The 288,358-nt window shown below is 36.6% G+C and overlaps 1 protein-coding gene, 1 long non-coding RNA gene and 1 other non-coding gene across 4 annotated transcripts; all 3 read left to right on the top strand.

Moving 5' to 3' along the window:
- Positions 1 to 102,009: 102,009 nt before the first annotated feature.
- On the top strand, positions 102,010 to 109,825 carry CENPW (centromere protein W). 2 transcript variants are annotated; one of them, XM_036903881.2, is made up of 3 exons: positions 102,025 to 102,317; positions 107,757 to 107,870; positions 109,666 to 109,825. In XM_036903881.2, the coding sequence occupies exons 1-3, from the start codon at positions 102,192 to 102,194 to the stop codon at positions 109,690 to 109,692; spliced, it is 267 nt and encodes an 88-aa protein (XP_036759776.1). In that variant the 5' UTR covers positions 102,025 to 102,191; the 3' UTR covers positions 109,693 to 109,825. The 2 variants fall into 2 exon arrangements, with proteins under 2 accessions (XP_057345266.1, XP_036759776.1); XM_057489283.1 differs by lacking the exon at positions 109,666 to 109,825 and having other exon boundaries at positions 102,010 to 102,317; positions 107,797 to 107,874.
- Positions 109,826 to 118,574: 8,749 nt separating this feature from the next.
- Positions 118,575 to 118,681, top strand: LOC118921827 (U6 spliceosomal RNA). The gene has a single exon (XR_005028525.1). It is a non-coding gene; the product is annotated as a U6 spliceosomal RNA (small nuclear RNA).
- A 14,126-nt stretch (positions 118,682 to 132,807) lies between these two features.
- On the top strand, positions 132,808 to 283,426 carry LOC118921702 (uncharacterized). Its single transcript, XR_005028462.2, has 4 exons — positions 132,808 to 133,262; positions 174,742 to 174,825; positions 200,307 to 200,341; positions 283,175 to 283,426. It is a non-coding gene; the product is annotated as an uncharacterized LOC118921702 (long non-coding RNA).
- Positions 283,427 to 288,358: the final 4,932 nt, after the last annotated feature.

The raw sequence follows: 288,358 nt of genomic DNA, 5'->3' as shown, positions 1-288,358 counted from the left end.
AAAAGTAGTTCTTTATGTATTTCATTTGAATAAAATCTGACAGATGCTGTAAGTTGAGACTTGAGGGAACATCACTATGTTCACCTAAACTTAGAGCAAATCTCCCATGTTTCATCATGCTTATTTTGCCAAATCTTCAGTGATGTTTCCTTTGCACCTTCCAAATCTGTCTTTTGATAAAAGAATGCTTTGTAGTTTGTTAGTATATTGATTTCTATAAATTATATCAGACATTTTTATTAGGAAGAGAAAGTGTTACCCCAACGTTATGTGGCTTGTACTATTAACTAAGGAACTGTAAAAGTGGCTCCTAAATGTTTATCATTAAATTTAGTAAAACATTGTAAGTTGCCAGCTTGAGAATAACATGGCTTTAAACACTATTGAAAAATGATTATGATTATGCTGCATTTTACATGCTTACATTAAAACTGTCTTGCTTCTCAAAATCATGAGTTACTATTTTAAATTATGATATGCCTTTAACATGAGGCATTGATAAAAACTGTGGCTATGCATTGTTATAAATAGTGAAAGTAAGCCCATACTTCAAATGTTCTTGACAGTTTTGGTTTTCAGATGGAGATCTTTTTATACATGACTACATGATTTTTTTGTTTGAGAGGACATCTCTCATATTTATTGATCAAATGGTTGTTAACAACAATAAAATTCTGTATAGGGGGGGTCAATGCTCAATGCACAGTCATTAATCAACCCCAAGCCTATATCTCAACAGTCTCCAATCATCTGAAGCATAACAAACAAGTTCTTACATGGTGAACAAGGTCTTACATAGTGAATAAGTTCTTACATGGTGAACAGTGCAAGGGCAGTCATATCACAGAACTTTCGGTTTTGATCACGCATCATGAACTATACACAATCAAGTCAGATATGATTATTCGTTTGATTTTTATACTTGATTTATATGTGAATCCCACATTTCTCCCTTGTTATTATTATTATTATTTTTTTAATAAAATGCTGAAGTGGTAGGTAGATGCAAGATAAAGGTAGAAAACATAGTTTAGTGCTGTAAGAGGGCAAATGTAGATGATCAGGTCTGTGCCTATAGACTAAGTATTAATCCAAGCTAGACAAGGGCAACAAAACATCCACGGATGCAGAAGATTTCTCTCAAAATATGGGGTGTGAGGTTCTAAGCCTCCCCTCTGTTGGTCCCCAATTTCTCTCCTGATGGCCCCCCTGCGACTGTGCCTGTCTTAGGTTGTTCCTCCCTTGAGGAATCTTACCCATCTCTGGCTAACCATGGCTACATGATTTTTAAAAAATATATTATGTGGCTGATAAAAAAAATTATAGTTGGAGCTAAAACATTAATTTTGCCATTTTCCTAGTAGTTTGCTTGTGTTAAATTCCTGTAAGTTTTTAGTCCATGAATTACTTTTAGAAACTTTTTTATCTTGACATTTTGTGAGGGTAAATTCATTTAAAACTCAGTAATTATTTAGTCCATTAACTGGAGCCACAAAAACTACAACATGATAGAATATACTGGTAGCAAGCATATGAGATAGTATATTTCTTATTTCCAGAAACTTTGCTCATTGTATGTGACAGAGGGCTCTGACATACAGACTGAGTGAGGGGAAAGGTGTTGGTCTGTGTAGTAAAGCTTGTTGCGTGGATAACAAAGTTCCAATATTTTCCTCCACATCACAACAAATGGTGTTTCATTAATGCTATTTTGGGGGTTACTCCTAGAGAGGTGAAGAGTACCTTTGCCTCACATTCCTTTATTTAGCTCTGGCTCTGGCTACCAGTCTTTTTGACAGGATGAACAATAACATGACCAGTTATGGTTTTCTGTTTTTGTGGATCAGCTTTGATCTTGGGAGATAAAAGTGTACAATGGCAAGGTTAGTCTTCTGGCGATACTCCTATTGCTTTACCCAAAATGAAAAAACAAGTTGGAAGTTTAAAAATATTTACTATTGGGGGATATAATAAGTATATCTGAGTGTTGCACATTCTGTGTATATATTTATGAGGGAGAAGCTTGATTTTTTTTTTTAACACTTCCAAGATGACCTGGACTCACCTAAGAAGGAAAAGAGTTCCAGGGAGAAAGTGATGTCTGTGCTCCTTTCTTTTGTTTAATCAACAATGAATACAAGACCCCCCACACTCACTGAAGTATCTGTTTTAAATAAAATATGGCTTTTATAGAATAGTAGAAATTTCCTTTGCTTTCTGGTTACTTTGAAAGAAAAGATTCAAAACCCAGGTGTATACATGGAATATCTTAATCTTTAAAAATGTGAAATTCACTTAGTAACCAGGCTGTTTAGTGTATGCAAAGAACAGGAGTAAGTGTTTGGGCCGGGGTCCTAGTTCATTTTACAGTGAGGAAACTGAGGCACAGATGTGTTTTCTCAGTGGGTTCAACACAAACCCACTAAGGCAGGAAAGGCTCAGGAGGGATGAACCTATATTCTCAGGGTGAGCAGGAAACAACTGGTATATTTGTAAATATTTCCAACTAAAATGCTTTTTCCTGGAATATTTTGTAGACTCTTACCTCAGTGAGACACTTGGTGTCAGTGGAAATCAGAAATTATCAGAGCCAAAAATAACATAAAAACTTACAGTTAAAGCTAACAGATAAGTAAAATGCACTGATCCATCATTTATGTGAACTATCCCTTTCTTGGAAAGTTTCTAATACTTCCTGGAAGTAGTCATAATTCAAGATGTCAAGTCATGCGGTACTGGCAACAATCCATATTGAATCTGTTTCATTTTTTTCTTTCCATTTGTTTTTTTGTTTGGATTCTCTTTTGATGGCACTTATTGCTTCATAAAGTTTATGCTCTCTTCTTTGTCTCATAATTGCTTTGTTCTCTGTGCTTTTTGTTTCTCTGAACCAAGAAGACAATGTGGCAAGGCAGTGAATAGAGCATAGGTTTTGAATATGGATAGGTTTTGAATATTTGCTGTGTTTTAATTTGTGCTGAATCCATCGAGAAAACACATCTGTGCCTCAGTTTCCTCACTGTAAATGTGATTCTGTTACTTTGTCTATGGGTTTGGCTGTATGTAACCAAAACCCAAAATAGAAGGTTCTTAAACTAAGTAGACATTTATTTCTCATTCATATAAAATTTGGGCTGGTATTGTCACTTTGTTCTGAGAAGTCATCAGGGATCCATGAGGTGTCAGACCCAGGCTCTTTCTATCTGTTTGTTCGAGCATCTCTAGAGTGTTGTCCCCACTTACATGGGCTTAATGATTCATTCCTACCACTGCAGAATCCCAACTGTAGGAAAGTGCCCTTTGCTTCTACTTACTTTCCATTGGCTAAACTTGATATCTGGCCACATATAGCTGCAAGGGAGGCTGGGAGCTGTAGTCTTTATTTTGGTTGTCCATGTATCTGGCTAAAAATTGGGGGTTTCCTCATTCTAGAAGATGGGGTAAATAGCTATTGGGGTTTAACTAGCATTATCTGCCATTGGCAGGACTGACTTACACACTAGTCAGTAGGCACATTGCCAAGTGCCTATACTTTTAGAGGACCTCCAAAAGATTACAATTTTAATTTCTTTTAAAATCAGAAGAAAAAATCAAATAAGACAATAATGGAATCCAATCAGGATTATATTTGCCTTTATTCCAATGCAGTCATAAAATATTAAAATATACTTTTAATACTCTCTTATTTTTTAATATTTTCTTATAGAGGAAGAGAACCACAGAGGAAAAAGTGCCCATAGCCTACAGAAGTCATGATGTGGATTGAGCCATTGAGATGATAATAAACCTTCCATACCATAGTGTAAATATAAAGATACTGTAGGACAAAATAGATATTATAACTACTTTTTCTTCATTGTCCTTTGCCTTTAATCCTTACATTATCACTGCAATATTAATTTTCTTAAAAGATACTAACTTTTGTGTATTTTGTACCATCATCTTAATTTCTACTGAACCTCTTCTATATATAATCATAGCTATATCTCTAATGGGAGATAGCTCAGCTAATTTGAGGACAAAGGGCATATTTGTCTCTAAATCTCTCATCTACTACTCTGTCCTGTTAGAGGCATTCCTTGGTTTAAGACATCGACTCTGGGATGCCCTAGTTAAAAGTTGAACATAGAATTTAAAAAATTTCAAAACAGAATGTGCAATATTGTTTTTTTGTCACTTGGGAAATATAAACACCAAAATGTTTATAAAATTTCCACTGCAAGGTGGGATAGTTTTACTATTTTCTTATCTATCTGATTTAAAATTTAAATGAATGATTTTTATAACCAGAAGCACACAGTAAATATGATTTGAAATTCAAATATATTGATCAATTGGCAGTTACAACTCATTAGAATTTATTTTATTAATATAGTCATCTCTTGATTGAGAACAAGCCCTAAGGGTAAGGGATCATGCGATAAATGGAGGTACTTCTAGAAGCAAATCAAGAAGATACCAGATTTGTAAGGATAACCTATATCACGCTCATTCTTTCTTTTCTCAAAAATGTTAAGAGGCAGTTCATTTTCTCTACTGAATGACACTGAGATATGATTATATTTATAATGTAATATTCTGTGAATATCAGTATTTAAAACTAAAAATGAATATGTATTTTTCAATCATATCAGTAGTATTTACAATGACAACCGATTTTTACCCACACTTTCTTCAAAGACTGCGATTAAAATTCTAATAACTTTGACCCAAAAGCCTTGCTTTCCAACCTAGTATTCTGCATATATTGATGGAATATTTGAAATCACAGGATCAATAGAGCACATCTTTCTGAGGCATAAATTTTACTCCATGTTATATTTATAGTAAGACCAAAGTATTATGGACTAGAATGAGATCTCCACATGAATTTTCAAAACAAAATAAAAGGTTTCAAAGAGATTTCAATCCCATGGCTGAGAACTCTTGGGTATGCCTATAGAGGTCATACTTTCCTTGGCCCTTAAAATTATTTCAATAAGAAAGTTTGAGAACTATTATTTTAAGTATTTGAGGATCCACCTAACCCAGCTCCAGAACATGGATACTGCACATATTATGAATACTTGGGTGGGCCATTTGAAGCAGGAAACCTTGGCACAATCAGTTAAGGAGATGGTCCATTACACTGGAGGGATCATGGCCTACTGAGGAGGAGAATATCTCATGATTATATCTAGAGATGGGCCCACATAAGCTAGGGTCTCAACAAAGCCATTTGCTTTGCAGGCAAGTACATTATCAGGATCTTGTATCCTTAAGAACTTGAGTTATCTATAACATGTTCCTGTGTCCTTTGGAAAAGGGCTGGTGTCAAAATGCCTCAACTGCCTTATTTTTTATTTGGTGATTGGAGACTTTTACCAAAATTGAATCCCTGCTTTTAAAGCTTAACAAATTCACTTTTTCTCTGTTTTTTTTCTGGCAACCAAGTAGTACTTAGCAGTTTTACTGACTCTAACCAATCCTTTCCAACTAGGCAAGGATGGCTATTTTCTTTGGCTTGACTATTTGGAACCATCTGCATGAATTTGGTTGGTTGAAAATCTATTTGACAGTTGAGTCCCTATTCTCTCTGCCTTGGCTCTGTAGACAGAGCTTGTAAAGTTATTCTGTGTGAGTATGTTGGAACCTGGAACATGTGTATTTGCACATGTCACAGGGGTCTTATTCAATAATTTATTACTTTGATTCCTTAAGTAGACACTTGTGACCTGAGTTAAGATTCCTTTTAATGGACTAAACCAGTTACACTCAGGTAGTAAACTTTCTCTCATGTGGAACTTTAGGTTTAGAAAATGTTTGCATTAGCCCTTAAGCACTTGACATGGTATAGGATATAGCACATAACATAGAAAGGCAAGATTAAACAAACTACAGGCCCTTCTGTGACGATTTCTTATTGAAACCTTTCATTGCTTTGTTTGGCCTAATGTTAATGTCCTTGAGTGCTTAGGCTCCACTTCTTCATCATGGATATGATTTCGCACTCTGTACTCTGTTACCTTCTGAGATTAATTGATTAATATTCAAATGTAATTTTACCTCTTTGTATCTAAGTTGTATTCAGCCAGCATGGGGTAAGAAATTACCTTGCTGTAGATTACTATTAACTCCCATTCTTCCTAATCATTTCTCATATCGTAAAAATAGATGGAATGGAGATGAATCTCTGTTTACAGAGTTGAGTGTAAAGAATATAACTTAAAAATTTGTGTGTTACTCAGTTTACTGTCTATTTTGAGCTCTCTGTTAGAATGGGGTAGAATATTTCTATTAATTTGGGATTTCCCCTCCTTCACATTTCTCTAGGGCTTATATCTAAGAATATATCTAGGATTTTGGAGAGGATATGCAGTGCCAAGGCACTGGGAGAGGGGATCCATGTGGTCTCTGCGACATTTTTCCATGGAGATAGCAGAATGAGATACCCACTCTCCAATTTGGTCCAGGTTGTCACTTCACGTGGTTTGCTGCTGAGATGTCCTTAGCAGCCTAGGCATACCTCTTTGGCCATAAGGGCTCTTTTTTCTGCTTCTGTGTCATTCACAGAAGCAGGAAACATCTCTGCTTTCTCTCTGCCATGTTGAGACATAGGCAATTCTGTGAAGCTGTCCATGGCCTCTTAAACTAGAGATGTTACAGAACCTTTCCTTTTCTAGGTACTTGTTTACTTAGAGAAATTGAAAGAGTGAGACTAATTATTGACATATGTATGTATAAACAACCCTTAGAGCAAGCATATACAATTGTGGTTCCTGAGGCTTTTCCTGGGAACCAGGTACCTTTTGTTTTGGTGACCCATAAAAATAGCTCAGATCTTTCTATCTCCCTTGGGATCTTCTCTGGGATGCAGGGCATAGTACCCTCTTTCTGTGATCCAGGGAAGTTTTGTTCTAATTAGACCTCTCTTCTATCTTTCTCTATCTACCATGCTGGAAAGTATTTTTCTAGTATAGATGGAGTTCAGATTATCTTCACTTTTAAAAATCTCTTCTACAAAAATTAGGAAACTTGCCTTAAATCAACCCTCAGTCAAGGAACATGGGTCAGATAACTTGTTCAAATTGGGGGAAAGGAAAGCAAGAAATGCCAGGAGAAAAAAGGAACATGGCTGACTATTACATAAGTATGATCTCAGCCTATTTAGGTTTCAATTGTCTACATAAGTTTCTGCTATCTGAGCCTTCTGAAAGAAAATTAAGGTCTTCTCTATTTTTCTGAAGTTTCCTTGGAATTGAACATTGTTGATTCAGTCATCCAAGTGATGGTTTTCTAAGCATCTTGTCTTTTTTCCTTCTCATGCTACTTCCTTCATTTAGAAAAAATACTCCATCAATGTGTGGGAGAAAGAAGAAAAAGTAAAACAAAAATTCAGATCATAAGTAGTTTTTTATTATAAGCTTAGCATGGAGAAAGACAAATTACTGGAAGGGTTTGGTACATTCTATAAATTTATCTAAGCTAAATTATCTATGCTTTTTCTGAGACTTGTTTATACACAGGTCAATGATATCTCTGTCTCTAACTCTGTCTTTCACTTTCTTGCCCTTCTAAAGAAAGTGAATAGTAAGTACCTAGTATAATGATTCACAACTCCAATGTGCTCATGGTTGACATTATTGCTCGGTTTTGATACTTTCTCACACTGTTTGGTGACCAAGTTTTTTTAACACCCTGTTCTATGTAGTAACTACCAATCAGTCAACATTGACATACAAGGTGAAATCTGTTTGATATCCTTGCCTAGTGGTTAAAAATGTGTGCTCTGATATCAGATTGCCTAGGTTCAGGTCCCAGTTCTGTATTTATGGTCTGGGGAAATGACGTGGGCAAAACTAACTTTTCTAAGCCTCAGTTCTCTATGGGATAATAATAAAACCTACCCCAAAAGTTATTGCGAAAAATTAAATGAAATATTCTATGTAATGAGTTTAGAGTAGTACTGAGCCCTCAACATGTGTTAGATTTTATTATTATTATTATTAGTCATATGATAAGTTTTTCCTTTTTTGCAATATCCAGAGAAAAGTTGACATATGACTCCAAATATGTGTAAAAACCATTTGTCTACAGTTCTCAAATTTAAGAAAGGTTTTATGGTTTCCCTGGAAGAATATGTGAGTAATCATTGTTGGAAGCCTTGAATGTGGGGGCAGACTGGCTGGACCAATTCATGATTAGAGCTAGAATAAGAGCTATCACTGTGTATGGAACAAACACCGTTTTATTAGGGGATGGATAATGGCACTGTGTAGACAAAGAACCTTGTTTTGTTTTGTTTTTTAAACATCGAAAGAATCCATAGTGTTGGGGGACCTTGGCTAATTTTAAGCTTTCCCTCATTCTGGCAGAATTGGATAGAATCTATGTCCAGTATCAAAAGTTATTGCAGTTGAAATGCTCAGACTAGAAGAGTGACTGTTATTAGCTTTTCTTCCATAGGAAATCAGGCTTAAAATGGGTAATTTAAAGCCAAAACAAAGGGCAGACTGGCAGAGGTAAGCATATCCACTTAGGGACAGATGGATTGAATCTGCACTTGCATTGGTAGCCAATTAGGTAAGTGAAAACTTCTGCTTTGAGTGTTTTAGCTTGAAAAACTTGATATAACAGATGTTTGATTATAGTAACTGAAATTAGAAATAGAATTATAGTGTTATATTGTAACTAGAAACTGGAAATTGGTGTGGTTCTTGGTTCCTGTCAAGTTTTTTAGTTGCCACTCTTTAGGGAGGTGAGATAAATGAAGTTTGAATACATTGTTATTAGAAAATAAATTACATATAAAATTTGGTAAAGAGGAGGCACTGGGGTTGATCTCACACCGAGTAAGGTGAGTGAAAAATTCATTAATTATTCATTTAATATTCATTAATTATTTTTCACACTTAGGAAATAATATAGTATAGTAGAAAGATTACCTTAAAGTCAGTTCTAGATCCTTTAAGCATTTGTTAATTAATTAATTAGTTGATAAAAATTTATTGAGTATCTACCTTTTCCTGACATTGGGTAGTGTCTCGCCTGAGGGTTTCAGGCCCTGACAAATTAATTCTGGATTTGGTGAGACCGAAAAATGGCAATGGCATGTTTTTGGGGTAAAAGGTCTGAGGCAAAACTTTTTTCTCATTGTCTTGCCAGTGGGTTTCAGTCCCGGGCAAGTTTGCTATGGATTCAGTGTGATCAAAGAAAATGACAGCAAAATGTTCTTGGGGTGAAAGGGTTATACTCAACTTTATTTCCAGGTGGCAGTTCAGTCACTAGAATCCCATTCACTCAGAGTGAGTCTGCATGCAGCAAGCCAGTCTCGCCATCCTCTGGGCCCCTCTGTCTGCACAGCTGTCCCGCACAGCCGTCCTCCGGGCCTCCCTGCACATTTGTCCTGCACAGCTGTCCTCCGGGCCTCTCTGCACAGTCATCCTACACAGCCATCCTCTGGGCCTCTCTGTCTACACAGCCATCCCTTACAGCTGTCCTCCAGGCCTCTCTGCACAGTCGTCCTGCACAGCCGTCCTCTGTGCCTCTCTGCACAGTTGTCCCACACAGCTGTCCTCTGGGCCTCTGTCCTTGGCACAGCCACCACTCCAGCCTCTGCTCTGCTCTCCTGCAGCTTTGCAGCTCTGCCACCGTATCATGCTCAGAGCACTGGGTGGAGCTCTTTTTATAGAGTCAACAGCCATATATTACCCACAGGTGTGCAGTGAGCTAATCAACCAGGGCCAGGAGAGAATCCTGGCCACAGGAACTCTCATTTTATCCACACTCATGCTAGCAGGTGGAATGCTAGAATCATGTTTGCCTCTGGGGAAGTCTGCATGCAAGAAGCCAGTCTTTGCCTCTGGGCATTTCTTAGGCCTTGCAGCCCAGAGTACTCTTTAAACAAAGTCAATAATAGCCCATTTCCCACATGTGTGCAAGCATGCTCCTGTGAGCATTCATGGGCACAGTGGGCAAGCAGACCAGGGTCAGGTGAGGATCCCGGCCATGAATCTTCCATTTTCCCTACAGGAAGAAAAATTAAACATGTTAAATATATAATAGTCTGTAGAGGATACAAAGCTGGAGCCTAGAAGAGAAATGAGAGCTGGTCATTAATGGGTTCACTGGCTTAAAGTGAGAGTTAAATCTCTGGGAGTGAGTGAAAGTCATCCACACAGAATAAATAGGGCAAAAAGAAGGACAGACAAGCGTGGAACACAAACATTCAGGAAAAGGTAAAAGGAAAGAAGTCAGCACAAGTGGGACAGATAAATATCAAAGAAGTGACAGAAAGTAGGCTGGGGGAGAGGGCTTTGAGATTGAGGAAGTGAAGCTTCTGGTTCAAGGTAACAGGTTGAATATACATATATCTCATCTCCTTCCACAAATACCACTGCAATAAAATGTAAAAGTACCAAGGGTAACACATTTATGGCAGTTCACAAATCAGGAAAAGGTATACACAAACTATTAACTTTGATGAATTTCTGGAAGATGGAAAATATGTGATATATTAAGAAATATAGTAGCAGGATCACAGCCCACATGTGCGCACACAAGGGTTGCTGTGGAGATAGAAACCTTATCCCTAACCATCATGCCCCTGAAATGCTCCCAAACTGGAGATAAAAGGTTCAGTGTCAGAAGCAAGTGGTGTTCAGAGATCAGGGTTGATGTTTGTGGGAAAAATGGAACTTTCTGACCAGGATTCCCACCTGGCCTTACTAACATTCACTATGTATATAATAAGAACATGTTTGCATATTTATGGGATGTATACCAGCAGCAGAGCCACTGGTCAGTTGAGGGATTGCCAGTCCAGCGTAGGGGTGGAGAGGAAGCAGCCAATCTCTCCTCCCCTCCATTCCTGGTATATAATTGGTCAGACACATGCCAGTCACCGGGGACCCATCCACAGAGTTCCTCCTGGTGCACTAGCATGGCCAAGTGCAAGCAGGAAGGGAGAGCTGAGCAACTTGGGTTGTGAGCAAGGAGAAATTGAGCTGTAAGAATAAACTCTTTCTCTCCTAACTTCTTGCCCCTGTCTTCCTTCAGTCTCACCAAATTCATAAAGAACTTGTGCCTGGCAGAGAACCCCCTCTTCCTCGAGCTACAGTGTTTGTCTTCTGAACAGCTGGGCAAGTTAGCACTTCTTGTACTGCTTGCCAAACAAATAAGCTTGGGATTCCCATAATAAAACCCAGTTAGTGTGGGCCTAGCCTGATCCCTGCTCTCTACTCACACAATTTAAAGGAAAGTTGTCCATGAGCTCAGAGCTCACGATCTGTACTTCTCATCGAAAGGAGGCTGGTGGGGGAAGGAATGAGAGGGAACTCAGGATAGAAAAGTGTACCAAGTAAACTAGCCTTCAGTTCACTATTTAAAATAAACAAATATAATATTAAAAACAGGAAATATAATCAAATTGGAAAAATATTCTCACACACCTGCACAGTGCCAATGTGAACCAATGAATCAACCCTGAAAGAAACAAATAATTCTGGACATGGCATATAATTTTACCTATATCTTCATAGATCCCAAAGAACAATAAAGACTTACTGGAAATTTAAAAATACAATGTCTGAAATTGAGAAAAATTAAAAAGAAGTTTTGGAATAAAAACCTGAGGAAATCTCCCAGAAATCAGGCAAAAAGGAAAAAAGGAACATTCAGGAGAAACTGTAAGGTCTTAGAAGAGCCATCCAGGAGTGCTATAATCTTTCAAAAACAGTTTCAGAAAGAGTAGAGAGTAAAATATATTAAAGAAACTTCCAGAGAAATAATAGAAGAAAATTTATTTTTTAGACAGAAACACATACATTCTCAACTTGAAAGAGCACACAGAGTGAAAAGCAATTGAATGAAGAAGAAAGGCCACATCTAGACAGATTTGTGAAAGCTAAAGAGAAGACCCTGAAAGCCTCCACTATTGCCTCTAATAAATGGGATTCTAGCTTCTCATCAGAGACATTGTATGCTTCAAGACAGAGGTCTAAGAAAAATGTGACTTGAAGACTTGAATTAAATGCCCAGCCAAACTATCAATTAAGAGTTCAGATAAACCAAGGACACTTTGAGATATGCAAGACTTAGAAAATGTTACCATTCATAAACAATCCTCTTTGAAAGATTTGTTTACTATCTATCCAACAAAACAACAAAGGAATTGGAAAAGGGAAAAGTGAGGTCCCTGAAGCAGGAAGCAGGGGCACAAGACAGTATAAATTGTTTTCAAGAAGTTTTGATGAGCAAAGGGAAGGGAGAGAGTATGTTGAAGCTAAATAGCTAACATTTAAAGAACATGGTTATTTAATGATCACAGATTGTAAAATAAACAACTGTAAAACAATTGTATCTAATACCTTTAATTTAAAAATGAAAGGATCATGATATATAAAGAACACTGAATGCTTACATAAAGATTTTCCAATAAAAGATAATGCCTACATCTTTCCATTTTGGATGAGATCAATATCCAAGACATTTTGGAAGATTAGTTTTACAATTTTAAGGCTTTTCCCATCTCCCTTCCTTTGGCCCACACTTTCAGAAATGCCTTTCATAGACATTCCCTACAGAGGCTTCTAAAGCTATTGAGAAGTAATTATGTCTCTGTATTGTATTATATTCCAGGTATCTTTCACTATATCTGACTACTGATGTATTTCTAAAAAGGCAGTAAAATAGCAAGTGTTTTCTATTTTATTTCATAAAATTATGCTACATTAAAACTCAAACCCAGTCCTTAGCCATTATGACAAATACACTAAATTGATTAACCATCTATTTTTGCTACCCAGAAATGATTACTGTTGCCTCTGCCTTTCAAGGCCAGATACCAATTTATACTGTCAGACTGGATTGATAAAACAATATCTGAAGTCATTTTTTCCCCTCTGTCTTCTCTTGTTCTTATTCTTCCTCCATCCTCTGCACTGCCTGTCGCTTATTCATGCTCAGCATCCTAGTATACTTAGCATCTTGCCCAGTGCCTCTACAACCCAACTTTGAGTGAAGCCTGATCTCCAGAAGGAATCAGAGAAATTCATCCAACCTGAAAGAAAGCTCTTCATTAGGCCCTTATGATAAATGTTAAATACATGGATATGTAAATTACTAATAATGATTCTTCTGGCTGGTGATTGTTTGTAACAAGCTACCACAAACTGAGTAGAGTAAAAGCCATTTTATTATGTTCACAGATTCTGAGGATCAAGAATCCAGAACAGTATAGAAAGACAGCTTTTCTCTTCTTTTTGTTTGGGACCTTAGCTAGAATGACTCAAATAGGTAGGGGTCATTCAATGGCAGAGTTGGGACAGCTCAAGATGGCTTGTTCACTCACCTGTCTGGTGTCCAACCTGAGATGGCTGAGGGTCAGGGCTTACCTGGGATTGTCAACAAGAGTACCTATATGTGGCTTCTTCAGTGTGGTGGTCTTAGGGTAATTGGATTTCTCACAAGGCAGCTTAGGGCTTGGAGAATGGGTATCCCCTGAGTCCCAGGGGGAAGCTGCATGGTCTCTTATGATGGTTCATAAGTTCATAAGGTAGCCTTGGGAACTCCCCTAGCGTCATGAGTCAAAGCAGTCAGAGCCCACCAGAACTTGAGAGGACACCAAGGCCTCCTCTCAAGGAGCCCTGGCAAACTTGGGGCTGTGATCAAAACGGGGCTGTGATTAAAATAGTCACAATGCTTCATTAGTTATCTAAGATGATTTCCCTCTTTGAAGAAAATGAGAAGTGAAAAGGCTAAATAGTAAATAGAAGACATACAAGTAAGTTAATGTGAGAGAGGTGGAGAAAATATTTTTAAGAAAGGAATCGTTTCAGCGATGCATAAATGACTCAAGACATTTCCAAGAAGCCTCTCTTTAGGATGTTGGAATGACTTTATTGAACTTTTCCAGACTACTAAAAGCATTGCTATACCAACTTTTAACTATGTATTTTCCAACATTTCTTCACAGAGTAGATGGGAATAGGGGAAAGAAACTAACATTGTTGGAATGCCTTCTGTGTCCCAAGAACCCAAGGACTGCTCCACTGCAGTCCTTTTGACTATGATGTGTGGTGGTCAAAGCTATGATCAGTTCCAACGCAGAGCCTGAATGAGAATTCATGGGAGTTCATGTGCATGTCATCACATATCTTTATAAGAATGATATAGTTTCAGTGTCTTTGGATTAAATGGAAAAAAGTGTGCATATAAATGCTGTATTTATAGTTACATTTGGTATAACATATGGTAAAGTTTTTAGTGTAGTGTTTATAATAGATAGTTGGGTTCCTCAGAATATTTGTACTATCAAGTATTATTTACAAAAATGAATTTTTTTCAATGAGGGGAAACTAGAGGCTACTGAGTTTCAGATTTCCAATATAAGAGTTATGCTTCCTATATTAATTTTAATAATAAAACTTTTCCTATCTGTAGTTGTAATAGTTATGGCAACACACTAAACTCTAAAAATTGTTAAAATGTAATGAAAAACATATAAGCATTATTGAATGTATTCTGAAGAATGTATAAGGCTAACCAAATGTGAGTTTCTAGTCCATAATTAACATAGTCTATAGTTTTATAATAAGTAGAGCATTGCTTCAGGATAAAATGGTATTAAAAAACAGAAAATAAACAACAAATTGCAGAATTGTTTGCAATGCCAATGGTAAATAAAGGAATGCAATTATGAAAGCATGCAATTAGCCAATCATAAAAAAAGAATTTGTGTAATCTCTTTCACTGGTCAAAAGAATGTTTTGTTCTGTAGGCTGTGCAAAGTCATCCTGGTAAATGGCTGTAGTAGCTCTGGGTAAAGCTTTGTAGAAAACTCATGGTATATATACCTGTTGTCATACTGCAGGGTCCTTTCTCAAATAGACTTAGTCTGTTTCAGGGACCACCAGCTTGTCAATAGTCCTAGGTCTGAAACAAGGAAAAGCCATCAATCTCTACTTGGGTGACTCAATTTAAGTTTCTTCTCAGCAGGCCTAGAAATTTTCCATCTATGTTTCCTCCCAACAAACCTAGTATTTTTCCATATATATGTCAAATAGCACCTTAGTAAACTGTTCATCTAGTTTATTGCTAGAGACCCAGTGATCAACTTGGGTAAAACACTCTTATTCCCATTCTAGCACTTTGATTTGTTATGGTAATTTCTTAACTTGTCTGTGATCTTAAAGCTCCATCCTGGCCTCTTTCACATTGGGATCCCATCATTCATACTGAGATCAGGGAAGCCAACTCCATCGCAGCATCCTTCACCATCATCTTTAGTAGAGAAGTTGTCTGCTACAGAGCTCTTCAGGCGCCCAAGGCCCTAACGCACTGAGTTAAAGGAATGCTTTCGCTAAGGGAATGACCTTTGAGATCTGTCAGGTGGGCACGGTTAAGTGCTAGTGATGGTATTAAAAATGCTGTGTCGACACTGTACATTTCTAAGTAGAGATAATGTGGATGTAAATAAAGTTATACTTGTCATTAATTTTCATTCATTTTTAGAATTTAGGGTCTAAAGACTTCTTTCATTCGTGTTTAGATTTTAGGGTCTAAAGACCTCTTTCCATTTTCTACTGTGCTCATTCTCTTTAGTCCAATCTGATGGTATTTATGCTAATATAGTTCACTTTAAGACATTATGAGTCTAAGTATTATTGGGGCTCACTCCTGAGATAGGCATTGCATTCATAAAACTTTTCAGGATAAGCCCTGCTCCACTATGGGCTTCTGCTGAGATTGCTGAGGGCCAACAGTTTAGGAGCCCAATTTTTTAAATGAGAGGAGACACCTCCAAATCCCTAGGGGGCTTTTTTACTAAGTGAAAAGGTCTCTTAGACCTTCCTAAGACCTCACCAAAGAATTTTACAGTTACATCCTTAGTTTCATCTTTATACCTTTTTTCCTAATTGAACTTTTGATTTGTTCTTCTTAGAGCCAACTCTTTGTTTTAGTATTGTCTGGAGTCTGGAGAGGCCACAAATCCAGTTCTGGCTTTTTAACAGTTCTTCCTTTTGCTTCTCTGTCATGTTGCATTTTACTGTAAGCAGAGAAGCAACCAGATGAGACTTTCAGCACTGCTTGGAAATCTCCTCGGCTCTGTCACCCAGCTCACTAGGGACAGTTTTTCTTTTCCACTGTAAAACAGTAAACAATGTTGCTAAACCCTTTGGCACACATAAACAAGATCCTTTTTCCAATAGCATTTTCCTTATTTTTTTGCCTTTGTCAACTACCTTGCAGAAGACTACAAGATTCTTCTAAGACTTCTACTCAGAGTCTGTTCAAGACCCTTGCATTTTCAGTCTCCTCAAAGTTCTTCAAGCCTTTGCTCATCATGTAATCCCTAAGCCACTCCTGTATTTTGGGGACTTTGTTATGATAGCACCCAACTTCCAGATAACAAAATGTATGTTAATCATCTATTGCTGTGTAACAAATTACCCAAGAATTTTGTGTATTAATAAAAATAATAATTTATTTCTCACAGACACTGTGGGTAAGGGATTCAGACAGGGCACAAAGGGGCTGATTTTTCTCTGCTCCATGACATCTAGGGTCTCAGCTAGAAGATTCAAAGTCTGGAAGCCAGAAATGTGAAGACTGGTTCATCTGCATGTCTAGTGCTTGATGTGGATGTTGGCTGGAGGTCCGGCTGGGAATGTTGCTTGTAACAGCCACATGTATGGTGCCTTGGCTTATATTTCTTTAGAACGTGGTGGCTAGATTACAAAATGCAAGCACCTGGGGAGTCAGACACATCTGGATCTTTTAATGATCTAGTCTTGGAAGTCACATAGCATCACTTCTAATGTATTACATTGGTTTGGTCATTTACAATTTCCCAGGCAGATGTAAGGGGAGGAAACATGTCATCTTTTGGTGGGAAGAATATCAGCCATATTATAAAAAGAACATGTGTCTGGGATAACATATAGGTGTATGTTATATATAAAAATAAATAAATATAAACATAATAAATATATATTATATCAATTATTATATATAAGTATATAATTGTGTAAGTATTAAACATGTATATATACAATATATTATAAATATGTTTTATATAGCACATACATAAATATGTTACATATACTTTATCTAAATTTTAAATATTTTAATGGTGACATGAAATTCTAATTTTACAGAAAAAATTAAATCATGAATATAGTATTAACAGATAAGTTAATAAAAATACAAATTTTTTTACTATTATAATTGATGACAACAATAATAGAATTTCAAAATATAAGAGCAAATGTTAAAGACTTGGCTTGAAAGTTTTGAAACTTTGAGAACAATTTCACCGAATTTTCAGAATAATACAAATTCTTCCATTTAGAACATTATATCAAATTTTGTTGAAGTTGAATTTTTGTGTTATATACTTGTATTTATACAGTATATAGTTAATCAAAAGAGAGGGCAGAATGAAATGCAACTCCATGTTGATGGACATTAGCATGACAAGGGAAATCTCAGCCTTCTGGAAACATTGGTTCCAAGGTTCCAAATATAGACACATAGAGTATATAAATCTCTGCATGGGAAAGTTGTATCATACATAATGCAACTTGGTGGGAAACAGATGCTTTTTGCACTGTTTTGACTTTCACTGGTTATTGGATATATATTTGGTCAATAATATAAATTCAAGATCCAAAATGTGGCCCGTGTACCAGCAGTAACAGCATCGCTGGAAGTCATAGAAAGGAAGAGAATCTGGTCCTGCTGGAGCCACTGACCCGGACTCTGCTTTTTCGTAAGATCGCGCGATGATTTGTGAGCACCCTGAGTGAGCTCTGAGACAGACAATATTTTTTAACATGAATATATTAACATTCCAGAAGAGATATATGTCAGTTTATGGATTGACCTCTACTCGAATTTCCCTGTGTGTTTCAATTATGACTGACTTGTGATTTGCCACTTGGCCACATGAAGCAATAGTTGTTTAACTCTACAGTATTTTCTGACCCAGCCATATTTTCACTTTTTTCCTGTCACACAGACAAGAGATTGACCAGGTTGGCAAATGATTTTAACATTAGGAGATGTTGCCTCCTCCACTTTCATAATGAACCATGCACCCTAAACATTTTTCTGGAAGTTGATTATTTGTAATAATGCATTTTGTTTTTTCAAGTATTTAATATGAAAATTTCAAAATTTAATACATAAAAATTTAAAGAATAGCACAGAGCATATTGATTTTACTGCTACTGAATTTAGGGAGTTACAGACTGGGGGTTTTATGCAGTCCCCTCACCATCAGCACTTGTTCTAAGCTAACTACTAGTTCCTAAGATTTGTGTACTGACTGCCTAGATTCAATTTTTGCCATTTTCTTTAGCCTTCTGTATATAAGACTTTTTTTTCTGAATTATTGAAAGTATAATTTAGGGACATAATAAAACTTCACCTATCAATATTTCCACATAGTTCTAAGAATAAAGACATTTTCTTTTCTAATTGTAATACCATTATCACACCTGATAAAATTAGCTGTATTGCCTAGTATCTAATATCCAGTCCATGTTCAAATCATACCAAGTATCTTTTATAGTTTCCTTTTAAAATCCAGGAGCAAAGATTATTTTTGTTTCATTTTGTTTGGTAAAGGGGAGGGCAAAAATCAAGAGTTTATTTTTTAAACCTTTTCTTTGAAAAATAGTTTCAACCTGTGGCCTCCCAGTTTAGGTACAAGTTATGTGAAGAAATTTAGAGGCAAAAATTTTGGACATGATTCAGATAGGGAAGACAAATGTGGTTCAAATATTTACGAATTAAGAAAATGGAGCATAACAAGACATTTGAATCTGAACAAACATTTTTTAACAAGATTCCATCAGCTTTTTCTTAAAAATAAATATTTGTATAGTGTCCCTGCACACAGGAGCTCTGCAGCCTCCTTCAAATATGAAAAGGAAAAAGGAGGCAGTTACCTTTCCTTTTTTCTGTTCATTCATTTTTATGTTCTTTATCCAGACAATGGCCATAGCAATGTTTGCCCTAAGCAAGAATCTTCACTCTGTGCCTAATTTCTCAAGCATTAGAAGTCCTAGCTGACACATCATATTGTAGAGCACACTATATTAAACAGAGCAGCAATTTTGAAGAGCAAGAACTTTAGGTTCATAAAAGGCCAGTTCTGTAGGCTTGTCTCTTAAGTGAGTTTAAATCCTGCCTCCTCTAGCTTCACAGCTCTGGGGCTCAGGAGGGAAGGAAGAAGACGGTGAGAATTCAGGAGAAAAGGTGAAGATTGTATGGGATACTGATTTTATGGCTGAGAAGAAGGGATACTAGCTGGGCCAACATTTATTCTGACCACTCTCAAAGGCACTGGTTAACTCGTTGGACTGAAACCTTTGTAACGTTGACTAAAATATTAGTAATTGACAGAGTTTGATAAAATATTCACAAGATTGATGTAGTTTTATCTTTAAGACATTGACACTTAAATACAACATACTAGATTATTCCATTTTCTGACTGCATACTGTGGCATTATGTGGACAACAAACTATATACGAATGTTTGATAGAAATTGCAGACTTTCTACTGAAACGGAGCAAAGGGTAACAGAGTGGAGAGGACTTAGACTCTGGATGTAGACAGAATTCAGAATCTTGGTTCTGTCAATGGTTATGAATCTGAGTAAGTTATTTAACTTCCCTAAGCCTCACTTATAAAATGAGGGTAATAATGATGACTTTCTAAGGTTGTCACTAGGAATACCTGGAAAGATACAGAGTACAGTGTCTGGCAAAGGGAGAATGTGCATCAGCTTCCCTTTCATTTCCTTACTGATTTTGACTATTTTGCATATCTGATCCTTGGGCCACCAAACTGCACACAGAGGGACAACCTAAAACATTAGATCTTCAAAACTGAGTAATTCCTGCCCCTGTGTAATTTGCTCTGAACTGATAATCTGTCTATTGTCCACTGTGTCGGTTTAGATGGGGAGGAATAGTTTCTAATAGTTTTCTCTGTTAACCTAATTCTAAGGTGCTCTGTAATAAAAAGTCTATAAGCAAATGATGTTGGAACATGTTCTACACTTTACTTCCTTTCTGGAGTATCTCAATTTGAGATATTACACTAAATGATGTATTTCCTAATAACTACCTTTATAAAAATCCACATCCACATCTGTACTCCTCTGTCTGCTCTGCCAACAGTCTAATCTCTCACCATCTCTCACCTGAACACTGATAGTAACTGCTTTGTCTGCAGGCCTCCTCTTCTGTCCACAGAGCAGCTGGGATTATTGTTTTCAGGCTTAAATCAAATCCTCCCACTCAATTGTTACAGACCCACAATGCTTTCCATCACTCATAGAATTGCATTCCCTGACTACCCTGTTTAAAATAATCACCTAGTTACTCTACATTTTTTTCATTTTGGTTTCATTAATATACAATTCCATGAGCAGCATTGTGGTTACTAGATTCCCTCCATTATCAAGTCCCCACCACATATCCCATTAGAGTCACTGTCCATCAGCGCAGTGAGATGCTGTAGAATCACTACTAGTCTTCTCTGTGCTATACCGCCTTCCCTGTGCCTCCCAGCTACATTATATGTGCTAATCATAATGCCCCTTATTTCCCATTTCCCTCCCTTCCCACCCTCCCACCACCAGGCCCTATCCCTTTGGCAATTGTTTGTCCATTCTTCAGTTCTGTGAGTCTGCTGCTGTTTTTTTCCTTCAGTTTTTGCTTTGTTCTTATGCTCCACAGATGAGTGAAATCATTTGGTATTTGTCTTTCTCTGCCTTGCTTATTTCACTGAGCATAATACCTTCTAGCTCCACCCATGTTGTTACAAATGGTAAGATTTGTTTTATTCTTATGGCTGAATAATACTCCACTGCATATATGTACCACCTCTTCTTTATCCATTCATCTACTGATGGACACTTAGGTTGCTTCTATTTCTTGGCTATTGTAAATAGTGCGGTGATAGACATAGGGGTGCATATGTCTTTTTGAATCTGAGAAATTATATTCTTTGGGTAAATTCCTAGGAGTGGAATTCCCAGGTCAAATGGTATTTCTATTTTTAGTTTTTGAGGGACTTCCATACTCCTTTCCACAATGGTTGAACTAGTTTATATTCCCACCAGCAGTCTAGGAGGGTCCCCTTTCTCCACATCCTTGCCAGCATTTGTTGATCCTATTCTTTTCTATGTTGGCCATTCTAACTGGTGAGAGGTGATATCTCATTGTGGTTTTAATTTGCATTTCCCTGATAATTAGTGATGTGGAGCATCTTTTCATGTGTCTGTTGGCCATGTGAATTTCTTCTTTGGAGAAGTGTCTGTTCATATCCTCCACCCATTTTTTAATAGGGTTATTTGCTTTTTGGGTGTTGAGGTATATGAGTTCTTTATATATTTTGGATGTTAACCACTTGTCAGATATATTATTTACAAATATATTCTTCCATACTGTAGAATGCCTTTTTGTTCTGCTGATAGTGTCCTTTGCTGTACAGAAGCTTTTCAGCATGATGTAGTCTCCTTTGTTCATTTTTGCTTTTGCTTCCATTGTCCCAGCAGATGTGTTCAGAAAAAAGTTGCTCATGTTTATATTCAAGAGATTTTTGTCTATGTTTTCTCCTAAGAGTTTTATAGTTTCATGACTTACATTCAGGTCTTTGATCCATTTTGAGTTTACTTTTGTCTATGGGGTTAGACAATAATTCAGTTTCATTCTCTTGCATATAGCTGTCCAGTTTTGCCAAAATCAGCTGTTGAAGAGGCTGTCATTTTCCTATTGTATATCCATGGCTCCTTTATCATATATTAGTTGACCATATATGCTTGGGTTTATATCTGGGCTCTCTAGTCTATTCCATTGATCTATGGGTCTGTTCTTGTGCCAGTACCAAATTGTCATGATTACTGTGGCTTTGTAGTAGAGCTTGAAGTTGGGGAGCATAATTCCCCCAGCTTTATTCTTCCTTCTTAGAATTGCTTTGGCTATTCAGAGTCTTTTGTGGTTCCATATGAATTTTAGAAATATTTTCTCTAGTTCATTGAAGAATGCTCTTGGTATTTTGATAGGGATTGCATTGAATCTGTAGATTACTTTAGGCAGGATGGCCATTTTGACAATATTAATTCTTCCTAGCCAAGAGCATGGGATGAATTTCCATTTGTTAGTGTCCTCTTTAATTTCTCTTAAGTGTATCCTGTAGTTTTTAGGGTACAGGTCTTTCACCATCTTTGTTAGGTTTATTCCTAGGTATTTTATTCTTTTTGATGCAATTGTGAATGGAATTGTTTTCCTAATTTCTCTTTCTGCTAGTTCATCATTAGTATATAGGAATATGACAGATTTCTGTGTATTAATTTTGTATCCTGCAACTTTGCTGAATTCAGATATTAGATCTAGTAGTTTCGGAGTGTATTCTTTAGGGTTTTTTTATGTACAATATCATGTCATCTGCAAACAGGGACAGTTTAACTTCTTCCTTTCCAATCTGGATGCCTTTTATTTTTTTGTGTTGTCTGATTGCTATGGCTAGGACCTCCAGTACTATGTTGAATAAAGTGGGAAGAGTGGGCATCCCTGTCTTGTTCCCGATCTCAGAGGAAAAGCTTTCAGCTTCTCACTGTTCAGTATGACGTTGGCTGTGGGTTTATCATATATGGCCTTTGTTGTGTTGAGGTACTTGCCCTCTATACCCATTTTGCTGAGAGTTTTTATCATTAATGGGTGTTGAATTTTGTCAAATGCTTTTTCAGCATCTATGGAGATGTTCATGTGGTTTTTGTCTTTCTTTTTGTTGATGTGGTGGATGATGTTGATGGATTTTCGAATGTTGTACCATCCTTGCATTCCTGGGATGAATCCCACTTGGTCATGGTGTATGATCCTTTTGATATATTTTTGAATTCGGTTTGCTAATATTTTATTGAGTATTTTTGCATCTACATTCTTCAGGGATATTGGTCTGTAATTTTCTTTTTCTGTGGTGTCTTTGCCTGGTTTTGGTATTAGAGTGATGTTGGCCTCATAGCATGAGTTTGGGAGTATTCCCTCCTCTTCTACTTTTTGGAAAACTTTAAGGAGGATGGGTATTAGGTCTTCACTAAATGTTTGATAAAATTCAGCAGTGAAACCATCTGGTCCAGGAGTTTTTTTCTTAGGTAGTGTTTTGATTACCAGTTCAATTTCCTTACTGATAATTGATGTGTTCAGATTTTCTGTTTCTTCCTGGGTCAGCCTTGGAAGGTTGTATTTTTCTAAATAGTTGTACATTTCTTCTAGGTTATCCAGTTTGTTAGCATATAGGTATTCATAGTAGTCTCTCATAATTCTTTGTATTTCTGTGGTGTCCATAGTGATTTTTCCTTTCTCATTTCTGATTCTGTTTATGTGTGTAGACTCTCTTTTTTTCTTGATAAGTCTGGCTAGGGTTTATCTATTTTGTTTATTTCCTCAAAGAACCAGCTCTTGCTTTCATTGATTCTTTCTATTGTTTTATTCTTCTCAATTTTATTTATTTCTCCTCTAATCTTTATTATGTCCCTTTTTCTACTGACTTTGAGCTTCATTTGTTCTTCCTTTTCTAGTTTTGTTAATTGTGAGTTTAGACTCTTCTTTTGGGATTGTTCTTCTATCCTGAGGTAGTCCTGTATTGCCATGTACTTCCCTCTTAGCATCTCACAGACTTTTGCGGAGTTGAATTATTGTTGTCATTTGTCTCCAAATATTGTTTGATCTCTGTTTTTATTTGGTCATTGATCCACTGATTATTTAGGAGCATGTTATTAAGCCTCCATGTGTTTGTTGGCTTTTTCATTTTCTTTGTGTAATTTATTTCTAGTTTCATACCTTTGTGATCTGAGAAGCTGGTTGGTACAATTTCAGTCTTTTTGAATTTACTGAGGCTCTTTTTGTGGCCTAGTATATGATCTGTTCTTGAAAATGTTCCATGTGTACTTGAGAAGAATGTGTATTCTGTTGCTTTTGGATGGAATGTTCTGTAGATGTCCGTTGGGTCCATCTTTTCTAATACTTTGTTCAGTGCCTCTTTCTCTTTACTTATTTTCTGTCTGGTTGATCTGTCCTTTGGAGTGAGTGGTGTGTGGAAGTCTCCTAAAATTAATGCATTACATTCTATTTCCCCCTTTAATTCTGTTAGTATTTGTTTGAAATATGTAGGTGCTTCTGTGTTGGGTGCATAGATATTTATAATAGTTATATCCTCTTGTGGACTGACCCCTTTATCATTATGTAATGTTCTTCTTTGTCTCTTGTTACTTTCTTTGTTTTGAAGTCTATTTTGTCTGATACAAGTACTGCAACTCCTGCTTTATTCTCCCTATTAGTTGCATGAAATATCTTTTTCCATCCCTTGACTTTCAGTCTGTGTATGTCTTTGGGTTTGCAGGGAGTCTCTTGTAGGCAGCATATATACAGGTCTTATTTTTTTATCCATTCAGTGACTGTATGTCTTTTGATTGGTGCATTCAGACCATTTACATTTTGGGTGATTATCAATAGTATGGACTTATTGCCATTGCAGGCTTTAGATTCATGGTTACCAGTGGTTCAAGGGTAATTCCCTTTCTATCTAACAGTCTAATTTAACTCACTTAGTATGCTATTACAAACACAACCTAAAGGTTCCTTTTTGTTTTTCCTCCTTTTTCTTCCTCTTCCATTCTTTATATGTTAGGTATCATATTCTGTATTCTTTGTCTATCCCTTAAATGACTTTGGGGGTAGTTTATTTGATTTTGCATCTGCTTAGTAATTAATTTTTCTACTTCGCTGTGGTTTTATTTCACCTGGTGACAGCTATTTAGCCTTAGGAACACTTCCATCTATAGCAGTTCCTCCAAAATACACTGTGGAGGTCGTTTGTGGGAGGTAAATTCTCTCATCTTTTGCTTATCTGAAAATTGTTTAATCCCTCCTTCAAATTTAAATGATAACCTTGCCAGGTAGAGTATTCTTGGTTCAAAGCCCTTCTTTTTCACTGCATTAAATATATCATGCCACTTGCTTCTGGCCTGTAAGGTTTCTATTGAGAAATCTGATGACAGCCTGATGGGTTTTCCTTTGTATGTGATCTTTTTTATCTCTCTGGCTGCTTTTAAAAGTGTGTCTTTATTCTTGATATTTGCCATTTTAATTATTGTATGTCTTGATATTGTCTTCCTTGGGTCCCTTGTGTTGGGAGATTTGTGCACCTCCATGGCCTGAGAGACTATTTCCTTCCCCAGATTGGGGAATTTTCAGCAGTTACCTCCTCAATGACACTTTCTATCCCTTTTTCTCTCTCCTCTTCTTCTGGTACCCCTATAATGTGAATACTGTTCTGTTTGGATTGGTCACACAGTTCTCTCAATATTCTTTCATTCTCAGACATCCTTTTTTCTCTCTGTGCCTCAGCTCCTTTGTATTCCTCTTCTCTAATTTCTATTTCATTTACTTTCTCTTCTGCTACATCTAATCTGCTCTTAAATTGTTCCATTTTATGTTTCATTTCAGATATGGAATTTCTTAATGATTGAATCTCCATCTTAAATTTGTTACTGAGTTTTTGAATATTTTTCTGTACCTCCATGAGCATGTTTATGATTTTTATTTTGACCTCTCTTTCAGGAAGATTGGTGAGTTGAGTTTCATTTGGCCCTTTTTCTGGGGTTTGTGAGATTTTGGTCTGAACCAGGTTCCTTTGACCTTTCATATTTCTATGTGGCGCCCTCTAGTGCCCAGAAGCTCTAGTCTCTGGAGCTGCTCAGCCCTGGGAGTGAGGTTGGGGATCACAGAGGAGTGGTGATGGTTCCTGGGGGAGGAAAGAGCTGTTTCCTGCTTCCCAGCTGCAGTGCCTGTCCTCAGTGTCAGAACCAGTGGGCTGAGCACACAGGTGTAAGGCTCTGTGCTTTTCATCTCTAGCTGTTGTAGGCAGGGCCTCCCTCTGGCTGGCCTGATGCCAGCACAGTGACTGCCGGTTTGTGAGCCAGTGCTGGGAGGCCAGGAGGAACATGCAGCAGGCTGCATATCACAGTGAGGGGCCTCGGAGCTGAGTAGCCAGCCAGGTGGATGGAGTGCCTGAAGTCCTCAAAGTTACCAACCTGCAGGGCAAAGCATGCCTAGACAACCTTGTCCATCTCCCCCTTCTCCCGTGCAGCAAGCTCCGTGCAATCCCCACCTCTTCAGCAGCCCTCTCACTGCTAGGAAGCTTCTCAGACCACCCACCTTTTCTTTGTCCCAGAGCTGACAGTTGTGGATCCCTGTCCTCCGCAAACAGCTGGAATTTCAGTCTCTCAATCACTGTGCCTGTCTCAGCTCCCCAACCCACCAACCTCCAGAGCACCACACAATGTATGTTTGTGTTCCAAAGTAGATCTCCAGGGATGGGTGTTCAGCAGTTCTAGGATTCCACTCCCTCCCTGGTCTGTTTCTCTTCCTCCCTCCAATGAGCTGGGGTGGAGGAAGAGCTTGGGTCCTCCAGATCAAGGCTTTGGTACGTTACCCTGTTTTCGTGAGGTCTGCTCTGTTCTCCAGGTGTATTCAGTCTGGTGCAGCCTTCTTTTCTGTTGCTGTTTTAGGATTAGTTGTATTAACTATATGTTCATACTCCATGTGGTTTTGGGAGGAGTTCTTTGTCTCACTTCTCATGCTGCCATCTTGAATCCTTCTCCTAGTTACTCTATTTTATTTTTTTGCATAGCATTTACCTCTAATATTCTTCTCATTTATATCTATCTACTTACTTACCTATATTTCCATCTTCATTTATTATTTCTCCCCCTAATATTTGTGATACCTGAGAGCAGGGACCTTTGCCTTTCTTTTTCTCTGCTTTCTCCTGCATCTAGACTAGTGCTTAACCTAAGTTTCAGCTTAACAGATGCAGTTGAATGATTCAAATGGCATGTACCACCTCTTCTGTCTTTGTTCTTGGCTTGGAGATAGTCTGATAAAAAGAGGAGATACTAGGAAAAGTACAATGAAAGACAAAGATGCCATGACTATGCTTATCTAAGAAAGTTTCTATTGGTCAGACACTGGAAGATGATTTTATGCTACCAAAAATTCTTGAAGTTTTATTTTCATAAGCAAGAAAGTGTCTTACCACCAACAGCAATGTCTGACAATTGTTAGTTTGATGAGGCTGGACTTTCTAAATGATTGCAGATATGCTATGTTGTTTGATGATAATTTGATAATTAATCATTGTGCTGAGGTTTACAAGATATAATCTTGATTCTTTACTCCTTTTTCATATTTTCCCACCATGTACTATTAGAGTACATAGGTTTCACTTGTAGATCATAAATGCCTGAGACTCAAGTAGCATGTATTCTAATGACAATGTTCTACATCTGTGTTATACTTCATACACTGTAAAATGTTTTCACATTTATTATTCCATTTGACCCTCTAAAATATTTGATTTCTAAATTGGGTTTATTTCAGATATTGCCTATGTTCATTTATTGTCAATTCATCTCTTATTATCAAAGTAGTGGAAAGAGTTTTAGAAATATTGTGTAAGCATTTCTTCTAAATTCAATATCCAATTGTCCCCCCCATTAACTTTTGGGTTTTCTAATGTGTTTTAACCTTTTGATATTTGTTTTGTCAGTGCTTTTTGATATATCTATGGGAATTTTTCCATGTCTGTTTAAGTGATATTTAAGCCTTAATCATTGTGTCTTGTTTTCATCTAATTCTCTCATCTTTGTTCAATAAATCCCCATGAAAACCTTTTTGGAGCTTTTCCACTTTTTTCTGTCTGATGCTTGGAACTTCTATCTTCCAATCCTCTGGCTGTGACAGAGCTCAGAAGTGGTCTTGACCTATTTTAAATAACTTCTCGCAAGACTGTAGGTATTTTTATATTGCTCATCCTTTAATTTCATCAATTTTTACTTTATAAATATTAATTTTTAATATATATCTTGACAGAATAGAATCCTGACTTCTGGTTTTGGTCTTTTTAAGTTTAGTTTGTCTTTTCTTCAACAGACCTTTTTAGGTATTGCTGTTTCTTGTAATGAAATGGTTTGTCTTACTGGAAAACTCTCTCCTCATTTGATTTTTAACAGAGCAGGAAAATTTGATTTCTGACATCTCTCCCTGCCCCTTCACCTTTCCAACCTATTGTCTTCCTCCCTTGAAAAATGTATTTTCCAGAATATTACTCCATGTCATAGTCTGTTTGGGCTGCTGTAATGAAGTATTATAGACTGTGTGGGTTATAAATAATAGAAATTTATTTCTTACAGTACTGGAGGCTGGCAAGGACCAAGGCACCAGCAGATTCAGTGTCTGGTGAGGACCTGCTTCCTGGTTCCTAGGCTGCCCTCTTCTTGCTGTGTCCTCACGTGGTGGAAATGGGTGAGGGGTCTCATTTACAAATGCACTAATCCCATTCATGAGGGCTGTACCTTCATGACCTAATCACCTCCCAAAGGCCCCACCTCCAAATACCTTTACACTGAGGATTAGGTTTCAACTTATGAATTTTGTGAGCACACAAACATTGAGTTTATCACCCATAGTAAGGCAATTTTGAATTACTGCAGGGTAACATGTCTCTGCAGTAAAGGTGAAGTAAATGTGTTTGCCTACACTTAAATCCATGGAATGGGCCTTAAAAATGCCTATCTATTCAATTGATGGCTGCAATACAGAGATAACAATGCAAGTAATGGCTTAGTCTTAACTATTTTCCCAATAGTCTTTCCTACTATTTACTGAGCTCTTACTATCTCACCTTCAACATTTTTCTTCCCTAGGAAGGCTTTTGTCTTGCCAATGGGTTTCAGCCCCGGACAAGTTCACTATGGATTCTGTGTGACCAAAGAAATGACAGTAGAATGTCTTGGGGTGAATGGGTTATACCCAACTTTATTTCCATGGTGGCAGGTCAGTCACTAAAATCCCATCCACTCAGAGTGAGTCTGCCTGCAGCAAGCCAGTCTCTGCTTCTGGGCCCCTCTGATCTCATGGCAGTCCTCTGGGCCTCTGTCCTCGGTGCTGCCACCACTCCAGCCTCTGCTCTGCTCTCCTGCAGCCTTGCAGCTGTGCCACTGGGTTGCTCAGACCACTGGGCAGAGCTTTTTATATAAAGTCAACAGCCATGTATTGCCCACACCTGTGTAGCGAGCTAGTCAACCAGGGCCAGTTGAGAATCCTGGCCACAGGAACTTTCAATTTATCCACAGCTTTCCTGACACTTTAAGGCCTGGATTAGATTCTGTCCCTATATACTTCCATAGCACCTCACACTAAACCATCAGAGCCCTGATCAATATTACGTGCTTTGTTCCTTTTTCTACATTTGTTGGTAGGTACCAGGAATGTAAGGAACACCCTGTTTGCTGCTATATTCCCAGTTTTAACAAAATGCTTGCATACTTGTTACTTAATATTATTAGATTTAAATTGTTTGGTGATTTAAGCCTCTGTAGAACATTTTTTGCTCTAAGCCCTCATTTAGTCTTGTCAGATTTTCAAACAAGATTCCTGAAAGAGTCTTGTAATCATGCTCATTAACCTTCAGGAGCTCAGTAGCTTTCAGTTTCTAATACCTGTTTTTTCTTCATTTATAAAATAGTTTGATTTTGCATCTGTCTCAGGACAATTGATTATTAAGCTGTAGTGTGATTCAAGGAAAAATTCACCTACAATCCCCCTTCCCCATTTTAAGGATGAAGGCACTTAGGCCCAGAGATGTCTGTGTGCGTATGAATCAGCCCGTTGACCTCAGCACAAGAACCTGTCTCCCATGTCGCACTGCCTCCTGCTGCTGTCATTCAGAGTGATAGTGGATGGCTTACTCTGAGAATCCTCATAAGTCACAAAAAGTATTAGGGTGTGGGCATCAGAGGTATGACTGTTTCTTTTCTTTCCCCACCTGATAATCCTGTTCATCTCTTGAGCTGTGACATCCTTCTTCTAGATGGATTCCTTTTTGGGATTTTTGCCTTGACCTCGGTCTACTGCATTGCCTGTTTTTCCTTGTATAATCTCGGCAGAGGTTTTCCTGCTGGATGGAGAATCATGCCTCATTGTTGAATAAGACTCAGTAGTTAGATGATGAACTCCCACAGGGATTAACCAGGATAGTGCTGTGCTTTGAAAGGAAATGAGACCATCCATAATGTAAGCAAAGATTGTCATGGATGACAACACAACACCATCTGTATTTTAGGCCTTCCTTCTCATTCTCACCTCTGATTCAGTACCTGTTGATCCCGTATCTGCAAGCCTATGTTAGCTTTCTTATTGTAATCCCTTCCTGTAAATTCTAGGCTACCCGTTTCTTGGTCTGTTTTTACCACATCAACACTGTTCCATCTTATTTCTGATTTGCATAAATTTGCTGCAATCTCCTAACACTAGGATCCCCTTCCTAATCTCTTCACTCTCAAAAGTTTATCCTTAACTATCATTTTTGGGGGGATTTGTAGTTGGGGGAGAGAGTTGTATTCAGCTCAGTGGCCATCTTGAGCCATTATCCTTCAAAAAAATTTTTTTCCAAATAAAAATGGATTCGCTTCTCTTGGTTTCCCATCTAGATTCTGAAACCTTTAACTATTATTCATGCTGGTTACATTGGTGGGAAAAACAGTGAATCATAGTTCTGTATCATAGGCTCCTGTCTGCCATAGAATTAGGTGATCTCCATGTATATGTCTAAAACTTGTACTTCTTTAAGTATGAAATGCTATTTGTGCTTGGCAAAAATATAAGTGAATCAGTAAATGCTTCTTTATCTATTTCCTCTTTTGACTTTAATTTATTAAAATACTACAAGACAAAAATTTCCACCAACCAAAACATGCAAAATGTCATATGTGTAATATCTTAGCATTGTGTGAGATCCAGATATGTCTAAGACATGGAGAGCTAATTAGAGGTCCTATTTATTCCCAGTTATAAGAACTAATATTGGGCAAAACTTGGAAGTCTCAGTTCAGATAAGCATCCAAGTGCTTGGCTGCTGATATCAAACTTTATTTCAACTGTCTGAACCTCTCAAGTCTTGAAAGCTGGGCTGGACATCATATGAGAACAGTCTCATCTGCGGTATTTGGGTATATTTGATTCCAGCTGGAACCCAGAATTGCAGAGAGAGGCAAAATGAATAATTGGGGGAAAATGCTGAACTTCCTCAAACCTCAGAAAGAGATACTGGTTCAATTTGGAGCAAAGGTCGGGGATTATGAGCAGCTTCTATTTTATCTGGCTGCATTTGTCCATCCTTAAAATATCCTGTTTTAATCTTCCTGATGAAAGGTGATTAATATTCCTGTGTTTTTGGTTGGGCATTGTTCTTTAAAACAGTGAAACTCTGCTGATATTACATGTCACAAGTAAGCATTTGACAGCAGATGATTGCTCCAGAATGTCAAAGTGCATATCACTGGTCATTAACACATACCTAAGTTTGCTTTGGGGCATCACACCAAATGAAGCCTTAAATTGAGTTTTAGGAACACCATGAAATATAGTCCACTGTAACCATAGAGAGTAGACAAGAGTAAAATATTCTTTATTGTGTTGTTCTTATCAACTCTGTGAGAAGTGCATGTATTCAAAACACATTTTTTTTAATCTTCCATTGTTTAACATTTCATTTCACTTTAAATACACCAATTACAACTGAGAGATTTGAACATATAAATATCCAGGAGCAGAACACAATATATTTGTTAATTTCCTACTATATGCAAACTATATATACATAATTTTACAACTTTAAGAGGTAAATATTATTTGCCTAATTTTATAGAGATTCAGGGTCAGGTAGGTCTGTTGGCTTGCTTAAACTTGCAAGAACTATTGTGATAATTAATTTTACATGTCAGCTTGCCTGGACCATGGTGTCCAGATATTTTGGCAAACGTTGTTTTGGATGTTTCTATGAAGGTATTTTTGGATAAGATTCACATTTAAATTGGTGGATTTTGAGTAAAGTATGTTATCCTCCATAATGTGGGTGCCTCGTCCAATCAGTTTAAGGCTTGAATAGAACAAAATACTGACCTCAAATAAGTGGGAGTTCTGCCAGTAGTCTGCCTTTGTAGTTCATCTGCAATACTGGCTCTTCCAGGTTCAACAGCAGATTGATTTTGGACTCTATTTGTAACTCTTTTCCTGCATCCTTAGCTGTAGGCCATCCCTATCAGATTTGGACTCACCAAGCCTCCACAATTGGATGAGCCGATTCCTTAAAATAAATCTCTTTCCCTCTGTATACACACATCTGACTGGTTCTGTTTCTCTGGAGAATCTTGACTAATACAGCTTATAACTGGAGAAGCTAAGATTCAAACATAGTTCTGCTGACTTTCAGAGCATTACACCAAATCTCATTTTATATAAATACTTCTTTTTCTGCTGAGTTTGTAATTCAGTTTGTTACTATAGTGTCAGGAAAATAGAAGTTCTTATGGCCAGGATTCTCACCTGAACTTGAACTACTTGATGTAATTGGCCTACTGCTAGGCTAATGCTTCCACACCCTTAGGCAATAAGCTATTACTGCCTGAGTCACTATATAAAGAGCTCTGCCCAGTGGTCTCGGCAGAGACAGAGATGGAGGAGGATCACAGACATAATTCTAGTGCTCCATCTAGCTGGAAGAACAAAGCCAGGTAATAAACCCTTTACCCCAAGAATGTTCCATTGTCATTCCTCAGTCTCACTGAACTTGCCTGGGTCTGATACCCTCAGGCAAGACATATATGTTCACATTTACACTCATATACACACATGTACACCTGTATACATGTCAATATGTAGTTATTGAGTGTCTGCTATGTAGTCTTATATATGTATGAGTTAGGAAGTTTTGGCTTTGGCTATGGAATCCTTAATCAAAGAGAATGATGACTCTTGTCCTCAACAGGTAATTAATCTGAAAACAGACACACTTCACCAAACTTACTATTACATAATAGTAATATTTTGCCCCTGTGATACTATTATTGGCTAAATTTATCCCTAAAATCTAGGGTTTATGCTTAAATCATCATTTGTGAGAACATTTTCCTAAATTTCCCTCAAAATTTGGCTTCATAGAAGATATTTTTACTGTTAAAATAATCATAATTCTGTCCACTTCTCATTTACTCTTATGACTATGAAACTGAAACATACACAGCAAAAAAAAAATTACAGAAAACTAGGACATGAAACAATAGGGAAATACTATGGAAAACTCTGAAATGCTATTTTCAAATGCCCTCTAAGAGTTTCCTAAATAAGAAGAATTTCCAGTAATATACCTGTACCTATTAAAAGAGGTAGACTGAAAGAGGTGAATGAAGGTTTACTGTCTTGCCAATGGGTTTCAGTCTGGGCAAGTTCACTATGGATTCAGTGAGTCCGAAAAATGATAATGGAATGTTTATGGGGTGAAAGGGTTTATACCCAACTTTATTCCCATGGTGGCAGGTCAATCACTAGAATCCGTCCACTCGGAGCGAGTCTGCATGCAGCAAGCTGGTCTCAGCCTCTGGGACTCTCTACCCCCAGAGCCATCTCAGTCTCTGTCCTCAGTGCTGCCACCATTCCACTCTCTCCGCTCCCGCAGCCATGCTACCTGTGAGCCCAGAGTACTGGGAGGAGCTCTTTATATAGTCAATAGCAGCGTATTACCCACATGTGTGTAGTGAGCTAGCTGTCCAGGGCCAGGTGAGAATCCTGGCCATAGGAACCTTCACTTTATCCACATTTACTTTCACTAATGTGTTTACATATATTTTTATATTTGATGTAGTTATTCCACTATGAATGTTGAGCCAGGTTATTTTGTAGTTACCTGTTTATACCTGCTTTATATATTCATTGTGAACTGCATCATTTCTGTAATAAGATGCCTTTTTTGTCTTGTTTACTATCTTACGGCTTCAATTCAATCTTAAACTGATATTAAAACAGCTTCCTCTGTGTATTAGTTTTCTATTGCTGCATAACAATTGTCATAAGCTTAGTGGCTTAAAGCACCACCCATTTATTTGCTCACAGTTCTCTGTGTCAGAAAGCTGGGGCAGAGTTACTGGGTTCTAAAGGCTGAAATCAAGGTGTAGGGCTTAATTGTTGTCTGGAGGCTTTGGAGAAAAATCTCCTTCCAAGTTTATTCTCGTTGGCATAATTCAGTTCTTGGTGTTTGTAAGACTGAGGTCCTTGTTTGCTTTTGGGCTGTCAGCTGGGGGGCTGCTCACAGCTCCTAGAGGCTGCCAAGTGGCTTCCTTCATTTTCAAGCCAGAAAAGGTGAATTCAATCCTTCCAGTGCTTCAGATCTCTGACTTTTCTTCTACCAGCTGGAGACAACTCTCTCCTTTTAAAGGGCTCATGTAATTAGATTAGGCCCATCTAGATAATTTCCCTATTTAAGGCCAACTTGTGTCATATAACATAATTTCAGCATGGAAATAAAATCCATTATATTCATAGTCTAGGGGATTGTGCAAGGCATGCACATCGCGGAGTAGGAAATCTTGGAGCTATCTTAGAATTCTAGTTACCATACAGTCGGAAAAATGGAAGTTCCTATGGTCAGGATCCTCATCTGACTCTAAACTACTTGATGATGTAATTGGCCTACTGAGTAGGTTAATGCTTACACACCCATTGGCAATGACCTTTATTGTCAGTGTTACTAATAAAGAGCTCTGTCCAGTGCTCGGCCTGGAGGCAGAGAGGGAGATGGATTGCAAAGAATGCAGAGGCAGATGTAATTCCAGCATTCAACTTGTGACCATAGAAACTTTTACCCCTGCAGCTCCATTGTTATTATTTGGTCTCACTGAATCCAGAGTAAACTTTTCCAGGGCTGAAACCCATCGACAAGACAGACACATACTGTGCTTTCTTTTTGTGTACATTTTTAAAATGTTGTATCTATGACTATTTTTAGTAACCTTTTTGAATCAACTCTTAAAATATGCATTTATTGTAAATAATATTTAGTAGGGTTTTACTTTGTGATCCAAAATGAGTTTATGCCCTCTAAAATAGGAATTTAGCCCATATTGATTAATTGATTTATCGACATGTAGTCTTAATTGTTTCAGCATAATTTAGGTTCTACTTTCTGTTTTTATTATTGCCATTAAAATAATCACTATTTTAGGTATACTTTTTCACATTGATTGGTGTGTGATTCTTCTAATAATTTATAAGCTTTGTAGTTCAATTCCTTCTATAACCTTAAATACCATATCATTTATACTTTTATAATTCATAGCATTTACCTTTTATGTATAACTTTACCTGATATATTTAATCTTCATTTGTTTTTTTCTTTTTTTAGATGAGCTTAGTGCTAGTTTTATTTTTCTTTTTACTTCCCCACACATGGTTCTTTTTTTTAATTAAGGTATCATTGATATATAATCTTTTGAAGGTTTCACATGAGCAACACTGTGGTTTTAACATTCACTCATATTAAGTTCCCCCCCACCCCACTGCAATCACTGCTCATCAGTGTAGTAAGATGCTATAGAGTCATTACTTGTCCTCTCTACGCTATATTGCCTTCCCTGTGACCTACCTATATTGTGTGTGCTAATTATAACGCCCTTAATCTCCTTCTCCCTCCCTCCCTGCCCACCCTCCTAAACCCATTCCCTTTGGTAACCTCTAGTCTTCTTAGAGTCTGTGAGTCTGCTGCTGTTTTGTTCCCTCAGTTTTGCTTTGTTGTTATACTCCACAAATGAGGGAAATCATTTGGTACTTGTCTTTCTCTGCCTGGCTTATTTCACTGAGCATAATACCCTCTAGCACCATCCATGTTGTTGCAAATGGTAGGATTTGCTTTCTTTTTATGGCTGAACAATATTCTATTGTGTATATGTACCACATCTTTTTTATCCATTCATCTACTCATGGACCCTTAGGATGCTTCCATATCTTGGATACTGTAAATGGTGCTGCAATAAACATAGGGGTGCATATGTCTTTTTGAATCAGGGATCTTGTTTTCTTCAGGTAGATTCTTAGGAGTGGAATTCCTGGGTCAAATGGTATTTCAATTTTTAGCTTTTTGAGGAACTTCCATGTTGCTTTCCACAATGGTTGAACTAATTTACATTCCTACCAACAGTGAGGGAGGGCTCCCCTTTCTCTGCATTCTTCTAAGAGTTTTATGGTTTTATGACTTCCTTTCAGGTCTTTGATCCATTTTGAGTTTATTTTTGTGTATGGGGTTGGACAATAATCCAGTTTCATTCTCTTACATGTAGCTGTCCAGTTTTGCTGACACCAGTTGTTGAGAGGCTCTCATTTCCCCATTGTATATCCATAGCTCCTTTATCATATATTAATTTGCCATATACACTTCGGTTTATATCTGGGCTCTCTATTCTATTCCATCAATGTGTCTGTTCTTGTGCCAGTACCAAATTGATTTGATTAATATGGCTTTGTAGTAGAGCTTGAAATTGGAGAGCATAATCCCCCCAGCTTTGTTCTTACTTCTCAGGGTTGCTTTGGCTATTTGGGGTCATTTGTGGTTTGATATGAATTTTAAAACTATTTGCTCTAATTCATTGAGGAATGCTGTTGGTATTTTGATAGGGATTGTACTGAGTCTGTAGATTGCCCTTGGCATGGTGACCATTTTGACAATATTAATTCTTCCTATCCATGAGCATGGGATGTATTTCCATTTATTGATATCTTATCTAATTTCTCTCATGAGTGTCTTGTAGTTTTCAGAGTATAGGTCTTTCACTTCCTTGGTTAGGTTTATTCCTAGGTATTTTATTCTTTTTGATGCAATTGTGAATGGAATTGTTTTCCTAATTTCTCTTTCTGCTAGTTCATCATTAGTGTATAGGAATGCAACAGATTTCTGTGTATTAGTTTTATATCCTGCAACTTTGCTGAATTCAGATATTAGATCTAGTAGTTTGGGAGTGGATTTTTCAGGGTTTTTTATGTGAATCTTCATTTATTTTTAACAGATGCTATTTACTCATGTGGACAAAATTTTACCAGGTTTCCAATGGTTAATTAATACAAGTGAAGTGATTCTGGCTGAGAGCCAGGAAACTTGATTTTAGCATCAATAATATTCACCTTTGCATGCCAGTTATAAAAAAAGAATTATGTTCTAGAGACATTATATATCATTCTTTTTAAAGTTATATCAGCAGGATATAACTTTGTTAATACTAAAGTCAAAAGGAACGTGTCAATAATTTGTCAGAGTTTTCTCTAAATGTAATCTTCCATTGATGTTCCCATAAACCCTTAGTCTGATTTTCCCCCTTTTGAGGAAGAGCCTAAGGAACTCAGGATTATGAGCTACCATTTTAAACAGAAATTTTGTATTGACAAAATGTAGCTCATAATCAGAATTTTACCCTTGAAAATGATCTTTGATGATCTCTAAACTAATTATTACTTAATCAGTATTATGTTATATTTTACTGATGAAGAAACTGTGGCTCACATAGATAAAGTGACCTACCCGGGTGACTCAGCTGGACTAAAATAGTTTGCCAGACTTCTAGTGGATGTTATTTCTTCAAGAGACCATCTTGCCTTCTTTACAACAAAAGCCCTAAGAAATACTAAACAGAAATATTACTTGAACCACTTAGATTGTGAACAGTAAATTTTAATCTGTGACCTGATTCACTTCTTACCATGTTCCTATTCAGCATCAGAGCTTTCTTATAAGCTCCCTTTGTTGTGTTTATTGGAATATTTTGTGTTTTAACAGCTAATTTAATAGCCAATTTAACAGGTAGTAGCAGCTTTTTGTGTGTTGTCTTAAGCATTTTAATATCTTGTAAAATGCTGTATTTCTTAGCTTGATGCAAACCCCCTGCATTCAATTCTTATTTTAGGTATCAATTCTTTAATATAGGACTGCCTTCTGCATAGGGTTTCCTTTTTATAAAAGCTACCCATCTTTTCTTTTTGTCTTCTGGGTGATAACACAAATGAGATGCAAAGTCTCACTCTCATGTTCTATTATTGTTCTAAACTGCATTTCAAACAAAATCAAATTTCATTTTCATTGCCATAGCATTCAACAATTTTTCCTGGCTTCATCCTGTTTCTAAAAGGGAATTGTTCTTTTATTATAACTTCCTTTCATGCCTAATCCTAGTTTGTTTATAGTCTGAGTTGGATACATGACAGCACAGGCAAACAGTTGAAGATTATAGATTTTCTTCTTTTGCACTCTCCCTCTTTTACCTGTATACATTTAATAATATCCTGAGTGTATTGGTGACAATGTGCTAGAAATAAGACTGACATGTACATATATCATTATTATGGTTAATTTTATTATGGTAACTGTTATTGCATACTTTGTTATATCATTTTTAGGCCTTGTTTCCACATGGGCCTGCCCATTGTTAATTTGTAACTCTGGAATGAGCATTGACTTTTGGAATGAATTTTAACTTTTCATGTGCCAGTTGTGTGAGTTTCAGCAGGTCATTTAATCAATTGTGGGGGCTTTCACAACTTCTTCAATTTATAAAATTGAAGAATAAATATATCAATTTATAAAATTGATAATAGGTGTTTGTTTCATAGTTGTAAGTATTAAATGATTTAATGTTTATATGATATAATGATATAATGAAAGGGTTTAGGAGAAAGGCTGGCACACTGCAGTGCTCAGCAAGTATTAATTTCATTTTCTTCTTAATCTCTACTGCTGCCTTTAATTTCAGGATTTATGATTCCTTGTTTGTTATGGCCCACCCACCTGAAGGCCTTCTAGTCAATCACTCATTGCCGCTAACACTTCCAGGTGGAAGATATTACAGCCCAAGTATCTGCTTGAAAATAAGTAAGTGTGTGCACATTAAGTATGTCCCCAGTTGATTTCTCTTTCATTCAATTATGATGATGTTTAGGATTAATTTAGTCATCGTGCAAAATCTACCATGGTGAAAGAATAGATACTAGAATATTTTATTAGTGATAGATAACAATAGGAAAGCTCTCTGGTGAGGTTAGAAGATAGTTTAGGCAGTTTTGTTTGTTTAAGGAAAATGAGCAAGAAATTTTTGCTTAATGCCTTTTGGAGCAGTTTTGTTCTTCATGATTGCCTGAGATATTTCAAGGTGCTTTGCTATAAATCTGAAGACTTAAAAACATTGTTTTACAGTCTGGCCCACTAAGAATAATGGCCTCTCCCATTCCTTGTTTTTCTGGGTGATTAAGGGTTTCCTGACTGGCCCCTGGCCATCTGCTCTGACTTTTTTTTCCCAAGGATTTAGAACCATATTGTCAAAAATAATCTCTTACTCTGAAAGATTTTTCTAGCCCCAGAAGATAGAAAGCATTTGCTGTGTGTGCTCAAACATTGCATTAAAAATCTTGCAAGTGATGCTTCTTATTGATGGCATAAAGCAGTCCCATCATTTGTGCTCCTTTAACTAAATTAGGTGTAAATTATTTCAAGGAGGGCAAAGTTCTTCTCTGTGTCCCTATGAGGATATTTCACAAATACACAGCAGGTCCCTACAACCACAGATTTTGGGCAGGGAGAAGAAAACAAGAAGAAGAGAGCTCTGGCCTGAAGCCAGTACACACCTCTCCACAGGGGGTTTCCAGCATGGGGGTGATTTTTAACCAAGCTGATATAAATCAGATTGTGTGGAGCAATGACATTCAGATCTCTGTGCCGAGAGACGCCTGGATAGTGTTACGCTTCCCTCATTAGGAGGGACTGGAGTTGAACTTTTAGCTGTATCAAAATAACAGTGTGGGAGCAAAGAAGAGGCTAGGATAAGGGGATGTAGCCATAATAACCTTACCTCTACAAACTTATGTGAAGTGTCCTGAACCCTCATCCTTCAAGATCATTTATTTGCAAACTGAGCTCAATATAATCAAAAAAGAATTTGGTCCATGAATGCTGTGGTTTAAATCTTCTGGGCAAGATGTGAGCTTCATTCTTTCTCAGCTGGGACATTCCATCACAGTGGCCTACACTCCCAAGCCCTGTTTAAACTTACAATGTGTGATAAAAGTGTTTGTTGGTATTTAGCAACACTTTATTTAGACCAAATTATTTATTTATAGCCACTGACTTTTTTTGTGAAAATTGAACATTAGAAACCCCAAATTGGGTATACACAAAAATACAGGCCTTCCGAAACCAAACAAAAAGTTAAATATAGTAAACAATCATACCACAAGGAGAAATAAAAAGGGTAAATACAACACAGTAAACCAAGTAATTATAATTTAGAATAGTATGCTAGAGTTGGTAAAAGACATGTCAGTCATATTAAAAATGTGAAAGGGCCTAAACCACCTATTAAAAGAATAAAGATTTTGAAATTGGTTGATAAAGCAAAATACAACCCTGTATGTATCCAGGAGACATACCAAATATGTACAGATTCAAAAAGGCTAAAAATAAAGGTATTGGAAAAGATATATCAGGCACATAAAAACAAAAAAACAATCAGAAGGTTAAATCTTGATATCAGAGAAAGAAGAATTGAACAAGACTATATATGCTCTCTCCTTTTAGCTTGGCAAGCCCACTTCTAGGAATTTACTCTGAAAATATACTTCCAACTATACAAAATTACATATGCACAAATTTTTCATTATAACATTACCTGTAGTTGAAAATAATTATAAATGCTTGAATATAGGAGATTGGTTGAAAAAACTATACACATATACCCAATGGAATACTATAGAGCTGTAAAAAGGGATCTATGAACTGATAAGAGATTTCTAGGATTTATTAAATGAGAAAAGCAAAGTATAAAAGAATCTATATAGTAAGCTACCTATTATGTAAGAAACAGAGAGGTATAAGGAAACAAATATGTATCTATCTATTTTCCCCAAAAGTAACATAAGAAGAACAAATCAGGAAACATTAAAAGTGGCTACATATAAGGGAAGAATGAGGAGGAAGAGATATGAAGGGAAACAGATCTCTGAGTATACCTTTATGTACAGCTTTGGCATTTGGAAGCATGTTAATATTCAACATGTTTAAAAATAGAATTAAATCAATAAGAATGGGGGGAAAAACCCACACGGGTTGTAAACTATATTTCAAATAAATGATGTAACCAAATTGAAGGGGTGAAGAACTAACACAAATAATTTGAATACAGTAATTTGACTCTATAACCTAAACTTCTCTAGTTAAGTTTCTTTTTTCTAATTGTTTGAATGTAGAAATTTTGAAGCTATGTGTTATGATTCTAGGATTAGTCAAATGGGGAAGTGTGTTGATGATGGGGGCCAGAGTTCTCACTGTGGAGGAAGGTAGACACAAATATGACATAGGGGTCATACAAATGACACACAAATATGGCAAGAAGAACTCTGTGAGGTTGGACTGGATTTGGTGATATCAGAATGACCTCCTGGTTTCTAACATGTTTCTCTTCTAAAAGCTTTGATGTATTGAACAACAAAGTTAGGCAGATATTCTTTTCCAAATTAAATGAGACTAAAGGAACATGGCATCTAAATGCATTACATGATCCTAGATGGATCATGGACCAAAGGGAAAAAAATATTATAAAGTATGTTGGAGCAATTGGCATATGGACTATAAATCAAATAAAATTAGATAAAAGTATTTTCATATCAATGTCATACTTTCTAAATTTGATAATTGTACTGTGATTATATAAGCAAATATCCTTGTTCTTAAGAAATACATGCTGAAGTATAAAGCAGCAAAATGTTCAGACATAATGATGCCACAAATTTTGCAAAACATTAAAAAATTGGTAAAAGATATGTTCTTAAATTCTTTAAACATTTTTCTAGTTTTGCAATTATTTCAATATAAAAAGCCAAAGAAAAAAATCCCATATAACAATATAACATTCTGAATTGATTCCCTAATGTCTTGTTTTCCAAGAAAAGTAAAATGTATCTGTGTGTCATTGTGTCACTGTTATTATTCCTTGGTTTTCAAACTTTATACTTTCTATGATTTTGTGAATACTTGCAAAGCACATCAAGTATTCTTACTTTTCAAAACTTGAATCTTATGATTCTTTTGGTTGCATTTTTTCTAAATATTTGTTGATTTAATTTTGCATATACATAAAACAAGTGTTTCTAAAGTATAGTCTTAATTCATTCCAAACATGTTCCCATGAGACATGTTTTTCAAGAGACAGAGTAAGGTCTTATTTCATAGTAAGTAAATCACATAGCTTTGGCCTGAGACACTGATTTCAGTCATTTTAGTAAAACTTAAAAGCAAAATTGACCTATGTGTTACTTTAATAATTTCCACTTCTCATCATTTTGTTTTCTTATTTCCCAAATGGATTTACATATAGATAACTCATCTTTGAAACATTCCTATACATGTTAATGACCATTAAAGATATATATCAAGAGAAATCACAGGCAAAAATATGGTAAAAATGTGTCATTAAAATCTGCCTAAAAGAAAATTTATAGACTATTTACCAGAATACTGTATTTAATGTCTTACATATGTCATCCATACAATATTGGGCATTTAGAAACTGACACTGTTGTCAAAGAGTTGAAAATGGATTGCATGTGAAATGTCTAGGGGTTGAGTAAAGGGAGGATCAATTTTCAATTATGATTCTAGGAAGGTCATAATTTTATTTTACCTAGCAAGAGGGCCTTAAAATTCTGGAATCAAAGTTATACAACTAAAAAATAAAAAGAAAGAAAAGATCCTGAAGAGATCACAAGATGCAGAGCTATCACATGCTGATCTCTCAGGGAGAATACAAACTCCAAGCAGTTGTCTGAGACACAAAGGAAAGCAAGACGAGGTTAACAGTTCTGTCTGTGAACACTGTGAAGGATCCAGAACCAAGAAAGGGCAGCATCAGTAAAGGCCAGACTGTACTGGACAAGAACAGCACAGGGCATGCAAAAGATGACAGGGAGGGCAAAGTCTATCTCCAGACACACTGGAAATGGATTATCACCAGTTCCATAATGAGGAGAAAGTAGAGACAAATACCAATGCTGAATGTTAGATAGTTTACATAGAAGTACAATAAAGAAACACAAATAGTTATAGAATATGGGTTTAGTCATTCTCCTAAAGTTCCTTAAGTTTTAAGTACTTAAAGCACATGTAAATATTATATATAGGTGCTTTGGGCGGAGCATGTTTTAACAGATTCTGGTGCCCAAGGTAACCCAAGTCAAGTGATCCCTTTTCAGAATTCCATGTTCAAGGGGCTACTTTTTAAAAAAATTTCTATACATTACATGTTGTTCTCTGAGTATAGTTATTATAAGACTTGACTTACTTTAAAAAACATTTTTATTTTTTTTTGATACTTCTTAAAATGAACAATTGACAATGGACTAGTGAAGTCTTTTCATTATTAGATGCTTTATGAAAAAGGAATAAATGAAATAATACAAATGTCAAACACAGCATGTGTATGTGTTGCCAGAAAGCTAGTGTGACTCGTTTTACGCTATATGATTTAAAACAGAGTAAGGGCATTATAGTAAGTTGAATCTCTTGCATTACATGGGCATTTCTTTGTTAACCTCTTAGGTTTACTTTGTGCAGGACACTTTCCATAGATTATTTCATTGACTCCACATGGGAATTCTGTGAGGTTGGAATTACTGTCTCTGTTTTACAGATGAAGAAACCGAGGATCAGTAAGGTGAAGTGAATTGCCTGAGGCTGATGGTACCAAGGGAGGGAGCCAAGATTCCATTTGGAAATGATCTGAACACAGACAGTCTATCAACCATTACAACTTTCCCAGCACCCTTAGAGTTGAATCAGTTTTACAGCATTTTCCCTTTTAATCCTGACGTTTCCACAGTCTCCAAAAGGTCAATGTCTAAATCAGAAAGCAGGGAACCAAGCACTCCATGTAGACCCTGTGTGTGGTTGGGACAGCTTTGAACACTATTTTGAAGGCAATATTAAATGTTGATTCCACAAAAAGGGCTATTTATTGAATCCCTGCATGTAGTCACACCTTGGATTTTCTTTGGTGGTCTTGCTTCCAAGTAATGACAAAGTAAGACCTAGTTTATTTTATGGGGACTGAGAAAGTCACAGTACAGGGTGGTCTTAAGTTTCAGAAAAAAGTTTAGCTTTTGTTAACAAAGATTTTTCCAGTCCTGAAAGTCACACTTCTGTGCATAAACAAAAGTTTTAAGAGTCATATGTTTTCAATGGGCTTCTCGGGAACTCCTTGGGAACTCCTCGGGAAGCACCGCTAGACATTTGCCTTTCCGCCGTGGTAACTGAATAGGTTAGACCTGTGATAAAACTCATCAGGTTTGGAAGTCAGGTCTGTCTGCCAAAGTTTTCCCTAGATTGAACTTTTATGGGTTTTTAAAGTTACCAATTGCTGAAAAACGTAGTTCCACAAACTTTGCTGCTTTCTGATTAATTTCTCACTTCAAACACATGAGGACTGACTTTCTACATTCCAATATGTATTTCCCCAGGCATAACTGGCTGAAAGGAATTAAACTCAACTAGTATTTTTTCTTTCTTTTTGTCTTGAAACGGTCCCAAGACTGTGAAATATGAACTCAGGCTATATTTATGGTCAAAATAAAAAGATTTAAATATATATTAAGTTGTGGAGTCATATAATGATACAGCATACATCTATTAAATTTGATATATTTGGGTTTATTTGAATTAAAATAATTACTAAGTTAAATATAATACTTAGTCATGATCAGTGTGCTAGTTGCATTCCTTTACTCCCCATGAAATATTGTAATAAATAGGGAATAAAATAATAGACAAATGCTTTCTTTTTAAAACATAAAAATATTATCGATTTCAACTTCGATTGATGATTATTGCATTTAACATTTCTTTTCAAGTAAATTCATAATTATAAATAAATTGCACATTTATTTGTAAACAATATTTTATTGTATTTCCTAGTAAGTTTTTAAAAATGTAATAAAATACATTTAGTTAATCACTTCTCACAAGAGCGCTTTCAGTATGATCTTTCACTTAGGGTAAGTATCTCTTTTTGTCAGAGCTCAATTGGGAAGAAAAAAAGCACACAGTATTTTAAATAGGGAAAGTTTAATGTAACATATTATTAGCTATGTCGGGGATTTGTGTAATGTGGGACTGGCTAGTAAGAAGTGAAGAGAATGCTAAAGAATACATGAATAGGAGATGTAAGAAGCAATCACTACTCTAAAGCCTGAGAGAAGAACCCATCGAAGAGTTCCCGTTCTCCCAAGGCTGGTATCCAGGTCATGGTGGAGAGGACACAGACAAGGCTCTCTAGATGGCAAAGAGTGATGCCACACTCATGGAATGTGCTAGATATCTACCTTTAGCATGCTGGGGGAAGGTTTTCACAAGAAAGTTCTCATCAGAAATACTCTGAAATACAGCCTCAGGGTTGTGCCAGGGAAAGCTGCTGGGCACTCCGCAGTGTAGGAGCCTGATGCTGGGGGACTGCCTGTGTGCAGGAACCTGCCTAGGGAGGATATGCCGACCAGGAAGTGAAACTCTTTTCCTCCTGCCAGGTCTCTCCAGCATCTTCTACTGGGAGAGTTTCAGTGCCAGTTGGCAAAGAGAAAAGAAATTTAAAGAGACCAGATCCATGAACACAGAGCAAGCAAGAAAGGATGAAGATGGAGCAAACACCTAATAAATCAATAATTGGCACAGTATTGGATTTTTACAAAATGACTACATTTATATCAACTATACATCAATAAAAAAATGACTAAATACATTGTATTTTATTATTGGTTATAGCCATGTCAAATACTGCTTTTAATGAAAGAATTCTTACATATTACCATAGATACATTTACAGGAACAGATTTTATTTTAAACAACTCTTGGAAATCAACATTCATGTAAGACAGTAAGTAGTTAAGAGAACTGATTCAGCAATCAGGTAAAACTGCTTAGTTCCCAGCTCTATTCCTTGGCAACTGTGACCTTGGGCAAGGCATTTCCCCTCTATGTGCCTATATCCTCATCTGTAAAGTAGGACTGAGATTGAATATACCTCAGATTGGTTGTTGAGAATGTTAAATGAAGAAAATGTACATATAGCACTTAGATATGTGGTTGTCACAGGAAAAATCTCAAAATAGCTACTGTTTTTTATTAAGATTTTATATTTATCAAACTGGGAGTTTAAATTTTAAAAATTATTTAATATAAACATAACTTATTCTTCAAGTAAAATCTTTTGGGACTCCAAGTGTTTAGAAATTCATGAGGTCATGGTCTGTTCTTTAGTTTGTGCACACAATTTTGATTGACAGCCATTATGGATGTAAGCGGGGGCAGAGCATGGCTTTCTTAATTTCAGTGCCGCCTAATCAGAATTCAGAATAAATATGCTACAAAATAAATGCATCTTTTAGGTAAGGGTGGGATGTAATCATACTGCTACATGCTGTCAATATACTTCCTAGGAGAGGCACCATAGGAAGATTCTGAATTACCTCTTCCTGCAGACACAACAAATATTCAACTACACATGGGATAGTTCCTTCTGAAAAGAACCTGAGAACTACCTGAACGCCTGCTCCACAACAAAGGATAAATGGACCGCACTGAGACAGGTAGGAGAGGCAGAGACATACTCTTGCCAAAAACTCCTCCCCTGGCACAGTGACCCACAACTGAGGGCATCTAAGAAATATATATTATATATATTTATGGCATATGCTCCCTAGGGAGCAAGGGGTTTGTACCCTACACCAGGCGCCCACAAACCTTGGGTCTCCACTAGAGAGACAAGCCTCCAAAACATCTGGTTTTTTTTAAATTTTTAAATTTTTAATTTTTTAATTTTGGTATCATTAATCTACAATTACATGAAGAACATTATGTTTACTAGGCTCCCCCTTCACAAAGTCCCCCCCCCACATACCCCTCCACAGTCACTGTCCATCAGCTTAGTAAGATGCTGTAAAATCACTACTTGTCTGCTCTGTGTTGCACAGCCCTCCTCGTGCCCCCCCCACACTATACATGATAATCATAATGCCCTCTTTCTTTTTCCCCCACCCTTGTCCCTCCCTTCCCACCCATCCTCCCCAGTCCCTTTCCCTTTGGTAACTGTTAGTCCATTCGTGGGTTCTGTGATTCTGCTGCTGTTTTGTTCCTTCAGTTTTCCTTTGTTCTTATACTCCACAGATGAGTGAAATCATTTGGTACTTGTCTTTCTCCGCCTGGCTTATTTCACTGAGCATAATACCCTCTAGCTCCATCCATGTTGTTGCAAATGGTAGGATCTGTTTTTTTCTTCTGGCTGAGTAATATTCCACTGTGTATATGTACCACATCTTCTTTATCCATTCATCTACTGATGGACATTTAGGTTGCTTCCATATCTTAGCTATTGTAAATAGTGCAGCGATAAAGATAGGGGTGCATCTGTTTTTTTCAAACTGGAGTGCTGCATTCTTAAATTCAGATGGCCAACAGACACATGAAAAGATGCTCCACAACGCTTGTCATCAGAGAAATGCAAATTAAAACCACAATGAGATACCACCTCATACCAGTAAGGATCACCATCATCGAAAAGACAAACAACAACAAATGCTGGCGAGGTTGTGGAGAAAGAGGAACCTCCTACACTGCTGGTGGGAATGTAAATTAGTTCAACCATTGTGGAAAGCAGTATGGAGGTTCCTCAAAATGCTCAAAATAGAAATACCATTTGACCCAAAACATCTGGTTTTAAAAACAAAGGGGATTCTATTCAGAAGAAATAGGGCTGTAGGAAACAAAGAATCAGCTCTTACAAGTTCATGTTGAGACCCGTCCCGTCCACCCAGAACCCAGCACAAAAGCAGCAGTTTGAAAGAGCCTAGAACATCACTGAGGGAGATTCACTTGTTCTATGTGAAGCATATACCAGATGGGCCTAAGTCGGCTAGGACTCCCCCTGGGAGTGGAAAGCTGGCAGACGCTGTTTTTATGGGCTTCCTCTACCTGGCCGGCACCACTTGCTGTACGCACCGTTTTTACACCCTCACTCTAACCACCTAACGGGGCAGACAAGCAACAATCCCCTGCCCCTGGCACACCACCAGAATGACAGCACCATTTTTCCATTTGGAAATGGAAAATTTTTCAGATGTATGTTTTATAGAAAAGCCACATTCCTTTTTGAAGATAGAATTTACATTATCCCTATGTTTTAGTATTTTTTGTACTGATAATGATGATGTCAGACTTGAGTGTTCAGAGCACATTCATCCAAATGACCTATATAAGAAATGCTAAAATTGGATGACAGTATTTGGCCAAGCTCTCAGGATCACCCACAAAACTGGAAGAAAAATGGTTTGTTTTAAGGCCAGTTTTAGCACAGTGTCTAAAAGAAATACAAATATAACTATATAAAACTTAAGAAATATGTAGGTATTTATTGCAGATCTCCAGATGAGGTGGCAAAGAGGAAATTGTGTTGTGTCACACAGAGCAAAACTTCTTAAAAATTCTCTTTCACTTTACCTTAATTCCTTTCTCACTTCTCATAGGAGGGGTCATTTTCTCTCCTCTTAGGTTTTAGTTTCATAGCTAAAATAGCACTTTAGTATCTGTCTCCATTCTGCAGACTCAACCTAAATATCTTGGTCTTGCCACCTCTTTGTGAAGAAGGGCCAACCCAGAGAGGGATCAGAGGAAAAGGAATGAGAGTTGACATTAACTCATAAAGAACTTGCAGAAGAAGAGGATTCATTCAACAGGGCTACATTTAAGGGAGCTCTACATTTTATCCCCTTTTAAACTCTGCCTACTGCAAGTGTAACCACTGTAAGGCCTGGGAATTTGACCAATTACACCAATTCTGCTCCTCCCTGAGAGAGAACTGGAGATAAAAGTTGGAGATAGAGAGAAATGTTAATTTACCCTTAAAGTCCAAGAGCTATGAAAACATAGTACCAACTAAAATAGAACACTCAAACTGTAGAAATAATTCTGTCTTCTAATTAAGCATTTTAACTTCAGACTTTTGTAGACCATGACATAAATGAGGACTTGGGATTCTGAGGAGTTTGGTTTCCATTTACAAATTGAAAATATAATTATAAAAACTTAAAGGAGGGCCATCATACTTAGAAATCTATTTTCATTCCAGAAGGATAGCAGTGGCAGTTTATAGTGTGTGTACCTTTGAGCTGTATCCTTGGACATGTGTGAATCCCTAAATTTTCAAGTAACCTTATAACCCATACTTTATCCTCTCTGCCCAATGCAGTAATGTGTAACTTAAAAAGATGTGACTCTTAGAGACGGGTAAGATTCCTCAAGGGAGGAACAACCTAAGACAGGCACAGTCGCAGGGGGGCCATCAGGTGAGAAATTGGGGATCAACAGAGGTGAGGCTTAGAACCTCACCCCCACCGTTTTGAGAGAAATCTTCTGTATCCGTGGATGTTTTGTTGCCCTTGTCTAGCTTGGATTAATACTTAGTCTATAGGCACACACCTGATCATCTACATTTGCCCTCTTACAGCACTGAAGTATGTTTTCTACCTTTATCTTGCATCTACCTACCACTTCAGCATTTTATTTTAAAAAAAAAAAATAATAATAATAATAAGGGAGAAATGTGGGATTCACATATAAATTAAGTATAAAAATCAAACGAATAATCATATCTGACCTGATTGTTTATAGTTCATAATGCGTGATCAAAACCGAAAGTTTCTGTGATGACTGCCCTTGCACTGTTCACCATGTAAGAACTTATTCACTATGTAAGAATTTGTTCACCATGTAAGAACTTGTTCGTTATGCTTCAGAAGATTGGAGATGTTGAGAATTAGGCTTGGGGTTGATTAATGATTGTACATTGAGTCCCCTATACAGAATTTTATTGTTGTTAACAACCATTTGATCAATAAATATGAGAGATGCCCTCACAAAAAAAAAGAGCATTTGCAACCCAGACTGTTAAACATGATAGAATCTATTTAATTTAAACATAAGAACCTAATAAACAGGTCTTAAGGTTGCCTAAATGTAACTGTAAAAAAAAAAAAAGATGTGATTCCTGTAGACTATTCATGATTCTATTAATACAGGATTAAAGCCACTCACAAAGCTATTACACAAAATCTGCCACAAAAATAAACTTTATATGACACTATAGGCATATTGTTTTGGGAATATTAACCTTACACTTATCTGACAATGGTGATGTTTTAATGAGAACTTCTTTTTTATGATACAGAGTGCATAAAGCACTTTGGAAGGGTATCACAAGGGAGGTAGCTTGGGAAATGATAGCTTATTAAGGAATATTATTAGTGGCAGTTATTTTGTCCTTTGCAATTATATTTGCCTTTCCTAGAAAATAGCAAATATACTTACCAGTTATGAATAATAAATTTATGTGTTTTAAATTTTGCATTTGCATATTGGAAGGCCTCAAAAGATAAAAAATTCCTTAATATTGTAATTGTGGCCACTTTGAAACCAACTCCCTGGTTTTCTGCACATTTAACCAATCTTCTTCATGATCTACAATGGTGTCCACAAAATCTTCACCACACATTTTCCATGCAACTCTCATAATGAACATCAGACTGTCATCTGTGGATGGAGCCCTGCTTCCAACCATATGGCTTTCTAAAAAATTCACTTTGCAGATTTCACCTCACCCACTAGTGACTTAATGTTCATCAGTCATTTAGCAATGTGGTCATAAAAGAATGTTTTCATTCTTCAAAACACTGACATCAGTGCCTAGATTTTTTTAATTAAGGTATTATTTATATACACTCTTATGAAGGTTTCACATGAAAAAACAATGTGGTTACTATATTCACCCATATTATCAAGTCCTCACCCATACCCCATTGCAGTCACTGTAAGATGCCACAGATTCATTATTTGCCTTCTCTGTGCTACACTGTCTTCACCGTGACCCCTCACATCATGTATACTAAACATAATACACCTCAATTCCCTTATCCCTCCGTCCTCACCTGCCCTCCCCCACCCCTCCCCTTTGGTAACCGCTAGACCCTTCTTGGAGTCTGTGAGTCTCCTGCTGTTTTGTTCCTTCAGTTTTGCTTTATTGTTATACTCCACAAATGAGGGAAATCATTTGGTACTTGTCTTTCTCTGCCTGGCTTATTTCACTGAGCATAATATCCTCTAGCTCCATCCATGTTGTTGCAAATCGTAGGATTTGTTTCTTTCTTATGGCCGAATAGTATTCCATTGTGTATATGTACCACCTCTTCTTTATCCATTCGTCTACTGATGGACACTTAGGTTACTTCCATATCTTGGCTATTGTAAAAAGTGCTGCAATAAACATAGGGGTGCATATGTCTTTTTGAATCTGAGAAATTGTATTCATTGGGCAAATTCCAAGGAGTGGGATTCCCAGGTCAAATAGTATTTCTATTTTTAGTTTTTTGAGGAACCTCCATATTGCTTTCCACAACGGTTGAACTAGCTTACATTCCCATTAGCAGTGTAGGAGAGTTCCCCTTTCTCCACATCCTCACCAGCATTTGTTCTTAGTCTTTTCGATGCTGGCCATCCTTACTGGTGTGAGGTGATATTTCATTGTGCTTTTAATTTGCATTTCCCTGATGATTAGTGATGTGGAGCATCTTTTCATGTGTCTGTTGGCCATTTGATTTTCTTCTTTGGTGAATTGTCTCTTTATATCCTCTGCCATTTTTTAATTGGGTTATTTGCTTTTTGGGTTGAGGCATGTGAGTTCTTTATATATTTTGGATGTTAACCCCTTGTCAGATACGTTGTTTACAAATATATTCTCCTGTACTGTAGGATACCTTTTTGTTCTGTTGATGGTGTCCTCTACTGTGCAGAAGCTTTTTAGTTTGATGTAGTTCCATGTGTTCATTTTTGCTTTTGTTTCCCTTGCTTAAGGAGATATCAGTGCTTAGATGTTTTTCCATAGCGTTTATGTCATCATGCCTTAGTTTGGAAGACTAAGAGAGTCATGATATTAGAGGAAGGGAACGCAATATGAACTGAAACTCAGCCATGAAAATGGAAGAATTTGTACAAATTTGGTTATTATTAGAATCTTAAATTCACAGTTATGGAAAGCAATACAATTTTATACTTTTGGACAAGTATTTATTAAAGTAGCCTCAAAAGAGAGCTACTATGATCCACACTGTCATATATGTCTCCCAAGGAAATATGGAGTCTTGGTGCCCTGCATTTTGCAGAATGGTAAATAAGAATGACTTAATTACCCTGTCAAGTGCACTGCCCTAAAGTCAAGTTCAGTCTGGATTTAGCCTCCTGAAAACTTGGGTTCTGTATCTTTTGAGTATTCTCACAAGGAAATTTCTGCCAACCAGCTTCATTTGGAGCTGAATATTATTTTAACTTTCTTTAGTGTTTTTTTTAGCTTGGAGGATAACATATTTATAAAGTTATGGTCTAACAATGTTGCCTTTCCAGTTTACATTATGTAAAGGTATATGGTCCTTCAAATTAAAAAAAGAAATCTTGTTGCATGGTAAGTTATTCCCATACCTGAATTAGTAATATGCCTCATGTAGCTTTAGAGATGTATTTCTATAGGCTTCTTTCTTATTTCCAAATAAAATTTATATTGAAAGTCAAACATTTTCCAGATGTGTTATTATACTCTAACATCTTCACATTATTTACCTTTTTTGCACTTACAGTTTTGCACATGCTAAAGCACCTATTGAAGTAACTTCACAAATTACTCTTGCTTATTCCCAATAGAATATATGGTGGAATTATTCACATAATGAAGACATTAGAAAATTTGCTATTTATGCTCATAATTTATCTGAAACTTATTACTTCATCTCTAATCCTAGCAGTATACTACAGCAAAAAAGAATTTAGTGAAATGTGTGTGTGTGGAGTGAGAAAAGCACTAACACTATCCTGAGCTCCTATCTCACAGGGGTATGTTTTCTCACTTCCACTTACTTCACTCAATACCATGCTGAGCAATGACTTTACTCCCATCACAACAACTAGGACTTGATTTCATTTTCAGGGACATTGGCCCAAGAAATAAACTTCATGATTTCAGAAGTTTCACTATTTATGGTCAAAATGAGAGAATAGTTGACTACATTGAAAAATGGATGGTTTCTAGGAGGTTAGACTGCAGTTAGTAAACCAACCCTGTGGTATTTTCAGTTGTAATTTGTGCCTAAGCCAAAATCAAGTTATTATAGATCAAGTCCTTTCACAATTGCATAAATTGTGAAAGCCAAAAATATTAATTCTACAAATATAAAAGAAATGTAACATAAGATGTACTGCTCCTCTAGCTTTGACTAGGCAAAATATTTAGGCATATAAATAAATATTTAGGCATTAACTATTCAACATTTGATAAACTTTGAGCATCTATTATATGTCCAAAACTCTCATTGACCTTTTGGGGATTGAAATAAAATAGATGAGTTTATTTTGTCTCTCAAAGTCTTTACAATGAAAGGTCTTCTGGGACATTCCACAAATGTTTGCATTTTTTTCTTAAGTATGAGTTTAAGAAAATCCAAACAAAACAATGTATATTTTTAAGTATCAGCAGGGGAGAAAGCACTGGGTATGCAACTTTAATAACAGAATTTTGGTTCTCCATGCAAAGGATTGTCTTTGTCATTGTCATCGTTTTTGGCATCATCACCTGGGTGGTCATTCTTCCTATGATTCCTATATATTAATTTACATGTTCACAGGCCAGGCTCATACTAGAACTGACTGTAAATTGTGAGGCTGGTTTACACTGTCAGTACAGTGTCAACAGCTAAGACTATTGGCTTTACATACTGACTCTGTAGCCAAGCCTTAACCCTCCACTTATTACTCTAAATTAAATATTAAGTTCTCAAATTAGGCCATTGCTGGAATAAAACATTCAACACATATTCTAGACCACTGTTTGCAACCATTTAGGTTTTTCAGAACTGAAACCAGTGAGATGACATGGTAACCTTCATGTAACTAGTCGAGTAAGAGTGAGTACATGATGACCATCCAATAATACCTTCCTCTTTGGGACAATAACAAGTGCTGTGACTTTCAGGGAAATCAGGAGCAGTAGTATGACAGCTTTCGAAGTTCCAAGAGTCAGAAAACGTTAGAATTAGAGTTAGAATTTCCCTGTCAGTGCATCAGGAGACTGGCACTTCGCCGGGACCACCTCGTCCGGGGATGGCAACTGGGAGGGCCTGGAGCTGGAGACCCGGGCCAAGGCCCAGCTGGCCCGGAACAAGCATGAGGAGCCTGGGTGGGAGATGGAGGCCACACTCGCTTCCAGGGCCGGTGAAGCTAGGAGCCCAGAGCTGGACCGAGCTGCCCGTGTGAGCGCTTCCCACAGCGGAGAGCAGACAGGGCGGGTGATTTATTGTACAAACCATGTAAGCCCAGCTGGCTTGTGTACATAATCAGAGCCACAGTAAATTCTATCTCACCACCAACCCCTACAAGAAAGTACGGTTTTAGGGAAACTCACATTAAGGTCTGAAGGTAATTTGTCCAGGCACTTCTCGGCTTCATATTTCTATCTGTGGGAATGTTGTGATGAGTCAGACTCCTCTAGCTATTGCCATTGTTAAGAATCATTTAAGCAAAAATCAATGACATTGGTCTCCATTATGAACAGAGTGTTTGTGTCCCCTCAAAATGTATATGCTGAAATCTACTAACATGATGGTATTTGGAGGTGTGGCCCTTTGGGAGGTAATTAGGTAATGAGGGTGGAGCCCATGAATGGGATTCCTACCTTTCTAAGAAAAGATAGCTCATCCTCTTTTCATTGGGTGAGGATGCAAAAGGAAGTTGGCCGTCTGCATCCCTGCACCCAGCCATGCTAGCACACTCATCTTGGACTTCCAGCCTCCAGAGCTGTGAGAAATAAATTTCAGTTGTTTATAAGACACTCACTCTGTAGAACATTTATAGCAGCTTGAGCTAAGGCAGTCTCTAAATATAAACCTGTATATTCTTTGTGTTATGGAGAACTAGTGCAGAATTTGGGAAGATTTTTTTGTATTGTCAACACCTTGTTTATAGAAAATTGGTTGAAGTTCTTTTCTATCTCTTTTGATAAAATATAATTTTAGACAGATTTAAACTAGGAAGAGGACTGACAACATTGTATCAATAGTATGTGATAATGTGATTCCAGGTAGTTAAATCTTTTTATGTCTCAATTTTCCCATTAATCATAGTTAAATTGAATGAGTCAGGACTATACTTTTATTCAAGTTGTTCATTAAACATTTATTCAATATTTGTTTATCAAACACCTCTTGGATTTCCTCTACGGCCCAGGCACTGGGCTAGGTGGAAGAGGTACAAAGGTAAATCATTTGTCCCTGTTCCAAGGAATTCAGTCTAGTAAGAGAAAAAATAGTTTTATAGATGAGAAACATTCAAAGTGTTGTGGATGAAAAAAGAAGAAAAGAAAGAAACTGCTTAGAAAGCCAAGGAATTCAGAGGAGAGAGGAAAACTGCCCTGAACCATCAAGGGCAGGGAGAACGAAGAGAGTCCCAGACAAAAGAACAGTGGGCAAAGGTATGGGAAAAAAATGAGTGTTTTTGAGAAGCAGTGAGAAACTCAGTATAAGCTGAGGACAGGAAAGAGGAGATGCTGGCACAGCCAGGCAAGACAATGAAAGAAATACATGGTAAAAGATTTTGTTTGCCAGATCAGAAAGGCTGAAATTAATCCTGCATATAATGGGGAGCCATTATAGGTACTTAAGCACTAATGGTAATTTTTTTAAAAGTTGGTGTGTTTGAAATGTATGGTATATAATCTCTTTGATGTCCTTTCTTAGTTCTGCTTAAGTGGTCTGCTATGGGAGTCCTCAAAATATCATTATTTTTATAGTTGTTAGGGCCTCATTGGCCCTCTTTTTGACTCTGAATTACTTCCATTTTAAATTACGTTTAAGTCCATGCCAACTGTGCCAAAGTGAGAAGATATGGTTAATGTAATCCCTAAAGAGAACTCAATTATGAAATGTAAATATATTCCTGAATCATTTGGTTTTGACATCCATGCTTTCACACTATCTGTATAATTGCCACACTTGGGCTTCAATCACTTTGGCTGCTTCTACACAGCTGAAAAATGGCTGATGTACGACATGAACCAGGGTACTCTCTGGAGGGATAAAAACTTAAAATAGTAAATGTAGACAGGTCCAATTGTGTTGGCCAAACCAAGTTTCTGTGAGCATTGTGAACTTTGGAAACCATAAAACTGACCTAAGAATATTTGTAGAACACTATGACATTTTTGGATAAAAGTCTCTGGGTAGGGCATCAAGTATGATTTCACTGAGTGTCCAAGACTTTGAAATAGTCTTAGTATTCTTGCACATTCTAAATACTTGGATTAATTGATATTTTGAAATGTACCTCTTCTGGAACTTGAAAAGGGTTGGTGCTCTAGTCTGAGATAAAATATTTCATGTTTTCTTACTTCATTGTCATTTTTATGAACTTCTTAAAAATTTGTGTAATTATAATTATATTTACTTGCTGCTGATTAGAATGTCTAAATTTAATTAGAATGAAAACATTCATCATTCATCTTTTTAAAATGAACTGATGGTAAAATATCTCCAAGGTTCAAAGTTGGGGCTGGGAATGGGAAAAGAAGTTAACATGTGAATATACAAATATACCCTGTGCATATTTAATATAAAACACACAATATTATATAATTCAGAATTTCTCAAGCAACGGAACACTAGTCTTCTGAAGTGTTCAAAGTTATTTCATGAAAAGAGTCCATAATCAAATAAGTTTGGCAATGTCCATTTGTTATTTTATTCCCCCTTAGAAAACCTTACACATAGTAACTCCTTAAAGTCTTCTGGAAGTTCTGCCATAAAGAAACCCATTATTTAACTTAATGCTTCCAAAATGTATTGTGTTGGGAAACTCCCCTCTTCCCAAAACATTTATTAATGTCTCATGGAATGCTAGTGTTCTAAGGAACATTTTCTTGGAAAAGTTGGCATAGAATGTAAGTAAATATAATTTTTATACACATAGAGGTGCATACAATAAACACATTACCAGTAAGTGGAGCAGGGTGTCTTGACATAAGCTATATTCTTTGAGCGACTGAATATAGTGCCTGGGACACAATAGGTACTAAATAAACACATCTACTGGAGTGAATGATTTTATTATGTGGACACTTCACTCTCCCCACCTCCCACCTGTTGGAGGGAGTTTCCTATTGCACTCCCTGCAGGCACCTTTGCCTGAGGACAGACAAGCCGACTAAGTTATTATGATCCCTTGTAATTAAAACGCTGTGCTCAGCATATTTCAACTTGTGTTGCAGCTTCTTTGGGTGGGTTGTAAAACATCCTTTTATTCCTGAAACCCTAGCGTATAGAAGGAGATCATGTAGCCATTAACTATCACAGGATTGTTTTCTCAGTGTTACAGCACCTCTGCCCATGTTGAAGAAGACATTAGTCTCCAGGGCTCACACCCTCCCTGGGCCTCACGCATTTTCAGCGTTCTCTGCCCTGGTGACATTTCTTCCCTTTGGGTCTGAGCATTCCAGGCTGTGCTTCCCATCGCCATGGGAACTCAGGTGTGGAAGAGCACTCCATATCTTGTGAAATTTAAAAGAATCTAATATCTTTTTCTATATTCACTTGTCTTCCAAGGTTTTTCTATGAACTTCTTCAGCAAACATTTAGTGCCTACTAATTTTTAAAACTGCAGTTGTGAAATACAGACTATTCAAAATGGTCTCATGGTCTAATAACAAAGCATGCACATAACAAAAAACCACAGTTTTGGGTAGTAATAATTATGCTGAATGTATGCACAGGAGGCCATGTGACCTCAGGAGAGTCATTTCCTCGAAGTCGTCTCCACAAAATAGCTTCTGACTGTTTGCCCTTCTTCTTCCAACACCCACTTGAAAAAAATCCATCCTTCTTGTCTCTTCAGGACACAAACCACAACTGGAAAAAAAAAATCACACAACTAGGCTAATGCATTTGACGTTTGTGATTACATACTCCAAATAAGTTTTCAACAATGCTCAGTAATTCTGTATGCCTTTCTTTAGGTTCAGTTTGGAATTCTTTATGACAACTCATACCAGTTTCTCTTCTCTCCTTCTCCCATCTTTTAAATACACATTCTCAGTTGACAATCTTACCTTATTATTTAAAAAAATAGAAGACCCTATAATAACCCCTTCATTTTCTCACCACCAAACTTTCAGGCTTCCTGCCCCTATACTGTATTTGCCTTATTCCTTCCTCTTGTCTTGGACGAAGTGCCCCTCCTTCATTCAAAGGTCAGTGACTCTGCTTCATATAGAAATTTATCTCTCCTTTTGCTTCTCTATTCTGTTTAATTAATTTCTCTATCTTTGCTGGGCTCTTTCCACCAGCTTAAACATCTTCCATTGTCTCCCATGTTGAAAAACCACAACATGGAAGAGGAGGTGGAAGAGAAGAAAAGAAAGGGAACTTGTCCTTTAAGTACTATATTTACCAACCCATTTCTCTGCCCTGTATTATAACAAAATTTATTGAAAAAATTGTCTACACAATCTGCCTCAACCTCCTCACCTCTACTTTAATCTGATTCCATTCTATCTTCCTTGATGCTGATCTTTTTGTTTTTGAAGCCAATATACTCTTTTTCTGTCCTTATCCTACTATCCTACTAGTCCTCTTAGCATCATGCGGTGTGAAGTCTAGGTCTTTCGCAGAGGCTCCTTGGCTGGGTTTCTGTTTCTCCTGGTTATTTCTCAGCCACACTGGCCACTTTCATTCCTCTTTGGTTGGGGCTGTCGCTAACAGTTATTCTTTAGGACTTGGCTCTCTCCTGTATGTGAACTCAGTATATGATCTCATTCATTTCTATGGCTTTATATGTTTCTGTTGTATCATGACTCCTTTGAGCTTCAGATTCATATCCAAGTCACCTCTTGAATGTATTTCATCACTGTCTTGGGTTAGGAAGCATCATGGTTCGCCTCACTTGGCATCCCACTCCACTCACTGCAGGTGTGGGCAGTCATCCCTTCCAGACTGCCGTCTGAGTACCTAGGGTTTTCTCAAGCACTGTGAGTCACTGGGATATTGAAAAATGATTTGTCTATTTGTCCATATGAGGTAAGTCAGAGAAGGGCAAAATCTGGAGCACCAACAGTTGTCACTCCTGCTAAGTAGTGGCTGGGAGAAGTGCCGGAGGCTATCGAAGAGATGCCTTTATTAGACGTTGATGAAAAGAATGGCTTGCCTGAGGGCACAAGGGATAGCCGATCACTGCATCAACACAGGTTGGGGCACTCCTCAGATGATGATTTCCACGTGTTTCCTTAGGTGCCTTATCAGGATTCCTCACTGTAGCCCTTTGTGGAGCCAGGCCCCATTCCTGCCCATGTGGCCCATTTAGGTCTGGCTCTTTTGACCCATACCACCCATACCTCTCTACTCTCATCACTTCCATCTCTTTATTCCTTTATATCTTAAGGAATCTCTTTTTTTTTTTCTGGCTACTGGGGAAGGGAATGGGACTTCAGAGGTGTGGGAGGGTATGGTGGAGCAAGGGCCTGACCTGCCTATCACGTCCTGTGAAACAGTTTATCCATGCTAAGAATTCTCTCTGTGTCCTAAAAATATGCAAAGCTGGGAAGTCTTCCTCTTTTCTCTGGATTCTCCTCAGATCCTTACCTTACTTTAATTGAGTACAGAATAGCATGGCTTTTGTATAGGGGTTGGGAGAGGAGAAAAGTAAACCTCAGGTAATATATCAAACTATTATCCTACTAAGATGTCTGTATTAGTCAGCTCAGGCTGCTGTAACAAAGTACTATAGACTAGGTGGCTTAAACATAAATTTATTTTCCCACGGTTCTGGAAGCTGAAAGTCCAAGATCAAGGTCTAGCAGGGTTCAGTTTCTGCGGAGAACTCTGGCTCACTGAAAACCACTTTCTTGCTGTGTCCTCACATGGTGGAAGGAATGAAGGGGAAGTGAGGGAAGGGTGAGTGAGGGAGAGGGAGGAGAATAGGGGGAAGAACAGGGACAGGGAGAAAAAAAGAGGTATCTCTGGCATCCCTTTTTCTTTTATAAGGATATCAGTTCTATTGGATCAGCATCTCATAGATCCTTATGATCTCATTTAACCTTAATCATCTCCTTAAAGGCCATATTTCTAATACAGTCACAGTGGGGGTTAGGCCTTCAATACATGATGTGAGGAAGGACATAGTCCATAGAAATGTCTAATGGGAATTTCAAGTTTTAACTTGTCTACAACAGATCACCTGATTCTCCCCAACCCCCACACCCTCATCCACTAAAATTTCCTACCATAGTCCTTTTTTTTTCAAACTGAGTAATCAGCACAATTATTTGACCATTTGCTTAACAGTAAAACTTGGAGACATTTATTCTGATATTCTGATTTCCTTGCCCTGAGTATCTAATGCAAGAGGAAGACTTTATCTCCACAGAATTCCTTGAATTTGTTCACCTATTTTTGCAATCCATACATTAATGCATGGTACCATCACCAGGACTGCTAGCCTCCTAAAATGATATCTCTATTTCCAATTTTTCCACTTAAGAATCCACTCCCCACAACTAGAGCAATTTTATCAAAATGTCGATCAGGTTATTACACACACTTGAATGAAACTTTTCAATGCATCTCATTGCATGAAAATATACAATCTTGTCTTACCTTGGCCTACAAGACTCTGGTAAAGGTCTTTGAATGTTATAGGAAAGATGTTTGTTATAGGATTTCAAGTTGGGGGAGAAATTCTTCAGTCTGCTTTGTGAGAACTGACAATTTGGAAGCAGTAGAGATGATAGAAAAAAGATTAAGCTGTTGAAGGAAGAGATATATATATATAGTCTACTGATGTAACCCAGAAGGGAAGTTATAAAAGTTGAAAATAAGGTGGTGAGGATTGGGAAGGGGGACTATACTGAGGGATATTTATGAGACAGAAAAAAAGAAGCCATGCTGACCTGGCATGAGGGTGGAAGAGAGACAATCAAGGGGCAGGCTCTTCCAGGCTTCTGGCTCTGGTGCCTGTATGTAGAATCATTCACTTGGATAGAAATTTAGGATGAGAAGATACTTGTAAAAGAATTGGTAAGTTCCTTCTGACAAGTTTGAAAGTCTAGGGAAAATCAAAATGGGTCACGTTCATTGGGCTGTTGGATATAGATTTCTTAGACCTGAGGTGTAAAGATTTGGGAATCAAAGAGAGTTTAAAGGGCAAAGGATAGCATCCTTGATTGCACACTGTTTCAGCGTATAGTGGAGGAAGAGGGTTCAATAGATGAGGTAGAGGAGAAGTGGATAGAGATGTCAGAAATCTAAGGAGTGAGTGGGAGATAATGACAAATATGGCCAAAGAAATCAACTAGAAACAAAAAATTGTTCTTTGCTTTAAAAGCCGAAAGTCATTTGTGATATTTTGAGAACAGCTGGGATGAAGCTGTAGGGACAGAAAGTGGATTGCAGTGTTTTGAGGAAAGAATGAAGTTTAGTTGTATTTTCAAGGAGTGCTAGAGTTTTGGCTAGTGAGAGCCATACAACCAAGGGAAGGTTTTGTTGTGGAGTTTTTTATTTTTGTTTTGTTTGCAATTGGAAGGGAAGGAGCCAGTAATTATGGAGATGCCTATCAAATAACTAACAACAGGAGAAGAGGAAGAGAGGAGAAGGGATGGCGGGGTGAGTCCCAGAGCACAGGGAAGGAGGAGACTTTGTCAGGTAAGGCAACACACTTCTCCAAACTTGTGCTTGTCTCCCTGCCAGTCAATACATTGGGAATGAGGTACAGATTTTGTTGCCTGTTGAACAGAGTTTTATGTTTTCTATGAGTTTAAAAGGGAATGACATTTTTGTGTGTGTTTCATCTACAAAATGTCTAAATTAATTTTGTGTTTGCCTTTTGTATGGCTATGGTAATTTCTTTCCTCATTGCTGGGCAGTCTTGGATAGATAAAAACTGACTACACCCTACAGTGACATTATAGTCTCCCTAAACTTCTCCCTATACAAACAGAAGTCTATATGACTATTGTAAGTTAAACTATAAAAGTTTCAAAATTCATTGCCACTTCTGTGCTGTCCATTGCTCAAGTCCTAATCACTCCAGCTGCAGCATGTTTTGCTTTGTTTTACTTTATGTTTTTAGATCTTTGATATCAATTCCTTTCTCTACCATTCAGTTACTTTTTGACAACTCAGCTTGTTATAGGAGCAATTGAAAAACTCACCTAATTAAAATTCACAGATCATAAAGTTTAATTCAGTGGTGAGGCTAATTTTCCTCGAAGCTATTGAATGTCAGTGATTACTTTTTCAGTGGGAGTAAAGACAAAACCTAAAAAGAACTTCTCATCTCTTTCATCGTTAACATAAATTATCACCAACCAAAATACAAAATTGAAAGTCCTAGAAAAAATCCTCAGTACAGATCAAAACTGCATGGCAGTAGACAGCAAAGATTCTGTTCTCAACAAGTTTCACATAATTAGAAAAGAAAGTGTTAAATATAAATTCTAAAGAACTAAGTGGATGAGGTACGATCATCTTAGAAATAGTTCACTGCTTAGAGGTTTCACTAGTTGACATAAATTCTAATTCATTAGTTCACTATAGTCTGAAGTATTAAGTGCACTCTGCTTTGGGGAAAGGAAATGGGTGAGAGGAAAAAAATGTTTAGAGAATAGACACCTCAGAATTGTGAATTTTTGCCCTTTCTGCTTTGTGAGTGTCATCCAACCATGGTAGGGATATTTGGCCATGGAAGCAGAGTATGAATCTGTCCTTATAATTACTTCTAAAACAAACATGGATTCATTGAAATGAGTACTTTTTTAAGAGATGGTGGTGCAGCAGTGTTTTGCTGGAGAAAGATTTATTTATGAGGTAACCCTATCCCACTGTTTTTGGTAGGCTTAGCCCACTGCTGTATTGTGGGAAGCTGTGTGAATCTTCAAGACTTTTCTCCCCTTTTTCATAGACCTTCATTGCAATTACATGGCACATAAGTTTATTTGGTTTATTTGTATATTTGCATAATTAAATTTGTTTGTCTTTCAAATAGCAATAATAACACCACATTCCTCACAGGGCATTTTAAAAATAAAATGAGACTGATCTATCACAGCAATTAGATGTATCCAGCACAGCTTAAATATCCATAAGTATTAGTAATTATTATTTATTATTCACTTATACAATACATATTTACTAACCACAGGTTATATTCAGGGTTCTGTGCTGACATTGGCATTTATTTATTTCTTCACTCAACACATATTTAGTGAGCACACACAAGGAATTGGGTATTGTTCTAGATGTTGGGAACATAGCAATGAATAAAACAAAATTCAGGCCCTCATGAATCTTATTGTATAAGGGAATAGGAGACAACAAACAAATATAGAATGTAATATCAGGAAATAAGGCTCAGAAAGATAAATTGTATAAGATACAATAATAAGTAATATAGACTTTATACTCACTAGTTAAATTCTGGGCAAAATAAAGATAATCATGGAAGTTTAAAATTAAACAATGGAAAAGTTCATGTAAGTTTAAAATTAAACAATGGAAAAGTTCTGAATGGTGACAAGTTCCAGGGAGTGGCTGTGGCTATATGTGGCTCAACTGATGTAGGGGAGAGTTCACTGGGGTTCAGAGACCAAGAATTTGTGAACTAGGGAGTTGAATGGCTCATCCATATATATCCTGATTTGGTGTTAACCTGGGAAAGCCTAGACTAGAACCTCCTTAAGTCAGACAACACAGATGTTATAAAATACAAATGAGATGTTGGTCCAGATTAGAAATTCATTGTAATGGATAAACATCTGGCTCATAATTAAGGAAGTCCCATCCTGGAATTTTAAGTTTTTGGTTTTTGATATCCTTTATGTTTTTATTTAGGTAAAATGACTTGGTGTTTAATAGGCATCTTGAAGACTCGGTTGCATAACAAGTCTGTAAGAACTCTGTATATTTGGCAGATATATAGATTGAGTTCCTTCAGGAAAATGCATTTGGTTCAAGTTTATATAGTAATGAAACCCCAGTTCAGCATTGACCCTCAGAGCATCCTTGGCTAGGCAGGATATCTGAAAGTGTTATTTAGAAAGTTTTAGACCCTCAGTGCTGGCTCACCAGTGGTGTCCTCAAGTAACACCTTAGGCCCATATAAGAAGGGTCTATCCCCTGAATTCTGTACTCTAGCATGTTCTATATATCTCCAGTGAACAAAAATAAATTACTTAAAGAACAAAAGAGACCATTTCTTCTGCTCTTAGTGGTGTGACTTGTTGCCTTGTGTAGCACCAAGACTCCAGCTCTCCATTTGCATCATCTTAGAGTAGATTTCTCAAAAAGATAAACTTTGGCTTTTAAAAGGGAGATTAGAAAGCTTGTTTTCTCAGTTCATAGCTGCTTCTCTATGTCTGAAGTTACCAAAGAAAAGAAGAAATGACCTATCATAGAGCTTGATTAATGGAAGGGAGGAATCTAGTAAAAAAAAAAAGGTGTGAAACTGTAAATAAAAAACACAAATGTAATGAAAATGTTCTTCTTTTAGGTCTAATAGATGTTAATTATTTACTGTAATGTGTCTTCTTCAGGAGGCCATTTTGAATAGTATTATGGTGTCAGTTATGTTAGCATAACATTTTGAAGCCATTCCTTCAGTAACTTTTTAAAAAAGTAATTACTTTTAAAATGTAGACATGACGAACTCTTTAGAAGACAACATTTTTTATTATAGTTTTTTAAATTAGAAACTAAAATGTTATTACAGAAGCCTGTCTTGTCGGAGAGCTTCAGCCCTGGACAAGTTCACTATAGATTCAGTGAGACTGTGAAATGACAATGGAACATTCTTAGGGTAAAAGGGTTTATACCTGCCTTTATTCTCCTGGAGATAGGTTGAGCACTAGAATCACGTCTGCATCCAGTAGTCTGCAGGTCTGTAATCCACCTCCATCTCTGCCTCTGAATCAGTGGGCAGAGCTCTTCATATAGTGATTCAATCAATAATAGCTTATTGCCTATGGATGTGGAAGTATTAGCCTAGCAGTAGGCCAATTATATCATCAAGTAGTTAGGGTCAGATAAGGATCCTGGCCATAGGACCTTCCATTTTCCCCACAAGCCTCTTGCAGGGTAAGTTATCATATTGCATCACCTGGAGAAATTCTGTATGTCTTGTACAATTGACATTGCTGAATGCCTGCTGGATGAAAAAATCAGCAAAAGGGAACTGCCCTTTCAAATGCTACAATAATTCTTCATATTAAAACTTTAGCTTCACACATGAAGTTATTATGTCTTCTTCAATATCAATATCTCTATAGAACTAGAACTTTTCCTTAAAAAATACCCACAGCTGTAGCTGGGCTTGCCACTTTGCTTATATTCTAGTATCAGCTGTTGAGTATCAGCACAAACCACTGATCTATTCAAAGAATTGAATATATTATTTTGAATCATATGGTTTCTTCTGAAACAACTCTGTTGACATTCGTTTTGATGGTGCAAAAACAATTGGTGAATAAAACTATTGGCATAAATGAAAGCCATGGTCCCAATCAGTATCAGTAGTCATCCTTTTCTTCATCACTCTGCACAGACAGAAAAAAAAGGCTCCAGTTTTATTTAATGTTCTTGAAAAGGCAGTACAAATTATTTTTATTAAGTCTTAACCTTTGAGTACATGGCTTTTTAATATTCTGTGTGATAAAAATTATAAGCGTGCATAAACCACTGCTGCAAACCGAAGGATGGTTTTTGTCAAGACGAGCAACACTCAACCAACGCAATTGTTTCAGTTGTAAGCTGAAATGCTCGCTTTTTTCATGGGATGCCATTTTTACTTGAAAAAAATGACTATAGGCAAAATTATGGTTATTTAGTCTTGGAGGTTTGGTAGGTATTTTAGCAAGTGAACCAAGTGATTTTTGAAGCCAAATGTGATTTTTTTTAATGATTATATAATGAAATGTATAAACCTTTAGATCTACACAACTCAGTGAACTGATATTCTCTAAATAATCAGTAAGGATGCAACCAAGTGGCATATGGATAAATGATCCACGTGAAGTACAAGAGGGACCAGTGGCTTCTAATGTCACAGAGTATGAAAGTTCATTGTCATTGCATCAAAATTTAAGAAGCTACCCTTAACTTTTCATATACTATCAAAGAAGAATTTCCAAAATTATCTGAAAAGATAATTAAAATAACCCTTTCTTCATTACATATATGCATGCAGCTGGATTTTCTTTATGTACTTCACAAACAACATATGGCAACAGATTAAATACAGAAACAGATATGACCTGTCTTCCATTAAGTCAGACATAAGTGAGACTTGCTAAAATATAAAACAACTCCATTTTTCTCATTAATATTTCTGTTTAGAAGAGAATAAGGTCAGTTTTCATAAAAAACTGTTATTCATGCTAACATCTAATGCATTTATTTTCATTTTAAAATGAATTAACAAATAAATATTATTTTTAAAAGGAAAAATGGACATTTTTCTTATTTAAGTTCCAGCATTCAGCAATGATACAGAAGCCCCACAATCTTAAACATCCACCCTTATGATTAAATCAAACTGGATAGACCTTGGGGGAATCCTTCCTCATATCTCTTGACTTACCTTTTTGAACCAAAAGACAATTCCTCAAAATACCTTGGAAACTGCCAGTATTGGCGATGGGCATAGCTTTGAAGTAGAGGGAGGATTTCAGCAACAAGAATGTATAGGGGGAGGAGAAAAGATAAGTTAATCAGCTTGTCAAATCCTTCTTCTTAGCTAATGTAATAGAGTCCTACATAATAAAGCATGGTGTCTTAGTAGTACTCTGTCCATTTCCTCCTCTTCATATTCCATTTTATGGTTTCCGAAGTAATAAAAAATTTGGATGGCTATTTGTAGGCGAAGAGTATATAGTGATATGAAAACAGGAGTATCAAATAATTTATATTATACTTAATTCATACATAATTATAGACATAACATAAATGAAAAACGATACTGAGTTTACCTTATTGTATGGATCCAGACATTGCTTTAAAAGATGGGTGAAGACTGGTGAAACAGCAGTATTTTGTTTGATGAAATCAAGTATTTTACATTTCTGTGATTACAAATATTCCTGATCCCATTTTAATGTTTGAACAAGATATATAAAATTTATGACTTACTTCCAGATCTTTGAATTTCTTTAACAATGTTATCAATTTTATTACTACTTTCCCAAAAGAAAAAAAATTTCTACAGACTGCGATTTGTAAAATTCTACTTAAGAACTACATTGACTCAAAAAGTTTTCTTGGTGTCACTGTTAATGGAACATAAAATATATAAAATGATTGATTATAACAACATAGTGATTTGTTGAATTGAAGACAGTTTTATGGCATAAATATATTGCGTGATTTGTCTTTATTCTACTGCTTACCTAAACATTTTTAGCTTGGTGAACAGCATGTTCAGAAATACCCAATAATAATTAAATTAAGTTGCCTTTATAGATTTTAATTCACATGTAAACCAGCATTATACACATATTTTTCAATTTTGTTTTTTGAAAGGTATATTTGTCAAGGTTGGGGGATAGAACATATTTCGTTTAATTGTTCATGACTTTAATTGGAACTTGTAAATATTTACATGCATGTTAAATGAACCTCCAGTTGTACTCTTGAGCAGGCCCCTCAAATGTCAGGGAAGCCTGAATTCCCACAGACCCATCGTTTGTCCCTAGCCTACATAACAGAGGCAGTGTTCATTTAGAGAATGACAATATGGCGATGAATTTTTTTCTTGAAAGAGCATTAGTAGTGTACTATGTTCTTTCTATTATGCTATAGGGGAGAAGTGATAGCATTTTCTTCAATTCAAATCAAACAAGGAAGTCTTCAAGAAAAATATCTGAAATATCAAGAAAAAGGTTGATATGTCCCCATGAGGTGGTTAGAAGGCTTAAGGACTACTATCTGGTGCTTACCTATCAATCCTAAGGACTAGATAAAACAACCTGGCAGCAGAGCGAATGGATATTGAGAGTGAGGTAAGGAAGGGGAAAATTGGATGTTTCCCAGAACTAATGTGGATCCCACAAAATAGCTGGCATGGAGTTATTCTGAAAGGTACCCACCCTACAGGCCCTACAGGGGAGAAAGGACCATATAGGGCCTCTAGGGAGAAGGTAATGCTATAAATGAGCTGAGGGAGAAATCAGTAGTGACTTCCAGAGGAAACAGCTCTTGTATCAAGGGAAATGAATTTGGTCAAATAGTTGAGGGTGGCCAGAGTCAAAATCCAAATGGAAACAAATGGCTAAAATTACTTTATGCAGGTTCCTATATGGACCAGGGTTCCATACAAACAAAATCTTAGGCAGTGTATAAAAACTTCTTTGTAGACACTGACACTCCCTTCCTCACCTCCTCTCTGGAGTAAGAGCCAGTAAGATATTTGTATGTGTGTGTGTGTGTGTGTGTGTGTGTGTGTGTGTGTGTGTGTGTGTGTACGTGCGCTTGCATGCATGCACATTATTAATGAATTAGTTTATTCTTTTATCATGGGAAGTTTGAATCATGTGATTATGGAGCCTGAGAAGTCCCAGAACCCTCCTTCTGCAAGCAGAAGACCCAGGAAAGCCAGTGGTGTAATTCAGTCAGAATCCAAAGGCTCAAGAACGAGGGCAGCCAATGCTTTACATCCTACTTTGAAGGCCAGAGGTGAGATGAGATGTCCTACTTCAAGCAGTCAGGCAGGAAACAAAAAAAGGGTGAATTTTTCCTTCCTCTGCCTTTTAAACTTCTACTCAGGCCCTCAATGCACTGGATAATGCACACCCACATTGGGGAGGAAAATAGATAGCAAAGGACATAATGAAAGAGCATGGTAGGACCTGAAACAATTTTGATGATGGGGGTGGTCATTTTCCTGCATCAGGGACATTAAAGTTGAAATCTGAAGCATACATACCAAGTCAGCCAGGTGAACTCTGATGGGAAATGGGTTTTCAGGCGGAGGCAGTAACATTCACTAATGGCCTAAGCAGTGAGACCCAGGGTGCATGTGAGGAACTGAAAGAAATTGGTTGTGGCCAGGGCTTATTAGAGAAAGGAGGGTGGCAAGAGATGAGGTTCCCAAGGGTGGTAGGAGCTCAACAAGGCATGCCTGTGAGTGATGTGAAAGCTCCTGAAGGGAATTAAGTGGAGAGAGATTAAAAAGTACTTTGGTTGCATGGGACTGAATGACCAGGCCTGGCCAATAGTGGAGGGAGAGATATGAAGCGACAAAACTCACAATTTAGATGAAACTTTGAGATAATCTATGATTTGTGCTCACTCATTTTATACCCATTAGGGAATAATAGTTTAAAATTTTCCAAACTGAACAAAACTGTGGTTTTGTTTGTTTATACTCTTAGAATATGCTCTGCCATTATTCTTGACATACGAATCCCTGCCTGTTCTCTGAATTGAATTCAGAAGCCTCCTTTAATTGAAGCATTTTTGGACTTCACATAAAAGTAGAGGAGGATCAAGAGAATGCTGCAGTACTGTTTGTAGTTCTCTGTTTAGAAGAACACATAGCAATCAATGTTTGCACTCCATGGAAATATGGTTTCAATTTTGTTCTTGAAATATGAGAAGAGATGTGTCACCAGCAAATATTTATTCCTGCAAAGCATCTTCTTATTTCTAGAATGTACAGACATCCTATGAAGTTTTGCCTTCAGTTTTTTCGAGTTTAGTTTCATTTTAATGTGATGAACACCTGATAAATGACAGCACTTATTACAATGAAGAGAATACCAGAGGGAATGACGTGCCATCAGAGAGAGTGGATACAGACCGATTGCCAAGACTCTACTAAGATTATCAACTGCTGTCTTATTTATTGGGATTTATATTTGAACATACTGGCTAACTTTTAGATCTCTATTTTGTATTGATTAGAATCAATAGAAGGGGCCAGGATTTTGAGTCTGGGTATTTAGAATTTGTTGCATTTTGAACTGTGTAGCCTATCACCATATTGAATTGTATGGCAGAAAAAGATGATTAATAATCATGACCTTGAAAGTTCATTATAAACATGTGTTCATTTACCAAAAATTTGAAATCTTGAAGTTCACTTATGACCAACAATATGACCTGCAAATAACAAAAGAATAATAAATGTTAAATAGATTTTTTTTTATTTTCTCAAATCAGTAGTCCTTTGGACTTCATATTCATACTTTTCTTATGTTTTAGCCTTTGTGGAGAAACAATAGTATACAAACCAACATTGCTACAAAGAAGAGTAAAATATAAAATATATTATTTTGGTGGATTCACTCTGGGATACAGAAGTTCTATCACGATAAGCAGGTTAAAGGTCATCAGACTTGGCGTGGAATGTATTTCAGTATTTCTTACCATTATTATATTCAATCCTACTTCTCTTACATCAACAACACCTTATTGTTTCACCTTATTCACTATAGTGCCCATATTTTTGGACTCTTCAGAAAAAAAAGTTCCTTTACTAGATATCTTCAAGTTCTTGATATCAAATTCACTACATGGAAGAGGCTTTAAAAAAAGCTTAGAATCTGAGTGCATGCGAAGGCTTTGTTAAGCTTATCCAACAAAGTCTTTCTTACTATTTCTCCAAATGTTATACTATTCATATTTCTGCACAGTTGGGAACTGATTTTCAGCTAAGGTTAAAACGTCTTCCCAAATCTAGATTCTACTCTTTTTACTCCACTGAAGTTACTTGCATAAAGTTCAAATAGCCCACTTGTAAAGTCCATGGAATTTCATAATTTTTTTAGTATCATTTGTCATGTTGAATGCTTTCTTACCCACCACTTACCTTTTTCCTGCCTCTATGTTCTTATATATAAAATAGGGTTGTTAAATTTAAATAATGTATGTAGAAATCTTAAAATAGTGTTTAATACATAGGAAGCACACAATACTTCTTTGCTATTATTTTATTACTTGCCTTCCTACTATGCCCTAGCCTGCATTCTCCTGAAAGCAGAGCCTGAAACCAAAGATGGAAGAAAGGTAGTTTATTGTGAAATGATCTCAGGGAAGGAGGGAGGAACCAAGGGAATAAAACAAGGAAGGAGGAAAAACCAACACACAGGTATGTTATCAGGTTGCCAACTCTATGGGGGCTTATGCAGTGCATTTTGAAACACTCAGTTGACCCTTGAACAATGCAGGTTTGAACAGTGCAAATCCACTTACACAGAGATTTTTTCAATAAATATATTGGAGAATTTCTTGAAGATTTGTGAAATTTTGCAAAAAAGGTTTTCATTTTTTTCTAGATTACTGTGAGAGTACAGTATATAATACATATTACACACAAAATATATGTTAATCAACTGTGGTAAGGCTTCTGGTCAACAGTAGGCTATTATTAAATTTTGGAGGGAGTCAAAAGTTACATGGGGATTTTCAATTATAGGGGTGTAGGCACCCCTACTGACCGTGTTGTTCAAGGGCCACCTGTACATTTGTTCATCGTCTCTCATACCCTATCGGTCAGGATAGCTCCATGAACATGAATTTCCTATACTTTCAGTTTGAGAAACTATTAGTGCCAACCTGGTTTAAGGTATCAGAGAAGGCAAGAAGTGAAAGGACAGAGCACAGGCTGAGGTGAGATGCTCTCGGGTTCCAACTGTGCAAAGCCTGCCAGAGACTGCAAAGACCTAGTCATTGTTGCAGTGGCTGTAATGAGAGGTGTGGCCAATAGCATTTTAAGTGGTGTCCAGTTCTGAATTTTCTCTTACCTCCTTGGCTACTCTTTCTCCCCTTCTTCACATTTAGCCTCCTTGTTTTGTGATGTTTTTTTTAAAAAATCAGATTTTGTGGTACTATTCAAACTTAAATGTACCCATTTTACATGCACAGTTGGATGGTTCTGAGAAATGCTTGCACACCTATGTAACCACCACACCAATTGAAAGTCATAAGACATACTCATTTCTCCCCAGATTCTCTCTTGCCCCTTTGTAACCAATAGCCCCAGCCCTGCCTCCAGGCAATTACTGATAAAGATGTTGAACATAGTTCTGTGTGCGTATTGGCTATTTTTCCTCTTCTGTGAAATATGTGTTCAAATACTGTGTCCATTTTTCCTTCAGTTCTTTGTTTTCTTATTAATGAGTTGGAAGAGGTGTTCTGGAAATATGGCCTTTATGTGATCTGGATATAAGTCCTTGGTCAGATATACGTATTATGAATTTTTCCTATTCTGTGGCTTGCCTTTTTGTTTATTTTTAACAGTGTCTTTCAAAGAGCAGAAATTTAAAATTTTGATGATGTCTAATTTATCAATTTTTTATCTTATGATTTTGCTTTTTGTGTGCAATCTAACAAATCTACCTATCTAAATAAAGCAGATTTTCTCCAGTTTTCTACTAAAAGTTATGTGGTTTTACATCATATTAGACCTATGATGTATTACAAATTAATTTTATATGTGGTGAAAAGTAAGAGTTAATGCTTTTCTTTTTTTAAATATGGTTACTCCATTGTTCCAATACCATTTGTTGAAAAGATCACCGTTTCTTTAATGAGTTGCCTTGGCATATTTGTAAAAAAACCAACTAGCCATATATGTGGGTTTATTTTTAGATTTTTCTGTTTTTTATTGATCTGTATGTTTAATCTAATGTCAATACCACACTGTCTGTATTAATGGAGCTTTCAATAAGTGTAGAAATCAGGTAGTTCATTTTTCTAATTTTGTTCATCTTTTTAAAAATTGTATTGGCTTTACAAGTTCCTTTATATTTTAATATGAATTTCAGAATCCTTTTGTCAATTTTTACAAAAGCTTGCTGGTATTTTAGTTGAGATTACGTTGAATTTATAGACCAATTTGGGTGGAATTGATATTTTGACAATTGTGAGTCTTCCTGTCAATAAGTATGATATGCCAATCCATTTATTTCCCATTTCTTTAGTTTCTCTCAACAGGGTTCTGTAATTTTCAGGTACAGGTGTCTTACATATGTTACTAATCTGATGCCTGGGTATTTTATGGTTATGCTACTTTTGTAAATGGTATTTTATAATTTTGAATGTCCATTTTTTAATTGATAATATATACTCAGACAATTAATTTTATATGTTCTTTATTTTTTAATATGATATATTCTGCAGCCTTATTAAATTCACATATTAGCTCTTATATGTTCTGTTGTTGATTCCTTATAAATTTCTATGTACTCAATTATTTCATTTGTGAGTAAAGACAGTTCTGTTTTAAAAAAATTAAAAGTTTCCTTTTGTATCTGTATGCCTTTTTACTTCTTTTTCTTGCTTTATTTCCCTAAGACTTTCAGTGCAATGTTTAATAGAAGAAGTGAGAGTACATATCCCTGGTTGGTTCCTAATCTTGGGGGAAAGAATTTAGTTTTTCACCAGTAACTATTTATTAATTATAAGAGTTTATTTCTTTTTTTGAATTCCTTATTATTTCTTATAGCTACATAGTATTCTGTGACATGACTATACCATCATTTAGAAAACTATTGCCCTTTTATGGAAATATGGATTATTTCCAATCTTTTGCTGCTGCAGTGAATAACCATGTATATATGTCATTCCTATAATTAGCAACCCAGTTCAAAGAGTATATGTATTTGTAATTTTGGTATACAAATTTGCATTAACTTTCAATTTCTCATTACCATGAAATGATGAGACTCTTGGGCAACTGTGTTATGGGAAAGTTGTGTCCCATTTTTGTCTAGATCTTATTCATTTATTATCCTGGCTCCAAGTCATGTTATCTTTCTATTTCGGTTTCAACAATGTATCTCAGGCTACACTGTCAGAATGATTACAGTATTTTATCATGATTATATGCCAACTGTAAAGAATTCATAATCCCTTGATTTGCAATTGCTTGTAGTTCACCGTCAGTAACATTCAATTGTATTTTTATAACTAAATTTATTATTCTGTCTCGATTACTAAAGAAAATGTAAGTGCAAAATTACAACGTGAAAAGCTTTTTATTCTTCCCTAACATGTAAGCTAGAAAATATCTACTTTAAGATTCAGTCTTCTTTCTTTCTTTGAACTGCACTCTTTCTTTTCGCACTATTTGTATTTGAGAAAAGGGTTATACTCAGAGTAGAGGAATGAAGAAAAAGACAAGTGCAGTAATACCTAATTAATTTCCCACAGTTTGGAAAAGCTATTGACTCTATCTACTTCTGTCTAAAACAATCTCAATGGCTGTAGCATTAAAGCATATTTTATTGGACTGTTTATGTGCCTTGGGTGGAAACCATACCTACTTTTGTCATCTAATCAAAAAGAATGATGGAAAGTTTCACAAATCTAGTAGATTGAGGCCTCAAATATTACTTGCATATATGTATGGTTGGTCCTGGATTTTCTTGTTATATTAAAACAAATGCTAGCTTCATCTTCTCTGTACTCCCTCTAGAAAAGAACTAGAAAAGGTTATGCTGGAATTAACAGTTTGGATGACCAGTAAATCCCAACAGAATAGCAAATTTTGATAATACATTATCCTTTCTCTGAAGTTTATGATAATATGCCCTTTTCGTCCCATTCCTAGCTTTTCTATCTCGATGCACCTCTGAAAAGAGTACAAAAGGCAGAAGGGGAAATGTATGCCCAAAGAATAGAATTTACTATACAGAAATTAAATGTATGATTCAATCTCTTGAAGAAACAGTATGCAAAGCATTCTTGGGAGACTTTAACTTGAACAAATGACAATGTGGTAGATTTTAAATAATCAACAGTGTTTGAAGAAATGCTATAGAAATATAAGGTGTTAAAATATCTTAGACTCTATGTTAGATTTATATTCCTCTCAAATATCTTTGGATATTGGTGTGAAGGAACAGGAAGACTAAATGCGCTGGAGACTCAGTAGAGTAATAAATTTCCTCCTACTGTTTTATTCAATTATTATAATCTCTTTAATGAACCATACTTAATTAGAATTACCTTTTTATCCCATTTTACTAGTATATTGAGTTAGTTGAAAAATACCTTCTTTATAATTCTTTGTAAGGATTAGATAAAATAATATATGTTAAATATTCAACATAGTTTCCTGGCAAATAATAAATGACTAATGAATGATAGTGAAAATGAAAAATACAAAAACTATTTTCTATTCCAGTATAGGTACACTAAGTGAATATGAGGAAAGACACTGAGAGATGATTACTTTAAGTAAAAGAATTGAACATATGGCAAAACTTTATATATATATATATGTGTGTGTGTATACACACACACACACATGCACACACATGCTTATGTGCAAAGTAATGGAGAAAAAATGATTTTCACCCTTTCCTCTTGATTCACATAAATTTAATAAAGAAATGAATATGCTTAGGTCATTTATGTATGTTTTACAATTATTCATTCTAATATTTCTATTTGTCTCTATATTAGAACATTCCAGAAGGATAAGTAATATTCCTAGCACTGCATATTCAGAAAAACACATCTGCATGTACTTGAACAATTCATTGGGGTGCTAGGCTCCCTATAGTATAATGCTGTGAGTACAACTTAGGCTGGAAATCTTTCAGGGATAGCATCATAACACAGCCCGTGATTTCATGCATTACCCGGTTGGCATTGTTCCCAGTGGGGCAGGATGGACACACACACTAACATAGCTGTTGAAACAGGTTAAGATGAATCATCTGAAAATATTTTAAGACTAGGATTAGTGAAGACAGCCTACTAATTTTCATTTAAGTGTTTTATAACATCTCTTGATATTAGACTGTCTATTCAGAACCATACCACCTGCAAATTCTATTTCTTTATTCAATCCAAAAAGTTTAACTTTGGAATAGATAACAGAGAGCTAAAAGGAAATTGGGGAAAGTAGAAACTTATAAAAAATAAGTTTGAAATAAGATGACTGAAATTATCCAGAGAGTAATTTTTATCATCAGTAAATATACTTTTCACCCTTTCCTCTTGATTCACATAAACTGAATAAAGGAAGTAAAAAAAATGTGTACTGGCTTGCATTTTATTATGTAATAACATTTGCATGGTACCGCTTTTCTGTTTCTCACTTCATCAGAGCTGTTTTTCATTTGGTTGGACCTCCTCAGCTGTGACAGTGTTGGAAAAAGCATCTGTAGTTGTGCAATCATCTACTGAAAGCTGTTCTCTTTCCATGTAACTATATGTCTCTTTGAGACCAAATGGGAGATGCCTAATGTTAATAAATAAGGAGTTACTGCGTAAATAAAGACCAGGCCCTGAGATCTACAGACTTGATTAATTATTTTTTTTTCTGTGCCAAGCCAAATGGACTCATAAAACAAGCGATAAAGCTGTGAAATTGTACACTTAGTTACAAATGCATTCGGAATAAATATGGTTTCTATTTGTAAATACAAATATTATATTGCTACAGGATTCAACCTTAATCCATTACAATAGAGAAAAATACAAATATATGACCCTTGTGCATAAAGCACATTTGTGCCAAAGTACTGCAGCAATAGATAATATATTTGCTTTGTTATATGCCAAAAATGTGGTTCAAAGCCTTAGATGTGACCAACTTACCTCCTTTCTGGCCTCTCTGCACCCCCGCCAAACTTTAGTATTTACTTTATCTGATCAAATAGGGACATTTCATGGTTATTTTCATACAAGCTATATATATTTGCGTGCATTTAAGAATATGGTCCTTAAAAAAGTGGATGTGCTTATTTTTTAAAAAGAGGATGCTTTATAGTTCTATGAATGTAGAAACTGAGGAATATAATAAAGAAGGTGCTATTTTAGCTTTTATTTTCTATTACTATGAGATTAATGTTTACTACTGTTTGAATAATTGGTACAAATATCCTATTTTGCTGAAATTTTCTCTTTTCTCACAGTGAGACCATAAATTAATGATTGACCACTATAACAAATGTTTGTCCTAGATTGAATTTTTATGTCAAAAATTTACCATTTCACTTAATCATATAGATGGAGAATTTAAGCTAGGAAGAAGCAAAACCCTGCTTAAATATAAAAGCTTTGATTCTTGTCTGGGATAGTTAAAAGGATTATAAGAAACATATGAAAAGTAATAGATACCTGTTCATTTGACAATAGAGTTCAAAGTTTCTTCTGTTCTGAATGTTCTACTTTACAAAGATAAGTCATTATATTTGATTTATGGCATTTTTCCACTTAATAACAAAAACTGTACTGGTAAGATTTTGGCAAACTTGCCTTTTTAAAAATAAACTTTTTTATTAGTAATATATTTGGAAAAATTCATACTTCAGAAATACTTATTTGTGATTAACATAAAAATATACATTTTACAATTAAACAATGCATTAAGAAATATGAGGCCCATTAAGAAATCCCATGTGTTTTAAGAAGTTCTGATAGACTTAAGTGGCTCAACTAGTAACCACTTCCATCCCAGCATGTATTTAAATTAATACTTACTACATTCAGCTACTCCCCTCCAACCTGAATCCAGCATCTATGTCCCACTAACTGTAAGTTATAGGTTTATCAACTCCTAAAAAGTAGGATGGTGATCAAAGCCACTTGTACACCAGTATATATTTTCATGCCTAAACTGAAAATTGAATTTGGTTCTCAAATCAAATATTACCTCTTCTGTGGAACTTTTTTCAATCGTCCCATCTCAACCCAGATAAATTTAGGTGTTACTCCTATAATCCTATTACATTTTACACACACACATTTCCGTTAGAGCCATGATTGCATTTTAATGTATATCCTGAGTTTGTCTGGTCATCTCCTTTACATGATCATAAGACTCGTAGAAGACAAGGAAATTATCTTATTGTACACTTGTTAAATAAAAAAGCCCAATTAATATATGATGAATAAGTAATGAATTAATGAAAAATAGTTAAAAGAAAATTTATTTTGAAACCCTATATCACAGATAAGTTACTCATTCTATGGACTCTTTCTCCATTTTACGTGAATCTGTTTCTAGGCCCTAGAAACTCTAAATTGCATTCAAAGGCAAAATGAATAATATTCACTTCAGCCTGCTATGTAAATGTGAAATTATATTACTTATGTGACAAATGTTTCTAAATTCTCGGGAAATTAAATAGATTTCACCTTAATGCTTTCTATGAAAAGTATCTGAAGCCAGGAGCAAATAATAATGGCCAAATTATTCATAGGATTACTTGAATGCAATGTGTCTTAAATATTTTGGAGACTCCTTGTGTGGTATATAAGTTGTTAGAAGTTTGAAATCCAAGTGCTCCTTTGTTACTTCAAGTCTTTTTTTGAAGGAGGAGAGAAATAAACAGGTGAAAGCAAATAAGTATATCTTAATATGTCTGGATTTAGATTACTAATGCTTTATGTTCTCATGTTTTGTTTTTGTTGAGAAGTGAAATATACATATTTCTCTTCCTACTATATGTATTTTGTAATTGAAAACAATGCTCTCATTAACCATTAATTAATCTATGCTTGCTTTAATTAACGAACTTGCTACATCGACCTTTGGTTTCCAGGACCTAAAAGAAACAGGAGCATAATTCACTTAAGTGTCACAAAATCACCAAAATGAAAAGATATGTTCATTGTTTTCTATTTCTACTGTCGACTCATTCCCTTGAATGTTAAATAGTGAAATATCTTCTTTTATTCTTTGTCCATGCCTTTTAGAATGATTGTAGCTAACTACTAATAATAGTATAGTTGCCCTTAAAATTGAGCCTACTACTGTTTATCTGGGTTTAAAATATTTTATGATGCTACACACTATATACACTTTAAGAAGAGAATAATCAAGAGTCTTTGCATGTTTGATTGAAAATTATTGAAATAGTTCTCAAACTAGTTTAACAAAAGGATTTATAGGAAAGATATTGAGCAAATTATGTTAAGAAAGATAAAGGAACTAAGACACAATAGGCTTTCGTATGTCAGAAACTTTTTGCCTCTGATCAGTGCTTCTTTCTGGGAGTTAGCAACATCGCTGCCTGAAGTTCTGGGGTCTGGAATAGGAGCTACATGTTCAAAGAGAAAAGAGTCTTACCATTTCTAGCAGAAAAATCCTAAGAAAGAATCTGATTGGCTCACCTGGACACATATGCTCATCCCTGGACCAATCTGTGTGTCCAGAACTAAAATGAATTAAAAGTAATCCAGCCCGGGTCACATGATCAAGATATGGGACTGTTTTTCAAGGGACGGTGGTAAAATGCCTGGCCAACAATAGCAATAGCCACTACAAAGAAAAAAACAATTATTTCTATTTCAGTAACCTTTTATTCCTCATTCAGTAACATTATAGAGATTATAGGAAAAAAAGATTAAACAACTCCAGTATTATAATTATTAACATAATAATACAGAACAGATTAAAGAGGAAAAAATGATTGTATCAGGTGTCAAATATTTATAATGGTACAATTAATTCAAAGATGGAAATATTTTGTACAACATTTAAACGTTTGCTCTAGTTAGGGATTATTATGAAAAAATAAAAAAAGTAAACGCTACTGAGGCCAGATGTTAAAGAGAAAATTTAATTGAAATATAAAAATGTAATGGGTTATGAAATTCTAAAGTGAGATGCCAGACCAAGGTGAAAATTTTCAAAGGAAATGTCTGTATGTGGGCTTGTTGATTCTAAAACCCCTTATTCACATTGGGAATATAAATAGTAAAGAGAGCAGAGGGAGGGGAGATGAGTGAAGAGGATTTTTTGAACCAAGTTATGATTTCCTCTTCATCTCAAGTGAGGAGAGAGGATTTGTAACAGGATTTCTCAAAGAGGCTGACCTATGGCCCTAGAGTTAGGGAGGCACAGGGAATATAGAGGGCAAGGGAGTGGCGAGCTGCAATGAGAGCAGCATGACCCTCCTCTTCTGGGATTGGCTTGCTCTATTAGCTGTGTGCAGTCAAGGATGCCTGAGTGTCTGTGCACATCAAATGTGGTTGAGAGAGAGACTTGGCATGGATGTTTTATTAGATGCTGTATAAACAGGTCCACAAGAGAGTAAGCATGCCTCAACAGAAGTTAGAGGTAAATTACCAGGCTCATTATGGCAGAGAAGAGGTAAACAACCACGAAAAAGGAGTGCATTCACCCCAGTCAAGGGAACTGTAGATCCCAGACCACGTTGAATGGGAGGAGGGTAGGCAGGGCATTCCAAACAATGTAAGTTTTCTGGAAGAGGAGATGTAAACTTTGTTTTTTAAACTGAAGTATAGTTGATATACAATATTATATCAGTTTCCTGTATACAATCTAATGGTTCAGCAGTTATCTACATTAAATTCTCACTCCAACTAGAATAGTTACTATCTGTCAGTGTAGAAAGATATTACAATGTTATTAACTATATTCTATACTTTGACTTATTTGACTATATATATTCTATATATTGACTATATGCTGTACTTTCATCCTCATGACCAATTTATGTTATGATTGAGATTTTATGCCCCCTTTCCCCATTCACCTAGTTCACCCACCCACCCCAACCACTTCCCCATACTAACCACTAGTCACTTCTCAGTGTCTTGGAGTCTTTCTGTTTTGTTAATTTGTTTTGTTAGCTTCCATATGTAAATGAAATTATACAGTATTTGTCTTTCTCTGCACTAATACCCTCTAGGTCTAGCCATGTTGTTGCAAATGGCAAGATGTCTTTTTTTATGGTTGAATAAAATTCCACTGTATATGTATATGCCACATTTTCTTTATCCATTCATCTAGTGGTGAACATTTTGGTTGCTTCATATCTTGGCTATTGTAAATAATGTGCAATAAACATAGGGGTGTATGTACCTTTTTGAATAAGTGATGCTGTTTTTTGGGGTAAGTTCCCAGAAGAGGAATTGTATGGTAGTTGTAGTTTTAGTTTTTTGAGGAACCTCCATACTGCTTTCCATAATGGCTGCATCAATTTACCTACCCACCAACAGTATTGGAGGGTTCTCTTTTCTCCACATACTTACCAACATTTGTTATTTCTTATGGAAGTATTGACTTCAAACATCTGGCATCCCTTGAGAGAGAAAAACAACTAGGGACAATGGCAGCAAGTAAGAATTTTCTTGCCCCAGCTCAACCCTTGTCCTTCCTCTCATGTTGCCTCTGGGATGAAGCTTCAAAAACCAATAGTTAGCAAGATGGAGGTGTACTTGTGAAAGCCTAAGAAGAGTAAGAGAGAAAAAGATTCAAAATGAGTACATCTTCTGGCTTTACTAGCTAATTACAGCAGGCCTAGGAGCTCCACTTTGGGATGTAGCTCTAATTTCTGATGTAGCTGGATATTTGGTGTGGGTAAAATTGCAGTATCTCCAGAATCTCTCGCCTGGCCTTAGTGCATCTCCGTATCAATAGGTGTTCAAAGGGTGGAGAGAAGTAGTCCATCTCCATATCAGTAGGTAATTACAAGGGAAAGCAAGGCCTTATCTGGACCAGAGAGGTTGGGTGGGGCCTTTTCTTCTGCAGCCAGGTCACAGGAGACATGGGAGAGCAGAAGTGGACAACTGATTGTAAGAAACTAATGTGTTTCTCCCACTTTATTTCTCCCTTTGACTGATTTTGGTTTCAAAGGTATTTTGCACTGGGATTTTTCCGGTTACATTTGGTTACATGAAACTGGACATTTTAAATACCAAATCCAGGCTTTGAAACCCAGAGTGATCATAGTATTTTTATTATCTGAAAGTGAGAAGAACAGTCATGGGGCTCCTTGTGCTTACTGAAGAATTAAAGTGAAGATCTCAGATCACTGAATAATTTTCAAGGGAGAGTGGGTAGAAAAAACGTATATATTTCTGATTATAATGTTTGTGTTCTGTTTTTTCCTTTTCTCTTTTTTTTTAAAGGTGATTGTCTTGCCAATGGGTTTCAGCCCTGGGCACGTTCATTATGGATTCAGTGTGTCCAAAGAAATTGACAGCAAAACGTTCTTTGGGGTGAAAGGGTTATACCCAACTTTATTTCCAGGTGGCAGGTCAGTCACTAGAATCCCATTCACTAAGAGTGACTCTGTATGCAGCAAGCCAGTCCCTGTTTCTGGGCCCCTCTGTCCGCACAGCTGTCCTCTGGGCTTCTCCACACAGTCCCGCACAGCCATCCACTGGGCTTCTATCCATAGTGCTGCCACCACTCCAGCCTTTGCTCTGCTTTCCTGCAGCTTTGCAGCCCTGCCACCATGTTGCGCCCAGAGCACTGGGCAGAGCTCTTTTTATAGAGTCTACAGCCATGTATTGCCTGTAGGTGTGCAGTGAGCTAGTCAACCATGGCCAGGTGAGAATCCTGGCCACAGGAACTCTCATTTTATCCACAGTAATGCAGATGTAATCTCTTAATTGAATTATCAGGTATTTAGGCTATACCTAACCAATCAATTGTGAAGTGCTGACATTTTGTCCTATCAGGTATGATGCATAGAAATTCTGTATGTATTTGTGTCTGTGTGTATCAATGCATGTATATTTTATATTCTTTTTGGTTTAATTCATCTGGTATCCCAATATAATATCAATTATAGCAACACCTTTGTTGAACTTAAAAATTTATTTGAAAGTCAGATTTATATTATAAAAGCAATAGAGAAAAACCAACCAATTAGAACTTGCAAAATATATTTTTACAGATTAAAATTAAAAGCAAAATACCATTTAAATGTTTTAATTGGTTTCAGTTTTACAACTGCAAACCAGATGGTTTCTTTTCAAGTAGTTTACAATGGCTTTGCTGAATAACTGAATTACCAAACCAGCTGTGATTATTAACATTTACCTAAACAGAAAAACATGTCTGCTATTTGTTTGCTAAGAAAGTACCTGCTTTGCAAAATTTTGGCAAACAACTCATGACCTTACTCTGGATAGCATAGTATTTTAATAAAATAGAGAGCAGAGATAGAGATGCATATATTAATTTATATCCTAAAATTGCTGATTTAAAATTTTAATTTATTTACCAGGTGCAATCTCTTGTGGATTCTTCCAATTTTATGATTCTACACTTGTAAAATTAATTTACATTTTTAATGTGAATAACTGCTTTTAGGCTTATTTTAAACCTCCATTAATAATTCTCTTTAACTGCTTATTAAAATGTTATATTCCAGAAGTAACTGGTTCTTACAGAAATTTGTTTCTGGTATAAACTGAGATCTTCCAACTCTAAACTCTTAGCAAATGAAAATTTCTAGCTACTAATTGTAACTGGAGTACTGAGTGAAAATTCGATTATATTTAGAGCCAATTAAGGAAGGAGAGATTTAAGGGGAAGTAATAGTGAGGAATGCTATTTCAAATCTTTAACCTTAAAAACTGCCTTACACACATGTCTGAATCTTTTTTAAAATTTAATGAAATTTTGAATGTACACAAATATGTTCTTACCACTGAGATAAAACATCTCTTCATATTTTGTAAAAGATTTGAATAAATTATCAGAAAAAAATTCTGATTGCAAAATGACATGTAAACATTCTCTGACAGTTATTTCCCAACCAAAGTTTTCCTTGGTAATTTTGGTTTTGGTTAAAGGACTGAAAAAAATTAATTTTTGTCTCACAAGTGCATGATTGGCTAAGTATTTTTATTGACCTGGCTGTAGCTTGACTGATCTCTGCAGGACTCAGCCAGACATTCATCCCTTGTCAACTGGAGGCACCGAGGGGGCTGGCTGGTGTCAGATTGTCAGTATCATGATGACCCAGCTCTCCTCCAGGTGTTCCTCACATTTCCTCCGCAAGCTAGCCTGGGCACTTTCCCATGGTTCTGGTGAAGGAGCGAGAGAAGCAAGAGAGCCCTTTCAAGTGTTTCGAGTGAGTGCACAAGAACTTTTCTTGCCTTTGGTTCTGTCATGTTTGATAACATTCCATTGGCCAATACAGTAAGTAGTCAAGCCCAGAGTCAAAGAGTGGGGCAGAATCCTCTGCCTTTGATGAGAGGGGGAAAGAATCAGAGCCATTAATGCAATCAATCAAACTCATGTTCATTTAGGTTTACATTACTCATACTACACTGGGTGTGGTGTACTAAATTTACATATTCATTTCCCTATTAATGGAGATTCAGTTGATTCGAACGCTTTTGCAATTATGATTTTGCAATAGAAATCAATTTACAAACTGCCTTACACACATGTATGGATCTTTTTTTGATTTAATGAAATTTTAAACATACAAAAATATGTTCTCACCACTGAGATAACAGCCCTTCATATTTTGTCATATTTGTTTCAGTGTTTTTGAGTATCTTGCTTGTAAAGAAATGAGAACTACTAAAGACCCTTTAGTATTCTATCCTCCATTTCTAGAGGCAACCACTATCCAAAGTTAGTATATGTCATTCCTGTGTGTGCTATATATGTGCTTATTATATATGTAAAACTGTACTGCTGTTTTACATTTGAACATTTTTATATCAGTTACTATACTGTGGATAAAATGAGGTTCCTATGGCCAGGATCCTCACCTGAACCTAAACTACTTGATGATGTATCTGGCCGGCTGTTAAGCTACTGCTTCTACGTCCATAGGCAATGAGTTAGTATTGACTGAGTCACTATATAAAGAGCTCTGCCCAGTGCTTTGAATGGATGAGACAAAGGAGGATTACAGACCTGAAAACTGTTAGATACAGATGTAATTCTAGTGCTTGAACTATCACTGGGAGAACAAGCCAGGTAATAAACCTTTTCACCCCAAAAATGTTCCATTGTCATTCCTTGGTCTCACTGAATCCATAGTGAGCTTTCCTGGGGCTGAAACCCACTGGCAATGTCAGCAGAGTTCATTGTTGACCAAGGAAAAGAACAGGCTGCCCTATGGGAGGGGTGCTTCAGCAGGCAGCCCATATGAATGGGGAGACAGTGGATTGTTCCTCAATGGGTATGTGGTCTGAGGTAGCTTGCCTCCTAGAAGGCTGGGCCCCACCCCAGGACTGGAGGCAGGTGGAGGTGATACCTGAAGCAGTAGGGGTGGCCCTTGGTACAGTAAGTAGGTCCTTTGAGAAACAGAGTGCCCTTGAGGCAGTGGGGACTGTGGTTTGGCTGCTTCTCACAGCATTAAAAAAGTCTAAAGATAAGAAAAACATGCCCCTGAAAGAGACATAAGAGATGGCAGCACAAGAACATGAACTGTGAACTGCTGTGGAGTCATTGAAGAATGAAATGGCATTGAGAGGAGGAAGCACAAGAATGCTGGCTGTGAGGTGCCATTGAGGAGGCAAAAAATTTGTTGGTGACTGAAATGGCATCACCACGAGGTACTGTGGAAGAGGTAAAGGCCAGAAAGGAAAAGGACAGACCCCTGCAAAAATCAAAAGAAGAGGCAGTGTGAGAATGTGAGCTGTGAGATCCAGTGGAGGAGGTAAAAGATTACTTACAGAATGAGACAGCAGTGCTGCCAGTTGCTCTGAAGGAGGCAAAGGCCATGGAGGAGAAGGACATACTCCTGAGGGAAGCACAGGAAGAGGTGGCATGAGAACACCAGCTGTGAGGTGTTGTGGTGAAGGTAAGAGACCTACTGAAGACTGAGCTAGCATTGCTGCAAGGCGCGGTAGAAAAGGTAAAGGATGTAGCAGAGGAGGCATGCGGGGGAGTGGAGAGAAAGGTGCTATCAGCCCTGGAAATAGAGGAGCTGAGAAAGGAAGGGGTGGTGCCGGGGGCACTGACCCCTTCTGTATTGAAAGCATGCCCAGTGGTTATAAAGAAAATAAAGACACAGCAACTGAAGGTTCCTCCAGGAGAGGGGCAGCCTCCTCCCCAGGTCGTGGAGCACTCTAGCTCCACCTCTACACTGAGGCTGAGCTGGTGGATTTAGGCTCCCAGTTTGGGCAGAAGCCCTTGGAGTCAGTATCAACTTGACTCCTGTGTCTGTGGAATTTTGGGGTGATGGAATTGTTCTGTTGTGATCAGAGATGGGAAAGCTTGTTTCTCTGACAGTTCAGCCTGTCTTGAAGCAAAGATTACAAAATACACATCAGACTCTAGGAAATCACTCCCTCCTCGACTGGCTCATGGCTGCACTTTGTGCTCTGTGGCCCAGTCTAGGAGATTTAGCATCCTCCCCTGGTAGATCGTAAGTGTATGCTTTACTCCAACTGGTGTTATGGGAGCTAGGCATAAGAAACGCCATCTATAGCCCAGAGAATCATGGCCCAGATGAGGAGCCTTTTACTGCAGGGATGAGAAATGTTGTGTTTCAAATGGCTCCCACATCCCTCTTTGGGTCTCTAGTGGCCATTCTTGCTCCTCACTTAGGGCAGCCCATAAGTGAGGTGACATGTACAGTAGCAGACTTAGGAGAGGCCAAAGCAATGAGATCATGGAAATAAATAGGTCTGCTACTCACAGGAAGAATTTAAAGGGCCCCATGAAGGTTATGAGGACCCAGATGTGGGTTTATCTAATATGGGCAGGAGCAGATGGAAGGAAATTAGATGAGAAGTCAAATAGGATCTTACTAGAGCTATGGCAACAGCTGAAACCAGAGCAGCAGTTCTAGCCATTAAGAACAAAGAGTCAGAGGCCAGAGCCACAAAGAATGGCCTGTGTGTTTGCAAGACTTCCTGCTGGAGAGTGAGCCAACCTCACTTGAACCCACACAGGAAGATGATTGGGGAACATGGTTTGACTGAGGGGAAAGTCAAGGTAACTTCCCTGAGGGACCAGGAGGGGACTGGAGGCCACACGTTGAAATAGTTATCCATTGGTTCCCAGTGAACATACAAGGTGTCCTGGCTCTGGTGGACATAGGGGCTGAATGTTCACTGATTCATGGTAACCCTGAGTGGTTCCCTGGGACCCCACTATCCTAGATGGATATGGAGGTAAGTCTATCAGAGTGAAACAAGCCCAAATTCCTTTGGGAATAGGGTGTCTACCCCCAAAGGAGTATACTGTGTATATCTATCCAATCCTTGAATATATTTTGGGGATTGTTATCCTGCAGGGTCTATGGTTGCAGACCACTGCAGGTGAGTTCAGACTGAGAGTATGCGTGGTGAAGGCAGTTGTGAGGGGACATGCTAAGCACCCGCCCATAGCTTTGCCTGTGCCTCTGTGAGTGACTAATACCAAACAATACAAACTGCCTGGGGCATAAAGGGATTGGAGAAACCCTCCAGGAGCTGGAAAAGGTGGGTATTATAAAGCCGACCCATAGTCCTTTCAATTCCCCAGTGTGGCCAGTAAAAAAGCCAGATGGCTCCTGGCATATGACTGTGTATTATAGAGAACTGAATAAAGTCATACCCCTATGCATGCTGCTATCCCTTCTACTGCAGTCTTGATGGATACCCTCAGCCATGAACTAGGAGCATACCCTTATGTGGTAGATCTTGCTAATGCATTCTTTTCCATTGATATACAGAAGGAAGGTCAAGAACAGTTTGCCTTCACATGGGGAGGTCGGCGATGGACTTTCACCATCCTTCCACAGGGATACCTCTGCAGCCCCACCATCTGTCATGGATTTATAGCCCAGGACTTGGCAGCATGGGAGAAACTGCCAATGGTGTGGCTATATTTATATTGATGATATCATGCTAACATCTAATTCTTTTTAAGATCTAGAAGGTGAAGCACCTAGACTGCTACAACATCTGCAGGAGAAAGGATAGACTGTAAATAGCACCAAGGTTCAGGGACCTGGTTTGTCTGTCAAATTCTTGGGGGTCGTCTGGTCGGGTAAGACCAACAATATACCAGAAGCAGCTATAGAAAAGTCCAGGCCTTTCCTACCCCTACAACTGTAGCATTGTTATGGGAGTTCTTGGGTCTTCTAGGCTACTGGAGAGTGTTTATCCCACACCTGGCACAAATTCTGAAGCCCTTTTAATAGTTGGTATGAAAGGGATTGGGATGAGACATGTGTATCTGCCTTTAGTATAGCAAAATGGGTAGTCAAGGCCTTGCAGGTCTTGAGTGTGATAGACCCATCAAGGCCCTGTGAGCTGGATGTTCATGTGATTGAAGATGGTTATGGCTGGGGTCTCTGGCAGAGTCTTGAATGAGCTTGCCAACCTATTGAATTCTGTTCACAACTCTGGAAAAGGGCAGAGGTACGATACAACTTGATAGAAAAACAATTGGCTGCCATGTATCACACCCTGCTGGCTACAGAACCCATCATTGGAATGGCTCCAATAAAGGTAATAACCACCTATTGCATAATGGGGTGGGTACAAGACTGGACCCAAAGCCAAGGAGTGGTGTGGCATAAATGCCTACATTGGCCAACTAGGGTGCATACCTATGGGTATGCAGCATAGTGCCCTCTCTACTAGCCCCTTGACTGAAGAACTCCAATGCTTATTTGGGCCAATGACATATACTAGTGAAAAGCAGGAAGAATTTACTTTAGAACCATTAGTAGAAGAGAGTCCTTATCAAGAGGGAAGAGCCCCTATATCCAAAGATGCATGGTACACAGACAGCTCCAGCCATGGGCAGACCCCAAAAAGGAGCACTATAGCTTTCTGTCCTAAGATTGAGACAATATGGCTGGAAGACAGTGAAGGGAAGAGCAGCCAATGGGCCAAGTTGCCGGCAGTGTGGCTTGTGATCATCCAGGAGCCCTCCCCAGTAGCTGTCTGCACTGACAGCTGGACTGCCTATCTGGACTTGATGCTGTGGCTACCAACATGGTGCCATGCCAATCGATTGGTCTGTCACCAACCCCTTTGGGGACATGAGTTGTGGCATGACTTATGGGCCTGTGGTCAGACTAAAACAGTTACAGTATGTGATATGCAGGTTATTTGCCACTGGCATCCCCAGGAAATGATGAAGCAGATAAATTGGCCCAGGTACATTGGCAGAGAGAAAGCCTGCCTCTGATATAGCCCAATGGTTACATCAGTGTTTGTTGCATGCAGGGCAAAAGACAATGTGGGCTGTAGCCCATTGGTAAGGCTTGCAGTTGACCTTTGAAGAAGTCAGCAGAGCCTGGCAGGAGTGCATTGTATGCTCTAAAAGGGACTTACACTGAGTCCCATAGCAACATGGGACAATAGCTAAGGGGTGATACCCCTTGTCAGGTGGCATATAGATTGTATTGGGCCTCTGCCCATGTCAAAAGGGTGCCAATATGCCATGACTTATGTGTACACAGCTATTGGATATCTGGTTGCTTTTCCTACATGCTGTGCAGGCCAACAGATGACCAAAAAATACCTGTAGAATCTCTTTGCAGCCTATGGCCAACCACAGGTAATTGAAGGTGATCAAGGCACCCATTTTACTGGACATGCACTACAAGAATGGGTGCAACAGCTGGGAATCAAATGGAAGTTTCATGTGCCATACAATCCTACTGTAGCAGGCATGATAGAGAGATACAAAATTTGTTAAAATCTGGACTGAAGTCAGATATCAGTAGTCTGCAGGGATGGTCAGTCTGCTTATGGACAGTGTTACAGCATTTGAATGAGAAACCCCAAAAGGGAGCCTTGAACCCTGTAGACATGATAATGCATATTACTGCCTCCCCTATTCAACTGCAAGTACAAACCAAGGAAGAATTGTTGAAGCCGATGTATGGCCACCAGAATAATATCTTGTTGCTAGCACCAACTGCACTAAACCCTAGAGACACATGGATCAATGATGACTGCCTTTCCTGGCATCTTGGGGATAAGGCTTGGAAGCTGGCCTCCTGTGTATTCTTGGAGTAACAGCTGAGTGACCCCCCAAAGATCATAGCAGTATACCCTAAACAGCCAGAAGGTAGGAGCATCTTAGTTTTGGAGTTTTGTTTTATCATTATGGCTGGTGCATGCACCTCCAGTAGCACTATATATAGACCCCTCAGTAATAATCCCCATGGTGAGAGGAGTAAAGGTATGGTATGTTAGACCTGGACAGGATCTCCTTCCTGTCACAGTCCTATCAGACAACCACTCACTTGCATGCATCCTACCTGATGGACAAGATTTGCCTATGTTGGTGTCACTGAAACATGGTCTTACTGCCCTTAAGGTCTTTGTGGATTGGGCACACACCCCAGCAAAAAAAAAACCCTGCTACTCAATAGAGTGCATGGAGCTCCCTGTCTATACCAGTACTAAGTGTAAGTTTTGATCTCATCTAGGTAGAACTGGTTTTGTATATACTGAAATAACCTCCTCAGACTTGAGGATTATTATAATTTTTGTTACCTGTATCACAATTTTGTTGTGCCATAATTTTTTGTTATTCTCTCTATGTTGTTATCCTCTGCTGCTGTTGTGGAATCTGGTTACAATGCTCCAGCTTTCTCACACAGGGACCATTGCAGAAGACTGAGGGTGTGTAAATTGTGAGGCGAGAACTGTGGAGGGCTGGAGTGTGGATAAAGTGAAGGTTGCTATGGCCAGGATCCTCACCTGAACCTAAACTTGATGATGTAACTGGCCTGCTGCTAGGCTACTGCTTCCACATCCTAGGCAATGAGCTATTATTGATTGAGTCACTATATAAAGAGCTCTTATCAGTGCTCCGAGTGGAGGCAGAGAGGGAGGAGGATTACAGACTATTGGATGCAGATGTAATTCTAGTGCTCGACTCATCGCCGGGAGAACAAGCCAGGTAATAAACCATTTCACCTCAAGAACGTTCCATTGTCATTCCTCATTCTCCCTGAATCTATAGTGAACTTGCCTGAGGCTGAAACCCATTGCTAAGACAATATGTAAGTTTCTGCAGCTTCCATTTTTACCCAACATTGTGTTTTTGATATTTTTCTGTAATCATGCATGTAGATTTACTTCAATAATTTTAATAGCTATTATAGTAATTATATATTATATATAATATATATTATATATGATAATATTCCACTGTGTGAGTAAGCCATATATTAAGAAATAGTTCTGTTTTTCCATTTTTGTTGTTGCAAAGAGTGTTCAGTGGCCATCTTTGTATTGCATATATTTCTTTGTACATGTATGTAAAAGTTGAGTATGTGCATCATTTTTTTTTTTTCGATATGAGGCACGAATTCTATTTAAGGGTTGTAATTAGGAAGGAAGAAGAAAAGCTATAGAAGTAGCAGGTGGAAGAAAACATGGAAAGATTGATTATATCTTTGACATATCTTCTTGTAGAGTAACTTAAGCATGTATAGGTTTTAAACTACTAATTAAATTGTGCACACACATTAACATAATAGGAATACAGTTACATAACCAAAGCAGATCTATAATTACCAGCCCTCTCCAGTGAAACCAAGAAAACCAGTTAGGCATCCTAGGCATTTGTGAAAATTTATCTATGATATGATGGGTATTGTCCAACTGTACTTGAACAGTCTGAGAGAAATCAGACAAATTAAAACAACCCATTCCTGGGAACTGTTCACATCCCATATGTTCTTTTAACAGTAGATAGTCTGTAGTTGTAAGATTTTGGAGCGCTACATCTTGCACTTCTCCTAATTCTTGGTTGAGTTCCAACAGTATAGATCCAGTCAAGTTTGTTGTTTTACTGTATGCACAGGCCAGCTTAGATATCTCCTTCTTCATTCCCATGGCAAGTCCAGGAACTGGTGGGATGAGTGCATCTACAGCTGTAGCAGTGCGTGGATCTTTGTTGAGGTTTTTTGATGATCATCTTCTGGTATGAGTCTTCCAGAGAGTGCTGATGTTGGAAGTTCTTTCATGTTTTTCTTTTTTTAGAATATCTTCCGGGAATGTATAAATGATTCACCTTTCTTTACATCTCACAAAAATTTCATATTATCTGACTGTTGCCTCTCACAAAAATTTCATATTATCTGACTGAAGGTTTTAGCCCCAGCTTTATTCTCACAGTGGGAGGTTGAACACTAGAATTATGTCAGCATCCAACAGTCTGCAGGTCTGTAATCCTCCTCTTGCTTTATATAGAGCAATTTATATAGAACTTTTTATATAGGGCAGTTTACCTGTTTCCCACACGTGTGTAGTGAGCTAGCTGACCAGGGCCAGGTAAAAATCCTGGCCATAGGAATCTTCACTTTATCCACATCCTAGTTTGCTAGTTTCATCAAGTTATAAATGTGCAGTAAATTTTATCAAAGTAGTTTTACTTCTACTTCAATGTTCATATAATTTTTTCTCATTTAATATATTTATTGTGGTGTGCTTATATTAGTAGCTAGTCCAAAGTCAACTTTACATTTCTAGGTGAATGTATTTCTTAATATATTGATGTATTTGTCTATTTAGGATTTTCCTGTTTAGTTCATAAGATCTTCCTGTATTTTGCTTTTATTGTTCTGATCTAGTTCTTATGTTAAAATTATACTGTCTTCATAAAAATATTTGTGGAACTTTCCCTTTCATCTTGTTCTTCTCAAGATCTCCCCTATTTCTCTGTTTCCTGCAGTTTTCTTATGTTGTACTTGTATATTAATTTCTTTTTGTCTCACTGTACTTTAAGAATAAGAGATTTTGTATCTTGTGTCAACTCTGGAAAATTCTAAGCCATTTAAAAAATATTCCCTCTCCCTTATTCTCTCTGTTCCATCAATCGGGAACTCATCTGTTATTTATGTCGGGCATTCTATTTTATCCTCAATATCTCTTAACTTCTCATTTGTAATTGCCATAATTTTATAATTTCTTCAACATTCTAGATAATTTCCTTAAGTCTATTGTCCAGTTCAATCATTCTCTCTTTAGCTTTTATGTGTTTAATCATTTTAAGAATAGTGATGTTTTGATTCCTTCACATTTTTATTCTATTATCTCCTCTACTTGTGGATATAATGCTGCTGTGTGTATCTTCTGACTTTGGCCAGTTCTGATATATTTTGGATTTTTTAAAATGAAAGTTATGTCTTCTACTTTTCTTTTTAAAAATAATTCCTTTCATATTTTAATAAAAATACTTAATAAAACATAAAGTTATCTGATACTTTTACTTTCTTCCTCCAAAGAGTAGAAGATCAGACTGTTTTAATTTAATTTTCACCAAATTTTCTCAAACTGAATATTATTATTTTATAGAGTCAATGTTTGTTTTGATTTACCCACTTGTATATTAACAATTTATGTCCAATTTCTTTTTAGTTTTAATTTCTTTCATTTTGGGGGACATCCTTTAGACATTCTTTCTGTGAAATCTACTGACAGTAATGATCATTTTTTGTTTGTCTGAAAATGTCTTTTATATTGCCCTCATTTCTGAATGACAGTTTAGTTATAAAATTCTATGTCAAGTGTAATTAGCTTTAGGTGCTTTGAAGTTACTATTATACTGTTTTAGGTTCTATTGTTACTGTAGAGAATTATGTTCTTAGCTTAGTTTTCTTCCTTTTCAAGCTGTGGTTAATCTCTAGATACATTTACTCTGTTTTCCATGTCAATGGTGTTCAGAAGCTTTTCTGACATATTTCTAGGCATTCATTTTGTTTTATTTATCTTGCTTGAGTTACATAGTATTTCATGAAAGTAAAAATTCGGTTCTGGAAAACTCTAGCCACTATTTTCTGAATGTTCCTTCTGTTCCATTATTTTTATTGACTCATCCTGGAACTCCTACATTTTTCCCCATATTTAAAAAATTATCTTTCATCTTTTCTATCACTGTGTAGTTCCTCAATTTACAAGACACTATTTTTCTGCTTTGCTGTTTCTAATATCTTGTATAATTAACTGATTATTTAATTTTAAGTAACACTTTTTTGAAATTTATTGATATTTCATTTTATTTTTGAAAAATACAGCCAGCTTCATTTTGTGGGCAGATGACTTGTTACTTTCTAATTTGGAAAAATTTAAAGATATTTATTTTATATTCTATATTTAATCATTTCTTTATCTAACATTCTTGGGGATCTGCTTCAAGAGTCTTTTATTTCTCTTGTGTTTGTGACTGCTGGGTAGTTTATTCACATGTTCTCTAATTTTGAATTGTAAATTGATGTACAGAGATAGAGGGATAGAGAAAATAGAACTTGACTTGGAGCATATTACAAAAATACTATTTTTATCATCTATGTAGAAAAATGCATAATTTTCTTTTAAAATACACTTTTATGTTTGGGGTACAATTATGAATAGAAGTAATCATATAATTTAATGATTAATTTTTGTTTGGGAAATATCTCAAAGAACATAATAAGAAATCATAATAGAAGCACTTAATATAAATAGAAAATTGTCCATATGTTGTGTAGTGTGATGACAGCTTTACAGGACTCACACAATAACTATTTCCTGCAAAAATGGGAAGGCAGCCAAAATATGGGGAATGTGCACTATAGTGATAGTATTGAGTATTTCCCCCTCTTTAGATCATATAATTCATGTTTAGAGAGATTAAGGTACTTACCCAAGGTCTCAAAGCTAAGTGATCGACTTGTTCTCAAATTCCAGTTTATTTGACTTAAAAATCCACTTTAATCTCGACTCACGTTGATTCCCAGTAAAGCCTCCTATGTCAGAGGCTGCCAGTTATTACACATTGTTTGATTTTTAGCTGGGCACACGTAGCCAAAATACAAATTACATTTTCTACCCCACTTTACATCTTGATGTTATCATGTAGCAGAATTCTCTTCAGAGGAATAGAAGTGATGTGGTATGTGAGACTTTCAGATACTGACCTTAAAGAAAGAGGCATATGCTTCACTTCTTCCACTTTCCTTCTTGCTGGAACACAGATGTGCTCACAGAAGATCAAGTTTAAGGATATGACTGCGTTAAAAAATTAGTTTTCATTAAGGAGGCAGACAATTTTGGTATTGCCATTGTTAGTGTCCTTTTACTAAAAACCTAGTTTAAGTCAGTTTTTAAAACAGAAACTGCTTTACTAGGTTTGATCAAAAGTGCATTTCTGTCCTCATTTTATTATACATTGTTTTTTCAATAGAGAAGTAATGTTAATAAATTATTTTAAATAAATTAACATTAAATAGGAAATTACAGAGAAAAAAAATCACGTATAAAATTAACACCCTTTCATTTACATTTTGCGATTTTTCTCCCACCCATTTTTGTAAGCTTTATTTTTAACAGAAGATATATAGACAAAACTACCAATAATAGAATGTCTTGATTTTTTTTCATTTACCATATTAAATTATATTTTTACATATTTCTACCTTGTGGTTAAAATCATTATTTCAAGTGAGTGCATGGCACTCAGTGGAGAGACATTTATTTAACTGGACATTTTATGTTGTCCAGGTTTTTTGCTGTGATAAATCTCATTTCTACCACACAGTAAATGTGCAAATTTTAGAAAGTCACCTCCGGGTCTCTCTTTCCTTCTCTGTCAATGAGGATAATAATAGTTCTTACATGTAAAACTCTAGAGAGGATTAAGTGCATGCATGCATTGTTTAGAGCAGTTCCTTACATGATAAACACAAATAAAACAAAAAAATTGTTTTTATCAAATTTTTTGGAATGGCTTAAGTTTATTCAACAACCCAGACTTGAGGAAGTGTAAGCAGAAACTAACTTTGTCCTTTCCACTGTTCTTCCTTCCAACCTGTTCTTTTTTCTCTTAGATGGAGATCTCAGGATTTTACTGTCTCTTTTAGATAACATCTCCTCTGTTTTGGTGATACAAAGTCTGGTCTAGTCTTATAATTATCCCATTATTGCAATCCAATCCAGTGAAATAATGAAAACTTTACATACTTATCCAACTTAAAGTTTCTCTCTTCCTGTCCTTGTGCCTGATCCAGACCAAGAAGCCTGGAGTGGGAGAAAGGAGGTGTATTACTTCTTTCACTGTATCCTCTCTCTCCCTCCTCTCCTACTTTCCAATAAAGGTTGCTAAATAATGAATTATGTTGGAATTTTCCTTGTTTGCTTCAAATTCCCTTTTTTTTTTTTTCACCCAGAAAAAGATGCTGTGTCTGTTTTAGGGATAGAAGAGAAAAAGATTTAGGGAATAGAAGAGAAAAAGTCTATTAATATGGGCCTTCTGACTTCACAAGAAATGGTTAGTTTATTCTTTTCTTGACAATTAGCCAATCATTCAATTTTCTTACAGAATTCTTTACAGTTTATCCATGGAAAGCAGTGCTAGTTTGAAAACTCCCTAGAGTCACTAAATTAAAAAAAATTCCTGATGATTTGATGTGGGCTCATTATCAGCTGAATAAAATTTTAAAATTGCAGTTTTGCTCTTCTTTTTCCCTATTCTGTTCCAAGTAATGTCTTTGTAACAATTGTTCTTTATAGCATACAAACTGATAATAAAATGTTACAGCAAAATTGTTAGCAATGTAGCTTTTACTCCAAGTTATGATTTTTATTTCTACTTAATATTTCCTAGTAAAGTCCATTTTTTTTGGATTACTATGTCATGTTTCAAAGCCATCTTTTGATCATGGAAAACACATAAAAAAGTCTAAGGTTTCTGGCATTCATAACAAGGATTTGTTTCAAAGGCGTATCTTTCATCAACAGTGGAAAATAGATTTGTGTCCCTGTACCCATTCCATATTCTATCTGAAAAATGGAATAATCAGTGAGGGGAAGAGTATAAAAAAAGACCCACTTAGCTGAGCTAAACATTTGAAATATGACTATTAGGAGACCACACAAGTAAGGTTAAATTTTCCAAAGCTTCTGGAGTTAATTTGTCTTATAAACCACTGGACTGATGAAAAACTGAAATAGTGCATGTTCCAAAATTTTGTGAGATTCTGTATCTCACAGATGATGAATGAAGCCATGACACAGGTATTTTAAATTTTTTGGCAGATTAAAAATTTTATTTTAACCATTATTATAATCAACATAATCTTTTAAGGATCTAAGAAACAATGTCAAAAACTTTTGCACACTGTAAGATTCTACTTAGTGTTAATTATTATTAACAATTTTTGCAGTGTTTTGCTAATGAGCACAAAAGTACAAGTCAGAAAAACAAAACTGTTAATTCATAAGAATATGTAACCTAGTAACTTATTCTGATGTGTGCACTAATACAATTTATGAAAAGGAAAATCAAATTATTTTGCAAGATTGTTGAACACCAGAAAGTATTGTAAATTAATTTCTTAAGTTTTTCTTAGGTAAATAATTTTCTTACAGAAATACTTTAATTAAATTTATAGAGTAAAATTTTACAATTATATATAGTATCAGTTAGCCAAAAATATGAAATATCTCATTTCTTTCCTGAAGTACATTTATCACAGAAAATTGGGCAATATTTAAAATAATTAGAAAATCATCTGTATCTGCATTACCTAAAAGCTATCTTCCTGTTTGGTATATTTCTTCCCAGTGTTTTGTGTGTGTGTGTGTGTGTGTGTGCATACACATATATGTATTTCAATATTCTTGGGATCATATTATATTTAACTTGGTACATAGGCATTAACATGGACCTTCTAGGCTATTAAAAACTTTCACAAATGTCATTTTTAATATAGCCATAATAATAAACTGAATGTTTATACCCAAATTTACATATTAGATGTAATTATTTAAGAAATATTTTTTAATTTCTGTACATAAAATTTATTTTACATTTAGCATAATTTCCTTGGGGTAGATTATGAAAAACAAATGTATCACTATTTTTAAAGAAATCTTAGCAAGGATCAACAGACAATTCCCAATAATTAATATGCTTGAATTGTTTCTCATGTATACCAACTCCTTAGAATCACGTGAGATGGGAAAAACCTTGCAATAATTTTCCTTGAATAAGTTTTACTTTTGTTTTCCCAAACTAAACAGAAGTATCAAAGGGTCCTAGCCCTTTGCAGATGTTACATTAGGGCAAATTTTACATTAGAAGAACTGATTGGGATAAAGAAAGATGTATTTATCCTCTTATGTCAATACTATTCTTGTCTAGATCTTCTCTTTCCTATCTAGACTCCCTTTTTGTTTCCCTGGATTTGGAGTTAAGGGCTGTCATCACTCAAGGCACTTCCAGGTTTGGGGCTGTATTCTAGCTGTGTGGGCTAAGGTTCCAACAGCTGTCTTGTGCTTTCTCACCCTTTGAATCAAAGGAGCTTCAATTACTAAAAAACAACAGAAGAAAAGTAGAAAATTTTGAAAATTTAGGTTGTGATGAAATTTTCCAATGTTTTACTCTGTGACTCTTTAATAAGTGAAGGTGAAAGCCTATAAAAAGTAAAGTTCTTACAGGAAAGGAATTAAGCTGAATTTAGATGCCTACATTACACTTAAAGACAGTATAACATATTGGCAAATTAAAACACCAGGATTAATGGCTTAAATTTCCCACACAAACTCTTTTACTTTGGGCCACTCAAGGTTTTTGGTTATTTAATTTAGTGTAAGATAGATATAATAACATCCATACCCCCTACCAATATCATAGTTTTATTGAGAACAAATAATGTGTAGGGACATGCTTCATTACAGGGATAAATAAAATTGTTACTCTCATACTCCACTTATTATTCTAACTTTTATGGTGAGGAGAAAATGAAGGTTCCTATGGCCAGGATTCTCACCTGGACCTGGTCGGCTTGCTCAAGACCATGGTGGCAGTGCTGAGGAGAGACTGAGATGGGGGTAGGGGATGGGGGGCAGAGGGGCCCAGAGGCAGAGACCAGCTTGGTGCATGCAGACTCGCTCTGAGTGGACGGGATTCTAGTGATGACCTGCCACCATGGGAATAAAGCTGAGTATAAACCCTTTCACACTAAGAATGTTCCACTGTCATTTTTTCAGTCTCATTGAATCCATAATGAACTTGTTCAAGGCTGAAACCCACTGGCAAGACAGGAAAATTATCCTGGGTTATGTGGGTGGGCTGAATATAACAACAAGCGTTCTCAGAAGAGAAAGGCAGGAGGATCAGGGTCAGAAGATGTGCTATTTGACAGATGGTAGAGTGATATGCTTTCAAGAGAGAGGAAGGGACCTCAAGCCAGAGAATGGAAGTGGTCTCTAGAAGCTGGAAAGGCAAGGAAACAGATTCTCCTCTAAAGCCTCCAGAAGGCAGGCAGCTTCTGATACTTTGATTTTAGAATTTCTGGCCTTCAGTCAAATATTGCTCTCCTGACACCGTCTGGAGGGTTGTAGGGAAAATGGAAATTCCCATAGACTGGATACTCATCGGACCCACTGCACAAATGCAATGGGCTATCTCATGCTTATGTAATACTTGGCCTACTGAGCAGGTGCATGCTTACACACAAGTTGGCAATGAGCTGATATTGTCTGTGCTGCTATATAAGGGCCTCTTCCCAGGGCTCTGTGATTGTGGATCACAGACTTGCTGCACGTGGATGCTGCCAATGTAAGCTAAGTGCTCAACCAGCTGCTGGGATAATAAAACTGGGTATGAACCCTTTTCCCAATGCTTTGTTGATGTTTTTCATTCTTGCCAAATCCAGAGTGAACCTGCCAGGAGCTGAAATCCTCCAGCACTGCAAGGGTGTTGCAGTAATCCAAGTGAGACATGATGGTGGTTGGGCCAAAAGTGATCAGATACTCTTAAGTTGAGCAGGCAGAATTTGGTGAAAGACTAAATGTGGGCTGAGAGAAAGAAGAGCCAAGGCTGATCTCAAGATTTTCGCTTGAGTAATTGGAAATATGGAAGTGCCATAGAGAGGTGGGTGGGAGGAGCACGTTTGGGGTTATAGGCGCATACCCAGAGCTAATTTTGGTTGTGTTAATAGGGAAGAGAACCAGCTGATAATGTAAATTTGATATTTAAAGCCATAATACTGGATGAGATCACATAAGGAGAGAGTGTAGAGAGAAGAAATCTGGAGACTAAGTCCCAGAGTACTCTGTGATTTAGAGATAAAAGGTATAAGGAGGAACCAGAAAAGGAGTCTGAAGGACCATCAGGTAAGAGGTAAACCAAGAGAATAGTATCCAATTAAAATATTTATTGAAGGAAAGATCACAAAATCCAACAAATACTCCTGGTTAGTCAAATAAACTGAAGCCTGGAAATTGACCACTGGATATAAAAATGTTATGTTATTAATCATGTACACCAAAACAATTCTGGTGGAGAATTGGGTACAACAATGTGATCGGAGTGGCTTCAAATATAATGGGTGGAAAGGACCTGGAAACATCAAATTTAGCTAACACTTCCCACTTTTTTTGTGAAAGAGAAAGAGCTGAAGACATGATCAATGAAGGGTTTTTAAAAGGTTGGAGATAAGACAGCATGTGTGTGCAGATGTAAAAAATTTTGGCAAAGAAGAAAAATTAATGAAATAGAAGAGACAGGAATTACTGGAGAACATCCTCAAGAAGAGTAGGGGACTGAGATGTTGGGCACAAGTGGAGTGGTTAACCGTCTTAGGTAGATGGTTCATGCATAGGAGCAGGTAGAGACTGGTGTGTAGGTGTGGTAGTGTGAGCATGTGAAAAGGCTATGGGTGCTTCTATTTTGTTAGTGAAGCAATGTCATCAACTGAGGGTGAGGACAGGGTAGGGAGAGTACAGAGGTTTGAGGAAAAGAAAGGACTTATTATAAATGCAAGTATTGCCCTCATATCCTACTTAAACATCCTTTTAAATAGTAGAAAATTTTAAAACAAAGTATTTTCATTGTAGAAGGTATGAAAAATTCAGATAAATGTAAAGTCCTCTGTGAATCCTGCTCTCTGGTTTCCACCCACCTACATTACTTTTTAGCCCACTACTAGTTAGATTGTGTGAAACGCTTTAGTAGCTCTTTCATAGACTGAGAAGACACCAGCTAAATATGGTAAAACAGAAACAGCACAACGTGTAAAGAGCTTGGGCTCTGAAATCAGACAAAACTGGATCTGAATTGGGCTTTTCCATTTTCTAGCTGTATGACCATGGGTGAACTACTTAAGCTTCTTTGGGCCCTGGTTTTCTCATCACTGAAACAGGGATATCACTTTGCACAGCTATGGTGAAGGTTAGAGAAAAATATATTTAAAACCCATATCCCAGTGCCTGTCACCTAATAAATAGTAGCAATTATTATTGATGATAATGAGCACTGGTAATAAATATGCATGTGTGATCCTCCCCCTCCCTCTGATCCCAGTGATCCCAGTGATCCCAGTGGCATCTAAGAATTGTTAGAATTGGGATACTGGAGAGAACGAGTTCAAAAGCTCGGAGATGAGGTTGAAGAGTGAGACAACTGAATTGAGAATGTGGAAATGTAAGGTATTTGATAATGACGAGGCATTACATGACCGCAGGTGTGAGTGGCTCACAGGGTGAAAGATGAGATTATTGGCAGAGGGGAGGGCTTGGAAATGGAAGACCAGATAGCAGAAAGATCATTTGTGTGAATATTGAAATCACAACAGTTATTACATGGATAGTATTAGAGGAAAATCACAGTGATCTCAGAGTGGTCCTCAAACTATCAGTGCCAACATGGCCTGAGTACTTGTCAGAAATGCAAATTCTCAAGTCACATCCAGACCGCTTGGGTGGGGTTTTGTCTGATACACACAGGATGAAGTTTGAGAACTGTTTGTACTGGTAGCACAGAAGATAGGAAAGTTAATTGCTTGGAGAAATAGCAAGAATTTTAATGAGGTAGCATTTAAACTACAGTTGAAGGTTTATCAGTTAAGTGACAAAGGCCTTAAAATTAAAGATAGTAGTATTTGTAAAGAAAAGCTAGAATCATGAAAAGACCTCGGGTAAGATCAAATGAAATTATGTGAAGGTGTAAAGTGTTAGCTGTCAATATCAGAAAAACATGCCATGCTAAGAAGGCACTGTTTCTTTCGGAATCTTGATAAAACATCACAAACTTCTATCCATTTACTTTTTTCATTGATATTAGGCTCAGCATAGCGTGAGAGCCTGGACAGCAAGTGTAGCTGCCTTGGCATACCAGCATTTCCCACAATTTCCCAACATGTCTATGGAATATAGAAGAAATAGTTCAGTAGCGGAGCTACAACACAGTAGGCGACAAAAGGTAGCCTCCGCTCTCTATCACAGACGGCGGCGCCCAGGGTGGGTGTATTCTACCAACAGCCGGGCGCCTCCGGGGGCGGAGCTCACGCGGGCTAACGTCACTACCGAGCGCCGGGCGCGCTCCATTGGCGGCGGATTCGAATGTTCCAGTCGGGATCTCCGGGCCGGAAGGAGCGCTTGAGCGGCCGCGTTGTTCTAGTTGTTCCAGCGGGCGTGAGCCCCGGCTCGGTGCTGGGGGATCTCGGAAGCTAAGGCAGCTGGAGCCTGAGCGAGAGGATGGCTCTGTCCGCGACAGTCTCCCAGAGAAAGCGGATAAAGCGGAAGGCTCCCCGCGGCTTTCTAAAGCGCGTCTTCAAGCGATGGAAGCCTCACCTTCGTCTAGAGTCAACAGGCGACTTACTGGTGAGATTCTTTCCCTGGTGGGGCTGGGAGTGGGGCAGGAGGAGGTAGGGAAAATAACCCAGGCCTTCCTTTCGCCGCCCCCTGCAAGGATAGCTCTTTCAGGCCTGCATGATTAGGTAGGTTTGCCCCGGGCTGGCGTGGCAGCCCAGCTTCCTGACGCTTAGTTGTGTATACAGGGGCTCTCTGAAATGTAGGTTTTGTTTTGTTTTGTTTTTTAACCGGACGCTATTAGCCTCATCAATTAAGGAGAAGACGAAGCTCCTGCTTATAGCTTCTAAACATCACTGTTTTGGAGCACAGTCAGGGGAAAAGTGTGAAAGATACAGTCTTAAAATAGGTTTTGGAATTCAGGCTGGGTTATTTTTAACTGTTGTAAAAGGCGTTACTGCCATGCGTTTTAAGTGCCTCTCCTTGCCTTCCTCTTTTCCCCCCGTTTTTGCGTCGTTAATCAAACATATCCCTATTCTACTGTAGCTTATTATTTTAATCCTTATCCAAAAGTTTATTTTCAAGCAGTATGCTTGGAACTGTGTTCATTTTCCTAGACAAATAGAATGCCTGTTCAGTTTTCAAGCCAAACCACTAATACTTTGACTCATAATACCTGCAGCATCATGATCACCTAATAAATAGCTACAGCCATATCGCTGTGTAATATTTCTGTTTTGAAGTAAATTCGGAGTGTTTGTGTTGAATGCTTGGAACATACATCCCTTCAGCAGGATGAACACTGTTTCTCTAGGTTTAAACCATAGGCACCTCCTGTCCTTGTCACAGAGCCCTTTGAGTAAAGGAGCATTATAAGTGGGCACCTAATTACCAGGAGGCCAAGATGAAAAACTGTGGCTAACAAAGGCATGTGGCATGGAGAGCGTCTTTGGAATGCATAATTCCATCTGTTCTTAAGCTACATTGTTTTCTTGCTTTACGGTCTCCCCATCTGTTGCCTACTTTCAGCATTTCTTTTTTTTTTGGCTATACTACTGTAAAATTGTATTCACTCTTCCTTTATTTGGTGTCTGAAGCCAAAACTTTTTTTTTCCTTGGAAAAGTAGTCCTTCTAATATTTCCTGCTCTCCTTTTTTTGTCCTTTCTTAGACCCTGTAAAAAGATAGATAGGTTTTGTGCACACTCCCATTCCCCTACCATGGTGGTAATAAAGGTGGAACAAGTAAGCTGGGTTAAAGTGGAATTGATTTGCAAAACATTTTTAGGTTATTTATTCTGGAGTTTTCACTGGTGCTGGGATTCTAAATGGAGGGGGAATAAATGTACCTGCTCAAGAGTATCTAGGAGACTACCAGCTGGTGCAGATTGGCAACAGTTTCTTAAAGTAGTCAGAATCCTCCTGCATTTACCCCTATCTGCCCCAAAGTGAGCCGACGGCAGGTGGATTCTATTATGGAGCAGGATCCAGGTGGTAGCACAAAGGAGAGGTGAAATTCCAAACAGTTGCAGTAGTAGGAGAAAGGAAGTTCTTTTGGCCATTATCTATTCCTTGTATGCTTGTCTTTAGCTTTCATTGTATTCATTTCTTTTCCATCATCTTGTATATACCATGCATCACCCTGGTTTCTTGGCTTACAGTTTTCTGCTTGTCCTTGACACTTCACAGTCTTACCCAGCAGGTGTCCCACATCATCCCTAAACTTTTCTACAGTTAAAGTAGTCAGTTTTTATCTCTGAGCTTTGATAGTTTAAAGAATGTGCATCAAACAATTTAGCTGTTGGGACTCTGTTACTCTTCTCTAAGAGTTTCGCATGTCAGTGTTGTCTCCCAGTATGCTGTCTTGCTAATGGGTTTCAGCCCCGGGCAAGTTCCCTATGGATTCAATGTGCCAAAGAAAATGACAGTAAAGGGATCTTGGGGTGAAAGGGTTAAACCCAGCTATATTTCCATGGTGGTAGGTCAATCACTAGAATCCCGTTCACTCAGAGCAAGTCTGCATGCAGCAAGCTGGCCTCTGCCTCTGGGCTTCTCTGCCCGCAAAGCCCCCTGGGCCTCTCTGCCTGCACAGTCGTCCCTCGCAGCCATGCTCTGGGCCTCTGTCCTCGGTGCTGCCACCACTCCAGCTTCTGCTCTGCTGTCCTGCAGTCTTGCAGCGATGCCACCGTGTCGCCCAGACCACTGGGCGGAGCTCTTTATATAGAGTCAATAGCAACGTATTGCCCACATGTGTTTAGTGAGCTAGCCAACCAGAGCCAGGTGAGAATCCTGGCCACAGGAACTTTCATTTTTTCCTCAATGCTATGCAGCCTTTTGAGGGGAAGGACCTTTACCAGTCTCCCTTTGTGCCTACCATTATTTTAACAACAAAAGTAATGAACTTTTATGCTCTCTTTTATATATGATATTTCTTCTGCCTGAAGATGTCCTCACTCCGCTTTGCAAACACCATTTTCAAAATCGAGTTCAAGTGCAACTCTCAGTTAAGCCTTCCTTAATATTAGAAAGGGTCAACTTTATCTTCCTCTGTCATCTATCATCACACATTGTCTCCAATTTTTTTATGGGTTGGTTCTCCCATTGTACTAGCAACTTTGAATTGGGAACTTTTTGTGTTCCTAGTGTTTGTAATACCTGGAACATTCTGAGTGTACAGTTAATGCTGGGAATTCACCGTGTGTGTTGGAAATGCTTGATATATATATATATATGGATTGTTATTTCTAAACATTGTACTCATAATTTCCTTGTGTTCATAGTTATTCTATACCGACTTTTTGTTTTATGCCTCATTTAATGATGTATCCCCAGGGAGTACTAATGAGTACATCTGTTAATTCGAATAAATTGTTCAGCTTTCTCGTGGTTCATTTAGTTTTTAGTTACCACTGAGAAATGCTGTGCAAATATTTGGGTGCTTCTGGTCTATGTAAAATTCAAAGTGCTATGATGAAGGGAGGAGGAGGTCAGGCTGGCTTAGTCTTTTGATCAGTTGAGACTGTAAAGAAATGTGTATTTCTTTGTAAATTATGTTTTGATTCACCATTCAAGCAAACTAACCCCTTCCCCCCACAGTAAATTCGTGATGGAATGGCTTATCTTCTTGAAATTTGAATACCGACATAATATTCTGCACAGATTTATTCTGATCATTTTAATTTAAACCTTAGTGACCTTGAATGGCATTGCTCAGTTAACTGTTTATGACAGAAGAATGGGTTGCTTAAAAAATGCTGTGATATCAGAAAAAGTAATACTAACTTGTTTTAGTATCTATGGCTCATGCCCACGAAGAGAAAGGACTTTCTATGTAGGTCAATAGCATGAGCCAAGTCTCAAAACAGAATGTAGTTTATGTGGGATTGACTTAAAAACTTTTTGCCTAATTTGGAGAAATGTGGAGGTATCTTTGTTCATGCAATAATAATTATTGACTATCTGCTATATACTGGCCATGGGCTAAAGGTCACTCAGGATACAATGTTGAGGAGATAGACATAGTTTTTGTCATTATACTATATCGAGGAGGACAGTTTGTGGCGATGGGAAGCTCAGGGTGCCATGGATCTACATAACCTTACATACTGGTGGTGGAGGTGGGGGTTGGACTTCTCAGAATTTACAAACCAGTAGAATGTCAGTAGGCTGGGTTGCATTTGAATCCTGAAAGAAGGTCAGAAGACCTAGTATAGAAGTGGAACCTGAGAAAAGTGAGGTGAAACTGGAAAAGCTTAGTCAAGTGATGTTTAGTATTAAAGAATTTATTCTGAGGGCATCTGGAAGCTATTCATCTTTAGAAATAGAAAATACAGATTAACAGAGGAAATTGTGCCATATTATGGAAGAGTTTTTGTTGCAAAGGAAATGGTGATAATCATTGAAAGCTTGAAAAAAAAAACGGATGTGGTATAATATAAAGAATTTGAATAGGGTGTTTTATCTCATAGTTTTTGTGAGAATTAAAGAAAACAGTACATCAAAAAAGTACCAAAAGAGTATCTCCATCCATAAGTTCTTTTGTCTGATTAAATTTAAATTCCAAACCCCTATTTTCACCAGATAATCACTAAAGCATTCTTAAACATCTAACAGTCAACTTAAGGTTTCTGCATAATATAAGTAATTTAAAGCACCAGGTTACCTAGTTAACATTTAATGAACTGTGGGGGAGTGGCTGTGTGCAGTACAAAAGATAGTGAATTAGGTTTTGTATATTGTTCTAACTGTAAAGAGTGTGTACTATTAAGTAAATGACCAAAGAGATTGTATGTTTAAAGATAATACTTTTTTGGATCTAAGTTGATAGTGACTTCAGGTATCTGATAGAAGCAAAGAAAGGATGGGGGAGAGGTTACCAATAATTTGAATAGAAGGGCACTAGATGTGATCCTGGAGGGAGAATTGAGATAGGACTGCAGCTCAGATTACATTCTCTTGCTTGAATTTTGTGCACTAGTTTAACTGTTTTCAAGATATGTGAATGTAGATCGAATAGCACTTTTTGGTTTGGGTGGTGACTTTTGAGTTAATTACTTAGCAAAATGCTCATGTACTTATGTAGATAGGTTAAATAATGATGTGTGTGTGTGTGTCAAGTAATATATATAGGTTGCTTATATGTAAAGCAAAGTAAGAATATGCAAGAAATGGGTAACCATGGATGACTGGGGGATAATGTGGAAGGGGACTCTTTTTGACAATTTACCTTTTTGTAGACTCTTTTGCTTTATATTTTTATTTTGTCATAATTACAGATACACAAGAAGTGGCAAAAATAATAGAGAATCCCTATATACCTTTTACCCATCTTCCCACAGTGCTAACATGTCACATAACCACAGTCCTTTATGGACTTTTAAATTTTGTACTGTCTACTTATATATTTTAAGTTCTTAAGAGACTTAAAGATTATTAATAGTAAATATTATTTTGATATTGTTGGATGACAAGTAACTTGACCTCTAAACATATACTTTTCAATTCAGTAAACTTAGAATTTCAATTATTAATGTTTTTGAATAGCTATTTCAAATTAAATATCTGGTTAAAAAATCTTTAGACCTTGGATTGTAGAATGAGAGATGATTAGCCTTAAGTAAAGTTGTCCATATGTTTTGATTTTAAATTTTGGGGAAATTTTAAATTACATTATAAATTTAAATTTATTTGAAATTGGAAGCAGGAATTTGTGATGTGATAGTCCCAGATAAGTTTTGATATAATGATGCTTTACAATGTTACTGACTGTGGCCTTTGTTGGCCTTACATAGTCTTTTCTCATATTTTGCAATAACTAAGTCTCTTTTGCAGGGAATCTAAGATGGACCCTATATTAAACAGAATTTTGTGTTCCTTTAAATAGAAGTTAATTGACTTAATCACAATAGTAAATAGTACAACATTAAACTTGGGGATCTTTTATTTTTAAAAGTCATTATTTCAAAGCACCAATGTTGGAGTTTAAAATTCTTATCGAATTTTCTCTCTTAAAGATGCATTTGAACTGTTTACTGTTTGTTCGTCGATTAGCAGAAGAGTCCAGGACAAATGCTTTTGAGAATAAGTGTGGAGTCATCAAAAAGGAGCATGTACAGGCTGCAGCAAAGGTAAAATCCTGCTTTCTTTTCTTGAGGTAGAATTAACTTAAAAAGTGTCACCTGGTTCACCAGCTCTGCCTGATTTAGATTCCTTGCTCAGCTTTGTTAACTGGGTTGATGTTTTTGTTTTCATGTTAGTGGATTTTAATTATGGAGTTAGATTTATTTTTATTTTTTATATATCTTATAGATTACTGATAGACTCATGGCCCCTGCTTTATCACAATTTAGGGGAAAATGAATGTTTGCTGTCTGATAGGTAGGTAGTAGGCTATAATGTATAGCAAAAGTTTAATCACCTTGAAATTTATCAAAACTTTATTCTTGATCATTACAGTTTTCCTAATCACCTAAGTACTTGTTTTTCTAACCTTGTCTTTGAGATTTGAGAGACTTATGAATCAAATCTCTTAAATAAGCAGAGGAGATGGCTTCTCGCTGGTATTTCTTTATGATGTAAGAATGTGATGCCTAGGGCAGAATTTTTCCCAAATACATTCTCCAAATTGTATGTTTCCACTTGATGTTATTAGATGTCCCATCACAAAAAGCTTTGGGGGTCCGATTAGTTTAGATACCATACTATTCTTCCTTGAATAGTCTCGATGTATTATATATAAAGAGCTTGTTTCTGTAAGAATATGGAAGAAATTGGCAACTGTGGTTTACTTGGGGATGATGTGGGAGAAACATTTTTACAGTCTATTTGTAGAGTTTTTACTATTTTTTTATTTTCAAATAATTATAGACATGCAGGAGGTGGAAAAATAGAGTTCCCATGTACCTTTATCCAGCTTCCCACAATCTGATATCTTTTTTATGTAACTATAATTATGTAAAGTTATGAAAGGTTATGAGAAGTATAGCAGTAAAGAAACATGTTGAACTTCGTTTAATTTAGCACTTAAAAGTTTTGAGTATATAAACCACCTATCATTTTGTAGAGCAGAGAAGTACTGACCTAGGGTATAGACCTATTTTTATGTTTGGTGGCCTTTGTGGAAGCCAGAAATGTGCATGACCTGGCATTTTTTTAGGGGTTATAAAATTTCTTGCATTAGTAAGCATCCTAACAAATTTCTAAGTCAATTTAAGTATTTTTCTCCAAGTAAAGCAAGGCTTAAGAGCTTGAAGGGTGTATGTGTATATTTTAAATTTAGAGTTTTTTTGTTTTTATTAATAAGTTATAAGTGTGTTTACCTAAAGGAAGATCAGTTTTTTAAAAACAATTTGGTTATGTTCTGGTCTAATGATTCCTGTCTTTTATAACTGAAGATCTTGTTTTATTTCTGTCATGGGCTGTATGTTTTGAAACTTGTCTACCTGACAAGTTTTCCAGTTTAAGATGACTAGTCTTGGTTTCTAAGGTAATGTAAGTCCAGCTAATACATGAGAAAGTTGGTGCTGGAGTGGATTTGTTTTGCTTTATGGTTGTTAAATACCTTGTTTATAATAGTACTTTAAGTTTTTGAACATTTTTAAACTTCTGGACTACTAAATTGTCTACAGACCTCAAGTCGGGAACCATTAATCTGGATACTTTTGGCTTAGAGTAGAAGAAATTAATAAGTGTTCATAAAACTAGATTTTGAGAATATAGGCATGTTTCACATTCTTTGAGAGAAGTAGATTGAGAAGTCAAGACCAAGTATAAGGCAAAAGATTCCCTAATCACCTTCCAAATTGATCTTACAAATTCAGTGTTGTGTATTATGCACATAGGACTATTTAACCTTTTGTTGAGGAATTATGTTTTATTTGCCATAGGTATAATATGAATCTTCATTTTTTTACCCCCTCACAGGTAATTCTAAAGAAGAGCAGAGGTTAGAAGTCAAAAAAAAAGAAGTCAAAGAACACAATTTTGAAAATTATATGGTGTATTATTTTAGGTGGTGACAGATTGTGAAAGCAGTTTTTATGTTATCAGCTAATATTGTGTATTATTAAACTTGGTTAGTAGAGGTATGTGTGTATTTGTATATTTTTTTACCAGTATTGAAATATCTCAAGCATGTAGGACCATGTAACTTTTTTTTTTTGAGGCATTATGTTTCATTCATTTCAAGTGGCCTCTAGTTCCTTTTATTTCTATTTTGTTGGTATTGTAAATGTTTTACATATCAAAATGAAATCTTACTGCATGAAGTAGCTTGAAGAGATATATTTCGTAGAATTTATAATGATTTAGATTTAGCCACAACTAACTATGGAATCAATTTAATCTGAAGAAAGACAAGTACAGTGAAATCTAGGTACAGTTTAAGTATTTAACTCTTTAATGCCTTTGCATAAGCGATATAATCTTCTTTTATGTTATGTAACTGGTCAACAGTAAACATCACCAAAAACTCATCTCCCTCCCCAAACCAAAAAAAATTTATGGAGTAAACTGACTTATTTTCCTCAAGGCACACATATTTAATAGATGGATATTTTATTTCCCTTAAGGAAGCCTTTAAAAATATATTGTATATCATCTAGTAGTTGTTATTTTTAATTTTTAATTTTGAAATAATTATAGATAGCAAAATAAATTTGCAAAGATAGTACAGAGAGATCCCCATGTACTCTACATCCCATTTTCCCCCAGTGGTTACATCTTAGAAATTATAGTACAATATCAAAACCAGGAATTTGAAATTAGTACAGTGTGTATGTAATTCTGTACCATTTTATCACGTGTAGATTTGTGTACCCAGCATCACAATCAAGAGGGAGAACTATTATTTCATTACCACAGAGTTCTCTTTCATGTTGTCCTTTTATAAATTACACTGAGACTCCTATGGCCTCTTCCCGCCTACCCTGCTCCCACTATACCTAAATCCTGCCAACCACTGATCTATTCTCCATCTCTATAATTTTGTCATTTTGATGTAATCATACGACTTCTGGGGATTTGTTGTTTTAACTCAGCATAACTTCCTTGAGATCCATGAAGTTGTTGCATGTAGCAGTTTGTTCCTTTTTATTACTGAGTCATATTTCATGGTATTTACCACAGTTTGTGTAACTATTCATCCATTGAGGGGCATTTCGATTATTTCCAGTTATGGCTGTTAAATAAAGCTGATACGAACAATTGTGTACAAGTTTTTATACAGATACAAGTTTTCATTTCACTGAGGTAAATTCCCAAGACTGATTGTTGGACCAAATGGTAAATACATGTTTAGTTTTAAAACTGTTTTCCAGACTGGCTTTACCATTTTACATTCCCATTAGTAGTTTGATTTGAGAAATCTTTCTTCACATTCTCACATTTTGTTACTTTTTTATTTTAGTTTCAATAGGAGTGTGTCTTATCATAGTTTATAATTTTAATTTGCATCATGTAATAATGTCTGTTTTCATATGTGCCATCATTTTTTTCTTTGCAATCCATTTTTTCTCCAGTTAAGTGTCATTTCTTTTTGCCTATTTTCTTTTTGGATATTTTCTTAATGCTGAATTTTAAGAGTTCTTTATTCTAGGTATGAGGGCATTTGTCATACATGGTTTGCGGATATTTTCTATTCTATTGCATACCTTTTATTCTATTAACAGGGTCTTTTTGAAGATCAGCTTTTTAATTTTAATGAAGTCCAATTTTTCTTTTCATTCTAGTGCTATAATGTTTAAGAACTGTTCACCAAGCCCTAGGTCCTGAATATTTTCTCTTATTTTTTAACACATTTTATAGTTTGTTTTACATTTAAATCTTGGATCTGTTTTCAGTTAACTTTTGCATAAGGTGTGAAGTTTAGGTCAAGATTCATTTTTCTGTGTGTGTGTTTATGAATAATTGTTTCAGCACCATTTTTTTTTTTTGCAAAGGCTCTTTTCCTCCTTTGAATTTCTGTTGCACTTGTGTCATTAATCCATTGTTCATAGTTGTGTGGACTGCTCCTGGGTCCTCTATATTCCATTGATGTAGTTCAGTCCTTCTCCCAATAACATACATAGCCTTTTTGACTGTGGCTGAATAATTGGTATTGAAATCAGGTAATTTCTCTTGGTTCTTCTTCAGAATTGATTTGGCTTTTGTAGTTTCTTTGCCTTTTCATGTACATTTTAGAATAATCTTATTTGTAGCTACAAAAAAATCTTGCTGGAATTTTGTTAGGAATTACATTAAATATGTTTATCAATATGGGGAGAATTGACATCTTTACTAAGTTGAATCTTCCAATCCAGGGATATGGAGTATTTCTACATTTATTTACATAGTTGATTTCTTCATCATTGTTTTGTAATTTTTATTTTTATCATTTACGTTCTATTTAGAGAACTTCCTTGTTATTCTTTTAGGGTAGGTCTGCTGGTGACAAAGTTCCTCAGTTTCCTTCATCTGAGAATGCCTTGATTTTCACTTAATTCTTGAAGCAAGTTTTTTTGCTGGCTGTAGAATTCTGGGTTAACAGTTCTTTTAGCGCTTTGAAAATGTATCAGTTCCTTCTAGCTTCCATGCTTTTTGATGAAACTGCTGAAATTCAAAATGTTTTTCTTACATAGGTAATGCATTATTTCTCTGGCTACTTTCAAGATTTTTTTGTCATTTTTTAGAAGTTTGGCTATGATGTGTCTTGGCACAAATTTCTTTGGGTGTATTGTGTTTGGTGGTCACTCTGAATCTTTGTGTTTATTGCCAGATTTGGGAAATTTTCAGCCATTGTGTTTTTGAATACTTTTGGCTGCATTTCCTTTCTCCTCTCCTGAGTCCACGAAGACACAAATGTAAGGTTTTTTTTTTAAATTCCATAAATTCCTGAGGCCTATTTTTTATTTTTGTTTTTTGGCCTATTTTCTCTTGTTTAAGTTGGGTAATTTCTGTGTTCTAATTCGCTGATTGCTTCCTCTGTTACCTCTGTCTTTCCCATTCTGTTGACCCACTGAGTTTTTGTTGGTTAGTTCTCTAAGTTCCATTTACCTTCTATATCTTTGCTGTGACTTTCTATTTTCTTTCATTTGTTTCAAATGGTTTATAATTACTCACACGTATTTTATGATGGCTGCTTTGAAATCCTTGTCTGATTATTCTAACATATGCCATCTTTGTGTTAACATTTGTTTTTTATTCAATTTGAGATCTTAATTGATTTTTGGTATGATGAGTGATTTTTTATTGAAACTTGGGCACTTTGGGTATTATGTTACAAGACGATCTTAATTATTGTGCTGGCATAGGACTTCTTTGATACCATTCTGATTGATGAAACATGGTATTCATTGTCTTGTTACTGCTTGTGTGGGTAGAAATCCAGGTTCTCTTAACCTCTGTCAACAACCAGTGATGGGGAAGGAGGGGGCTGTCTGCCCTTGTTACTGCTGGGCAGAGGTGAGAGTTCAGGTTTCCCACGAGGCCTTTGCTAATACCATCCTATTTGGGAGGGGGAGGGCACTTTGTTAGTGCTATCTGTTCCACTGATGTGGGAAGGTAGTCATGTTACCATTGAGCAGTAGGGAAGTCAGAAGTGTACTGGTCTCTGATATCACCCCATGGGGAATACGAAGGAGTTCACTGTTACCACAGCATGATGAAGGAACACCAGACTAATACATGGTCTTAACTGACACTATGAGGGCTTGCTCTCATTATTATTGAGTGGTGAAAGTCCTGCCTCTCCCATTGGTTCTGTGATGCCTCTCCAACAAGGAGAGGGTGAGGTTCATTGTTATGGATGAAATTCTGGACTCAGGATAAAATTCCCAGCTTCCCACTTGGTCTTCTCTGACACCACCTTGGTTAGGGCCATTTGGGATTACGGCCTGACAAGAGTAGAAGTTTAGACTGTCTACTTTTGCTGATGGGGGTATAAAGTGGCTGCAGTTTTTATCTGTGGTGTTTGGAATAGGTTGTTGCCTAAAAAGTTTTCAGGATTGCTCGGATGCCCCTTATCTTGGTTAGAGTAGGTTTTGGGGGAATTTTCTGTTTAACCTTGTCTATGCCCATTGGTGTTTCTGAGTTGCCAATTTGACTAGTATCCATTCTGGTATAAGGAAAAAAGAAACCCAGGGAACTCAGCATTGGTCCGAAGTTCCTAGCTAGTCTGCTGTGTTTTCTCGACTTTTCAGTCTCCTTATATTTGTTTTATATATATATATCTCCAAAGTTTATAGTTGAACTTGGCAAGAAGAACAGTACAGTTGCTCTACTTGAAAGTGGGAGTCCCAGTAGTTATTTAAGAAAAAGACGTAAAGGAAGTTGAGGAGCTAAGTGAAATATTTTATTTATTCAATTGACCCTTGAACCACACAGGGGTTAAGGAAGCCAATCCACCGTATAGTCGAAAATCTGGGTCTAACTTTTGACTCCTACATAACTTAATAGCTTGTTGCTGACAAGAAGCCTTGTTGATAATATAAGCAGTTGATAAGCACGTGCTCTGTATTTCTATGTATTATATACTATATTCTTAAGCTAGAGAAAATCATAATAGAAAATATATTTACTGTATTTATTCAAAAAATCTGCATGTAAGTAGACCTGCACAGTTCATAAACCATGTTAAGTTAAAGGGACAAATGTATTCTGAAAACAAGAGTTGGTTCTTAGTTTTATTTAATAATGGTATATTAATAAACTCAATTTTCTTTTTTTTTCTGAAGTTATGTAACTATGATTGTTCAGCACAATTTGGAAACAATGAGAGTTCAAGGATATTATAAGGAGATTGAGAATCTTGAAATTACTTAAAATAATTTATTTGTGAGATTAACTGAAACTTTTTGCTTGAAACTTTTGGCTTGCTCCTTTTAATGTTACTTACATTAGAAAATGCCTCAACCCTTCCCATCATTACTTATTTTCCCCTTTTGTACTTTCTGATGTGCATTGGCATATGGGGAACCTACCACATCTACCACTAGCTCGAAGTAAGAATTCCTTATGTTAGAAAAACTTAATGGCTCCTTGACATGCAGTAGTTTTCTCTTTATTTATATCAGCTACATTAAAATGAAATACTTCTCGTTAGATAGAGTGAGGGATAGAGTTTTGAGATACTTATATGTAAAAACCTAACAGTTTGCCTTATTTTCTTGACATATTTCTATGTGCAATTTCCTTTTGTGAGTCTTGCAGTTCCTTGTGTCTTAACTGTTGACATTTTTTGCTTAGTGTTTATGTGATGCATGTTTTTCAGCATGATACTTTCACACATTCTGTATTTAAAGTGTGTCTGTGGTAATCACCATAACTTGGCTTTTGTTCTTTTATCTAATATGCTATCCTTAATCAGTAAATGAGTTTGTAGCCCATTTACATTTAAAGTAAGTGCTGCTACATTTGGATTCATATTTACCATTTTACTATGTTTTCTATAGTACCCAGTTGCTTAAGTACCTTCCTCGTTTTTTTTTTTTCTTTTAACTTGTATGTTACCTTCTGTTAGCCTAGTAATATATTCTTACACTAGAGGTTATAATATAAATTACTGATGTTGTAACCTTTGTTAGTCTGCTAGTTATGTATGTAGTCTTTTATTAAAGATTATAATATGTGCCTTTTTTTAAGTTGAAATAGTGTTATACAATATTGGTTTCAGGTGTATAACAGTGATTCAGTAATTATGTGTATTACTAAATGCTCACCACAATATGTGTAGTTACCATCTGTCATACAAAGATAAGTATGTACATACAAATGAACATAACAAATAAGATAATTACAATAATATTGACTATATTAATACTTTATGCTGTACTTTCATCCCTGTGACTATTTTATAATTGGAAGTTTATACCTGTTTTTCCCCTTCACCTGTTTCACCTGCCCTTCCCAATGGCAACCACCAGTCTATTCTGTGTTTATGAGTATTTCTGTTTTCATTTTTTTTTTAAGTTTCCACATATAAGTGAAATACAGTATTTGTCTTTTACTGTCTGACTTACTTGCTTAGCATAATGCCCTCCAGGTTCATCCATGTTGGAAATGGTAAGATTGAATTCCTTTTTATGGCTGAGCGAATTAAATTACATGTACCACATCATCTTTATCCATTCATCTGTACAAGAACACTTATGTTACTTCCATATCTTGGCTATTGTAAATATTGCTGTGATAAACATAGGAGTGCATAAATCTTTTCTAATCAGTGATTTTGTTTTCTTCAGATAAATTCCCAGAAGTGGGATTACTAAGTTGTATGGTATTTGTTTTTTTAATTTATTTGAGGAACCTGCATACTGCTTTCCATAATAGCTGTACCAATTTACGTCCCCACTAATGGTGTATAAGGGTTCCCTTTTTTTAATTTTATTTATTTTGGTATCATTAATCTACAATTACATGAAGAGCATTATGATTACTAGGCGCCCCCTTCACCAGGTACCCCGCACAAACCCCATTACAGTCACTGTCCATCAGTGTAGTAAGATGCTGTAGAATCACTACTTGTCTTCTCTGTGTTGCACAGCTCTCCCCGTGACCCCCCCCACATTATACATGCTAATTGTAATGCCCCCTTTCTTTTTCCCCACCCTTATCCCTCTCTTCCCACCCATCCTAACCAGTCCCTTTCCCTTTGGTAACTGTTAGTCCCTTCTTGGGTTCTGTGATTCTGCTGCTGTTTTGTTCCTTCAGTTTTTCTTTGTTGTTATACTCCACATATGAGTGAAATCATTTGGTACTTGTCTTTCTTTGCCTGGCTTATTTCACTGAGCATAATACCCTCTAGCTCCATCCATGTTGTTGCAAATGGTAGGATTTGTTTTCTTCTTATGGCTGAATAATATTCCATTGTGTATATGTACCACATCTTCTTTATCCATTCATCTACTGATGGACACTTAGGTTGCTTCCATTTCTTGGCTATTGTAAATAGTGCTGCGATAAACATAGGGGTGCATCTGTTTTTTTCAGACTGGGCTGCTGCATTCTTAGGGTAAATTCCTAGGAGTGGAATTCCTGGGTCAAATGGTAAGTCTGTTTTGAGCATTTTGATGTACCTCCATACTGCTTTCCACAATGGTTGAACTAACTTACATTCCCACCAGCAGTGTAGGAGGTTCCCCTTTCTCCTCAACCTCGCCAACATTTGTTGTTGTTTGTCTTTTGGTTGGTGGCCATCCTTACTGGTGTGAGGTGACATCTCATTGTGGTTTTAATTTGCATTTCTCTGATGACTAGCAATGTGGAGCATCTTTTCATGTGTCTTTTGGCCATCTGAATTTCTTCTTTGGAGAACTGTTCAGCTCCTCTGCCCATTTTTAAATTGGATTGTTTGCTTTTTGTTTGTTGAGGTGCATGAGCTCTTTATGTATTATAGATGTTAAGCCTTTATTGGATCTGTCATTTATGAATATATTCTCACATGCTGTAGGGTACCTTTTTGTTCTGTTGGTGGTGTCCTTTGCTTTAAGGAAGTTTTTCAGCTTGATATAATCCCACTTGTTCATTTTTGCTTTTGTTTCCCTTGCCCAGGAGATACATTCATGAAGAAGTCGCTCATGTTTATGTCCAAGAGATTTTTGCCTATGTTTTCTTCTAAGAGTTTTATGGTTTCATGACTTAGATTCAGGTCTTTGATCCATTTTGAATTTACTTTTGTGTATGGAGTTAGACCGTGATCCAGTTTCATTCTCTTACATGTAGCTGTCCAGTTTTGCCGGCACCAACTGTTGAAGAGACTGTCATTTCCCCATTGTAGGTCCATGGCTCCTTTTTCATATATTAATTGACCATATATGTTTGGGTTAATGTCTGGAGTCTCTATTCTGTTACACTGTTCTGTGGCTCTGTTCTTGTGCCAGTACCAAATTGTCTTGATTACTGTGGCTTTGTAGTAGAGTTTAAAATTGGGAAACAAGATCCCCCCCACTTTATTCTTCCTTCTCAGGATTGCTTTGGCTATTCGGGGTCTTTGGTGGTTCCTATGAATTTTAGAACCATTTGTTCTAGTTCGTTGAAGAATGCTGTTGGTAATTTGATAGGGATTGGATCGAATCTGTATATTGCTTTGGACAGGATGGCCATTTTGACGATATTAATTCTTCCTAGGTAAGAGCATGGGATGAGTTTCCATTTGTTAGTGTCCTCTTTAATTTCTCTTACGAGTGTCTTATAGTTTTCAGGGTATAGTTCTTTCAGTTCCTAGGTTAGGTTTATTCCTAGGTATTTTATTCTTTTTGATGCAATTGTGAATGGAATTGTTTTCCTAATTTCTCTATTAGTTCATTGTTAGTGTATAGGAAAGTCACAGATTTCTGTGTGTTAATTTTGTATCCTGCAACTTTGCTGTATTCTGTTATTATTTCTAGTAGTTTTGCAGTGGAGTCTTTAGGGTTTTTTATGTACAATATCATGTCATCTGCAAATAGTGACAGTTTAACTTCTTTACCAATCTGGATTCCTCGTATTTCTTTGTCTAATTGCCATGGCTAGGAAAGGGTTCCCTTTTTTATGTGCACTTTTAATTATTTCTAGAATGTTGCAACACTTAAACTCCATTTATCTACTTCTGCCTTTTAACTGTTTTAATTTTACATATGTTAAACCACATAAGACACAAGGATTAGTCTTACTTGGAACTTCCAGTATTCAGCAAATATATCATTTTTCTAATTACCTAGAAAACATTCTTTAATATTTTAATGTTTACTGTCCATTTCTTAGTTTAAATTCTGTTTTTCTCTGAAAAAATATTTTGCCTTTAAATTTGGACGATATTTTCATTAGGTATAGAATTCTATGTATGGTTAAGTTTTACAGCACTTTAAAACTGGTATTCCATGCTCACTTTGGCAGTACATGTACCAGAATTGTAATGATACAAAGATGATTAGCATGTCCCCTGGGCAAGTATGGTGTTCAAATTCATGAAGCATTCTGTATTTTTGCAGGGTAAGTTAAATAGAAAAAATGCAAAAGTTGAATTCTTACCAAGAAAGGATACTCTTTCATGATACGAATCTTGAATATATTAAATATTTTCCTTTGAATGTTTCATTTGCTTATTGCTTATTAAAAGTTTTTCTATTTTACATTTAAAAAATGATATTCCATATCTTCAGGCTTCTGTCGTTTTTTGAGAAATCTGTAAGTCTTAAAGTAGCAATGCCTTTTTTTATTAGGAAAGGTTTTCCTTTCTAGTTTTCAGGAATTTTACTGATTAATTTCCCTATGTTTTGTTTTCACTTTTTCATTTGTCTTCCTTTTTATACTGTTTGATGTTCCTGAATTTACTGAAATGGTAGGATGGTATCTGTCATCGGTTTTGGAAGTTTCTTGGTTTTTTCCTTTTCAAATACTGGTTCTGCCATATTATCTCTTTCCTTTTCTGGGATTCCAAATATGTATTATTAGACTACTGACTATACCCTGTGTATGTATCCCTTACACTCTTCTATATTTTACATTAAACTACTGTTTCAGTTTGGGTAGTTCTGTTCATTTTTTGTCTTCTCTGTTTCATCTGCTTGGAAACCCACCTAACAGGTTCTAAATTTCAGATCATATTTTTTCCCCAGTGAATGCCTGCATTTGATTCATCTGAAATTCTTAATTAAAGAAAAAATCTATCTTGCTTATCCTGTCCTCTGTTCTCTTGGGCATACTATTTTTTACAAGCAATTGTCAATTCCAGTATTTGGGTTATCTGTTTTGTTACTTGTTTTTTTTGTTGTTGTTGTTTATTTTTATTTTGGTATTAATATACAATTACATGAGCAACATTGTGGTTACTTGATTCCCTCCATTATCAAGTCCCCACCACACACCCCATTACAGTCACTGTCCATCAGTGTAGTAAGATGCTATAGAGGCATTACTTGTCTTCTCTGTGCTATACTGTCTTCCCCGTGCCCCCCCCCCACATTATGTGTGCTAATCATAATGCCCCTTATTCCCCTCTCCCTCCTTTCCCATCCACTCTCCCCAGTCCCTTTCCCTTTGGCAACTATTAGTCCATTTTTGGATTCTGTGAGTCTGCTGCTGTTTTGTTCCTTCCGTTTTTGCTTTGTTCTTATATTCCACAGATGAGTGAAATCATTTGGTACTTGTCTTTTTCTGCCTGGTTTGCTTCACTGAGCATAATATCCTCTAACTCCATGTTGTTGCAAATGGTAGGGTTTGTTTTATTCTTATTGCTGAATATTCCATTGTGTATATGTACCACCTCTTCTTTATCCATTCATGTACTGATGGACACTTAGGTTGCTTCCATATCTTGGCTATTGTAAATAGTGCTGTGATAAACATAAGGGTGCATATGTCTTTTTGAAACGGGGCTCCTGCATTCTTAGGGTAAATTCGTAGGAGTGAATTCCTGGATCAAATGGTATTTCTATTTTTAGTTTTTTGAGGAACCTGCATACTGCTTTCCACAATGATTGAACTGGTTTACATTCCCACCAGCAGTGTAAAAGGGTTCCCCTTTCTCCTCATCCTTGCCAGCATTTGTTCCTATTCTCTTCTATGTTGGCTGTCCTAACTGGTGTGAGGTGATATTTCATTGTGGTTTTAATTTGCATTTCCCTGATAATTAGCAATGTGGAGCATCTTTTCATGTGCCTGTTGGCCATCTGAATTTCTTCTTTGGAGAAGTGTCTGTTCAGCTCCTCTTCCCATTTTTTAATAGGGTTATTTGCTTTTTGGGTGTTGAGGCATATGAGTTCTTTATATATTTTGGATATTAATCCCTTGTTGTATATCTCATTTACAAATATATTCTCCCATACTGTAGGATGCATTTTTGTTCTGCTGATGGTGTCCATTGCCGTACCAAAGCTTTTTAGCATGGTGTAGTTCCATGTGTTCATTTTTTATTTTGTTTCCCTTGCCTGAGGACATGCATTCAGGCAAAAGTTGCTCATATTTATATTCAAGAGATTTTTGCCTATGGTTTCTTATAAGAGTTTTATAGTTTTATGACTTACATTCAGGTCTTTCATCCATTTTGAATTTACTTTAGTGTATGGAGTTAAACAATAATCCAGATTCATTCTCTTGCATGTAGCTGTCCAGTTTTGCCAACACCAGTTGTTGAAGAGGCTGTCATTTCTCCATTGTATATCCATGGCTCCTTTATCATATATTAATTGACCATATGTGCCTGGGTTTATATCTGGGCTCTCTAGTCTCTTCCATTGGTCTATGGGTCTGTTCTTGTGCCAGTACCAAATTGTCTTGATTACTGTGGCCTTGTAGTAGAGCTTGAAGTTGGGGAGCATAATTTCCCCTGCTTTTTTCTTCCTTCTCAGGATAGCTTTGGCTATTTGGGGGTCTTTTGTGGTTCTTATTACTTGTTTTTACTTAGTTTTTGTTCATGTAGTCCTGTCTTTTGGCATGCCTATAAAATGTAGCTCAAATGCCAGATACTTCTTTTAAAAGAAGTTCTCCAAAGAGGGATCATTCTTTCCTCCATTATGCAGACAGAGTAATGGCTGATAACCCTAATGTGATCACTGCCTATGTTAATCTCCTTAGTTGTAGTTCCAAAGAAACTCAGTTCACCTCTTGTTTGCCCTTGGCCTCCAGGTGTTTTAACTGGGACGTTGATATGTTTTTTTGTGGCCCTTCTGGCCTGTGCTGAGTGCTAGTCTTTGACACATGAGAATGCCAAAGACTGTGCTTCACTTGTCAGTCTTTTCCATTGAGAAAAAAATTGTTTAAGTGTCCTGAAGGAAAAACTTACCTTGTAATTGAAAGTCCATGGTCTCCATCAAAAGCTCTGCTGCAACAGCCTGGAATCTCACCCTCCTTCCCTTATTTAGAATTAGCAAATGCCTCTGGTAAAATCAGCTGCAATACTGGCTCACCTCTTTAAGGTTCTTCCCTATGGAGTCGTAGTTCTTCCATTTCTTGGTTGCCTTAGCAGATTTCACTTGTCTTCACATAAATGATTTCTGTATATTATCTTGTTTTTTTTGTTCTTAGAACACTGGTTGGCCAAATTTACTCCCAACTAGGATGCTAGGTCAACCAGTGCTAGGTGAGAATCCTGGCCACAGGAACTCTCATTTTATCCACATGAAGTAATTCAAGCTGGCAGGGTATATTCTGTGTTAAGGCAATGACATCAGTGTTCTGGTGGATTCATAGTTAATGTGCACCATAGAAAAGAGGTTGAGGCACACTTTGTGCTCTTGGGGACAAAAAGTTGTACTTAAGAAGTAACTTGTTTCATTTGTAGACACCGTATCTTGATCTTGTGTTGTATTGGTATTTGTCCACTAACTCTTCAAAGGCAGATGTTTTTCTTTATTAATGGAGGTATAAATTTTTGAAAGACAAGATTATTAGTACATGATATACATGATACATTCTTTGGTCAATTATCTGCCTTGTGATAGCTCTTGGGCTGTCTTAAATTATACTGTTGACCCTTGAATATGTGGGGACTTGGGAGCACTGACATCTCACACAGTTGAAAATCTGTGTCTAACTTTTGACTCCCTTAAAACTTAACTACTAATATCCTGCTGTTGACTGGAAAGCTTACCGATAACAGTCGATTAATGTAAATGTTATATGTATTATGTACTGTATTTTTAAACTAGAGGGAAGAACATGATTTTACTAAAATCATAAAATACATTTGTAGTATCATTGAGTGATCTGTGCAGTTCCAATCTGTGTTCAAGGGTCAACTGTATTAGTATATATTTTTTATTTTAGTTGTATATTCATTATTTTGCCAAGTCAAGCATAAGCTCTTCTAGTACAAGAGCTTTTAATTCTTTAATTCCTTAAAGCCCAGTTACAAATTTTTATTTAACCTCCAGTACAACGACGGGATTTTCTTGATGGAGGTTTAGTTTCGATTTTTCTAGTTACACGTAGCCAATGGTAATGCGTCTTTATATACATTCATGATTTTACTAAACTCCAAGGTAATCCAGAGGAAAGAATGTTACTGCATATTTTAAGAAATCCGGATGACTGTTTCAATTCTGCCACTAACTACACTTAAGCAAAGTAGTTTCAATTTCTTCCTCTATAAAATAAAGGATTTGAAGGCAATAGGTTTTAACATCCCTTCTAAGTCCTCAAAAAATTTAAAAAAAAAAAGGCTACTGGTTTTTGAGAAAGCTAACCTGGAGAATGTTCTTCTATTTGGATATATTAGAGCTCATATTGTCTTAAATCCAAGAATTGTACATGATTATAAGATTTCTGAGCTCCCTGTATCTTTAATTTTGCTTGCATTAAGAGCCCAAAAGAGAGATAACTTTTCTTAAATTTGTTGCAGTTAGTTTTTTCTTATGTTCTCTTTGCATTTCTAATTCTTCCCCTATGATTTTCTTTGGAAAATCTTATACTGAAAGTAAGCTTTTTAGAGTTGAAATCGCTCTTGATTTATCTAAGGCTACATACAATAAGGAGAGGAAAACTGTGGGTGATAGATGTTTTAAAGATACATCTTGGTGAAGTTGGGATAGTTTTGTGTTGTATACTTAAATTTTATTTTAAAAATATTTCTAATTATCACAGAAATATATTTTAAAATAAAAATTGCCTACATCTGTAAAGCCTCATCTTGAGGATTCTTTTTGGACTCAAAGTCACCAAGATCTCTTCTTTTGTGTACAGCAGCATTGCATAGAGAGATATTATACTCCTAGGTGGAGAGTATCTGGGATTGGTATATTGAACTCATAACTAGGAAATCAGCTGAGGAAAGCGGTCTGTGTTCAGATTGGAGGGATTTCATCAGCAGGCCATCTATATAGGGTAGAATAACCAGACATCTTAAACTGGTGGCCCAGGTACTGTATTTGGCCTAAATAGAAGTTTTGTTTGACTCACATAGTTTTTTTAAATTAGATTTTAAAATTAAATTTCATATACAAAGGTTAATTTCTGGCTTTTTTTTTTAATTTTGAAAAACTAGACAGAATGGCAATAATATAGCCACAACAGTTCAACCTAAATAGCTTCTCCCTTCAGATGAAGAAATTTTCTGGTTCACTCTGCTTAGTCAGGACTGCTTTACTTATTTGTTAACTTCTACACCTCTCTGTAGGTATTTGAGTTACACTCTTTTGAAAACTTAGAAGTTGGTATTTTTCTTGACCGTGGCCAATTTTAGTGGCATGTATAGCCAGGACACAGTTATATTCTCTTTCTTAGCATGGCATTTTCCAGTATTTTTTCAAGTTTCTGGGAGCAGTTTGTACCTTTGGTTCCAAAGTTTGCTCAATTACAAATCCGATAGTGGCAGCCAGGTCATTAAAGAATCAGGTCTTGGGCAGTAGTGCAGGGCAGAGTAAACTTACCCAGGTGTGTCTCCTATTAATGCAATCTCCCATCTGAAAGGAGCTCAGATTTCTTAAGATTTCCTGTGTCTACTCAACTTGGATTAAAACATGTCTAATTTGCAATTTCCCAAGGAAGTGTTTTAGCCTTTCTGAATATAGTACATAGATAATAGTTATATATAAGATTTGCTTGTGTATATTCAGCTCCAAAGGGGCCTTCTCAAACTACTTATCTCAGTGTTTCTTTATCCTTTATGGTAGTGTATCAGGAACCATGAAAGCACAGAGTTATTTGTCTTGCACTCAATACATTGCATCCTGACTCCCAAGAGTTTGACAGGCATGGTGAAAGTGCACTCTAGACTTAGTTCTAGGGAGTCTCCTAGAGGCATCTGTTACTAAACCTGAGATTTGGCATTCTGGATGATAGCCCTGCAAACATACTACTGTGCCTTCACTCAATTACGTATTTGTGAATTGAATGAATGATAGAAGCTAAAAACTGATCCCTTTTGGCCTAATGTTGCCGTGTCACATTCAAAGAAACAGGAACCTGTCTTCAAAAGTTTTGAAGACTAATGCAGATGGTAATTAGTCTTTCTTAAAGGCACAGGATAGGGTTTACTCTAACATTTCACCCAGAAACTTCTAAAGTTTTTCTTCAGATTGATTTCCCTTTGGAGATTTGCTAAAGATTTCTGTTTTTACTCTCTAGATTACTGTTACCACCATTTTTCTCTCGTGTTTAATAGCTCTTCCTCTTCCCCTGCACAGAACCTTCAGATGTCCTAACTTATGAGCACAGGACCCTCCGTGTCTGCTGGTGCCCCCATCTCACATACTTTCTAAATGTAACATCCCTGTCAAGATTACTTTTATGAGTATCAGCTGTCTTGTGAATGAGTGAGTAAAACTGTTCACTTTATTACATGTTAAAGGAATCTTGAATGAAGGAAATTTGGTGTGTTTCTTGTTCCCCATCAAATCTCTTTCATCCATTCAACATGGCTTGAGAGGCATGAGGGATGAAATAGTGTGGGATATATAAGGTAAATTTGATACCCAGGCAAATCATGACAATAAAACTCAGAAGACACCCTTATTTGTCTGATAGTTGAGGAATTTAGTCCTTTCTGATGTTATTTATAATTATTCAATTAAATCACAAGTCAGGAAACAGATTCAGAGAGAAGTAACTCCTCATAATCATGCTCAAAATTGCCTATGGTGGATAATTTTCATATAGACAATAAGGCTGAAAATAAAGGTCTTGGTGAGTCTTGAGATCTGGGTGATGTGAAATGACTGGGATTTATTTTGATAGAACCACAGACTATTGGGATGGTAGTATTATAATGAAAGATCACCTAGCCTAATCCTTAAATTTGTAAACTTGTAAACTTGGGGGTCAATGATAATTGTAATGGAATTGTGACTTAGTCTTTACATTTTCAGAAATTTACATGAGGTTAAATCATAACTAGGATATAATGGTATAAAGAAAAATGTGTATAAAAATATATATTTATCATGAAAAGAAGCTATTCTAAAGCTACCGTTTGGTATTTCAGTAACTAGTAAAGCAAGAAAAACATGTCTATTTTTGTTTTCCCTAGCTATGATCCACCAAGCATTAAATGAAAATGAGCATTTTTATGTTTTGTGGCCATATGAGGTTTTTTAACCCATATTTTGTGGGTGAGGAAATTACTCAATTGTGAAGTCCAGATTTCTGATTAAGCAATTTGTTTTTAGTGGACTTTTAAATCAAATTTTATCTTTGTGCTTTCAGACTTAAGCCCGCCAAGATTTAAATGAGGAGGAAAACATTTCATTTTAATCACTACTGACATTAAGTTTTAAGACTTTGCAATTATAAAACAAATACTAAAAATGACTCAAATTTGAAAATAAAGTTGGAATTTAGTGTGGTATTCTTATATGTATATACTATGCAGGGAAAACAATGTAATCATATATATATATATATATATATATATAATATATATAAGATCAAGTTAGAGCCTTGAAAATAACTTTTTCCTTCATAAAAGTTCTTATTCTATATATTTTTAAAATTACCTTACTCTTTATATTATAAAATCCACAATATAAAAAATACTTATCTTTTTTAAAAAGCTTTTTATTGAGATACAGTTGATACACAATATTGGTTTCAGATGTATGATTAAAAAATGCTTGTCTTCATTAGTTTCCTTGTGTAAACATTTTGGTTAATGAAATAATGACAGTTTTTGAGACTATAAAATTTTTAATTTTAGAAAAAATTTTGAAATTTTAGTTGTAAGTTAAACCACAAATTCTGTCATTAAAATTGTCATTTTAAAATATACTAATATATTTAGCTACAAATACTGGCATAGGGCACTTGGGGGATGAAAGGAACAGGTTGGTAAGGCAATCAGATTGGTAAACTGATTAAATGCTCCTAACCCTGTAATTTTGTTCATAGAGCACCCTCTGCTATCATTTCCATTATAACTAGTTTGTTCAGGTTGCCCAGAAAGAGCATAACTAATTTCAATAAACTCTTACTTATTTTCAGTGATATATGTACATTTTTGGTTAATTTAGGTTTTAAGTGTATAAATATTAATGAACCATACCTGTATAGGTATGTTTGAGATCTACTCATGCCTTTATGAATGTTATTTTGTAAATAGTTGCTGAATTTGTAAGTGTATGCCATACACTTAATTTTAACTAGTTAGGAATAGACCTTGATAAATCATGTCGGGTTTGTTTATTTAGTACTTGATATGTGCTGAGCATTCACTGAAAGAATATTCCTGCATTCAAGAAGTTTACCGTCTGACTATTTATAGAGAGTATTTACTGTTGAATTTGCTTAAATAGTAGCAAATAAAATTTAAAAAAACTATGGTCACAGTAATCACCATGATAGAATTTGGATCAGAAAGGCTTTCTGATACAATGTTTTTTTGGGTGGGGGGCAACCAAATTCAGACTTGGAAAAGTATAATGTAGGGTTGAAAGTTGGCAGAAAATATATAGGAGATGGTACAGACAAGGAAGAAGGAATAAACCATAAGATGAACTCAAGATTAGAGTACAGGGGCATGTATGATGAGATGGAAGAGATTGGAAGACTTGCAAATGGAAATGGAGCGAGACTCGAACCAACAGAAATTTAGTTGGTGCAGGGGATAGAAGGTAGTCAGTGAGGTTCTTTGAGCTGGTTTGTAAGTTAAGTAAGTTGTTTTCTGAAGATTATTGTAGTAACTATGAGTTGGTTATGAGATAAACAATGAGATAAAAAATAAAAAAGCTGAGTTTTGAGATAGCAGATACTAGATGTTGGAAAACAAAAACATCTTCAGTGTCTAAGTCATTTCAGCTTTTAATTTTAACTAGTTAGGAGTAGGTATAAGTGATTTAAAGCATGATCTAAAGGACTTTCTGGGATGTTAAGATAGAGGTTATAGAAATCCCAAATATAACAGCTTAGACAAAAAGAGGGAGTGGGCAGTTTAAAACTATTGCAGTGGCTCAAATGTTTCATCAGGGACCTGGGCTCTGTCTTTCAGACTTTGGGGTGATGGTCTGTCTTCATCTTCATGAATATTCCCATAGTTTCAGTAGCTGCCATGCCTCTATATATCACCTACGTATTACAACTAGAAGAAAAAGAAGATGAAAGGGTGGTGTCTGTTACAAGAGAAAAAGCTTTTCATCTTGACTTGAACTTGTTATATCATTACCACTAGTATTCACAACTCTGCTAGTTGCAGTAAGTCTGGAGAAAATGATTTTTTAAGAACTTTATTGGGGAATAATTGTCAAATAATAATTTCTTTTTAAGATTACACATATAAGTGATACCACATAGTATTTGTCTCTGTATGGCTTATTTCACTTAGCATAATGCCTTCCAGATTTATCCATGTTGTCTTAAATGGCAGGATCTCATTCTTTTTATAGCTGAATAATATTCCACTGTGTGTGTAAATCATATTTTCTTTACCCATTCATCTATTGAAAGATATTTAGGTTGATTCCATATTTTGGCTTTTGTGAATAATGCTGCAGTAAGCATGGGTGTGCAGATATATCTTTGAGATACTGATTTCATTTCACTCGCTGAAGTATCTTTGAGATACATTTCCAGGAGATATCATTTCCTTCAGATATATACCCGGAGTGGAAATCCTGGGTCATAGGGTAATTTGTTTTGTGTTTTTTTGAGGAATCTTCTCCATAATGGCTGCACCAATTTACATTGCCACCATCAGTGAATAAAGGTTCCTTTTTTTCCAGATGTTCTCCAACATTTGTTATCTCGTATTTTGTTAATAGCCATGCATCCTAATAAATGTGAAGTAACATCTCCTTATGGTTTTGTTCTGTTATTCCCTGATGATTATTGATGTTGAGCACCTTTTCTTATACCTATTGGTAATTTGTGTGTCTTTGGAGAAATGTCTATTTAGATCTTTTGCCCATTTTTAAATTAGGTTATCTGCCTTTTTGCTATTAAGTTATATAGGTTCTTCATATATTTTGGATATTAACCTCTATTGGGTATATGGTTTACAAATGCTCATTTCTGTAGGTTGTCTTTTCAATTTATTGGTGGTTTCCTTTGTTGTGCAGAAATTCTTTAGTTTGATGTAGTCCTACTTGTTTATTTTAGCTTTTATTGCCTGTGTTTTTGGTGTCTCATCTAAGAAGTTACCAAGTTCAGCATCAAGGATCTTTTTCCCTATGTTCTTTTCTAGGGGTTTTATGGTATAAGATCTTACATTTAAGTGTTTTATCCATTTGGGGTTATTTTTTGTTTGTGCTATAAGACAGGGATCCAGTTTCATTCTTTTGCATGTGGGTGTCTAGTTTTCCCAATACCATTCATTGGAGACTTTCCTGATTGTGTTGTCTTGGTGCCCTAGTCAAAAATTAGTTGTTTATACACATGTAGGCTTTCTATTCTGTTCCATTGGTCTCTGTGCCTGCTTTTTATTCCAGTACCACCCTGTTTTGGTTAATATAGTTTGAAATCAGGAAGTGTGTTTCCTCCAGCTTTGCTCTTAGGTTTGCTTTGGCTATTCAGAGTCTTTTGTGGTTCAGTACAAATTTTAGGATAGTTTATTCTATTTCTGCAAAAAGTTCCATTGGGATTTTAATGGAGATTGCATTGAATCTATATATAGATCACTTTGGGTTATATGGACATTTTGACAATATTAACTCTTCCATTCAAGAACATGGGGCATCATTTATGTATGTCTTTAATTTCTTTCATCAACGTCTTACAGTTTTCAGTGTTGAGGTCTTTCACCTCCTTGGTTAAATTTATTTAAGTATTCTTTTTGACACTTTGTCTCACTGAGACAATGTTTCTCTGTTCTGTCATTTAAAGGACGGAGAAACATTTAGGTAGGTGTCTGGCAGAGGAGTTTTGCAGAGCCCACTGATTGTACAAAAAGATGTATTAAGCCATAATATTAAAACCTTAACATATTGGGCTGGAGTTCTTTCAGTTGTTTTCAATACTGAATGAGAACATTAGTTACTGTTTTTGCTTTCTCAGACTGTGTGGGCAGAAGAAAACAAGATTACACCAGCAAGAAAGTATAGAAAATACATGTATTCTGAGCACCACTTTATAAATATGAAAAATACTACATAAATGTGTGGTTTCGAATATTTTTGCATTTTAAATTTACATTCCATGTTTATAATGGTTTTAACATTTAACATCTTAAATTATATTTTCAAAATTGTTTATCATTTAATTCTCTTTTTAATACCACCTGTGATCCCAGGTGAAGGTAAGCCTTCAAGAATCAGTATACTTATAGCAATTTTATAATGGTAAATAAATGTAGTCAGATTATCAGGTATACATAGTACACTGTTCCCCAAATTAGATATGTGATGTAGGTGCAAAATTGTACAGCTGAAGGTACTTAGTCAATGAGATCACTGGCAAATATTCTTGAAGGTTTTAAGAATGGTACAGTCAGTGGGCTCTGAAGGTACATGGTTGTTTGAAATATGTTTTGGACAAGTCTCCAGTGATACAGAAGAAGTTAAAATGTCTAGCTAAAAGAATCATTGAAGTACAGAAAGAACCAGCAATGAAAGCAATGAACTTGCTAAGTGTCTTTTTGGAAATGCAATCATTTCATTGTTACATAAGTTTCCCAAAGTGCTTTGGGGTATTATCAGTAATATAGATTTTAGGCCCTTGAGTAATAAAATAAAATGTTACTCTTAGTCATTTGGAATTTTAAATGTTACTTAATTTCTAGGTGTAGCTGAGTCATTTTTCTTGGTTTCTAAGGAAGGCCTCAAAGCAATACTTATATTTTAGTATAGTTGAATCACTATGTAACAATGCTACACATGAAAAATAAGGGGTAAAATATAAGAGATATCAAAATGTTTGTCAAAATATTTTGGAATCTGAAATCTTATCAATGTAACCCTCAAAGATTGATGTTTTTTACAAAATTATTTATACAAAATTAATTTTATTCTAAAACTTCCAAGGGCCAAAATAAATTAGATGAACCTTTAAAGTACTTAATTTGTGGACAAGATAATAAACATTAATAAGTACCTACTATTTTTAGGGCAGTATGCTAGAGGGATGTAAAAACCACTAAAATACATTCTTTGCCCTTAAGAGTTCATAGTTTGAGCAGATAATACACAAAATGACTCATGATGCAGGACAGTTTTGGTATTTAAAGCCATTCCAGCCATAAAAATCTATGCTGCTAACACTAAACTATGTTTTCTACCTTTATCTTGTATCTACCTACCACTTCAGCATTTTATTAAAAATAATAATAATAAAGAGAGAAATGTGGTATCCACATATAAATCAAGTATAAAAATCAAATGAGTATTCATATTTGAACTGACTGTTTATAGTTCATAAAGCATGAGCAAAACCGAAAGCTTCTGTGATGACTGCCCTTGTACTGTTCACCATGTAACTTATTCACTATGTAAGAATTTGTTCTCCATGTAAGAACTTGTTTGTTATGCCTCAGAAGATTGGAGACTGATGAAAATTAGGCTTGGGGTGGATTAATGATTGTGCATTGAGCATTAACTCCCCTATACAGAATTTTATTGTTGTTAACAACCATTTGATCAATAAATATGAGAGATGCCCTCACAAAAAAAAAAAAAAAGTACACACTTCCAATTGTAAAATAAATAAGTAACCGGGATGTAATGTATAGCATAAGGAATATAGTCAAAATATTGTAACAACTTGGTATGGTGATAGCTGGTACCTAGAATTATCATGTATATAAATGTTGAATCACTGTGTTGTACACCTGAAACTAATGTAATACTGTGTGTCAACTACCCTTCAATAAAAAATAATTATCTAAAAAAAAAAAAAATCTATGCTGCTAACATGACTATGTATTTTGTTTATTGCTGCCTAACAAATTGCCTGAAAATTTAATGGTTTAAGACAGCAGCAATTTTATTATTTCTTATGATTCTATGGATTGCCTGAGGCTCAGCTGGACAGTTCTGTTTGTTTCACTTGAAATCTCATACAATTGCAGTCAGATGATAGCTGGACTGGTATGTCCAGGATCACTTTTACATTCATTGTGTGAGGCCCTCCGGTCTTCTGCAAGTGGATTCTTTATTCCCATCATGTCTCCTCCTCCAGCACAATTTAATGTTGGCTCTTTCTCCAATGTTTTGGAATCTGAATGCTTTACATCATGTATTAGGGCTACATTAGTGAGAAGGTGGATATTTTTAGCACTCTTAAGTCCTGGGATCAGAACATCTATTTTCACACTGTTCTATTGGTCAAGGCAGTCATAAGACTAGCCTGTGCTGGTGGGATGGGGTGGGGAAATAAGCTCCACCTCTTGATGTAGTCAGTGGAGGCTATTTTTGGAGATGAGCTAACGCACTGCCTGACTAGTGGTCTAGGCCTTAATTGCTGTGAGAGTTCTAAGAAATAGAGGGTTCTCTGAATTTGGGTGACTGAGAAAGTCTCTAAGGAATAGCTAAGTCTTTTTCCTGAGTTAAAAAGGCGGAGCATAGAGGAGAAAGCAGGGAAGGGGAGTGGGATTATGAGATCCTCTATAGGAAAAATAGCAAATGCAAGATACACAAATGATAAAGACATTAGAATAATAAGAGTTCTAGTAATAAACTTGATCCAAAGTAATAGTCGTCATAGCTAGCTAGCATTGTCTGTTTCAACTAATATAGAAAGGACTGGTGAAAATACTTTGGAAGTAAATGTTTTTAAAGGCTAATAGAATGCTAAATAGGGGGCATTTAACAGCAGCAAGTCCAGTGACTCTTTAAAATTGAACTGTTATGGGCTTAGAAATAAGATGGTGAAATTTGATTTGGAAGAAATCTTGGTTTCCATCAGATTTGAGATTTTATTCAGGTAGCTGGACAATGCGAGAAAAATGCTGTATGCTACTTGAATATAGGACAAGTAAGAAAGGATAGGTGCTACACCTGTGGTGTGCAGGTTCATGGTGGCTGAACTTACCATATTCATTAGTGTTGAGGTGAGATAGCTCAGCAAACAGTATGAGTCTCTTGAGAACAAGTAAGTCTTGACCTTAGAGCAGTTATGTATGCTGTGAAATAAGAGTCTAGTGTGAATTCTTAATAAAGCAAATCATTACAACTGCCCCCATTTTGGAATTTAAATAACAAAACCGATTCCAGCTATAAGCAATAATTCCATCCATCTACTTAACACTTTCATTGGTAATTTGTATGAATAGTTTAATACTGAAAAAATAAAATGTATAAACTTCCAATTTTAAAAAAGTTCTTTATTAGGCTGGAAACTGTGTTTTTGTTACATGCATTGGCAGTATTTCTGTGTCACAGATTATTGTTTTCTACAAGATATCCCTAAATCATCTGGAAAAACAAGCATTCCCACTGACCAAGTCTTTTGCGCCCAGTGTTCTTCAGTTATTAAAGTTATGATTAAATTTTCATAATCCTCATTTATTCACTCAGCAGACATTTATTGACCTCATCTATGAGTTAGACATGGTCAAAATGACTTTTGAACTGTACCTATGAGAAGGAGTCAGCCGTGGGCAGATCAGGGGGGAGAGAGTTCCAACACAGAACACAAAGTTCCTCAAGAGGAAAGAAACCTAATGCACTCAAGGAACAGAGAAAGCCTTGTTGAAGCATGCTGAAGAAGAGGTGAGGCCAGATAACGGGTGGCCTCTCAAGCTGTAATAAGGACTGAAATTTATTCTGAGTGGGAGGGGAAGATGTTGAATGTTCTGAGCAGGGAAGTGACATAACTGTAATTTACCTTTTATAAGGATCATTTCTGATTATGGATAGAGGAAAACCTATAGAGGAGCAACGGTCAGAAAGCTATTTCAGTAGTCTACAGTGGTGATGGCAACCTGGAGTAGGTAGAAGTGGTGGGATTGGTGAGAAGTTGGATGCTCTCTACCTCCCACCCGTTGTCCACCCCATCCTTTTTCCCCGCAGACTGCCCCTTACCACGTCAGTGCGACACTGGTGAGTGCCTGTCTTGGGCCACACAGCTCTTCACGTCTTTTGACTCAAGCTGTTTCTTTTCCTTTTCTTCCTCTATTGTTTCTTGCCCATTTTTCTCTCTCTTTATTACTTAGCTAATATGCTGGCCTTATAAAGACCATCTTATTCCCATTCACTGATAGTCTAATCCTGTACTTCTTTGAGGAAGCATATGAAATGGCCAATCTTTTCTAATTTACCCAGCCTAGGAAATTTAAAATATTCTGATCTGGTCTTTCTTTCCTATACAGGGGCCTATAGAACTGGTTCTTACTGTAGCCTTGCCTGGTACTGGAAAGGTCTCAAATTGTAGTGGCTCATCTAAGGAAACTATCAGTAAATGCAACACTCATGCCCTGAAGCTGGAACTGGCCTAGATAATTAACCCTGTTATTATTAGATAATTTGCTGTGTTAAGAGTCTTGCTTGGTACTGGGAATGAGTGAGTGAATAAATGAATGGATGAATGGAAATAAAAATGGTGCAGAAGAGGAAATTTTCACATCCTAGATCAGTGCTTGGGACCCAGGTGAACACATGCCAAGTAGCACACTCTTCCTGTGAAACTGGGTATCTTTCAAGGTCAAGATATTCCTGATTTGGAATTTCAACTATCTCTATAGTTTGGTGCATTGTTTCCATTAGTAATAATAGGGCTCGTTTGTCATCCTTGTCATCAGTGTTCTCAGGTAGAAGAAACTCAGGAGCCAGCCAGATTCCTCTAGTAACAGTACTAGAGTTGACAGAGCAGGGGTTCAGGATAGCTTAGAGAGTAGATACTGCAGCTGAGGTCCCGGAACTGGGTATTTCTTAGGACTGCCCACCGTCAGAATTTCTGTGGTTAATTCAGTCAAATGTTTTAGCTGTATTATTAAAATAATTAAATATTCATAAAGGCAAACTGAAAGGCACATAATACTTAATCATAGGGATGGCAGCATAGAAGTTCCCCATGGTGAGGAAAGTGGCATTGATTGGTGAGAAAAGTTAAGCCTGTGTGCGTGTATCTGGAGGTAAGGGTGATGTTTTGTTTCTGTAGGTGAAAGAGCTCAGCAGTACATCCATTAAATTCATTAATTAAATTATATTTTTGTTTTAGGTTCTAGGATTTTGCAGGGAGAGTGAGGATAAAAGAATGCAGGATCTTTACCCGAGCGGTATGGGGGGATATGTGCATTGAGGAGACAGAGCCCTTCTACCCAGACCTCAATTCACAAATATATCCCATTTGTATTGCTGTTTTTCAACTAAAGTTACGCAGATGGTTACAGAGATACAATTTAAGGAAAAGGATGTGTATGTTTATGGACATATGCATCCCCAGTTAACTGTTCACTACTTCACATATTCATCAATTAATTTTCTCCCCATCCTCCTACTATAAAGGTAAAATCCAGACTTGAGCTAGGTTAGAGTTGCTGCTATTCAAAAACTTTATTGGTAAAATGCAGTACCAGACAAGTGGTATCACCATCTACTTAATTTTAAAGAAGTGGTTCTTAAACTTTCCTTTTATGGTAAGTGGAGATGGGGAGGGACAGAGAAACCTGGTAACAGCTGTTGTGTTGCTAAACTCAGATTGCAGAAGGTGATAGTTAAGTACCTTGCCAGAATTTTTATCTAGTGTTAGTCTGTTGTTCCACAAAATTGGAACTGCTAGGAACTTTTCTCAAAAAACACTCATACTTCTAAGAAATGTACTTTAAATCCATCTTTTGAGTTGTTTTGCATAAGTAAACCACATGCTAACACACCACTCAGTGAAAGAGCACTAGCCAAACATCACAAAGTTCCAAAATCCTATTTCCAGCTCCTCTGTCAGAAAGTAAATAACAACAAAAGACTTCAAACATAAGTCAGCCAGAACCTTGGAGAAACTTCATGCTAACTTTCTTTGCACAACAACTTAAGGAAAATTTTGTGACTAACCCACAGTGGGGAGCACAACCCCATAATAATCAGAACATATTGCCCAAGTTACACATTATGATAAGGTAAACATTTGCTTAAGAAATCCATTAAAGGGAGGCGGAGCCAACATGGCGGCGTGAGTAGGACAGTGGGAATCTCCTCCCAAAAACATATATACTTTTGAAAATACAACAAACACAACTAGCCCTAAAAGAGAGACCAGAAGACGCAGGACAGTGGCCAGACTGCAGCTACACCAGCGAGAACCCAGCGACTGGTGAAAGGGGTAAGATACAAGCCCCGGCCCTGCGGGACCCGAGCGCCCCTCCCCCCAGCTCCCGGCGGGAGAAGAATAGGCAGAGCGGGAGGGAGACGGAGCCCAGGACTGCCGAACACCCAGCCCCAGCCATCCGGGCCAGAGCGCAGACACAGTATATGCCCAGGGGGCCCTGGATACTGGGAGAACAGGGGGTAGACCTCAGAGCGGGTGCTGAAGCTGATGCCCCTGTGACAAAGAAAAGCGGGGGCCTTTCTGAAAGTCTTAAAGGGACAGGGACTTAACAGCTTGACGGAAACAACCCAGGTCACAGTACAGCAGCTGGAAATTACAGGGAAAACCGGGTGCACTAACCCCCTGGGCAACAGCTCTGAGACCCCTCACGGAGGCAAACAGTCAAGCAGCCCCCCCATCCATCACCCCACCGGGCGCTGCGAAAGCAGAGAAGCAGCCTGAGACAAATTCCGCCCACAGAAAGGGAAATTTCTCCCTTCCGGCCAGGCAAGACACAAAGACCCACTCTACACGCAATTACCCAACACAAGCCACTAGGGGTCGCAGTTGCCCCAGTAAAGAAAGGCCAGTAGTAAGTGAAAATTTTGGCCCTCCCAGCTGACAGTCAATAGCACCTGTCAACATGAAAAGGCAAAAAAATATGATTCAGACAAGACTAACCCAGACAGATTCGGCATCTGCTACATCTTCCCCTGAGAAGGAATCTGGGGAGATAGATTTAGCCAGTCTACCTGAAAAAGAATTCAAAACAAAAGTCATAACCATGCTGATGGACTTGCAGAGAAATATGCAAGAACTAAGGAAGGAGAATTCAGAAATAAAACAAGCTCTGGAAGGACTTCAAAACAGAATGGACGAGATGCAAGAGACCATTAATGGACTAGAAAACAGAGAACAGGAACGCAGAGAAGCTGATGCAGAGAGAGATAAAAGGATCTCCAGGAATGAAAGAATTTTAAGAGAGCTGAGTGATCAATATAAAAGAAATAATTTAAGAATCATAGGCATTCCAGAAGAAGTAGAGAGAGAAAAGGGGATAGAAAATGTCTTTGAAGAAATAATTGCTGAAAATTTCCCCAAACTAGGGGAAGAAATGGCCTCTCAGACCACAGAGGTACACAGAACTCCCATGACAAGGGATCCAAGGAGGGCAACACCAAGACACATAATAATTAAAATGGCAAAGATCAAAGACAAGGACAAAGTATTACAAGCAGCCAGAGAGAAAAAAAAGGTTACCTACAAAGGAAAACCCATCAGGCTATCATCAGACTTCTCAACAGAAACCCTACAGGCCAGAAGAGAATGGCATGATATACTTAATGCAATGAAACAGAAGGGCCTCGAACCAAGACTACTGTATCCAGCACGAATATCATTTAAATATGAAGGAGGGATTAAACAATTCCCAGACAAGCAAAAGTTGAGGGAATTTGCCTCCCACAAACCACCTCTACAGGGCATCCTACAGGGACTGCTCTAGATGGGAGCACTCCTAAAAAGAGCACACAACAAAACACCCAACATATGAAGAAGGGAGGAGGAGGAATAAGAAGGGAGAGAAATAAAGAATCATCAGATTGTGTTTATAATAGCTCAACAAGCGAGTTAAGTTAGACAGTAAGACAGTAAAGAAGCTAACCCTAAACCTTTGGTAACCACAAACTTAAAGCCTGCAATGGCAATAAATTCATACCTTTCAATAATCACCCTAAATGTAAATGGACTGAATGCACCAATCAAAAGACACAGAGTAATAGAATGGATAAAAAAGCAAGATCCATCCATATGCTGCTTACAAGAGACTCACCTCAAACCCAAAGACGCGCACAGACTTAAAGTCAAGGGATGGAAAAAGATATTTCAAGCAAACAACAGAGAGAAGAAAGCAGGTGTTGCAATTCTGGTATCAGACAAAACAGACTTCAAAATAAAGAAAGTAAAAAAAGACAAAGAAGGACATTACATAATGATAAAGGGCTCAGTCCATCAAGAGGATATAACCATTATAAATATATATGCACCCAATACAGGAGCACCAACATACCTGAAACAAATATTAACAGAACTAAAGGAGGAAATAGAATGCAATGCATTCATTCTAGGAGACTTCAACACACCACTCACTCCAAAGGACAGATCCACCAGACAGAAAATAAGTAAGGACACAGAGGCACTGAACAACACACTAGAACAGATGGACCTAATAGACATCTACAGAACTCTACATCCAAAAGCAACAGGATACACGTTCTTCTCAAGTGCACATGGAACATTCTCCAGAATAGACCACATACTAGGACACAAAAAGAGCCTCAGTAAATTCCAAAAGATTGAAATCCTACCAACCAACTTTTCAGACCACAAAGGCATTAAACTAGAAATAAACTGTTCAAAGAAAGCAAAAAGGCTCACAAACACATGGAGGCTAAACAACACGCTCCTAAATAATCAATGGATCAATGACCAAATCAAAATGGAGATCCAGCAATATATGGAAACAAATGACAACAACAACACTAAGCCCCAACTTCTGTGGGACGCAGCAAAAGCAGTCTTAAGAGGAAAGTATATAGCACTCCAAGCATATTTAAAAAAGGAAGAGCAATCCCAAATGAACGGTCTAATGTCACAACTATCAAAATTGGAAAAAGAAGAACAAATGAGGCCTAAGGTCAGCAGAAGGAGGGACATAATAAAGATCAGAGAAGAAATAAATAAAATTGAGAAGAATAAAACAATAGCAAAAATCAATGAAACCAAGAGCTGGTTCTTCGAGAAAATAAACAAAATAGATAAGCCTCTAGCCAGACTTATTAAGAGGAAAAGAGAGTCAACACAAATCAACAGTATCAGAAATGAGAAAGGAAAAATCACAACAGATCCCGCAGAAATACAAAGAATTATTAGAGACTACTATGAAAACCTATATACTAACAAGCTGGGAAACCTAGGAGAAATGGACAACTTCCTAGAAAAATACAACCTTCCAAGACTGACCCAAAAAGAAACAGAAAATCTAAACAGACCAATTACCAGCAACGAAATTGAAGCGGTAATCAAAAAACTACCAAAGAACAAAACCCCCGGGCCAGATGGATTTACCTCGGAATTTTATCAGACATACAGGGAAGACATAATACCCATTCTCCTTAGAGTTTTCCAAGAAATAGAAGAGGAGGGGATACTCCCAAACTCATTCTATGAAGCTAACATCACCCTAATACCAAAACCAGGCAAAGACACCACCAAAAAAGAAAACTATAGACCAATATCCCTGATGAACGTAGACGCAAAAATACTCAACAAAATTTTAGCAAACCGAATTCAAAAATACATCAAAACCATCGTACACCATGACCAAGTGGGATTCATCCCAGGGATGCAAGGATGGCACAACATTCGAAAGTCCATCAATATCATCCACCACATCAACAAAAAGAAAGACAAAAACCACATGATCATCTCCATAGATGCTGAAAAAGCATTTGACAAAGTTCAACATCCATTCATGATAAAAACTCTCAGCAAAATGGGAATAGAGGGCAAGTACCTCAACATAATAAAGGCCATCTATGAAAAACCCACAGCCAACATTATATTGAATAGCGAGAAGCTGAAAGCATTTCCGCTGAGATCGGGAACTAGACAGGGATGCCCACTCTCCCCACTGTTATTTAACATTGTACTAGAGGTCCTAGCCACGGCAATCAGACAAAACAAAAAAATACAAGGAATCCAGATTGGCAAAGAAGAAGTCAAACTGTCACTATTTGCAGATGACATGATACTGTACATAAAAAACCCTAAAGACTCCACCCCAGAACTACTAGAACTGATATCGGAATACAGCAAAGTTGCAGGATACAAAATCAACACACAGAAATCTGTGGCTTTCCTATATACCAACAATGAACCAACAGAAAGAGAAATCAGGAAAACAACTCCATTCACAATTGCATCAAAAAAAATAAAATACCTAGGAATAAACCTAACCAAAGAAGTGAAAGACTTATATTCTGAAAACTACAAGTCACTCTTAAAAGAAATTAAAGGGGACACTAACAGATGGAAACGCATCCCATGCTCATGGCTAGGAAGAATTAATATCGTCAAAATGGCCATCCTGCCCAAAGCAATATACAGATTTGATGCAATCCCTATGAAACTACCAGCAACATTCTTCAATGAACTGGATCAAATAATTCAAAAATTCATATGGAACCACCAAAGACCCCGAATAGCCAAAGCAATCCTGAGAAAGAAGAATAAAGTAGGGGGGATCTCACTCCCCAACTTCAAGCTCTATTATAAAGCCATAGTAATCAAGACAGTTTGGTACTGGCACAAGAACAGAGCCACAGACCAATGGAACAGACTAGAGAATCCAGACATTAACTCAGACATATATGGTCAATTAATATTTGATAAAGGAGCCATGGACATACAATGGCGAAATGACAGTCTCTTCAACAGATGGTGCTGGCAAAACTGGACAGCTACATGTAGGAGAATGAAACTGGACCATCGTCTAACCCCATATACAAAAGTAAACTCAAAATGGATCAAAGACCTGAATGTAAGTCATGAAACCATTAAACTCTTGGAAGAAAACATAGGCACAAACCTCTTAGACATAAACATGAGTGACCTCTTCTTGAACATATCTCCCCGGGCAAGGAAAACAACAGCAAAAATGAACAAGTGGGACTATATTAAGCTGAAAAGCTTCTGTACAGCAAAAGACACCATCAATAGAACAAAAAGGAACCCTACAGTATGGGAGAATATCTTTGAAAATGACACATCCGATAAAGGCTTGACGTCCAGAATATATAAAGAGCTCACACGCCTCAACAAACAAAAAACAAATAACCCAATTAAAAAATGGGCAAAGGAACTGAACAGACGGTTCTCCAAAAAAGAAATACAGATGGCCAACAGACACATGAAAAGATGCTCCACATCGCTAATTATCAGAGAAATGCAAATTAAAACTACAATGAGGTATCACCTCACACCAGTAAGGATGGCTGCCATCCAAAAGACAAACAACAACAAATGTTGGCGAGGCTGTGGAGAAAGGGGAACCCTCCTACACTGCTGGTGGGAATGTAAACTTGTTCAACCATTGTGGAAAGCAGTATGGAGGTACATCAAAATGCTCAAAACAGACTTACCATTTGACCCAGGAATTGCACTCCTAGGAATTTACCCTAAGAATGCAGCAATCAAGTATGAGAAAGATCAGTGCACCCCTATGTTTATCGCAGCACTATTTACAATAGCCAAGAATTGGAAGCAACCTAAATGTCCATCGATAGATGAATGGATAAAGAAGAAGTGGTACATATACACAATGGAATACTACTCAGCCATAAGAAAAGGGCAAATCCAACCATTTGCAGCAACATGGATGGAGCTGGAGGGTATTTTGCTCAGTGAAACAAGCCAAGCAGAGAAAGAGAAATACCAAATGATTTCACTTATCTGTGGAATATAAGAACAAAGGAAAAACTGAAGGAACAAAACAGCAGCAGAATCACAGAACTCAAGAATGGACTAACAGGTACCAAAGGGAAAGGGACTGGGGAGGAAGGGTGGGTAGGGAGGGATAAGGGGGGGAGAAGTAGGGGGGTATTAAGATTAGCATCCATAGCGGGGTGGGAGAAAGGGGAGGGCTGTACAACACAGAGAAGACAAGTAGTGATTCTACAACAGGTTGCTACGCTGATGGACAGTGACTGTAAAGGAGTATATAGGGGGGACCTGGTATAGGGGAGAGCCTAGTAAACAAAGTATTCGTAAGTATTCGTCATGTAAGTGTAGATTAATGATTAAAAAAAAAAAAAAATGCAGTTCCTATGTGGTGACCTCTAATGAGTTCTACACAATAATATAAAGGACATATAAAAGTGTAGGCAAAGGGTCTGTTTGTGTTTATACAGAGGATCAAAGCCTAATTTGGCTACCCCGAAAATGAACTAAGAAACGATATGAAAGAGAACTTCCAACATCAGCACTCTCGGGAAGACTCATGCCAGAAGATGATCATCAAAAAACCCCAACAAAGATCCACGCACTGCTACAGCTGTAGATGCACTCATCCCACCAGCTCCTGGACTTGCCATGGGAATGAAGGAGATATCTAAGCTGGCCTGTGCATACAGTAAAACAACAAATTTGACTGGATCTATACTGTTGGAACTCAACCAAGAATTAGGAGAAGTGCAAATTGTAGCGCTCCAAAATCTTACAACTACAGACTATTTACTGTTAAAAGAACATATGGGATGTGAACAGTGCCCAGGAATGGGTTGTTTTAATTTGTCTGATTTTTCTCAAACTATTCAAATTCAGTTAGATAATAACCATCATATCATTGATAAGTTTTCACAAATGCCTAGGGTGCCTAACTGGTTTTCTTGGTTTCACTGGAGATGGCTGGTAATTACAGGTATGCTTTGGTTATGTAACTATACTCCTATTATGTTAATGTGTGTGCGCAATTTAAGTAGTAGCTTAAAATATATACATGCTGAAGTTACTCTACAAGAAGATATGTCAAAGAAATAATCAATCTTCCCATGTTTTCTCCCGCCTGCTACTTCTATAGCTTTTCTTCTTCCTTCCTAATTACAACGAATTCTTAAATAGAATTCGTGCCTCATATCAAATTTACCGAGTATCATAACTCCTCCAAGTGGTAAAGATACCTCAAGACAAATGCTGGGCATAGAAGCCACAGGGCATAAATATGCAAAGAAATAAAAAGCTAACCATTTCAAACAATAAGGCTTCTCTCTCACTTACCAACTTAACATTTCCCTGTGTGGCCCCGGAAGATGACTGGTTAGCCAGAGACGGGTAAGATTCCTCAAGGGAGGAACAACCTAAGACAGGCACAGTCGCTGGGGGGTCATCAGGTGAGAAATTGGGGATCAACAGAGGTGAGGCTTAGAACCTCACCCCCCCTGTTCTGAGAGAAATCTTCTGCATATGTGGATGTTTTATTGCCCTTGTCTAGCTTGGATTAACACATAGTCTACAGGCACACACCTGATCATATACATTTGCTCTCTTACAACACTAAACTATGTTTTCTACCTTTATGTTGTATCTACCTACCACTTCAGCATCTTATTAAAAATAATAATGAGAGAAATGTGGTATCCACATATAAATCAAGTATAAAAATCAAATGTGTATTCATATTTGAACTGACTGTTTATAGTTCATAATGCATGAGCAAAACCAAAAGTTTCTGTGATGACTGCCCTTGTACTGTTCACCATGTAACTTATTCACTATGTAAGAATTTGTTCTCCATGTAAGAACTTGTTCGTTATGCTTCAGAAGATTGGAGACTGACGAAAATTAGGCTTGGGGTGGATTAATGAATGTGCATTGAGCATTGACTCCCCTATACAGAATTTTATTGTTGTTAACAACCATTTGATCAATAAAAATGAGAGATGCCCTAACAACAACAACCAAGAAAAAGTACACACTTCCAATTGTAAAATAAATAAGCAACCGGGATGTAATGTATAGCATAAGGAATATAGTCAAAATATTGTAACAACTTGGTATGGTGATAGCTGGTACTTAGAATTATCATGTATATAAATGTTGAATCACTGTGTTGTACACCTGAAACTAATGTAATGTAATACTGTGTGTCAACTACCCTTCAATAAAAAATAATTATCAAAAAAAAAAAAAAAAAAAAAAGAAATCCATTAAAGCAGGAAGTGGTATGAAATAACCAGGGAATGCTCTCCCATCTTTGAGACCCCAAATTAGCTACAGCCTTGGCTATACCCAGCATCCTCAGGGTCTGAGTACTGCAAATTATCTCATCCTTTGGTTCAAGAAAAACAAATTAAACTTTTCCACCAAAATACTTTTAATTATTAATCTACTAGAATGAAGGTAGGAATAGGTATGCATGGATGCTATTATTTCTGACTCTCTTGTACTTCTTGCCATGTAAGTATTTATAAGCTGGCCATACATTGGTGCAATTATTTATATATTCACTTAGTACTTTTCTGCTAAAGACCACAATATGATTGATCACTTGTGAAGTTTCCCAGTATGGATGCAATTCCCAGGTAATTATTATAGTACCATAAAACCATGGTACACCAGCTTCATTATAGTAGTTTTACACTTTTAGCTATAACCCCACATACAAGGGCCATTAAAGTTAAAGTGTCCCTTGAGTTTCTAACATTAAGTTTGTTTCAACCACTACAGACAGAAGTAAAACAAAAAGTAATGTGCTGCCTTAAACACTCTATGCCTGAATAAGGCAAAGCTATAATGGTGAGATGGAGATGTTTTATCATAGTGCTTCAAGACTCAGTTCTTGCTGTGATGTATTGCCCAGTGTGCGTTGCCTACTTAGAACAGGGATTAGTAATTAATCTTATGTTGAAGGTATGAAACTGAAGTCCAGAAGAGGATCAGAGCCATGTGCACACAAGATTCATAGAATGCAGAATGTCAGACATATTTATGTGACAATTTGAAAATACTCCTGATATCTATAGTTACAGTCCTTGGAGGAAAAGGAACTCTATCTCAAATTCTTTATGGGAAAAGGTCATCTATGAGTAAGTCTGAGTAAAAAAGCAGCAGGAGAAGTTACTGACTAGCATTATAAATGGAAATACATTATATAAAGAAACTTAAAGAATTTGACCTATTAAATGTAGAAGAAATACTTCATTGCATTTTAAGTTATGTCTCAGCATTTTTTTTTTTTTTTGGCATATAAATAGTTGGCATTTTAGTATCTGGCCTTTTTATGCTGGTTACAAATCACATGTTACTCTTATTTACTAAGAATGAAAAAAAGTTAATGCTGGAATACAAGTAAGTTATAGTAACTAATAAATCTATTCAATAAGCGTAGAGTGCCAGCTTCGTACCAAGTTGTCTGTGTGTGGGATGTGGATTACAACCTAGGAAGGTAAGAGTCTCTGTCTCCAAGGAGCCCCACATTGCATGAAACTCGTGGTACAGGATCCCTTGATACCAGGAGAAATTCCTTTGTTGAAAGATTTTGAGGTTAAATCTTAAATTATGAGGTGGATACTTTACCTTTTTCTCCTTATAAGGTGTTTCTTCATGGAAAACGGGTAAGTTTATTGGAAGAACACTATAGGAGATTTTACTAATACTTGAGCCTGAGGCCTACATTATACAGGCCTTGAGAATAAAGGAAAGATACTGACCTCCAGTGCTGTCAGGTTGGCCTTTTAAGTGAATTTAATGTTCTTGAGTTTTATTATGCTGCTCTGCTTCTCCTGAAGCCTACACTGGTTTATTACAACCAATGTAGTCTGAATTCCATCCAACATTTTACTACCATTTATCAGTGCTAAACTCAGTATTGCTTGATAAGTCAAATTTGTTGCAAATCACTTCCAGTTGTACAAATACATTATTTACTCATAACTGGTAAAAACTTAATGCTGTCATTAAATTAGTTGACATGCTAATGTAATTACCTGGGCTGGGAGTCTGGGTAAGTGTGATTATTTTGGAGAAATATACTATTGAAAGAATAAAAGTATAATTCCATGAAAACTATAATCTTTGACAGTTATAAAGTGGGTACTTTCCAAAAATGTGTTTCATTTTATTCTAACAATTTTTATTTTTCTGACTTTTTTTAAAGTCCCTATAACTTGTCTGAAGTTTGGATGCATTTAAATATTTCTGTCAAGCTTGTCCTTACCAGTTCCAAATGATCTACCCTCTAGATCGAGTTCATGGGTTATGCCACCAATCCCTAAAGTCATGGGTGAAGTTATTCATTGCCAGGTGAAAAGCTATGGCATAACTCCAATTTGTACAGATACTAGTAGTTGATTTAAGCTTTGGAGCAGAAGCAAAGAAGGAGCTGGATTCCAAGATGAAGTGGGAATAAGGCTGTCATAGTACTAAAATTTCCCAGATCCAGTGGGCTGCTCTAAAATTGTGTATTGAGTTTGAAGTAATGAGACCTCAAATCTGGTGCTAATTTAATCCTGAAACCCACCTATAAGCTTAGTGATGAGCAATGTTCCTGCAGTTGTCTCTAATGCTTGTCAGGGCAGAAGGGGCTCTCTGCTTTAAGTTGAGTTGTCACAAAGCATGTGGAAAGGACTGATGAAGAGACTGATAAATTCTACTCTGGCATGTAAATCTCGTCTCAGGTGTCTCCTTGAGGTCATGGGTAGGGGGTACCCACTGTCTTAAGCTCATCACATAATGCAGAGTAGGCACAAAATATTTCATTAATTTATCTCATAAGTACTTACTAAGTTCCTATTATGTATCAAGTATGGTGCACCTAGTGTACAGGGTATATAGTAATGGCCTCCACAGACATACGTGCATGACATTGTGGTCCAGGGTTTGTTGTGTTTATTGATTTTTTTAAACTTTAATTTTGTTTGTTTAGTTTGTTCTGACATAATGATAATTAACACAGGAAACTTTGAGTCACTGTTGGTAGTGATATTCTTTCTCTGTACATTATCTTAGGACCTTTACTGGCATCTGAGTCACTTCTGTTGCTGGCAGTACCAACCAAGAGGGGCTCAGCCCTGGGCCTCACACTTCTTTAGAGATCTAGTCCATAACTAGATATCCCAAACACACACACACACACACACAATTTATTAAAGTACATATGGGCACCTTTGTTACTCATGATCCAGCCCTCATTAGAGCAACCAGGAACCTTAAACATCCCCAATATCCACTCTTAAGACTATCATTTTTCAGGCCTCTTTTCTACTATTTTTTCCATATGTTCTTGAAACAAAAATCAACTGCATCTGAATGTGGTGAGTTTGTAGATTGTGCTGCTGTTCTTTGGAAATGGACATGGCTTCAAGGTGTAGGGAAGACTTTTCCACAGCTTTATTGAGATAGAGATGTAATTGACATGCAGTATTATGTAAGGTGTACAGTGTGTTGATCTGATACACATATATTGCATTGTGATTATCACCTTAGTGTTAGCTAACACCTCCATCGCCCATTTGAGTGGAAGAAGCATTTAAGTAATTGGGTAAAATAACTTGTCAAATCTGTGTTAGCATGAACAAAATCAATTTTTGTTAACATGATTTCATTTTTTGGTAGTGCCTAACATCTTTTTTTTTCTTTTTGCTGCTTTTTCATTCCAATTTGATTCTGAAGGTACAAATTAGTATAGTACTTATATTTACATGTGGCAGCTAAGGAATACTGTGCAGTATTTAGCAATTCATATTTCCTTAAATTTCTATGTATGTAAGTACACATGTATTATGTGTAAAATGTGATGTCAGTTATAACTAGACTGACACTGTGTCAGTGTTAAAATGAAGAATTGCTAATAACTTCATTTTTATTAAAATATTTGATACATTTAATTTTCAAAAAATAAAATTTCAGCATTTAAATATTTTATTTAAATTTTTTATATGAATTATAATTTGTATGTTGCCCTTTGCATCCAATAGATAATTTTGACTACTTTAGAAGAAAGTGTTTTAAAAAATATGCATGTAAGATAATTTTAATATTTTGATTTTTGAAGTTAGCTTAATTTAAATTTTTATAATATGCTCATATTTTGTACATACTTATATTTTTTAATTCTTAAATTATTACTTTCAAAATAGCATGCTCGACTAACAGTGCAATAGTGATTTTGTTGAAGATAAGAAAAATGATTTTTAGAAAATAATTTATAAGTTGTATAGTTATTTTATTACTCAGTTCATCCACAGTCCACTTACACAACTATAATACTAATTTAATTCTTAATTATTTTACTGGCCTTTAGTCTTATAAAAACAGTTCTACACATTTTTCTGTTAAGAAATCATATTTGTCAAGGTAAGAGGATAGAATATACTTTACTTAAATGTTGCCTTGACTTACAATTTTAAATACATGGAATATAGTATGTTGATCTCCATTTGTATCCTTATCCCAGGGCTCTCCAATGTTAGGATTCACCAGGGTAGCTGTTTAACTGGTAATAGATTTCATGATTTTATCTTTCATGGATTATTGCAAAATTGAAGTGATTTAAGGAAGAATCTTTCAAGGGTTTACTTTAGTTTGCTGATTTTTCTAATGTACAGTTCTGATGACCACCATTTTCAGGGCACTATGTCTGCAGACCCCTCATGTGGCATAAGCTCTATAAGAGTTGCCAAGATATTACTGTGGGTATAGAAACTGCATCCATATCTGCCCCTGCTATCTTGCCTCTACTCTTTTCTCTTGACTGAGCTTCCCAGGATTCTGTTGATCTTGCTCCAGGATCTTTTCCTCTGATTTAGCCTTTGTATTGATGATGTTTTGGGGCAGTTGGCCAAGTTTTTAATTTGGCATCACCTCAAAGTGCTACATTTGGTACCATCTACTACATAGTTCACTCACACACTTCCTGCCCCATCTCCACAAGCCCCCAGTGATCATTCTACCCACTTCCCATTTGTGGGAGGAGATGAAAGAATTTTGAAAGTAAGCTAAACTTTTATATAATCAAAATTCAATTGATAATGTGTAAAAGTCATAAGTCAAGAAATTACAGTATAAATGCATTCTTTTGAAATATGAGATTTTTATTAAAGGTGGGAATGAGATTCAGGATTTGACAGAGCGACTTATCCATTTTAAACCACTCTGTACCATGTGAGTTTTTAAATTTGCCACTCACATGATCTACATTAAGTTCAATTAATCTTTGGCCTTCTGCCCTATAAGAATAAGAGCTCGAACACATACAGTCTATGTAGTTAGATAGGAAACAAAGGCTTTCTTCTTGGGTACTGTGACATCTGCTCAATCAGGTTGATTGATGAAACTCCCAAAGTGTATCAATGGAGGGAGAAAATCCCTTGAGGCAAATGTTGCCAATCTACTGCAACATTGTCCCAACCCCTCCTCAAACTAGCAGTGACTGAGTTAAAGTGGCAAAGTTCCTTGTTGCATAGGCCCTGTATTATTTGACCATGTTAGACCCTATTCTTAGAACATAATGGTCATCAGTTCCATTTGCCAATTTCCATTGTTCTTTGGATCCATTCCTGTACACTGTTCACCGAGTCAGTGTATGGATATTCCTGTACACTGTGTCTTCTATTTTAATGGGCATGTGCTTCACAGGTAGGCAAGATTTTTAAACAAATTAGTGTTTATATCTTTAAAAAGATGAAATAGTTGGACAGTGTACACTAGAGAAACCATCTACAAATTGACTGGTTTTCCTTTTGTTTTCAAATAACTTATTCTTTTATTCAATACTTTGTTTTCCCAATCAGCTTCTTTTAGGTAGATTCTAGGGTCACAAAGATGAATTGATATGACCTTGATACTAGAATAACTCATAGTCTAATAATAGTATTTACCGTTTCTCTTGGTAAGTAGTATGATTGGTATATAATAAAGTGTGGGAGCATAACAGTGGGAAACAAGATTAAAAATGACATTCTCCCCTTGAATGATGTAGATGTTTTTGGAATTTAGTCATCATAGTAATACCTTTGAACATGATCACTAATTTAAAATCAATTACTTATTTACTACAGATAAATTACATCTTTTTAAATGAGTTAAGTAATTTAGTGTCTAGTGAAAGACTATGGACTATGAATCCTTAATTGTAGTTGTTAATTCAATAACTAAGAAAATGATTTTCTAGTTTTTCTTCCTTATAAATCAATTCTGAGTCTTTCTACTTTCCACTAAGAACTAGTCTAACCCTATTTTTTTTTTTTGGTACTATCTCCTAGTGAACTCTACCATAGCCTTTTTTGGACATGAAATCTGTATCCCCAGACCAAGCCATATCCTGGCCACTCCAAATAAATGACAGTGAATAAAGTAAACTCTGATGTATGAAAAAGTAGTTAGAGGAATCAAATATATATGTAATTTTGTGTTTTCTATCCAGTGTATCTTCACTTTGGAAATTGTATGCAAATTACAAAGAGAGTTGCTTTTTTTTTTTTACTTTGGTTTTCTAACTAAAGAAAGAACCTATCATAATGACTTTGCTGTCTTCACCATATTAAAACAGTAAGTGCTTTCATAGATTTTAGTATACTTACTCTTTCCTGAATCAGCATCTAAAGTGAGAAAGAAAATACATCTCTACTTTTGGATTTTAAGACTAACAGCACTAGTGTATGGACAGAAGATGTGAAATTAGTTAATATAATTAATTTCTTTCAGGAAAGGTGGTAAGTGTCTTCCTAAACCAATAACTAAGTGGTTTCCAGCTGCTCCAAGGCTTAAATAAACTGCTTTGGGACTCCCAATTACTGACACGTATACTTGTCAAAATGCCTAGATGAGTTTCTAAGTCAGAGACTAGACTTGATCTGAAATGACAGTTGATATGTAATTCACAAGGGCTAGCAAAATTGCCCATGTCCACTTTCCAAGCCCAACTACATGTGTTTTTCCCTTACTACTCCAGTGTAAACTTGAATTCTAGACATTTTGAGACATATTAGACAGACCCCTACTGACTTGTATTAAGCAGAATTGAGTGTAAATAATATTTATGACCTTGTAGATTACTTGCCTGAATTCACCTTAAAAGACAGTTTCATTCTGCTTATTCAGCAATGTTTCACCATCTACAGTAGCGCACACACACACACACACACACACACACACACACACATATACAAAAGTACACCTGGACCAAGCCAAAAGGAAAGAAGAAAAGCATAATTCACCAAGGAAAGAAATGTATGAAGGAAGGTGACTAAACTGAGACTTCATATAACTGTTTATTTGTCATAAAACCATCCTTGAACTAAGATATAAGCACAAGCATTAAGTGAATGACAGTTGTTTTATTGTGTTTTCAACATTTTCAGTTGTATCTTAAAAAATACCAGATGCTGTCCACATGATGCCAAACATATGGCTTTTGGCTGTGCCTTGTGATCTGTAGTAGATTGCTGTAATGAATAGAGCAGAAAAAAAGCGATTTACAGATAGCCCTGGCCTGAGTGGCTTGCAGCTGGAGCTAATTTCAGTGAACTGATGGCCTCTTCCCTCCAGCACCTTCTATTTTATCAAATGCCACATAATGTTTTTTGAAGTGGTTCTTGTAGTGAATATCACAGATGGAGAGCATATAGGACATTTGATTGTCTGTTTTCTGACTAAGGTCAGGGCCTACTGTTGTTCATGTTTGGGTGGAGGATGTGTTTCATGGGACTGTTCAAGAAAAGTAATGAATTTCAGCTGTCTAAGAGATAATGTATAAGATGTTGCTCACTTGGTTGACATACTTAGAGGCCATTAGAGTCCTGTGGGCTCTTAGTCACTCATATGGTGCCTCCCAAGTGTGTCTTTGCACCACTTACTAACTGACGTATCACCTGAAAAGAAGATAAAAATGGTAAGGAGGAGAATGAATAAATGTTAATAATTACACAATGTAATTGTGATTGTGTATGTAATTTTCTTCCTCTTCTACTAGATTTTAAGCTTCTTGAGGGTATAAAATATGTCTTGTTCAACACTAAATAGCCATACATAGCCCAGAGGCTGGTACATAATGGGGACTTAAGTATCTGCTGTATGGGTGGAAAAGCAGGCATTCAAAGAGTTTCCATAGATTTGACAGTTATAGCAGGAGTCAATGACCAGTATATGAATAAGGTTGTAGATCTCTTCTGTCTCTTAATTTTTCCTAAAGTCATTTTGTTTTAAGGTCCATCTTTGTTGCTCTTTGTTCATATGATGTCTTTCTTCTAACTGCAGCATAACACTTATGTGTGCATTTGCTACATTTTATCTATCACTCCCTAACTGATGGATGCCAAGACTTGCTCCAACTCCCTCTATCACAGGATAATTTCCAGCAGTCTCTACTACTGCCATGACATTGTGATAAAGAAACATGTGGGAAGCAATTGCTATCCACACTTGCAGATGGGCTGGTTAAGTCATACTTTCTGTTTTTCCTTTTTTAATTGGAGACTGTTCCATGAGGTTTCTACCTCCTTAGGCGTCACTTAGGAAACCAGGCACAGATTTCCCCAAACCATTTCTAGGTATTCTGTTGTCCACAACTACCCCATCCAATTATGTACCAGAGATGAGGGTATATTTATTTTTCCTTTCTGATACAGCTTCATCCAACATACTCAAACTAGTTTACATTGTCAAGGCAATTAATATATATATATATATATATATATATTTTTTTTTATGCCAGTTATCTTGACTTAGCTTTTTGAATTCCATGATAATAAGCACTAGCAAATCAAAACCAGTATCCCACATCTGTTCTTGCCTTCTTATAATTCATTATATACAATGCAGCCAAATGTTCTTTTTTTTAAGGAACTTACTCAGTTTATTTTTATGGTGGCAAATATACATAACAAAATACCATCTTAATTTTTAATGTATAGTTCAGTGGTATTAAATACATTCATAATGTTGTGCAACCATCACCACCATCCATCTCCATAACTATTTTCATGTTGTAAAACTGAAACTCTATACTCATTAAACAATGTCTTCATTCTCCCTCCTCACAGCCCCACAAACACTGCTTTCTGTCTATGATGTTTCCTATTCTAAGTAACTCATATAAATGGAATCATTCAGTACTTATCTTTTTTAAAATTCTGCATATAAGTAATACCATACAGGATTTGTCTTTGGATTATTTTATAATTTATACAATTCAATAAGTTGTATAGTGTCCTCAAGTTTCATTCATATTACAGCATATGTCAGAATTTCCTTTTTTAAGGCTGGATAGTGCTCCATTTTTGTATTTACCACATTTTGCTTGTCCATTTGTCAATAGACACTTGAGTTGTTTCCAAGTTCTAGCTGAATAGTGCTACTATGGGTGTACAAATACCTCTTTGAGAACCTGCTTTCAGTTCTTTTGGGTACATATACAAAAGTAGAACTGCTTGATCATATGGTAATTCTATTTTAATTTTTTGAGAAACTGTCATGCTTTTTTCTATGTCAGCTGTATCATTTTACAATCCCTCCAACAATGCACAAGGATTTCAGTTTCTCTGTATTCTCGTCAACACCTGTTATTTTCTGATTTTTTTGATAGTAGCCATCCTAATGGGTATGAGGTGGTATCTTGTTACAGTTTTGATTTGCATTTCACTAATGATTAGTGATGTTGAGCATCTTTTCATGTGCTAATTGACCATTTGTATATCTTCTTTAGAGATGTTTATTCAAGACTTTACTCATTTTTTATGTTGAGTTTTAGTTCTCTACATAGTCTGCATATTAATCTCTTATTGGATATGTGATTTGCAAATATTTTTTTGCATTCTATGGTTTGCCTTTTACTCTGTTGTTACTGTCTTTTTTTTGTTTTTTGGATGTAAACTACAGTTTAATAAAGTTGACTTAAAAAGTAGAAATAAAAATTAGAGTTAATTTTTTTTTTGAGAGGGCATCTCTCATATTTATTGATCAAATGGTTGTTAACAACAATAGAATTCTGTATAGGGGAGTCAATGCTCAATGCACAATCATTAATCCACCCCAAGCCTAATTCTCGTCAGTCTCCAATCTTCTGAAGCATAATGAACAAGTTCTTACACGGTGAACAAATTCTTACATAGTGAATAAGTTCTTACATGGTGAACTTATGGTGAAAGGGCAGTCATCACAGAAACTTTCGGTTTTGATCACGCATTATGAACTATAAACAATCAGGTCAAATATGAATATTCATTTGATTTTTATACTTGGTTTATATGTGGATCCCACATTTCTCCCTTTATTATTATTATTATTATTATTATTTTTAATAAAATGCTGAAGTGGTAGGTAGATGTAAGATAAAGGTAGAAAACTTAGTTTAGTGTTGTAAGAGAGCAAATGTAGATGATCAGGTGTGTGCCTGTAGACTATGTGTTAATCCAAGCTAGACAAGGGCAATAAAACATCCACGGATGCAGAAGATTTCTCTCAGAATGGGGGGGTGAGGTTCTAAGCCTCACCTCTGTTGATCCCCAATTTCTCACCTGATGGCCCCCCTGCGACTGTGCCTGTCTTAGGTTGTTCCTCCCTTGAGGAATCTTACCCGTCTCTGGCTAACCAGTCATCTTCCGGGGCCATGTTACTGTCTTTTGATACATAAATTTAAAAATTTTTCATGAAGTCCAATTTGTCTATTTTACTCTTATTAACTGTGCCTTTAGTATCATATCCAAGTAAGCTTTGCCAAGTCTAATGTTGTAAAGTTTTGCCCTGTGTTTTATTCTAAGGGCTTAATAGATTAGGTCTTACATTTAGGTCTTCAATCCATTTTGAGTTAATTTTTATATAGTTATTAGGTAAGGGTCCAACTTCACTTTTTTACATGTGGATATTTAGCTTTCCCAGTGCCATTTGTTGAAAAGACTGTCCTTTACCCACTGAATGGTCTTAGTACTATTGTAAAATACCACTTGGCCATATGAGAAAGTTTATTTCTGGACTTTCTGTTCTATTCCATTAGTATCTATGTCTGTCTTTATGCCAGTACCAGACTGTTTTGATTACTCTAGCTTTTCATTAAGTTTAGAAATCAGGTTGTGAGTTATCCAGATTTATTCTTCTTTTTCAAAACTGTTTTGACTATTTGGGACCACTTGAGATTCCATGTGAATTTGGGGATGGATTTTTCTACTCCTGCAAAAATTCTCATAGGGATTTTGATAGCGATTTCATTCTATATATAGATTGCTTTGGATAGTTTTGGCATCTTAACAATATTAAATATTTCAATCCATGAACATGGGAAGTGTTTCTATTTGTTTGTATTTTCTTTAATTTATTTCAGCAGTGCTTTGTAGTTTTCATTACACAAGTCTTTCACCTACTTGGTTAAGTTCATTCCTAAGCATTTTATTTTTTGATGCTGTTGTAGATGGAATTGTTTTTGTAATTTCCTTCTCAGATTGTTCATTGTTGGTATATAGAAATGTAATTGATTTTTGTTTATTGACTTTGTATCCTGCTACTTTTCTGAATCACTTATTAGTTATAACAGGTTTTTGGTGGAATCTTTAGGGTCTTCTACATATAAGATCATATCATCTGTGAATGGAGATAATTTTACTTCTTCCTTTCCAATTTGTAAATCTTTTATTTCTTTTCCTTGACTAATTTTTTTCTGGCTAGAACTTTTAGTACCATGTTGAAGAGAAGTGAAAAAAGCAGGTGTCCTTGTCTTGTTCCTGATCTTAGAGGAAAATATTTTAGTCTCTCACCACTGAGTGTGATATTTACTGTGGGTTTTTCATTTATGGCTCCTATTATGTTGAAGTAGTTTTCTTCTGTTCTCAGTTTGTTGAGGGTTTTTATCATGAAAGTATGTTGAATTTTGCCAAATGCTTTTTCAGTGTCAACTAAGATCTTATGTTTTTTCTCTGTCTTTCTGTTAACATAATTATTACATTGATAGATATTCATTTGTGGAACCATCTGTTCATTCCAAGAACAAATCCTGCTTGGTATTCATGGTGAATAATTCTTTTTTTCATTGATGAATTTGGCTTCCTAATATTTTGTCAAGGATTTTTGCATAAATGTTCATATTGATCTGTATTTTTCTTATAGTATCTTAGGCATTGGTAGCAAGGTAATGCTGATCTCATAAAATGAGTTAGAAAGTGTTCCCTTTTCTTCAATATTTTGGAAAAGTTTGAGAATGATTGGTATTAGTACTTCTTTAAATGTTTGGTAGAATTCACCAGTGAAGCCATCAGGTACAGGAATTTTCTTTGTTGGGAGGTTTTTGATTACTAATTCAATCTCTTTATAAGTCCAGTTAGATTTTCTATTTCTTTGTGACATAATCTTAGAAGGTTTTGTGTTTCTAGGAATTTATCTGTTTCATCTGGGTTACCTGATTTTTTAGTGTTCAGTTGTTCTTAGTGCTGTCTTTTTTTTTTTTTTTTTGTAGATAATTATTTTTTATTGAAGGGTAGTTGACACACAGTATTACATTAGTTTCAGGTGTACAACACAGTGATTCAACATTTATATACATGATAATTCTAGGTAACAGCTATCACCATACCAAGTTGTTACAATATTTTGACTATATTCCTTATGCTATACATTACATCCCGGTTACTTATTTATTATTTATTTTACAATTGGAAGTGTGTATTTTTTTTTTTTGTGAGGGCATCTCTCATATTTATTGATCAAATGGTTGTTAACAACAATAAAATTCTGTATAGGGGGGTCAATGCTCAATGCACAATCATTAATCCACCCCAAGCCTAATTTTCGTCAGTCTCCAATCTTCTGAAGCATAACGAACAAGTTCTTACTTGGAGAACAAATTCTTACATAGTGAATAAGTTAGATGGTGAACATTACAAGGGCAGTCATCACAGAAACTTTTGGTTTTGCTCATGCATTATGAACTATAAACAGTCAGTTCAAATATGAATACTCATTTGATTTTTATACTTGATTTATATGTGGATACCATATTTCTCTCTTTATTATTATTATTTTTAATAAAATGCTGAAGTGGTAGGTAGATACAAGATAAAGGTAGAAAACATAGTTTAGTGTTGTAAGAGAGCAAGTGTAGATGATCAGGTGTGTGCCTGTAGACTATGTGTTAATCCAAGCTAGACAAGGGCAATAAAACATCCACGTATGCAGAAGATTTCTCTCAGAATGGGGGGGGGGAGGTTCTAAGCCTCACCTCTGTTGATCCCCAATTTCTCACCTGATGGCCCCCCTGTGACTGTGCCTGTCTTAGGTTGTTCCTCCCTTGAGGATTCTTACCCGTCTCTGGCTAACCAGTCATCTTCCGGGGCCATACAGGGAAATGTAAAGTTGGTAAGTGAGAGAGAAGCCTTATTGTTTGAAAAGGTTAGCTTTTTACTTCTTTGCATTTTTATGCCCTGTGGCTTCTATGCCCAGCATTTGTCTTGAGGTATCTTTACCACTTGGAAGAATTATGATACTCGGTAAATTTGATATGAGGCATGAATTCTATTTAAGGGTTGTAATTAGGAAGGAAGAAGAAAAGCTATAGAAGTAGCAGGCGGAAGAAAACATGGGAAGATTGATTATTTCTTTGACATATCTTCTTGTAGAGTAACTTCAGCATGTATAGGTTTTAAACTACTAATTAAATTGTGCACACACATTAACATAATAGGAGTACAGTTACGTAACCAAAGCATACCAACCATCTCCAGTGAAACCAAGAAAACCAGTTAGGCACCTTAGGCATTTGTGAAAACTTATCTATGATATGGTGGATATTGTCCAACTGTACTTGAACAGTCTGAGAGAAATCAGAAAAATTAAAACAACCCATTCCTGGGGACTGTTCACATCCCATATGTTATTTTAACAGTAAATAGTCTGTAGTTGTAAGATTTTGGAGTGCTACAATTTGCACTTCTCCTAATTCTTGGTTGAGTTCCAACAGTATAGATCCAGTCAAATTTGTTGTTTTACTGTATGCACAGGCCAACTTAGATATCTCCTTCATCATTCCCATGGCAAGTCCAGGAACTGGTGGGATGAGTGCATCTACACCTGTAGCAGTGCATGGATCTTTGTTGGGGTTTTTTGATGATCATCTTCTGGCTTCTCAGTCTTCCTGAGAAGACATCTCAGTCTTCCAGAGAGTGCTGATGTTGGTTCTTTTTCATATCGTATCTTTGTTCATTTTTGGGGTAGCCAAATTAGGCTTTGATCTTCTGTATAAACACAAACAGACCCTTTGCCTACACTTTTATATGCCCTTTATATCATTGTGTAGAACTCATTGGAGGTCACCACACAGGAACTGCTTTATTTATTTCTTTCTTATCATTAATCTACACTTACATGATGAATATTTTGTTTACTAGGGTCTCCCCTATACCAGGTCCCCCCTATATACCCCTTTACAGTCTCTGTCCATCAGTGTAGCAAAATTTTGTAGAATCACTACTTGTCTTCTCTGTGTTGTACAGCCCTCCCCTTTCTCCCACCCCCCCATGCATGCTAATCTTAATACCCCCCTTCTTCTCCCCCCCTTATCCCTCCCTACCCACCCATCCTCCCCAGTCCCTTTCCATTTGGTACCTGTTAGTCCGTTCTGGAGTTCTGTGATTCTGCTGCTGTTTTGTTCCTTCAGTTTTACCTTTGTTCTTATACTCCATAGATGAGTGAAATCATTTGGTATTCCTCTATCTCCGCTTGGCTTGTTTCACTGAGCATAATACCCTCCAGCTCCATCCATGTTGCTGCAAATGGTAGGATTTGCCCTTTTCTTACGGCTGAGTAGTATTCCATTGTGTATATGTACCACTTCTTCTTTATCCATTCATCTATTGATGGACATTTAGGTTGCTTCCAATTCTTGGCTATTGTAAATAGTGCTGCGATAAACATAGGGGTGCATTGGTCTTTCTCATACTTGATTGCTGCATTCTTAGGGTAAATTCCTAGGAGTGCAATTCCTGGATCAAATGGTATGTCTGTTTTGAGCATTTTGATGTACCTCCATACTGCTTTCCACAATGGTTGAACTAATTTACATTCCCACCAGCAGTGTAGGAGGGTTCTCCTTTCTCCACAGCCTCGCCAACATTTGTTGTTGTTTGTCTTTTGGATGGCAGCCATCCTTACTGGTGTGAGGTGATACCTCATTTTAGTTTTAATTTGCTTTTCTCTGATAATTAGCAATGTGGAGCATCTTTTCATGTGTCTGTTGGCCATCTGTATTTCCTTTTTGGAGAACTGTCTGTTCAGTTCCTCTGCCCATTTTTTAATTGGGTTATTTATTTTTTGTTTGTTGAGGCGTGTGAGCTCTTTATATATTCTGGATGTCAAGCCTTTATTGGATGTGTCATTTTCAAATATGTTCTCCATTACTGTAGGGTTCCTTTTTGTTCTATTGATGGTGTCTTTTGCTGTACAGAAGCTTTTCAGCTTAATATAGTCCCACTTGTTCATTTTTGCTGTTGTTTTCCTTGCCTGGGGAGATATGTTCAAGAAGAGGTCACTCATGTTTATGTCTAAGAGGGTTTTGCCTGTGTTTTTTCCAAGAGTTTAATGGTTTCATGACTTACATTCAGGTCTTTGATCCATTTTGAGTTTACTTTTGTATATGGGGTTAGACAATGGTCCAGTTTCATTCTCCTACATGTAGCTGTCCAGTTTTGCCAGCACCATCTGTTGAAGAGACTGTCATTTCGCCATTGTATGTCCATGGCTCCTTTATCAAATATTAATTGACCATATATGTCTGGGTTAATGTCTGGATTCTCTAGTCTGTTCCATTGGTCTGTGGCTCTGTTCTTGTAACAGTACCAAATTGTCTTGATTACGATGGCTTTATAGTAGAGCTTGAAGTTGGGGAGTGAGATCCCCCCTACTTTATTCTTCTTTCTCAGGATTGCTTTGGATATTCGGGGTCTTTGGTAGTTCCATATGAATTTTTGAATTATTTGTTTCAGTTCGTTGAAGAATGTTGCTGGTAGTTTCATAGGGATTGCATCAAATCTGTATATTGCTTTGGGCAGGATGACCATTTTGACGATATTAATTCTTCCTAGCCATGAGCATGGGATGAGTTTCCATCTGTTAGTGTCCCCTTTAATTTCTCTTAAGAGTGACTTGTAGTTTTCAGAGTATAAGTCTTTCACTTCTTTGGTTAGGTTTATTCCTAGGTATTTTATTTTTTCTGATGCAGTTGTGAATGGAGTTGTTTTCCTGATTTCTCTTTCTGTTGGTTCATTGTTAGTGTATAGGAAAGCCACAGATTTCTGTGTGTTGATTTTGTATCCTGCAACTTTGCTGTATTCCGATATCAGTTCTCGTAGTTTTGGGGTGGAGTCTTTAGGTTTTTTTATATATAGTATCATGTTATCTGCAAATAGTGACAGTTTAACTTCTTCTTTACCGATCTGGATTCCTTGTATTTTTTTGTTTTGCCTGATTTCCGTGGCTAGGACGTCCAGTACTATGTTAAAGAACAGTGGGGAGAGTGGGCATCCCTGTCTAGTTCCTGATCTCAGAGGAAAAGCTTTCAGCTTCTCGCTGTTCAATATAATGTTGGTTGTGGGTTTTTCATAGATGGCCTTTTTTATGTTGAGGTCCTTGCCCTCTATTCCCATTTTGCTCAGAGTTTTTATCATGAATGGATGTTGAACTTTGTCAAATGCTTTTTCAGCATCTATGGAGATGATCATGTGGTTTTTGTCTTTCTTTTTGTTGATGTGGTGGATGATGTTGATGGACTTTCAAATGTTGTGCCATCCTTGCATCCCTGGGATGAATCCCACCTGGTCATGGTGTACGATCCTTTTGATGTATTTTTGAATTCGGTTTGCTAATATTTTGTTGAGTATTTTTGCATCTACGTTCATCAGGGCTATTGGTCTGTAGTTTTCTTTTTTGGTGGGGTCTTTGCCTGGTTTTGGTATTAGGGTGATGTTAGCTTCATAGAATGAGTTTGGGAATATCCCCTCCTCTTCTATTTTTTGGAAAACTTTAAGGAGAATGGGTATTATGTCTGATAAAATTCCGAGGTAAATCCATCTGGCCCGGGGGTTTTGTTCTTTTGTAGTTTTTTGATTACCGCTTCAATTTTGTTGCTGGTAATTGGTCTGTTTAGATTTTCTGTTTCTGGGTCAGTCTTGGAAGGATGTATTTTTCTAGGAAGTTGTCCATTTCTCTTAGGTTTCCCAGCTTGTTAGCATATAGGTTTTCATAGTATTCTCTAATAATTCTTTGTATTTCTGTGGGGTCCGTTGTGGTTTTTCCTTTCTCGTTTCTGATACTGTTGATTTGTGTTGATTCTCTTTTCCTCTTAATAAGTCTGGCTAGATGCTTATCTATTTTGTTTATTTTCTCGAAGAACCAGCTCTTGGTTTCATTGAGTTTTGCTGTTGTTTTATTCTTCTCAATTTTATTTATTTCTTCTCTGATCTTTTATTATGTCCCTCCTTCTGCTGACCTTAGGCCTCATTTGTTCTTCTTTTTCCAATTTTGATAATTGTGACATTAGACCATTCATTTGAGATTCGTCTTCCTTTTTTAAATATGCTTGGATTGCTATATACTTTCCTCTTAAGACTGCTTTTGCTGTGCCTCACAGAAGTTGGGGCTTTGTGTTGTTGTTGTCATTTGTTTCCATATATTGCTGGATCTCCATTTTGATTTGATCATTGATCCATTGATTATTTAGGAGTGTGTTGTTAAGCCTCCATGTGTTTGTGAGCCTTTTTGCTTTCTTTGTACAGTTTATTTCTAGTTTTATGTCTTTGTGGTCTGAAAAGTTGGTTGGTAGGATTTCAATCTTTTGGAATTTCCTGAGGCCCTTTTTGTGGCCTAGTATATGGTCTATTCTGGAGAATGTTCCATGTGCACTTACTTGAGAAGAATGTGTATACTATTGCTTTTGGATGTATAGTTCTGTAGATGTCTATTAGGTCCATCTGTTCTAGTGTGTTGTTCAGTGCCTCTGTGTCCTTACTTATTTTCTTTCTGGTGGATCTGTCCTTTGGAGTGAGTGGTGTGTTGAATTCTCCCAGAATGAACGCATTGCATTCTATTTCCTCCTTTAGTTCTGTTAGTATTTGTTTCAGGTATGTTGGTACTCCTGTATTGGGAGCATATATATTTATAATGGTTATAGCCTCTTGTTGGACTGGGCCCTTTATCATTATGTAATGTCCTTCTTTATCTTTTTTTACTTTATTTTGAAGTCTGTTTTGTCTGATACTAGTTTTGCAACACCTGCTTTTTTCTCTCTGTTGTTTGCATGAAATATCTTTTTCCAATCCTTGACTTTAAGTCTGTGCTTGTCTTTGGGTTTAAGGTGAGTCTCTTGTAAGCAGCATATGGATGGATCTTGCTTTTTTATCCATTCTATTACTCTGTGTCTTTTGATTGGTGCATTCAGTCCATTTACATTTAGGGTGATTATTGAAAGGTATGAACTTATTGCCATTGCAGGCTTTAAGTTTGTGGTTACCAAAGGTTCAGGGTTAGCTTCTTTACTATCTTACTGTCTGACTTAACTCACTTGTTGAGCTATTATAAACGTGGTCTGATGATTTTTTATTTCTCTCCCTTCTTATTCCTCCTCCTCCCTTCTTCATATGTTGGGTGTTTTGTTCTGTGCTCTTTTTAGGAGTGCTCCCATCTAGAGCAGTCCCTGTAAGATGCCCTGTAGAGGTGGTTTGTGGGAGGCAAATTCCCTCAACTTTTGCTTGTCTGGGAATTGTTTTATCCCTCCTTCATGTTTAAATGATATTCGTGCTGGATACAGTAGTCTTGGTTCGAGGGCCTTCTGTTTCATTGCATTAAGTATATCATGCCATTCTCTTCTGGCCTGTAGGGTTTCTGTTGAGAAGTCTGATAATAGCCTAATGGGTTTTCCTTTGTTGGTAAGCTTTTTTTTCTCTCTGGCTGCCTTTAATACTTTGTTCTTGTCTTTGATCTTTGCCATTTTAATTATTATGTGTCTTGGTGTTGCCCTCCTTGGATCCCTTGTCATGGGAGTTCTGTGTACTTCTGTGGTCTGAGAGGCCATTTCTTCCCCTAGTTTGTGGAAGTTTTCGGCAATTATTTCTTCAAGTCACTTTCTATCCCTTTTTCTCTCTCTTCTTCTTCTGGTATCCCTACAATGCATATATTGTTCCATTTAGATTGGTGACTCAGCTCTCTTAAAATTCTTTCATTCCTGGAGATCCTTTTATCTCTCTCTGCATCAGTTTCTCTGCGTTCCTGTTCTCTGTTTTCTAGTCCATTAATGGTCTCTTGCATCTCGTTCATTCTGTTTTGAAGTCCTTCCAGAGCTTCTTTTATTTCTGTATTCTCCTTCCTTAGTTCTTGCATATTTCTCTGCAAGTCCATCAGCATGGTTATGACTTTTGTTTTGAATTCTTTTTCAGGAAGACTGGCTAAATCTATCTCCCCAGGTTCCTTCTCAGGGGAAGATGTAGCAGATGCCGAAGCTGTATGGGTTAGTCTTGTCTGGATCATATTTTTTTCCTTTTCATGTTGATAGGTGCTATTGACTGTCAGCTGGGAGGGCCAAACTTTTCACTTGCTACTGGCCTTTCTTTACTGGGACAACTGCGACCCCTAGTGGTTCATGTTGGGTAATTGCGTGTAGGCTGGGTCTTTGTGTCTTGCCCGGCCGAAGTGTAAGAATTTTCCTTTCTGTGGGCGTGTTTTGCCTTAGGCTGTTTCTCTGCTTTCGCAGCAGCGCCCGGAGGGGTAATGGATGGGGGTGGGAGGGCTGTTTGGCTGTTTACCTCCGTGAGGGGTCTCAGAGATGTTGCCCAGGGGGTTAGTGCACCCGGTTTTCCCTGTAATTTCCAGCCACTGGGCTGTGACCTGTGTTGTTTCCGTCTAGCTGTTAAATCCCTGTCCCTTTAAGACTTTCAAAAAGCACTTGCTTTTCTTTGTCACAGGGGCATCAGCTTCGGCACCCGGTCGGAGGTCTTGCTGCCCTATTTCCCTAGTTTCCAGTCCTCCACGCATGCACTGTGTCTGCGCTCTGGTCTGGATGGCTGGGGCTGGGTGTTCAGCAGTCCTGGGCTCCCTCTCCCTCCCCGCTCTGACTCCTCTCCTCCCGCCAGGAGCTGGGGGGAGGGGCGCTCGGCTCCCGCCGGGCCGGGGGTTGTATCTTACCCCTTTCACCAGGCGCTGGGTTCTCACATGTGTGGATGTAGTCAGGCTGTTGTCTTGTGTCTTCTGTTCTCTCTTTTAGGATTAGTTGTATTTGTTGTATTTTCAAAAATATATATGTTTTGGGGAGGAGATTCCCTCTGTCCTACTCACGCCGCCATGTTGGCTCCCTGTCTTTTAATCTTTTTATTTCTTTATAGTTGCTAACAATGTCCCAACTTTGATTTTTGATTTTAGTAATTTGAATCTTTTTTGTTTAGTCCATTTAGTTAAAGATTTGCTGATTTTGTTGATCTCTCCAAAGAACCAACTTTCTATTTCAATTGATTTCCTCTATTGTTTTCCAACTCTCTGTTTTGTTTCCTTCCATGTGCTAGCTTTGGACTTAGTTTTGCTCTTTTTTCCCCCTAGTTTCTTAAGATGTAAAGTTAGGTGTTGATTTCAGGTCTTTCTTATTTTTTAACGTAGGCATGTATAGCTAGAAATTTTACTCTGAACATACTTTCACAACTTATAAAACTTATATCTCAAAGGTTTTAGAATATTGTGCTTTTGTTTTTATTCATCCCTCAGAATTTTCTAATTTCTCTTCTGATTTCTTCTTGACTGATTCTTCAAGTGTATGTTCCTTAATTTTCACATTTTTGTAAATTTTTGTTTTTCTTACTGATTTCTAGATTCATCCCTTTGTGGGTAAAGAAAATACTTTGTGTGATACCTGTCTTTAAAATTGATTGATACTTGTTTTTTTGGCCTAACATACAGTTTTTCTAAGAAAATGTGCCATGTACACTTGAGAAGAATGTGTGTTCTGTGGTTGTTGGGTAGAGTGTTCTATATATGTATGTTTTGTTTTGGCTTTTTGTTTTCCAAGCTCTCTAGTTCCTTTCTGCCTCTGGATCTATCCATTATTGAAAATGAAGTATTGAAGTCTTTGACTATTTTTGTGGAATTATTTCTCCCTTTAATTTTGTCAATTTTTCATAATTTGTTGATCTGTTATTAGGTGTTTAACTGTTTGTAATTGTTATATCTTCTTGTATTGAAATTTATTAAAATATAATGCTCTTTTTCTCTTGTAAACTCTTTTTGGATTTAATGTCTACCTTCTCTAATATTAGTTTAGTCACTCTTTGCATGGAATATATATTCCATTCTTTCACCCTTAACCTATTAATGTCTTTGGATTTAAAGTGAGTTTTTTGTAGAGAGCAAATACTTGAATCATATATTTTTAATCCATTCTGCCAATCTCTGTCTTTTGGCTGAGGAGTTTAACAAATTTACATTTAAAGAGATTATTAATAAGAACGGATTTACTTCTGCCATTTTTCTGTATTTTATATGCCATATAGCTTTTATCACCCCTCATTTCTTTCATTATTAACTTCTTTTCTTTATTTGATTTTTTTTGTACTGAAATATTTTGCTCCCCTTCTTATTTCCTTTTGTATATTGTTGGGGACGGCCTTTGTCTTCTCACATGTTTGTAGGCAGAATGGGAAAGCACCTTCCCCCAGGTCTGAATACAGCACGGGAAAGCACAAGCTTGAGAACAACCAGTGCAGTCCTTGGAAGTTATCTGCCCACAAAAACATTTCTTGTCCTCAAAGACAAGCCAGGACTCCTCACTCTGAAAATAGGGAGACCTTGAGGATGTGTGAAAACACCGTCCCTGCTTACCAGGCAGCTTCTAAGAAAATCAACAAGGTGCTCTGGCCTGTCCCCTGCTGAAATGGGAAAGATGAGTATAGCATTTGGCTGAGGTCCGAGAAAGGCAGTATAAAAATAAAGGTGCTGTGCCACTTCGGGGCTGTAGCCATTGTCTGTCTGTCTGTGTTGTCTGTGTTTTTTGTTCTCTCATTTCACCCAAAGAAGATGAGTGGCATGTTACATCTGGCGCCTAACGTGGGGCGTCCTCTCAGAGTGAGTTGTACATTTATTCAGCTCCATGCCTCCCCTTCAGACTGTTTGACTTCGACGGCAGGCACCATCAGTACATATTCTACAGATAATTTCTTTGTTTTTATCATAAGGATTACATTTAACATCCTGATGTTATAACAATCTAATCTGAATTTTTATCCATTTAACTTTAATGGCATATAAGAACTCAGTTCCTACACAGTTCCATGTTTCTCCTTTTTGTTATTGATGTTACAGATTCTATCTTTATATATCATGTGCCCCAAAACATAGACTCATAATTGTTTTTTGATGAATTTATCTTTTAACTCATGTAGGAAAATAAAAGTGGAGCTACAAAAAAAATTACAATGATACTATCTTTTATTGTTGCCCATGTGTTTGCCTTTACTGGAAGTCTTTATTTATACATCTGTGAGTTGTAGACTCCTTTCATTTCAGTCTGAAATTTTTATTTTTATTTTTTATCATATGTTTCAGGGCAGATCCAGTGGTAACAAACTCCCTCAGCTTTTGGTTATCTGAGAATGTCTTAGTTTCTTCCTCATTTTTAAGGACAGTTTTTCTGGATATAGAATTCTCAGCTGACAGTATTTTTCTTTCAACACTTTGAATATATCAACCCCCTGCCCGCTGGCCTTCAAGGTTTCTGATAGGCTGATAATCTCATTGAGAATCCCTTATATGTGTTGAGTCACTTCTCTCTTGCAATTTTCAAAATATTTGTTTTTTATTTTGACAGTTTGATTAAAATGTGTCAATGTGAGTCAAGTATTTGGCCTGTAATTTAGCTGCTTGTTCTCATGAAGTTATCAGTTTCTTCTTAACTGCTTATCACCAAAATCTCCACTGTTTTTAGGAGCACCAATAGGCTTGAACTTCCCAGACCATGTTTCAAATAAAATTAATCCTTTGGGCAGATTTTTAGATCTCTCATTCTTATGGACTGCCTCTCTGTCTAGGAAAAAAACTACTGCTTTGAAACTAGAGTTCCTACAGTAACACCCCAGCTTTAGGAGCAGGCTATTGGTTATGAGTGAGAGCTTCTGGTATTCTGGGCTTGCCTGTGCTGGCATGGAACATCCACCCACTGAGTGATCTGGATGAAAGCTATTGAAGATCATTTTCTTAGTCTGTTTGCCTAGAGTGGAATCTTCATCCTATGAGTTGGGGTTAGGTGGAAGAAGGGAATCCTGATCCTTTTGGCTGCATTTGCTTGGCTTTTAGCCTCTGCACTGTGAAGGTGGGCTATTGAGAAATGCAGGTGGCCTTCTTTTCCTGGGAGATAATGTAGAATGGGAGGGAAGAAAGAGAGTCCTGTTTTCTTGGCTGCACCTGCCTGTAGGAAGCTTCTATCACATGCAGCTGGAGTTTAGGAAAAAAGGGAGTAAGTTATGACTCAAATACCACAGATTCTCACTGTTCATACTGAGATTTAGATTTTCTTGAATAAATATTTCTTCATTTGCTGTATGCCCTAAAAACAATTTCTAATTTAATTGTTTTAAAATAATTTCAACAGATATGCTTTTCTGGGGAGAAGTCTGTAGAGCTCCTCATGCCTCCTTTCTAGAAGTAATATCACCTACATGTCTCTTGATAAGAACAAGAATAGTAAATATTGGTAATATTTGTTGGCTATTAATTGTGTCCAGGAATTGAGATGTTTATTTCACTTAATTATCTCCTTGGATCTTCATTTGCTTTTTATATATTTTTTGGTTTATTGTTTATTGCCTGTATCCACTTCCTACAATAAAACTTAACAAAAGTATGCTGCTTTATATGTCCTCAGTTTCCTGAAAGTGTTATATGCTTGATACATGGTGTGTTCATACATATTGGTTGAATAAATTAATGAAAGACTAAATATATTATTAACTGAAGTAGAGTCTATTATTAGTTCCATATTTAGAAGAGAAAATTGAGGCTTATGGAAGTTAAGCAATATGCCCAAATTCATAGATCTTATAAGTGAAGTGCCTGAAATTGAAAAGTAGGTTTATCTAACTTCACATTTTGGGCTTTTAACTGCCATTATATTTGGTCAATATTAATATGACAGATGATGTATGCTTGATACTTTCTTTTTTCTGCTCAAAACAAGAAGCATTTTTCTTCTTTCATTATTAATTTATTAAAAACACTTTGTTGATCTACACTTGGCACTAATAGAAGACTCTAGAGATCATACTGATAGAACAAGATGGAAACAGGGCACAATGAGTGGTTAAAAGAAGCAAAGGACCTCAGATATGAACACTGTCATCCCATCTTTTTAAAAAAACCCTAGTAAGTACTATTTTGTATCTTTTTAGGTCAGTTTATAGCAACCTCCTTCAGCATGGTGAATTGGAGATAATTGTATAAGTGTAAGGGAAAGGAAAAGTTTGTTGTATGATAGACTAGAATATTTTCTTTTAGGGGCAGGGATAATTACTGATAACCTTATTATGCACCTTTCAGTGTGTCCCTGACTATTGGAAATTTCACTGTAGAAGACAGTGCACTACAAGATTTTATTTCCATTGTTTATAATCCTCTAAATCCTGAGTATGCTAAAATATTACTGGAAAAAATTTACTATAAGAATCTAGTCATCTTTTTTTAAAGGATGATGAAAGCCAAGCAGAAATGACATTTCTGAGATGGGAAAGAGATATATAAGAACATTAGGATTATTCATCTAAAGAGAAAAAAAATTGTCATTCAACAATTACCTAAATGTTTTAGAAAAAATATTTTGTGTTTGAATTTTAATTAATAAAATTCTTCTAAACATTGTGCAAATGAAGACAGATTATGGCTTTGCCCAGTAATGATCATCTTAAATATCTGTGAACACAAAAACCTGCTAACAGCCCAACAAAGACTCAGTGGCTTTAAATGTGTATGCTATTTCTTTGGATAATTATGCAGCCAAAATAATCATCTATTTAATTAGTGTCAGATAACAGATTGTTCATCTTCATTTGGATAAAACAGTAATGCTATGAAGTCATGCTCTAGAGATCTTTCTGGTGTTTAACTCCAAACACTGAGTTCACCTCCAAGTTCTAAAATTAAAATGTGCTGAATCTGCAAAATCTAACACTTTTTGAGGTTTTTCCATGGCCTCTGTAACTAAACACATTAGACACAGGAGAAATTGATGTACTAAAAATATTTTTGGAATCCTAACAAATATATAACAAAAAATACCATTCTTACCTATTTTCCAGAGAAGACTATTTTTTTTTTTTTGAGAGGGCATCTCTCATATTTATTGATCAAGTGGTTGTTAACAACAATAAAGTTCTGTATAGGGGACTCAATGCACAATCATTAATCAACCCCAAGCCTAATTCTCAACAGTCTGCAATCTTCTGAAGCATAATGAACAGGTTCTTACATGGTGAACAAGTTCTTACATAGTGAATAAGTTCTTACATGGTGAACAGTGCAAGGGCAGTCATATCACAGAAACTTCGGTATTGATTATGCATCATGAACTATAAACAATCAGGTCAAATATGATTCGTTTGATTTTTATACTTGATTTATATGTGAATCCCATATTTCTCCCTTATTATTATTATTATTTTTTTTAAATAAAATTCTGAAGTGGTAGGTAGATGCAAGATAAAGATAGAAAACGTAATTTAGTGCTGTAAGAGGACAAATGTAGATGATCAGGTGTGTGCCTATAGACTAAGTATTAATCCAAGCTAGACAAGGGCAACAACATATCCATGGATGCAGATTTCTCTCAAAACAGGGGGGGGTTGAGGTTCTAAGCCTCACCAGAGAAGACTATTTTTTATAAGTACATGGAATACATAATGTGGAAAATAAAATGCCATGTATATAGGCTTTTGTATGTGTAATTACTTTATTTTTTACATGGTCATAACAACTCTGGTCACGGAATTTTGGGTTACTATTGTACTTTAAAAATATGACCACTATTTGAAAGTTCACTGAGTATAGTGCAGATGAATTGGAGAAACAGAATGGAAAAAGGTGCCAGAGCCATCTTGCTTAAACATTATCACCAATACCTAAGACACCTATGGAACAGCTAATAGATGATATTTCTTTACTATGGTATCCCAATTCTCCCTAAATAATAATAAAAAACTTTTACATCATTTGTTTCTAATTTCTAATCATTTTGTAGTCAATGCATACTCATATACCTAAAATAACTTTTTCCCTGAAATACATTTTTCTTGTTCTTTTCTCTCAATGAAGATGAAACATAGGTTATCCTGTGTTTAATATGTGAAGAAAATTATATAAACACTTCTGAGTCATTTCAAGGCTAAAAAGTCATAATTTCTTTAGTATTTCTTCTTAGATGAACTTTATTATCTGAATTTTAAATTCTTTATCTCCTACTCTTCCTTTCTATACTATACTTTTTAGTTTCTTTTTAGTTTCTCTCTTTCATCTCTCATAAAAAGGATGTAATGACTCTTTAAAGCAACATGAGGCTAATGTATGTAAAGGTATTTGCGTTTGGAAACTTCACTTGTTATTTCATCCTAGCAAATCCTGAGTTTTTCAATGAAAATTTGCCAGTGCTCAAATGATTTTGGCTTAGCTTCAAATATAAGTCTCATTTTTATGTGTAGTCACTTATTTACCATTTTGTACTGGATAACACAGAATACTTGGAAAGTTATATAAAAAGCAGTTTATCCAACTCTTAATTATTTAGGGGTTTGTGAACCGGTTTAGTGGTTAGTTAAAAGAAAAGATAGTGTATTTATAAAGGAAAAAATATAAAAATTTTAACAAATTGCCATGAACATTTCCTTATTGGGAAGAATTATTCTTTGGGTTATACACTTCAAAAGATATAACAAATTATTCATCCACTCATGGAAGTACTCTGCACCACTGCCAGGGCCAACGACAGAACTATCAATACAGGGAGAGTGGAGATATGATGTGTACAAGGGACACAAAAGGAGGGAGCACAAGGGGGAATTATAATGTGGGAAGAAAGAAAAAACTATATTTAGAGTAACATCTGAAAGGATAATAGATTTAGGAATAAGTTAACAAAACTATAAAACTTATACTCTGGCAACTACAAAGCATTGTTGAATGAAATTTAAGCAGGCCTAAGGAAATGGAATTCTATCCCATGTTCATGGAATAAGACACTTAATATTGTTAAGGATGTAATCCTGCTCAAACTGGTCTATAGTCTCAATATAATCCTCACCCAAATCCTAGCTAGTTTGTTTGGAAAATAGACTCGTTGATTCTAAAATTCTTATGGAAATTCAAGGGACCTCGAATATCCCAAACAGTCTTAAACAAGGAAAATGAAGGTATGCAAAAGAATTAAGTTGTATGCCTTTAGTCACATACAAAAGTTAACATGCATCAAAGATCAAAGTATGAGCTAAACTATTAAACTCTTGGAAGAAAACATAAGTGTAAGTCTTTGTGACCTTTGATTATGCAATAAGTTCTTATATAACACCAAAAGCACAACCAGCAAAAGAAAAATAGATGAATTGGACATCATCAAAATGAAAACATTTGTGCCTTAAGGGGCACTGTCAAGAAAGTGAAATGACAAATCAAATAATGGGAAAAAATGTTTGCAAATCATATATCTGGTAAGAACTTTTATCCAAATATATAAAGAACACTTACAATTCAATGATGTAAAGATGAATAACCAAAATTAAAAATGGGCAAAGGATCTCAATAGACATTTATCAAAAAAAAGATAAACAAATAGCCATATGCTTGTCCATGACTAGTCATAGCAACATTATTCATAAGAGCTAAAAAGTGAAAAAGTAAATATCCATTCAGCAACTCATGAATTGATTTAAAAAATTCAATATTTCATGCCTTTGGAAGATATACATCATACAGTAGAATATTTTCAGCAAAATATTTTTATACTTTTCTAGAAAAAGTATAACTATGGAAACAAAAAGATCAGTGGTTGTCATGGGTTTGGGAAAGGAAGGAAGGAGTGAACGAATGTAATTCTAGGAATTTTTAAGGCAATGAAACTATATGATACTGTAGTTGTAGATATATATATGCTATATTATATGTTTCTTAAAACCTAGAGTGTACAACACAAAGAGTGAACCCTTATGTAAATTGTGTACTTACTTAATAAAAAAATGTATCAGTAATGAATCATCAATTTTAACAAATATACCATACTAATGCAAAATGTTAGTAATAGCGAAAACTGTGTGGAGAGTGAGAGGCATTATCTGGGAACTCACTGTACTTTCCACTCACATTTTCCATAGAACTAAATTACTCTGAAAACGTAAAGTCTATTGTAAGAAGAGGAATGAAGTACTGATTCATGCTGTAACCTGAATGAGCCTTGGAAACATTATTATTAGTTAAAAGAGCCAGTTGTATGAATTTCATCTGTATGAAATGTCTAGAATAAGCCAATATAGGACAGAAACTAGACTGGTGGCAGGGGTGGAGGAGTGGGTGGTTAGTTGAGAGGAAATAGGAAGTTGCTAATGGCCACCGAGTTTCTTTTTGGATTGTTGAAAATGTTCTAAAATTGATGGTTGTGTAATTGTATATACTAAAAAACATTGAATGGTACATTTAAGTGGGTGAATTTTATGGTATGTAAATTACATCTTAATAAATTCACTTTTTAAAAGTAATAGCAATTAAGCAGTTAATTGCCTGCAGTAATTCCTTTGCCTGTATTCTGCATAGCAAAGCTAAAGACTTCTGCTAGGTACTTCTAGTCCTTCTCACTATAGTTGAAAACAGAATAAATTCTAGTAAAGTCTGTGCATGCTCTTGTTTTTCCCTTTATTATCTTTTAAAATCAATCCAATTAATTACATCAACCTATGCAGTGACAAGTCCCTCTAGGTGATTTGAAAGCATTTGGAATGTAAAGATTTTCAAAAGGTGTGCCAGGAAGTTTGTGAACCATAAAAGAGTGAATATGATAATTTAAGTCATTAGTATGTTTTTTTTTTTAATGAAATAGGCCAACTTCTCAGTGAAAATGTATTAAGACTTGAAGAAACATCTTTTGGGATCATCCAGACATACAAACTGTAGCTTTAGCCTTCTGAATTCTTGAGATTGGGATCCTGGGAAGAAAACAACCATCTGTACACTGGTGTTGTGTTTTTGTTTGGATTTGGTAACAGCTTTATTGAACTGAAACTACAGTTGACCTTTGAACAATATGGGTTTTAAAGTACATGGGTCCACATATACATGGATTTTTTTTCAATAAATATATTGGAAACATTTTTGGAGATGTATGACAATTTGAAAAAACATTTTCTTTTCTCTAGCTTTATTGTAAGAACACGGTGTATAATACATTATAATATACAAAATATGTGTTAATTAACTGTTTATGTTATCAGTAAGACTTTTGGTCAACAGTAGGCTATTAGTAGTTATGTTTCTCTGAGTCAAAAGTTATACACAGATTTTTGACTGCACTGTGGCTGGTGCCCCTAACCTCTACATCATTCAAGGGTGAACTGTAGTATTAATTAAATAAAAGGAGAGAGAGAAGCCAGGCAGAGTTGATAAGTTCATAGTGGCTAGAAAGGGAATAAGTCCTAGTGTGAAGCCAAAGTGATGAATATTGGAGAGATCATGAGAGAGTAAATGTTAGGAGAGTGTGGGTGGCAGGTGCAGTTTGAGGTACTCTGAGTCAACAAGAGGAAAAAGAGTTGCTATGTGGGATTTTTATAGGATTCTTATGGCTCTGGGCTTAAGGGGAGTAATTAAAAGCACTACCCTGGGATATATTGGAGTTCGTGAATTAGACTTTGTAGCAAATCTGGTGCAAAATATCTTCTCTGTATTTTATTCAAGATTTTTATTCTTCAGATGACCTATGAGAAATAGGGAATAAAAGGAAAAATAACTGGATCCTGGCTTTAGAAGAGTTTACAAAATTTGAAATAAAGACTGAGATGATAAATATGAGAGAAGTAGATAATCATTGACTGAAATTTGTGTTGCATAATCTTTTTTCTTTAAAAAAATCCTGCCAGTGTAACATAGGTGGTTTCCTCTTTGAAGGGCTCAATATGTCTTTCTTATTGATTCTTATGTGTAAGCCCTAAATCTACTAAAGTTATTGGCTATACTTAGGCTTTTGAAACAGAATAAAGTTTCTAATATTTTTTTTCTAAGTTTGCAAATAGCTTTCTGTAATGTTCTATTTTGAGTGTCTCACAATCTAATAAAGTTAATTTTTCCTTTCTTAATCATCTTTACTTGACAAGAATTGGGAAGGTTATAAATACTGTACGTGGACAAGACTGGGATCAATTGCTGACAATAAGATTTTGATTAGAAATAATAAGAATCTATGAGAGCACAAATGCGAAAATCTTCTGGTGGAAAAAAAGATAACTTATAAACCTAGGGTGTTCACTCCATCTCAGTCTTTTCAACCCTGTAACCCACCAAACCAACTTTGGAGAAGTTATGTCAGTGGTTAAGAAAACTTGGAATGTTGTTTTTGACATGGTCTAATGAATCCATCTCATGCAAGTTCATAAATAGTGTGTTAGTTGTAAGTCTATTAGTTTGTAAGTCTATTACTATAAAAAATAGAAGCAAAATTTTTTGTCTTATATACCAAAACTTACACATGTTGAAATATATTTTAAAATCAGTATTTCCAGGAAATTTTCACATATATATTCCTAGAAAAATAACCTACGATGAAATAATTTTTCAATAACAGGTTAATTCCAGATAAGGTGATGGCAGCTCCACTATCATTAATAGCTCTTAAAATAATTATGTCAACTCTGGTTAATTGAATCCCTGGAGATCTAAAGGCTCAAATTAACACCCAGCAGCTTGTGCCTTGGCAAGGGATTGCCAGTATCAAGGCAGAGCAAGTCCTTTTATAAGAGAGCTGAATAGGAATGAGAAGGAGCATATTCTTAGTGTAGGAAATTCTAAATATGACAGTCCTCTGATATTGAGATTAAAATGGTTGATGCACTTTTATCTCTACCAAACATTTCTTTTTCCTTTCACAGAAAGCACACATGCATACAAAAAAAGCAATTATTTACTCAATCCAGTTTTATTGCATGCTTACAGTGTTCCAGGCCACTTCTCTAAGAACAGGAATGAATATGAAAAATAATACTCTTGACATTATACAGTTTACATTCTAGTAAGGGGAGATAGATGATAAACAAATAATTGAATAAAACAAGAAAAATGTCAGATAGGATATCAGATAGGGTACAGTTTTCTATTGATGCTATAACAAGTTACCATAGACCTAGTGACTTTAAACAACACAAATTTATTATCTTGTAGCTGTGAAAATCAGAAGTCTGAAATAGATTTCACTGGGCTGAAATCAAGACATCAACTGGGCTGTGTTAATTCTGGGGTATCTAGGTAAGTATCCATTACTTTGCCTTTCCAGCTTCTGCAGGCCTCCTGCATTCTTTGGCTTGAGGCACCTTTCTCCAACTTCAAAGTGCAGTACTCCAACTTTTATTCCCATCATTTTATCTCCTTTCTCTGACTCTAAACCTCCTGCTTCTCTCTTATAGGATCCTTGTGATTATATTGGGTCTACCTCTTTAGTCCAGGCTTATCTCCCCATCTCAAGGTTTTTAACTTAATCACATGTAAAGTCTTTTTCATATTCTTAGGGGGTTGAGGATTTGGAATATCTTTGTAGGGTCATTATCCAGTTTACCTTAGTGGTAAATGAGATGCAGAGAAGTAACGTAGATGGTTCTATAAAAAGATTCTGATTTGCTCTTTTAGGTGGTCAAGAAAGTCTATGTAAACAGGGATATTTAAGTTGAGATCCTTATGATAAGAAGGAACCCAAACTTGGAAGATCAGGTGGTAGAGCACTCCAGGTAGAAGACAGAACTAGAAACAAGGAAAATAAAGAAGGTCAGTATGCTGGACCTTAGTTACCTACTAGGAAAGCAGTATGAGTAGAGACAGGAAATTGGTATGAGTAGAGATAGGAAAGGTAAGTTGAAGCCAAATTATGTAGGATTTAGTAAATGGGGGTAAGCAAACAGATAAGTATATTTGCATCTGGTACCTTCTCTAGGCCACAATTCAAGAGAGAAACGATAGGTGCTGAAACTTTACGTAACTACATAAGAGGTATATTAGGTAACCTGATAGAGAATAGCAACTGAAAATCAAAGCTGTGAGTTGTATAGATTTAACAAAAATAAGCTTAAAGTTTTGGCAAGAATATGTGGTATGTCTATTGACTTCTTGAAGTTGTCGAGTCTGCAGAATCTATACCAAATCATCTGCAAAGATTCACTAGAGGGTCAATTGAAAAAGAGGAGATTGACTTTAGAAATGGACACTGTGGCAATTTACGCACTCATCAGGAAGAAGCTTCGAAGTGAAGTTTCATTTCAAGACCAAACTGGGAAGCATAGGTTTTTCCATGAAGGATAAGACTCCCAGTCAAATGGATCCTTCAATGGGAAAGATGTTTGACAAGTGAAAGTTGCATTAAAATAGGGACATATCACCATGGCTGAACTGCAGGTCCACTTTTCAAATTCTTAAGTCTTTCTATAATGGCATCCTGTTTTCTTTCTTAGGAAAATGGGAAAATAATTTAGGAACCTACCATTCATTCCTTCCTGATATTTAGAGGGTTTCTGTGTGGGAGACTGAATACAGTTGGGATTGAAAACATAATCACCCTTTATTCTTTTTTTTATTAGAGTATCATTAATATACAATTTTATGTTGGTTTCAAATGTACATCACAGTGGTTCAACAGTTCCTGTGGTCGACTTATATTGTGATTTTGAATTATTGTGCCCTTTTATCCCCCTTCCCCCCACACCCACCCCAACCCCTCCCCTGGTAACCACTAGTCACTTCTTGGAGTCTGTGAGTCTAATACTGTTTTGTTCCTTCTGTTTTGCTTTGCTCTTATATTCCACACATAATTGAAATCATATAGTATTTTTCTTTCTCCTTCTGGCTTATTTCACTGAGAATAATACCCACTAGATCCATCCATGTTGTTGCAAATGGCAGGATTTCTTTTCTTTCTATGGCTGAATAATATTCCATTGTGTATATGTACCACCTCTTCTTCATTCATCTATTGATGTACACTTAGGTTGCTTCCATATCTTGGCTTTTACAAATAGTGTGATAAACATAGGGGTGCATATATCTTCTCGAATCAGGGATTTTGTTTTCAGGTAAATTCCAGTAGTGGAATTACTGGGTCAAATGGTATTTCTACTTTTAGTTTTTTGAGATACCTTCATACTGCTTTTCACAGGGGTTTCACCAATTTGCATACCCACCAACAGTATAGGAGGGTTCTTTCTTCTCCACATCATCGCCAGCATTTGTTGTTTTGTGTCTTTTGGATAGTGGCTTTTCTAACTGGTGTGAGGTGATATCTCATTATGGTTTTAATTTGCATTTCCCTGATAATTAGTGATATGGAGCATCTTTTCATGTGCCTGTTGGCCATCTGAATTTCTTCTTCGGAGAAGTGTCTGTTCAGGTCCTCCACCCATTTTTGAATTGGGTTATTTGTTTTTTGGCTGTTGAGGTATATGAGTGCTTTATATATTTTAGACGTTAACCCCTTATCAGATTAGTCATTTATTAATATATTCTCTGATACTTTAGGATCTTTTTTTTGTTCTACTGATGGTGTCCTTTGCTGTACAGAAGATTTTTAGTTTGATGTAGCCCCACTTGTTCAGTTTTGATTTTGTTTCCCTTGTCCAAGGAGACATGTCCAGGAAAAAATTGTGAGGCAATATCTCATTGTGGCTTTGATTTGCGTTTCCCTGATAGTGAGTGATGTGGAACAGCTTTCAATGTGTCTGTTGGCCATCTGTATTTTTTCTTTAGAAAAATGCCTCTTTGGGTCCTCTGCCCATTTTTTAATTGGGTTAAACCAATTATTTACTAAACAAATATGAAGTTATAAAAAACAAAAGTAGTAAAATCAATTATACAGCTAGTCAAGGGATACACAAAATATGTAAATTATGACACATACATAAAATTGGGAAGAGGAAGAATAAAAAAGTGTACTTTTAGATTGTGTCTGAAATAGAGTGACCATCAACTTAATAGAGACTGTTACATACACAGGAAACAATCTATGAGACTTATGGTAACCACAAACCTAAAGACTATAGTAGATACATGAAAAATTTAAAAAAAGAAAATCTAAGCATAACACTAAAGAAAACCCTCAAATAACAAGAGTATAAGAGAAGAAAAAGGGAACAGAGAGGAACCACAAAATAACCAGAAAACAATACAATGGCAATAAGTACATACCTATCAATAATTACCTTAAATATAATTGGAGTAAGTCCACCAATTAAAAGACATAGAGTGGCAGAGTGGATAAAAAAACATTTCCATCTATATGCTATCAGTAAGAGACTCATTTCAAATCTAAAGACATACACAGATGAAAGTGAAGGGATGGAAAGATATATCATGCAAATAAAAGAGAGAAAGAAGAAGAAGTAGCACTACTTATATCAGACAAAATAGACTTCAAAAAAAAAAGTAATAAGAGACAAAGACATCACATAATGATAAAGGGATCAGTCCAACAGGAGAACATAACAATTGTAGATATCGATGCATCCAGCATAGGAGCACCTAAATATATATATATATATATATAATACTAAAGGACCTAAGGGTAAAATAGCAACACTATCATATCATATTAGGGTATTTTAATATCCTACTTACACCAATGGACAGATCATATAGACAGAAAATAAATAAGAAAAGTTATTGAATGACACATTAGACCATATGAACTTACCAGATATATACAGAATGTTCTACCCAAAAGCAACAGGGTACATATTTCCCTCAAGTGCACATGGAACATTCCCCAGAATAGATCACATATGAGGACACAAAAAGAGCCTCAATAATTAAAAAATATTGGTATTTCAAGCATCTTTTCAGATCACAATGGTATGAACCTAGAAATCAATTATATGTACAATGCAGCAAAAGAGGTTCTAAGAGGGAAGTACATAGCAATACAGGCCAACCTCAAGAAACAAGAACAACACCAAATAAACAGTCTAAACTCACAACTAAATAAGCTAGAAAGAGAAGAAAAAATGAAACCCAAAATTAGTAGAAGGAGAGATATAATAAAGATCAGTATAGAAAAAATAGGGAATAATAAAATAGAAAAACATCAATGAAACCAAGAGCTGATTCTTTGAGAAGGTAAACAAAATAGACAAACCCCTAGCTGAACTTACCAAGAAAAAAAGAGAGGACACAAAATCAGAAATGAAAAAAGGATAAATTAAAATTGATACCACAAAAAGACAAAGAGTTATTGGAAGATTCTATTAAAAATTATATGCCAATAAATTGGACAACCTAGAAGAAATGGGCACATTTCTAGAAAAATACAACCTTCAAGACCTAACTCAGGAAGAAACAGAAAATTTGAATCAACCAATTACCAGTAACAAAATTAAATAGTTTATCAAAAAACTAACAAAATTCCAGGACCATATAACTTCAGAGCTGAATTCTATCAAACATTTAAAGAAGAGCTAATACCCATCCTTAAAGTATTCCAAAAAATAGAAGGAGGAATACTTCCAAACTCATTTTATGAGGCCAGCATCACTCTAATACTAAAACTAGACAAAGACACCACAAAAAAAGAAAAAGAACAAGATCTCTGATGAACATAGATGCAAAAATCCTCAACAAAATATTAGCAAAAAAATTCAAAAATACATCCAAATGATCACCCATCAAGACCAAGTAGGGCTTATTCTAGGGATGCAAGGTTGGTACAATATTCTTAAATCAGTGTGATAGAGGACATTAACAAATGGAAATGTTAAAACCATATGACCATCTCAATAGATGCTGAAAAAGCATTTGACAATATTCAGGATCAATTCATGAAAAACTTACAAGAAAATGGATATATAGGGAACATAACTCAAATAAAAAAGGCCATATAAGACAAACCCACAGCAAACATCATACTCAATGGTGAAAAGCTGACAGCTTTTCCTGCAAGATCAAGAACAAGACAAGGATATTCACCCTCACCACTTTTATTCAAGTTAGTACTGGGAGTCTTAGCCATAGCAATCAAACAAGATAAAGAGAAAAAAATGTCCAAATTGGTAAGGAAGAAGTAAAACTCACTTTTTGCAGATAACATGATACTGTATATAGAAAACTCTAAAGACTCCATCAGAAATCTGTTAGAACTAAACTGGATTCATGAAAGTGGCAGGGTACAAAACCAATATACAGAAATCTGTTGAATTCCTATATAATAACAATGAACTATTGGAAAGAGAAATAAGGAAAACAATTCCATTTATAATTAAATCAAAAAGAACAAAATACCTAGGAATAAACTGAACAAAGGAGGTGAAAGACCTGACTGTGAAAACTATAAGACACTGATGAAAGAAACTGAAGGAGATACAAATGAATGGAAATCTCTCCCATGCTCATGGATAGGAAGAATTAATATTATCAAAATGGCCATCCTGTCCAAAGCAATTTACAGATTCAATGCAATCTCTATCAAAATTTTACCAATGATATTTTTCAATGAACTAGAGCAAATAATCCTAAAAGTCATATGCAACCACAAAAGACCCTGGATAGCCAAAGCAATTCTGAGAAAGAAGAACAAAACTGGAGGCATTATGCAACCTGTCCTCTATCTATACTACTAAGATACTGTAACCAAAAAAGTATGGTATTGGGACAAGAACAGGACCATAGATCAATGGAACAGAGTAGAGAGCTCAGAAATATACCCACACATATATATTCAATTAATATATGATAAAGGAGCCATGAATATACAGTGGGGAAAGACACTATCTTCAATAAATTATTTTGGGAAAACTGGACAGGTACATACAGGAGAATGAAACTGGGTTATTGTCTAACTCCATGCACAAAAGTAAAAGCAGAATGGATTAAAGATCTGAATGTAAGACATGAAACCATAAAATTCTTATTTTGAAAAAACATAGGCAAAAATCTCTTGAACATAAGCATCAGCTTTTTTTTCTGGACACATCTCCTCGGGCAAGGGAAACAAAAGTAAGAATGAACAAGTGAAACTATTTCAACTGAAATCCTTCTGTACAGCAAAGGACACCATCAATGAAACAAAAAGGCAACCTACAGTATGGGAGAATATATTCATAAATGATTTATCTGGTAAAAGGTTAACATCCAAAATATATAAAGACCTCATAAGACTCAACACCAAACAAACAAACAACCTGATTTAAAATGGGTTGAGGATCTGAACAGACATTTTTCCATTTCACAAAAAATACAGTTGGCCAACAGGCAAATGAAAAGATGGCTACATTGCTCATCCTCAGGGAAATGCAAATCAAAACAATGAGATATAACCTCACACAAGTTAGAATGGCCACTATCCAAAAACAAGAAATAATAAGTGTTGGCAAAGATGCAGAGAAAAGGGAACCCTGCTGCGCTATTCTTGGAAATGTAAATTGGTGCAGCCATGTGGAAAACAGTAGGGAGGTCGCTCATAAAACTAAAAATAGAAATACCATATAACCAAGGAATTCCACTTCTAGAAATTTACCCAAAGAAAATAAATCCCTGATTTGAAAAGATATATGCACCCCTATGTTTATTGCTGCATTATCACAGTAGCCAAGATATGGAAGCAACCAAAGTGTCAATCAATAGATGAATGGATAAAGAAGAAGAGGTTCATATACACAATGAAATATTATTCAGCCATAAAAAATAAAGAAATCCTGACATTTGTGACAACATGAATGGACCTAGAGGCTATTCTGCTAAGTGAAATAAGCCGGGTGGAGAAAGACAAATACCGTATGATTTCACTGACTGGTGGTTAATCATGGGGGAGCTATTGAGGTGAGTGGGGGTGGAGGGTGAGGGGATAAAAGGGCACAAAAATTCTCAATCTTAATTTAAATTGGTCACAGAGGTAGTATTAAGCATGTAGAATATACCTAATGATTCTGTAAAATCTTCCTATGTTGACATATAATAACTGCTCTAGTGGGGTGAGAATTTAATAATATGGGTAACTGTTGAACCACTGTGTTGTGTACTTGAAAAAGTATAAGATTGTGTATGAATTATACTTCAATAAAAAAACTGTCTCAGCTGACTTCTTTGTTAATCAGCTAGAACCACCAGTTCTAGCTTTGTGACTGAATCACATTTTACTAATAAGAAAGCGGAGGAGAACAAATATTGTTAACTCTGCAGGTAATCCTGTGTTTAACAACTGTATACCATTTTGTATCAGATTACTGGGGCTGCTGTAATAAAATACCACAGGGACAACAGAAATTTATTTTCTAATAGTTCTTCAGGCTTGAAATCCATGATCAATGTACGGCAGATTTGATTTCTCCTGTGGCCTGGCCTCTCCTTGGCTTGATATTGGCCATCTCACTGTGTCCTCATATGGACTTTTGTCTGAGCATACATGTCTTTGGGGTCTCTTCCTCTTCTTATAAGTACACTTGTCATGTTGGATTAGGCCCCCACCCTTATTTATCCTTATTTACCTCTTCAAAGGCCTTTTATCTCCCAAATGCACTCCCATGTGGTACGTAAGGCTTCAATTTATGAATTTAAGGGGAGGATCCATAACACTTAACAGTCCAAAATACTCTTCCATTGCCTGCAAAAGATATGCCAAACCTTCACTTTTCTTCATCAATCAGTTACCCATCATTTCTTCCTGTGCTATAAAAATATATACCCTTGAGTTCACTCTAACTCACAGAGAAATAGGGATTACCACATATGAATCTCTTTTTTTTCTCCCCTTTTTTCTTCATTTGAAATTTTACCTTCAATTGCTTTCACTCATTTACTGTTCCCTCTTACTAAAAGTTGAGTACTAACAACAGTAGCAGCTGAAAATTTCAGATTTAAAACATGTAGAATGAATAGCATCTTCTGAAGTAGAAAAGCTAGAACAATGTCAAATAACCACCATTAATTATTTTCCCAAGGTTTTCAGAATGCTTTTCAGCACAGTAGGAACTTTAGCCTTTCCCTGATGAAGGTAGTATTTTGTTACTATATTCAAGGTAATGACAGCTTTTCATGTTTTTCCTTCAGAAATAAATACATAAATCTTTTTAATTTTATCAGGTATGTAGTTTTCCATCAATATTTGAATGACATCACAATGACATCTAGTGGCTATAGAAATTTCTTTCATCTCTAAAAAATTTATCTTTAAGAAGATGATATTTTTAAGCTGGAAATAAGAAAGGAGAATGAGTCATTATAATATAGTCATATTTACAATATGTTTTGTTTAGAACCTGCCTCTTTCCCTACCTCTCCTACATCTGTTCCATTCTAACCAGACACAAAGGATGAAGAAAAATTTGACACCTGACTTAAAGTGTCATATTGATGGCTGGTGTGATACTTCTTGGAAACCCTCTAGAGTGTGCAGAAATGAGTAGCTTGATACAAGTGTTGATAACTATCCTATAGAGTGACTTTCAGGTAAGAAACTGAGATCCACATCCATATGCTCTAGATAATTTTAATAAGAGAACCATATCAAAGTAATCTTTTATGTATTTGCTTTACATAAAATACAAACAACAGGAAAATGTCTTCAGTTTTGGAGCATGGGGTGGGTGGTGGGTGGTGGCAATGGGTAACATAAGATATTACCTTTTAGGAATATAGCATTTTCCAAATAAGAAAACATGGGATGAATTAGTAGAACATTGCAATCAGTAGCAGGTAAAATGTATTTTTTATCACCCCAAGGAAATATGTATTTTAAGTTAATCTTAAATAGCAAATTTAGATTCTATAAAAGGATTACATTAAAGTTTTTATTTAACTCTTGGAAGAAATTACATATTATGAAAATTCCTTTGGGTTCTTTATGTCCTTTTACTTTTTACAGCATGGTAAATATTATATATACAAGTTAGATTCTTAGCCTACCAACATCTGTTCAATCTAAAAAATTTTGACCAAAATGTCTGAAAAAATATTCTCCAAATTTTGATGTCATGTCAAAATAAACACTTCATTTTGTGAGGTTCATCCAGAAGACCCCACAGAGATAGACTGAATTCCATTTAATTTATAATTTTTGAAGGGCAAGGGGGCTGGGTCAATCATGACATATTTGAATATGTGGTTGTACAAAGTCTAGATGATGTTTTAGACCACTTACACATGTTATTCAGCTAGGAATTATCCTAGATTACTACTTATTTTTTCCAGTTGAATTTAGGGATTTAGAGTTTCATAAAGCAAGTATTGAGTTATTTCCCACAATCCCAAAACATAGTTGAAGGAATGACTAGGACATGTGAGTGTATATACCTCTGTGAACATAAGATGATTTGTGGGGAAGGGAATTAAAACGACATGGGTAGACTCAATTCTCAGTTCCTCACTTTATGATAATCTTTCCACTTGAGCTGGAGGATAGACCACTGTCATCAGGAGATATGATCAATCCAGATCTGCACCGCTATTGGAGGTGCTGTGCTTTTGTATTGAATTTTCAGAGGGGGTCATTTTCCTGTTCTTTTGTTGGATGATAATTTGCTGAATCATTTGACTGGATGGATTGTGCAACAATCTTTATGACTCTGAAGGTCATGCATCTGAGCTGTGCAACAAAAGCAAATACTAAGGGAAGGACCATCATCAGAGTTTGTAGCCCTCTTCTAAGCCAGGATCGTAGAACCCTAATTACATCAAAAGAATAGATCTCTTTCTCAATCCCTAGTGCCTACAGCAGCTGATATAGGGGCATAACCAAATTACATAAATTCTTATTTTCCTTGTTTATTTCCTGAATCTGTATAGTAATATTAAAAATTCCAGAGAGGTTTGTAGGAGTATGACAATAGATATTCACCCTAGAGAGGTCAGTGTTATATCTAATGTGAACTATAGTTTGAAATACTTCTTGTTCAAATTTTTTTCTATCTTGGTATCATTAATATAAAATAACATGAGCAACATTATGGGTACTAGATTCCCCCCATTATCAAGTCCCTACCACATACCCAATTACAGATAGTCCATTAGCATAGTAAGATGCTATAGAGTCACCTCTTGTCTTATCTACTATACTGCCTTCCCTGTGCCCCAGGCTACATTATGAGTGCTAATTGTAATGCCCTGTTTTCCCCCTTATCCCTCCCTTCCCACCCACCCTCCCCAGTCCCTTTCCCTTTGGTAACTGTTAGTCCATTCTTGGGTTCTGTGATTCTGCTGCTTTTTTGTTCCTTCAATTTTTGCTTTGTTCCTATACTCCACAGATGAGTGAAATCATTTGATACTTGTCTTTCTCAACCTGGCTTATTTCACTGAGCATAATACCCTCTAGCTCCATCCATGTTGTTGCAAATGGTAGGATTTGTTTTCTTCTTATGACTGAATAATATGCCATTGTGTATATGTACCACCTCTTCTTTATCCATTCATCTACTGATGGACACTTAGGTTGCTTCCATTTCTTGACTATTGTAAACAGTGCTGTGATAAACATAGGGGTGCATCTGTCTTTTTCAAACTGGGCTCCTGCATTCTTAGGGTAAATTCCTAGGAGTGGAATTCCTGGGTCAAATGGTATTTCTATTTAGAGTTTTTTGAGGAACCTCCATACTGCTTTCCACAATGGTTGAACTATTTTACATCCCCACAGGCAGTGTAGGAGGGTTTCCCTTTCTCCTCATCCTCACAGCATTTGTTGTTCCTACTCTTTTCTATGTTGGCCATCCTAACTGGTGTGAGGTGATATCTCACTGTGGTTTTAATTTGCATTTCCCTGATGATTATCTATGTGAAGCATCTTTTCATGTGCAGAACATCTTTTCATGTTCCTGTTGGCCATCTTAATTTCTTCTTTGGAGAAGTGTCTGTTCATATACTCCACCCATTTTTTAAAAGGGTTATTTGCTTTTTGGGTGTTGAGGCATGTGAGTTCTTTATGTTTTGGATGTTAACCCCTTGTTGGATATGTCATTTACAAATATATTCTCCCATACTGTAGGATGTCTTTTTGTTCTGCTCATGGTGCTCTTTGCTGTACAGAAGTTCTTTAGCATGATGTAGTCCCATTTGTTCATTTTTTATTTTGCTCCTTGCCCAAGGAGATGTATTCATGAAAAAGTTGCTCATGTTTATATTCAATAGATTTTTGACTGTTTTCTTCCAAGAGTTTTATGGTTTCGTGACTTACATGCAGGTCTTTGATCCATTTTGAGTTTACTTTTATGTATGGGGTTAGACAATAACCCAGTTTCATTCTCTTGCATGTAGCTGTCCAGTTTTGCCAACACCAGCGTTGAAGAGGCTGTCATTTCTCCACTGTATATCCATGGCTTCTTTTTTGTATATTAATTGACCATATATGCTTGAGTTTATATCTGGGCTCTGTAGTCTGTTCCATTGATCTATGGTCTGTTCTTGTGCCAGTACCAAATTGTCTTGATTACTGTGGCTTTGTAGTAGAGCTTGAAGTCAGAGAGCATAATCCCCCCTGCTTTATTCTTTATTCTCAGGATTGCTTTGGCTATTCAGGGTCTTTTGTGGTTCCATATAAATTTTAGAACTATTTGCTCTAGTTCATTGAAGAATGCTGTTGGTATTTTCATAGGGATTGTATTGAATCTTTAGATTGCTTTAGGCAGAATGGCCATTTTGACAATATTAATTCTTCCTATCCATGAGCACGGGATGTGTTTCAATTTATTAGTATCTTCTTTAATTTCTCTCATGAGAGTGTTGTAGTTTTCAAAGTATAGGCCTTTTGCTCCCTTGGTAAGGTTTATTCCTAGATATTTTATTCTTTTTGATGCAATAGTGAATGGAATTATTTCCCTGATTTCTTCTTCTACTAATTCATCTTTAGTGTATAGGAATGCAACAGATTTCTGTGTATTCATTTTGTATCCTGCAACTTTGCTGAATTCAGATATTAGATGTAGTAGTTTTGGAGTGGATTCTTTATGTTTTTTTTTGTGTACAATATCATGTCATCTGCAAACTGGGACAGTTTAACTTCTTCCTTTCCAATATGGATGCCTTTTATTTCTTTGCGTTGTCTGATTGCTGTGGCTACCACCTCCAGATATATGTTGAATATAAGTGGGGAGAGTGGGCATCCTTGTCTTGTTCCCGATCTTGAAGGAAAAGCTTTCAGCTTCTCACTGTTAAGTATAATGTTGGCTGTGGGTTTGTCACATAGGGCCTTTATTATGTTGAAGTACTTGCCCTCTATACCCGTTTTGTTGAGAGTTTTTATCGTGAGTTGATGTTGAATTTTGTCAAATGCTTTTTCAGCATCTATGGAGATGATCGTGTGGTTTTTGTCCTTTTTGTTGATGTGGTGGATGATGTTGATGGATTTTTTAATATTGTTCCACTTGCATCCCTGAGATGAATCCCACTTGATCATGATGGATGATCTTTTTGATGTATTTTTGAGTTTTGTTTGCTAATATTTTGTTGAGTATTTTTGCATCTATGTTCATCAGGGATATTGGTCTGTAATTTTCTTTTTTTGTGGTGTTTTTGCCTGGTTTTGGTATTAGAGAGATGCTGGCCTCTTAGAATGAGTTTGGGAGTATTCCTTCCTCTTCTACTTTTTGGAAAACTTTAAGGACGATGGGTATTAGGTCTTCACTAAATGTTTGATAAAATTCAGCAGTGAAACCATCTGTTTCAGGCATTTTATTCTTAGGTAGTTTTTTGATTACCAGTTCAATATCCTTGCTGGTAATTGGTCTATTCAAATTTTCTGTTTCTTCTTGGTTCAGCCTTGGAAGGTTATATTTTTCTAGAAAGTTTTCCACTTCTTCTAGGTTATCCAGTTTATTAACATATAATTTTTAATAGTATGAAAAGATCATAATTCTTTGTGTTTCTGTGGTGTCAGTAGTGATTTTTCCTTTCTCATTTCTGATTCTGTTTTTGTGTGTAGACTCTCTTTTTTTCTTGATAAGTCTGGCTAGGGGTTTCTCTATTTTGTTTATTTTCTTGAAAGACTAGCTCCTGCTCTCACTGATTCTTTCTATTGTTTTATTCTTCTTGATTTTATTTATTTCTGCTCTAATCTTTGTTATGTCCCTCCTTCTATTGATTTTGGGAGTCATTTGTTCTTCTTTTCCTAGTTTCATTAATTGTGAGTTTAGACTGTTCATTTGGGACTGTTCTTCTTTCCTGAGGTTTGCCTGTATTGCAATACAATTCCCTCTTAGCACGGCCTCTGCTGTGTCCCACAGATTTTACGGTGTTGGATTATTGTTGTCATTTGTTTCCATATATTGCTTGATGTGTGGTTTTATTTGGTCATTGATTCATTGATTATTTAGGAGCATGTTATTAAGACTTTGTGTGTTTGTGGGCTTTTTGTTTTCTTTGCATAATTTATTTCTAGTTTCATACCTTTGTGATCTGAGAAGCTTGTTGGTACAATTTCAATCTTTTGAATTTACTGAGGCTCTTTTTGTGGCCTAGTATATGATCTATTCTTGAATATGTTCCATGTGTACTTGAGAAGAATGTGTATTCTGTTGCTTTTGGGTGGAGTGTTCTGTAAATGTCCATTAGGTCCATCTGTTCTAATACGTTGTTCAGTGCCTCTGTCCCCTTACTTATTTTGGTCTGGTTGACCTGTCCTTTGGAGTGAGTGGTGTGTTGAATTCTCCTAAAATGAATGCATTACTTTCTATTTCCCCCTTTAATTCTGTTAGTATTTGTTTGACATATGTAGGTGATCCTGTGTTGGGTGCATAGATATTTATAATAGTTATGTCCTCTTGTTGGACGGACCTCTTTATCATTATGTAATGTCCTTCTTTGTCTCTTGTTACTTTCTTTGTTTTAAAGTCTATTTTGTCTGGTACAAGTACTGCAACTACTGCTTTTTTCTCCCTATTAATTACATGAAATATCTTTTTCCTTCCCTTTGCTTTCAGTCTGTGTATGTCTTTGGGTTTGAAGTGAATCTCTTTTATGCAGCATATAGATTTGTCTTGTTTTTTAATCCATTCAGTGACTCTATGTCTTTTGATTGGTGCATTCTGACCATTTACATTTAGTGTGATTATCAATATGTATGTAGTTATTGCCATGGCAGACTTTAGATTTGTGGTTACCAAGGGTTCAGGTGTAATTCCCTTACTATCTAGTAGTCTAATTTAACTCACTTCACATGCTTTTACAAACACAACCTAAAGGTTCTTTTTTCTTTCTTCCTTTTTCTTTCTCCTCCATTCTTTATATATTAGGTATCATATTCTGTACTCTTAGTTTATCCCTTGAATCACTTTTGGGATAGTTGATTTGATTTTGTATCTGCTTTGTAATTAATTGTTCTACTTTCTTTACTGTGGTTTTATTTCCTCTGGTAACAGCGTTTTAGCCTTAAGATTACTTCCATCTACAGCAGTCCCTTCAAAATTCACTGTAGAGGTGGTTTGTGGGAGGTAAATTCTCTCATCTTTTGCTTATCTGGAAATTGTTTAATCCCTCCTTCAAATTTAAATGATAATCTTGCCAGGTAGAGTATTCTTGCTTTGAGGTCCTTCTGCTTCATTGCATTACATATATAATGCCACTTGCTTCTGGCCTGTAAGGTTTCTGCTTAGAAGTCTGATTATAGCCTGATGGGTTTTCTTTTGTAGGTGATCTTTTCTCTCTCTCTAGCTGCTTTTATCAGTCTGTCCTTATCCTTGATCTTTGCCATTTTAATTATTATATGTCTTGGTGTTGTCTTCCTTGAGTCCTTTGTGTTGGGAGATCTGTGCACCTCCATGGCCTGAGCTATATCTCCTTCCCCAGATTGGGGAAGTTTTCAACAATTACCTCCTCAGAGACACTTTCTGTCTCTTTTCTGGGTACCCCTATAATGTTCATATTGTTCTGTTTGGACTGGTCACACAGTTCTCTCAATATTCTCTCATTCTTAAACATCTTTTTTTCTCTCTGTGCCTCAGATTGTTTGTATTTCTCTTCTCTAATTTCTATTCCATTTACCATCTCTTCTACTGCATCTAATCTGCTTTTAAGTCCCTACATTTTATGTTTCATTTCAGATATGGGATTTCTTAATGATTGAATCTCCATCCTAAATTCATCCTTGAGTTCTTGAATATTTTTCTGTACCTCCATGAGCCTGTTTATGACTTTTATTTTGAACTCTCTTTCAGGAATATTGGTGAGTTCAGTTTCATTTGGACCTTTTTCTATTGCTTTTGAGATTTTTGTTTGAATCAGTTTCCTTTGACATTTCATATTTGTATGTGGCGCCCTCTAGTGCCCAGAAGCTCTAGTCTCTGGAGCTGCTCAGCCCCTGGAGCGATATTGGGTTTGCAGGACGGCAGTGCTGGAGCTTGGGGGTATGAAAGAGCTGTTTCCTGCTTCCCGGCTGCTTTGCCAGTCTCCACTGCCAGAACCCATCGGGCAAGCACACAGGTGTAAGCCTCTGAGCTTTCCATCTGTAGCTGCTATAGGCAGGGCCTCCCTCTGGCTGGCCTGATGCCAGGGCAGGGTCTGCCTGTTTGTGAGCTGGTGCCAGCAGGCCAGGAGGAAGGTGCAGCAGACTGTGTATCACACTGGACCTTGAAGCTCAGTAGCTTGCCAGAGGGATGGAGCACCTGAAGTTCCTGAAAATTCCCAACCTGTTGGGCAGAGCGCACCCAGACAACCTTGTCCACCTATCCCTTCTCCTGCACAGCAGAAAACCCCACCCTTTCAGCCGCCCTCTTGCTGCTAGGAAGCTTCTCAGACCGCCTGCCTTTCCTTTGTCCCAGAGTGGCTGAATGTGGATACCTGTCTTCTACAAATGGCTGGAATCTCAGTCTCTCCAAGTATTCTGCCTGTCTTAGTTTTCCAACCCCACCAATCTCCAGAACACCATGCAATGTAGGTTTGTGCTCCCAAAGCAAATCTCGAGGGCTGGTGTTCAACCTTTCTAGGCTTTCACACCCTCCCCACTCTGTCTGTTTCTCTTCCTCCTGACAGTGAGCTGGGGTGCAGGAAGGGTTTGGGTCTTGGTGGATCAAGGCTTTGGTATATTACCCTGTTTCATGGGGTCTGCTCTGTTCTCGAGGTGTATGCAGTCTTGTGCAACCTTCTTTCTTGTTGTTCTTCTAGAATTAGTTGTATTAACTATATTTTCATATTATATTTGGTTTTGGGAGGAGGTCTGTCTCACCTCTCAGGCCGCCGTCTTGAATCCGTCTCCTTCTTGCTCAATTTATGAACATCTTGGGCAAGGGGTTTAAATGGCTTATAGATACTGTATAGTTCTGCTATTCTCACAGCATGTAGGATTCACCTCAGTCTTGGAGTCTTCCATAGAGAGTAAAAAACAGTTCTGTTAACAACTCAGAAACGTAAACTAGCAAATAGGAAAGGAAAAACAACAAGCTAGGAAAATGGAGTGGGAAAAAACAAGCAAATTAAAGTGTGACAATCTGTAGTTATGGTCACTTGAATCTTAATCTGTGGGTCTTGTTTGGAAGCTGCTCCTTCCTGTGGTTGTCCACTTGTTCCTAGGCCTTTGATAGATACTACCACCTCCTGAAAACTTTTTTGGGGGATTCCAAAGAATTCTCATATTTTAACTCCCAATGGGAGAGCACAGCAGATATCAGATGGTAAAGTAATGGTGTATTTTTTAGCAGGGAGACATGGATCAAAATCTATGCCCCAGAGTTTGCAAGGGCTTGCAAGAATCTTTCAAGGTCCTTTCAAATGTAATTTTAAAGCATTTTTCTCTTCCAAGAAATGAAGATTCCAGGTTTTAGGTCATTTAGATGTGGTTTGGGAGAATCTCAAAGGCAGCTTAACTCTTTTGGAAATAAGGCTGAGTGTATTACACGAGTTCTTTGTAGTACTTTGACATGTTGAATTGAAGTAAGATAGTGTACAAAATTAGGGGAGAAACACTCAAATGCATAAATTGAGATGTAACAACTTTATATGGACAGAATCAGTAATTTCTGCCTTCTTGGCAACACTGTGGGTGTGACCATCAAGATTATGAGAATCAGAACATGAATCCTTGGCCAAAGAATCCCAGGAGTGCCAGCTAGTTTGGCTAGTTTGGTATTTTAAGAATCGACTTTAATGATGTATAATTTGCATACAATTAATGGCATACATTTTAAATGTACAGCTTGATGATTTTTGACTAGGATGCAATCATGTAACCTCCACCAAATCAAAATATAGACCATTTACATTAACCAAAAAATGTTTCCCTTGCCCCTTTTTAGCCAATATTCCCCTCTTCTCCAAGCCCCAGGCAAGCTATGATCTGCTTCAACCCAGAAATGAGATTGTATTATCTAGAATTTCATGTAAGTGGGCTAATATAGTATGAACTGTTTTATTTCTGAGTTCTTTTACTCAGGATCATTCCTTTTAATTGCTGAGTCTTCTTCCACTATGTAGATACATTATTGTTTGTTTATCTGTTTACCTGTTGATGGATGTTTGGTTTGTTTCTAGGTTTGACTACTTTGTATAAAGCTTACATGAACATTCATGTACAAGTCACATAATTTGTGGCCAGAATTATTTCAGTATTTATTTTCTGACTATAAAGCCAATCATCAGCATTCTGTACTATTGTCTGTGCACATTCCCAGTGATTTGGCCTGTTGTGATATCATGGGACATAAGGATTTTAGTGAGGGCTTCTGTTTGGCATAATCATTAACTGGGACATTGTGGTCACCTTCCAAGTGTTTATATCATTTAGTTAGACTGTCTCATTGCTTGTATGCCATCGATAAGAACTGTGTCACATGGCTACCTCTAGCTTCAAGAGCATTTAAAATGTCTCATCCTTTATGATGTAGGTAATCAAAAATAGGGGGTTGGAATCATATAGTAGTTGAACCAAATTTTTGTTCATCACACAACTTTACTAGACATAAACAAATCTCTTTGTTTTGAGAGTATGATGTTGTTTTAAAATAATTAGTATACTAGGGAATAATTTGAACATAGTGTGACTTTCACATTTGCTAATGCATGATTTTTCTGCAAAAAAAATGTGTGAATGCAGAAAACTGCATGCAATCAAACAAAGCCATATAGAAATACAGAAAATGCACATGTGTAGACACTTCAAACATCTACCAACTACCTCAGTTGACTTTGTGTGTTATGAACCACATCTACCTGCAAATAGTGTTATAATTTTCAGTCTAATTCCAGGTAACTTTCATTACACTACCTCACAACAACTCATGAGCTGCAACCATTCAGATTCCTACTCCCACAAAAAAGCATAGGTCTTTTTTCAAAGTAAAGAGCCATACATATTGTAACCACTTAACAAATGTTGCCATTTTTGTTAGGTTTCTATCTTTTTTAAGGACTCTTTTTTCTTAAAGCAATTTTATTTACAATAAAGTTGAGAGGGCAGTATGGGGATTTCCCATATACCCCCTTTCCCACACATGAAAAGCCTCTCTCATTATCAACATCACTCACTGGAATGGTGGGTTTTTTTTTGGTATCATTAATCTACAATTACATGAAGAACATTATGTTTACTAGACTCCCCCCCTCACCAAGTCCCCCCCACATACCCCATTACAGTCACTGTCTATCAGCATAGTAAGATTCTGTAAAATCACTACTTGTCTTCTCTGTGTTGCACAGCCCTCCCCATGCCCCCCACACACACACTATACATGCTAATTGTAATGCCCCCTTTCTTTTTCCCCACCCTTGTCCCTCCCTTCCCACCCATCCTCCCCAATCCCTTTCCCTTTGGTAACTATTAGTCCATTCTTGGGTTCTGTGATTCTGCTGCTGTTTTGTTCCTTCGGTTTTTCTTTGTTCCTATACTCCACATATGAGTGAAATCATTTGGTACTTGTCTTTCCCTGCCTGGCTTATTTCACTGAGCATAACACCCTCTAGCTCCATCCATGTTGTTGCAAATGGTAGGATCTGTTTTTTTCTTATGGGTGAGTAATATTCCATTGTGTATATGTGATGGAATGGTGTATTTTTTTTTTTACCAAGGATGAACCTACATTGACACATCATAATTACCCAAAGCCCGTAATTTATCACCTCTCGGTGGTGTACATTCAATGGGTTTGGATAAAATGTATTCATCATTATAATGTTTTACTATTTTCACTCCCCTAAAATCCTGTATGCTCTGTCTGTTCAACTCTCCCTTCCCTACCCCTAAACATTGATTTTTAAAAAATTGTATCCATAGTTTTGCCCTTTCCAGAATACTATGTAGTTGGACTTACACAGTATTTAGGCTTCTCAGATTCACTTCTTTCACTTAGTAATGTGCATTTAAAATTCCTCCATGTTTTTTCATGGCTTGATAGCTCATTTCTTTTTAGTGTTGAATAATTTCCATTGTCTGGATATTCCACAGTTTATTTATCCTTTTTCCTTCTGAAGGACATCTTAGTTGCTTCCAAATTTTGGTGGCTATGAATGAGTGCTGCTATAAATTTCCATGTGCAGTTTTTTCAGTCCTTTAGGTAAATACCAAGGAGTGTGACCTCTGAATTGTATGGTTAAGAGTATGTTTAATTTTGCAAGAAACCACCAAACTCTTCCAAAGTGGCTGTCCCATTTTGCATTCCTACTAGCAATGAATGAGATTTTCCATTGCTCCACATCACTGACAGCATTTAGTATTTTTGTATTCTGGATTTTGACCATTTGAATAGGTTTATAATAGTATCTTATTGTTTAATTTGCATTTGCCCGATAACATATGATGTGGAGCATCTTTTCATATGCTTAATTGTCATCTGTATATCTTATTTGGAGAGGTGTCTGTGAAAATCTCTGGCCTATTTTTTAATTGAGATGCTTTTTTTTCTTTTTGTTGAGTTTTAAGAATTCTTTGTATATATTGGATAACAGTCCTTTATCAGATGTGTCTTTTGCAAATATTTTCTCCCAGTCTGTGGTGTGTCTCCTAATCTTGATAATGTCTTTCATAGAGCAGAAGTTTTTAACTTTAGTGAAGTCTGGCTTATCAGTTATTTCTTTCATGGATGGTTTTTGGTTTTGTATCTAAAAAGTCTTTGCCATACTTAAGGTCATCTAGGTTTTCCCCTGTGTTATTTCTAGTAATTTTATAGTTTTGCATTTTACATTCAGGTTTATGATCCATTTTGAGTTAATTTTTGTGTAGGGTCTAAGGTCTGTGGTTAGATGCATTTTTTTGCATGTGGATGTCCAGTTGTTCCAGTACCATTTGTTGAAGAGACTATCATTGCTCCAATGTATGGCCTTTACTCCTTTTATCAAAAATTGGTTGACTATACTTATTGGGATGTATTTCTGGGCTCTCTATTCTTTTCCTTTAATTGATTTGTCTATTCTTTCATCAACACCACACTACCTTGATTACTGTTGCTTTATGGTAAGTTTTGAATTTTCCAGACCTCCAACTTTGTTCTTCTATATTGTGTTGGCTATTATGAGTCTTTGATTTTTCCATATACAATGTAGAATCAGTTTGTTGATAGCCACAAAAAAAATACTTGCTGGGATTTTGATTGGGATTACATAGAATCCATATAACTGCCTTCTATCTTTTAAAAATGTGTAACTAATGAAGTTTTTGAGTAATGTGCCACAGACCCCATTTTCTCTGTAAGCCTTGTGTTTTTGTTGAACAATTTTGCATAGTGAGGATTTTTAAGAATACAGATATGTGTTGTATCAGAACTCACTGTATGCATAATGGGTGGACTTTGTTGAAATCTATAAGCTTGTTTTACATGAAACTATATTTTTTCACTATTGAAAGTCAAAAATATAACTGCTTTTTAATTTGTATTCCTCTGTCGTTTTAAGGGAAGGAAGAACACAGACCTTTTAGAAGAAACCATGCTGGCAGTATCTCACCTTTGTCCTAACAAAGTTTCCAAAAACTCTGAACTATCCTAGAAGAATATTCTTACTTTTTGGGAAGCTAATATTCCTTAGGAAAACCATGTTTTCTCCAAACTATAAAGCTAGGCATTATTTTAATATTATTTGCTACAAGACTTTGATTATCAGAGTTAAGCTCACTTTCCCACATGCCCACATAATGGCACATATGTATCATGAGATTTTATTTCATAGTCAGGTGCTAAACTGATTGGAAAAGCCCGTGCCTCCTCTGTACTCAATAAACTACTACAGGGCTTGTTAGATGCTGAGGAAAAATGCAGAGAACTTGAATGTATTTGAAAATAATATCATAGAATTTGGTTATTTGGTTGAACATGACTCTGTAGTTTGCAATGGTGTACTATCAATGTATTCTAGCAACTTCAAAGAGTTAGTATGTTACTTTAGATCCTTAACAGAATGGTTAGGTGGAGGGGACTATCATAGAAAGGAGAACTCCCTGGAAGTTATCTTTTTAATTCTGTGTGTGAGGCCACATAATCACATGGGAGCATTCAGCCTTGCTGAATGGAGCAACTGGGAAAATGAAGGAGGACAGCAACTTTGCGCTATAGTGAGTGATTATTATTTATGAAAAGAGAGTCTAAAGTCCTCTTCCTCTTCCAGTATTTCCATTTACTGACAAGGAAAATTGCTCTCACTACTAGAAAGTACCTTGCTCTTGTCCCAATATAGGAACTGACAACTGTGCATCTGCTTTTTGTAAAGTTGGGTAAATAATTTTTCTTGTTATAAAATCATTGCATACTCACTTTAGAAGCTCAGAAAGTGCTTATGAACAGAAAAAGAAAATAAAAGCCACCATTAAATCTACCACCAATATAATAACTTCTGTCATTATTTTGTTTGTGTTCTAATGATTCTGTGTATATATACAGACATAACATTTTTTTCAGTTAACATAAAGAGTACACATAAATCTCTCTCATTAACTATTCTTCTTCAATATGTTTAATGAATACATAATATTTTACTTTTTGTTTGTACAGTAATTAATTTAACCTGTTACTTATTGTTGGACATGTAATTTTTTCTTTTTTTTCTTTTTGCTTCTAAATAATGCCTCAATAAATCTCTTTATTAGTATCTCTTACTGCAGGGCAGTGATTATTTCCTTAGGCTGTATCTCAGAAAATATACAAAAATGCCCATTTTCTGCACATTCTTGCTGAACTAGAGTATCACTATTATTTATTTTCTAATTTGATCAGTGAAAATATTTTGATTATTGTTTCTTTGCTATCCAGTTAGGTTGAATTTTTATAGTCATTTTATATTTCATTAGTCATTTATATTTCTCCCTCTGCAGGTTTTTTGTGTGTGAAACAATTTCTGTTGGAAATTTCTTCAGTTTCTAAGAACTCTGCTGAGTATATGGAGAATAAACAATCCAGAAAATATCTCTCAACTGATCCCCCAAACTTGTTTCCTCTCTTGTTAAAGAAAACAAAAGTATTTGATTTTCACATATATTCTTCATGCCTCCATGCCTGTCCATGCTTGTCCTTCTGCCTGCAATATTCTTCCTTACTTGAGGAAAACTTATCCTCAGACTCTAAGGACAGCTCATGTTTGTTCTCTCACAGTATTCTGTGGCCTCTGTTGTCTCACTTATCGTGGAATGCCTGACTTTAGGATTAGTGAACTTGTGTCTGTATCTGGAATAGATTGTGAGCTTTTTCATGCAAAGACATCTTATTCCTCCTGTGCCTCCTCCTATCCTTGATTTATTAGCACAGTGTCTTCAACATATCAGGTGTACGGTACATATTAAATTTATATTTACAAATAAGCGATGAAGGGAAATATAAGTGAAGCTCTATTTGTCATTTTATAACTCTCTTAAATGAGTTGAGCCTGTGCTCAATATAGACAAGGAAGATATTTAAACTTTAATTCATTATAAGATTGTTTATGTGTGACCCAGTCAAATAAAATATAAAAAAACACATGTCAGAGTGATTTACATATTTACACTGTTCATTGCCTCTATCTTGGCTAGACATTGGACACATGGAGCAAGGAGCATGCTATTTTGCAGATGGATCTAATATTTCCTCACTGTGGGTCCTGGTGAGGCAGCGATGTTCACTGCTTCAGGAAGAGTTTGAACTCTCTTCAAAGCAGTGGGTGCTGGGAGAAACTAGATGTTGCCATCTGTGTAGCTGATGTCTTCAATTCATCTAGTGAGTGTTCTACAAAACAAGAAAGACCATCATTTTATTATCTTCCTTGCCCCTGTCCTATACACTCGCACACAGACATGGTCAAGCCAGCTGAAATCATTACCTCAGGGGCAGGAGAGGTTTTCCCCCTATTTTATCCTAAGTATTCTTAAGGAAGCCAAGGCCAAGGAGACTGTTCAGTAGTATAATATTTGGATTTTTATGAGATAAACACCTGTTGACTCAAAAGTATATCATCTTCTAACCCACTGGATAATTAGGAGGACCTTCTCTGGGGCCTGAGTTTGGCATATTGAACACTGACTTTCTCTTTTACCTCCCAAGTGTTCTGACCCCAGTGTTTTTTTTTTCTCTGAGTATACTCATGTTAGATCACATTTTAAAAAGATGTACAACTGAACCAGTGAAATAAAACAGAGCAATGGCTGAGATTCCCTCATCCTTCAGGGATTTTTTTTTCCTGGCTAAACAAAATGTCTGAAATTTGGGGATTGCTTCTCCAAACAAATGCTAAGCCTGGTTATATTGTTGAAAAGACTACAAATGGTTCTCCTTTGTTAACATTGTTAACAATTTCAAGTAAAGTATCTCTTGAGTAGTCCAGTTACTTGAAAGGTATTATGGAGGCTGTGTTATAAATACTCTTTTTTCCTATCTAAGCTTTCTTCTACTTTTACTTCTACTCACCAAATCCCTTCTCTCTTTTTTTTCTCCGAAATTTGAAAACTTAATGATTTGTTTCTTAACTATGTCAACTATGTAGCAGTGTTGTCAACATGTAAGTCATAAGTGAAACTTTACTGGGGATGAGATCCCCGAGGGAAAATGTGTGTAGAAAGGTCTGAGGATACAAGATAATGCTTTGGAGCACAGGACCCTTAAGGGGTGAACAGAAGGAGAAATTAAGAAGCCTAAGATGGAGTAGCTGGAAAGTTAAGACAAAAGTCAGGCTTATACAAACCAAAGGAAGAATTTTATTAAGAAAGAAGTAGTGATTAATGCTAAGAGCACTTGACATTTTAGTGAATTTTCTGATTTCAAAATGAAGCTGGAGAGCTTACCAAACAATATACTTTTATGAGAGTCTTAACAAACTGCTCTGCTTGGAACTGCAGATTTGTCCTGAGTTCCTATAATCTAAAATACTTATAATCCTGGCTGATTTGTATGATAAATATGCAATGTTTTTCCAGGCCAGAGCAACCTGGAGGAAGGTATATGGAGATGAATTTTAGAAATGAGCAATACTTCCTTGGCTCTCATTTTTATTTTTTGTTTTGAGACTTGACTCTATTCAGTCTTTCTTACTTATTTTGGGGAATTATGCCGGGAAACGTACATGTGCTCTCTATCAAGCTCTCAAACATCATATGTAGTCATGACCTCTAGCCTGTGCACCCCAGTAGCACTGTTCTTGGGAAATACTGCCAGTGCTGGCACTGTTAGCTGTGCACGGCATCCCACTCTCTGTGGATCTGGGGTATGGCTGATACCTGGTACCTGACAGTGGTGCAAGGCCATGGTGGAGTATTTTGTTTTCTCAGTATTTTTTTTTCCTTAATGGGTACATCCTCAAGGATTGGCTTGAGCTTCAACATCTTAGAACTTTTTTTTAAAAAACAACTTTTTTAGTTTTGTTTTCTTTTCTAATTTGCAGTTCCTGTCTCCCTAAAACAGATACATCAGGTTGAATCAGAAGACAAATCTGATTAGTAGCAGACTACTTGTACTCACTGTTGCATTCAGTATCAACCCCCTTGACCAACTCAGTTGTTTTTTATTGAGTCAAGACTATGAACTTGGGTCTCTCCTCCATTGGGATGAACCCCAAGAAGGTCCTTTGCCCCTCACTCAAATAAACAGCTCTCTGCATTGTCCAAGTCTGCCATAATTGGACACATCTGTCTGAATCTGAGCTGTGCACACCACACAGGCTCTGCTTGGGACCTTCCACATGTTGACAGTCTCTCTCTCTCCATTAACAGTATCATTGCCACATACATGGTTCAAACCTCCTATCTAAAATAACAGTTTTTCCTGCTACTTCAGATCAGGAGGCATTTTATCAGATAGTTGTCTTTGAGTAAAACACATTTAAAAAATCTTTGGGGATTGTAGGGGTAAGAGAAAACAGTGTATTTGTGCCAACTGTCCTAGATTCATGTAAATTTGCCTAGCTTGCTGAACAGAGACCTGTTAGTCTCATTTCTTTGCTTTGTGATTCATTTCTATCAGTGTCAGTCCTAAATGCTAGTCTGTTGTCTTCAAAAATACATTTATGTTTGTAGATTATGCATGACATCAAATTCTGGAAAATACCTGATCTGTATATGATCCAACTTTTTAACAATTTTTATTCTGAGAACTATTTTCCTACTGTATTTAGTTGTTACTCAGATTATAGAATAGGTTTTTCCATATTTAACTTCTTTCCTCCCTTCTTCCTACTATGTATTAGGCTATTCACTAGAATCTATTTGTCATGATCATTTAAAAAGCCCAGGTTACCTGAGTGTCTGAGTAACTCTAGATTGGAAAATACTCTGCATCCATAAGAAGCATTATTAATTGCGGAGAGTAGACTAAGAATTTTGCAAATTATCCTGACTTACTGAACTATTGGTATGACACATCAGAACGTGGCTGAGTTATCTCCTTAATTCTGTCATTTCTTTCCAGGTGCCTGAAATATGAAGAGTGGAAAACATGCTCAGGTAGGGAACAAGAGAATTCTTCAGGAATAAGGGGTTGAAGGTGGTGGGAAATGAATAAATAGAAAGACTTTTTAAAATATATGGAAACCAGTATTTCAGTCAGGAAGTTTAAGAAAATGCAGTGTAAAACAGCTTTTAACAAAACCTCTTATTGGGCAAAAGCCCAAAATAGCAGATTTGAGTCTTAAGACTCAACCTGTCCTGATTATGGGCAGGTGGGGAGGGAAGCTGAATTTAGGGAAATTTGCATAGAAGATAATGATCACGATTGTCAATGTCACTCTAATCTTTTGCCGTTTTGGGAGAGTGCCCTCATATATAACACAACAAACATTTATATTTATTCAGCTTTATATGGATGTTAGGATAGAAAACTTTGAAGCTGACTTGCAAAGGGACCGTTTTAGTTTCAATATTTTCTCTCTGAACCCATTGGAAAAGATTTTAATAGATTTTCTTCCAAGATAGGCAAGCACTTGTAGAGGCAAAGTAAAGTGCTGGTATGCAGTTTCAGAAATCTGTTGACTACATGTTCCAGGAAATTCACACTTGGATTTCAGTACAACTCAGAGTTATGGTAGTGCTATCCAACACTTTTTTGGAAGGGAGTTTGCTCGATACCAACATAAGGCTTGCCAAAACTTAGCAGGCCAAATCCTCGTTCTGGAGTATATGGGAACCAAGAGATCAGCAGTTAAATGATGAGGGCTGTATCATTTTCAGTTCTCTAAGGAAACAAATTCTACCTAATGGTTTAGAAAGTCATTTTAAATATAACCAATAATTTTTTTTAATGAAATGTTTCTTTTGTGGCATTTCATAGGGCATGTAATATTTAATAATGAAACATACTATTACATTTCTGAATACTGGCTAAAATGTTTCAGCTTTTCAGACTTAATTACACCTGGCCAGACATGTGCAATTATGCTTACCTTTAGAAATGAAAACCTACTAGTATTCACTGTGCGTATTAAAACTAAGAAATTCAAACATTTTGTACTAATCTGTGTCAAAACTGCAGGGTTTAAAGTGATGAGATTGGCATTGAACTCATTTGTTGAATACAGAGCTTCTCTTCTTTCTAAAAAATGTTTCTATTAACTGGGCAAAAAGTGGTGTGCTAAAATTACAATAAGTGTAATAAAATAAGAAATTGTAAACCACAGTCAATTGCAGAGCACCCATTTCTCTTTCTGAGAATAAAATCCAAGAGCTAGAAGTGATCCTAGAGGTCATGGTCAAGTACTCAGGCTTTAACAAAGGTAAGGGCAAGCGATTCAAGATGAATTGTTATCTTTTCTATTCTTAAAGACCCTGATTACATGCCCTTTCTTAACAGTCAGTTTCAATGCCTGTCCACATAATGAAACATTCTGCAATAATCCAAATTATGGCCTATCCTGCTAAGTTTTACAAGCATTTCTGCTAATGTTAAAACTCTTTCATCTTGTCATAGTATAGAACAATTGGTTAATATCCTCTTCATAACGGCTTTTCACACTAAGAAAGTTAGGTAAAGTGTTCTCTTCTTCATCTTAAGCTCTCCCAACTTCTTTAACTATGTGTAGTAAGAATTACTTTCTGTCTTTTTAATAGTTTTATCTTGGCCTCTGGAAATTTTTGCTTCTTTCAGAAAGGGGAAAACTAAAATTTGACAAAGCATTTTAATGAAAGTGTAAAAAAATGACAAGTACATTATTTTTCTTATCTTCATATTTATAAATTTTTTTTCTTATCTTTATATTTATAAAAAAAGATTTTGTAAATCTTTATATTTCCATATTAAGCTTGCTTTTTGTACTAACAGCATGTTTGACTTCTCAGCCATTGTGATTGTGTTATCTTTTGTTTTTCTGCCTTTCCGGTGCTCTACTAGACTTCATCCATCTTATATCTGTTCATTTGGAGCAAGAAAGCTTTAGTAAAACTCTGTGACTTGTCAGTATACCAGTATATCTGTTGTGAAAATTAGATAGTTAATTTAAGCCCTGTGTTCTGCTATTAAGTAAAAATGTAGACTTGACATTTTTATGACTCCTACAACCCATATTACATAATTAATTTTCTCGGATAACCATTATTATTCCAATTTTAATGTTTAAAAATATTAAGCAAGAGGCTAAGTTGCTTGCCTACAGTATTATGGCTTCTTATTCAGAATCACCTGGATACCTTTGGACCACTATGTTCCCACAAGGCCACAATGCTAATATTCGATTTATTTGTAGAGATTAATCTTTATACTCTAAGTGCTTCATTTTCTGTTCTTGAAAAAATGTACCAACAAATGCAGTGGAAATTTTGGGGAAATAAATACTATATTTTTCTGACATAACAATAATCTTTCAATATTACTGTGCTATCATTAAAAGGTATTTAAATGGCCTATAAATTATTGGGTATAATCAATTGAAATTATTCCAGGTACGACCAATCTTATTGTTCAAAGTTTAGTGTTCTGTAGTTAATATAGGTAAGAAGGCTCATAATGATAAATAGAAAGTAATTTCCTGACAATGAAATTTCTGGGATTAGAAGTGATCAAAACTGATTTGATGTATTTTCTGTATTTTTTTTTCCCCACCAACTACATTTACTAAATAACCTAGGCGTAACCCTGCCTAGAATCAGGTAGGTGTACTAATCACTTTTGAAATATTTTTTCATCTATGGTTCTGTAACACTAAGCAAGGAAATGGTAATTTTAACAAGATGCTTTTCAAAGTTAAATTTTGTTTCCAAGGGCGGAGCCAAGATGGTGGCGTGAGTAGAGCAGCGGAAATCTCCTCCCAAAACCACATATATCTATGAAAATATAACAAAGACAACTCTTCCTAGAATAGAGACCAGAGGACACAGGACAATATCCAGACCACATCCGCACCTGAGAGAACCCAGCGCCTCGCGAAGGGGGTAAGATACAAGCCCCGGCCCCGCGGGAGCCGAGCGCCCCTCCCCCCAGCTCCCGGCAGGAGAAGAGCAGGCAGAGCGGGAGGGAGACGGACCCCAGGACTGCCGAACACCCAGCCCCAGCCATCCGGGCCAGAGTGCAGACACAGTACGTGCCCAGGGGGCCCTGGATGCTAGGTGAACAGGGCAGCAAGAACAGTGAGTGGGTACCGGAGGCTTGGCGCCGGAGGACATAAGAAAAGCGAGCAGCCATTTTTTTTTTTTTTTTTTTTTTTTGCTGTTTTGTTTTGGCAAGTGCTTTTTGGAAGTCTTAAAGGGCTAGGGACCCCAATACTAGGGAAACAGGGCAGAAAGACTGGTGAGCAGATGCCTGAGGCTGGCGCTGGAGAATAAAGAAAAACGAGTGGCCATTTTTTATTTTTATTTTTATTTTTTTAATTATAAATTTTTTTTTTCTTTTTTATGGTCGTTGTTTTGCTTTGGCGGGTGCTTTTTGGAAGTCTTAAAGGGGCAGGGCGGGACACTTAATCCAGAGGTAGAGAATCCGGGGATCTCTGGGCACCGTAATCCCCTGGGCTGCAGGGAGCTCGGAGGCCCCTTACGGTGATAAATAGCCTCCAGGCTGTTCCCCCTCCAATGCGACTCCACCATTTTGGAGGAGCGGCCCGAGCCAGGCCACGCCCACAGCAACAGCGGAGATTAACTCCATAGCAGCTGGACAGGAAGCAGAAACCCTGTCTGTACGCAGCTGCCCAGCACAAGCCACTAGAGGCCGCTGTTCTCCCAGGAGAGGAGGGCCACAAACCAACAAGAAAGGAAGTCCTTCCAGCCGTCACTCGTCCGAGCTCTGCAAACTATTCCTATCACCATGAAAAGGCAAAGCTACAGGCAGACAAAGATCACAGAGACAACACCAGAGAAGGAGACAAACCTAACCAGTCTTCCTGACAAAGAATTCAAAATAAGAATCATAAACATGCTGACAGAGATGCAGAGAAATACGCAAGAGAAATGGGATGAAGTCCGGAGGGACATCACAGATGCCAGAAAGGAGATTACAGAAATGAAACAAACTCTGGAAGGGTTTATAAGCAGAATGGATAAGATGCAAGAGGCCAATGATGGAATTGAAACCAGAGAACAGGAACGCATAGAAGCTGACATAGAGAGAGATAAAAGGATCTACAGAAATGAAACAATATTAAGAGAACTCTGTGACCAACCTAAAAGGAACAATATCTGTATTATAGGGGTACCAGAAGAAGAAGAGAGAGGAAAAGGGACGGAAAGAATCTTGGAAGAAATAATTGCTGAAAACTTCCCCAAACTGGGGGAGGAAATAATCGAACAGACCACGGAAATACACAGAACCCCCAACAGAAAGGATCCAAGAAGGACAACACCAAGACACATAATAATTAAAATGGCAAAGATCAAGGACAAGGAAAGAGTTTCAAAGGCAGCTAAAGAGAAAAAGGTCACCTATAAAGGAAAACCCATCAGGCTAATGTCAGACTTCTCGACAGAAACCCCACAGGCCAGAAGAGAATGGCATGATATATTAAATGCAATGAAACAGAAGGGCCTTGAACCAAGGATACTATATCCAGCACGACTATCATTCAAATATGACGGTGGGATTAAACAATTCCCAGACAAACAAAAGCTGAGGGTATTTGCTTCCCACAAACCACCTCTACAGGACATCTTACAGGGACTGCTCTAGATGGGAGCACTCCTAGAAAGAGCAAAGCACAAAACACTCAACATATGAAGAATCGAGGAGGAGGAAAAAGAAGGGAAAGAAATAATCATCAGACTCTGTTTATAACAGCTCAATAAGCGAGTGAGCTCAGACAGTAAGGTAGTAAACAAGCTAACCTTGAACCTTTGGTAACCACGAATTTAAAGCCTGCAATGGCAATAAGTACATATCTTTCAATAGTCACCCTAAATGTAAATGGACTGAATGCATCAAACAAAAGACACAGAGTAATAAAATGGATACAAAAGCAAGACCCATCTATATGCTGCTTACAAGAAACTCACCTCAAACCCAAAGACATGTACAGACTAAAAGTCAAGGAATGGAAAAACGTATTTCAGGCAAACAACAGCGAGAAGAAAGCAGGGGTTGCAGTACTAATATCAGACAAAATAGACTTCAAAACAAAGAAAGTAACAAGAGATAAAGAAGGACACTACATAATGATAAAGGGCTCAGTCCAACAAGAGGATATAACCATTCTAAATATATATGCACCCAACACAGGAGCACCAGCATATGTGAAACAAATACTAACAGAACTAAAGGGGGAAATAGACTGCAATGCATTTATTCTAGGAGACTTCAACACACCACTCACCCCAAAGGATAGATCCACCAGGCAGAAAATAAGTAAGGAACAACACAGTAGAGCAGATGGACCTAATAGACATCTATAGAACTCTACATCCAAAAGCAACAGAATATACATTCTTCTCAAGTGCACATGGAACATTCTCCAGAATAGACCACATACTAGGCCACAAAAAGAGCCTCAGAAAATTCCAAAAGCTAGAAATCCTACCAACCAACTTTTCAGATCACAAAGGAATAAAACTAGAAATAAACTGTACAAAGAAAGCAAAAAGGCTCACAAACACATGGAGGCTTAACAACACGCTCCTAAATAATCAATGGATCAATGACCAAATCAAAATGGAGATCCAGTAATATATGGAAACAAATGACAACAACAACACTAAGCCCCAACTTCTGTGGGACACAGCAAAAGCAGTCTTAAGAGGAAAGTATATAGCAATCCAAGCATATTTAAAAAAGGAAGAACAATCCCAAATGAATGGTCTAATGTCACAATTATCGAAATTGGAAAAAGAAGAACAAATGAGGCCCAAGGTCAGCAGAAGGAGGGACATAATAAAGATCAGAGAAGAAATAAATAAAATCGAGAAGAATAAAACAATAGCAAAAATCAATGAAACCAAGAGCTGGTTCTTCGAGAAAATCAACAAAATAGATAAGCCTCTAGCCAGACTTATTAAGAGGAAAGCAGTATGGAGGTACATCAAAATGTTCAAAACAGACTTACCATTTGACCCAGGAATTGCATTCCTAGGAATTTACCCTAAGAATGCAGCAATCAAGTATGAGAAAGACCAGTGCACCCCTATGTTTATCGCAGCACTATTTACAATAGCCAAGAATTGGAAGCAACCTAAATGTCCATCGATAGATGAATGGATAAAGAAGATGTGGTACATATACACAATGGAATACTACTCAGCCATAAGAAAAGGGCAAATCCTACCATTTGCAGCAACATGGATGGAGCTGGAGGGTATTATGCTCAGTGAAACAAGCCAAGCGGAGAAAGAGAAATACCAAATGATTTCACTCATCTGTGGAATATAAGAACAAAGGAAAAACTGAAGGAACAAAACAGCAGCAGAATCACAGAACTCAAGAATGGACTAACAGGTACCAAAGGGAAAGGGACTGGGGAGGATGGGTGGGTAGGGAGGGATAAGGGTGGGGGAGAAGAAGAGGGTATTAAGATTAGCATGCATGGGGGGGTGGGAGAAAGGGGAGGGCTGTACAACACAGAGAAGACAAGTAGTGATTCTATAACATTTGCTATGCTGATAGACAGTGACTGTAAAGGGGTTTATAGGGGGGACCTGGTATAGGGGAGAGCCTAGTAAACATAATATTCGTCATGTAAGTGTAGATTAATGATACCAAAAAAAAAAAAAGGCAGTTCCTGTGTGGAGACCTCCAATGAGTCCTACACAAGGGTATAAATGGCATATAAAAGTGTAGGCAAAGGGTCTGTTTGTGTTTATACAGAGGATCAAAGCCTAATTGGGCTACCCCGAAAATGAACTAAGATACGATATGAAAAAGAACTTCCAACATCAGCACTCTCTGGAAGACTCATGCCAGAAGATGATCATCAAAAATCCCCAACAAAGATCCACGTACTGCTACAGCTGTAGATGCACTCATCCCACCAGTTCCTGGACTTGCCATGGGAATGATGAAGGAGATATCTAAGCTGGCCTGTGCATACAGTAAAACAACAAATTTGACTGGATCTATACAGTTGGAACTCAATCAAGAATTAGGAGAAGTGCAAATTGTAGCGCTCCAAAATCTTACAACTACAGACTACTGTTAAAAGAACATATGGGATATGAACAGTCCCCAGGAATGGGTTGTTTTAATTTGTCTGATTTCTCTCAGACTGTTCAAGCTCAGTTGGACAATATCCACCATATCATAGATAAGTTTTCACAAATGCCTAAGGTGCCTAACTGGTTTTCTTGGTTTCACTGGAGATGGCTAGTATGCTTTGGTTACATAACTGTACTCCTATTATGTTAATGTGTGTGCACAATTTTATTAGTAGTTTAAAACCTATACATGCTGAAGTTACTCTACAAGAAGATATGTCAAAGAAATAATCAATCTTCCCATGTTTTCTTCCACCTGCTACTTCTATAGCTTTTCTTCTTCCTTCCTAACTACAACCCTTAAATAGAATTCGTGCATCATATCAAATTTACCGAGTATCATAATTCTTCCAAGTGGTAAAGATACCTCAAGACAAATGCTGGGCATAGAAGCCACAGGACATAAATATGCAAAGAAGTAAAAAGCTAACCTTTTCAAACAATAAGGCTTCTCTCTCACTTACCAACTTTACATTTCCCTGTATGGTCCCGGAAGATGACTGGTTAGCCAGAGACGGGTAAGATTCCTCAAGGGAGGATTAGAACCTCCCCCGCCCTCGTTCTGAGAGAAATCTTCTGCATATGTGGATGTTTTATTGCCCTTGTCTAGCTTGGATTAACACATAGTCTACAGGCACACACCTGATCATCTTCACTTGCTCTCTTACAACACTAAACTATGTTTTCTACCTTTATCTTGTATCTACCTACCACTTCAGCATTTTATTTAAAAAAATAATAATAATAAAGATAGAAATGTGGTATCCAAGTATAAAAATCAAATGAGTATTCATATTTAAATTGACTGTTTATAGTTCATAATGCATGAGCAAAACCAAAAGTTTCTGTGATGACTGTCCTTGCACTGTTCACCATGTAACTTATTCACTATGTAAGAATTTGTTTTCCATGTAAGAACTTGTTCGTTATGCTTCAGAAGATTGGAGACTGACGAAAATTAGGCTTGGGGGGGATTAATGATTGTGCTTTGAGCACTGACTCCCCTATACAGAATTTTATTGTTGTTAACAACCATTTGATCAATAAATATGAGAGATGCCCTCACAACAACAACAACAACAACAACAACAAAGTACACACTTCCAATTGTAAAATAAATAAGTAACCGGGATGTAATGTATAGCATAAGGAATATAGTCAAAATATTGTAACAACTTGGTATGGTGATAGCTGTTACCTAGAATTATCATGTATATAAATGTTGAATCACTGTGTTGTACATCTGAAACTAATGTAATGTAATACTGTGTGTCAACTACCCTTCAATAAAAAATAATTATCTAAAAAAAAAAAAATTTTGTTTCCAGATTTTTACTGCCTTATAAAGATAACAAGCAATCATGATTCTGTTGTTGAACTATAATTTATATGAAATCTATATTATAGTGTCTTTTAGGGGCCCATCTTTAGTGAAGACTGTAACACAAGCATTACATTTCCCAGATATGGTATTTCTTCCCAAATTTTAGAGATTTTACATTGTAAGGAAATTAATATTTCAAGTACTTTCATATGCTTGGATACAAATTGGGGTTCAGTTCCTGAAGTGTGAATCCCAATAACAAAGATTACAACTTTGGTAGATATTTTAAAAGATCAACGGTCTCATAAAAATTTCACTTTCCTTTAAAATGTTTAAAAAGACCTCTCTTGTTTGCTAATATCTAAGCATAACGTCCTTTTTTCCATATGCCACTTGGCTAAATGAAAAAAAACATGCCCCTATTGATTTTTATTCCTTTTAAGTATATTAGTTTATTCATAGGGTAAAAGAGAAAAAGAACTTGAGGATATATAATTTAGTTTCTTTTAGACATGTGGTCTGCTTTCTTTCTGGTCCCCGATTAATGGATTAATTCACATAATTCTTATTAAGAAGTGATAATTTAAAGTTGGAGATTTATTGTTCTAATGTTACATGATGCAGAGGTCTATAATGGATATTGAATTTTTTTTGTTCATAGTCTTTGGCCTGTTATTTACTTAACCACATTACTTAACGCGCATATGAGTCACTGAAATGTTTTCATTGATGAGACACACCGGAGGTAAATCTACAGATATGACTTTTTACTTTAATACCAAAGTTTTCTCTGGGACAAAATGGCTCATTTACCTTAAGCAAAGTTCCATGAACAAATGTATTGAAAATTGCTTGCTGTGGAAAAATCAAGCTAAGTTTGTTAGAAAATTAAAAAATAATATACAGCCAGTTTATATTGAACTATCTCTTAAAATAAATCTTTTCATACCATAAATTCTTGCATAATACAATCAGATGTATCAGTATTATTCTGAAATTTTGAACCTGACCCAGTTGAAATTGGTTCCCCACCAACTCTGCTGAAGGCAACAGCGTGTTCCCTGTTTCTTGAGCCAAATCAGACAATGAGCAGCCTCTTTGGCTCCTTGGTTGGTGGAAGACTTTGTAGTTATCACTTCAGTTTGGGCAAAAATACAGTTTTAAATTATAGCAACTCCTAGATTTCTTCACCTAGTTTTGTCTACAAATAGAAATAAATGTATGTATCTGCTGAGTAACTGAGACATACTTTAATAAAGTATTTTTCATTGTTTCCAAGAATCCAAAAAAAAAAATTGATAGTTACCATAATTTTAAGCTCATTGACTGTTTTTTCCAAATAATCCATTTTGGTTTTGTTCCAATGTCATTTTATTCCTGTGAGAATGCTATAGACTGAAATACAATTTTTCCAGTAGTTCATTATGCTAATGTTTCTAGAAGATTCAGAATGGTGTGAAGTCAGTTTACAATGGGAAGTTAGCATTAGAAAACACTGTAGGAATAGTCTCTATGTAAACAGCTATATTGCTCTGGTATATGGACTCAGAAATATATTTCAAATTAAAATTAAAAAAATTTACATAGTGAACATTTATTGATCCATTGACAACCTATGAGATAGACAGTTTTTTTTTTTCATCCAGCACAATGACTTTCAAAATCCTCATAGTTAATTGAGGGTTTTGTATTGCTCTTCTATTATCAATAACCCACTCTAGAGGAAAACATGAGATGTTAACATCCAGCAAAATATAAATGTAGTCTTGATTTTTTTCTTTCCAGACATTCTCTTTGAGCTTAGATTCAACATTTCATTTTATAAATTGCAAATAAATATATTTCTTCAGAGGTTCTCTTCTTGTGGAAACCTAGATTAGACTGTGCTTAACAAAATAGATAAAATTAATGAAGTTAATTCATTGGATATAAAAAAAAACTACATGAGAGTGTAGGTGGATGATATGTAACTGATTGAAAACTAAATAAAGTAAGGGCTCCAAATGACAAAGTTAAAGTGTAGGAAGAATCTTATCTGATCTCAACATGACACAGAAAGAAATCTATTTGCTGATAGAAAAAAACTGATCACACATTAACATCTGGACTTCATGTGTATATTTGCTCAATAATTAGCAACAGCCCCTGTTTAGCTACATTCCTACATCTGGGAACAAAACATCATAGACACTAAAAATAAAGGCAAGGAGTAAAGTAAAAAATTGTCTGCTGTTAAATACCATGATTGCTTTACATTGTAAATTAAAGGGATCTTGTCACCCTCTTTGGGTGCCAAAACATATTTTCTCTAATAGAAGACTAAGATACTACCTAGACATACCTTAATGCTATAATAAAACTAACATTTTATTAATTCAGATGAAAATATTATAATTTTTAGTCATGATTTAGTCATTTAGGACTTAAAAGACTGATTGAAATATTATTAAAGGCATTTGTGTCCTGATATACTTATAACTAAACAGAATAAATCAACATCATTTGACAGAATATTATCTCATATATTTCTTCAGAGCATAATAGACAAAAACTGTTTAAACTGCATCACAGGTGGCTTATGTAGGTACAAAAGGCGTACATTGATTAGTATATTATGGCTAGCAAAAGAATATATTTTTTGTTAGTCTTAAAAGGAGAAAAAAAGGAATATATCTACTTGTGCCTAAGAACAATCTGATACTGGCAAGTTTTGTGTGACTGCAATGCAATTTTTTAATTTTCTGTTAAATTGTAGTTTCTATGGAAGATAGATTGTCTGGTTTCTCTAAAGTATTGTGGAATATGTACCACATGTTTTCTGAGGCTGCTTATCTTTTAATTGACCCATGTGTAAATACAAGCTGGGGCTGTAGTTTATTTTAAGGATGGAAATATTCTCCAGAGATTTGAACTTTGCTTGCCAGACCCTTCTGGGCAAAATTGAAAGCGATTGGTCACTGTCAACGGGCATTGGCCCAATTATCTTGGAGCAAGAAGGAAGCCTGAAAACTGCCAGTCTTTTCTCTGGCCTATCAAACTTGGTTACTAGCTGTGAGGGTGGCTCTGGGAGTTCTCAGGGGCAAAGACTGTACTTTATATAGTTTTCTTCTCTCCCTGTCTTTTATTATTATTTCTTTATTATGTTGGTTAAAAAGTTTCAGCCTATCAACCAACTGCCACTGTTCTGAACCAACTGATCACTAATATTTATACATGAATATTTGTACCAAATTGGTTATTTGGCAATTTGAAAACAGCCTGCAGTTTATCAAACTGGGAAGCTTTTGAAATATTTCTGTTTTAGGCCAGTGATCCCAAAATTTCTAACCTGTCTTTCATCCTTCTTACACTCCAGGCCATTTCAAAATTGTGTAGCTAAGATCATGGTGTCCCCTTGCCTTCATCAAACCAATTGGTCTGCATTACCTTCTGTATCATTTTCAAACCATTCATCCTTGCTGTCAAGCAGTCCCTTCATCCCTACCTTCATCTCTTTCCACACTACCCCATTCTTCAATTCGTGGTGGTCCTTAACACATTTTATTTGTCCATTTGTTTCCTTTCCCATTTTGATTGCAAAGAAAACTATGAAATGTCTAAGTCAAATCACATCTGGTAGGCAAGGTTAGATGAGCTGATGCATTTCTTAACCCATTTTCTCTAGAAGACAAAAGTCCTTCACCCATTATTGAGTTTATTTATAGCGAAATGATTTCATGTGTTTACATGTGGCTGTCAGAAAAAAGGGAAAAGAGCTTTAATGAAGCAATTCTAGATAGACAGAGGTGAGAACATAAATAAATATAGTTTGTATAATTTATTAAATTCCAAAAGTAGCCATAAACAATGAACAATGAGCTGAGAAGAGGAGGGACAGTGGACCCCCCCATTTTCAAGAATATGAATTTTGGAATTTGGCCCTGTTTTATAACAAAAGCATCATTTAGGGATTATTATTTTTGAAAATGTAATTTGGTAATACATATGCTGTTTTATACTTTTTAAAAGTAGCATCTAACATATCTTAAATACTTTTCAAGAGAGAATTATCTTTCTTAATGACCTGAAAAGATCTTCTAAACCAAACTATAAATTTAATTAAATAAATACATGCTAATATGTTGTACATACAATATATTATAGAAGGCTACATAAGAAAAATGGATCTTATCAAACAAGTTTAGCATTTATCTGCAAAGTCCTTTTTTTCATCAAAGTCAAATACAGTGGAATATTTTAACAGACGTATGCCTTTTGAAGAAGTCATCCTTCTGCTCTATTTAGCGTTAACTAGCTAGACACATTAAATAAAGGGGCAAGCTTAATAACATTTTATGAGAAGATCTGAAAAGACTAGAGAAGCCTAGTAAGGATGAAGGTACTCAGAAAGGATGGTCCCTTTGGGGAGGATTAAAAGAGTCAGCAGGGCTGACTATTAAAAAAGGAAAACATAGAGTGAATTTAAGTGTTTCAGCAAACAATGGAAGGCACTTCTTTTAGTTCACCTAGCAAGCGTTTGACTCCCTTCCAGCATAACTTTTTTATAAAGGAGTCCACAGGGCTAAAGCTGTATTTCTCAGAATCCTCTGCAGCAAAGCTTCTACTTGGAACCTGGGTTCCACGAGCAGACACACCCACTGGAGACCTGGAGGCACAATTGAGCAATAGTGGTTATGTGGAGGTCAGATCAGTGGCAATTTCGGTAGTGGAGGCACTTGCTTCTTTTATGACAAACTTGGTTCTTTTAAGCTTCTGGGGTTTCTGGAAGCCGGTCCCTGATGTCTTAGTTGTCCAACAGCAAGATGATATTTGGCTGGCTGTTGTGTGCACACTAGAATAACCCTTGAGGTTTGGGCATTTTTCTTTGATGCTCTATTCCTGTGTCTGCAGTATTCAAACCCAATTTTGATTCTCTCAGAGGCTCTGTAAACTGCCTTACTTAATTTTTTCAATAATCCCCTCTTTCTAAAATTAACTATAAGTGGATTATGTTTTCTGTGAGTAAGGGCCCTATATAATACAACTACTAATAAGATTTTTATGTGGTAATAATAACTAATGACTACTTTTCACACGTCAGATACTATCTCACTTAATATTACATCTACTCCCTCAGGTTCCTTCTCAAAACCAAGTGGTCACTGACAAAAAGATAGTCAAATCCAGGTCTGTCTTGATATGCACATTTCTACAAATAAAGGAAATGGGTTCAAATGTAAGCCAAACAGAGCTTATTTTAGACATAAAAATATTTTACTAGAAGACTAATTATGTCTATGGAATAGATTCATTAGTGAGCTCAGTTTCATTCTTGAAGTGACAGGTTTTGGGCCAAACAATTATTTATTTAGACTGGGTCTCATTTGATGTACTTTCTAGCATTTCTATTCTTTATTTTTAATTATGGGATTTCTAAATTTCTATTTAATCAATGTCATATACCATTGCCACAGTGCTATAATATTAATTTCATGCTAGCATATTGGTATTCTAAATAATGTAGTTAGATAATAAAGATAAGGTTTTTACAGTCAGTGTGTATTCTTTTCTAAGAAACAGAACAATATATTTAAAAATCCCCCAATAATCCCTTAGCATATTTTTAAAAAGGTCAAATTTCCTCCATTGCTTCATAATTAATCTTCAAGATTGTTCATTCAAATCAGGATTTAAACAAAGTTTATACATTACCATTGTATGACATATATCTTAATTTTCTTTTGATTTATAAGCCCACTTCACTCCTTTCCTCCCTGGTAATTTATTTGTAGAAGCGACTGAGTAATTTGCCTGGAGAATTTTCCACAGTCTGGGTTTTGCTCAGTGTATCCTTGTAGGATTATTTGACATGCTCTTCTTTCCCCTGTATTTTCTGTAAACTAGCAGGATTTAGAGACTTTCAAATGAAGGTTTTGTTTTGTCTTTTCCAGATAACAGAAATAATGTGTAATAATGGTAATGTGTACTTTTAACAGGATGGAAATATTGTCTGGTTCTTTTTTATGATTTTAATTGCCATTGATAATTACTGTCTGTGCACATTATTTCATTAAGGGTTGGTGATATTCTAACTCTATTAGAACTTTATGTATTTTTAGCAATGGCTTTAAGGTAATTAGCAAGTTTATTCTGTTTTCTATATTCCTTCTTCTCCCTGTACTTCTTAATAATTGTGCTGTGTATATGTCATCTGAACACATAGCCATTGTGTACTAAAATGTTTTCCTTATATCCATTATTTAATCTTAGTTCTATAGTAAATGTGTAACAGTGCTCCCCACCCGTCCTTAGCCTTATGCCATTTTGGTTATCCACCATTCGTTCTCTAGAAAACTATTCAGGAAGGGCTCCATGGAGTCAGTATCTTCTGAATTCTTTATGTTCATAAAAAGCTCAACATTTTTATTTGAAGGTCATTTTGCATATAAAAGCCTTGGCTCATGCTTTCTTTCCTTGAATATCTCAAATATGTTAAGATATTTCATTGTCTTCTGTCATAAAGTGTTTCTTTTAGAAAGCATGATGACAATCAGGTTTTCTTCCCCTTATAAGTAACTTTGTCTTTTTGTCTTGAGACTCGAGATTTTTTTTTTTTTCCTTAAAAGTTTTACTATAATAGTATGTGGTCTCTTTTGGTTAAATTTTTCTAGGTATGCGGTTTGCCCTTTCAATACGTACATAGCTTAAAGTTTTTGTTTATTTCAGGAAAGTTTTCTTGAATATACATTTTGTTATTAAATCTATTCTATTGCTTTAGGTGTCTTTGGGTACTTCTACTATATAGGTGGCGGATTTTGTTTGCCTTTTTCCATCTTTCATTTTCTTTAAATTGTTTCATTTCTTTTCTTAAAAACTTTTAGATAGTTTTAAAATTTTGTCTTTCTCGTCTATTTTCAATAAGGCATTATCCATGTATCCAAAGGCATTATTCATTATCCATGTCCATTTATTCGTTCCTGTATTCCTTCTAGCTTAATTGTCATTTCTGAAATGATTTTTACTTTTCATTATATGTCTATCCTGAGATCTGTCCTCTTCTCTTCCAATATTCTCTTTGCCCCCATCAGCTAATTTCTGAGTGTTTCTAATTCTTTTGGTATTCTTTCATAGTTTCTATTATTTTTTAAATTCTTTTAGCTTGTTTTGAGGTATTAGGGAATATTGTTTATCTATTTTGTAGGACAGTTTTTGGCATGCCTCTGTTGTCTATGTGAAGATTATTCTGCTCATTATTCTTTTTCTTTATGAAAACTTCACATGGTATCTGTCCACAACGCCTTCCTCTTGCTGATTTTAAGTGAGACGTGCTTTCCTGTGTGCAAAGAAAAGAAGGGTCAAGTAAGCTCTTTTAGCTTCTGGGTTCTGGCCTTCCATCCCGTGCTTTTATTCTGGAGTTTCTCCTTTGCCTTAGTGTTTCCATCTGGCCCTTCTCCTAGCTGTTCTCCTTAGGCTGGACATTTATTTTGAAAGGGGCCTTAGGTTGGTCAATGGAGATTTCTTGGCGTCAAGACTGCCCTGTGTGGTGTCTACTCTGTGATTTCTTTGACTCACTCATAAATTACATAATTTGAAGGCCCTTCCCAGCTGTGTCTGCTGTTTTCAAATAGACTGAGTTTTTGCACACATATAGGGACATCTCATCTTGGGGGAAATATCTTTTAGGAATTTGTTTTCTGGATCTCACCCTCATCAGAAGGGCTTTTGTCTTCCCTCCACTTTCTCCCATACTGTTGCTGATACCATGTATGCCTGATGTCAGGTCAAAGTGTGGGGGTTACAGGAGTACCCTTTCTCTGAATTTTGCTGTAGATGTTTGTCATGGAATTTTGTTTTGTTATTTTAGCTTCTCTGTGTTCTTATTGGAGGTTTGGAAAGATTAAAAAACTAAGTCAGTGTTGCCTATGGCGTCTTGGTGGAAACCAATAATCAGTTATTCTTGATCTTATCTCGTGACTACAAGAAGATTTGACACTCTTTTTCCTTGAAGAGTTGAAAAAGTAGATTAATTAACAATCATTTTGTATATTTGGAACACTGACCTACTAGAAGTCCATGAATTCAACCATATGCTCTTTTAGATCATTTGCCATTATTATAACCTACATAACACAATTTAGTTACTTCAGAAAAGCTATAGCTAAATAAATTCTTAACTAGTAAAAAATTTTATAAACATATTTATAACTTTATAATGTATCTGTTTATGTATGTATACATGATTTTACTGTATGTAATTTGTGTTTATTCACTGTACATAATAAAAAATATCAGAAATAAATTAGGCTTACAAATTCTTTAAAGATTTTTTTTAGTTAGAAAAAATGTGTAGATTTATTTTTGTGTATAAGAGACAAAAGCAATGCATTCCCCACTTTAATCATTTTTGGTTTTATCCTGAATGTTTTCTTCTCACCTTATAAAGAAAGGAAGGAATGTCTTGCTGAGCTCAATACCCATTTGGACCTGTGGTTTCTAAATGTCAAGCCCCAGTCTAACACTCTGGAGTCTAACATTGTTTGCTTTTGGCTAAAGTGACTTCCTATTTCTAAGAAAGGGGAGAAAAAGGATTCTGAAAGTTATTAAAAAGATCACAAGGTTTTTCCAAAACCCAGTGGCTCACATGACAAAACACTTTGGTGGATTAGGTACAAATGAAAAATTAAATTTACCTGTAAAATACAGTTGTTTTATAAATTCAGAAAGGGAGAAGTAGACTGGGACCAAATGTCCCTGGGAAAAAGGCTGCAAGGATTTGGCCAAACCCAAGTATTTGGAAAACACTGCTGTTGGAGATGCATAATGAACCCCCCAATTTTTGCAGTTTTGGTGTTTTTCATTCTTATAATTTTGTTGTACTTATTCTCACAGCCAACTTTCAAATGACCCTCTATCCCCTCAACCAGTAAAAAAAACCAGGGCAGCTGAAAAGTTTGCTTAAACTTCTTAATACTTTTAATCCTTACTTGTTATAATTTGATTACTGAGACAGATTTTCTCCATAGGCCTTCTATTAAATCACTTTCAAGTTGAAACAAACCAGAAATCCTTTTAAATAACAGAACTAGTGTTCACTTTAAGCTGCTGAGAATTTATACAGAAACTGTAGACTGTCTCCTCTAAAATGCTGTAAATGTGCTCAGAGGCTACTGTGATGGGCTTCTCCTTGCAAAACCTAACCAAAAATAAATAAATAAATGAACATGATGTTCTGGGCTTTAAAGTCTACGGCAACATCACTCGGCCTTATAACTGATTTTATTTATTTTCCATTTTTTTAGATATTAGCGCTGATAGGTTTACCTCAAATTAACACAGGAGGTAGTTTTTCACTTTATGTACCCAAGAGTACAATTCTGTTTGGTTTGATATTATGAGGATATGGTCTAAAACAATCTTTACATTGCATACTTTACCATGGAAAAAACTGTTAATTGTGCTTAGATGTTTTTTAATGTTTTTCCCCCACTATTTTTGAGTAATTTCAGGACATCTAGGAGTGATATAGCTCTTGAGTCTTTAAGAAACTATTTTGAATCATTCACCTGGAAGGAGTAACCCAAGTTACTAAATTTATAACAGCTGAGGCCTCCCCAGAGAGGTGAGAGAGTGGAAAGAGCAATAATGACAGTCATTCTCAACCTTCTGTGTACACAGAAATCTCTAGGGAAAGCCCTTAAAAAGGCATATTCAAGAGGCTCAGCCCTAGAGATTCAGAGTGAGGGGGTGATGTCCAAGAATCTGCATTTTAAATGTGTGACACCGCAGGTTGTCTTCAGACCTTAGTTAGGAAAATAACTTCATTAGAATTTTAGCCAGGTAAAAAAAATCTAAGAACAATCTGGGAGCTCTGTCCAGGATAAAACTGATTTTTGAAAAAGATAATTAGCAACTGTGCTCTAAACAGTGGCAGAGAAATAGTTGAGAAATAGGAACAAAAATTATGAAAATAACAGGTAGCTTGATGGTTGAAGAAGACTGTTTAAACAGAGAATGGAAATATATTCTGTAAACTATAAGGAGCTCATACTGTTTTTGAGTGAAAGCAGAAAGAGGGGTTTATAGGTATTAGTGTCTAAATAAATAGATATGATGTTTTGAATGCCCATGCCAGCTTCTCTCAGCTTTTCCAGATAAGGTACCAAGCCCAGTCAGGACAACTTAAAATTGGGCCTGTATCCTCAGCAGTTTTCTCTGGACTACTTTATGCTTTTGTGTCCTGACCTGTTGCTGATTTCCTAGCTGGTCACTCCCTGACTCATTTTCCTGCCAGTAAGTCCTCAGAACTGGCTTTGATCTTTGGCTTCCCTTCTTTAACCACAGTTTTGATAGCTCTGGCTACCTGACTGTCACTTCCATGGTCAGATCCTGCATCCTCTACCTACTGCTGCTGAGCCAGGTCATGCCTTGAAGTGCTAGGACTCTGTAACTGGAGCCAAGGTAGGGCTGGCACCCTTGTGCTCACACCCACCTGCCATCTCCACTCACTGTTCTGCTTCTTGGGTGGGTCCTTCTGGCACTGACTGAAGTAACACTTGGCTCTTGGGGATAGCTACTGTTTGCTGCCTATTCCAGGGTCAACCTCCCATAACCTGGTCAGTCTCTATTAGCTTTATGATTCTCAAAATTTTACGTTCACTATAATTATCATGGAAGTATGTTAAAAATAAGAATTGTCAGACCCCAGTAGTTGGGAAGAGCAAAACAGACCAGTGTTACCCACAGTTATCCTCAGACAGGCAGCATCAGAGATCACAGAGGAGCTTGTTCGGAGTACAAAGTCATGGGTTCTACCCTAGATCTATTCAGTCAGGCTTTTGGAGAGTAGAGCCTAGCAATCTGTGTTTTAACATGGAAGGCTTTCCCCTGACTTACTGATTTTGGGTGATGCTAGTGCTAGCTTTTGGTACTGAAGGTATGGTCTGATTCCAGACCTGCTGAAACAGAATCTGTAATTTAAAAATATACCCAGGTTTTAGAAGTACTGGTTCTTCAACTGTGCATTTAACAAATTACATCAGTGGTTTTTAGGCACAACAAAGCTAGAGAACATCTGCACTAACACATGCTCTGTCTCAAGGGAGAGGCAGTGCTGTGCTGTCTCAGCTTGGTGTTTCTCCAAGGGTTTGCTGTTTAAATACATTTTTCCTAGTGCCTCTATGGTTCATAACACCAACTTTGTGTTTCATCCATGTTTCAGAGCTGATTTGAGGCTTGACTACTTAATGCCTGTAAAACCTGTTGAGATCCTCTGGTAAATCCCAGGGTCAAAGAAGCATCCATATATTTGAGGCTTTGCCGTTACTGGTACTATCATAGATTTTAACATGACGTTCATATAATTCCCTGCAAGTGATGACTCCATTCTCAAACCAGGTGCTAAGACAAAAAGAAATAAACCAAGTAACGTAAGTAAAACAACACTAAGTCTATAACCATCCTCTCCCCAAAATGTAGAATAATAAGATGCAACAGAATATCCATATATATTCTTTCATTATTCATTCAAATTGAATTTTCAAACCGAATACTTAGTCAAACCAATCTTGCTGGTAACCAGAAGCTCTGCTGAGAGAGTTTGTGATGCCTTGTTTGTCATTACAATAAGTTCCCAAACATGAAATCCAGTTTTTGAATGAGTCAAACAGATGCAATGGTACCTTTAGAGAAAAATTGCAAATATTTACCTCAAAAATATGTGTAAAAGGAAAAACTGCTTTGATTTCTTTTTAAAGATATCACAACTCTTTGTTGAGTTTTTTTAAAAAGAGAAATGAGAACAAACATACTCCAATTTCACTGGAGGCCTTTTGAGTGTGTAGACATATTTATCTCATTAGAGATGCTGCTAAAATTAAAACCTGTATCACACAATCTACCTTGTAATGTAATTACTTGTGCATGTGTCTGTTTTCCCACTAAATTGTTAGCCCCTAGAGAACATAGACTGGATCTTACTTATGTTTGAAATCCCTATAGTGACTAGTGGTGCCCTGCAAAACCTCAATAAATATTTATAGAGTGAAAAAATTGATGATTTCCTTGCTCCTTCCAAATAGTGGAACTTTGTTCATCCTGTCTCTCTTTAGTGTATTGCCAATGAACTTCTGGCTAACCAGTAAGATTACTCAAAGCCCAAACTCTTAAAAAGCTACTTGACTGATATGGTAAGGACAAATTAATCCCTGAAGATCTATCCGTTTTTCTCTGCTCTGTCAGAAGGGACTGTGGATTAAGTAAAACTAGTAAATAACTTCACAAAGAAAATAACTAAAATTGATCTTACCCCCAGTAAAAGCATACCTTTCTCAACTCTTGAAATTAATGACCTGAAAACCTCAGAATAATTTCCTATCCATCAAGCCTTCTTATAAATAAATAGCATTGCTCACTAATGTGGGGAAAAGGAAAGAAATACTGAAAAGAATTATGCTTGCTAAATTATGGGAAATTACAAGCTAGAAGAAAATGACCTAAGCCTAATAGTAGGAAATTGCTATTTTTGTATGTGAGAAATGATCGAATATTAACTATTTTCTATGATTCAACCTAATACCTTTTTGCAATTCCCATGCACGTTATATTTGAAATCCCCATAATGGCCAGTGGTGTCTTTCAAGTAAAAGACTGTAAACCGTATGATAATTTCTATCAACTCTAAAGGTTGAGTTCAGAAGGTTCATGAGTTTTATAAACCAAGGTTCCAAGGACATTGAAACTCTGTGGATTTTTTTTTTAAATTTGAGCTCTGCTTTTATTTATGTTTTAATAAAAAGGTTCAAGAAAAGTCAGAAGGAAATTGGAATATTTGACTGTATTTTCTAAATTGTAGTTGCTAGATAAAATAGATTACTTTGGGTATTTCTTAAAACACAGTTTCATAGGCCTGATTTACTGAATCAGAATCTTAGGGTGAAGCCCCTGAAGTCAGCATTTAAATATTTAAGATGAATCTTATACAAGATCTGGGGAAATCCCACTTTCTATGGATAACTGAAATATAGAGACACCGAAGTGATGTCATACAAGTAAGCGGTAGAGTTGATTCTCTAATTCAGTAAGGTAGGATAAACTTCCTTTCCACTCTCCTCTCCTAATTATGTTTTCCCCTCTCTGTCTTCTTGCCACGTAGCTCTAGATGTGAGTGTAGTCGCAGAAATATGTGGCAGGATGGAGTACCTAAAATCCCAGCTTTCTGGTAGGAAGTGTGAAAAGGGCAGTCCAGGATAATGTGTATATACCCCAGAACAGAGTAAAAACTGACAGACTAAAGGATGAAGTAGAAAAATCTACAATTATAGTTGGAGACTTCAATGTTCCTCTCTTAAAAATTAATAGAAATAGAAAAATCAGCAAGGATATAGATAACTGAACAATACCACCAACCAGTGGCTCTAATTGATATTTCAGGATGCTCCATCCAGCAACAACAGAAGGCACATTCTTTTCAAGTACACATGGGAACATGGGACATTCACAAATATACACCACATTCTGCGTCATAAAACCATAACAAATTTAAAAAAATGAAAGCATACAAAGTATTTTTCTCAGACCACAGTGGAATTAAAGCAGAAATCAATAACAGATTATAGGTGTAAATAAAGAAAAGTTGACCACCATACTAGGGATCACCAAAAAGCTTTCTAAGGCCTAAGTACTGAAAGTTTCATTAACTCTGGGAGTCTTAAAATGGTCACTCTTGGTAACTTACACTTTCTAATTCTACAATAAAATCTGTTAATTAAAGCCAAGTTAAAGCTGAACAAAGTATTTAGCACATCTGTTCTCCTTTGCTTTCCATATTTTTCTTCAAGTATGTAAGATAAGCCATAATGTTTGCCCTTCCCCTTGATGCCCTTTGTTGCCTTGTTATGTATAGACCCCAACCTTTCTTTTAGCATTGCATATATTATATAAATGAGGTGTATTCCTTTTAATATTCTGTCTTTCTTGCCTTCTCCCAGAGGATATACAACCTTTTATATGACTTGGAGCTCTTTGATACATTTCTCCTGTCCATGGGAGTTGATATTTCTGGGCCCATATAAAAGTCTGTCTTTATTTCAAGGTGACTTAAATGAATTTTTCATCAACGTAGGAAAGTCTCCAAACACTTGTATATTAAAACACTTCAAAATAATGGGTCTGCTGTTGGGAGATCCAATCCTGGGAGATCTTCCTCCATGCCAGGTGAGACCTCCACTGGGAGAGGGGTTCTTGACTCTGATCAAGAAAGAATTCATGAGCAGGTTGAGCAGGTACAAGCAAAGAGTAGTTTAATAAAGCAAAAGCACACACTCAAGGAGGGAGTGCGGGCATGCTCTGGAGGTGAGCAGCACAGTGCGGTTTGGTTTGGATGGTCTTACAGCTGGAGTTTAAGCAGGGGGTGCTTATTCATTGGGATAGGGGAAGGGATTTCTCAGAATAGGGAGGGATTTCTGAGAAATAAGGTGATGCCCTCTTTTTGTTCTTAGACGGTCTGCCTTTGAACTGTCATGGTGCAGGGAGGTGTGATTTCTACTATTTTAATGAGTATATAACATATTTAGAGGTGAAGTCAGAGTCAATTTCTCCTCCAGTTGCAACCAGTCAGATTTGGCAAGTCGTATCTATACCTCCCTTCCCACTTCCCATGAGAAGAGTTTAAATGGAATGTTTAGAATATAAATGAGCACCTAGCCAAAAGCAGACACTGGTCAAAGTCCCCAAACCCTTCCCTGCTCATATCTACCTACTATAACAGGTCACAGAGAAGATCTAATGTATAGTAAAAGTATTCTAAGTGGAATAAAAATGAAGATGCAACATGTGAAAAAATTGAAATGCAGCTAAGTATTTATTAGAGGGAAATTTATAGCATTAAATACTTTCATTAGAAATGAAGTAATGTGTCAAATCAATAGCTTCCAAGTGAGAAAAGTAAAATAAGAGCAAAATAAGCCCAAAACAAGCAGAAGCAAGAAAAAAGATAAAGATAAGAAAAGATCATTTCTCAGAAGTGGTAGAAACAAAATTCATGAACTCTTCCAGTCTACCAACCCCATGATTTCACACTTAATTACTAAGAGTTTACCCTAAGCATTGAAATAGTAATAAAGCATACATTATGCAACTTATTTAATTTTACATATCCACATCCTTTTTTGGTTTAGACAGGAGGTAATGAATGATGTAGTTCCGTTAGGGTAGGCAGTTATAGACACACACGAGCAGGAGGGGAGAGAGGAGGACAGCAGACCACCCAGTCTCCACTCAGAGACTGCCCTGTCTCCCTTAGACCAACCCCTTTTAACCCCTTTTGTAGTTTAGCACAGACTGATACACAAAAGTTATGGGTTGCAGAGACATTTTCAATTTTGGAGCATGTGCACTTAAGGAAAACTGTCCACTAGTAACCCTGAGTCCATTGTAACATCATTATAGTATCATTTACATTGGTTTAGACCCCCACCCTCCATGGCTTTTGTTAAGACGCTCATGGGAAGATGGTGGATGCAAGCATGCACAAATAGTTTGAAGGGGAGGAACCAAGGCAGATCCAAAGTGTGGTGTGATGACAAATTGGGAGGACACCAAATAAAACCTCATAAAAAACACAATGTAAAACATGGCAGGCTGCTACCCACAGGTCAGGTTCAGCCTGCTCCTCTGTCTCTGGAGTGTACTGTACTTTCACTTTGCTAAATAAAAAACCCTTTGCAGCTTAAACTACTAAGTTCCTTGACTGAATTCTTTCCTTCATGAAGACAAGAACTGAGGAATTCCACAACTGAAAGGAAGGGAGTGACACACAGTAGCAATTCACCGGAGAATTCCGCTTTATTAGGGAAAGGTGCTGGGTTATATAGGAAGGAGCATGGGGTGATTGTGGTGTCACTTCTATGGGGCTGGTGGCTATTGGCTAGGTGCTGGGATTAGGGGGGCGAGGGGTGATTGGGGTTCAGATGGCGCTGGCAGGAACCGAGGACCCGGAAGAGAAGCAGGAGGTTCGCCATCTTATGGGTGGGTGCCCATCATTCCCCCCTTTCTCCTCTATGGGGTTGTGGATGTTGCTTTCTCTCTGACTGCTTCCTGCTGAACGGGGGCAGAGAAGGGAGTGAGGGCTTGAGGACTGGGAAGAAAGGGTTGATAGGACTCCCCACAGTAAGGACGAGTAGATGTGGACTTCTTCAGGTTGGAAATCAGTGAAGGTTCCCTGTAACCATAGGTCGAGGACTTGTTGATTCCAATGGTACCAAGAGGATATGGGTGCCAGAAGCCAGGCATCTGCAGCCATTGTTTCCAGGAACAGTTTCCAGCGGAGAGAGGGGTCCATCTCAGCGTGTGGTGAGGAGGTTACATGAGGGTGAGGGATCTTCTGTGGCTAAAAGCTGGTAGTTCCTGAGTAAAAGCTGGTTGAAAGTTTGATTAGAGATTTTACCGACTTGGGATTTGATAAACTTTACTATACAAGGTAAGAAGAGACAGGCGAGGAGAATGATTATTATAGGGCCTGCAATGGGCCACAGTCAGGTGAGGAAGGGGTTTGTTAGTATTGAAGAGAATGGGTTGGAATTGGAAGCAGAGTGGAGGCTGGAGGCAAGGTCGGTGAGTTTGGTAATGTCAGTTTCTACAACGCCGGATTCGTTGATGTAATAGCAGCACTCTTCCCGAAGGAAGACACAGGTGCCGCCCTTTTCGGCTGTAAGCAGATCTAAGGCCCGCCGGTTTTGAAGGGTGACCTTAGCTAGTGAAGTGACCTGTCTTTGGAGAGAGGCCAGGGAATCGGCAGTGGATGTCAGGGCTCCCTCAAGTTTGGCGTTGAGATCTTTAATTGCCCATAGAGAGTGACCCAAGGCTCTTCTCGAAAACCCTGCCCCAATGGCTGAGGTGGCTAGGGAAATACCGACCATAATGGGAAGGAAAGCCGCCCTTCTTGTGTGCAAGGGCAAGGGAGGTTGGAGCTCAATTCTGCCATGCTGTAAAGTGTAAGCTGTGGGATTAGGGTGACGAGAATGCAGGGTGTGCTGGAGTTGGGAGGCAGTGAGTTGAAAAGATTGCCATTACACCAAAAGAAGTGTCCCGGTTGCGTAAAAGTCTTAGAGCCGGAGGTAGGGGTGTAGATAGAGAGGCAGTGAAGTGCACTGGAGGGGGAAGGGGTTGGGCCTACACAGTGGTGGATGGTGAGATTGTTTGTGTATTCTGGTTCCCATAGGGGTATGTCTGCCAGGGGACGGAAGGGTTGTCCTTCTGCGTGAAAGGAGTAATTGGAAATATTAAGGGGCATGGCGGCTAGCAGTGGGCACTGTAGTGATGTGCACAAGAAACAATTGGCGGTGTTAGGGGTGTGGTTGAGAAAGATGGTGGTGCCCTGAATAAGCTGTAACCAAGAGTAGGAGGAATTAGAAGAGGGGCGGGGATAAGAAGATGTAGAGGCGCTGTCAAGAGTTTGGATAATGACTTTTTTGGAATGTCTGATATCTGATGCAACTTGAGAGATCTGAGAATGAGAGGGAACATACTCTCGAGAGATATGAAGGGTACCATGGGGGGTCGAGGACCCCCCATAGTAAACTGAGGCTGTGACTCCGGTGGCCCATCGAGAGTCCCAGGGATCTGGGATTGATAAGGAGAATGAGCTGTTGGGATATTTTATGAAACGGTTGGAGGAGTAATACTGTGGGTACTGGGAGTTACCCATGTAGTGAATGGCGCAAGACCTGTAGGGAAATCCCCTGTAGGTGTCTGGCCATCGCCTGCAACAGGCTTGTTTTTGGTCATAAAGGAAGCAGAGGCAGGGAGAATAAAGGTAACTGCTAGTGAACACTTGGGTGGAGGGAGGAAAGTGGAGGTATAAAGGCTCAGAGCAGCCTTTCAGAGGGCAGTCTGATGTGGCAATGAGGGTAGTAACTTTTGTTTGATGCTGTGTGTAAGTCTGTCTGACTTTGAATCACCATACAAAGGAGGCTGGGGTGGCGGGGAAGACAATAGGAATGAGGAAAAAAAGCGAGAGCGAGGGAGCAGTAAAGGAGGAAAAAGTCATGATTCAGGTATGGATGGCAAAGGGGGTGAACGGGAGATGCGGAGTTTCAAGGGATCAGAGGGATGAGGCGTGGTAGAGTAGACAGCGTCTTGGGCTGTATCTGAAGGACTCTGGATTGTGACCGATGGGTCTTGAGTGTCCAGAGAAGGTGGGTCCTGGGTGTTTGGTTTCAACCTGGAGATGTGAATCCAAGGGGTGACAAAGTTATCAGGCAGTAAGAGCTTGGCAGCCGAGGGGGAGCAGAGAATAACTGGGTGTGGACCTTCCCATTTTGGGGTGAGAGAGGGCCGATCCTCTGGCAGCTTATAAAACACTAGTTGGCTGGGCTGTAAGACAGGAGGATTTTGGGAGGCGGATGGATCAGGAAGGAGCCAATCCTGATATTTCCACAATTCGGTGCGGAGGAGAGAGAGTAGCGGAAGGGCCATATTGGGAGGAATCAGTCCTTTGTGGGAAGGGATCCCTGGGGGTAGAATTGGGCGGCCGTACATGATCTCAAAGGGTGACAAGAAGGAAGGTTTCTTTGGGAGGGCCCGAATGCGGAGTAGAGCTAAGGGAAGTAGGCGAACCTAGTCAAGGTGTAGTTCTAGAGATAGTTTGGTCAGGATGTCTTTTAGAGTCCTATTGGCTCTTTCTACTTTTCCTGAAGCCTGTGGTCGATAAGGACAGCGTAGATGCCAGGGGAGTGAGAGCGACTTGGAGAGGTTCTGAATAATTTGGGCAGTGAACTCAGGGCCGTTATCTGATTGGAGGGAAGTGGGCATCCCAAACCTAGGAAAGATCTGGCTGAGGAGGATAGAGGCAACTGCGGACGCTCATTTGTTAGTGGTGGGGAAAGCCTCGACCCATCCTGAAAATGTATCTACTAACATGAGTAGGTATCAGGTACGCCGTATGGGGGGCATGTTAGTGAAGTCTATTTGCCAATCTGCGGTGGGGACATTACCCCATGCTTGATGAGCCAGGAAGGGTCGGGTCTTGAGGGGGGTATTAGGATTAGTGCGTTGGCAAATGGTGCACCTGCGGGTGATTTGGTCAAGTAGGGTTTTGTCTTCAGGAGAGAGAGAAAAAAAGGATTGTAAAAAATGGATTAAGGATTGGGGGCTAGGATGGAACAGACCATGTAAGAGGTGGAAGAGGGACTCTCTGTCCTGGGAACAGAGGGTGTCTTGTGATAAGGCTAAAACCGCAGGGGCAGACGGATGGCTGTCTGGTGCTTCTTCTGATAGGGCAATCAACTGGGCTACTCTGTCAGCTTTATTGTTACCTCTTGTAATGGGGGAGTCATCCTTTTGATGTGATTTGTAGTGGACTATGCCCAGTCAATGTGGGAGTTGTGAAGCCTCTAGAAGTTTAGTAATTAAGGCTGAATTAGTGATGGAATTCCCTTTTGTGGTGAGGAGGCCTTGTTCTTTCCATACTGCCGCGTGAGACAAGAGAATGTGGAATATGTATTTGGAGTCAGCGTACAGTGTGAGAGACGTGTCCCGGGCCAGAGTGCAAGCTCTGGTGGCTGCAATGAGTTCGGCCTGTTGATTGGTTGTACCGGGGGGTAGGGCTCGTACCTCGATGACGTCTTCGAGGGAGACTATTGCGTATCCTGCATAATGGGTGCCCTCATGTTTAAAGGAGGACCCATCAGTAAACCAGATGAGGTCGGAGTGTGAGAGGGCTCCTTCGGAGATCGTGGCGTGGCACGGAATGAAGTTGTGAAGGGCTTCCAGGCAATCATGCGAGGGAGTATGAGGAGAGTAGGGTAGAGGAAGAAGAGTGGCCAGATTCAGGGGCGGGCAGGGGAGGAAAGAAATGTCTGGATTTTGGAAGAAAGAGGACAGTAAGGTCAGGAGTCTGGAGGGAGGGAGAGTCTGTAAACTTTTGTAGGTTAAGAGGTCTTTTAGGTGATGTGGGGACAGAATGGTAAGGGGCGCCCCGAATGTCAGTTTATGAGCTTCCTTCTGCAAGAGCTGTCCAGCGGCTAATGCCCATAGGCAGGGGGCCCATCCCCGAACTGTGGGGTCTAATTGCTTGGAAAGATAAGCTACTGGGTCAAAGGATGGGCCATAATATTGGCCTAGGACTCCTAGAGCTTGACTGGACCTCTCATGAATGTATAATGAGAAGGGCTTCGAAAAATCAGGAAGATGGAGAGCTGGGGCTTCCACAAGGGCTCAATGGAGCTTAATGAAGGAGTGTCGGGGTGAGGAGGATAATGGTTCTTCAGGGGGGCCCTTGCTGAGGTCATATAGGGGTCTTGCCAACAGGGAGAAGTTAGGGATCCATGCTCTAAAACACCCAGCCAGGCCTAGAAAGGAAAGGATTTCTGTCTTGGTTTTGGGAATGGGCAGGTCAGAGAGGAGCCATTTTCTGTCTAAGGTAATAGACTTCCTTTGCTGAGATAGAAGAAATCCGAGGTAAGTGACAGAAGGGGAAGAGATTTGAGCTTTGACAGGGGATACCCAGTAACCTCTGGAAGCTAGAAGGTTAAGTAGGGAGGCAGTGTCAAGTTGAGACTGTTCCCATGAGGGACTGCAGAGTAGAAGATCGTCCACGTATTGTAATAAGGTGGACTCGGAGTGATCATGATGAAACTGTTTGAGGTCTTGAGCTAGGACCTGTCCAAAAATATGGGGACTATCTCGGAAGCCTTGTGGCAAAACTGTCCAAGTGAGTTGTTCAGAATGTCTTGTGTATGGGTCTGTCCAGGTAGAGGTGAAAAAATCTTGGGAGGGGGGGTCCAGAGGGATAGAAAAAAAAAAATGCATCCTTGAGATCTAGGACTGAGAAGTGGGAGGCCGAGGCAGGGATCCACGATAAAAGAGTGTATGGATTTGGGACTAAGGGATGGATAGGGATGATGGCCATGTTGATGAGGCGAAGGTCTTGGATGAGGCGGAAAGATCCGTTGGTTTTTTTAACAGCTAATATGGGGGTATTAAACAGGGAGTGAGTGAGTCTGAGGTAATTTTTGTTTAAAAGATCTTGAATGATGGGTTGGAGGCCTATGAGGGCTGAAGTGGTTAGGGGGTATTGGGCCTGACAGATATACTGAGAGGGGTCACGTAATTTGATAGAGGCAGGAGGACATAGAGCCATGGAGGGGCTTGTAATGTCCCAAACTTTGGGATTTACAGGGTGTATGAGGGCGGAACTGGAGCTTTCATTGGGTAGAGGGGGGTCGTTGGCTATGAGGGCCATCAGAAAGGGAGTACTGGGGGCTGTGGGAGTGGATATAGTTATAGACACATGGAGGAGAGAAAGGATGTCCCGTCCTAGTAAGGGGATGGGACACTGGGGCATAACCAGGAAGGAGTGGGAGAAAGGTATGGGATTGTCCTGGATTGTGCATAAAAGAGCGGGGGTTTAATGGGAAAATCTGCTTACCTCCTACCCCGACTATAGGAGTAATGGCAGGCATGGTAGGGCCCCGGTATTCTTGCAAGACTGAGAAGATGGCTCCTGTATCTAGGAGGAAGGAGATGGGGCATCCGTCTACTATTAAAGTAACCCTGGGCTCCTGTTTGGTGATGGAAATGGTTGGGCGAGAAGCCCCTGGGCCCCGTCAGTCTTCTTCTGCCAGCCCCACTACGGCGGGCTTAGGATGGGGGTTGTTCGTCCAGCCTCCCCTTCGGGTGGCTGGGCAATCAGACCCCCAGTGGCCCTTTTTGTGGCATCTGGGGCATGGGGTGGTAGGAGATCTGGGGGAGGGGCACGCCCTTTACCAATGTCCTTCTTGTCCGCACTTGAAACAAGCTCCTGGGGGGGGCTTGTTTGTAGAAGGGCGCCCAGGTTGTGGTTTTATCAGCTGGGCCAACATTTGGAAATTGGCCTGATCAGCCTTTTGTTTACGGCGTTCTTTCTCCTCCTCCCGGTTATGGGAGACTTTAAAGGCCACTGTTAGGATCTCAGTCTGTGGGGTAGCAGGGCCCTGTTCTAACTTTTTGAGTTTAGCTTTAATGTCGGGGTAGCTTTGAGCCAGGAAGTATGTCATAAGGACATGTCTTCAGTCAGGCGTTTCTGGGTCCAGGCTGGTAACTGTCATAGGGCTTGGGTGAGTCTGTCTATGAACTCGGAGGGAGCTTTTGAAAATTGACTCTTTACGAGCTGCCTTTTTCAGACCTGCTATTAAGCAGCAGGCGAAGATATCTCGAGAGCATAAACCCACTGCGGTGGGGGACTGAAGGGTTCTGGCTCAGTCTGTGGGGGAGAAACAGGTGATGGGGGCAAAGACGGAGGAGGCTCCTGGGACTTAGTTAGAGGGGGGCTGAAAGGCTCAGGCTTGATCTGCAGGGGGCTGAGGTGGGGGAGGAGATGGTGGTGGAGGAATGGGGAGGGGCTGTTGTAGGAGAGGAGGGGGAAGGGAGTGAACGGGAGGCTTCTGCGGGGGAGACGGCTTGCAGGCTAGGAGAACTTGGGGGGAGGCGGGGGGAGGAGGCGGAAAGCTTCGGTATAGGGAATCTCCTTCCATTTTTTCAGGCGCTGGCAGTAGTTAAAGAGATCGCGAGTGATGTTAGGATCAAGAGCTCCCCCTGCCGGCCATTGGTTGTTATTGTCTAGGGGGCATGTCAGCCAATCTTGGGAGCAGTATTTACAGAGAAGTTTTGGTTTTATATCAGGCGTCAGGGAGAGGGTGGCTAGATGCCTGAGCAGGCATTCAAGAGGTGAACTTCCAGGGAGGGATGAGGAGGCCTCCATGGCTAAAGGACAGAGAAGGACACAAACAGGGGAAGACGAACGGAGATCCTCGGACTGGGAGCAGACCGCAAGGAGACAAAGGGCGTCCCCGGTGATCCTTGGGGGTCTGCGGAAACTCGTATACGAGTCGGTTTCTTAGGAAGTGTGGGTCGTCACCCAGACTTCTCTAAGAAGGCAGAGTGCCGGAGTCCGAGGTACCCAGTACTAGGAATCTTCGGTGGAAGGAACGGAAGGAGGAGGGGGGGAAGGGAGCGTTCTCATCCGCAAAGGAGTCACCTCGCTTATGGCTGTCGGAGGAGGGGCCTGAGGGTCCGCCGCAGCCGTGAAGGCCTAAGGCGGGGAGAGTTCCCTCCTCGTCCCCGAGCGTCAGGGCCTTGCCGGATGATCACGGTCAATGGTGCTGCGATAGCTCGGGGAAGAGTGGCCCGCTCCAGGGGAAAACTTACCCAAAGGCCAGAGAGGAGTGGTGAGTGTGAGGAGCCAGCGCCGGAAAAAGAGGACGAGGGCAAGCTGCTGCTGGTGTCGGGGTGAAGATGGGGCCCAGTTGGGGTGTCCCGTCTCCCGGGTTTCGGCACCAATGAAAGGAAAGGCGCGACACACAGCAGCAATTCACCGGAGAATTCCGCTTTATTGGGGAAAGGTGCTGGGTTATATAGGAAGGGGCATGGGGTGATTGTTGTGTCACTTCTATGGGGCTGGTGGCTATTGGCTAGGTGCTGGGATTAGGGGGGCGAGGGGTGATTGGGGTTCAGGTGGCGCCGGCGGGAACCGAGGACCTGGAAGAGAAGCAGGAGGTTTGCCATCTTATGGGTGAGGGCCCTTCAACAACTCACTGCCTGGTAACAGTTTTCTTATTGATGAAGACCTATCTAAGATTCCTTCATTAACCAGTGAAGCCACCTTTACTAGAATGTTTTCTCTCATCATTCTAAGTATAGTGATCTCGTCTGTGTCTAAATTTCTATAACATTTTTTATCTGGACCATGATTTTTGCTATTTTTCCTGAACTATCTTTTATTACTTTTTAATTATTTCATATCTTACCCCCAAATACTGATATTTGTTCTTATTTCCACTGATCCACACCAATGTATTTCTTAGCTGTTCTATGACATGCTGTTCTGCAGTTAGATTTCTAATCCATAGATGAACTAATTTTGCTATAGAATTTACATTTTAGGTGCTCAATAGCATTGTAAAATGAAATGATAAAGAATCAATAAACTCCAAAATGATAAGTAAAGCTTAAAATATTGGTAATAATTTGTGAATGTAGCTATGATTTACTTTAAAAGCTGATTTACAAAATAAGTATTAGAAAATACCAATAACTTATTTAATATATTTAAGTAAATGTATTTAATGTATTTTAAGTTGGGCTAAGCAATTACTTTACAAAAGGATTTTTAAACATTGCATTCACATAGCAATTTGTGAATTGAATTATGAAGAAGAAAACTAAGCAAAAATGAAAATAATTTCCTGGGTCAAATTGTATTTCTATTTTTAGTTTTTTGAGGAACCTCCATACTGCTTTCCACAATGGCTGAGTGATGTGGAGCATGGGGTATGTGGTGAGGATTTGAAAATTGGGGGGAGTCTAGTAACCATAATTTTGCTCATGTAATTGATATTACTGATACCAAAATTAAAAAAAAAATGAAAATAATTTCAAGGAACACACCAACAGGGTAAATAAGGTATGGCATCTTAAAAACATTTTATATATTTCCAACTAGCATGCAACATTCCATGTTAAAGTTATCAAATTTATCTTGCGGATTTGAAGAACAAGTCAATGAATTAGCTGCATTACAAGCAAAGTCAAATCATATAACAACCATAGCATTAGATTAGATTACTCAACAAATCATTGAACAATATCTGTTTTTCCCTAACTTTATGCTCCTAATATCCTTAAAATATTGGAACTTTAGGATGGTTATGTCTTCAGACTGAAAAACTAATTCTAAGCATTAACAATGATTAGATGCCTCAAAACAATGTCCTGTCAATGTCAACATGTCTTTCTGTCAGCCAATTTATTTTCTTTTTGAAAGCTTTATTCTTTGGTGGCTGAATTTTAACTATTTGTCTTTTAACCAATAAATCTTTTTCTTGTGGGTAATTGCTGTTTTTTAATGAACAAAGATGAAGGATTGCTGTTCACATTCAAACTAGAGAAAAAAATACTCAAGTGGTCATAATACTGAGTTTAGAACTTGTTGACTTAGGTCATTATTTATATTTATCATGAAAGTCTCTAAACTCATAACCACATGTGTTGATGTGGAAACAATTTTGGATCTGGGGGTGGGGATTTGTTTTAAATTTGCTTAAGGAGAGAATTCTGAATTACACTTGTGACCTTTAAGACTTTAAAGTGTTTTCTGTTGAGTACTAATGTAACCAAGATTGTTTTTTAAGGGTTTTTAATATCCAAATTGATGTTTCAGAGAATTTGACCTGAAAATCATTGGAATTTGACTTTATTATCTATGGATGTACAAAATGCTTTCTATGTAATGGAAGCGCTGTAAAGAAGGGGAACATTTTCTCTCTTTCCAGCCTTGAGTGTCAATAGTCTGCCTTAACATCTTACCCCTTCATGTATTATAGGCCTCTTAAAAGTGCCATTCTTTCCTCTCAGCACTTAAGTTATTATATTGTTATGGCTTGATGTTTATCTCCTTAGTAATGTTAACAAAAACCAGAGCTGGAGGGTAGTTAAGTCAGTAAAATCAGATTTTATTCTGTAACTATTATAATAGAAGAAAAAAGACCGAAGTATAGAACTGGTCTCAATTCCTAATTGAACATGGACAGATGGGAATTTATAGTCAAAAGGCAGGATGGGGGTTGGTGTATGGAAAATTACGAAGAGGAAACATCAGGGGTGGGAGTGGTTCTGACCAAACCAATTTGACAGGATTCATGCCGAAGGCAGACCAGGGTGATCAGATACCAAGTGTGGCAGATGAATTTGATCAGATATGGAGGGTGACGAGATATCAGTGGCAAGGGATTCTCTCTGAACTGACTTAGCAAGATTTGTGCTACAGCTAGGTGATTCAGGCCCTACAAGGACCACTGGGACAAACACCAAGGTCAAGGCCTAGAGGACTTACAGAAGACTGAAGTTTTGTCAGAGAGTCTTTGTCATGAGATGGGGCATTCCTGAAAGGCTCAGAATATATCTACTATCCATATTCCCAGTTCATCAGATAATGGATAGCACAGAGTAGGTGCTCAGGAATGTTTTTGAAGGAATAATGAGGGATGAGAGTTAGCATTTACTGATGCTAAGTATATTACAAATACTAAGCTCTTTCAGAGAAATAGTGCTGCTTTGGAGTTAAACAAACTTGGATTTGAATCCTGAATTTAACACTAGTTGTGTGACCATGTACAATTTAGGTAGTTTCTGAGTAGCTTATCTTTAAATGGGATAATACTACTTAGCTAAAAATTTTTAAGTGAAAATTAAATGTAAATACTATCTTCAAGTGGCTGTTTTGTAGACACTTTGCTACATTATCTCTTTCAGCACACTTTCCACTATATCAGGCTTCTTCCCACACAGAGAATAATAGCTGTCATACAATCTTAACCTGCATTTCAAATAATAATAGAGAATTGTAATGCAATGAAAAATTCACTATGTGACCTTAAGCTAATCTCTTTATATACATCAGTAGAAAGAGAGATGTCACTATGATTGTACAGATGTTCATAGGATAATCATAGTGAACAACTTTATATCAATAAACTTGACAACTTAGGTAAAGTGGGCAACTTCTGTGAAAGACACAAATTATCAAAGATCACTCTAGATGAAATAGATCACCTGAGTAGCCCTATATCTAGTATATAAACTGTAATTATAGTTAAAAACTGTTCTACAAAGAAATCCAGGTCCAGGTGGCTTCATTGGTGAATTCTGGTGAAGATTTAAGGAAGAATAACTACCAATTCTTCACAAATATTTCCAAAAATTTAAGAGGAGGGAATACTGTTAAACTCTTTCCATGAGGCTAGAACTACCATAATACCAAAACCAAAGATATTACAAAAAGAGAAAACCACAGATCAAGAAATCTGTGCACATAGATTCAAAAATTCTAAACAAAATTTGATTAATTTAAACAGCAGTAAGCTAAAGGATAATATGTCATGATCATGTAGAGTTTACCCAAGGAATACAGAGTTGGTTTAACATTTGAAAAACAATCAATGCAACTTACCATATTAAAAACTATAAAAGAGGAAATCATATAAACATACCAAGAGCTACCAAAAAAACATATGCCAAATTCAACCCGCATTCCTGGCAAAAACTCTCAGTAAACCAAGAATAGAAAGAACTTCCTCAGTATGATAAAAGGCATCTGTGGAATCCATAGGGTTAATGTTATATGTAATGGTAAGACTGAATGCTTTCTCCCTAAGATCATTAATAAGATGTCCAAAGTCACCAATTTTATTCAGTATTGCGCTGGAAGTTCTAGGAAGTGTAATTAGGTAAGGAAAAGAAATAAAGGCATAGACAACTTCTATTGGACAGTTTTCTAGATCTGAAAGAAAAGAAGTAAAACTATTTCATTCAATAGTTTTTTATTCAATAGACAATATCATGTATGTAGAAAATGCAATAGAATCCACTAAAAAACTGTACAAACTAGTAAGTAAATTTACCAATTCATTAGATTGGTCAATATACATAAATCAACTGTTTTTTGCACACTATCAAAATTGTTTAAAATTTTAATTAAAAATTTAAGTTTAGTTAAAATAAAATTAAAATCATACAATTTATAATAATATCAAAAGATAGAAAATGCCTAGATATGAATCACTTTTATCTTTCAAAAAAGATAGGAATCACTTATACCTCTTTTTTTAATGTTTATTCCTTTTTTTAAGTGATACCTTTTATTGAGGTATCACTGATACACACTCTTCTGAAGGTTTCACATGAAAAACATTGTGGTTACTACATTCACCCATATTATCAAGTCCCCACAGACCCCAATGAAGTCACTGTCTATCAGCGCAGTAAGATGCCAGAGAGTCACTACTTCTCTTCTCTGTGCTACACTGTCTTCCCCATGATCCCCCCCACACACATATCATGTGGACTAATCACAGTACCTCTCAATCCCCTTCTCCCACCCTCCACACTCCCCCTACCCCTACCCTTCCCCTTTGGTAACTACTAGTCCCTTCTTGGAGTCTGTGAGTCAGCTGCTGTTTGGTTCCTTCAGTTTTGCTTCATTGTTATACTCCACAAATGAAGGAAATCATTTGGTGTTTGTCTTTCTCCACCTGCCTTATTTCACTGAGCGTAATACCCTCTAGCTCCATCCATGTTGTTGCAAGTGGTAGAATTTATTTTCTTCTTTTGGCTGAATAGTACTCCATTGTGTACATATACCACATCTTCTTTATCCATTCATCTACTGATGGACACTTAGATTGCTTCCATATCTTGGCCATTATCAATAATGTTGTGATAAACATAGAGGTCCATATGTTGTTTTGAATCTGAGATTTTGTTTCCTTTGGGTAAATTCCTGGGAGTGGAATTCCTGGATCAAATGGTATTTCTTCTTTTAGTTTTTGAGGAACCGCCATATTGCTTTACACAATGGTTGAACTAGCTTACATTCCCACCAGTAGTGTAGGAGGGTACCCCTTTCTCCACATCCTAGCCAGCATTTGTTGTTCCTTGTCTTTTGGATGTTGGCCAGCCTAACGTGTGAGGTGATATCTCATTGTGGTTTTAATTTGCATTTCTCTGATGATTAGCTATGTGGAGCATCTTTTCATGTGCCTGTTGGCCATCTGAATTTCTTCTTTAGAGAAGTGTCTGTTCAGACCCTCTGCCCATTTTATTTATTTTTTTATTTTGGTATCATTAATCTACAATTACATGAAGAACATTATGTTTACTAGGCTCCCCCCTTCACCAAGTCCCCCCCACATACCCCTTCACAGTCACTGTCCATCTGTGTAGTAAGATGCTGTAAAATCACTACTTGTCTTCTCTGTGCTGCACAGCCCTCCCCGTGCCCCACACACACATGCTAATCGTAATGCCCTCTTTCTTTTTCCCCACTCTTATCCCTCTCTTCCCACCCATCCTCCCCAGTCCCTTTCCCTTTGGTAACTGTTAGTCCATTCTTGGGTTCTTTGATTCTGCTGCTGTTTTGTTCCTTCAGTTTTCCTTTGTTCTTATACTCCACATATGAGTGAAATTATTTGGTACTTGTCTTTCTCCTCCTGGCTTATTTCACTGAGCATAATACCCTCTAGCTCCATCCATGTTGTTGCAAATGGTAGGATCTGTTTTTTTCTTATGGCTGAGTAATATTCCATTGTGTATATGTACCACATCTTCTTTATCCATTCATCTACTGATGGACATTTAGGTTGCTTCCATATCTTGGCTATTGTAAATAGTGCAGCGATAAACATAGGGGTGCATCTGTCTTTTTCACTGGAGTGCTGCATTCTTAGGGTAAATTCCTAGAAGTGGAATTCCTGGGTCAAATGGTATTTCTATTTTGAGCATTCTGAGGAACCTCCATACTGCTTTCCACAATGGTTGAACTAATTTACATTCCCACCAGCAGTGTAGGAGCGTTCCCCTTTCTCCACAACCTCGCCAACATTTGTTGTTGTTTGTCTTTTTGATAATGCCTCTGCCCATTTTTTAATCAGGTTATTTGATTTTTGGTTGTTGAGGCATATGAGTTCTTTATATATTTTGGATGTTAACTCTTTGTCAGATATGTTGTTTACAAATATATTCTCCCATACTATAGGCTGCCTTTTTGTTCTACTGATGGTGTCCTTTGCTGTACAGAAGCTTTTTAGTTTGATGTAGTCTCCTTTGTTCATTTTTGCTTTTGCTTCCATTGCCCCAGCAGATGTGTTCAGAAAAAAGTTGCTCATGTTTATATTCAAGAGATTTTTGCCTATGTTTTATTCTAAGAGTTTTATAGTTTCATGACTTACACTCAGGTCTTTGATCCATTTTGAGTTTACTTTCGTGTATGGGGTTAGACAATAATCCAGTTTCACTCTCTTGCATGTAGCTGTCCAGTTTTGCCAACACAAGTTGTTGAAGAGGCTGTCATTTCCCCATTGTGTATCCATGGCTCCTTTATCATATATTAATTAACCATATATGCTTGGGTCTATATCTGGGCTCTCTATCCTGTTCTTCTGATATATGGGTCGGTTCTTGTGCCAGTACCAAATTGTCTTGATTACTGTGGCTTTATAGTAGAGTTTCAAGTAGGAGAGCATAATTCCCCCAGTTTTATTCTTCCTTCTCAGGATTGCTTTGGCTATTTGAGGTATTTTGTCATTTCATATGAATTTTAGAACTATTTTTTCTAGTTTGTTTAAGAACATCATTGGCATTTTGATAGGGATTGCATCGAATCTGTATATTGCTTTAGGCAGGTTGGCCATTTTGACAATATTAATTCTTCCTATCTATGAACATGGGATGTATTTCATTTATTGGTGTCTTCTTTAATTTCTCTCATGAGTGTCTTGTAGTTTTCAGGGTATAGGTCTTTCACCATCTTTGTTAGGTTTATTCCTAGGTATTTTATTCTTTCTGATGCATTTGTGAATGGAATTGTTTTCCTGATTTATCTTTCTGCTAGTTCACTGTTAGTATATAGGAATGCAACAGATTTCTGTGTATTCATTTTGTATCCTGCAACTTTGCTGAATTCAGATATTAGTTCTAGTAGTTTTGGAGTGGATTTTTTAGGGTTTTTTATGTACAATATCATGTCATCTGCAAACGACTGTTTAACTTTTTCCTTACCAATCTGTTTGCCTTTTATTTCTTTGTGCTGTCTTATTGCTGTGGCTAGGACCTCCAGAACTATATTATATAAAAGTGGGGAGAGTGAGCATCCTTGTCTTGTTCCTGATTTTAGGGGAAAAGCCTTAAGCTTCTCACTGTTAAGTATGATGCTTGCTGTGAGTTTGCCATATATGGCCATTATTATGTTGAGGTATACTTGTCTTCTATACCCATTTTGTTGAGAGTTTTTATCATGAATGGATGTTGAGTTTCGTCAAATTCTTTTCAGCATCTATGGAGATGATCATGTGGTTTTTGTCTTGCTTTTGTTTATGTGGTGGATGATGTTGATGGATTTTTAAATACTGTACCATCCTTGCATCCTAGAATTAATCCTACTTGGTCATGATGCTCTTTTAGTTGTAATTTTTAATTCAGTTTGTTAATATTTTGTTGAGTATTTTTGCATCTATGTCCATCAGGGATATTGGTCTGTAATTTTGTTTTTTTGTACCCAGACAGTTTTGTCCACCTGTCCTTTCTCATCAGCAACAAGCTTTGTGCAATCCTTGGTCCTTTAACAGCCCTCTCACTATTAGAAATTCTCTCAGAGTGCCCACCTTTCTTTTGTCCCCGAGTGTCCGGTTGTGGGTACCTGTTCTCCATAAGTGGCTGGAATCGCAGTATCTCCAAGTATTCTGCTGGCTTAGCTTTCCAACCCCACTAATCTCCAGAGCATCATGTAGTGTAGGTTCGTGCTCCCAGAGCATATCTCCAAGGCTGGGTGTTCAGCATTCCTGGGCCTCCACCCACTTCCTGCTCCATTTGTCCTCCTTCCACCAGTGAGTTGGGGTTGGGGATGGGCTTATATCCCACCAGATCATGGCTTTGTTACTTTACCCTTTTCCATAAGGTCTGCTCTGTTCCTCAGTGTAGGCAGTCTGTTGCAGCCTTTTTTCCTGTTGTTCATTCAGGATTAGTTTCATTTGCTATATTTTCTTATTATATGTGATTTGGGGACAAGGTTTCTGTCTCACCTTTCATGCTGCCATCTTTAAGCCAATCTCCTGATGATTTTTAATGTTGGTGTTACATATACTTATATGTGTGTGTATATATTATATGTATGTATACATACAATAATTTTGTTGAACTCTTATTAGTTCCCAACATTTGTGTGAGATTTCTGAAAATTTTCCTGCATTTTCTAGGTAGATAACCTTATCGACATCACTAAGTAGTAGTTTTTTCTTCCTGTATTCCATAAAGTCTCCCTACTATTTGCCTTGGTTTTTTTTCTTATTTTTTAGCTAAAACCTACAGTGAATATTTAAGAGAAGCAACAATAGCAGGTATCCTACTCTTGTTTTTGTCTAGAGCTCTTGTTCTTGGAAATGCTTCTAATGCCTCAAATGAAATATGATAGTTTCTCTATGATTTTTGAGAAATCTTGATTAAGGAAGTTTCCATTACAGAATTATAGAAATACTCTGAATGGGCATGCTTTTCTCTTAATCTAAGTAATTAGATATAAGATTTTTCTTTTCTGCATTCATTGATACAGTTACAGGTATTTTTTTCCTCCCTTCATTGGTTATGAAGGGTTTCAGAATAAATGCATTTTTGGAGCTGAATTATTATAACTATTTCTTTTTTGTCCTGAATATATTATGGGATACTTAAAATAAATAATATGTATATAATTACATATCTAATTCATATTTTTATCTTACCTATGAACACAGTGACTTGAATATGGAAAACATTCAAACATTTTACAGTTAAATAATTAATAGTTAATATGAGTTCAAAAAATAGCTCTTACTATAATATCAAGATGTTAATTTCCATAATGAAATTAATTGTGGGGTAAATTCTGACAAATGTTATGAAATTATATTAGAAACCATATGAAGAAAGAAAGAAACTTTGTCCTTTTGATCAAGAAATATATGATGGCAAAAGGTAACAGAAAATAATTTGAAACTAGTTCATTTTGTGCTTTCTGACAAGGATACTTTTAAGACTGGAAAGCAGAACAAAGATTTGTAGGAGTAAACTAAAACTCTAGGTAGTTAGGCAGATTTAGAACACCTAATCAAATTAACTCAAGTTTTTACCCAGGACACTGTATCTTAAATTATTGATAGAATTTGTAGATGTAGTTGTAGCATACATAAATTTTGGTAATGACTAATATAGAACAATAGGACAAGGGTCCAACACAGGGAAAATTATTCCTGCTTTTCTGAAAAGAAAAAGAATGTAACAGAAACTAGTGACTCATTAAATTTAGGTTAATTTCAGGAAAAGGCATTGCATTGATTATTAAACAAAGAGAAGTTATAGCTTTAGATCACCATAGGTTCACTGTAAATACACCCTACTAAACCAAGGCTATTTCTTTCCTTTTATTAAAGGAAGTACTAAAGATGACAAAGGGAATAATAGGGAAACCATATAAATGAATTTCTGCCAGGTATTTAATTTGATAGTATCTAACAAGATAGAGAAATAAAGACATAGTGACAGTATAGATAGGTGTAATTGTATTGGGCCAAGTAGTTTTTACAAAAAGCTCATGAATAATGAATTAATGTCACCATGAAAGATCTCTTGGGATCCCCAAGTTTTCTTTTTGGTGCCTGTTCAGTACTTTTATCAATAACCTGAAGAGAGAAGGAACATACATATTAGTAATGAACATTATCTAAAGGTGAGAAGAGAATTAATACATTGAATCACATGCACCCAACTTATTGTAAGAATTAAATATAAGATTGTGGGGGATTTTTTGGGTCCATCAAGCTTTACGTCTCAATAAAATAACGAATCCAAAAATATTTCAAAGAGTTAGAAAAATTGAATTAAATCTTCATGAAATTTAACAATCATAATTAGTGCTATACTTTGAATAAAACAAAACAAAAGCTACACATAAGGAACCCCACATGTCAACAGCTTTTCAGGTGAAAAAGTCACACTCTATCTCATAAAAGCTACCAAATGACCACAAACAGCATTTTCTTTAAAAAACATTTAATGCAATCCTTGGCTGTATATACTTTGTGTATCACTCTGTTCTATTCTAGCCATACCCACTTGTAATGTCAGTGTTCCATTTTTATTTTTTTCATTTTTACTAGAGGTATAGATAATTGGAGCACAGAGGGAAAAAGAAAAAGTCAAATTCTTTTTTTCTTGAGGGAAGAATAGAGCAACTATTCCTATTTAACCTAGAGGAGACTCAGATGGCATGTGAAAACTGTCTTTAAATATTTAAAAGACAATTTGAAGAGCAATTAAATAAGTTTTGTGTGTCTCAAGAGGACTTAAATGATGGGCCATTATCATGAAGGAGAATTTGACTCGATAGCAGACCTAGATCAATTTTAACTATATGAAAAGTGAATCAGCTGATTTAAGTTGAAGTGATTTTCATCTCACGGGGAAGATTGCCAATTATGTTGTAAAGTGGATCAAACTAGGGGTTGGAACAGAGTTTTCCATGGTTAATTCCAACTCTAGTATATTTTTTTCATTTTATAGCAATTTTACTTATTCATTGATGTCCTTTTTTTTCCTCTTACAGTTTTTTCAATTGGTTAATATTCACTAGCAAATTTTTAGGGGCAGATAATTTATAGTTTTATGACCTGGTTATCTTTTCATTGTCAAAGTTGGTAGGAGAAAAAAATCTTCAGCTCTTAGAATATCTTTAAGAGCTGAACTTTTTTTGTTCAGGTTTAGTTTGAAAATACCTGTAATGGTGAAATTCTAAATATTCTGAGTCATCAGTTAGAAATTACTAATTTAACTATAGATTTTGCTGTTACCATAAGTGTGAGAGCTCCTGAATACCTTTTTTAATCAAGGAAAGAAAAATGGCTTAGGAAGCTAATCAGTGTAACAAAGTACAATATAAGTAATCAGCCTGTGTGTAAGCAAAATATATAAGAAAAGTTTTAACTGAAAATCATATAAAACAGAATTCAAATTGGTCAGTGCACAAAAGCTGCTGATAACTGATCTCACTTAAATGTGTTTTTAACTATAGTATTATGTGCTTTAAACTACTATCTATACAAGGAAAAAATTTAGAGTAAAATGCAAAAAAAGTAGAATTTATAATAACTCATAATTTTGTATCACAATTAAACTATTATTGATTTGGTACCTAAACTATGAAAGACACTCTTTACTCACAGATCATAGATTTTAGTTAAGAAATGTAATCAGTAATCAATTAAATATAACAAAGTACACAAATTTTCTTGGGATTTATTGTAATTGTATTTTTAGTTAAATGTAGTGTTGAACATTCTAAAAGTGGACAATTTTATTTTGAACACCACAGTATAAATCTTCCTGATTATTAGTTCTTCTCTGTGTGAATAGCAGAAATATTTTATTGCATGAACTTCATAACTTTATGTTAATTCCTCAAAATATATATTTTCTTTTTTGCTGGGTTCTCATCTGTATATAACCAGAGCCCCAATTTAATGGTGTCTTATATAGCTTCAAACTTCATAACTTATTAGAATAAACAGAATAGTAAAAAATACATAAAAGAAAAGGGCTGCTCAAATTTGACACACTGCCCAAAGCAAGAAATGGTAGTCGACCAATCTTCGCAGAGGAGAAAATGAAAAAAGGCACAAAACTATTTTATAAAGTAGAAGATTAGAGCTATTTAGTGTGAGCACAGTCATCCCTTCACATGTCAATCATCCTTTAAGAAAATATGGCTTTGTCTAATGATTAAAGTTCTTAATAAAGACAGAGTGATCTATCAATCAATTCTTAAATTATGAGTCATACATTATTTAAGAAGGCAGAGGAAAAGATAACTTAGAAACATTCCAAACAAAATAGTTATAATGATAAAATTCTTGAAGTTTCAAATATCTGATACCAGAAAAATAAGCTTTTATTTTAAAATTAATTGTTAATTCATGATTTAAAACAACTTGTTGACCAATTTAGTTCAAACCACCAAATAATTCAAATTTGGATTCTTTCCACCATTTTTTTAAAAATAAAAATCACTTTGTTTTGTAGAAACAGTGTTTCCAAATTTAAAGGAATTTAAGCAGTGCAAAAAGTACTAAAAAGCAGGTTGAAAAAAACTCACATAGAAATAACTGGCTGGTACAAATATAGAAATAGGGATGGAAGATGGATGAGTGAATGAATAAAATTACCTATATACAAATGGAATAGTAGATGTGTTTTTTTTTTAGTAGATGTGTTTTTTAATGAAAATAATTACATTTAGTTTTATTTTATGGAAGTAGGAGAAATATGAAATAAAGCTGAAGAAGTTACTAAGCATGATATAAATATTTATCATGAGATACACTTCTTAGATCAGCTCAATTCTGAGACAGGCATAATTGAAGCATTTACTATAATTGTATTTTATCCAGTTTCCTTACATTGTAGTTTCATTTCATTCATTTATTTATTGTAGGGTTGCATACAATTTTGTGACTTTTTAAAATAGTGCATTTTATCATAATAAAATGTCTTTGCATACTGGTTAGTACATTTAGTTTAAAATAACTTTTATTGACTCATAAAATACATACTGAAAAGCCTGATGACTCTTCCAAATTCACCACGTGTGTAACTACCCAAAAGATCAAGAAATAGGAAACTATCAGCAATCCATAAAACCTACTCATTGCTCTTCCACTCACTGCCATCCTCAGATGTAACCAATTTCCTAATTTCAATCACTGTAGAACAGTTTGTCTGATTTGGTATTAATATAGATAGTGTCTGGCTTCCTTTACTTGCTATGTTTGTGAGATTCACTCATTGCACTGTACATAAAAATATTTTGTTCCTTTTTCCTTGCTGTAAAGTATTTCTTTAAATGAATATAATACACATTTACCTACTTACTGTTGATTGATATTTGATTGTTTCAGATTTTGTTATTATTAATAGTACTGCTTATTCTTGTATCTTTTTGTAGTGGGTATAAACACTCATTTATGTTGGGTATATGCCTAAGAGAATAATTATGGGTCAAAGGAATTATGGATCAAAGTAGATGGCCCCAGTTTTCCAGCATGGCTCTGGACTGAGTGATTTAAACTGCCTTTTGTATACCATGTGCAAACAATGGGATGTTTACATAGCTGCCATCCAATTCTCTTTTGCTGAACTTTGCACAGAAATGTCTATGCTATTTCTCTGATACAGTGGATAAACTTCCCTTTATCTGAGAATGGTTTGTTTTCTCTGATGAGCTAAAACTTAAGGGGTGGTTATTTCATGTTTCATCCGTTTTAGTTACCTGAAACATAGCAGAAAAGGGAAGAGCTCAGGGGCAGCTGTGCAGGAAGAGTTCACAGTTGCTGGGCTTCTCTCTCACTCCTGAGGTTCTATTAAATGCCTTATACCAGACATTGTTTCTATTTGGGATTGCATTAGATCCCAAAAGGGGAATGCCCTTCACTAAATATAGTACATAGCTATAGAACCTTCACTTCCATCCAAGAGTCAGCCTGTTGATCATTTCAACATAAAAGTACTGGTTACAAAAGTGTGCTCTATTAACAAATTGGCTGAGTCCAAACTTCTACCATATACTAGCTCTATAGCTTTTGGTAATTTACTCAAACTCTTTGCCTCAGTTTTCTCAGCTGTAAAAAGGGAATATAATGATAACACAGTAAGTATATGAAAGAAATACGTTTTATATATATATATATATATATATATATATATATATAATTTATTTAAACTACTTTGAAATATGTCTGGCACACAGTATACATTCAGACCTGGGTTATTTTTTGCATCTTTTATTTTTGTACTTTATTTGTTTGCTATGATACATTACTCCTTAGTAAAATAAATAAATAAATAAGGCACAAAATGAGAATACACAAGATGAGAAGACATGTGTCTTCTAGTAAAAAATGAAGATGCCAAGATCAACAAAGAAATAGGTCAAATAAAAAATACTGTCAATGTAACTAAGGTAAAATTAGAAGTGGAATAAAATAGAATAGATGCCATTAACAATCAAGTAATACACATAAAGAAATTGAAGAAAGCAAGCAAAATTAAAATTAATGAGAAAGAGTTTAAAGGATTAGAAGGATAATGGGAATATGGTGTGGGAGACAGGAAGATCTAACATAACAATTGGTCCAGTGAAGAGACTCAAAGAAAAAGGAACAGAAAAATCTTAACTATAATTCATAAATATCTTACAGAAAAAAAAGTCACGCATCTATAAATGAAATAACATAAAAAACTGGCATAGCAAAGGAAATACAGTCTACCAAAATACTGGTCTTCAAAAATAATGATATAATCTTTTTCGCCATTGGAGTTGAAACAAAAAAAACAATCAAGGCACAAGCTATGACAGGTTGTCACAGATTTAACCTGTGACAAGTTGAATTAAAGTAGGCCGGCCTCACATTTCTCTACAAGAAGCAGCAAATCAAGAAGGTAGAAGACAGTGGAACAATCAATCACTATAAAATACTGAAGAAAAAAATGTATGGCAAGAATTTTATATGCAAACTACTGTTAAAAGACAAAAGCAAACTATTTTGCACATCAGAGAACACAGAGAATATAGTTTCTGTAAGTTTCTAATCAAGAATCTACTAAAAAATAGAATTGAGCCAACCAAGAAACAAATTAAGCAAAATTAATAAAACAAACAGTAAGGAGAAAATTTAGTTGTGCAACACAGTGGGAATGTTTTAAGAGAAGGTAGGGAAAGTTGTTAAGGGAAGTACAAGATAATTGAAAATAGACTGATTACTTTTTTTTTTTAATAGCTAGGATTCAAACAATCACATTTAAAGCAGACAATTTGAGCAATAATAGTACAAGTACAGTTGTTCTGCCACAATGCATGCTCTGTAGTGCAAGTTAGTCTGTGGATTACCATAATGGCAAACCCACTGGCTCAGAGTTCCAACTCCAACTGGAGTACATCACTATCCATCAGGCCAACTCTAATTAAACTGCTAATAGCAGTTCCATTTTATTATTTTGTGCATTTTAAATACCTACTGTGGTAGTCTCTAGTCACACTGTGCTGCTTATAGGTTCTAAATTACCTTGTCAGGAACTAATCACTGTTTTTGTTACTCCTTTTGTTTACATTGGTTTGAGTGACCTTCTTCTAACCCTATTCTTCCTAGAAGTCTTATGCTTTCCAGAAATGTTTTGTAGAACATAAATTACCAAAATTGAAGATAATGTCTTATAGCAGAAATGACTTTGTATTTGAAAATGTAAAGTTAACACCAAGGGCAATAAGTTACTCAACTAAAATAAATGGTGTTATAGAGGAAGAAAGAAGAGAAATTAAATTAATTCTATCCTTGATCATTGCAGGCCAGAGTTGATTTCAAAGAGAGAAAGAATTGAGTATGTTATATATATTTTAGTTATAAAGGTAAGCAGTAGAATTTAAATATAAAATGTCCAAATTATCAGAAGAAAGGCATACAATTAAAACAAAAAAGGAAAAGAAAACACAGACCACATAATGAAAGATTTGTTTAACAAGGCAGAAAACTAAGAAAACACAGTATTACATAAGTCAACAGAAATTAATCTACACCTATCATATCAATAAGAACAAATGGGATAAACTTACTATTAAAAGAACTCTAGACCTTCCTCTCCTTGCCATCATACATCTTTCAACAAACCAAATATCCTACCAAAAATAACTAGGAAAAAATGGAGAAAGTATACAAAACACCCATTTGAAGATAATTAAAGCAGGCAGCATTTGAAAGCCAAAGATTTCAGAGAGAAGCAAAGCTCATAGAGATGAACTCAACATTTTTAGTCACTTTCACTGGAAAGCAAAAATGCCCATAATAATTTGAGCAAACCAAGGGTCTCATGAGCCAACGGGAAAGCTGAGCAGCAGCTGAGAGAAGCTTTGCAGTGTCACTGGGCCAGGAGAGACAAAACGTGGAGTTCAGCACTTCTAAAGTAAATTTTAAGGGTCCAAAATTGCTGCAGAAAGGAAATGCATAGAAGGAAGATTGACTTTCACCACTGTTTTTTGTTTTTGTTTTATTCTTATTTCATGGATGATTTCTAAGTAGAGCAAGTTGAATAAAAGTGTTTGGCTTTTACTGAAAGCTAAGTGGGTCCTTCGACATTCACCACCTGAGGAAGATAATGAGGTATTGTTTGTACCAAAGAAGTTCTGGTAAATATCCCAGATTTTCAGTCAGAAGTAATATACCTTAGAATAAAGGTAAACAAGAAATAGAGTAGAGCAAGTCTCATATAATTAAAACCTTAACTTGAAATAATCTGAACCTAAACGGACTGCTGAAAGTTGACAAATTGTCTTTAGGTAAGAATAATATCACTCATTATCTAGATAATCTTATATAACAACGTATGGCCCTCAAACAAAGTAAACCAGCATTCAGGAACCAAGACTGAGGTCCATGGGTGGGAGGAGGGGAAAAGGGTAGAAATAGGCTAACAGTGATTCTAATATTCGTGTTGTCAGGTATGGTCTTTAAAATAGTTGTGATTGATATGTCTGACAAAATATATAATTAGATGGTGAAGCATCTCTCCAGAAAACTAGAATCTAAAAGGATTATCAGGAAATAGTAGAATTAAAAAACATTCACTGAAGTTAAAGATAAATGGACAAGATTAACCAGGTTTGACATAGCTGAAGAAAAGATGGCAACTCAATTTGAAATATATGAACTGAATCACAGAAATAAAAAGGATGGCCAATATATAAAAGAACAAGAGAGACATATGTGACACAGGAAAAGATCAAATATGTCCTTATCTAGGACATAGAACATAGGTCACTGTGAGTTTCATTTTTTTTTTTTATTAAGGTATTATTGATATACACTCTTATGAAGGTTTCACATGAAAAAAACAATGTGATTACTACATTTACCCATATTATCAAGTCCCCATCTATACCCCAATGAAGTCACTGTCTATCGTTGTGGTAAGACGCCACAGATTCACTGTTTCCCTTCTCTATGCTACACTGTTTTTCCTGTGACGCCCCACACTATGTGAGCTAAACATAATACCCCTCAATCCCTTTCTCCCTCTCTCCCCACCTGCCGTCCCACACCCCTCCCCTTTGGTAAACCCTCCCCTTTGGTAACCACTAGTTCCTTCTTGGAGTCTCTGAGTCTGCTGCTATTTTGTTCCTTCAGTTTTGCTTCATTGTTACACTCCACAAATGAGGGAAATTATTTGGCACTTGCCTTTCTCCCCCTGGCTTATTTCACTGAACATAATATCCTTCAGCTCCATCCATGTTGTTGCAAATGGTAGGATTTGTTTCTTGTGGGTGAATAGTATTCCGTTGTGTATATGTACCACCTCTTCTTTATCCATTCATCTACTGATGGACACTTAGGTTGCTTTCATATCTTGGCTATTGTAAAAAGGGCTGTGATAAACATAGGGGTGCACATGTCTTTTTGAATCTGAGAATTTATATTCTTTGGTTAATTCCAAGGAGTGGGATTCCAGGGTCAAATGGTATTTCTATTTTTAGTTTTTTGAGGAACCTCCATATTGCTTTCCATAATGGTTGAACTAGCTTACATTTGCACCAGCAATGTAGGAGGGTTCCCCTTTCTCCCTATCCTCACCAGCATTTGTTGTTCTTAGTCTTTTCGATGCTGGCCATCATTACTGGTGGGAGATGATATCTCATTGTGGTTTTAATTTGCATTTCCCTGATGATTAGTGATGTGGAGCATCTTTTCATATGTCTGTTGGCCATCTGAATTTCTTCTTTGGAGGACTGTCTCTTCATATCCTCTGCCCATTCTTTAATTGGGTTATTTGTGTTTTTGGGTGTTGAGGCATGTAAGTTCTTTATGTATTTTGGATGTTAACCCCTTGTCAGATATGTCATTTACAAATATATTCTCCCATACTGTAGGATGCCTTTTTGTTCTTTGATGGTGTCCTTTGCTGTACAGAAACTTTTTACCTTGATGTAGTCCTATGAGTTCATTTTTGCTTTTGTTTCCCTTGCTCAAGGAGATGTGTTCAGGAAGAAGTTGCTCATGCTTATATTCAGGAGATTTTTGCCTATGTTGTCTTCTAAGAGTTTTATAGTGTTGTGACTTACATTCAGGTCTTTGATCCATTTTGAGTTTACTTTTGTGTATGGGGTTAAACAATAATCCAGTTTCATTCTCTTACATGTAGCTGTCCAGTTTTGCCAACACCAGCTGTTGAAGAGGCTGTCATTTCCACATTGTATGTCCATGGCTCCTTTATCATATATTAGTTGACCATATATGGTTGGGTTTATATCAGGGCTCTCTAGTCTGTTCTATTGGTCTATGGGTCTGTTCTTGTGCCAGTACAAATTGTCTTGATTCCTATGGCTTTGTAGTAGAACTTGAAGTTTGGAAGCATAATCCTCCCAGCTTTATTCTTCCTTCTCAGGATTGCTTTGGCTATTTGGGGTCTTCTGTGGTTCCACATGAATTTTAGAATGATTTTCTCTAGTTCATTGAAGAATGCTGTTGTTATTTTGATAGAGATTGCATTGAATCTGTATATTGCTTTAGTCAGAGTGGCCATTTTGACAATATTAATTCTTTCTATCCATGAGCATGGGATGTGTTTCCATTTATTGGGGTCTTCTTTAATTTCTCTCATGAGTGTCTTGTAGTTTTCCAGAGTATAGGCCTTTCACTTCCTTTGTTAGGTTTATTCCTAGGTATTTTAGTCACTGTGAGTTTTAGTTGCTAACATGTCACAACCACTTCCTTCTGAGAATTTCCCTTGGCTGATAAGAGCTCCTTATCCAGAAATTGTAAAAGGTTACACTCTCTGCTAAGGGGTAGCCAGAAACCATGACTGGCTGATACATGTATATGAAAGGTTGGGTCCATTACTACGAAATGATACATCTCTGGCCTGTCAGTAGATGTACCATACTCCCCTCTGAGGTCAGGAAGAAGGTAGATTTCAGCAGAATCCAAATCTTTGCCCAGCTTTCTTTCACCTGTCAGTTCTGTTTTTCTCACCCTCCTACAACTTATACTTGGAAGCACTTCCGCAATAAATCATGTGCATTACTCTTCCCTATAGAGATAGGGAAACCAACCTAAAATATTAAAGTGCTTTAAACATTTAAGGAAGGATGTACAAAATACATAAAAATAAAGAATTATAACAAAGTTGTTATCGATAAAAAATCAAATGAAAATTATAAAACTGAAAAATACCTGAAATTAAAAACTTATTGATATGTTACAAAAACAGACTGACTGAACAGAAAAAATAAAACAGGTTAATGAACTGGATACAGATCAACAGGAAATTTCCCAACCAAAGCACAGAGAAAAATATATCAAATTCTAATAAAATATTATAAGAAATATGTAAGACATGTTGGAAGAAGAAGGGAGGGAGTAAGAGAATGTGCAGAAGCAATACTTAAATTAAAAAATGCTTGAGCATTTTCTAAAACTGATGAAAGACATCAGCCCAAGATGCTCAGGGAACCCACAGCAACATAAAAATAGCAAATGTAAGACACAGTAACTCATAGCTAAACTACCATAAAACAAACAAAAATAAAAACTTAAAATTAGTGGGAAAAGAGACACTTTAACTACAAAAGAACAATAAGATCTATCATTGATTTTTTTAAAATCAATGAAAAGTGAGGAAAAGTGGAATGAAATATTTAATGTCCTAAAAGAAATTAAAGCTACCCAAAGAAGTTCATGCCTAGTGAAAGCATTCTTCAAAAATGAAGGAAAATGCAATTCAAAAGTACAAAAATTCTGAAAGAAAACACAGGGAAGTGAGTGTGACTTGGGATTGGGGATGACTTTTTAGATGAAACAAGCAGAGCATGATTCATGAAAAAAATTGAAAAAATTAGACTATTTAAAATGTTAAATTTCTGTGAAAGACACTGTTGAGAGAATAAAAAGACAATTTGCAGATCAGGAGAAAATATTTACAAATCACATATAAGATAAGTAACATATCCAGAATAATCAAAGAACTCAGTATTATGAAAACAACCTAATTAAAAATAGGCAAAAAATGTGAACACCTTACCAAAGAAGATAATCAGAGACAAATAATCATATGAAAAAAATATAATGTACAGTATTTGTCACTAGAGAATTACAAATTCAAATAACAGTGACCTACAACTCACTACTAATACCATTACACACCTATTAGAATAGCTAAAATCCCAAACACTGACAATACCAATTGCTGGCCAAGATGTTCAGCAATGGGAACTTTCATTCATTGCTACTGGGAATGCAAAATGGTACAGCCATTTTGAAAGGCAGTTTTTTAGCTTCTTACAAAGTTAATCATAATATTACCATGCGATCCAGCAATAGAGTGCCTAGGTATTTAACCCTATTGATACAAAAACTTATGTCCATGCATAAGCTTGTATATGTATGCTTATAGCAATTTTGTTCAGAATTGTTAAAAATGAGAAATAGAGAAGAAACTTTTCAATAAGTGAAAGGATAAGCAAATGGTAGTACATCTTTACAATATACTATCCAGCAATAAGAAGGAATGAACTATGATTAGATGTAACAACATGAATGAATATTAAATGCACATTCCTAAGTAAAAGATACCAAAATGAACAGGCTACTTACTATATTATTTCATTTACATGACATTCTGGAAAAGGCAAAACTAAACAAATCAGTGAAAAACAGATCAATGATTGCCAGGGGTTTCAGAAGTATAGGGCTTATGTAGGTGAAACACAGAAGATAAATTAGGGTAGTAAAATTATTTTGTATAATGTTAAAGTCATGGTGACATGACTTTATGCATTTGTCAAAACTCATGGAACCTTACAGTGAGGAAGGGAAACTTAATACTTGCAAATAGAAAAAATCAATTAAGGAATTGGGAGTCCCTAGGAGAGAATGCAGACAACTGTGACAAAAGCATCTAGCCATATTACAAACACATGATATAACCTTACTGAAAGGGGTGATAAAAAAAGGTGCTGACTGTAAAACTTTGCTAGTGAGTGGAGACTTTAAGACTAAAAGCAAAATAAACTACAAATACTCTACTTGGTAAAGTTTCCCCAAAGATATAAGGTTTAACAATTCTGAAAACACTATACACATATATGGGGATTGAACAAATAAGTACATGGAAGACAGAGGATGAGAGCCAGGTTTCTCACTGTTGCAGTGTGAGTTCACAAATAAGCAAGAGGGAAAGTATAAAATGAACCACATGGTATTTGATTAGAGTTGGAGACATCAATATACACTCATGTTTAGCTCCATAAGATACAGATATAGATGATGATAGATGGTGATGATAACTAGATAGATAGATGGATATGTATAGAAATAATTATACATATATGTATATACATGGGTTAGTTTACACACAGAATTTCCTAGTCCTGCCTGCTAAGAAGTCTTAAAACCAACAACATACTAGTATCAATGATCACCTTAATATCCTTATCTTAGTTTCCAATATCATTATCCAGTAAAAGGAAAGAGGGTTACTTGGAGAAATGACTGATTCTAGGACTGGAGCAAGAATTATGAGATGAGCCTGGATCATCTTATAGTGCCAGAAAGTAAGTGTACACACACACACAAACACAGTGGATCTATGTCAAAGAAAAATCCTACCCAAAATATTATCAAATTTTATCTAGTAGTATACAAGAAAACATAGAAGTTCTGAGTGGAAAAGATGGAGTAGGAAGGCAAGCCTCCTCCCAGGTACATCCAAGGAAGCAACTACAGCAAATACAGCTAATCCTGAAAATGACCCAAAGCCTGAAGAACAGGTCATCTATACTTGGTGAAGAAGAGAAGACCACATTGAGAAGGGTAAAGTGGCAGAGCCATGAATGATCCAGACCCAAGTCCTTCCCCCATCCCAGCCCACAGTGGGAGGGAGAGGAGTATAGCAGGGACAGAATAAGCATGGAGGAATCCTACACACCTGGCCCTGGAGATGTGCTCTGGGAACATTTTCTACATTGCTTTGGGATTTGGTAATTAATGGGGCTGGACACCAGGGAGCTGGATCACTCTGGTGGACTGAGACTCCTGTTGTTTATGGAAGACAGGCATACTCATTGGTCCTGCTGAAACCCAACACAGAGGCAGCAGTTTGAGAGATTTACCAGTAGTGGGAAGTGTTCTAGTGGGATGGGTGTTGGAGCTCTTGCTGGAGGAGGAAGGGCAGGTGGAGGATGCTTACCCAGCCCTTCCTAAGTGTACTGGTCAGGCACTAGTGGAAGCCAGCTCCAAATGCTCCATCTAACTAACTGGTGGCTCAGCCCCATGGCACCTACCCAAGCACCAGCCCACCTGGCCCACTCAGCCCAGCAGTGATCAGACTTTTCTGCCTGGCAGGAGGGAGGCTTACCCAGCCCTCCTCATCCCAACTGATTGGGCACTTGAGGGAACCAGCTCAAAATGCTCCATCTCCTTGCTGGAGGCTTAGCTCCAAGGCAATTCCCTGTGAATACACCTCACCCTCCCCATCCAGCCCAGCAGTTGCTGCTAAGGCTGCTTGTCAGGCAGAGGGAGGCTCTCCCCACAACAAATCCCAGCAGAAGCACTTCCCAGAGCACAAAGGGCACACAGAGGGGAGCTATTACCATCTGCTGACAGAGATCAGACACTGCCATAGGCAGGCAGAGAGGCAGACCTGCCCACAACCTACCAACAGCAACTTCAGATCTGCCAGAAAGAACCAGCCTCTGTGAGAAAAGAGTCTTGAGCTTCTGGGCACCACAGGACTCCTTCATAAAGCCATTATTTTCTGGACCAGGAGGCATATTGGATCTATCTAATACAAAGGAAGAAACACAGGAACCCAGACAAAATGAAGGGGCAGAGGAATATGTTCCAAAAAAAAGAATAAGATAAGACAGCAAGAAGAGGGCTATATGAAACAGAGTTCACCGATCTTCTTGATAAAGATTTCAAAGTACCTGTCTTAGAGATGCTCACTGATGTTGGGCAAAAAGAATTGAATATCTCAGTGAAAACTTCAATAAAGAGACAGAAAATTTGAAAAAGAGCAACAGACTGTGAAAGAATACAAACTGAAATGAGAAATAGAATGGTGGGAATGAATAGTAGACTGTTGGAAATTGAGGAAATAATCAATGTGATGGAAGTTACAGAACAGAAAAACAAGCCAAAAAACATAGAAAAAAGAATTTCTGGAAATGAGAATTGTGTGAAAATTTCAAATAAAACAATATTCATATAATAAGGGTCCCAGGAGGAAAGAGGGAAAGGAGCAGAAGGTCTCCTTGAAGAAATAATTTCAAAAAACTTCCCCAATCTGAAGAAGGAAATAGATAACCAGGTCCTGGAAGTTCAGAGAGCCCCTAACAAAAGGAACCCCAAGAAGACAACACCAAGACAAGTAGTAATTAAAATGACAAAGATTAAAGATAAAGAGAGAATATTAAAAGCAACAAGAGAGGGGCAGACAGGGACAATTAGAGATAGCTCCATAAGGTTATTAGTAGATTTCTCAGCAGAAACTTTACAGACCAGAAGGGAGTAGAATGAAATAATTAATGTATTGAAAGGGAAGAACCCATAACCAAGAATCATCTACCCAGAAATGTTATTCAGAATTAAATAAGAGATTAAAAGTTCTCAGATAAGTGAAAGTTAAACAAATTCAACTCCTCTAAACTGGCCTTACAGGGTATGTTAAATGGACTTCTGTAGATGGAAATGTTCCTAAGCCTAAATATTTTTTCACTGGTGAAAATAAACCTACAGTAAAGGTAATAAACTGATTACCTACTTAGCAAACATGAAGTTAAAATTTTTAGAAAGTAGTAAAATCAACTATACACAAAATTAGTCAAGGGATACACAAAAGGCATAAATTATATCTTATACATAAAGTATGGAAGAAGAAGAAGAAGAAAAAAGGTATTGCTTTTAGATTGTTCAAAATACAGTGACTATCAACTTAATATAGGTTTTTAAATATTTAGGAAATAATCTATGAAACTTGTAACCACAACCTAAAGCCTATAATAGATATGCAAAAATTTAAAAAGAGAAATCCAAGTATAACACTAAAGAAAACCATCAAATAACAAGAGAAGAGTATAAGGGAGGAAGAAAGGAGCAAAGAGGAACTACAAAAAAAACTAGAAAACAACTAACAAAATGGCAGTAAGTACATATGTATCAATAATTACCTTAAAAGTAAATGGACTGAATGCACCAATCAAAAGACATAGGGTGGCAGAATGGATAAAGAAACAAGACTCGTCTATATGCTGCCTACAAGAGACTCATTTCAGACCTAAAGACATACATAGACAGAAAATGAAGGGGTGGAAAAAGATATTTCATGCAAATAAAAGGGAGAAAAAAGCAGGAGTAGCAGTATTTATATCAGACAAAATATAAGAAAGTGACAAGAGATGAATAAGGACATTATATAATGACAAAGAGATCAGTCCAACAAGAGGATGTAACAATTGTACATATCTATGCACCCAGTATAGGATTTCCTAAATATAGTAAACAAATACTAACAGATGTAGAGGAAGAGACAGCAACACAATCATACTAGGGCATTTTAACACACCACTTACATCAATGAACAAATCACCAGACAGTAAATAAGGAAACAGACATTGAGTGACACATTAGAACAGATGGTCTTAACTGAAGATATATAAAGAACATTCCACCTGACACATTAGACCAGATGGACTTACCTAAAGATGTATAAAGAACATTCCACCCAAAAGCAGCAATATACACATTTTTTTCTCAAGTGTACATATAACGTTCTCCAGAGTAGATCACATGTTAGGACATAAAAAGAGCCTCAATAAATTCAAAATGATTGATATTGTATCAAGCATCTTTTCAGATCACAATAGTATGAAACCAGAAATCAATTACATGAAGAAAATAAACAAAAAACCTACAAACAGATGGAAGGTAAACAGAATGTTTCTAAATAATCAATGGATCAATGAACAAGTCAAAGTGGAAATCAAGCAATATATGGAGAGAAATGAAACCAAAAATACAACAGTTCAAAATATGTGGGATGCAGCAAAAACAGTTCTAAAAGGGAAGTACATAGCAATATAGGCCTACCTCAGGAAAGAAGAACAATCCCAAATAAAGAGTCTAAACTCACAATTAAAGAAAATAGAAAGAATAAATAAAACCATAAGTTAGTAGAAGGAGGGACATAATAAAGATCAGAGCAGAAATAAATAAATAAAACAGAGAATAATAAAATAATAGAAAAAAATCAATGAGATTGATAACTGGTTCTCTGAGAAGACAAACAAAATAGACAAACTACTAGTCAGACTTATCAAGGAGAAAAGAGAGGAGAGGACACAAATAAAATCAGAAACAAGAAAAGAAGTTACAACTGACATCATAGAAAAACAAAGAATTATTAAAGAATTCTATGAAAAAGCATATGCCAGTAAGTTGGACAACCTAGAAGAAATGGGCAAATTCCTAGAAAAATACAACCAGCCAAGATATACCCAGTAAGAAACAAAATATTTGAACAGAACAATTACCAGTAACAAAATTGAATTGGTAATCAAAAAACACCCAACCAAAGTATAGGAACAGATGAGTTCATAGCTGAATTCCACCAAACATTTAAAGAAGAGATAATACCCACCTTTCTTAAAGTATTCCAAAAATAGAAGAGGAGGGGATACTTCCAAACTCATTCTATGAGGTCATCATCACTCTAATACCAAAACCAAAGATACTACAAAAAAAGAAAGTTACCCTGATGAACATAGATGCAAAAATCTTCAACAAAATATTAGCAAAAAAATTTAAAAATATATCAAAAGCATCATCCCTGGATGTCCATTTATTCCAGGGATGCAAGGATGGTACAGTATTCATAAATCAACTAGTGTGATATACCACATTAACAAAAAAGAGGATAAATACCATATGATAAATACCAATAGATGCTGAAAAAGCATTTGACAAAATTCAACATCCATTCATGATAAAAACTCTTTAAAAAATGGATATAGAGGGTACATGCATAAACATAATAAAGGCCATATACTACAAACCCAGCTTTTCTTCTAAGATCAGGAACAAGACAAAAATGCCCCATCTCACCATTTTTATTCAACATAGTACTGGTTATCCTAGCTATACCAATTAGATAAGATAAAGAAATAGAAGTCATCCAAATTGGTAGGGTAGAAGTAAAACTGTCACTATTTGCAGATGACATGAAATTATATATAGAAAACACTAAAGACTCCATCAAAAGCCTTTAGAATAACTGGATTCAGCCAGTTGCAGGATATAAAATAAATACACAAAAATATGAAGACTTTCAATATACTAACAATGAACTAGTAGAAATAGAAATAAGGAAAACAATTCCATTTACAATTGCATCAAAAACAATAAAATATTTAGGAATAAACTGAACCTAGTAGGTGAAAGGCCTGACTGTGAAAACTGTAAGACACTGATGAAAGAAACTGAAGGAGACACAAATGAATGGAAATCTCTCCCATGTTCATAGATAGGAAGAATTCATATAATAATATCTTGAGAAAGAAAAAGAACAAAGCTGAAGGCATGCTCCCTGGCTCAAGTTATACTGTAAAGCTACAGTAATAAAAACAGTATGGTACTGGCACAAGAACAGACTCATGGATCATGGAACAGAACAGAGAGCCCAGAAACATACATATATATATATATATATATATTCAAGCATATATGATAAATATATATATATGAAATATATATATATTCAAGCAACATATGATAAAGGAGTCATGAAAAGTGGGAAAAGACACTCCCTTCAATAAATGGTGTTGGGAAAACTGGACAGGTACATGCAAGAGAATGAAAATGAATTACTGTGTAACTCAAAAGTAAACTCAAAATTGATTAAAGACCTAAATGTAGACATGAAACCATAAAACTCTTAGCAGAAAATAGGCAAAAAGTTCTTGAACATTAGCATGAGTGAGTTTTTTCTGGACATGTCTCCACAGGCAAAGGAAAAAAAGCATAAATGAACAAGTGGGACTACATCAAACTAAAACTCTTCTGCAGAGTAAAGGACACCATCAACAATATAAAAAGGCAACCTACAGTATGGGAGAATATATTCATAAATTATTTATCTCAAAAGGGGTTAACATACAAAATACATAAAGAACTCACAAAACTCAACACCAAGAAAACAAATAACCTGAATCAAAAGTAGGCAGAGAACCTGAACAGACATTTTTCCAAAGAAGAAATACAGATGGTTAACAGACACAGGAAAACATGCTACACACTGCTTATCCTAAGGGAAATGCAAATCAAAACCACTGAGATATAACCTCACACCATTTGGAATGGCCATTATGCAAAAGACAGGAAATAACAAGGGTTGGTGAGCATGTGGAGAAAAGGGAGCCCTCCAACACTGTTGGTGGAAATTAAATTAGTGCAGTCACTATGGAAAGCAGTATGGAGGTTCCTCAAAAAACTAAAAATAGAAATACTATATGACCCAGGAATTTCACATATAGGAATTTGCATGAAGAAAACACAATCTCTGATTCAAAAATATATATGTACTCCTGTTTATTGCCACATATTTGCTATAGCCAAGATATGGAAGCAACTGTAGTGTCCATCAATAGATGAATGGATAAAGAAGTTCTACATATATACAATGGAATATTATTCAGCCATAAAAAGAAAAAATCCTGCCATTTATGATAACATGGGTAGACCAAGAGGGTATTATGCTAAATGAAATAAACCAAGTGGAGAAAGACAAGTACTACATGATTTCACTTGCATGTGGAATCTAAACACAAAGCAAAATAAAAGGAACAAAATAGCAGTAGACTTTTAGACACTGAGTAATGACTGGTGGTTACCATGGGCAAGGGGCTGGGGAAAGCTGGTGTGGGCGAGAAGAATAAAGAGGTATAAGATCTCAACCATAATATAAGTTGGTCACAGGTATTATACTACAGCATGGAGAATATAGTCAATGGTTCTGTAACATCTTTCTGTGTTGACAGATAGTAACTGCACTATTTGGGGGTGACAATTTAATATGTGTATAACTGTTGAATCACTGTGTTTTATACTTGAAACCATTAAAATATTGTATGTCAATTATACTTTAATTAAAAACATCTATGTAGTAGTAAAATAATATTTCTCAAAACCATAGGTAGGGTAATATGCAACAAAAATATTAAATATAATCTTTGCATTTTTATGGGTTCAAGTTAATGATCAGAGCTCATTATTTTAAAGATTAAGATTAAAGTTATGGATTTTTCAGGGGTTTGAAAATTAGAAGAATTGAAAACATTTCTGAACTGAATGTGCATACAAGTTGCTATTTGTAATGTCTCAAAGTTCATTGTAAGTGAATCAATGAAATTCATCGAATGAGTAAGAATCAGTCAGTTCCGCCACATTATGCCAAAATTGGTTCAGTTATGATTTTAAAAATCCATTCAATTAAACTTAAAAATGAAAAGGAAAAAAGAAAACATAGAATAAATAGAATGACCAATTGGGATTTGTACTGTGATTGATTGCAAGGTTGTCTTAATGCTTAAAAAATCAACCGTATTTATGGTTATCAAAGCTTGTAAGCAACCAAAATGTACTTCAGCTGGTGAGTAGATAAAAAAACTGATAATTTCAGACAATGGAATATTATTCAGTGTTAAAAAGGGATGAGCTGTCAAGCCATGAAAAGACATGAAAGAACCTCAAATGCATATTACTAAGTAAAAGGAGCCAATCTGAAAAAGCTACATACTGTCTGATTCCAACAATATGACATTTTGGACAATATAAAAGTATGGATTCACCTCTATCATTGCCAGAGATGAGGGGGAAAGTAAGGTCAGGGAGATAAATAGGCAGAGTACACAAGATTTTTAGGGAGTGAAAATACTCTGTATGTTATAATAATGAAGGATATTTCTCATCATACATTTGTCCAAACCCATAGAATATACAACACCAAGAGTGAACCCAAAGGTAAACTATGGACTTTAGGTGGTTATGATGTGTCACTGTTGGTTTATCTTTGGTAAAATATGTACTGATTTGGTGAGTCATCTTGATAATGGGGATGACTATACATGAATGGGGGCAGGGGATATAAGGAAATCTCTGTACCTCCTTCTCACTTTCACTGTAAACCTAACACTGCTCTGAGAAAATGAGGTCTTAAGAAAAAAACATCAGTGTTATTCATCAAATTAAAAAGTAAAATAGAAATGACTTATAATAATCTTACAGATGTGGAAAAAGCATTTAATAAAATTCTATACCTATTTATGATTTTTAAAACTCAGTAGTTAGGAATAGAAAGTAGTTTACCAACTGTTAAAGGAATTTATCAAAAAATGTAGATCATAACATACAAACAATGGAGGAGGAGAAAAAAAAAAGAACCGTTAGGTTGTGTTTGTAATAGCACACGAAGTGAGTTAAATTGGACTATTAGATAGTAAGGGAATTACCCTTGAACCTTTGGTAACCACCAATCTAAAGCCTGCAATGGCAATAAGTACATACCTATCGATAATCACACTAAATGTAAATGATCTGAATGCACCAATCAAAAGACATAGAGTCACTGAATGGATTAAAAAACAAGACCCATCTATATGCTCCCTACAAGAGACTCACTTTAAACCCAAAGACATACACAGTCTAAAAATAAAGGGATAGAAAATGATATTTCATGCAACTAACAGGGAGAAAAAAACAGGAGTTGCAGTACTTCTATCAGACAAAATAGACTTCAAAACAAAGAAAGTAACAAGAGACAAAGAAGGACATTACATAATGATAAAGGGGTCAGTTCAACAAGAGGATATAACAATTATAAATATCTATGCACCCAACACAGAATCACCTACATATGTGAAACAAATACTAACAGAATTAAAGGGGGAAATAGAATGCAATGCATTCATTTTAGGAGACTCCAACACACCACTCACTCCAAAGGACGGATCAGCCAGACCAAAAATAAGTAAAGAGACAGAGGCACTGAACAACATATTAGAACAGATGGACCTAACAGACATCTACAGAACGCTCCATCCAAAAGCAACAGGATACACATTCTTCTCAAGTGTACATGGAACATTTTCAAGAATAGATCATATACTAGGCCACAAAAAGAACCTTGGTAAATTCAAAAAGATTCAAATTGTGCCAACCAGCTTCTCAGATCACAAAGGTATGAAACTAGAAATAAATTATGCAAAGAAAACAAAAAAGCCCACAAACACATGGAGGCTTAATAACATGATCCTAAATAGTCAATGGATCAATGATCAAATAAAAACAGAGATCAAGCAATATATGGAGACAAATGACAATAATAATACAACACAAAATCTGAGGGATGCAGTGAAGGCCGTACTAAGAGGGAAATATATTGCAATACAGGCCTACCTCAGGAAAGAAAAACAATTCCAAATGAACAGTCTAAACTCACAATTAAGGAAAGTAGAAAAGGAAGAACAAATGAGGCCCAAAGTCAGGAGAAGGAGGGACATAATAAGATTAAAGCAGAAATAAATAAAATTGAGATGAAATTAAGAGAAATTAAGGACACTAACAAATGGAAACTCATCCCATGCTCTTGGCTAGGAAAAATTAATATTGTCAAAATGGCCATCCTGCCTAAGGCAATATACAGATTCAATGCAATTCCTATCAAAATACCCACAACATTCTTCAATGAACTACAGCAAATAGTTCTAAAATTAATATGGAATGACAAAAGAACCCAAATAGCCAAAGCAATACTGAGAAGGAAGAAGAAAGCAGGGGTAATTATGTTCCCTGACTTCAAGCTCTACTACAAAGCCACAGTAATCAAGACAATTTGGTACTGGCACAAGAACAGACCCATAGACCAGTGGAACAGAATAGAGAGTCCAGATATAAACCCAAGCATATATGGTCAATTAATATACAATAAAGGAGCCATGGATATACAATGGGGGAAATGACAGCCTCTTCAACAGCTGGTGTTGGCAAAACTGGATGGCTACATGTAAGACAATGGAACGGGATTATTATCTAACCCCATACACAAAAGTAAACTCAAAATGGATCAAAGACCTGAATGTAAGTCATGAAACCATTAAACTCTTAAAAAAATATATAGGCAAAATTCTCTTGGACATAAACATGAGCAACTTCTTCATGAACCTATCTCCCTGGGCAAGGGAAACAAAAGCATAAATTAACAAGTGGGACTATATGAAACTAAAAATCTTCTGTACAGCAAAGGATACATCAGTAGAACAAAAAGACATCCTACAGTATGGGAGAATATATTCGTAAATGACATATCTGATAAGGGGTTGACATCCAAATTATATAAAGAGCTCATGCACCTCAACAAACGAAAAGCAAATAAGCCAATTAAAAAATGGACAGAGGAGCTGAACAGACACTTCTCCAAAGAAGAAATTCAGATGGCCAACAGGCACATATAAGATGCTCCACATCACTAATCATTGGAGAAATGCAAATCAAAACCACAATGAGATATCAGCTCACACCAGTTACGATTGCCACCATCCAAAAGATAAACAACAACAAATGTTGGCGAGGCTGTGGAGAAAGGGGAACCCTCCTACACTGCTGGTGGGAATGTAAATTAGTTCAACCATTGTGGAAAGCAATATGGAGGTTCCTCAAAAATCTAAAAGTAGAAATACCATTTGACCCAGTAATTCCACTCCTAGGAATTTACCCTAAGAATGCAGGAACCCAGTTTGAAAAAGACTTATGCACCCCTATGTTTATCACAGCACTATTTACAATAGCCAAGAAATCGAAGCAACCTAAGTGTCCATCAGTAGATGAATGGATAAAGAAGATGTGGCACATATACACAATGGCATATTATTCAGCCATAAGAAGAAAACAAATCCTACCATTTGCAACAACATGGATGGAGCTAGAGGGTATTATGCTCAGTGAAATAAGCCAGGTGGAAAAAGACAAGTACCAAATGATTTCACTCATCTGTGGAGTATAAGAACAAAGCAAAAACTGAAGGCACCGAACAGCAGCAGACTCATAGAACCCAAGAATGGACTAACAGTTACCAATGGGAAAGGGCCAGGGGAGGATGGGTGGGAAGGGAGGGATAAGGAGGAAAATGGGGTATTACGATTAGCACACATAATGTAGCCGGGGCCATGGGAAAGGCAATATATACGGAGAAGACAAGTATTGACTATACTACCTTCCTATGCTGATGGTCAGTGACTATAATGGGGTATGTGCTGGGAATTGATAATAAGGGGAATCTAGTAACCATAATGTTGTTCAAGTAATTGTACATTAACTATCAAAATAAAATAAATGCATATAAGTTTTTAAGGCAAATGTATGGGAATAAGGAATCAATATCAGTTATCAGCACTTCTGTTTAACATTTAACTAGCTATCCTAAACACTTCAACAAGTCAGGAAAAAACCTATATAAATACAAAGATAGGTATGGAAGTCATTAGTCAGAGATGACTTGACTGTGTCTGTGGAAAATCAAAAAGAATCTACAAATTATTAAAATAAGTGAACTTAGCAAAGACACTAAAAACAAGGCCAAAATATTACAACAGACTATATATTTTTAATTCTAGAAATAATTCGAAAATGAAATTTAATAGAAGAAAACACCACTTGCAATAACATCCAAAACATCCACTGCTTAGGAGTACGTTTATAAAAACAATATAACACCTCCTCCTTGAGAACTACAAAGCATGGGTGAGAAAAAATAAAGAAGAGAAAAATAACTGGAGGGATATACCATTTTCATTGACTGAAAGACAATACTGAATGTCATTTCTCCTCCAAATCAAGGTAGTCCCTATTAAAATCCCAGGGGGTTATTTTGTGCAAATTCACAACTTTATTCAAAAATGAAAATGGAAAAGCAAGACTTAATATAGCCAAGGGAATATTGAAGAAGGAAAACTAAACTGGAAGAATTATACTACCAAATATAAAAAGTTATTACAAAGATAAAAATAATTAAGACAGTAAGGAATTGGCACACTGTTAGATAGGTAAAACCAATGGAACAAATTAGGGAGTCCAGAAATAGACCCATTAAAAAATATTAATCTGGATGTGATAACAACACTATCAAAGCTCAAAGTAGAAAAGATGATCTCCTGAGTAAAATGTTCTGGATTCATATGAAAATAAATTAACCTTAATCCCTATGTAATACCATATATAAAAGTCTGTTCAAGAACCATCAAAATTTAATGGGAAAGTTAAAAACAGTAAAGCTTCTTGGAGAAAACAGTGAAAACTGTTTTCATGACTTTAGGGTAGACATTTCTTAAACAGGATATGAACACTCACCATAAAAGGAAAGATTGAGATATTAAACTCATATCAATAAAATATTCTACTTATTAAAAGCCACCTATGACATAGTAAAATCTCAAGCCACAGACTCATGTTGGGATATATATGTGTGTGTGTGTGTGTGTATGTGTATGTATGTATATGTATATATAATACTTATAAATCAGTAAATAAAATACAAACACAATAGGAAATTGGACAAAAGGCTTCAATAGGAACTTCACAAAGTAGTATATTCAAACAACCAATAAGGAACGAAAATACATTCAATATCATTAGTCATCTAGGAAATGCAAGTTAATACCAAAATATAACATCACTATATATTCATTATAGTACTAAAATTAAAATAATTGACTACACCGATTATAGTGAGGATGTGGAACAAATGGAATTCTCAAATGTTGCTGGTAGAAATTTAAAATTGGTTCATGCACTTGGAAAAATGTTTGGCAGTTTTACAGCAAACATATGCTTAACATAAGACCCAGCAATTCCATTTCTGTATACCCACCCAATAAAAACGAGTGCTTACTGAACTATTTACAAGAGCCAAGATATGGAAGCAACCTAAGTATCCATCAGTAGATGAATGGATAAAGAAGATGTGGTACACATACACAATGGAATATTATTCAGCCATGAGAAGAAAAAAATCCTACCATTTGCAACAACATGGATGGAGCTAGAGGGTATTATGCCCAGTGAAATAAGCCAGGCAGAGAAAGAAAAGTACCAAGTGATTTCCTTCATTTGTGAAGTATAACAATGAAGCAAAACTGCAAGAACAAAGTAGCAGCAGACTCACAGACTCCAAGAAGGGACTAGCAGTTACCAAAAGGGAGGGGTGGGGCATGGTAGGTGGGGAGGGAGGTATAAGGGGATTGAGGGGTATTATGATTGGTACACATGGTATGGTGGGGGTGTCACAGGGAAGATAGTCTAGCACAGAGAAGACAAGCAGAGACTCTGTGGCATCTTACTACATTGATGGATGGTGACTTCAATGGGGTGTGGGTGGGACTTGATAATATGGGTGAATGTAGTAACCACAATATTTTTCATGTGAAATCTTCATAAGAGTGTATATCAGTGATATCTGAATAAAAAGTAAATAAATAACTGCTTACTCTTATCAACTATACAATTCAAAACATGAAAAAGTCCATAATTTTATGTTTGAGGTCAGATAATCTGAAACTAGAAACTTCAGTGAAATATTTTTCACCTAATGTGAGAAAAATATAGGGAGAAGTAGAGAGAAAACAAATACAGTACCTAAGAGATGAAATAAATTAGTCATAGTCACAAAAGAAGAAAGCAGTTAGACATACCCATTGTACGTGTATGCCATGGTAGTACAAACTCAAACTAGCTCCATTTGACACAATGATCTTATAACCAAGCTATGTGCGGTGGTTGAGATTTTTGGCATTCTCTTGTTTCCTGGAGTAGAAGACTTTAATGTATAAATGTTTCACCTCTGGTGAAATATAACACATTGAATGTTAATGTACTTGCTGGAAGCCACTCATCTGGCTTTAGAAGGTATATTTATTTTATTGAGCAGATCACATTTTGCTCTCAGAAATGTTGGACTGAGAAAATCAATCTTGATAAAATAGTCCAAGAAATCTATGGCATCCAATAAAACGCAAGTGAAATGTCTTATTTTCTGAAATAAAATTTTTCTACCACAAAAGAAGCCATTTAACACTAGGGAGTTTCTTCCAGAATTTTGGGATGTTTTTAATGAGTACTTGCCTAGTGCTCTTCTTCCCATTTATTTTGTGGTGTTTGAGGTGACCTATCAATAACAAATTAAATATATTACAATTCTAAAGTAATCAGCATGTCTTCTATTCCCAACTAAACCTTAGGTACTATTTATTTTGTTGAATTGCCACTCGAATTAACGATCTCCATGTCAACTAGAAGACATGAGGTAAGTGAAATGGTGGTATCAGACAATTTGTCCATGGCCACCCACAGAGTTAGTTTTCAGAGGCAGTTATTAGTTAAGAAGGCTTCCCAACTCCTTGCCCCATGTTCACAGACCACAAGACCATGCCTCATAACTCAAAATAATGAAATTAAGTATCATAAACTAAAAGAATATTTTTATTTCATCTAACCTTTTCCTTGCCACACTGGAATGTCTTATATTGTTCCTGTTTTGTTTCTCTGTGTGTCTGTGTAGATGAAAGACTTTTTAAAAATAATAAAGTTGAAAAATAAACTGGGTCTTCCTTGCCCCTTTTATCCTAAAATATGTTGGTATTAGAGGAGGAACTGGAAGAATAAGAAGAGAACTATAACCACCACTAACCCTTGTATGCTTGGTATGGGCCTCTGGTTCACACCCATGTCCTTTGTGCATGATGGGAGGTCAGTTTGGTCAGAAGATTTACCAGGCTATGGATGCCAATTGGTCATGTTCCCAGAAATAAGCTCAATGTCATTTTTATATACCCAGTGTCCCTTCCCCCTTACATTTATTATTTTTAAGACATTGAAAGCCATATATTAAGTGGTTGTGTAAGCAGTTAGGAAAAGCACTGGGAAAATTTTCCCAGGATGTTAAGGAAAAGAGGTAAAAATAAAATAAAATGATGGAATCTGGAAGATTCTTCCTAAAATTATAGTGTTCTCAAGTAGCAAGTGGAAGATTATGTATTATGGCCAAATCTTGAGAGGAACTGAAGATCCAAATATAAACCATTGCTTGCAAAAAAAGAAAATCAATCCAGAAAATGGGATTTGAAATGTAAGAGAAAGAGGTCTGTGTTCTTTTTCTCTCACACCACCCACCTTTCTTAATATGCTGAAGAATATGTAGGAGATAGGACACTTACAGTCTATGAATCTGGAGGCAAAAAGAAAATCCAGGATGTGCCCCTAGTATTTTGGTGAGTGGACAACCACATGAATGGTGATGATACTGGTGGGAGGGAGGATTTGAGGGAAAGAATATAAATATGATGAGATCACTTCTAAAGGGACAGAATCTAGATACTCATGGAATAGCCAAGAGGTGAGTGTATGCAGCAAGTAGGTAAACGTGAGAGTCTAGAGCTCAGGACAGAGATCTGGGTTGTAGGTAAAAATTTGAACGTGACTTGTTTATAGATCATATCTGATGACATAGAGCAGAATGGGGCTGCCTGGATAGGAAAATGAGTAGGAACAAAAATGAATTAAAGATATGGAGCTGTGGGACAACAACTTTATACAGAAAGCAGAGGAAAATCAGCCTACAGTGAAGATTGGAAAGGAGAACCAGAAGAGCAAAGAGATAAAACCAAGTAAGTGTGACACATAAACCAAGGAATAATTGTTCCAAGAGGAGGAAAGAGCAAACTCCGTGGAGCAGGCCAAGGTCTCAGATGTGTGCAGGCCTTTCTGAGGAGCTAGTAGGGAGGTTCATGAGAAGCTCATCCAAAGGTTTTTAGCTAGAGAGGCCTTTCTTCTCATATGCACTCTATACAAAGAGAGGGACAGATGCAGAAGCCAAACCATTTTCTTCATTAGGAACTCTGAAACATGGAGCATCAGCTGTGCTGCTTTTCATGTCTAGATAACAAAGGAGAAAGAGCCAAGAAGGTTCCCCTAGTTCTTCACAAATCACAGCATGACTCTGAGACATCATGTTTAGCAGCCTTAGTGCTCTGGGACATTTGGGGATATCGTTATTGGGCAAACATCAAGGGTCTAAGCAGTAGCAGTAAGCAGTAGGAAAGCAATTGAAGTCTCTTTAAAAATGCAAGTGGCAGAAACTCAACTGTAGCACACTTAAACACACATGGATTCTGTGGCTCATAAACCTGAGATGGACAGGAGAAGATCAGGAATTCAAATACTACCTTCAGAGCACCTCGTTTTCTTCAACTCTAGTTTCAGTTCCTCCATTTGTTAGCTTCACTCTTCTTACCCTCACATGGCTACCTCCATACACAAGTGTTAGCATGTGGTTGCATGTGTGTGTATTTTATTTGGGAGGGGATGAGGGCAGATGGCATCTGGCCAACTGAGGCTTTTATTCCAGTTTACTGACCTGGAAGAAAAATGAGGTACTTCTCTACCTGCTTCATTACTTAATAATCCCAAGGAAATCATCAGCTCACTCTGATTGGCCATGTCTTACACTCAACTCTGTGATTACCTGACTGGGTAAACTCTCCTCCCCAAATCAATGGAGTCAGGGAGAAGCTGTACCTCCAAAGGGAATATTTTGCTGTTATCAGAGTAAGGGGGAAGGGACACTGGGTATATAAAAATGACATTGAGCTTATTCCTGGGAACGTGACCAACTGGCATCCATAGCCTGGTAAAGCTGGAGGAATTGCTGCTTGCATCAAATAAGGCAAGAATTGAAGAGTCTGTAGAATTAAGTAGTTAACAGAATCGGATTAAAGATGGCAGCATGAGAGGAGGGACAGAGGCAGAGGCTTCCTCCTAAAACTGTATACAATTATAAAATACAGTTGGCGCAACTAATCCTGAGAGAGCAATAGGAAAGAGGATGGCGCCAGACTGCACACACCTGGAGAAAAGAGCAGACCTCACCCAATGGGGTAACGTACCAGAGCTGTGGTCCTGTGGGACCCAAGCCCTTTCCCCACCCCAGCTCACTGGCAGGAGGAAGAGAAACAGAGCAGGGAGGGAGTGGAAGGCCTGGGACTGCTGAATACCTAGCTCTGGAGATCTGTGCTGGGAGCACAAACCTACATTTCACGGTGCTTTCATCACACTCTTCTGATTACGGGGTTGGAAAGCTGGGATATGCAGAGTTCCTGGGGAGACTAGGATTCCGGCCACTTGTGGAAAGCAGGGATCAATATCCGTCTGCTCTAGGGCAAAAGCTTATACCTGTGTGCTCGTTCCACTAGTTCAGGCAGTGGAGACAAGCACAGCAGCTGGGAAGCAGGGAACAGCTCTTTCCTCCCCCCAGGCACCAATACTGCTCCCCTGCGACACCCGACATTGCTTCAGGGGCTGAGCAGCTCCAGAATAGAGCTTCAGGACACTAGAGGGCGCCATATACAAACATGAAACAGGAACCTTGTCCAGAGTAAAATTGTTAATACAACTCCAGAGAAAGATTTAAACGATATGGACCTTGTGACTCTTCCTGAAAGGGAGTTCAAAATAAAAGTCATCAACATGCTAATGGAGGTACAGAAAGATATCCAAGAACTCAGGAATGAATTCAGGTTGGAGATCCAATTGTTGAAAAGCACGATGGAGGGTATTAAAAGCAGGTTGGATATGGTGGAGGAGACAATAAATGAAATAGAAACTAGAGAAGAGGAATACAAAGAAGCTGAGGCACAGAGAGAAAAAAGGATCTCTAAAAATGAAAGAATATTGAGAGAACTGTGTGACCAATCCAAGTGAAACAATATTCTCATTATAGGGATACAAGAAGAAGAAGAGAGAGAAAAAGGGATAGAAAGTGTCTTTGAGGAGGTAGTTGCTGAAAACTTCCCCAATCTGGGGAAGGAGATAGTCTCTCAGGCCATGGAGATCCACAGATCCCCCTACACAAGGGACCCAAGAAAGACAACACCAAGACACATAGTAATTAAAATGGGAAAGATCAAGGATAATGAAAGACTGTTAAAAGCAGCCAGAGGCAGAAATAAGATCACATACAAAGGAAAGCCCATCAGACTAACAATGGACTTCTCAGCAGAAACCTTACAGGCCAGAAGGGAGTGGCATGATGTATTTAATGCCATGAAGCAGAAGGGCCTGGAACCAAGATTACTTTATTCGGTGAGATTATCATTTAAATTTGAAGGGGGGATTAAACAATTTCCAGATAAGCAAAAGCTGAGTTTATCTCCCACAAGCCATCTCTGCAGTCTATTTTGGAGGGACTGCTATAGATGGAAGTGTTCCTAGGGTTGGATAGCTGTCACCAGAGGTAGTAAAATCATGGTAGGGAGGGTGGAGCAGCTGATTGTGAGGCAAATGCAAAATTAAATTGACTATCCCCAAAGCCAATCAAGGGATAGAGAAAAAGTATAGAATCTTATACCCTATATATAAAGAATGAAGGAGGAAGAATAAGGAGGAGAAATAGAAAAGAACCTTTAGATTGTGTTTGTAACAGCATACTAAGTGAGTTAAGTTAGACTCTTAGATAGTAAGGAAAGTAACCTAGAACCTTTGGTAACCACGAATCTAAAGCCTGAAATGGCAATAACTACATACCTATCAATAATCACCCTAAATATAAATGGACTGAATGCACCAAACAAAAGACATAGAATCATTGAATGGATAAAAAAACAAGACCCATCTATATGCTGCTTACAAGAGACTCACCTCAAACCCAAAGACATGCACAGACTAGAAGTCAAGGGATGGAAAAAGATATTTCATGCAAACAATAGGGAGAAAAAAGGTGTTGCAGTGCTAGTATCAGACAAAATAGACTTCAAAACAAAGAAAGTAACAAGAGATAAAGAAGGACATTACATAATGATAAAGGGATCAGTCCAACAAGAGGATATAACCATTATAAATATATATGCACCCAATACAGGAGCACCAACATATGTGAAACAAATACTAGCAGAATTAAAGGAGGAAATAAAATGCAATGCATTCATTTTGGGAGACTTCAACACACCATTCACTCCAAAGGACAGATCCACCAGACAGAAAATAAGTAAGGACACAGAGGCACTGAATAACACACTAGAACAGATGGACCTAATAGACATCTATAGAACTCTACACCCAAAAGCAACAGGATACACATTCTTCTCAAGTGCACATGGAACATTCTCCAGAATAGACCACATACTAGGCCACAAAAAGAGCCTCAGTAAATTCCAAAAGATTGAAATCCTACCAACCAACTTTTCAGACCACAAAGGTATAAAACTAGAAATAAATTGTACCAAGAAAGTTAAAAGGCTCACAAACACATGGAGGCTTAACAACACGCTTCTAAATAGTCAATGGATCAACGACCAAATTAAAATGGAGATCCAGCAATATATGGAAATAAATGACAACAACAACACAAAGCCCCAACTTCTGTGGGATGCAGCGAAAGCAGTCTTAAGAGGAAAGTATGTAGCAATCCAGGCATATGTAAAGAAGGAAGAACAAACCCAAATGAATTGTCTAATGTCCCAATTATCGAAATCGGAAAAAGAAGAATAAATGAGGCCTATAGACAGCAGAAGGAGGGAAATAATAAAGATCAGAGAAGAAATAAATACAATTCAGAAGAATAAAAAATAGAAAGAAATCAACGAAACCAAGAGCTGGTTCTTCAAGAAAATAAACAAAATAGATAAGCCTCTAGCCAGACTTATTAAGAGAAAAAGAGAATCAACACACATCAACAGAATCAGAAACGAGAGAGGAAACATCATGATGGACCCCACAGAAATACAAATAATTATTAGAGAATACTATGAAAACCTATATGCTAACAAGCTGGAAAACCTAGAAGAAATGGACAACTTCCTAGAAAAATACAACCTTCCAAGACTGACTCAGAAAGAAACAGAAAATGCAAACAAACCAATTACCAGCAAAGAAATTGAAGCAGTAAGCAAAAAACTATCCCAGAACAAAACCCCCGGGCCAGATAGATTTACCCCCGAATTTTATCAGACATACAGAGAAGACATAATATCCATTATTCTTAACGTTTTCCAAAAAATAGAAGAGGAGGGAATACTCCTAAACTCATTCTATGAAGGCAACATCACCCTAATACCAAAACCAGGCAAAGACCCCACTAAAAAAGAAAATTACAGAGCAATATCCCTGATGAACATAGACGCAAAAATACTCAACAAAATATTAGCAAACCAAATTCAAAAATACATCAAAAGGATCATACACCATGACCAAGTGGGATTCATCCCAGGGATGCAAGGATGGTACAACATTCGAAAATCCATCAACATCATCCACCACATCAACAAAAAGAAAGACAAAAACCAAATGATCATCTCCATAGACGCTGAGAAAGCATTCAACAAAATTCAGCATCCATTCATTATAAAAAAATCTCAACAAAATGGGTTATAGAGGGCAAGTACCTCAACCTAGTAAAGGCCATATATGATAAACGCACAGGCAACGTCATACTAAACAGTGAGAAGCTGGAAGCTTTTCCTCTGAGATCAGAACAAGACAGGGATGCCCACTCTCCCCACTGTTATTCAACATAGTACTGGAGGTCCTAGCCATGGCAATTAGACAAAAGAAAGAAATACAACCAATCCAAATTGGTAAAGAAGAAGTTAAACTGTCACTATTTGCAGAGGATATGATATTGTACATAAAAAACCCCAAAGACTCCACTCCAAAACTACTAGAACTAATATCGGAATTCAGCAAAGTTGCAGTATACAAAATTAACACACAGAAATCTGTGGCTTTCCTATACACTAACAATGAACCAACAGAAAGAGAAATCAGGAAAACAATTTCCATTCACAATTGCATCAAAAAAATAAAATACCTAGGAATAAACCTAACCAATGAAGTGTAAGTCCTATACCCTGAAAACTATAGGACACTCTTTAAGAGAAATTAAAGAGGACACTAACAGATGGAAACTCATACCATGCTCTTGGCTAGGAAGAATTAATATTGTCAAAGTGGCCATCCTGCCCAAAGCAATATACACATTTGAAGCCATCCCTATCAAATTACCAGCAGCATTCTTCAATGAACTAGAACAAATAGTTCAAAAATTCATATGGAAACACCAAAGACCCTGAAAAGCCAAAGCAATCCTGAGAAGGAAGAATAAAGTATGGGGGGATATCTTGCTACCCAACTTCAAGCTCTACTACAAAACCACAGTAATCAAGACAGTTTGGTACTGGCACAAGAACAGAGCCACAGATCAGTGGAACAGAATAGAGACTCCGGACATTAACCCAAACATATATGGTCAATTAATATATGACAAAGGAGCCATGGACATACAATGGGGAAATGACAGTCTCTTCAACAGATGGTGCTGGCAAAACTGGACAGCTACATGTAAGAGAATGAAACTGGATCACTGTCTAACCCCATATGCAAAAGTAAATTCAAAATGGATCAAAGACCTGAATTTAAGTCATGAAACCATAAAACTCTAAGAAAAAAACATAGGCAAAAAATCTCTTGGACATAACCATGAGTGACTTCTTCATGAACATATCTCCCCGGGCAAGGGAAACAAAAGCAAAAATGAACAAGTGGGACTATATCACGCTGAAAAGCTTCCTTACAGCAAAGGACACCATCAACAGAACAAAAAGGTACCCTACAGTGTGGGAGAATATATTCATAAATGACAGATCCGATAAAGGCTTAACATCTATAATACACAAAGAGCTCATGCACCTCAACAAACAAAAAGCAAACAATCCAATCAAAAAATGGGCAGACAAGCTGAACAGACAGTTCTCCAAAGAAGAAATTCAGATGGCCAAAAGACACATGAAAAGATGCTCTACATTGCTAGTCATCAGAGAAATGCAAATTAAAACCACAATGAGATATCACCTCATACCAGTAAGGATGGCCACCATCCAAAAGACAAACGACAAATGTTGGTGAGGTTGCAGAGAAAGGGGAACCCTCCTACACTGCTGGTGGGAATGTAAATTAGTTCAACCATTGTGGAAAGCAATATGGATGTTCCTCAAAATGCTCAAAATAGACTTACCATTTGACCCAGGAATTCCACTCCTAGGAATTTACCCTAAGAATGCAGCAGCCCAGTCTGAAAAAGACAGATGCACCGCTATGTTTATTGCAGCACTATTTACAATAGCCAAGAAATCGAAGCAACCTAAATGTCCATCAGTAGATGAATGGATAAAGAAGATGTGGTACATATACACAATGGAATATTATTCAGCCATAAGAAGAAAACAAATCCTACCATTTGCAACAGCATGGATGGAGCTAGAGGGTATTATGCTCAGTGAAATAAGCCAGGCGGAGAAAGACAAGTACCAAATGATTTCACTCATATGTGGAGTATAGGAACAAAGAAAAACTGAAGGAACAAAACAGCAGCAGAATCACAGAACCCAAGAATGGACTAACATTTACCAAAGGGAAAGGGACTAAGGAGGATGGGTGGGAAGGGGGATAAGGGCAGGCAAAAAGAAATGGGGCGTTATGATTAGCATGTATAATGTAGGGGGGCATGGGGAGGGCTGTGCAACACAGTGAAGACAAGTAGTGTATCTACAGCATCTTATTCCGCTAATGGACAGTGAGTGTAATGGTGTTTGTGGGGGAGACTTGGTGAAGGGGGGAGTCTAGTAAACATAATGTACTTCATGTAATTGTAGATTAATGATAACAAAATGAATAAAAAAGAGGAAAATAATCATAAGCAAAAAAAAAAAAGAGAATTAAGTAGTTAACAATCACTGTTCATCTGTTGACAAAGCAACTTCAAGCCAGGTGAAAGCAAATGCCAGATGGCAATGAGCTGAGGAGTAAATAGGAGGTGAAGTAAACACCACCAGGATTTCTTTCTAGAATCTAGAAGCTTAGAGCTATGAAAGAAAAGAAAGCAAAAGGACATGCCGGATCAAAAGACAACTGGGGTGGGGGGATCAATTCTGAAATATCTTTGAAATGTTATCACTTAAAAGTTTCTTAGAATACTTCCCATACTACTAGGATCACAATTGCTTTCTTCACTCATACAAATTCAGACCTTTACACTTCAGGCTATAGAGGTCATTAGACTTGCCTCAAGTTGTAAATGCACAAAATTAAACAAGTCATTTATCCTCTTTGAGTCTATTTCTTTATTTGGAAAATGGAATAGTATTTATCACAGAGTAGTGTGTGAGAATTAAATGAGATCAATATATTATTTGCTGGCAGAGAGTTCTTAAAAATGGTGCAATAATTTCACAAATTTGCACATGTAGATGAATTTATCATCAGCGCAGGGGCTAAAAGTTGAACATTAAAAAACAAACAAAAAAAACCCTGTTAATGAATCTTCATTTTATCAAGTTCTTTTTTTAGACTTAGTCACATGGAAAACTATTTTGGTTGTAATGACTTACAATTTTGCCATTTATTTATGTTCTTAATAGTTTTTGATAATTAAAAAATAGCAAGCTAGTTTTTCATTATAACAGTGATTTTATTAGGGGAGTAAGAAAATTTTATATTGATATTGTGCCTCTTAAGGGACAACTAGTGTTTTTTCAATAATACATTGGAGACAGGATGTTAATAAAATCAAGTATAGTGAGGGAAATGTGATCCAGACCATTGAAGGTAGATTTCAATTTTCTTTAAGTCTCAGTTATTTTCTAAGTCCCAGATATCCTCATGTTTTGAGTCTGGTAATACTAATTTCTTTAGCTTTTATTTCTCTAATAAACTTTTCTTTAATTCACTATAGTTCTTTTTCCCACTTACTGTCTATAGAGAATTAAATTAGAGGAGTCACTCATTGAAACTGGTAAGGCTTAGTTCACACTCTTTCAAGCATCTGATTTTAGACACTGTCTGTAATGATCACACAAAGAGATAATAAGGACAGCTACAATCAGTCTTTCAAAGCAGCTGACTTTGTGAATGAGAAAAGATTGCCTAACTTATGAAATGTCTCCTTCCAAACAGGTTCATATGCACAGGTCATTTCTCAAACTGAGATACTGTAAATGCTACAATGAGTTAGAAAACACAGATGGGAAATCTTACACAATCTCAAATCAGAATTGCAAGGTCTTTGGGAATCAGAAATGCGGTTCTAATGAAAGCCATTTTTAAATCAAAAGTAACATACTGTGACTCTTCTAGTAAAAAGACATTCAAACTGTATTTTCAATGCAGAATTAACTTTATGAAATCAAACAAACAGTGATAAAATTATTGTCTCCAGCTTAGCCATGCTAAGGTGTTTTGGACAAAAGCACTTATGTTCTAATGATTTTGAGTCAAAATGGAGTTTTTAAAAATTGATCAACACTAATGTTAATAGAAAAACCTTTAAAATCTTTCAATAGAAAGCTAAATGTCATGTTTATCAGTTTAAATTAACCCAAAGCAACCTTTTAAGAGAAAGAAACACCAGGGAGAATTATCACAAAAATTCAACTGTTCAGCTGCAACTAATCATATTGCACAAGACTAATAACAATTAAGCAAATGCAAAGCTATCCTCCAGTTAGTAGCCAACTATACTAAGCATGAACAGTACAGGTCCTGATGGGAAAAAGTTAATTATGTGATATATTTCTTTTATATGTAAACTAGGAAAATATACTGGCAGCAAGATAGAAAAGATGCAGGAATTAGAGCCACGAATTTTTTCTAATACTAGCTATGCTGTAATTGACTCTGTAACCTTGGGTAGCTGATGGTAATAGTTTTCTCATCTGTAAAATTAGGGAGTAAGGAGCAACTAGATTATCTTTAAGGTCTTTTTTAGCTCTGACATTCTATATGTCTTGGCAATGGGTTTCAGCCCTGGGCAAGTTCACTATGGATTCAGTGAGATCAAGGAATGACAATGGAACGTTCTTTGGGTAAATGAATTTATTACCTGGCTTGTTCTCCCAGTAATAGGCCAAGCACTAGAATTACATCTGCAACCAGCAGTCTGCAGTCCTTTATCTTTGCCTCTTCCCAGAGTGCTAGGCAGAGCTCTTTATATAGTGACTCAGTCAATAATACCTTATTGCCTATGAGTGTGGAAGCAGTAGCTAAGATAACAGTAGGCCAATTACATCATCAAGTAGTTTAGGTTCAGGTGAGGATCCTGGCCTTAGGAAGTTCAATTTTCCCCATACCATTTATAAAGATGTTAAAATTATCAAGTGGTATAAAACAAATAATTCATAAGTAGCCACAGATATTGTGGACAAACATAAATAATAGCATTCTTTTAATGCTTTGCAAGACACAATGCCAAAGGCTTTATATATACTATTATATTTTTTTGAATGACCTTGCAGGGTAACTATCATAAGCCATATTTATAAATGAGGGAACTTAAGCAAGGCAAAATGTAAATGATTTACCAGAAGTTGCTGAGAAGTAGCAAAATTTGGCTTGAAACTCCAAACTGGTAGATATAGAGCCATTATTCTTCCCAATATACTAAGTATTTTGTCCAGGTTATTGAGATTGTTGACAAGGAGTGACTAAAAATGACTCTTTGTATTCCAGCCCTTATACACTGAGAAAATGAAATTGGACTGCAACTTATGAATTCAAAGAACCTTTCACTTATTGATATAAAATCTTCCAGTAATTTGTCTAATATAGAGTCACACATCATTTGATCTATTGGAGAGACACTCACAAGTTTTGAATTTTCAAAACAAATATTAATTTAAAACTGAGGTTAAAAATAAAAATAAATAATTTTAGATATCTTTAATTTCAGAACTTTTAGTTATTGTGGGGTTTTTAAATTATTTTTCTCCAGAAGCAGATGTTCAAAAGGACCAGTTGCACTGCAAAGTATTCACCTTCCACATGCCTCATATAATGTAGTTATGAACCTTGTAAGATATACATGCTGGTGTAATACAACCTTGCCTTTAATAGCATGCAACTAAAATTTGCTTTTGTATGAAGGAAAATAAAATTTATGGAACCAGATAATGTAGCAGTTTTAAAACCTGCTTTATTTTTACTAGCTAAGACTAATAAAATCTTCAATGGATTCCACGTTTACTTTTAGAAGTCTTTACGTGCCACCCTAGTTAGAGATCACAGGTGAACAGAGTGAAACAAGTGAGTTCAAGGAAATAGATGCCTAATGTGCTGAAGGGTAATGATGCCTTTTGCATATGATTTGAATTAGAGTATTTGCTTCAGAGGGTGATAAAAACTCTAGTCAATTTGAAAATGATAGTAATATACAATCTTGGAGAGTAGAATCTTAGAGAAATAGTTATTATAGGATATAAAAGATGAGAACTCTTCATATTGGCCCTAGTAACTCTTTTGGAAACCACCTGTCATGAAAATATTCTGTTTTTTTCTTTTTGCTCTGAAAGCTGGATCAATGTAGGACCTCAATAAATCGTTCAAGCCCTCTCCAGAATTTGTAAGCTTTTAAACCCACAAGATTTTCATGTGGAAAATTATATTTTCTGGATCCTTAGCAATGAGTATAAAATCATTTAAAAGCCTAATTGCTCTTGCTAGGAATCCCATGTTGATTAGAAGTGGCCAGAGTGTGTACCCTTGTCTTGTTCCCATTCTTAGAGGAAAAGCTTTTTAGTTTTTCAGTATTAAGATATTAACTGTGGGCTTTTCAAATATAGCTTTTACTATGTTGAACTAATTTTTTGCTATTTCTAGTTTACTGAGAGTTTTTATCATGAAAGGGTGTTGAATTTTGTCAAATAATTTTCTACCTCTATTGAGATGATAAGGTAGACTTTATCCTGCATTTTGTCAATGTGGTGTATCACATTAATTGATTCATTTATGTAGAATCATCCTTGTATCCCAGGGATAATGTATGGGCCTTTTAATGTGTTGTTGAATTAAGTTTGCTAGTAATTTGTTGAGGAGTTTTGAATCTATGGTCATCAAGGATAGGCATATATCCTTGGATGTACCAAAGGATATAGTTTTCTTGTAGTGTATTTGTCTAGCTTTGGTATCAGACAGAGTAATGTGGACCTCATGAAATGTGTTTGGAAGTATTTCCAAATCTTCATTGTTTTGGAAGAGTTTGAGAAGGATTGATATTAATTATTCTTTAAATATTTAGTAGAATTCATCAGTGATGTAATACATCACTGTATTTGCTAGATGCCTAAGGAAAATGTGGAACACACAATGGAATATTATTCAGACTTAAAAAGAAGGAAATCCTGTAACATGACAACATGGATAAAGCTGGAAGACAATCTACTAAGTGAAATAAGTCAAGCACAGAAGGAAAAATACTGTATGATTCCACTTATATGAGATATATAAGAGTTACAATTTGTTAAAAGGGTAGATCTCATGTTAAATGTCCTTACTATAATAATACATGAACAAATGAATAATACAAAAAGGCAGTCAAGGTTCACAGTAACACATGTCGAGAAAATATGTTTGATTAAAGGAATAAATATTTTACACATATATGTGATTTCAAACCAAAAGCCAACATCATGTTTATCAGTGTTCATCCTAGATGCATTTCTATTAGAATCAGTAACAAGTCAAATATATTCATGATCACTATAATTAAAATTGTTTTGGAAATACTAATGAATTTAGTTACATATGAGACTATCAATTTATTCTATGAATATTAACAGGTAAAAATGCATTAAGTTTGGTAGCTAAGGGCTAAGTTCTCCTTCCTTAAGAATGTTTATAGTGAATTGACTGAAAGGGCACAAGCACCATGTAATAAAGCATCTATCAATTTCTTCCATTTCTAGCAGCACACAGTGGCTTGCCCAAGAGCCAGTCTCTAGTAAGACTACCTGTAGCAGATGAAATATTATACAATGCACTGCTGCATGTCTGCTTTGCTGAGGTACTATTACTTGATTTTTCATTTGTTTCTGAGTAAATGTTCTTCTGAATGGTGTCAAATGTTAAAGGGGAATTGGCAAGATCTGATATTCACTTTCATAATACATAAAAAAAGAAACCTATGCAAATCAGGTGCCATAACTAGTCCAACAGGATACTTTGAATTGGTGCTTAAGCTAGGGGAAGTGAATAGAAACCTTAAGGCACTTGCATGTAACAATATACCAATTAGGATACTGAGTCTTGGACCTAAGACCTTCTGGGTGGGGCCAGAACCTTGAATATACATAGTACATTCTCAAGAGCATCTACTAAAGAACTGAAAAATAGATTGCATAAATTCTACACAAATAAAGAGTAAAAATGAAAAATAGAATTTCATACTTTCAAAATAAAAGGAAAGAAAATATTAAGCAGCAATAATAAATACATATACTCCATTCCAGTGTTGATAAAACTTTGTTTTCTACTTTGGGTCAGTTGAAATAGGATTGCTATATGCATTATGATATGCCTTTTAACTGATGTATGTATGTATTTGGGATATTCAGCAGTGGAATTAGAAATAGGATATAAGAATCCAGTTTGTTGTAGAATAACTGCTTGTCCATTTCTGAAATAGTATGCCAAAAGGTCTGGATGAACTTATATTTCAGTCAACAATGTATGAGTGTTCTAGTTGCTCCACATCTTCACCAACAGTGTATACATTCTGTCTTTACATTATACTTATTCTTATGGGTGTTTAATGTACCTCTTTATATATTTTTAAGCAAGTGTTATTTTATAAGACAGTTTAGAATTTACAGAAAAAGTGGAAATAGTATAGAGAATTCCCACATACCCATTTCCCTTAATATTAAGATATTGATAATAAATACCTTGCATTAGTAAGGAACATTTCTTAAAATTTAAAAACCAATATTGATACATTATTACTCACCATCCTTCCCTAAGACCTACAACCTCTTATATTTTTATTGTCACTATAGTCATGCACTTTGGGTTTATGATTGATTCGGGGATTATTTTATATGTGGTGTGAAATGAGAGCTTATGTCCATATAATACAGATGATCATACTGTCTGTGAACAAAAGTTTTACTTCTTTGTTTCTAATCTGGAAACAATTTACCAATTAACAAACATTTTATCCACCATAATTTGTTGAAAGAGCTACTCTTTCTCCACTGCACTAACTTTATACAATCAAAATCAATTTTCTGGTAACATGTGGCTGTATTTCTGGACTCTTTATTCTTTTCTATCAGTTAATTGATCTTTATGCCAATAACATGTTATTTTGATTTCTGTAGCTTTATAATAATTCTTGAAATCAGGTAATGCTAGCCCTCCAATTTCCAGAGTTGTTTCAGCTAGTCTAAATATTTTAAATGTCCATATGAATTTTAGAATTAGCTTCCTAATTTTCACATACAGGTCTAAAATGGCCACAAGATAAAATTGACAAGTTGGAAAGAAACAAATGACTTGTTTTGTATTACATATACATTTGAGACAGATTTGCAAATTTTGTGAGGTGTATCTATGGAGTGCTAGTCATGGTTGTGGCCTCTCTTCTACAGCCTATTATATTCATTCCATGAAGCAGGGCATGGGCCCTGTCTATTCCTACCCTATTTTTGTGAGTCAAAATCACATCACCCTAAAATTTGTATATTGAAGTTCATATCCCAAGTACCGCAAAATGTAGCCTTATTTGAAAATAAGGTAGTTGAAGATTTAACCAGTTAAGGTGAAGCCATATTGGAAAAAATAGACCCTTAATACAATATAACAGCATCCTTATAGAAAGGGGAAATTTGGATTCAGACATGCACACAGGAGAACACCATATGAAGATGCTGGCAGAGATCAGGGTGATGCTTCCATAAGCTAAGGAGCACCAAAGACTGCAAGCAAGTCACCAGAAGACATTTGGAGGCATGGAACAGATTCTTTCTTATAGTCCTCAGAAAGAAGCAATCCTATTGACACGTTGGTTTTGGTCTGGAATCCAGAACTGTAAAACAAAAAATTTCTGTTCTTTAAAAAATAAATTTCTACACACTCAAAAAATATCTGTTTTTATTTTGATTGGTGTTATAGATCAATCAATATATTATTGCCATTTTAACACTGTTTTCTGACCCATGTGAAAGTTATATTTACCATTTATAAACATAATCTTTAATTTCTCTCAGAAATGTTTTATAGTTTTAAAGATATAAATGATTAAGGGGGATTAAAGATGGCAGCATGAGAGGTGAGACAGAAACCTCCTCCCCAAACTACATACACTTTGAAATATAACAAACACAACTAATCCTGAAAAAACAACAGGAAAGAAGGATGAGCCAGACCGCCTACACCTGAGGAAGAGATCACAGCTCACGAAAAGGGTAAAGTACCAAGCCATGATCATGCAGGATCCAAGCCATTCCCAGACCCCAGCTCACCAGCAGGAAGAAGAGAAAAGGAGCAGGGGTTGGGGGGAGGCCTAAGACTCCTGAACACCCAGCCCTGGAGATCTGCTCTGGGAGCACAAAACTACATTACATGGTGCTCTGGAGATAAGTGGGGTTGGAAAGCTAAGACAGGCAGAATACTTTGGAGAGACTGAGATACCAGCCACATGTGTAGAACAGGTATACACAGCCAGCCAGTCTGGGAAAAAATAAAGGCGGTCACTCTAAGAGACTTCCTAACAGTGAGAGGGCTGCTAAAGAGGCAAGGAATGCACAGAGCTTGTTGCTCAGGAGAAAGGACAGGTGGACAAAAATTGTCCTGGTGCACTCAGCCTAGCAGGTTGGGAACTTTCAGGAGCATCAGGTGGTCCATTCCCATGGCTTCCTACACAGCTGTGAGGCCCCTCACCACAATATGCAGCCAGCTGCACTTCCCACCCAGCCAGCACCTGCTAACAAATCAGCTTCCCCAGCCATTGCACCAGGCCAGTCCAAGGGAAGCCCCATCTATGGCAGATACAAGTGCATAGCATAGAGGATCCTCTCTGGACACTCAGCCCACTGGAACTAGCAGTGGAGGCAGGCACAGGAGCTGGGAAGCAGGAAAGAGCTCTTTCCTCCCAGGAGGCAACAGCACCAATAGCCTGCAATTGTTGCCATTGCTCCAGGGGCTGAGCAGTCCAGATAATATAGCTTCTGGGCACTAAAGGGTGCCACATACAAATATGAAGCATCAGTGCATCCTGGTTCAAACCCAATTCCCACAAACACCAGCAAGAGGGCAAAGTAAACTGAACTCACCAATCTTCCTGAAAGAGATTTCAAAATAAAAATCATAAACATGATCACAGAGCTACAAAAAAATATTCAAAACCTCAGGGAGGAATTCAAGAATGAGACACAGACATTGAAAAACACTGTACCGAAATGAAACATACAATGGAGGGATTTAAAAGCAGATTAGATGAGGTAAAGGAGATGGTAAATGAAATAGAAATTAGAGTACAGAAATACAAAGCTGAGGCATAGAGGGAAAAAAGCGCCTCTAGGAATGAAAGAATATTGAGAAAACTGTATGACCAATCAAAACAGAACAATATTTGCATTATAGGGGTACCAGAAGAAGAGGAGAGACAAAAAGGAATAGAAAATGTCCTTGAGGAGGTAATTGTTGAAAACTTTCCCAGTCTGGGAGACAAAGGAAGACAACACCAAGAAATGTAATAAATAAAATGGCAAAGATCAAAGATAAAAGCAGACTAATAAAAGCAGCCAGAGAGAGAACAAAGATCACATACCAAGGAAAACCCATCAGGCTATCATCAGACTTCTCAACAGAAATCTTACAGGCCAGATGGGAGTAACATGATATATTTATTGCAATGAAAAAGAAGGGCTAAAACCAAGAATACTTTATCCAGCAATATTATCATTTAAATTTGAAGTAGGGATTAAACAATTTCCAGATAAGCAAAAGTTGAGAGAATTTACCTTCCACAAAACATCTCTACAGTGTATTTTGGAGAGAGTGCTATAGAGTAAGTGTTCCTAAGGCTAAATTGCTGTCACCTGAGGAAATAAAACAACAGTAAAGAAAGCAGACCAATTAATTATTAAGCAAATGCAAAATTAAAACAAGTACTCCCAAAGTCAGTCAAGGAATAGACAGAGTACAGAATATGAAATCTAATAATATAAAAAATGGAGGAATAAGAAAAAGAAGGGAGGAAAAAAAAGAACTTTTAGATTGTGTTTGAAATAGTCTACTAAATCAGTTAAGTTAGACCATCAGATACTAAAGAAACTACTCTCAAACCTTTGGTAACCACGAATCTAAAGCCTGCAAAGACAATAAGTACATATCTATTGATAGTCACTCTAAATGTAAATGGACTGAATGCACCAATCAAAAGACATGAATTTACAGAACGGATAAAAAAGCAAGACCCGGGAGGAGCCAAGATGGCAGTGTGAGTAGGGCAGTGGAAATCTCCTCCCAAAATCATATATATTGTTTGAAAATACAACAAATACAACTATTCCTAAAAGAGAGACCAGAGGATTCAGTAAAACAGCCAGGCTACATCTACATCTGCGAGAACTCAGCATCTCACGAAGGGGGTAAGATACAAGCCGTGGCGGCGGGACCTGAATGCTCCCCCCACCCCAGCTCATTGGTGGGAAGAAAGGAGTTGGAGTGGGGAGGGAGTGGAAGAGCAAGACTGCTAAATAACCAGCCCTAGTAATCTACACCGGGAGCGCAGACACACACTGCATGGTGTGCTGGATATTAGGGAAATGGAAAAGTAAAATCTGTGAGTGGGTCCCCACAGCTGGCTCTCCTGGAACAAAAGAAAAGCGAGTGGTTTTTGAAAGTCTTAAGGTGACAGGGGCTGCACAGCTGGACAGAATCATTCCAGCACACTCAGACAACAGGCTGGGACTCTTGAGGAACTTCAGGCACCCCAGACCCCTGGATGGCAACACAACTCTGAAGCCCCTCACAGTGATAAGCAGCCTGCCATTCATTCCCACCAGCCAGTGTGGCCCCACCCACAGTGGTGGAGTAGCCAGAGAGTGACCACGCCCACAGTGGCAGAGCAGCTGGAGAGCGGATGTGCACACAGAGACGGAGAAGCCGGAGAGTGGCTGTGCCCACAGCAACCACCTAGAGTGTTCTCCCAGCACATGGCTGCCCGGGCTAGACCCAGGGGTCGCCACTGGCATACAGTTGCATGCTGCAGGCAGAGGAAGCCAGGGCAAGGAGCGAAGCAGTGGCAATCTCACAGGAGGACACACCTGGCATGCCTTCCACTCCCCGCAGGGCTCTGGGCCGCCCTGATGGTGGCCCTGCCCATGGCAGCTCAGGGGATTGACCTGGATGCTACTCCAGGTGTGCGGGTAACTGACACAGGCAGCAGAGAAGGGCAAGGTGACCAGCAAGCAGGAAGGGACTTTGTTCCCCCAGCTGAGACATGGGCTACCTACCTACAACTACCTCTATCGCCATGAAAAAACAGAAGAATTTGATCCAGTCCAGAATAACCTAGAGAACCCCTGAGAGAGGGCCTGATGAGATAGATTTAACCAATCTTCCTGAAAAAGAGTTCAAAACAAAGGCCGTAACCATGCTGATGGACATCCAGAGAAGTATGCAAGAGCTAAGGGATCAAGTCAGGAGGGAGAATACAGAAATAAAACAATCTCTGAAAGGACTTAAGAGCAGACTGGATAAAGTGCAAGAGATAGTTAATGGAATAGAAATCAGAGAACAGGAATACAGAGAAGCTGAGGCAGAGAGAGAGAAAAGGACCTCCAGGAATGAAAGAATATTAAGAGAACTGTGTGACCAATACAAAAGGAACAATATTCACATTATAGGAGTACCAGAAGAAAAAGAGAGAGAAAAAAGAATAGAAAGTGTCTTTGAAGAAATAATTGCTAAAAACTTCCCCAAACTGGGGGAAGAAATAGTCTCTCACACCATGAAAGCCCAGAGATCTCCCAACACAAGGGACCCAAGGAAGACAACACCAAGACATATAATAATTAAAATGGCAAAGATCAAAGACAAGGACAGAGTATTAAAGGGAGCCAGAGAGAGAAAAAAGATCACCTAAAGGAAAACCCATCAGGCTATCATCAGACTTCTCAACAGAAACCTTACAGGCCAGAAGAGAATGGCATGATATATTTAATGCAATGAAGCAGGAGGGCCTTGAACCAAGAATACTGTATCTACCATGATAATCATTTAAATATGAAGGAGGGATTAAACAATTCCCAGACAAGGAAATGTTGAGGAAATTTGCCTCCCACAAACTATCTCTACAGGATATTTTAAAGGGACTGCGCTAGATGGAAGCACTTCTAAGTCTAAATAAATGTCACAGAGTAAATAAAATTAAAACAAAGAAAGCAGACCAACCAAATACTAACTAAAGGCAAAAGATAAAACCAACTACTCACAAAAGCAGTCAAAGGAAACAACACAAAAGAGTACAGAATAAAACACCTAACATATAAAGAATGGAGGAGGAGGAATAAGAATGGAGAGAAATAAAGAATCATCAGACTGTGTTTATAATAGCTTAATAAGAGAGTTATGTTAGATGGTTAGATAGTAAAGAAGCAACCCTTAAACCTTTGGTAAACATGAATCTAAAGCCTACAATGGCAATAAGTACATAGCTTTCAATAATTACCCTAATGTAAATGGAATGAATGCCCCAATCAAAAGACACAGAGTACCAGAACAGATAAAAAAAGCAAGACCCATCTACATGCTGCTTACAAGAGACACACCTCAAACCCAAATACATACACAGACTTAAAGTCAAGGGATGGAAAAAGATATTTCATGCAAAGAATAGGGAGAAAAAAGCAGATTTTGCTGTACTTGTATCAGACAAAATAGAATTCAAAACAAAGAAAGCAACAAGAGATAAAGAAGGACATTACATAAGGATTAAGGGGTCTGTCCAAAAAGAGGATATAACCATTATAAATATATATGCACCCAATACAG

Source organism: Manis pentadactyla, chromosome 12 (assembly GCF_030020395.1).
Source record: "Manis pentadactyla isolate mManPen7 chromosome 12, mManPen7.hap1, whole genome shotgun sequence".
NCBI lineage: Eukaryota > Metazoa > Chordata > Mammalia > Pholidota > Manidae > Manis > Manis pentadactyla.
Note: the sequence above shows the minus strand (reverse complement) of the source record. Positions and strands in the feature narration are given on the sequence as shown.

Excerpts from the sequence above, each read along its gene's own strand:
- CENPW (XM_036903881.2), top strand. The coding sequence starts at position 102,192 with ATGGCTCTGTCCGCGACAGTCTCCCAGAGAAAGCGGATAAAGCGGAAG. Across the intron at positions 102,318-107,756 it reads AGTCAACAGGCGACTTACTG|ATGCATTTGAACTGTTTACT; the intron begins GTGAGATTCTTT and ends TCTCTCTTAAAG. Across the intron at positions 107,871-109,665 it reads ATGTACAGGCTGCAGCAAAG|GTAATTCTAAAGAAGAGCAG; the intron begins GTAAAATCCTGC and ends ACCCCCTCACAG.